This window comes from Rhineura floridana, chromosome 2 (genome assembly GCF_030035675.1).
Source record: "Rhineura floridana isolate rRhiFlo1 chromosome 2, rRhiFlo1.hap2, whole genome shotgun sequence".
Classification (NCBI taxonomy): Eukaryota; Metazoa; Chordata; class Lepidosauria; order Squamata; family Rhineuridae; genus Rhineura; species Rhineura floridana.
The window spans coordinates 134407353-134695710 of NC_084481.1; the positions used below are offsets into that span (position 1 = coordinate 134407353).

A 288358-nucleotide genomic window follows, 5' to 3' on the forward strand; every position below is an offset into this window, starting at 1 on the left:
TAATCCAGATACTCTCGGTGTATCAGTTACTTCCAGAGCAATTGTAATTGTAACAATAATTACTACTTTTGGGGCCATGTAACTGTAACTGTAATGTATTACTTTTTAAAAGTAATCTTCCAAGCTCTGGGTGTTGCAACATACAAAGGACATATGGAATAAAAGCTGTGAATGGAAAAACAGGAGAAAAATATGATGTCTGGCATAAGCCAAAAGGAGAAGCAGCTGCAATAAGGCTGAAGACAAGAACACATATTTAGGTATGTAAGTCTTACCAAAGCCATTCTCAAAACCTGGCAAAGCTGGCCATGGCTATAAATTAGATGATACAGGAAAAAATGGAACCCAAGGAATCAGCATGAATGACAGCATTTCCAAGGAAAAGCTGGCAAGTTCATACTTGTATCCTAGATGAACACAGTGGGTGTAAATCACCATAACTCCACTCTGTTGAAGGCCATTGAAGTCAACTGATATCAACAAAATTATATTTTTTTCTGAGACTCTACGCCCTCCCCCAATTTAATAGGAAGTCTGCTGAATCTAATAGCCACAAAATAGATCAAGTTTCCCGGAGCGGAAGCGGTTCTTCAGAATTTCAGACAGTCTTATCTGGAGATTCTAGAGATTGAATTTGGGACATTCTGCATGCAAAACAGATGCTCTACCTCTGAGCTACAGCCCTTCCCTCTTCTGTGGCTGACATGTGGCTGACAGAACATGGCCACACCTCTTTGCTTCACCCCAGCTTTGTGCTCTATGCAACCCTTGGCCCCTGATATACATGTGCTGAGAAGCAGACATCTGCAAAGGAGCATCCACAGATGAGCAGCTGCTTGCCTATAGGCACTCCATGTCATTGAAAGCCTTGATCATGCAGAGGCCCCTAATGACTGGAGTGTCTATGTGTAGATGCTCCTTTGCAGACATCCATGCTGAACATATAGACATTGAAGGGGCAGGACCAGCAGGGGATGTGTCACAAGGATGAGGCCAGAGGAGCTGTCCCACTTCCCCTTCTCTGAGTAATGTCTCTACATGCAAATAACCTCAGGCTTATGTCTCCAAGTATGCCAAATGTGTTGGGCAATGTGTTCTTTATGATGTGGACTGTGGTAACCTTCTGAGTTTTTCACCATGAGCCCTTAAAAGAAGTCTGAAGCATCTGAGCTCAGTATGTATTTTGCAGAGTTGCAAGTCATAGTATCGAGTTAAATGTCACCAAAGGACAAGATGTTTGGATGATCATAAACCAGAGCCCTATTGATCTATCACCCCACTATTATACCTCAAATGCAAAGCAGGTACACAGAAGGACAGTGAATACAGAGGACAGGAATGTGTCAAACCTTCCTGAGAAATGTCATGAGTCTTACTTAATATCTTTTAAAATTTTGAAGGAGAACTTTCAAATTAACCTCAGATTTACTAACTCCGTCAAAATCTGGCAGCTACCAAAGGATGTGTGGTTCCTACCTCCGAAGTTCTACTGTTATCTTCCTGAAACACTCCTTAGCTTCTGTTGATATTCCTCTGATGTTTTGCCTGATGAAACCCCCCCAAGAACTGATTCAATTTTCAATTAAAGCAAAACATTTTGTGGTAACTTTATGCAGAGTGATAATCTGAAACATGCAAGCAAAACCACTTGCAATAGTGAAAGGTAATTTTCCCTGTTTCTGAGATCACTGATAATTTGTGGCAAATGTCTCCCAGAACTATAAGTAATATCTTGTGAGAAAACAAAACTGATTGGGTAGTATTCAGCACTAGTCTTACTCAGAGTAAACCCACTGAAGTTAATAGATAGGACTAAGGCTATGTACACACATAGCCTTTGAAATGCACAGAGGTCATTTTTTTACAGTGGATTTTTGAATATAGAGGTTTACAATTGTACACACGTTTATGTGATAATGTCATCTAAAGTGGCAGTTATTATCCATGTTGTCTGTACACATAGATGGGTGTGTTTTCAACCCCCCTCACCTCAATTAGTGTTTCCACAGACATCTATTTATTTATTTGTTTGTTTGTTTGTTTTCCACAGTCCTTTGAAAGAGAGGTGCTAGATCCTGGTATGTTGATATACTAATATCAAAGGATATATATCGATATACAGAGGCGACTAAGTTACTGTACGTCTTATTTTGCCTATTTCATTCATAGATAAGTTAAACATAGTGAGAGAGTGTGGCACAGCTCTGCAATATCAGTAGGTCTGCCCCAATAGGAGATGACCTGAGAAAGTGTTCTGTTTGTACATGTGTTTGCAGGAAGTGCTTGAGAAGTTCATTCTCAGCATGAAACCGGTTACAGTTAATACCTCAGTTAAGGAATCCTCCAAGAAGGCTTTTTTAAAGGTGAACCTGACAAGCTTTGCTTGCTATGGATAAACTTTCAAGCCTGTGTCTTTCTTTACCTTGCTAGGGTGAAACTGACCAGCCTGTGCCTTTGCTTTGCATTAAAGAGATTTCGATTCAGAGGAGAAGAGTGAGGGTGAGGTTGCTGGGTAGGCACCCTTTAAAGCCTCTGTTGAAGCTGCCTCCACCAGAGCAGGTGTAGGAACCTATCCCTATTCTTTCCATGTTATTCCTACCCCTGGTACCAAAGTTTCTGTTAAAAGAAATAATGTCCAGGAACACATCTACTTTGTTATATGAGGTATTACTGTATAATTGTTTCAGCAGAATGCTTTAGATCGACAAATAGTGTGGGACAGAGATGACATGGGGATGATGTGTGTACAGCACTCCAAAAAGGTGCTTGCATCAAGAACTGAATGTACATCATCATGTCGTATGTACATATCCTATCTTACATTCATTAATTTCAGTGCATCTTCTCTGAGTAGGACTTAGTTGAATACAATATATTTGTTGGATCTCTTGAGTATATTATTTTATTCACTAATAGGCAAAAAACCGTGCAGTTTAAGAACATACCTATAGCCCACAGATATTTCTATCAAACTTTAAAAAGCAGGGAAATTGGGCAGCTATAGTGAATGCACCAGGGGAGCAGGAGACCTGACCTCCTCTCTGAGATATTGTACTGCCCTACAAATTGGTCAAAATGCAAACACCATTTGGGTTGGTCTTTGACAGTCCAATCGACTTGCTGTGTAGCTTGGAAGAATTGGGTAACATGCCTCTGAGCAAACATTTTTTTCCTTCATTTCTTTACTTAAACTAGTGCTTCAACCAGAAATAAGAGATAGGAGTTATATAGCCATTTCCCTTAGCTGTAAAATAATATGTTCAAGACCCTTAGTGTTTTGGGTGACTCTGCACAAGACTGGGAAGTGTTGTATGCTGATCTGCTGATGAAATGAAGTTGAGTATTAAAAGACAGGAAGCCTATTTTTAAAACAAATATTTTGCTTTCCTAACACATTTCTTATCTTTCTTGTGTTATCTCACAGGAGGTGACTATTCTTCATTTACACACTATTTTCCATCCTGGCAGGTGGCAGGAAAATTTACCCAATGTGTTAAGAGCAAAGTACTCTTGTACTTTGTTTTTGGAAAACGAAACCTCATCCAAAGGCAGGATACAAAATGATAACAGTGCAGTATAATGTGCCAGGTTGTCATTACTTATCTTTCACACAGAAGCTTTAATTTTGCTTTACAATGTTTGTGGCGCTGGACACTCACTATTGCCTTGTTTGTTCAAGCTGATTTAGTTCAGTCTCACCTACTGGGAGTTGCTCATGCCCATCCATCCTGTTGACAGCTAGATGGCAAAGACTGAGTGATCTGATCACTGAAGTTGTGATTCATTCTGGGGGAGGATGATGGGAAGGGATCTCAAATCCGTAGTCACTTGTTCCATCCGGAAGGAAGGAAGGAAGGAAGGAAGGAAATTGTTATGGATTCTCTAGCTGACTACTTCAGTTTGGGGTTGTCTAGCATCAAAACACCAATGTCATCTGTTTCTGAAAGTCCTTGTAGTTGAAAACCTTGTAGAAAACCAAGTGCCAAATTCTCTCGTCTTCCTTGAAATTACAAGCAAGTTTCAAATGTCATTAGGAACTGATCTGGAGAACTGGGGCTACAGTCAGGAAAACCCATAAGGGTATTCACATTTGTCCCCACACCACAGCCTGTTTTCCAAATGGCTCTGTTCTATTTTGCAGTGGTAGTCAATGGAGCAAATGTACTTCACTAACAAGAGAAAAGAGGCTGCAATTTTGAAAAATCTGGGAGAAGGGAACTATCCACCTGAGGCAGGTAGCAAATAATGCCTCCTTTCAATGGCTTTTCCAGAATGCAATCCTTCTTTCCCCTCATATAAGTGAATGGAACAAACACATTTCATTGTCATACAGTGTGGTGTAGTGGTTAGAGTGCTGGACTATGACCTGGGAGCCCAGGGTTTGATTCCCCACACAGCCACAAAGTTCCCTGGCTGACCTTGGGCCAGTCACTGCCTCTCAGCCTCAGAGGAAGGCAATGGTAAACCCCCTCTGAATACCGCTTACCATGAAAACCCTATTCATAGGGTTGCCATATGTCAGGATCGACTTGAAGGCAGTACCTTTACCTTTACATGAGCCAAGTGGAACATGCTATCTCACAGAATGCTGTAAAGTTAACATGTAGAGATGGAGCAGAACCATGCATGCTGCTTCGATATCCTTGGAGGAAATATGGGACATAAATGGATTCAATGAATCTGGGGACAACATAGTCTGGGTTGTGGGACAGTATGTTATTGTGCTAAGGGGTTTCCAGATTGCTCCTCCTTCTTGCATTCCATAAAAGTTAAAGGAGCAAATGCATTGCCTCCTTGTTGTCAGCCAGACATACTTCAATAGGCTGGTTTTTAAAACCAACCATAAAGCCCCAAATAAATTGCTTAGTATGTGGGCCAGTGTCAATATCTTCTATACTTATTGCAATCTCTGAAGTTTGTGTGGGTTCTTTCTTAATGATCTCATTGTGTGCCAGATCCAAAGGTCAGTGAGATGTTCAATTTCCTCCTCTTATGGAAGACCGAGTTTCTCCCTGACCTGGAGACTCAATAAAATTTGAGCCTGGGCATTTTTCTAGTCTTGCCCAATAGACCTGAATCAGTATGTTTAAAAGCCTCTAAACACACAGGGTTGTATTCAACTAAATTAATGAACCTACATTAGTCATGTCTATTAATTTCAATGGGTCTACTCTGGGTAGGGCTAGCATTTAATACCACACACACTTACTATAGAGAGTGAATACAATTTATTTACCAATTTACCAAGTGCTAACTTAACCCAGTGGACATAGATATTCAATGTTGTGGGGGCCTGTGTCATCCATCTATTAGATAAGGAGAATTTTATCACTCATCCCTACATGAGTGGAAATCTAGAAACAAAGTGTATATGATACAAGTTGTCCTCACTGTGTTGGCAATCAATAGACACATCAATGCTCCACATGCTTGTATGCCCACCTTTGTCACTTACTGTTTGGAAAATGGGCCTTACTTTCTCTGTGTGCCACACCAAAAGAAAATGTGTAGTGTGCCATAATGGAAATGTACTGCCTTCAAGCCGATTTCGACTTATGGCGACCCTATGAATAGGGTTTTCATGAGTCTGAGAGGCAGTGACTGGCCCAAGGTCACCCAGTGAGCTTCATGGATATGTGGGGATTCAAACCCTGGTCTCCCAGGTCGTAGTCCAACACCTTAACCACTACACCACACTGGCTGTCATACCAAAAGGAAAAAAAACCCTTCAGAATCTAGGTTCCATTCTCTATATTTTGACAGCCAGGACTTGTAAAGGCTCCTGTCCAGTATTTCCTCACCAAATATAATATTTAACCTTTTTTGGAGGATGTAACTAAAGGTCACACAGGAAGTGATTTATTTAGGTTTATTTCCTCATGAAAGCTGAATTAACCCACTGGCTGATTCGCCTTCAGTATTGGGTCCCACAATTATAAGGTCTCCCGTGACATTGTCACATTTACAACATGGTAAATAAATGGTCAAACATCTGTGGAGGCCAAGGTTCAGGACTTTAGGTGACAGCAGAATGCTTTATCCTGTTTTTCTTCACTGGAGTTTACAAATTTTCAGGAAACTCATGGCTAGAAGAAATCACCAAAGGAAAGAAAGTATTCCTTTCTCCACAAGTTGAGAAGATTAGCAGAAATGGTAGCTAAGAGACATGCTTGTTTGAAGTGGAGGTGTTTGGTTGGGTTAAATACACTACATCTGATGTTGCTGGAAGGAAAACCAGGTCAGGAAAAAATAAACAGAATACAAATAAAATAATAATTGGTAAATATGACAAGTGTGCCACGTGTACCTTGCATGTCCTCTGTGTGCCTCCTCCATTGGAGAGAAGACAGATGTCAAGAGGGGATATGCCAATTATGGAGCACCCTTCCTAAGGAGGCTCCCCTGGGACCAATATGGTGATCTTTTATTAGACTCCAGGAAAAAACCTTTTTGTTTACCCAGGCTTTTGAAGGGTTACTTCTGATGTATTATTTGCTGTTGTAATGAATTGCATTTTATTATTATTTTCATGTCATTTTAAGCCACCCTGGAATCTGGTATGAGGAAAGGTGGGAAATAAATATTTTAAATAATTAAATTGTATGCAAAGTTCAGCAGTACAGAAAGTTTTATTTGGGGCACATATGATTTCACAGATAAAAATCCACAATAGCTGAGATGGACAGCTTTTGTTTATCTTTCCTGACTTATAATGAGTGATTCATTCAGGTATGCAGTGAGATTTGAAGCTGAATCTCCAAGTCACACACACATACACACATGTGTCTTACACATTGTGCACAATGGCTAGATTTGAAGGATTGAATCTTACATACAAAATGAGCATACAAAGTAGTTAAGTGCTGGGAAGAGAAGATATGCCTATACCAAAATTATCTTCAAAAGTTCCTTGCTGTTGTACAATTCAGCCCTTTTTACCTGTGCTAACAAACAATGGGCATATGGGCTACAAAAATGGGAGTACATTTAATTGTGAGCATCTATCAAATTAGCAATCTATGATGGTGTTGATTCTGCCTGCATTATATGGTATTAGTTCCATTTAGGGATAGAAAGATCTGCCACTTTTAGTTCTCCTACTTTCTCATTTTCCAGTCTTAAATTCAGTTCTTCAGCAATTTGTGATTTTTTTTTAAAAAAAAATCTTCATGAAAATCTTCAGCATTTTAGTGTGAATTTCTCAATAACATTTTTGTATGGAATTTTGACTAATGTACACATTTTTGCAAGCAATGGTTCCTAATATATTGCATTTTTGTATATTATTTTCACTAATATGTTCATTTTTATGCTTATTTCCCCCTAATATATGCATTTTTGTTAGGGTTGCCATATTGTCTGGTTAGCCGGATTTTACCTGGATTATAGCCCTGCTACCCGGCAGAGAGGCACTACTGTGTCTTTAAATCTGTATCAACTCAATTTGCTGATAATGTGAAAAGCTCATGGAGTTGTTTGCCTCTAATCAGTTTCGTGTCAATTACACCCCAAGGCTCTCTGGCTTCGGAGAGGCATGCAATTGATAAGAAACAAGGAACCTGACAAAAAAACCCACGCATTCCCATCCCCTTCTCCCTTAGCTTCTCCCAGAGGGAGTAAACATCCTTCCCTCTGTGTGTGTGTGTGTGTGTGTGTGTGTGCACGTGCACTGAGCTCCCTGACTTGGCAGACCACAGCCCCCAACCAAGCAACCAGGGATGGGGGAGTCACCTCCAGAGCAAAGTAGCAGCAGCAACCTTTGCTTTAAAGTGTCTGCAGCGTCCACCCACTTTCCTCTTCTGGCCTGCCCAGCATGTTGGAGATATGGTTTCCCTTCTTTTCCTCTTCCCCCGTCTGCCTGATTCGAGCTCCTCACTCTTCCCAGGAGGCTGGTGGTGGTAATAAAATCTCTCTTTGTGTCTTGGGTGAAGGCAGCCTTTGGAAGCGGGGGGGGGGGAATTGGCCAACTCAGACCTGTAAACAGATCACCTGTTCTCTGCAGATCTTGCTTTCTTTGAAATAGTGTGTGCATGTATGTGTGAGTTTTCAAAACTGACAACCAGTGTTGCATAGTGGTTAGAGTGTTGGACAAAGACCTGGGAGACTGAATCCCTACCCTACTTGAAGCTTGCTGGATGATCCTGGGCCAGTCGCTGCCCTTCTGCCTAACCTGTCACAGAGTTGTTGTGGCGATTAAATGAGAGGGTACTGCACCTTTAGCTCCTTGGAGGAAAGGTGGTATTTTAATGCTAATGCTAATAATAATATAATAAGACTTTCTCAAGGAAGAGCTTCCTCCTCAGAAAACAAAAGCACACACTTCTTTGTTTTTGTTTTGAGTGCCCTGTTGTCTGTGTCTTGGTTAAGGTGTGTATCCAACCTTGTTGTGCTTATGGAAGTGGTGTGCAAGTAGTGCCCCTTCAAGTGTGAAGGTTTGGACAAACACTGTGTTATGGAAAACCAAAGTGTGTGAAAGTACATATCTGGAAATGCCATTGGTGCGATCCTAAGCACATTTACTAAATGAAGTCATATAGAACTTGAACTTCAAAAAACATTTTATGGCCATGCCCATAAACACCTATGCAACCTTGTGCCTGGAGACCTAAAGCAGATAACACATTATTAAGAATCACTTTCCATAACTGTAAAAAGGTATGTCCAGATGCATGCATCCCAGGCACCTAAATGAGGGGTGAGACCAGCATAGGAACATAGCCAGATGCCTTACACCAAGGGTTCCCAAACATTTCTTGAAAAGTTACACTTTTATTGTTTTTATTACATTTGTAAGCTGCCCTGAGCTCTGTTTTTAACAGTGGAAGGGCAGGATATAATGTTTTGGTTCTCATATCATTTCAGAAAGTGCAGACTTGATAAATTCAGCTTTAAACGCAAACCAAATTGAATTTCTTCCTCATCCCTACTTCCACTGCAACACTACTTCACAGGGCAAAAGCTGTGCACAATTACAGAAAATTGGTTCCACATATGCATGACAATTACTCTGCATGTTTGAGTATGTGTACAAATTGTTCTATGCGAAATAAATACACAATATTTTTAGGCCCTTTAGGCAAATAACTCAGAGTACAACTTTCACTTGGGGGTTCAAAACTTTGTTGTCTTTGGAAGCAGAAATCCAATAATAGATCTCTCTGTGTGTGATATTTCATGTCGCATTTCTCTAAAGTTTAGTATCCCAGACATTTGGAATTACATCAGACCATGTCTTAGGAATATATTTTCCAGCAGCTCAGCATGTAAATTCCATCAGCATTAAAGGAAGCTCAGTGCAGAAATTTGGAAGAAAACAAATCACATGCATTTGGATTTACAGCCAGCTTTAATTTATAGCATACCCAAAGGGATATAAGCTAATTTTTTTTCTCAGCACTCTTATAATGCTTGATTTCCTAATTATTGCCTCTGCTCAACATGAAAATTCCCTCCAACATGAAAATGAAAATTTGACAAAAAATTCATCTGCAAACTGAAGCATTAAAGCACACTCATTGCTGAGCCAGTTGTTTCAGTGGTTTAAGGAAAAGTTATCATGATGGTTGAAGGGCCTGACTGCACATTACATGCATGATGTGATTATCAATTACTCTCTCTCACTCTCTCTTTCTGTGTGAAATTAAAAAACCAGCTTAGTGGTGCTAGTGGTGGTGGTGGTGGTGGTGAGGAGAGATTGTCATTGTCCCACAAGGAAGAGAAATTTAAATCTTCCCTCCCTAGTTCTGATCTCAGTAGAAATTGCCCACCCATGTGGCAATTATCATTATGGGGAAAATCCTCCCATTGGCACCCACTGGAAGTCCTCCCCCCATGTTAATTGCTGCAACTGCAGCTGTAGAAAACCCAAAACCTTCCCCTGCATTATGGTGTCAGTAACACCCCTCACGGTTGTGCCTCATATTTAATTTTCAGAAACTCACAATGAGATTTCTTATTATCATGTTATTAACACAAGGTGCAGTTAGGTCCTTGGAGATGTCAGCTTTGATTTTAGAGTAGTTGACCAAAAGGCAGAGAATCTATGAGTGGGAAGGGGGCAGGAGGGCTTCCTTGAGGCCTAGATTTCCAATGGAACCAGCCAAAGTGTTTGGCAGCTTTCCCTGCAGTCAGCAGACTTTGCTGACTTTTCCAGTGAGGGTCAATTTACATAACAAAGCCAGTGTTTGACATCTGGCTGAGTTCCTCACAAGGCATAACTCTGCCCTCATTACTGTACTTGGAGACAGTTGGTTCGCTCTTCATGGAGCAAAGGTAATTTGGAGCTGGATGTGCAGTGAACCAATCTTACAATTGTTTCCATATGCCAACTCTGACCTTCACACTCTGTGATTCCTTTAGCAATGTGTGTGTGTGTACAGGGCCGGTTCTAAAGTGCAGTCAGGTGGGGCATTGGCCCGAGGGCCCCTGGAGCTACAGGGGGCCCTCTGCTCCCCTTCCACGATCCGCGGAAGCATCTGCGGGCCACCATCCCCCCGCACATTGCTGCCATCAACCAAGATGGCGGCAGAGGCTTCAGCCCCTTAGGGAAACCTCAGCTGCCATCTTGATTGATGGCAAACCTGCGTGTGCCGCAAAAAACAACAGAAAGGTAGGGGAAGCGGGGGGATAGCGGGGGGATGGCGGGCTGCGCGAAAGCTCCTGTCTTGCGGTCCATGGATGCTTAAGTTCCACAGATTGCGGAAGGGGAGTGGAGGGGCCCAGGGCAGGCTGGTACCCAAGGGCCCTGGCATGCCTGGGGCCGGCCCTGTGTGTGTATGAGAAATTGATCCAGGAATCATCAGGGCAGATAGAATAGAAACTGAAAGTAATGGAGGGTTATTGGTCCCTGAGTTGTCTCTGTGGCCTAGAATTTCTGTTTAGAGAACCATCTAGGAAATTGGGAATCCTTTCAGACATCAAGAGTTTAAGTGACATCTATGAGTATCCTGACTACGGCTTATGATAAGGATTGCTGGTGGAACCTGGTTGTATGGAACACACATCTGGATAGTTGGCAAAGTAACTTGGGAGTCATATTCCATATCGTAGAATTCTATTAATGTTGGAGGCAGTGATATGCCTGTCTCCCCTCACAACACCAACACTTTTATTCTGAATATATCTGCATTGTGCTTTGTATCCTGGGAGAAATTAGTGGGGGACTAATATAAAATGACTCGATGACTCTTTTCTCAGCTGTTGTTTTTCCTAAACTGTTAAGCAATGAGACTTCAAAATGTCTTCTATTAAGAAGAAGCTGCAGGAAGATTTCACTCATTGTCCATAAATATCCCTCAACAACTTTCAATTCCCAAAGTGGCTTTTTAAATTTAGTTCTAAAATTACTTGCCTATATTTTGACAACAGGAATGGCTGGCTGGCTGAAGAACCCAAGTTAGCAAGCCACCAGAGACACAGTTTTCATACTCAACCAAATGTTGACAGATCCCAGATCCCTTCTCCCTTTTTCTGACTGTGATAAAAATAGAATGAACAGAGGACTAGTGTTCTGCAGATGTTCCAACTGGAAACAACAAGAAAAACAACAATGGTCCAAAAGCAGCATTTAAGAGAGGACTTTTTTTTGTCTTTGTTGATCAAGTGTACTGAGAAGCTAGCAGAAAGATAAACAAAAGGGAAGGGAAGAGCGTCAACAACAAAAATCAGACCAGACAAACGTACAGGATATGAGCCAGTGCTACCGTACAGTATGTATAGTATGCACACATAAACATTTGAAAAAAACAATTATGTTGCATGACTTCCAGGCATAAATGGTGGTGCTTTGACTCTTTGCTAGCTGGAGCTGATGAGAGTTGTCATCCAAACCATCTGGAGCACCATGTTAGCTACCCCTGATATGGGGAGGGAGAGAGATAGCTGGAACGTTGCAGGGTGACAGATTTGGTGCTGCAACCTCCAGTGACTGATCCTTATTATACACAATTAAACAGAGTTGACTAATGTGGTGAAGTGGTAGGGAGTTAGACAAAAACTTATGATTATGTTAAAAATCTGGCAGGTCTTAACACAAATCTTTACTCAAATGTATTTGCTCTAATAAGAACCTAAATGTATAATCTAGATGATTTACTTTATTACTGGACAATTCCTCTTTTCACAGTCTTTCCCCCCTATTGTGACTCTCTGTAGTTGTAGCTCAGAAGTATCTTGGTCTCTTCCTTTCACCTACCTTCCTCTGTCTACTATCTATGTTCTTTGTGTTTGCTCTCCTCTTCCTCATATTCTCCACTGTTTCTAAACCTATCTGCACATCAAGCCTCTTGTCATATTTCATCCCCCTTTTTTGACCATTTCTGTTCTGGAACTAATGTTTATAGAACTTACACAAACACAAAAACATTATCCTCATGGATTGGTATGGCACTAGTAAGGAATGAATAACACAAACTTTGGTCTACACTAGTGATGTGCTCCATTTCTGCAATAATGGGATTTGCATCAGATTAATTATTACTTCTGATATTTTCTATCTTTATGGAGAGAATTTTGAAGTAGCAATTCTCCACACCTTGTTTCCGATTCATTCTTCTTTTATTCCGATTCTGGTTTTTAAAAAATCACTTTGAAATTATTGATAGTGTGAGTGATACTTTTATCGATCTACTTTCTATATGAGCTCTTCAAATGTGTATTCCTTTTCACCTATGTCAATGATTATAACTGACAGACAGAAAGCAGCAGGGGAGAATGAGGTGTTGATTGTAAGCAGCAGGGGAGAAGACACTGACTTGATTATCTGCCTGCAGTGCACTTGAAAAAGAATGGCAGCAGGCAATAATTACAGAGTTCAGAATAATGATCGATACTAGCGGAGACTCGTGAATAAATAGTGATAATTCTCTGCAAAGAAAAAAAAAGAATTGGAGGAGATCAGAAAAATGAAAAGATATTGAAGGAAAAAGGAATCGGATTGCTAATGACCACCAGGGGAGCCACACTTTAAAAAGTAATGTAAAAAAAGGAGAGGATTCCATCACTAGTCAACACCAGTGGTTGCCAGCCTGGGGGAAGTAATCTAAAGAGGCTGTAAAGAGCAAAGATGAATTATTTATTATTTCTTTTTTAAAAGTCTTCACTCTGTGGATGCTGTCTGCGCCCACTGCCACTGGGGACAACACCCCCCTTGCTTGGAACAAGAGGGGAGGGCTTTTGTTGAAGCACCAGAGCAACTTTAAGGCACATTGAGGACAGACACCTGTCTATAAAACATGTGGCAGATGCTGAAGGAGGCTGGGGGTGGAGCTACCAGGAAGAAGAGGGGGTCACTTCCACTGAGTCCCATCTCTTCCCCACTGCCACTACTGATGACACTCCCCCTTACTCGGAATGAGAGTGTAGGACTTTTGCTGAAGCAAAAAGAAGTGAGTCTACAAGAACAGACTGTTTCCCACTTTCCTTCCTTCCTGGCATCCAGCCTGTTTGCCATTCTTGGCTCCTGCTTTGCTGCTGCCTCCTTTGAAAAAATGTTCTTATGTGCAAGGCCGCCCAGATCTTGTCTCCGGTCAGGCTTGTTGGAATAGGCAAGTGTTGCATGTTCCCTTTAAGGGATATTTGGGGAATATCCCATGTACCTGTTTTACCATGATGTAACTTCCTAATGGGTGGGGTTACTTACCTGACTTCCTTAAAAAATAAAACTAGGGTCTGGACATCGAAGTTTATGCCAACAATAATTAAGACAAAACTGATAACTGAAAGATGTTAGATAATCTGGAGGCAAATATTTATAAAGACGCTTTTCTTATGTAGGCTAGCACTGAGGAGGGAAAAGAGAGAGAGAGAGAGCACCTCACCTCTCAATCATCACCACCCATGGGTTTGGCAGCTCCTCTGGGAGCGGGAAGGGATCAAGAACAGCTTGAGAAATACTGGCGGTGTCAAGTACAGCTGTGGGGAATTGTGCTTTCAGGCACTGCCCTCAAAAGTAACAGCAGCAGTGTAGGCCAGTGCCTCAATTCACACTCTGCTTTGCACTGCATACGAAACAGAGACAAATGGTGCTATCAACAAGGATTGCCATGTCAGAAGCATCCCTAACCTTGAGATTTCAGGGATGGGCCCTAGTGATGTCACAGGGGTGGGTCCTAGTGATATCATGGGGCGGGATATCATTAAACATGTTATATTAAGCATCAACCACAGTTGCTTAGAGCATACTATTCAAACAAAAAAATCTCTCTGTTTGGAAATTAAGATAGAAATCTTAGCTAAAAGAGGATGTTCCCAGGTCCAGTTGAAGTGACAGAATAATTCATTCTCATCTGTTTGGGGAGTCTGGGTAGGGAACATTTAATCTGGCCTAATTACTTCTGGCAAGAAGGGTTTAAGTGCCCTCAGGCCAGGCCAAAAGGCCATTGTAGGATGAAGGGAACCTAGTGTTGTGGAGATGTTAGATGGGAGCACTCAGAAGTAAAGATGGATGCCCATGAAGGCTGCAATTCTAAACACACGTACTAAGGAACTAAGCCACATAGAACTCAATAGGAGTTACTTCTGAGTAGATATGTTTAGGATTGTGCTGTTGGTAAGGTACGACTAGGGATCCTCTGCAACAATATCCATATCAAAGCAGGGTTGGCAACACCCTGCCTGGACTGCCCTGCCTCTGCCTTTTAACATGGCTGCTCCAACTGTCTTTACAGATTTGACCACTGCAGAGAGAGGTTTGGGAAATGAGTATGAGAAAGAAGATTCTCTACCCTTTCCTGCCACCCTGTGGTTGGCTATAAACTTGCTTTGACAGCCAACCCAATTCCTGTGAGTAATAATTGACATAGAGAAAACACACATGGTTTGGTCTACCTTGACAAGCAATAGCTTGGAAACAACAGCAATTGCAGCCACACTTCCCAGTATGTGAATTCTCTTTTATCACTATTGGACAAGAAACAAACAGTCATGTAATCAACAAAGTGCATCATCAGTGGGTTTAAGGGGGTTGAGCTGAGCTCATGGAGCCACTGTTGTTACTTCTATGGATGTAAGGGTGTGAGGTTAAAGCTAAATGAAATGCAAATAGAAAAAGAAAAGCAAAAGACAGTGATGATTTCCTAAATGCAATAACATAGCAACCACACCAAGTTTCCTATAAGTAAGACAGAAAACTCAGCATCCCACAACCAGTCGGGGTTCCTAACCAAAACCAAAATGAAAAGAATCCTGGCAGCCAGTCAACCAAGGTCACAGAAATTCCCATGCAGCACAACCTGACCCATGGCTGCAGTTAGTGCAGAATGCTGTGGCACAATGGCTGACATGAGTGAGACCCTGTTAGTAGATAACACCTCTGCTCTGAACTCTGCACTGGTTCCCTATTTGCTACTAGGCCAAGTTCAAGGTGTGCTTTCCATGTTACAGGTGTCACATAGTACTTGTTCTGCCCAGGCATGTAGAAGCTATTATGCTTTTATCTTGTTGTTGGTTTTATTATTTTGAATGTTTTTAAATACCTGATTTAACTGTTTTGCCAATAATTTATTGCTTTAATTCCTTCTGTAAACTACTTTGACTTTTTTTTACAATAAAGCAGCATATAAACATTGTAAATAACATACATAAATAAATTTCAGAGTCACTATGACCCTTGGGTCTCTTTTAGGAACAAAGGAATCTGCCGTATACCAATTCAGACCATTTGGTACCATCCAGCTCAGTACTGATGACATGGACTAGCATTGCCTGTTCAGGATTCCAGGCAATAGTCTTTTCCAGAAATAGAATTTTGAAGCTTTGCATGCAAAGTATGTGCTCTACGACTGAGCTACAGCCCTTCCCCTGTTTAAAAATTATCTTTTAATATTGTTCTTTTCAATTCACTAATGAATGCACAGCATACCTAGAACAGATCCACACCATGCACATTCAACACATTCAACACACATTTGAAGCATGTGAATCCTACCACAGAATCCTGGGAACTCTAGTTCGTTAAGGGTAGTGGGAACTATAACTGTGATGGGGAAACTACACTTCCCAGGATTCTTTGTGGGAAGTCATGCACTTTAAATGTGAGTTGGACGTGCTTTAAATATATTGTGTGAATCTGCATTACTTCATAAACTTTGCCATTTTAATATTTTTTTAATGAAAATGAGCTACAGTTTACTGGGTAACCATGGGCTACTCATCATTTCTCAGCTAATCTGCCTCTCGGGGTAAAAATGACAGAGAGGGACCATGACAACCCCAAGGAAGGAGAACACACTTAAAATGGGGAGGAAATAATAATGTACAACCATAATGTGAAATCAGATACTTATCGAGACATAGTATGAAGAAATATTTATATAAGCATGATCGTCAAAGATGTTTATTATTTACACAATCTGTAAATATATTTATAGTGCAATCCTTTGCATGCTTACTCAGAAGCAAGTCCCAATGTATTCAGTGGGGCTTACTCAAACAGGGAAGTGTGTATAGAACTGCAACCTCAAGTTATAAGGAACTTCATTCACCCAGGCCAAAATTCAGAATCATGCCACTTTAAGTTGTTTTGCAATTGTTTTATACTTGTTTTTATGGTTATTAGATTTTAAATGGATTTATTTCTTGTTGTGAGCTGCTTTGGTTTCCAATTGGCAACTGTACCTCACAGGGTTGTTGAAAAGATTCCATATACACACACACCAGAGATGTAAAAATACACACTCCCCATATAATAGTTGATAGTCAGAAGCAGTTGGCCACGGCATAACATTTTTTTTTAAAAGAAGAGTATTAGTTTCCTATCAAGTAAAAGAAGTGACCTAAGTAAGCCCTACTTAATTGCTTTAAAAATAGGATTGGAGGGGAAGAGAAAGATTTTCAACATAATCCTTTGCTATGTTCATTCAAAAGTCCCAGTGATTTACAGCACAATCCTAACCATGTCTACTCAAAAGTAAGTCCTATTGAATTCAATGGGGTTTACTCCCAGGTATTTGGTATTAGCATTGCAGCTTTACTCCCAGAAAAGTGAGCATAGGATTAAAGCTTCATATTGGGAAGGTTTCCAAAGCATGCTATGAATTAGACAAATAAATTGCCCTCTTCAACAGCCCAGGAAATTTAAACTTGTATGACTCCTTGTAATTAGAAAGGTATAACACATTGTAATGGCATCATAAACTGCATGTACAAATTATTTGAAATATAAAATGTATAATATGCTATTTTGCAAGTACTTAAAAAACCCTGCACATACATTTTTATTATTATCATAACTGAGATTGTTTACTATGCATGCCTACCAAGATCCTACTGTGATCTTCTGTTCTAGATCTCCTGCTAGATTACACAGAGTGAAAGGTACTCTTGCTGTTGCTGCAAGCTATAAACTTACTCAACTCCTGATGTGCAGACAAGCAGGAAAAGGCAGCTCTTTACAGGACTTGCACTGGGTCCTAGCTATTGCCCGGAGGTTAACAGATCCCTCATAAATCACAACCCTGACTTCACTTATTGGCTAAAAATCTGAACAAGTGGGGATTAGAGAAGCCGGCTACTAGTTCATTTAACAGAAGTTGTGTGTGTGTGTGTGTGGGATGATACTTTGGTGTATATCTCTTGAACCAGATCACCCAGGAACTTAATTTTTTTTAAAAAAATGAAAGCTAAGTGTCCAAGATTGGAGTGACTCACCTGGAGATCCAGAGAGGACCCCCAAACCCTGGAATCTCCAGGTGAAAACCAGAGACCTGGCAACTGTACTATTAACATGTGGAGGGCCCGAAAGACAATATGATATCTACAAACAATATCTTGCAATATCAATCTGCTGCTTGGCTCTAACAACCCATGCGAGTTTATGGTGTCCTTTGTGGGCACCTTGAGTGTGATGTTTTGTATTTTGTCAGTGCTGAACGGTTATTTATTAGGGTTGAAGTTGTGTAATACCATGTATGCTATGATTATGTAGTTGGGAGTGAGTGGATGCAAGTAGTTTTATACGCCCCAGGGGGAGAGCCTGCTCTGGTATAGAACTGGGCCCCTCTGATGGGAGAGATGGGAGAGGACTATTCCATGGGTATGGGGCACAAGTACTTTAGTGGTTCAGAGATGGGGAGAGTATCTTACATGTGTATGCTTGGTACTGATTCTTTGTATCTGGGTTGTTGTAACATTGCTGAGTGCAGGTGGCTGATGTATGAGTAGTTGGTTGATATGTTTGAGGTAGTGAATGATGGTAGTGGCTGTATAGAATCAGAGCTTGGAAACGTTACTTTTTAAAACTACAACTCCCATCAGCCCCAGCCAGCATGGCCACTGGATTCGGCTGATGGGAATTGTAGTTCAAAAAAGTAACTTTTCCAAGCTCTGTATAGAATAGATGGTGAGTGGTTGTATGAGTATGTTTTATGTTGGTTGTTATTTATATTATACTGCCTTGTAATACTCTTTGACTTTTACATTGTGTTTATGTATATGGATATTGTTTGCTTTGTAAATTAATTTGATATGCTTTTTATTGTACCTTGTGTATTCTATTGTAAACCACTTGGAGAACTTTCAGATAGTAAGCAGTCTATAAATGGAAATAATAATAATAATAATAATACATGTAAGAAATAAAGAGACATTCAAAATATGAATGGTAGTAGTGAATGATTGCAGAATTTATTATTTCAACATAAATGGGAAAACTGGGGCTATGTGGACAAGAAATATTTAAACAATAGTGGTCATATGCTTTTCATCTTTATCCCTCATGGGCAGATGCAATGTGCCATTTGAAAAGCTAGCCAGTACTGGGAAAACATATATTTTGTTAACCAACTCCTAAACATTTTACACTGAGGTGATATATTAGTCATACTCAGAGAAAACCTAATGAAATCAATGGACTTGAGTAGCTTCATCCATTGATTTGAGTGGGTCTGCTCTGAGTATTTGTTGGATATCACCTTGAGAAATCTTCTAGTGGGTAGCATCTAAAAGTTCTACAGGCCCTTCTGTCTCTGTGCAATGGGATCCAGAGAAAATAATAGACCATGGCTTGATCTTTGCACTGGTGAGTGCGTACATTAATACACTGCTAGTAAAATAAATGCTCCTAGCAGGTCTCATGCCTATTATGTGCTCAGTATACAAGTGACAAATGCGAACAATATTGCTATATATGGTGCAAAAAATATATTGTAAGATAATGGAAAATAGGGCTCCATGGCATAAAAATAAAATGCACCAGAAAAATTAAAAAATGTACATACATAGTACACCCTCTCATAATGCGCCTGCAACAATATTTGAAGTATAAATGTAATACATTCAAATGACAAATAACTGCCAACTATGGCAATAAGCCATATTAGCAATACTGCAATTATTACATTGTAATATCTGGTGTGCTGATTATGGCTCTGAACAAACAAATTTTGCTCCCCAAAATTCTCTCTTGTAAATTTGAATGTGAAATATTCTCAAGGCATGCTCCAAATCAAATATAGGCAAGATTTGCTCCCAGGATTTGATACGATATTATTTGCTGAACATACTATATCTGTTGAAGAAGGGACATAGTTTAGTGGCAGAACATTTGTTTTACACATGGAAGTTCCCAGGTTCAATCCCTGGCATCTTCAGATAGGGCTGGGAATGTCTCCCACCTGAAACCCTGGAGTGCCGCTGCCAGTCAGTGTAGACAATACTGAGCTAGATGGACCAATGGTCTGACTTGGTATAAGGCAGCTTTCTAAGAGCCTATATTTATTACCCACTGATCCATGATTTCAGTATCTGACATCTGACAGTTGACATTTGGGAGTGTTTGATACATATCATGATGAGTTCCAGACTTTAGGGATCAATTTACTCACTGGCTCATTGCAAATGAAGCACTGTGTGTCCACCATGGATCCGCTTCACATGGCCCAGCATTCTGGGGTTTGTACTATCACCAATAGACTTTGGTGAGAAAACACACCACAAATTCCAATGGCGGCACATCGCAGACAAAGATCAGTAGCGGTGGAAAAGTGATCTTTTGGGGAATCCTCCTATTGAGAAATCCCAGACATGGTTCCAAGGAACCCGTTTTTCCCCAGAACAGTTGTATCAGACTGGTGTATCATGTTTGACAGAATTTATTTATTTTGCATGCAAAAGTATTTAATATTTGTCTGTATTTGAAACTACGCCATGCCATGGTATTTTTATCTGACATTTTAATTGTCTTCTTGAGCGTTAATGAACTCTCATATTTAAATCAAGAAAAACCAAAAGAATAAAGAAATATTAATATGACTAAATCAAATTTGAATTTTGTAGTAAAAAATTACATATTCACAATCAAAATTTGAATGTAAAATTAGACATTTCTAATTCAAAATGTGAAAGCTCAAATAGGAAAACTTGGGTGAATTATGCTGTTCCCACTATATGTGGGGGCTCCTTTGCCTTCACCCCCCTCCCCAACACCCGGAAGACTTGGGTGGTTTAACCCGAAGGAGGAGGGAGGTCACATGGGTCCTTTGGGCCAATGGAGCTGGGGCAGGGAGATTGCCTTTTAAGCAGCTCCCCCCCCTCAGCTCTCCATAGCAGCTCATTTGTCCACTCCTGCCTTCTTGTCTAAGGAGTTCACTTCCGACTTTAGGATTCAAAAGGTGCTGGAGGGTTGGGTACGCCCTTGTTCCATGAGTCCTGATAAGCACAGGTCTTTTACTCCTGATATCTTATTGCAGCTGTTGGCCAAGTTTCACAAATTATGTTCCTCTGCTTATGAAGCTGTGTTGCTCACAGCAGCTGCCCTGGTAGCATTTTATGGGACATTTCACCCCAGTGAGTTCCTGGCTAGTTCAGAGCACAACGTGTTTGGTAGGGCTTTGAGTCTCAGCGATTGCAGGTTGTCGGATTCCTCTCTTTACCTCACCTTGCGAGTCTAAGACAGATCAGAGAGGCAGGGGGAAAGTTGTATCATTGGGCTCATGCCCTCTCCTGAATTTGTGCCCTGTAGCTGTGTTGCGGGCTTATTTATCATTCAAGCCAGCGGGCCAGGGCTATTTGTTTGCATACCACGACGAGTCCGTCCTCACCCAGTTTCAGTTCTGGGCTGTGTTGTGGAGAGCCTTGGTGGCTATTGGGCAAGATCCTGTGGTGTATGGTTTGCATTCTTTTCAGATTGGGGCAGCTTCTGCTGCAGCCCTTGAGGGCTCCCCCCCAGAGCAGATACAGGTTATTGTCAGATGGCGGTCTGCTGCCTTTAAGACCTATGCTAGGCTGTGAATTCAGGTTACTTGTTATTGTTAATGGTTTCCTTTTCTGTTTCAGGTTTGTGTCATCTGCCTGTTCCTGCCCATGTAATGTTCTCTGGGCAGTTGATCCTGTTTTGGGCTCAGAGGAGGACTGGATCATTACCTGTTGGGAGCCAGCTGTGCCCTTCAGCCTGTTTGCTGGATAGCTAGGTGGGGTATGTTTTTTGGGGGGAGCTTCTCCCAACCTTCTCCCAGGTGGCATCAGCTGGTCCTGCCCTCATGTTTTGGTGATACACCTGGGGAAGAATATTTGGCCTTGATCTGCTACACAGAGTGATTTGGGACTTGGCTTGGTTTAAAAGCAGTTTCCCAGACCTGTTTATTATCTGGTCCATCGAAAAAAGAGAGGGGATGTCCCCAGAATGTCAAGGAGAGAAGTTCCAAACTGTATAGATTTATTTGTTTATTTTCTTTAAAAGAGAAAAAAATTCTTCTTAAAATACCCAACGCGTTTCAGCCTTATAACTAGGCTTTCATCAGGGGCTACAAATCAAATATAAAGAACATCATTTTGACAGACATATGTAGGTATAAATTTTCGTTAAAATATCTTGAAAAAACATTCTTCATTTGATACACTTATAATCTTTATATATGCACAAATAATTTTTTGTTGTTATAAACAACTCCTTAAAAATATCATTTTGTTTACCTATAGACTTTATATATATCTAGGTGCACAAATCCATATAAGATACCTTATCTTTCTATACAGTATCTAAAAGATTTTATATTATCAGAAACACTTACATTTATGTTGTTGAAATGCTTTATTCAATAGAGTATTTCTTCTCACTTTCACTATGGATGGCTTCAATATCTTTATGACTATTTCAAATCAATGAAAACCCTTGTTTAAATCTTTTTTTCATTGAACTACCATATGACCAGAAGGATAATTTTCTTAACCTTTTAGAAGTATAATAGAAAACACCTGTAGGATACTTATGAGTAAAAAAAATTTTTTGGACTTGAGAAAACCTTTACAACAAAGGAAGAAATGAACATTCTTCATTTAGACCATTAGGTGTCACTGTCTTGAGTCTTAAGATCCATCCTATTTCTTTTTTATATAAAAGAGAACTGGGAAATGATCCTTGTATTCGTTGTAAAACCCAAAATTTTAAACCTACTTTTATATATTCAGAACATTGCAGGCAATGAGATACCAAAGGTGCTCCTGGTTTTTTGTTTTTTATATTATTCAGATGTTCTCCTATCCGTATTTTAATTTTTCTTGATGTTTGTCCTACATATATTTTTAAGCATCCACATTGTATTGCATAGATTACATTTGCAGTATTGCAATTTGAAAAGTGATGTATTATGTATTTCTTTTGATCAATTGGGTTAATAAAATGTTGGATCTTAAAAGTGTATTTACAAAAAGAACAGTATCCACAAGGATGATGTCCTACTGGTGGGTGTGTTCCAGGAAGATTAAAAGTAAGAAGAGGTGTATGTTCCTTGAAGTTACTATTCACTAACAGATCTTTTAAATTTCTAGTTCTTTTATAAGAGAAAAGTGGCAAGTCTTGGCACCCAGGAATATGTTGTACTATGTGCCAATTTCTTTTAATACTACCTTGTAATTTGTTGGACACATAGTCATAAGTGAGATTACAATGTATTCTCTGGGATGGAAGTTTATCAGTTTTTTTCATTAAATCCATTCGTTTTTTATGTAAAACCTTTGTAAAATTTTGTTCTACAATTTGGGAAGGGTATCCTCTATGAATAAATTGTTGTTTTAAATTCTCTGAGTGCAAAAGAAAATCTTTCTGTAATGTACAATTTCATTTTATCCTCAAAAATTGACTATGTGGTAAATTACATCTTAATGGTATTGGATGGGAACTGTCAAAACAGAGATAGGTATTTCTATCTGTTGGTTTCTTATACATAGTGGTATAGAGATGGTTATTTTCTTTCCTGATGACCAAATCTAGGAAATTTATTTCTGTTTTGTCATATTGATGATCAAACTGTATATTAGGATCTTTATTATTTATCCATTCTATGAATTTTTCTTCTTTTTTTTTTTTTAATAATTTTTATTCAAATTTTTCCAAAAACAAACAAAACAAAGTCAAAAAGACATAACAATACATCAACAAAAAAATGAAAATAAAATAGTTGACTTCCGATTTGTCGCAGATCAGCTATAAGTATATAATATACATCAAACCTGTCCCTTAATGTATACATACAGAGTCCCTTTTCTCCATAGGCTGTCTTAATTAATCGTCAAATCCCAGTATCATCATTTTATTTTATTTTATTCTATGAATTTTTCTAATGATTCAGGTGAACCTTTCCAAATACAAAAGATGTCATCTATAAATCTCCACCAGCATCGTAGTTGTTGTGTATATATATTTGAAGATATATGAATATCCTTCTCAAAATTTTCCATAAACAGGTTTGCTATCTCTGGTGCCATAGGACATCCCATTGCCACTCCTTTGATTTGCCAATAGAAAAATTGATCAAATTTAAAGTAGTTTTTTCTCATGGCTATGTCTGCTAATTCTCCCAAAAAATGTGTTGGAGGATTAGTATCATGCCGTCTATCTAAAGTGGAGTAAATGATATCAAGTGCTTCCTGTTGGGGTATACTGGTGTAAAGTGATCTTACATCCATGGTTACTAATAAGTCCATAGGTGACACCTCCATAGGTTCTATTTTATTAATGAAATCTGTAGAGTCCCTAATATATGATGGTATTTGGGGTTTAAAAGGTTTTAAAAAATAATCTATATATTGGGATATTGGTTCCAAAATGGATCCACAACCTGATATAATAGGTCGTCCAGGGGGAGGTGAGATTCCTTTATGGATTTTTGGTAGAGTATAAAAAACAGGGACTCTTGGTTTTTCTTTATCTAGAAATCTTTGTTCCTCCTGGGTTATATAACCTAAACATACTTCTTCCAAAGTGTTTCTTATTTCCCTTATAATGGAAAGGGTGGGATCACCTTGGCATGCCTTATAGGCAGTTGTATCCTTGTGGATACTGTTCTTTTTGTAAATACACTTTTAAGATCCAACATTTTATTAACCCAATTGATCAAAAGAAATACATAATACATCACTTTTCAAATTGCAATACTGCAAATGTAATCTATGCAATACAATGTGGATGCTTAAAAATATATGTAGGACAAACTTCAAGAAAAATTAAAATATGGATAGGAGAACATCTGAATAATATAAAAAACAAAAAACCAGGAGCACCTTTGGTATCTCATTGCCTGCAATGTTCTGAATATATAAAAGTAGGTTTAAAATTTTGGGTTTTACAACGAATACAAGGATCATTTCCCAGTTCTCTTTTATATAAAAAAGAAATAGGATGGATCTTAAGACTCAAGACAGTGACACCTAATGGTCTAAATGAAGAATGTTCATTTCTTCCTTTGTTGTAAAGGTTTTCTCAAGTCCAAAAAATTTTTTTTACTCATAAGTATCCTACAGGTGTTTTCTATTATACTTCTAAAAGGTTAAGAAAATTATCCTTCTGGTCATATGGTAGTTCAATGAAAAAAAGATTTAAACAAGGGTTTTCATTGATTTGAAATAGTCATAAAGATATTGAAGCCATCCATAGTGAAAGTGAGAAGAAATACTCTATTGAATAAAGCATTTCAACAACATAAATGTAAGTGTTTCTGATAATATAAAATCTTTTAGATACTGTATAGAAAGATAAGGTATCTTATATGGATTTGTGCACCTAGATATATATAAAGTCTATAGGTAAACAAAATGATATTTTTAAGGAGTTGTTTATAACAACAAAAAATTATTTGTGCATATATAAAGATTATAAGTGTATCAAATGAAGAATGTTTTTTCAAGATATTTTAACGAAAATTTATACCTACATATGTCTGTCAAAATGATGTTCTTTATATTTGATTTGTAGCCCCTGATGAAAGCCTAGTTATAAGGCTGAAACGCGTTGGGTATTTTAAGAAGAATTTTTTCTCTTTTAAAAAAAATAAACAAATAAATCTATACAGTTTGGAACTTCCCTCCTTGACATTCTGGGGACATCCCCTCTCTTTTTTCGATATTAATGAATGTCCACACCCTATATATATTTTGATTATTATCTGGTCCAACCTTTTAGAATGGCAAGTTTGGCGGGGAGCTATGCATCTCATCAGGATCGATAGGGCCAGAAGGTGGGTGAATAGAAGGGTTCATAAATTTGTGTTGGACTGGGTTGAGCGTTTATTCCTCATGCTAGGATTAAACATGACATCCCTCAGTATTATAGGGAGGATGGTGTTCATCTGACCACATTGGGTTGGAATGTCTTTTTGGAGGACCTGCAGAGGTGGTTGGCTGATATATTTCTTTGGGTAGAGGCGATCAAGCAGCTGCTGATCGTTTCTTGTGGCATGGTGTTCGGGCAGGTGAGGAGGTTGGGGGTTATCATGAGGTATCCTGAGGCAGTTATGGGATTAGGGGCACCCTTTGGGGATCTCCGAGTGCTTCATGCATGGGATGCACCTAGGTGGTGCCCCTGGGGCCTATCTTGTGCATTCAAGTGAATGCCAGGATGCCGGGGCCAGGAGGCGCAGGGGGGGCACCCAAGCCTTGCCTGGCAAGGAGGGAGGTATTTCATCCCTATCATTCACTGGGGGCCACAGCCTTTGGCTGGAGGCATGCCCAGGGGTCTGGTGGGGAGGTTTTCCCACCAGAAGTAGGTTCAACCTCACCTGCCTGATCTGAATTTAATTTGGTTAATTCGGTTGGTTTGGTCTGCAGGTTCTCCAAGTTCAATGTTTTATTTGAATAATACAACATTTACCCAATTTTGTGTCTTGAGTCTTCTTTGGGGGTGTGGGAGCAATACACATTTGTAGCTGTTTGTTTCAGGTTGAGTCATGTTCAACATATGCCAATCAGTAGTGCCGGGATGTTAGCACTAATGATGGCTGAGATATATGGAACAAGCATTTTATCCAATTTTTTTTAACACATTTAGGACATGATAAGGCGTCTGTTTCACACTGTTTCTCTGTCAAATCAAAATTGATGGTCACAGAAGTATTTGTTCATTTATGCCCATAGTTCTGGTCAACTTAAGATGAGAAACTTCGGAAGCAAGTTGTGTAGTTAAATATGAAGAGGCTGCCACCTTGTGGTTGCAGAATTGATTTCTGTGTTTTATTATAGTAGACCATTTTGATAGCATTTATATACTGACAAATGCCATGTTCTTGTGATAGTTTGATATACATATATTCATTCCAGAATTCATGCACAGTTTGCACACTATATGCAGGTGGTACTCAAATTAAGGAGAACTTAATTAAGGGATATTACTTCTTGGGGATTTGCTTCTAAGAGATATTACTTGTGATTATTCCCCTCGCTGTTGGTGGTACTATATTTTATCCAGTAGGTACACTCCGTGACAATAGCAATTCTGTATGATATATGTACAATGCACTCAGCTGTCACCTTATGGACAGTCATTGCCAGTAAAAATCAATGTGCACACATTGAACTTTAATATACAAATCAATTGTTATTATATTGCTCTGCATGCATGGCAAAAATCTCGGGGACCAGATAGAATGGCCTGGAGGGCCACATTCAGTCCACAGGCCTGAGGTCCTCCCCCCAAATATTAATATTGTATCAGTGCTGCACTAGTGACTGCATTGTTTTGACTTTGGTAGAAGAGTCAGGGATGAGTTTGACATATTAATGTAATGGCTGCTGATTGGACAGCAGCTGCCCATATAGAAACACACTTAGCCTTTGTTTTGCTGCCTCTTAACACTTCAGGCCAAGTCAGGAGATGTTAATGCACAGGACCTGGCTGCAGAGGTAAACTGAGCTGAGCTCAGCAACTGAGAAAAATGGAGATGAGGTTGAATCGAGGATACAGAGCTTTCAGTGGGGATTTGAGGTGGGACCGAATGAGGAAAAATAATTGGGGGAATCTGAGGGTAAAATAAGTTTCTGGAAGGAAAAAATTATTTTGGATAATGAGTTTTTGGGTTTGTGAAAACTAGTGGGAAGTGGATTTAGGGGTAATTAATTTATTTTAGTTATATTTTGAATTGTATTGCACAGACATGTGGTTTTTATTGTATATTTTGTCATTTCTATGGGTTGTAGACTGCTTTGAATACTGCAGTGTAGAAAGGCAGCATACAAATTAAAAATTAAAAAATGCAATACAATGCAATAAGAAGACAAGGAAATCCCTGCTGGGCCATATACAAGTCCATCTTGACCAGTAGTCTTCTTCCAACAGTGGCAAGCCAGGTAACTCTGGAAGATCACAAGCATGGCAAAAGAAGAAGTTGTTTGTCCCTAGCATTTGGTATTCAGTGACATACAGCTGTTCTGATACATACATCATCTGGTATTCAGAGACATGATAGCTAGCTAGCTAGCTAGATAGATAAGGAACATATGGTCCTCCGGATGTTGTAAGACTCCAACTCCAGGGATGATGGGAGCTGTAGTCCAGCAACATCTGGAGGAGAACATCTTTTCCTTCCCTGATAAATCCTCCATGAACTTGTTTAATCTTTTCTAAGTGGTTTTGTGATTTTTGTCTTGTTTTATGGTATTTTATGTTTTATTTTATTTGTATATATTGTTGTGCACCACTTTTATATTTCAAATGAGTGGTGATAACGATATATAAATAAAATATAAATAAATAACTATTGGATTTTTTAAAAAAAAACTTAGCTGAAGTGTTTATCTTTCAAGAACCCCCTCCTTTGTTGTGCAGTAACAAAAAACAATCCAGTGCTCTGTAGGCAACATTCTGGATAGCCTCACTGGACCTGGAGAAACTTAGAGATATATAGAAAATATAGCACAGACAAGGACAGAGTGACACAGGCCTTTGTAGGGTCCCAATCTGACTCAGGATGTAGTTGACCTTGTGCTTTGTCTTGGGAGGGAAGAGACTCTCAAATCACCCCAATTTGGCTCTATTTTTGGCTGCCACACTGAGCCAATGCACACTCCTAATACATATTTAATGTATCCTAGGTTCTGTCATAGACCTCCAAGCACTATGCTGGGGAATTATTCAATGCATTGATACTGGTAGTGGACTGATCCTCCACATTTTATTTATTTATTTTATTACATTTATATCCCCCTTTCTTTCATCAAGAAACCCAAAGCAGCATACATGTGGTTCCCAGGTGGTTTCCCATCCAGGCACTGACCAGACCCAGACCTGCTTAGCTTCAGCAAGGTGATGGCCTGATGTGCCTTCAGACCATACCCTGGCTGTCCAAACCAGGCCATAGAAATGATTCAAGTCTGTGTCATACCAGGCTGTGGAATTTGCATGATGAACTTTCTGTTATTAAATGAGGATATAACATTTCCTTTTTACAGGAACTCCCCTATATGAATCTGGCTTAGCACTGCTGTGAAAAAATGCCTTTTTCCTTGGTCTGCAGCTGCTGTGCAATTTCAGGGAAGTTGCTTGAACATAGTTCTCTCAGCACATTTATGACCTAGGGTACCTATGGGTCTTCTGAAAGACAATTGTTTCCTATGGTCTATTCTGGAAACACATTCGAATGAATAGAGATGAACTAAATCCAAATCACAGAATGATGCACAGCTCTCTTTTTCTGTTGCACCTTTTCATAAGCAAGCTTAAAATGAGTATGTGAAGTGTGAACAAGTTTAACAACCATTGAATAAAATGTGCCACTAGAAAATTCCAATGTCTCCAATGAAAGTGTCAATAACGACTGGCAGAGAGTGACAAAGGTCAAGCTTTATTAACTTCTCTAAATATAATCAGGACATTTGTGGCATGCAGAGAACATGGAAACCTTGTGACAACACTTTGGCAATATAAAATTAGATGAGTGCCTTTGGGAGAGAAAAAACTTGTGTCCTTTATAGCTTCAGGATGCATATTGAAACCCTGGCTTATTGTTCTGCTGACCTTCATTATAAAGAGATAAGGAAGTGTGTCTGCTTACTTGAGGAAGTAATCATTAATGAAAGCTATGCCTTTGAAAAGCCAAAGTCCTTTGCAATCCCCAGAGAGAAATCTTTAACTTGAACAATTATCGTATATTTGACTTGGATGTATCTTGTGCGCCAGATGTTCTTTTCCTTTTAACTCAGTAGTTAATATTACCCTCTCAGCTGTGCACTTGAAATCACAATTTGGACCATCCAAGTTTTTTGTATATTCCATATATTTTTTTCCATCAGCGGGAAAAAAAGAAACTGAAATGAGACTTGAAGAGGAAAAAAATTAAGCGAGGCTATGCTGAGACAAGTGATGCTTGTCTACCTTATTCTACCTTATTTTAGTATAAAAAGTTATTTGTTATCATATATTCAAAAGAAGGGAGAGCATAATTTTCTGTATGTCTGCTGCAGATAGGACAATAATAATAATAATAATAATAACCTTTTGAAAACAGCCATCCAGTTAAGACTGGAACCACTGCAAAGCAGCGCCATCCTCCACCAACTTGGATAGCTGCTCCAGAATAATACTATGGCAAAGTATATTATTTAACCTTATTTGTTAAGTCCCAAATGATGAGAAATTTCTAAGGAGCCCTATCCATTCATGAAGCTATTCCCTTGTTTCTAAAGGAAATTAATTGAACATAAGTATCATCTTTCTTACTTTGCTGCCAATTCTGTTCATTTCCCATTTTACAGATGGATTGTGCTGCCAGTCAAAATCTGCCTTGTGATTTCTTCTGATTTATGAAGCTGCTGTTTTCTTGAACTTGCATATGTACTGCTCTGTTATATTAACACCTCTGTAAATGATAAGGAGCACTAGAGATGCATGGCCAGGTTTTAATTTGAGCTAGGGTTTGACAAGGCTGAACTCCAGGACTTGTCCTGAATGGCAGAGTCTAAGGTCTAGAACAGGTAAATTAATAATAATGGGCTCCTGCTGGGAGGAAGGGCAGTATATAAATCAAATAATAAATAAATAAATAATAAAGGCAAGGATGCCTTTTAGTACATGCAGAGTGCCTTTTTGTCACCATCTTCTGAGCTTTGGGTAGAGAGTACCTAGGACAGAGGCTTTCAGGAGCCTTCGGTCCCAGCAAACGTAATGAAAACATATTCCTGGAAGACTAGCCCTTCAGGTTTCCCTGTACATGCAATCTTTTCTTTGGATGTTATGGAGAAGCAGCAGAAGCAAAAGATGGATGTGGGCTTGCATCTGTTTCTGGAGCTTCCACTAAAACATCCATAGCAGAAACTAATGCTTCTTTCTATCATTAATCGGAACTCACAATCTCATGGGGGCACATGCCCAAGCTCTCCTTTCAGATGTCAAAGCAGAAACTGTAAAAGCAGATGCTGAAGTCACTCTCATGTAGCCCCTTCGTCCATCAACTCTGGTATATGATAAACTTTTGTCCATCAAATAAAACCCTCTATGCTTTAAGAGTCCTAACTTATTCACACACATTCATATAATGTTCCACAAGAAAATGCACATGGAATGAAGCTTTGCTTCACAAGACAGATGGATTAGACCACTTTGGAAGGGAATCTCATCAGTAATACTGTTGCAGATTCATCCTGGCTGACAGGTGTATCCCTCTAATTATCCAGTGATCAAGGATTGATACAGTATATCAGGTGATATTTAAGAGGTATCATGGAATTGCTTGGTAACTTAGTGCTCTGTTGGCAATTATTAATATGAAATATTAAAAATAGAAATAGAGCAATGGAGAAGGGAGTTTTTGTGTGAGAACAATGAGGTGTAAAAAATTATAAAGTGCACCGATGCACAAAATAAATTGCATAGGCTGTTTAAAAATAAATGAAATCAGATACCTTTTCACTTGGCTTTCTAAAGTGATAAAAGTAGCACATTTTGAGGTCTTCTTAAAAGCCAGGACACAAGTACAAACAAAACAATGCAATAATTAATAAGATATGCTCTGGTTTTATGAGTAGATACTACCCCAGGAAAAAAACATTCTTTTCTTCTTGTGCTGACATAGTGATAAAAGAGAGTCATTTGAAGAAGAAAAAATAGTTGCAGAAAACGAAAGTGTAGCATCCACAGTTATTTGGAATGATGCATACTTTTCTTTGTGGACTAAAAGAATTTCTGCAGAACAAACCAAAATGTGTAAGTAGGTTCCAGGGTTCACATGTGTTGAAAGCATTTGACTGATCAAATCCTCTGGGGGCCATCACAAAGTTTCAGCCACTATTAAAAAACAAGATCCTTTCATTCTTTCTTTTCTTATTTGTAGAGTGCTTCCAAATAGCAGTGGTTGGTGGCTCTGATGTCAGTGAGGCAATGATTTGAAAATTCAGACTAAAACCTAGAGCGGATTCGCTGTCCTACTGACATTGGAGTTACCAGTCCCCACTGCTTCCAAACTGTTGTTGTTTTGGCGTAGGGTTCGATCACATACTGGCAAATTCAGCTTGGGCATAATATACTTGATTATGAGGGCTTGCGCAACAAACCAGCTTCTACAGAAAATGAGAGTTTTTGTGATAAGAAAACTGATGGGAAAATGCACTGGGAAGTGTGGGATAACACTTACTTTGATGCAATATCATCTAACCTCCCTGCAAACAAATCAGAATTAATGGCCATTATGTTGTCTAATCTATGTGCAAACAAATCAGCTCAATACACAGGTCATCTGGAAGCATCCCTAAATACTGCAATAGGAAAAGGCAAGGAGAATCTAACTAGGCTTTTTGCTAGTTCTATGAGGTGGTTTCCCCTACTGCCATGAGGGGGCTGTGCTTAGATTCATGCACAGGAGCCATTGGTGCGCACTCCTGATTCCATTTGGGTAGACTTATTTGAGTCTGCCCAGTCCCTGTAACAGCAGTGGCAGTTTTCTTGAGTCATCCCCACTGCAGGAATCAGGGCTGCTACATATGTATTGGCCACATGGAGGTGCTGGTTCATACAAACTATGCCTCCTTGTCAGCCAAACCCACCTGTGAACTCCAAATAAGAATGAAGTGAGCGTCTGAGAATTTTACCAAACCCTAGCCTGAAGTGATCAGGTCGGGGCTACCTTAGTAATAAACTGAACTTTACAATGCACCATCACCAGTTCAGTTTTCAAATCACAGTCTTTCTGAAACATTAGCTTAAAGAACCTAAATGTTAAAACATCAATTTCTAAACTCATGGTTTGCCAGCATGCACACAATGGCTGTAAATAAGAATATAGTAAACATTTATGATGTTTTCGTAATCATAAATAAGCCTTATACTATATGGGTCATATGTCTAGTCTAGTTAAGACAATAAAGTTTCTAAACCCTGTGTATTGCATCACAAGAAATGCATATGCTTTGTTGCACTTTAATCACTTTTGACTTTTAAGATCTTATAGACTTGCAGTTGTATGACTGGAAACTACCACTGAATGTGTAGTCAGAAAAAGGTGTCATGTTTAGCAAGTATTTGGAGTGCCAATCTTGTATTCATCTGTTACCTATAGAAGTCAGTATGGGATTATAAAAAATGCAGTATGTAAATATTGAGCCTACAACACAACAGTTGTCAAGATCATTATACAGCCACGAGAGTGGTTGTATTCTATAGCCAGCATGAAGTTTTCACATTCTGCAATGTTACATTGAAAATACCTCCCATGTCATTCTGATGCTTCCCATAAGCTCATTTCAAAACAAAACCTTACAAAATTTATAGTCTTAAACTCAGAAACTCTTGTTTAACAACCCTCTAAATTTTCATGGTGATACACAAAACAGAGAGAATAGAGAGTTCAAAGTCTAAAAAGAGAGGGGAAAAAACCCAGACCCCTTTTGGACTTTTTTCTGTCAGAGTTCTCATATTATTATTATTATTATTATTAATTACATTTGTATACCGCCCCATAGCCAAAACTCCCTGGGCGGTTTACAACAATTAAAAACATTAAAAACAAATATACAAATTTAAAAACACTTAAAAAAACAATTTAAAAACATATGCTAGAATGCCTGGGAGAAGAAGAAATTCTTGACCTCATAATCTGTTGAAATTCATTAAAAATCAGCCATGTTCACAGAGTACCTGTACTCCTATTACTGACCTTGCCCCACATTCTGAACTTCATTTAAAAGTTAAAAAAAATGCCTGGCTGATTTTAAATTAATTTAAGAAACTTTGCCTTGAACTCAATGATAGTGTCAGGCATGCTCAGTAAGAACCAACTGTCAGTGTTCCAAAAGCCAGACTCCCAGCTGCTGGGCTTGCCTAATCAGGGGGCCACACCCAGACCAGACTTTGATTTCATGTGATACAGTCATGGCTTCCCCAGAGGATCCTGGGAAGTGTAGTTGGTGAAGGGTGCTGAGAGGAGACTCCTATTCCACTGACATTGCTCCAGTGGTCAGACTGGTTTAACAGTCAGTCACTCTGATTGAAGGTCTGTGAGGGGAACAGGGCATCTCCTACCGACTCTCAGCACCCTTCACTAACTACACTTCTCAGGATTCTTTGAGAGAAGCCGTGACTGTCCAAAGTGAAATAAAGGCCTGGTGTGAATGTGGCCAGTAACAGCTTTGGTTTAAATTTGGATAGGAGTCTACATGTGCCTACTTTTCACAATGTTTTCCTTTTGGAAAGGAAAGGGGCTTCCTCTCTGTCCAGTGCTCACCCCCATCTCCTACCCTCCCCCTCCTCCTACCCTTCCTGCCCCTCCCCCAGGTCAGTGTTGGACTATGACCTGGGAGACCAGGGTTCAAATCCTCACACAGCCATGAAGCTTACTGGTTGACCGTGGGCCAGTCACTGCCTCTCAGCCTCCGAGGAAGGCAATGGTGAAACCGCCTCTGAATACAGCTTACCATGAAAACCCTATTCATCGGGTCGCCATAAGTTGGGATTGACTTGAAGGCAGTCCATTTCCATTTTCAAAAATGATTGCACAGAAATATATCCCATTGAACACAAAAAGTATGCACATGATCAAACCCACCCTCCCTTCTCTTCCCTCCTATCCCCTCTCACTTGCTGCTTCCCTCCCCCTTTCTTTGCCCCTCCCTCCCCATCCCCTTCCAATCCCCTCCTTCCCCTTTCCCCTCCTCCCCTCCCCTCCCCTTCCTCCTCCTCTTGGTCAGTTTTACCTATCTTAAGCATGATTGCATTGGAGTAAATACCATTGAACTCTATAAGCATGCAAATGATCAAACCTCCCCCTTCCTTTGCCCCCCTCCAATCCACTCCTCCCCCTCCTCCTCCCCCATGGTCAGTTTTACCTATCCTAACCATGTTTTTACAGGAGTAAATCCCATTGAACTCAATAAGCATGCAAATAATCAGACCTGCCTTTCCCCTCCTTCCCCTCTCCTCTCCCTTCCTCCTCCCTTCCCCTCTTCATTCTTCCTCCTCCCCTGCCCACTCCAGCCCTCCGTCCCTCTCCCTGGTCAGTTTTAACATCCTAAGCATGATTGCACAGGAGTAAATCTGACTGAACTCAATAAACATGCAAATGATAAAACCTGTCCTCCTCCTCCTCCTTCCTGCTCCCATCCCCCCTCTCCCCTCTGCCCTTCCTCCCCTCCTTCCACCTCCTCCTCCCCTCCCCATCCCCTCCGGTCAGTTTCACCTATCCTAATCTTCTCCCCCCCTTTAGGATGCACACCTTAACATGGTGAGGGGGTTTGAGAGTGTTGAACAAGCTGAGAGCAATGCTTTCAGGAGTCTAGATCAAGAGGCTAGACTCCTAGCAGGGGCACCCAAGGAGGAATGGTCAAAGCTGAGACACCACACTAAGATGCATCCAAACTCAGAGGAAGGCAATGGTAAACCACCTCTGAATACCTCTTACCACGAAAACCCTATGAACAGAGTATCCAAAATGCAACATGAGATAGTGCTGGAAGATGAGACCCGCAGGTCAGAAGGCATTCACTGAGCTACTGGGGAAGAACAAAGGACAAGTACGAGTAGCGCTGTGACTAATGACGTAGCTGGGTCAAACCCGAAAGGAAGCCCAGAGGCTGATGCGCACAGGTGCAAAAGGAGAGTCCGGAGGTGTATGACGCACACAATAGGAAGATCTGAACAGGGTGGTTCATGACAGATGGTCTTGTAGGTCACTGATTCATAGGGTAGCCATAAGTCGTAATCGACTTGAAGGCACACAGCAACAACAACAATCTTCTCCCAGGCATTTTAGCATGTGTTTTTAAATTGCTTTTTAAATATGTGTGTTTTAAATTTGTATATTTGTTTTTTATGTTTTTAATTGTTGTAAACTGTCCAGAGAACTTTGGCTATGGGGCGGTATATAAATACAATAAATGATGATGATGATGATGATGATGATTGCAGGGAAGTAAATCCCACTAAACTCAATCAGCATGCAAATGATCAATCCATTCTCAACAAACTTGCACAGGATCCCATTTCTTATCTCCCAGATTATAATCAGAGAAATTCACTAATAGGCAAAAAACCTGGTGGTTTAAGAACATACCTATACCCCACAGATATTTCTATCAAACGTTAAAAAGCAGGAAAATTGGGTAGCTATAGTGAATGCACCAGGGGAGCAAGCAAGAGGGGGAGAAGGAGGGCAGGTTTGATCATTTGCATGCTTATTAAGTTCAATGGGATTTACTCCTGTGCAATCATGGTTAGGATAGGTAAAACTGACCATGGCGGAGGAGGAGGAGGAGGGGAAGGGAGAGTAGAGGGAAGGAAGAAGGGAAAGAGGGGAGCAGAAGGAGGAGGAGGGGAAGGAGGGGATTGAAGGGGGAGGGAAGGAGCAAACGGGAGGTGATGGGAGGGAGGAGGAGGGGAGGGCAGGTCTGATCATTTGCATACTTACTGAGTTCAATGGGATTTACTCCCATGCAATATTATTGGGTGGTTTACAATAACTAAAAACATTAAAAACAAATATACAAATTTTAAAACACATCTTTTAAAAACAATTTAAAACACAATTTAAAACAATTTAAAACACATACTAAAATGCCTGGGAGAAGAGGAAAGTCTTGACCTGGCTCCAAAAAGATAACAGCGTTGGCACCAGGCGCACCTCGTCAGGGAGATCATTCCATAATTTGGGGGCCACCACTGAGAAGGCCCTCTCCCTTGTTGCCAGACTCACAGCTTCCCTCCAAGTAGGCACCTGGAGGACAGCCTTGGATGTTGAGCATAGTGTACGGGTGGGTTCATATCAGGAGAGGTGTTCCATCAGGTATTGTGGTCCCAAGCTGTGTAAGTTTTTATAGGTTAAAACTAGCACCTTGAATCGAGCTCAGAAACATACAGGCAGCCAATGCAAGCGGGCCAGAATTGGTTTTATATGTTCGGACCGTCTGGTCCCTGTTACCAATCTGGCTGCTGCATATTGCACAAGCTGCAGTTTCCGAACCATCTTCAAAGGCAGCCCCATGTACAGCGCACTGCACTAATCTAGCTTGGAGTTTACCAGAGCATGGACCACTGAAGCCAGGTTATCCCTGTCCAGATAGGGGCATAGATGGGCCACCAACCGAAGTTGGTAGAAGGCACTCCGTGCCACCAAGGCTACCTGAGCCTCAAGTGACAGAGACGGTTCTAGGAGAACCCCCAAGCTACAAACCTGCTTCTTCAGGGGGAGTGCAACCCCATCCAGGACAGGTTGGACATCCACCATCCGGTCAGAAGAACCACCCACTAGCAGCATCTCAGTCTTGTCTAGATTGAGCCTCAGTTTATTAGCCCTCATCCAGTCCATTGTTGCAGGCAGGCACCGGTTCAGCACATTGACAGCCTCACCTAAAGATGAAAAGGAGAAATAGAGCAGCATACTGATGGCAACGCACTCCAAAGCTCTGGATGACCGCACCTAATGGTTTCATGTAGATGTTGAACAGCATGGGGGACAGAACTGACCCCTGTGGAACCCCATACTGGAGAGTCCAGGGTGCCGAGCAATGTTCCCCAAGCACCACCTTCTGGAGCCAACCCGTCAAGTAGGAGCGGAACCATCGCCATGCAGTACCTCCCACTCCCAACTCAGCCAGTCTTCCCAGAAGGATACCATGGAAAGCCTCTGAGAGATCAAGAAGAATCAACAGAGTCACACTCCCCCTGTCTCTCTCCCGACAAAGGTAATCATACAGGGCGACTAAGGCTGTTTCCATGCCAAAACCAGGCCTGAAACCTGACTGAAATGGATTCAGATAATCGGTCTCATCCAAGAGTGTCTGGAGCTGGCCTGCTACCACTCATTCCAGGACCTTGCCCAGGAATGGAACATTTGCTACCGGCCTATCGTTATTAAGATTTTCTGGGTCCAGGGAGGGTCCCTTCAGGAGTGGTCTCACTACTGCCTCTTTCAGGCAGCCAGGGACCACCCCGTCTCGCAGAGAGGCATTAATCATTTCCCTGGCCCAGCCGGCTGTTCCATCCCTGCTAGCTTTTATTAGCCAAGAAGGGCAAGGATCCAGCACACAAGTGGTTGCATGAACCTGTCCAAGCACCTTGTCAATGTCCTCAAGCTGTACCAACTGAAACTCATCCAAGAAATCGGGACAAGGCTGTGCTCTGGATACCTCGCTTGATTCACCTGCTATAACACTGGAGTCTAAGTCCTGGTGGATGCTAGAGATTTTATCCTGGAAGTGCCTAGCAAATTCATTACAGTGGGCCTCCGATGGTTCTGCTATGTCCCTGGGGCCAGAGTGTAATAGCTCCCAGACAATTCTGAAGAGCTCCGCTGGGTGGCAGATTGATGATTTGATAGTGCCAGCAAAATAATGTTTTTTTGCTGCCCTCACTGCCCCTAAATACAGCTTACCATAGGCGCTTAGCAGTGTATAATTGCATCCACTAGGAATTCGTCTCCATCTGCACTCAAGCCGTCTCCTGTATTGTTTCATCGCTCTCAGCTCTGGGGTATACCATCTCTCTTTTTTTACACTCTCAATTCTCTCTGATTGTTTTGTGTATCGCCATGAATATTTAGAGGGTTTTTAAGCAAGCGTTTCTGAGTTCAGGACTATAAGTTTTGTAAGGTTTTGTTTTGAAATGAGCTTATAGGCAGCATCAGAATGGCATGGGGTATTTTCAATTTAACGCTGCAGAATGCAAAAATTCCATGCTGACTATAGTATACAGCCACTTTTGTTGCTATATAATACTGAGTGGACAATATAGTGCTGGAACTGTGAATAGTCTTTGCACAGCAGCAGCAGTATCAATGAAAAAAGTGGGCCACTTTTTCATGTGAGTTCAGTTACAATTGGTCTTACCTAGAACTCAGTTATCAACAAAATCTGAAAACAGATAGTAAATGTTGAACATTTGAAAGTCTGGCCATTCCAGCCAGCTCAAATTGCTTGCAAGAGGGACATCTAATCATTTTTACTGTTAAACCCTGTCTGTTGCACAATATGTTGCACCTAAGATATTCTCTTCCAATTAACTTAAGATATTGGTTATGCATTAACACAGTGATAAGGATTCACTTTACGTGGAGGTACATTTACCAATATGGGGGGGGGAGGACCAGAAAGTAAAGTATTAGCTTATTGGAAGATTAAAAAATGGCACAATTTTTATATTTGCTGAACCAAGTACAAGACTAGAACAAACGGCCTTTGAGGCTCAGGTATTTTACTAAGAGGTTGATGGAATATGGAAAGCATTGTAAATGAATAATGTGAATGAGAGCCAGTGGGGCGTAGTGGTTAGAGTGTTGGACTACGACCTGGGATACCAGGGTTCAAATCCCCACACAGCCATGAAGTTCACTGAGTGAATTTGGGCCAGTCACTGCCTCTCAGCCACAGAGGAAGGCAATGGTAAACCACCTCTGAAGACCGCTTACCATGATAACCCTTTTCATAGGGATGCCATAAGTTGGAACTGACTTGAAGTCAGTCCATTTCCATTTTATATTGTTCAGATCAATCTGTAGCAATACATTCTGGAAATACATAAAAGACAGAGAGATATTTTCTCTCCCCCCCCCCATTTTTTATTTTATTGCTGAGATATCTTTTCTAACGTTTGAGAGCCACTAACAGGAAATTACCAGAAGATATTAATAGTTTAATTTTTCATCATTTGTTATGAAAAGAGTTAATAGATACTTCTGACAATCTGCTGAGTTGTACTGTGCTCAACTTGATATTCATTGTCCAAGAACAGAACTCTCTGCGTGTGGGTTGTGAAGTTAATGTTCTCTAACAAATCCCAAATGGTATTTGGCCTGAAGACCTCCTTGATGTAATGGAATGGCATTACCAATCTCAGGTTTTTCTATAAGTTGTTAATTATACTTTGCAGATTTCATATTAACATGGGTATGTGTGTGACTCCAGTAAAACAGTTCCATTCAGACTGTTTTCTGCTGTACTAGTTGAAGAACTATGCAGACAAATCCAAGTACCCAGCAGTGCACACTTGGAAATTAAAATGTAACTGAGGCAGGTACTGGACCAAAGGGGAAAAATAAGCAAATCTAATTAGATTTTCCTGTGTGTAATTCAGTCCTGAGATAAATGTATTAAATATTTTAACCAAAACTGGTAGGTTTTATCTTTCTTTTCCAATAATCCTGAACATAACACAACGCAACTTAAAAAAATATTGCCTTGTCATGAACAAATATCTACTTTAATATTGAAACAAAAAGAATACATATACAATTTTCCTAAACCATAATTATTGCATCATAATGTGAACTTGATGGAATGGCTTTAAATGCTGCAAAATTCATTGGCAATAACTTCTTTTTAAAAAAGCAGGTATGGATAAATCTACTTCTCAATGAGGCGTTTAGCTAATTTTTTCACTTCAGACTGCTGATTACAAATCAATCAATTAATGAAAAATCATTTCACATAGCAAAATGAAATATCATGGAGAAAGGGTCCTAGCTTCTTAGCCATCTTCCTAACACCTACTCTTCTGTAGGGCGTTACCCTTCCCCACACACAGCATGGAAAACTCAATCATGTGAGCCCCCTGCCTGGGGCTACAGCTCAGACCACCTCAGTAAGAACAAGACCTCAGTTTTGCAGTAACAAAACACTTTGGTCAAGATCCAGTCCTTCTGTGGGTGAAAGGAAGGGCAGAGTGGATCTGCGTGTGAAAGACTTGGAGGCTGTCAAGCAAGAGGCACTTGACAAGCAAGGAGGTGGGGTGAGACAGAGGAAGAAGATAGGCTGGCTGGCTTATTCCTCCTTCTTCTCTCCCCCTTAATCCCAATTGCTCATCTTGGTGGTTCAACCACAGACTCAGGCCCTTATGCAGAGAGAGGTACTTAGAGTGTGAATACACTACACGAGCATGACCTCTACTACACACAAATGCAGCTAACTGTAAAGTCTGTACAAACCAGAATGTTGCAAGCTGAAGACTAAAGGATGTTCCATAATATGTTTTTAGGAGGGACAATTCCTGTTTTCTAGTACTTTTACATCATGTGAATTTGCTTGATCTACCTTTCTTAAGAATTCAGCTCCTTCCTTTGGTAGGAAGGGGATAGATGACTTTAGTTTGCATGCATGCTCATGTTCATGAACCTCTTCCCTTCCAGTCACCATAACCACCTATCCAGACTGTAAAATGTTGCTGAATGCGTTTGAATCCTGTGATAAGTACAACCAGATCAATTGTAAGATGAAATACTCTGTGAAGCATTCTTAGATTTTATCAAAGTAAATTGTTTGTGGTCAATTTGTTTTCATTCCCTGTTTCAGAAATTTCAGGATGACAATGAAGAAGAGCCTTCAGCAACATGCAGTTGTGGAGGCTCAGGTCCTTGGTGGGAGAATAGGAGTGCCCCTGTTTCATCTCTGAAGTGACCTGTTCAGACTTTTCATCTGAATGGATGCAGAGGGCAACGTAGCTTGCCCACTGGCTCCACCCTTGCAAGTGTTTGGTAGAAGGAAAGGACCGATACATGTACTAACTGTGTGCATGTATGGAAGGATGGACAAATCTGTCAGTTTTGCTTCTCCAGGTTTCTAATTTTTCCAACATTAAAATGAGTTCACATTTCTGCAGCAATTTGGGAAATTTCAGAACAATTTTTTTTAATCCTCATGAAAAATTGTCAGCATTTTAGTGTGAATTTCTCGTAATATATATGTCTCTATGCAGTGTTGACTAATATGCACATTTTTGCAAGTGGTTTCCCCCATTATAATGCATTTTTGTATGCTATTTTCATGAATACTTGCATTTTCATGCACACGTTACCCTAGTATATGCATTTTTGTACACATTACCCGGCTGGAGAACTGCACTGCAAAATTCAGAGAAGTGCACATTTTGAAGGATGGATATGTTTTGGTTTGCAAATTGTTTCGCCTTTTTGTAGGTTTGCCTTTAATGTGAACTGGATCAAATTTCTCCCCCATCCAGCCACGTAGGCTCTGAGCCCTGCCTGTTCAAGACTCTGCAGCTGCATGGACATTACCTATACTCATACTGGTATAAGTGCGTAGGCTCTTTCAGATTTTCTGCTGATTGTGCATACAGGGTGGTGCCAGTGGGTGCAATTCTTCTTGCCCCTCTGTTCATGTTGAGATGAATCTCTCAACAGGTCTCATGATAAAGAAACTCATTTCATTTTGGCCTCATCGACACCATCCACAAAGCACTCTTATACCACTGTTATAGCCAGTGCTTCCCCAAAGAATTCTGGGAACTGTAGTTTGTTAAGGGTATTGTAGCTCTGTGAGGTGTCTCCTAATAACAGAGTGCTGAGAGCTGTTAGGGGATCCCTCACAGAGCTACAATTCCCAGCACCTTTAACAAACTGCAGTTCCCAGGATTCTTGCAGGAAGTCATTACTGTTCAAGTAGTACAAGAGTGTTTTAAATGTATGTTGCAGATATAGCCTTTGTCTCACTTACCAGACATACAATAGCTGTCCAGCAAAAGGCCTAAACTAAGCATGTGCAAAGATATGTAACAAAAACCCAATGGCCTAAGGCAAAAGAGGTTAAGGAGGGGATTTGGAGTAGTGGGAAAGCGGTGCTGAAAAATGCAGTTTGGAGCAGAGAACTAGTGTGGGAGGAAAACTTTTTCCTCCAGAGGGGTATTGTAGTTTGAGCATGAGACTAAGGCGAGGAAGATCCAGGTTCAAACCTTTACTCACTGTTAAAATTCATTGGGTGATCTTGGACCAATCACAGACCCTGCGTCTAGCATATCTCTCAGAACTAATATAAAGATAAAATACGGAGAAAGAAGCAAGTATACCACCTTGAGCTTATTGGATGAAAGGCAGACTATATAGACGTAATCAATCCATCAATAATCCCCCACTTCTCCACTGCAACCCAGTCTCCCAAAACTGCTTTTCCCTTGCAAAGGTGGCCATTGGGTAGCTCTTGTTATACGTGTCTGTGGGCAGTATGTTGTTGGCATCCTAAGATGAAAAAATAGGCTGGAGTTGCTCTTTCATAGGCCACAGAACAGCTTCTGCAATCATTGAAGATAAGTGACATTTGAATCTGTTGGCACCAGCCTGGAATGGCTGGAATTATAACACTCCCAAGAAGTGAGTGAACACATGCCTGACAGAGGTGTTCTGTGTCCCATGTTCTTGATTCCGGAAGGTGGAGAGATGGCCTGTTCTGGATGGGGTGGCCTCCCCTGAACGGATCAGGTCTATAACTTGAGGATTCAACCTAGTTGCTGGAGGCTCAGGTGGCCTTGGTGGCTAGGAGTGCCTTTTTCCAGCTCTGGCTGGTTCACCAACTTCGGCCCCTTTTGGACAGAGATGACTTGGCCACAGTACTCCATGCTCTGGTAACTTTCAGATTGCATTGTTACTATGTGCTCTACATGGGGCTGCCCTTGAAGATGGCTCAGAAACCTCAACTGGCCCAAAATGCGTTAGCAAGATTGTTGGCTGGAATTTCATTTAAATCTCATATAACCCTTTTTAAAACAGCCACATTGGTTCCAGGCTTAATTCAAGGTCAAGGTCAAGGTTAACACAGTTGTGTTTAAAGCCCTAAGTGACTTAGATCTCATATATCTGAAAGACCATCTCCTTCCCTACAGACCCTCTCAAGTGTTGAGAGCGCCAGAAGGGACCCTCTTGGTAGTTCCACTGCTCTGTGAAGTTTGGGGTGATGGTGGCAGTCTGGGAGAGGGCATTCCCTGTGGCAGCCCCTAAGTTATGGAATTCCCTCCCCACAGAGGTGCACGTGGCATCTTCACTGTACAGCTTTCACTGTATGTTGCAGGTTTATCTCTTGAGATATATATTCCTACGACCCTCTCCAGTTGTTAATGTAATTTATTTTAAACTGTTTTAAATATATTTTATATTGATGTGACCTGCCCTGGGACCTACTGATGAAGGGCAAGTAATAAATATTATAATAGTAGTAGTAGTAATAATAATTTCCTTCCACATTTAAAATCAAAGACTTGGTTCCTGAGAACAGCACTCCATTCAGGGGGTGATTTTTGCTCATTCTCCCTTCCCCATGAAGCCCCCTGCATCCCCTCAAAGATCTGGTCCAGAAAGATGGGAGTCCCTCCAGAACAGAATGGAAAGTGGAGCTGTAGGATTGCATTCTCCTTGTCCCACTCTTGGGAAAAATCATCCATCAGGGCAATCAAGGCCAATTCAGACCCATGGCCAGGTCTGAAACCAAAATGAAATGAGTCTAGATAACCCATATCATTCCAAAATGCCTGCAGTTGCCCTGGTGTGATTCTGTCCACCACATTCCTGAGGAATTTGCAAATGGAACCAATGGGTTCGGGACCAGATTCCCCCCCCCTTCTGCCAGCTGGATAGGAGTCCCTGCTGTGAACAGAAGAAGCTCTTCCATTTCTGGCAAGGCAAATGCCAAGCCAATATCTAATCCATATCCTGACTTCCTTGGGTCTTAAAGCCAATGAGTGCTCTCACATTGTTGCAAAGCTTACAAAGCTCATCATAGACCAATTAGCTTGTAAGCAATCTTCAACATACTGTTTGATGGTCCCTAATTTATTGTGTGAAATGCTGACCAATCTTGATGTCAGTGAGTCAATGCATTCAAGTAATGTTTAACCCTAAATAAAAAAGCTTGTCAGATAAAAAGGGTGTGAACTCTCTTGAATTCCTCCTGTTTCCAACCGTTATTTCACAGAGGCTTGAATATTTCTTTGACAAGACTGATAATAATTGCATGGAAAGTACCACTTAGCTCCTTTAATCCTGTCTGCAAAATCAATCCTGGCATCTTGACTCTGGAATGAACTAAATCTGAAGTTTCTGCTGGATCCTGGATTGTATACTTGATTTTAAAAATATAATTGTTCAGTTATGGGGATGTTATTTCTCTTGTCGCTTTGGAGGCTTGATCTCTAAATCTACAAAGGAAGAAACCAAATTGACTAGAGCCCCCATTCATTAGCACAATGGCTACCTTCATCCCTCCGGATGTCAACAATTTTGGCGCCTGGGACTATGTGGTGTTTGCAGCACTTTTTCTCATCTCTTCAGGCATAGGAGTCTTTTTTGCAATTAAAGAGAGGGGAAAAGCAAGCTCCAGGGACTTTTTAGTTGGTGGCAGGCAGATGACTTGTGGACCAGTAGCCCTGTCCCTCACTGCTAGTTTCATGTCAGCAGTGACTGTGCTGGGGACACCAGCTGAGGTGTATCACCATGGCTCTGCCTTCATTCTGTTCTTCATTGCATATATGTTTGTCATCATTTTTACTTCTGAACTTTTCCTACCTGTGTTCTACAGATCTGGGATCACAAGCACTTATGAGGTAAGCATTTTCAGAAAAATTCTGTCCACAGATCTCGGACCCATATTAAGTTTGGCTATAATAAGACATTATGACAGAATTGATACTGGTTTTCTAAGCACTATAATACTGAGCTGCATTGATTGCCAAGTTCAGTATGGAGGATGTCAACCTGTCTCCTCCATAAATGTACTATCTAGACCAGCCTTTCCCAGCTTGGTGCCCTCCAGATGTTACTAGACCACAACTCCCATTATTCCTGACCATTGGCCATGCTGTCTGGGGCTGATAGGAGTTGTAGTTCAACAGCATCAGGACGGCACCAAATTAGAGGAGATTAATATGGTGTGTTAAATTCAGCACAGAAAGTAATTAGATATGTGCTTTGGGTAACTTTAAATATGCTGCTAGTTCTGATGGAAGGCTTTTTAGTGATGAAGGTTTTTAGGGATACGTTGTGATAAATTTATTGTGTGCTGTGGCATTCGATATAACAGCAAAATGTAAGAATAAGAGTTATCCTTCAGTGAAAGAATAAATAAATGGTTTGAAAGTTAAAAACCTGGAAAGAATGAGATATTACTATTAGCAAGATTTTAAAACATTGTATATAAATGGGTCTTGTTTATTCAATAATGGAATAAGAAGTACAATGATTCTGAGCAGCTAATTTTGTTACTCTCCTTACTATGAGATAGACAAGTATAAAACTTCTGTAACTGAGTGGCATGAGATATAACAGCATGTATCCATGCTTAAATAGATAGATATAATATTAAATCCTTGATATAACATTGCGACATTTGAAATATGTAGGAACAAGATTGCTGTCTTAGGGCCAAACTTAATGTGATGTGGGATATCCATAAGAACATAAGTAAAACACTGCTGGATCAGGCCAAAGGCCCATCTAGTTCAGCATCTTTTTTTCACTGATTTGATACTGATGCTATGGAAAACTCATGAACAGGACCTAAGTGCAGCAGCGCCCTCTCCACTTGTGATTACCAGCAACTGGTATTAAGAAGCATGATGTTTTTGACAGTGCGGATAGGACATTGACATTGTGACTACTAAACACTGATACAGGGGCGTCACTACCAGGGTGCAGAGGGTGCGGACTGCACCCGGGTGACACCCTGAGGGGGGTGACACCCAGAGCCGCCCCACCCCGCGCCATTGCCCCACGCCAACTCCTCCTCGGCGGCGGGCGGGCGAGACCAAAAGCAGGTGCCCGCTCGCTGGTGGTGAAGCCAGGACAGGCCTCCCACTGCCAGCCTGGAGCGTGTGGTGAGTGTGTGTGAGCACGCGTGCGTGTGCATAAAACCAGCCACCCCTGTCCACGCACCTGGGAGGGCACGCACCGGAGGTCTGCACCCCCCCGCACTCCCGCTAGTGACGCCACTGCACTGATAGCTCTGATCTTCCATGAATTTGTATAATCTTCTTTAAAGACATCCAAATCTTCTGGGAGCAAATTCCATAGTTTAACTATGCTTTGTGTGAAGTACTTTCTTTTGTCAGTCCTGAATCTCCCAACATTCAGCTTCATTGGATGTCCACGAGTTCTAATATTATGGGAGAGGAAGAAAAACTTAGAATCATAGAATAGTAGAGTTGGAAGGGGTCTATAAGGTCATCAAGTCCAACCCCCTGCTCAATGCAGGAATCCAAATCAAAGCATTCTCGACAGATGGCTGTCCAGATGCCTCTTGAAAGCCCCCAGGGTCGGAGAGCCCACTACCTCCCTAGGTAATTTCTCCATGTTGCTATGTGTTTATCAGATAAAAGACAGATACAACATTGGTACCTGGGTTTTTTTTATTCTACAAAGCTGTTGGCAATTCTCTCTCGCTCTCACTCTCTCCTACTCTCTCTGTCTTTGGTGGGATTTAGATCAGAGAAAGAGAAAGGTTGGAGAATATGTTTAACATCGTCTCCCATAGTACCACTTCTCTGATCTTCAAATCTGGTATGTGCAGCTGCTAGATCCTAATCATGGATGTCTCACATCACATCTACTTTGGCCCAGGTTCTACATAGGTCAGCTATTTATTTGGACATTGAAACACTTACGAAATCCTTAGAGAGGATTGTTTTTTTTAGTGCAGTCCAGATCCATTCAAATCAGTGGCTGTACTTTGGCATCACTGACATTAAAGGAATATGGATTACACTGTAATCCATATAGGTGTATTGATTCATATATGATTTTGTCTATTGAGTAAGATCTAAGATGATATAACACATGCTTCATTTACTATATTCATCATTTCCTGTAGTACTTGGAGTTAAGGTTTAACAAGCCTGTTCGCTTAGCTGCAACGCTGATTTATATACTGCAGACGGTAAGTTATGTTCTACTTTTAGATGTGTGACAAATGTTATGATTTCTGAATAGCTTTGGTGGTAATCCAGTGTCTCACCTGTATGTGTGGAGCTTTTGTGCCCATCTTCCCATTTTGCTATATGGAACCGTTGGCAGACAGGACAGGGAACTCTCATGTGTGCATGGAGAGTTTTGACGTAGATAGAAAGCTTCTGCAATTCAGGACTCTGGACTATTTGGATTTTTTGTTTAATTTCCACATCAGTGAACACTACATTCATGTAGAATCCATGGCTCCTTTGTCCCAGGGACACTGTGTATTATGTCTGGAAATTTCTGTTAGATCTCACAGTTTCTGCCCAGAATATGGAATATTCCACTGTTGTCAAAGACTACACTTATGTCTAAAATAGATTGTGATTTGTGTAGCTGAATGAGAAGAGCCTGACAGACTAATGGGCCTTTATTTGTTTTAAGATTTATTCTGAGGAGAAATAGCATGGCTTGCCTCAGCACAGCAAGAACCATCTGACATTATTTGCACATCAGATACTATAAAGAGAACGTCCTTCCTTTGCTTCCTAGAATTGCATGGCAACTTTGTAACCTGTTCCCTACTTTTGCAATAATAGCCACTTCCTGGAAAAAATCCAAGAGTAATCTTCACAAATCACATGGGTCACAAATTTGCCAATATAGAAAGAGGTCTCTGTTGATGCCTGAGGTTGCTTGCAAAGTAAGTGTAAGGTTAATTGGCTTTTCTTGGTGGGTAACCAGATATATATGCCTATTAAGGGAACTCTTTGTTTCCCAACAAGATTCCACCATGCAAATGAATTCCATTGATCTAGATAGCATCAGCAATACTTTGGCACTAATATGAATTGCTCCCCTCACAAACTTTCGGGTGATTCTGTAGAGAATTCTGCAGAACTCGGAAGTACAGTTCAGAGTGAGGTGCTAACTTACTCTGTGTGATACTATGGGTGTTATCCAACTAAGTCATTAAACCCACTGAAGACCACTGATTTCAGTTCTTCTATTCTGAGTATGACTAATGTTGGTTATCATCCCATAGCATTTCCTATCCTATATAATTTATATCATTTCACCAGTAGTGGACAATGTGGTGGGGTGGTGGCACTCACTTGACCTCCCAACAGCTGAGTCACTGCTGCTTACCATGAGAGAAACAAGGAGAGGTGAGATGGCAGGGAGTTTGGTGTAGTGCACATGCACCAGCAGGAGCAGGGGATTTGCTCCACTGTATGTTTGCACCTGACCTCCTTGCTGCCTCACCCATCCCCCTCTCCTTCCCAGTAAGCAGTAATGATTCAGCTACCAGGAGGTCAGGTGAGCACCCCCCCATACCATCCGCTACTGCATTTCATACTATTTCATCTGATTGATATTATAAAAAGAATTGCAGTTTTACATGCCTGTTTTTTTTTAAAAAAGAAATAGACTCTTAAAATATTAGTTTAAGTAGATTGCCATAAAATTTTGGAGGAAGGCCCAAATATTTCTGAAGCTGGCATTTTGGCGATGGGACATTTTCACGTCAGAAATATGGCTGGCATCTACATGGTATGGGTTTTGCACCTAGCTGAACACATATATCTCCAAAAGGCATTTGGGAACAAAGAATAATGTTGGCCATTTGTAACAGCTTTCTGCTGTTGGCTTGGTGTGCATTACTCAGCAACAGCTGGTGAGGTGGCATGGATGGGTCACCGTTGATCTCCTAACTTCCAAACATGGCGGGTCACTGTTGCTGATTGAGAGGGAGAGGAGGAGATGTAGGGAGCTCAGTGCAGTGCGTGGGGGCAGGAGCATCAGATTGACTCTGCCACGCCGTGCACTGCACTGTGCTGAGCTCCCCACACTTCATGCCTTCTCCTCTTCCTCTCAGTCAGTGGCAATGATCCGCTCTGTTTGGAAGCCAAGAGAGCCAAGTGCCCCATCTGCGCCACCCCACTGGCCGCTACTGCATTTAGTACTAGTTTTAATGTGCTATTGTGTTTTCTAGTTTTAATAATTGTATATGTGTAAACTGCCCTGAGGTTATTTATGGCAAAGGGTGGAAAGTAAATTGATTGAAAAAATAAACACAATGAATAAATAAACCCTAATAACATTTACTAGGGATTAAGGCCCATGAGTACAGTGGCACTTATTTCTGACTAAGCATCTACTGGAATGCCCTGCATAGGGGTGTTTGCATGGAGAGTGCCAATTTAACAGTTTTGCGAAGTTATTCACTGTTATACTGACTGTTGAGTAATTGTTATTGGGCTTCGCAGTTCATTAGTAAATTAGTTAGTCTTTAAGGTGCAACAAGAGTCTTTGTTCCAGATCATTTTGATCATTTTAAGTGTTGTTATTTGTTTCCTTACATTTTTCATCTCACCTGTCCTGCAAGGAGGTTAGCATAGTGTTCATAGTGCTCCCTCCCTTTTATCCTAAGAGCAACCCTACAAGGTAGGCTAGACTGAGAAATGGTCACTAGCCCAAGATCACCAAAAGAGTTTCATGAATAGGATTTTGAGCCCCAAACTCCTTGGGCCTCATCTGACATTCTAGCCACTACTCAACACAGCACTTCAGAATGCAGTTAATGTTCCTTGTTATAAGCACAATGGCCATTTTTTCAGACGAAAACTGCAGTATTTTGGCCAACATGAAAATGAATATAGCCATGGAAATTTGGAACTGCAGAATACTGTGTCCTTTGTTTTGTTTATCTACTAATTTTTGGTCTTTTCTGTGGACATTTATCTATTTAGAATTTATTCAGCCAAGATTCCAGGTTGCTGTTTTCATAGACTTTCTTCTCCTTCACAGATTCTTTACACCGGAGTGGTAGTCTATGCTCCAGCTCTGGCTCTCAATCAAGGTGAGTGTCCAGGCCAATGCACAGAGCTTTGCCAATCATCACAATGCAAGAAGTAAAGAATAATTGTGAACATCAAATGCACTGAGGATAATTATGCCTTTTCCTGTTACCCTGCCACTAGGCAGGTCTCTGCCCCCCATTCTCTGTGTAGGATTGTGCTGTTTATCTGCTTAGCTTTCCTTTTGCTCAAAAGTAACCGGAGGAGCTGTGCACTGAACGAGCTGCTCAAGGTCCTGGCAAAGGTCCTGGTTCAGTGTAATGATCTAACACCATGTCACGTACTTTGATACTTTCTGTCTTTGTGCCCTTCTGTTGTAATGTCATGTGTAATGTGAACAAGGACAAGGGTGGGATTTCTCAAACTGATGGCCTTCTGAAGAATATAGATTTAGGCAGCAGTCTGATGCTGCATCATTTAGCTTCTGAGCTAGATTGGGCCAGTCTTACTAAGGAATCCTCTACAAACAGTATATACCTTTACTAAGGAATCCTCTACAAAGTATAGTATACATCTTTCAGAGAAACAATTAAACTGAAGCTCTGTTATCTGGGACATAAAAGGAAATAATTGAAGCAGATAAGCAAAGGTCATGCCTGTTCTTATCCTGCTAGAGATAATCCATATTAGATATCTTGGTGCCCCTAAAATGAACCTCACCTAATTTTATTTCTTTTGGCTTTGCAGTGACTGGATTTAATCTTTGGGGCTCAGTATTTGCAACAGGAATTGTTTGTACATTCTACTGTACCCTGGTATGTACTTGATGTAAAGTTCTGCTCAAAAAGTGCTTATACATAGGATGTTCTCATTGGAATTCCTATTTACATTAGCCGACAAACATGATTCACTTTTGTACTTTTGTGTGTAGTAAAGGAGAGCTTTATATTCTCACATCTTAATTTGTTTCAAAATATTCCTTAGGCTCAGATGAGCAAGTGATAACTTTCAGTACACCTTAGAGCCTCTGAGTAGAAGATAACCTGCAATCTTGGGTAACACAGTATTTCAGGAATCAGAGTATGCAATCCTAATCATATTTTCTTGCAATTAAGCTTCATTGAACACAGTGGGACTTTCATTTAAGTCAATATGAAAAGAACTGTGTTGCTGAAACAAAGGAGCTGATTCTTTCTTATCCTCTTATGCCAAGGATGGTGACATCTGTGACCCTTCAGATATTGGTGGACTCCATGAGCCCAGCCAGTATGGCCAAAGATGATGGGAGCTTTAGTCCAAAAAACATCTCGAAGCCCCCAGGTTTGCAACCCGTGTCTTATGCAGTTGCACATTTGCTGCAATACTGTAGAGAATATCTTGGTGCCCCTAAAATGAACCTCACCTAATTTTATTTCCTAGGCTTGTCCTACTAGTTGACTAAAATGTTATGAACAGATCTAAAAATGCATAAAAGCATGGAAGGTTGTTCACACACACACACGGAGACACAATCCCCCCCAATTCCTATAATAGTAATTTCTGCAGCAAAAAGCAGAACCTCAGGAAAATTCAGCACCACACTAACTGCATCCTTCGCCCTCCGTCTCTTTTTCAACATAACAAATGGGCTCCTTCCTGTAACATACTTAAAATAAAGTACATATATCCTCTCTCTCTTTTTGTTTTAGGGCGGATTAAAAGCTGTGGTCTGGACAGATGCCTTCCAACTGATTGTTATGCTGATTGGATTCTTAACAGTATTGATCCAAGGAACTCTTTGGAATGGGGGCTTTACAAACATTTGGGAGATTGCCCAGAATGGGTCACGTCTTGCTGTATTTGAGTAAGCAGAATGGGTACTTGTGCTCAGATCTATGGCCATGTTTATTGCTTTAAACAGTATGGACTAGGACTGCATGACTAGAAGTGGCCAGCGAGGATGGGTCTGTCACTGTCTAGTGTGAATGGACAGGCTGGCGACAGAAAAGGACTGGAGAGTGATGTGGAGTACCTTGGAGGTTTTTGTTTTTTTTAAAAAAATGTATTTATTTAGAAAGACTTATAAACCACTTAATCAGAGCTCTCTAAGTGGTGTGCATAATAAAATTATAGATAAAACACAGCTACAATCCACCAAACTATGAGAAAACAAACACAGGACAATTATCATCACAATACAAATAAAATCAGTAAAACTTTTAGAACAAATATAGGTGACTAAATTATATTTTAAAATTCTCCACATTAATAAAATAAGTGAAAATGGAAAAATTACCTAGGCTGCAATCCTAGTCCCCATGTTGTTGGAACAGGGGTGGTGGTGGTCAGGGGATGGATGGTACATAGTTGTTTTTCCGCTGTCCTACACCAGCAGAGAAGAGCACATCTGGGCTCCACTGTGATGGAGACTTCAGCTGCACCTGGTTGGACAGTAACCTCCTGCTCGTGGTTGTCCCACTGGTGGTTGGCAGCCCAAAGTCCCAAAATGGGGTGTTACAGGTTAAGAGTGAGTCTGACCCCATGAATGTGGGGTCTGACTCAGACCCATGAGTCCCCTGAGGGACCCCATCCTTGGGCCCTTCTGCTGCACCAGCCATTGAAATGGCACAGCAAAAATGTGATTGCTATGTCAATAAACAACATGGGGTGTTGAAGGCAAAGGCAAAGGGGAATGCTTGCTTCACTTATGTCCCTCTCATGATAAATATGCATGGGGTGGGGAGAAAGCCTTTGGCTTCCATTCCACCTGGCCTGACTGCCCAGGGAAGTGGCAGGCTGAATGGAATGCAAGCAAAGCAAGCTCCACCTGGAGACAGGGCACTTCCAGACTGTTGCTGTTTTGGGGTGGGATCTGATCACATGCTGACTAATTCAGGTTGCACACATCATTGACTGGAAGGCTCAGGCGACAAAGCTGCTTTCCCAAAAGGTTGAACTTTTTGCGATAAGGATAGTGATGGAAAAATGCACTGGCGATTGTAGGATAACACTTGCTTTGACACAACATCATCTAACTTCTCTGCAAAGAAATCAGAATGAATGCTCACTAAATATTTATTTGTGTACTTCTTTTTATTTATTGCATTTTTATCCCACCTTCCTTCCAAAGAGTTCAAGGTAGCATATGCGGTTCTCCCTGAAGAGAGTTGCTTTATGTAGCAGAGTTCATCGGAGATATAAAAGAATATGAAAGAGAGTGATGTTTGTCTTAAACAAAATAAACCAATTCTATTAAGAAAGTACACGGGGATAGGAAAGCCTAATCATCTGCACTAGCTGAATTCAAAAGGGAAGGGAAGAATTGTGGGAAGAAGAAAGAGGAACTGGAAGTGGTGATAGCCCTGAGAATACCAGTCTAACCAATCAGAGGCATGCTTAAACTTGAGGAAAGTAACAAGGAGAGAATTCAAGCAGGAGGCCTTTTAACTGACGAACTATATCTATTACCCCTAACGGTCAATAGATTCAGAGCACACAGAGAAACAATGCATTGATTGAAGTGAAACTTCCAACACTCCTCCTCTCCATTTTATCCTCACAACAACCCTGTGAGGCAGGTTAGGCTGAGAGATATTGACTGGCCCAAGATCACCCAGTAAGCTTCATGGCTGAGTGGGGATTTGAACCCTAGTCCCCCAGGTCCTAGTCCAACACTCTAACCTCTCACCTCTCACCACTCTAACAAATCAGGATGGATGCTCAATAAACAGGTTGTCTAGAAGCACCAACAGTTGGTGGCAGCCGAGCTGAAAAATGAGAGTTAGTAACTCTAAATGGCCATGTTTGTAACAACGTTGTCCTCTAAGGGATGCTTCGCACATTACTGTTAAGGGCTTGGCTACACACATCAGTGATTTAAGATGAATGGTACAAACATGAGATAATATAGAAGTGCACATATTGCGCTGGATCCAGACTTGGAGTAGTCACGCTCAGAGTAGACATATGTAAATCAATATGACTTTAATAAATCACTCTTTAATTTATTACTTATACCATTTTAACATCCATGGCTTCCCTCAAAGAATCCTAGGAACTGTAGTTTGTTGAGGGTGCTGACAGTTGTTAGGAAACCCCTCACAGATCTACAGTTCCCAGTGCCCTTAACAAACTACAGTTCCTGGAATTCTGTGGGAGATGCTGTAAGAGTTAAAGTGGTATAAGAGCATTTTAATGTATGGTATGGATGTGACTTAAGTCAGGATCAAGCTCATTGTTTATTTCACAGTGGAGACTTATGTGGATTCCTTAATAAATTAAGCTGTATTGCTATGAAAAATGGTGTTTAAATGTTGTGAGAATCCAAATAGTATAATCAAATTTGAGGTCCTCCCCTGCTTCCCACAAAAATCATCATCACCATCAAGGGAGGGATTGTGTATGCAGATTTGCATAGAGTTATCTGTCTTGTATATAGTAAGGGTTCTTGAACCCCATTGAAGGAATCTAAGTAGTCAAACTGTACAGGATTACAGCAGCATAAACTAGTTTAAGATGTGAAGTGTGGAGGCTGAATGAATTATCTCCATATGTCTCATTTATGTAGCTTTGATGTCGATCCCCTGAGAAGACACACATTTTGGACAATTGCAGTAGGAGGGACATTTACCTGGTTAGGAATCTATGGAGTTAATCAGTCCACGATGCAAAGATGCATTTCCTGCAAAACAGAAAAGCATGCCAAGATGTAAGTAGTCATTAAATGTAACTCTAAAATGGAACATAACTAAATAGGCATATGTGACCAATAGGTTCAGGAACCCTCCACTCCTGTGAGGTAGGGCAGGATGCAAAACACCCTCTGTTACTTACTCTCAGGTAGAGTGGCCATCATTTAAACCCTTGCTTGAACACACAGACAATTCAGGCTTACAGTTTGCATTTCTGGAGATGGATAAGACTTTTTGCAGGGCTTCCTTTAAACTCCGTGAGATTAGCATGAGCACCAAGAGATCTAGGCAGGAGGAGGTGAAGCTGACTCAGTACATTCATTTAAGAACCAAGCAGAGAGCTATTCAGAAACGGGAAATTGCTTTTGAAAGAAAATATAAACCAGAATTAACTAGCTAACCTCTAGATGTTAGGAAACCTAAAATATAAAAACACACATTTCAAAGTAACTTACAGACAAGCAAATGGAGGCCGCCTTGGGTTGCCATAGCTGCAGAGCCTGGCCTTGACTCTCTGCCTTTTCCATGAAGAACAAAGAGAACTGGGCAGGCTTTGGTGTTTCCATGGAGAGTGGGAATTCCTCAAGAGGAGGGGACGATCCACATGCTCCAGTCACATAACCTGAAGCAGCTATGCCTTCAGGTTAATAAACGGTTTGTTGAGTCATGAGGAGAAATGGAGGAACCACTTTTACATGTGGAATGCTGTAGTTTTGGTGCATGCAGAGGTTTGGGGTATGTCTAGATACTTTTCTTTGCTTGGGGGCTTGCCATAGGAAGGGAGGGAGATTAGTATTTAATCACAACACACATCTGTGCCATGCATAATTGGGGAGGTTATTTACTGTACAAGTTGGCCAAGGGATCTTTATTGCTAAGGTACACCCCATATTTCAAAGGCCATGGAATGGAACTAGAAGTAAGACCTCCAATACCACTCTCTGTGACCAGTTTTCCAGGAAGTGCTGGACCACTGTGCCACCTAAGGCCAACCCAGCCAATCATACAGGAGGATGTCATGGTCAATGCCATCAAAAGCCACTGAGAGGTCCTGACGGTTGCACTTTCCTTGTCCATTTCCCAGCACAAGTCATCCCACAGGATGACCAAGGATAAAGCCACACTGGAATGAACCAAATTGGAATGGATATATTTGCTATGAAACACAAATGCAATACTCATGTACCTACAGCCAAAATGACTGGCACAGTCTTTGAGAAAAGACATTCATAGCGTTTTGAACTCAAGTCTAAAAAAAAAAAAAAAGTGGCAAACATGAATGACTACTTTCTTGGACTATTCCTAAATAGCCTCCTTCCCTTTTTCTCTCCTTAGTGCACTTTATCTTAATTTACTGGGACTATGGGTCATCCTGGCATGCGCAGTGTTTTGTGGCTTGGTAATGTATTCCCATTTTAGCACCTGTGATCCTTGGACTGCTGGTTTTATTTCAGCACCTGATCAGGTACAAGAACCAATCTGACGTGTAAACAGAATGTTTATTTACTGTCTGAACTACCCTCATAGTGTTGTTATGTTGATTTCATCGGTGTGTTGGGGGATTGTGTATTACGTGAAAAGCTTTCTGATTTGTCGATACAGTATTCTCAATCTCTGCTCACAGATATTACCAAACACACCCATGGAGATTTGAGGTCCGATTACCTGTATCGGCATAAATGTATATCCCAGTGCTAGATGGGAGTGAAAGGTGCAGAAATTAATGAATAGGGAAATAGTCAACACAGTTCCTGCCTTTTATGCATGCACAAGGGACTTGGCCAGAGACAAAGAACCAATACACCAGTGGGCTGCTGTAAATCTCATCTAACTTCCATTCCATTCACCTAATTTGGATGAGAAGGGAGGAGAATGGAATGAGGGACCAGTACAATTTCTCCCTGGTTAATTTTTTATTTAAAGATAAAATTGTGCCAGCTAGTTTGAAAAACAGGGATTTAAAGAAGCTGAGATGGAGTGAGAAAATAGTATCTCCACTCTCCATGTTTTTCAGATCATTATTCTTCAGATGCACCTCGATCCCTGGCCAGCTCACCACTTTAATATATTGAGTATGCAAGCAAAAGGAATTGAGTTCTAGCAGACCTCTCTGTTGAGGAAACACAAAAATTGCCCTGGCCAAACAAAAAAGAAAACACAAAAAAAACCCCACCACCCTCTTAAAATACACCTGTTTGTATTTTTAACATTGCATGCATCCAGGAATACACATCTGAACTTTCCTGTTTCTCCTATTGAAATGTATCCCCTCCCGTCCCTTTAATGGACATCTAAAATTGTGCCTCAGTTAGGGAGTCAGTCTGTGTGTCACCCTCTCAAAATTGGGGCAGATACACACAGTACCAGAAGGGTTCTTGTGAGGGGTGATATTGAAAATTGGATATGCTAGTATCTTCTAGTTGGGCACATTACATAGCCTTTTACTGGGGTCATTTTACATTAGCCTTTGAAGCACAGGGAGTCAAAAGTGGCCCACATCACTGCCTAAGTTCCAGAAAAGTAGACCTGTTTGCAGACAAGAAACCCCGCCCCCAATCCCTAATTCTCTTTGATCATGGCTTGCTTTTGTCAACTTCAGGTCAGCCAAAACTCTGTATGATCCATATACAAGCACACAGATACAATGATCTGTAAGTATAGCAGGAAGTTCGATCAAGGTCAGCTTCAGAGAGCTGTGGAATCAAGGGATGTAAAAAGACCAGCCACCCAACAGCACTCCCATTCTTATTTCACATAGCATCCCCACATGTGCAGTAGCTCCATGTATACATCAAAGTGCCCCCAATGGAAGTGAGGAGTGAAGAAACTGTCCTAATGTTTCTTTCTTTCTTTTCCCTACCCAGCTAATGCCATATTTTGTTATGATCATCTTTTCCGTGACCCCTGGACTACCAGGATTATTTGTTGCATGTGCTTTCAGTGGAACATTAAGGTCTGTGTTTTATGTGGCTGGCTCTATTCAGGTATTATCTGCTGTGCTAGATTTAATGGCGGCAAACCAAACAGAGCACCATAGAGGAGTTAAGTGCTGGTCGGACTACTGCTCTCAAAACTGTGGCATCATTTCTCTCCCCTTGCCGGCTCTGGCCCAGCAATGAAATGCTGCAACCCTTTGTCTTTTTGTATACCATCGAGCACAGAGCCTGTCATGAGCTCCGGCAGGCAGATTTCCCTGTACCTTTCTTACCCCATCAGAAAACCATTATATTATCTCTTAGGTACCTAAATATCAAACACTAATTTTCACACTGAAAGATCTTCTAGTGTCAGGAAACACAGGTGAAGCACACAAAAAGCTAAGGCAGTAACAGGAAAATATGTCACCCTCATTTTCCTGTCTAGCTCTGGTGGAAGATAACTGTATCAGTCAGGTGTTTGTTGAGAGTAAAAATTAGACAAAGGAGAGCTGGAGAAAAAAAGATACATGTCTGAATAGGCTGGCAGGGAAGATAAGATACTGTGGATCAAGGGTAGGCGATCTGGTTGAATTTTTTTGAGATGTGTGGGGATCTGAGTAAAGTGATCATGTTAATACTTCCCATTCTGTTTAATGTAGGATGACATTTTATCATACCACCAAAAAGGCTTTCAGCTGGAGGTGGTTTAAAGTGGCAATCTGCATATTAAATTTGGGTGCCACATACAAGTTTCCCTCTCACCCAAACACTACAGAGTTGTGTGAATCAGCATTCAGGATTTTTAATATCCAAATGAGCATACTTCATATCAGTGCAGCTCACGCTGGGACCTCATACAGTGCATAGTCAAACTATGGAATTCATTCCCACAAGAAGTAGTGGGTTGTAAAATTTGGATGGTTTTAAAAAGAGGATTAGACAAATTCATGGTGGATAAGGCCATCAGTGGCTACTAGCCATGATGTCTATGTTCCACCTCCATTGTTGGAGGCAGTTTGCCTCTGAATTTATTTATTTAAAATATTCCTGTCCTGCTCTTCTACCTTACCATAGGGCACTCAGGGCAGCTTACAATAAAATCAAATACGTACATAATAAAATTGTACACAATAAAAATCACAAAACATTAAAATAAATTAAAATACATAAAATGCAATTAAAATACATAAAATAATATACATACATATATACACACATACACACATATATGCATATTTAGGGAGTGGTACTGAAGGGACTACTGAGGTAAAAATTAACATAGAAGGCATAAAATCAGTGTCAGGCTCTACCTTCAATCCTTCCCAAAGGCTCTCAAGAACAAGATCATTTTCAGAAGTCTCTGAAAAACCATCAGGGAGGGAGCAGAGCGGGCTTCTTGGGGTAGGGTATTCCAAAGTTTGGGGGCCACAGCTGAAAAGAATCTCTCCCACGTGCCTATCAGTCTAACATCTTTCATTCCAGGCATGCAGATGATCTTAAATCCCGGGCAGGTACATATAGGCCTAAGCAGTCCCTCAGGTATATTGTTCCAAGGCCATTTAGGTCTTTAAAGGTCAGAACCAGCACTTTGAATTGGGCCTGGAAACAAATTGGGAGCCAGTGGAGTTGATAAAGCACAGGGGTGATACGCTCCCTGTGTCATGCTCCAGTTAACATTCTGGTTGCTGCATTTTGAACCAACTGTAATTTCTGAACTGTTTTCAAAGGCCGCCTCACATAGAGTGCATTACAGTAATCAAGCCTCAATGTCACCAATGCATGTGTCACTGTAGCCAAGTCAACTGCTTCCAGGAACAGACACAGCTGGTAGACCAGTTTGAGTTGTCCAAAAGCACTCCTGGCTACCACAGCCACCTGATATTCAAGCAGCAGGGCAGGATCCCGGAGGACTCCCAAACTGTGGACCTGCTCCTTCATCCAGAATAGGTTGCAACCCTATCCCTGGCAGTTTTCCCCTTTACCAGCAACACTTCCATCTTGTCTGTATTAAGTTTCAGTTTGTTAGCCCACATCCAGCCCTTCACAGCCTCCAGGCACCGGTTAAGGATGCCCTCCCTGCAACCAGGTGCTAGGGAGAGATAGAGCTGAGTGTCATCAGCATATTGATGACATTGCACTCCAAATCTCTGGATGACCTTTCACAGTGGTTTCATATAAATGTTAAAGAGCATGGGAGACAGAATGGAACCCTGCAGTACCCCGACGGCCAATGGCCAGGGGGACGAGCAGTAGTCTCCCAGCACCACTTTCTGGGTCCTGTCCATCAGGTAGGACTGGAGTCACCGTAAAACAGTGCCTCCCAATCCCATCCCAGCTAGATGGCCCAGAAGGATACCATGGTCGACTGTATCGAAGGCCGCTGAGAGGTCCAGCAGCACCAACAGAGATGCACTGCCCCTGTCTGATGTCTGGCGTAGGTCCTCAAGCAGGGCGACCAAGGCAGTCTCTGTCCCATGACCAGGCATGAAGCCCAATTGAAAAGGGTCTAGATAGTCCGATTCATCCAGGAAAACTTGGAGCTGAACAGCCACTACCCTCTCAATCACCTTGCCCCAAAAGGTGAGATTGAGACTGGGTGGAAGTTGTTAAGATCTGCAGGGTCTAACAAAGACTTTTTTTTAACAAAGGTCTTATCACAACCTCCTTCAACAATGTTGGCATAGAACCTTCCCTTAGGGAGGTGTTAATTAAATACACCAGTTGCTGGGAGTCACAAGTGGGGAGACTGCTGTTGCACTCAGGTCCTGCTTTTAGGCTTCCCATGTGCATCTGGTTGGCCACTGTGAAAACAAGATGCTGGACTAGATCAACCATTGCTGGCCTGATCCAGCAGACTCTTCTTGTGGCTAAAAGGAAGTCCTCATGTTGTGCTTATTTGCTTTCACAGCACTGTGGCTGCAAGTATAAATGCTCTGGCAACTGTTACATTTGAAGATTTTGTCAAGAACTGCTTTCCAAACTTCTCTGAACGTATGGGCACTTGGGTCAGCAAAGGCTTATGTAGGTACAGTACATGGACTTGATTCTTCTGAACTGTAAGGCCAGAAATATATTTCTTGAACTACTGGACAAAGTGGTACACCCATTAAAATTAACAGGTCATTTGGTCTGATTCCAATGTAGTACAAATCTTGCACCATTTTTGAACTCCTTAATACTATCATTCAGATGACTGTTAATTTGCCTGTCATGACAATTCCTTGTATATTAAAGTCCTGTTCAGGCATTATGTGCTAGGTTGTAAATCATGTGGGGAGCCTATGCAAAATTCCAATGGTAGGATCCGCACACAGTTTAGAACCCAGCATGATCAGGGCTCTAAATCATGTGGGGAGCCTATGTGCATAGAGCAGGGTCCCCTCTGCAGACCTTCTCCCCAATGCATGGATGGTAGGGGCAGGGCTGGCAGAGGATGTGACCATGGGGAGAAAGGTCAGTGAGCATAGTCCCAGTTTCTGTCCTATTGGATTGTAATTGCATGAGGTAGAATGCTTGAATAGGGCTGAAGACCCACTAAATAGTTATATACACACACACAAAAGGAGTGGCCATTTAATGAACATTTGATCATTTAGTCTGTCTGTTCTTGAGTTGATTTCATTGATCATAGTTTTGCAGCAATATGTCCGGAGAAGTTGCTGTACCCAGTAATGGCCAGCAGGGCTGTGTGAGTGGGGCTGCCCAGCTTCCCAAAACTGTGTGTTGTTGCTGATTACTGAGAGGGAGAGGGGTAAGGCAATGGGAAGCTTGGCATGGTATCGATACAGCAACAGGAGCATTGGATTTGCTCCGCTGCTATGCTGCACTGTGCTGAGCTCTCACATGCAGAGTTTGGAAGTCAAAGGGGGAATATTGTCCCACCTGCACAATCCTGCCAGCTGCTACTGGCTGTACCAATAACTACACATCCATTATTGTTGTTATTAGTTTGGAGTAAACTGAAGGGGAAAATTCAGTTCTCTTCTCCTCATTTTTATTTATTTATTTATTTATTACATTTATGTACCGCACCATAGCCGAAGCTCTCTGGGTGGTTTACAGCAATTAAAAACATTAAAAACAAATATACAAAATTTAAAACACAAAAACAATTTAAAAACACAATTTTAAAAAATTTAAAAACAATTTTAAAACACATGCTAAAATGCCTGGGAGAAGAGGAAAGTCTTGACCTGGCACCAAAAATATAACAGTGTTGGCGCCAGGTGCACCTCGTCAGTGAAATGATTTTTCCAATCTTAAATTCAGTTCTTCACATTTCTGCAGCAATTTGCAACTTTTTTAAAAAAAATCATCATGAAAATTCTTCAGCATTTTAGCACAAATTTCTCCTAATAACCAAATTTTTGTAGGCATTTTTGACTAATATACACATATGTGCAAACAATTTCTCATCATATAATGCATTTTTGTATGTTATTTTCACTCAATATATTCATTTTTATGTACACTTTCCCCTAGTATATGTATTTTTGTAAAGATTGGTTGGCAAACTGCACTGCAAACTTCATATAAGTGCAAATTTTGAAGGGTGGCTGTGTTTTGGTTTTTCTATTGTTTCGGAAAGTGTGAATTTGATATATTTGGATTGAAATGTAAACTAAATTGAATTTCTTATCCATTCTTACTCCTAACCACTGAGGTCACCTGGGCCTCTATTGACAAAGATGGATTCAGGAGCAGCCTAGACTACGAACCTGCTCTTTCATAGGGAGTAAGACGCCATCCAAAGGAGGCAATTGACCAGTTATCCAGACTCAGTAACCACCTGCCCTTAGGTTCTTAATGAACTTAATTTCAGTGAGTCTGCTCTGAATAGGCCTTTGTGAAACCCTGTGTTAGAAACACAGGAAGCCATAATATCAAGTCAGAGCATTTGTCCTTCTAGCTCAGTACTATATACACTGATCATCAGTGGCACACCAGAATTTCAGGCAGGGTTATCTTCTGGCTCTACCTGGAGATGCTGGGGATTTAACCTGAAACTTTCTGCATGCAAAACAGATGTTCTACCACTGAGCTACAGCCCTTCTCCCATCATATATCTTTCTGACCTATACACTTAATACATGATCATTATACATCAGCTAGGTTTACCAACTTGACTGGGGGTAAAAGCTCATTCCACATTTGAACAAATTAATTTACACATGACTTAATGGCCTATTGGCCAGCCTTGAAAGTGAACTGAAACCACCAAGGAAGCAAACCCAGCAGTCAAAGCAACCACCACCATGCCTGGCCTGATATGCAACATATGGGCAGGCTAATGAGATGGCAGCATTTTTTTCCTACTGTGATGATTTGTGCTCTACTGCTACATGATGTTCATGAAGTTTCTTTCAAAGCAGCACACAAAAGAAACCATAATGTGATGGTAGAACACATGCTTTGTGTATAAAAGTTCTGGGTTTCCATCCCTATCATGACTGGATAAAAGGATTTCAGACTCTAGGCTTGGAAAGACCTCCCTGACACCCTTGGAGATGAATTGTTAGTCAGAATAGGTGGCACTTAGCTACAGGAACTACCAATCTGTATATGTTCTATAACTAGCTCAGAACAACCTTCTTCTGTTGCAGGGATACATCATCTGACTAACCTTCTTGATGCTCTTGGACCCTGGTTCCCATCAGCTCCAGACCACATGGCCAATGGCCAGGGGGGTTGGAAGTGGTTTCCCAGCAATATCTGGGAACAATATCAGGTTTCCCATCTCTGATCCATTGAGGCATTGTGTACAGCAGTTTTCAGACTACAACACTGCAATGAGCTGAGCTGAAATTCAGACTCTATGAACTTTTGTCACAGTATCAAAGAGCTACTCCATGGTCTTTCAATTCCATTAGGTTATAATTTTGTTCACATTGTCACCTTTTTCATACAGATGTTATCGATACCCTAAGATGTTTAGTGGTATGAGATGAAAGCAGATTTTCTTTTTCTGTAAAGATAAGCACATGTACACACTCAGAATTAAGCTTTATTTGAAAACCATGCTGGTTTCTGACTGTGAATAACTGAAATTTGAAGTTTTCTCCGTGTTCTAAAAATGTCATATATGAAGAGTCTGAAAGTGAATTCCAAGCAAAGGATATCTTTTAATATTGACATCAGTAAGCAGAGTAATAGAATGCATAGATCCCTGAATGTGCATGCATTTGATTGCATAATACAGATTTAGAACCACTGGCATCTTGCACTTGTTAACAATCTCCCAAGAATACATCTGAATATTTATTATTTATTTTTTATTAAATGTATATTCCACCCTTTCTCCTAAAAAAAGCCCAGCATATTTGTGGTCAGAATTCTTGATGGCTGATAACTCTTTTTCAGGCATCGTATTTGGAGTGCTATGTACTTCCATGGCAGTAGCAGCATCACTCATGGGTCCCGTTGTGCAGGTAATGAACTACATATTTGAAGATTATTGGTAGGATCTGGAACCCTTGCAAGTGCCAGGAATTTTGTTTCCTTCCATGTAAAGAGACACTCCAGCATCTTCACTACACAAAGTTTATCTGGCCATGGACAGACCAGGGAGCGCCTCCATCCCAAATGGAGCTCCATAGACCGATGGGTCTGCTGCTGCCAGGAGCATATGCACACCTTTTCTGCATTAATTTTTTTTTCTTATAAAGGGTAAGCAGAATCTGTTTGGCCAAAACTTAGATTCAGTCTTTTTCTTATTTTGAATATATGAAAACAAAACGGGATCCTGTAAGATATGAGCAAATACTCAGTCCAGGAACCATCATGTGTAACAGTGGGTTGAATTTCCCACTGTTGCTTCAACTTGTAGGGATCTGCCCAGACCTTGGAAAAATTACTTTTTTGTACTACAACTTCCATCAGCCCAATCCAGTGGCCATGCTGGCAGGGGCTGATGGGAGTTGTAGTTTAAAAAAGTAAATTTTCCAAGCTCTGGATCTGCCCTTGAACAAGCAAATTGTTGGTTTTGCAAGTTGGACCCTGGTGAGTGCTCCCCTTCACATTTATCACAGGGCCTCCTCAAGACACACGGGGAGTCCAAAAGTATTCTGCTTGCCTCATATATTCATGCATATGTATGTCTTTTAGGGCTTCCATGATCATGGTATTAGGACTGTTGCCAATTAAAGAAATAGTTGCTTGATCATATGAGGTTTAATTGATTGAATGAAACATGCTTCCTTTGCTTTAGATCAGTGGTGGCTGACTTGGGTGAAATGTGCTGCCATCACTACGTGCTGTTTGTAAAGGCTAATTTCCCTTCCTTACATTAGTATTCATGGAGAAAAGATAAAAGTACTAGTTTTTTTAAAAAAGTTAAAACCAGAATATCTTTTTTAATCTGTCAAGAAATAGTATACAAAGCAGAAATGAAAACAGTATGTTCTCTGATATCAGAAAGTGAAAAAGCCATTATAGAAGGTGGATGCAGAGACATTGAATGACAACGAGCAGCTTTCTAAAGCATTTCCTGGGCTTTCTTTTAATAGGCCTCGCTAAGCATTCATGGGATGTGTGGAGGACCGATGCTGGGATTATTTACACTGGGAATTGTTTTTCCTTGTACCAGCTGGAAAGTAAGTACTAAGAATCACATCTTCAAAACAGCTGAATTGTTATTGTTAATCAGTTCATCAATCATTTAAAGCATTTTTACTCCACTCTTTAGCCAAAAGGCTTCCAGAACAGCTTATAAGAAGCAATAATAAGATGGTTTCTGCCCTTAGGTTGGCAATCTAAAAGACATGACAAACAAAAGGAAAGGGGATTTAAAGGGAAGAGGGGGGAAAGGGAAGGTAAACTAGAGATTAGTTGCAAAGTTCTTATTAGCGCCAGCTGGAATTGAAACAGGTCAGAGAGGAGGACCCAAAAGTTGCTGTTCTCCACATCCGCACCATACATTTAAAGCACTATTATACCATTTTAACAGTCATGGCTTCCTTGAAGAATCCTGGGAACTTAACGGGCTAAGTTCAAGGTGCTGGTTTTGGTGTATAAATCCCTGTGCAGCTTGGGATGAGGATACCTGAAAGATTGTCTTACCCCTTTTATACTCAGCCAATCACTGCACTCTGCAGATGAAGGCCTCCTGCAGATACCATCTCATCAAGATGGTTCCACACAACATAGGAAGCAGATCTTAAGTGTTGTGGCACCTACCCTTTGGAATGTATTCCTCTTAAATATTAGACAGGTGCCATCTCTGTTGTCTTTTCTGCACTACTGAAGACCTTCCTCTTTCAACAAACCTTTTAGATGGAGACCTTATCCCAATCTGTATCTGTGTTGGAATTGTTCATAAGATGTTTTTAAAGATTTTTTAAAAAGGTGTTTTAAAGTTTTTTTAAAGATATTTTAAGGATATTTTTTAGTGTTTTATCATTTGTTTGCTTCCCTGGACTTCTTCTGGGAGAAAGGGTGGGATATAAATTTAATAAATAAATAAATATTTACTAAGAGTGCTGAGAGTTGTTAGGAAACTCTTATTCCCTCCACAGATCTATAGCTCCCTGGGAAGAGAGATTGATTGTTAAACCCCTCTGGAAGTTGTAGCTCTGTGAGGGGAATAGGGATCTCCTAAAAACTATCAGCACCCTTAACAAACTACACTTCCTAGGATTCTTTGGGGGAAGCCATGACTGCTAAAGTGGCATCATAGTTCTTAATGTGTATAGTGTGGATGTAATCTCTCTCTCTCTCTCTCTCTCTGCTGCAGCCTGATGGAGTGGCTTGCTTCGTTTCTAAGGCTCTGCTGCAGCTTGGTGGAATGGCTTTTGCTGGATAACATCCGCAGGAGAGGAAAGGCCTGACAGAGCTGATTTCTTAGTAAAGCTGACTGAATGCCCCTGTTGTTTTTATTGGTTTTAGCATAGCAAATCAGCCATTGCACGCCTGTTGGAAAGAATATGATAATCTGGCCATGGTTAAGTTGCTCTATAAACACATCATTTTACTAGGCAGGCCATTATCAGGGGCTAATTCTGTAGGGTTAAGGGCTTTAGCACATTCTGCAGGTCAGCAATGGGGAAACCTTCAATCCATAGCTCATATTAGGCCTGGTTATGGACCTAAGTTTGCCCCTGAGGCTGTTTTTCTCATGCCATGCCAACCTGCCTATCATGACATCAGATATGAGGCAGGTAAAGCCATGGCTGCAAAGGAACAATCAGGACCCTTCAAGTTCACTCCCAGTAGTTCTTTGACAAGCAGGATTTACTATCACAGCTGATCAGCTGATTGACACTGACAACAAGCCCTGCTGGGATTCCCAGTCGGGAACTTCCTAGTGCAATCAATTCTTGCCGAAGCTGGGTTTGCTGATGGTAAGACCCACTGGGATCAGATGCACTTGGAAGTTCCCAGTTGAGTGGAGCCGATCCCTGCCAAAAGTGGGGATCTTCCTGTGCAGCCCAGCTAGAGTTCAAAGGAAGGAAGGAAAGAAGCAGGAGTGTACTTAGACTGTGCTCCTGATTCTTTCTTTTGAATTTTGGTCACCTGACACCAGTGACCTGTGGAGTGGAGAAGATAAGCATCTAGCCTATTCACCACCCCTGCTGTAGGTGCTATGGAGAAGCCCCTGAGTATTCTCTTTCTGCAGCTTGTAATGTTAGTTAGTACTTCCCCTGTGTCTAGCTTCAATAACAAAGTTTCTAATTTTCTTTTTGATTTTAGGGTGCCTTTGGAGGTCTTCTTACTGGAATTGCCTTGGCATTTTGGGTCAGTATTGGAGCTTTTGTGTACCCTGCTCCATCTTCAAAGGCCCTTCCATTATACCTTTCAACTGCTACGTGCATTGTGAATAATAATACTGAGACTGTACCCACTATGATTCCTACTTCATCTCCTGTCAGGTATTATTTTTTTCTCCCCATATTTATATTATATGAAATTGTGCATAATTATATTCAAATACTCTTTTGGGCTCCCCCAATCTTAAAGCCTCCGAGAAGCTATGAACATCTTTGCTAGAGGGACCCCTCATTAAAATGTTGCCGTTTATCCCTGAGGTGCATGTGATACCTGAGCTTGTGTCAGGGGTGGGGGTGGAAGAGAGGAAACCAAAGTCAGAATCAAAGAGAGGAATCTCTCTTCTATCTGGGTCTTACTTCCTGTGTGGTTTTTGAAAAATCTTCCAATTTTTAAACTGATCTGCATGCAAGTCAATGGAGCATAAGACGTTTGCATGCAATGGAGTTCTTGATTTGTCTTGGCCAGGGGTGGGGGTGGGATGTCTGAGTTGGCAATTAAATTATCACCTCACCTGTTTATTTGTATGTCACTTTTCCACAAAAGTTGTGCCCAAAGTAGCTCACAACCTATCAAGTGAACAATAAGTATAATAATCCAAATATATATATAGAAACAATTAGAAATAACATGATAAAAATGCATACATACAAAACAAATCAGTCCAAATAAGTTAGAATAATACAATACAAATAAGATGATCTAATTTAGCATCTTAAAATTAAACATGAGAGAAAATAATGCCTAACACAATAATATAGTAGTAGTATACAAAACATTAATATGCTCCTAGTGATGCACCTATTTCCAATAGTTTGGGTACAAGACTCAATCTTCAAACATCCAACCCTACCCCCATCTCTCACCTGGGATAGTACAGACACACTCACTCTGGCTCTCATCTAGAGTGCCCCTATGGCCACCCATTCCAAACAAAGGTCAGTAACTTCCCTTCCACACTCTCTCACTGATCAGCATACATTCATTCAGGCTGGGGGCCATAATCAAAGTTTGGTGGGTAGCACCCTTAGCCTTATGGGGACTCCCAAAGTGGTAACCTTTCTATCCTTTTCTCAAAAAGATAAGGGTAACAAGGCAGAAACATACATTTCAAAGAACATGTTTGATAAACAGTCTCAACTTAAAATGGATGCTGTGTTCTAGAAGAAACCAGCCACCCATTTTCTCTCTTTCCTAACATATGCTTAGCCTTGCAAGTTAGAAGAAGAATTTTTGGAACTCAATTCTGGTACACGTGTGTAGTCTTAACTGTAGAGCAGTTTTGTCCACTTAATAGTCAGAGGTGCCACCGCTAACCCACTGAAATGTGCACATGCCAACTTTCTGTATCATCCCCTGTCACTGCCAACTTAAGTACACGATACAAAAATTGTTTCCTCACTCCCCAACAGTAGATAAAGACAGAGGTATGATTCTTCCTACCTCTCTCTTTGCTTCAACCTCAGAAGTACAGGGGCTTCTGGACTAGGAATTCAAACCAGCCTCAGTCTCACCTCTGAATTGCAATATTAACAATGGACAAAATTCCAGGGCTGCTATAAGTCTTCCAACCTACAGTAGGACTACAGCAGTGAACTATACTCCTGAGCTGTTTTATACTACTCTCTCAGTCCATCCTGCAATGTGGGGATATATGTAATGGATAGTAATGCAGAGTTGTTGTGCTCAAAGTCCAGCCTTCAAAGGGGTGTGTGTGCAATGGGGTTTAATTCTGCTGGACAACACTGCAGGGTTGCTGTAAACTGCTCAAAGCCTAACCTGCAGTATTCAGAGTAAACTACACTGAGGGCTATCATGCGCCACTTTCTTCCAGTCACTCTCCTTCCAAGTTGCAATATGGAGACAATTGCAATTTGCAAGAACAAACGTTTTTATGCTACATAATAACGGAATGAAAAAGTGAAATTCTTATCTTTGCTGCTGTCTTGGATTTCTTTATTGATTTCAATGGGCAGCCCTGGGCACATTTAAAAATAACTTCTCAGGATGAATCAGTGACCCCAACCGCACTGTACTTTTACAGCAGTATTATAACCACTTTAAGCAATCATGGCTTCCCCCAAGGACTAGTGGGAACTGTAGTTTGTTACGGGTACTAAGAGTTGTAAGGTGACCACTACATCCCCCCAAGCTACAATTCCCAGCAATTTTTAACAATCAATCCCTCTTGCCCAGGAAGTCTTGGACTTGCAGTTCTGTGAAGGGAATAGGGGTATCCTAACAATTCTCAGCACCTTTAACAAATTTATAGTTCCCATGAAGCCATGACTGTTTAAAAGTGGTTACAATACTGCTCTAAATGTATAGTGCAGATGGGGCCAGTGTGAATGATCTATCCAGACAATGATATCAACCTCTCTTTACTATTTTTAACTTTTTATCTCTATATGAGCCTTCCTCCCTTTTCATCTGCTACATTCTATTTCCCCTTCTCAGGTCCCTCCCCCCTCTGGTCAATATTCCACACCACTGAATTCTTATGAGACTATATGGTTTTCCCCGCCCCTTCAATGGTATTTTTGTATTTCTGCAAACCTTGGGTTTTCCTTGGGTCTGTTGCTACCTCCTGTTTGTGTATGGTACTGCTGTTCTGGCTACACAGTGGTGGTCATTCCTCTCTGGAGTTGGAAATTAGAAGACAGGAAAAATTAACCAACTCTGTTCAAAATGGTCATATGGTGAAACCTCATTTTTATCATCCTAGGCCTCATCTGGCAGATACCTGGTATTCTTTGTCCTACCTTTACTACAGTGCTGTTGGATGTCTTGGATGCATTGCTACAGGGCTTCTGATCAGTTTTGTAACAGGTTGGTTCTTTATGGATTGTCATGGTCCAGAGTATGACTGTTTTATAAATGTCGTCTTTTAAAAAATTGATACTAACTGTTGCTTTGAAATGCACAGGATGACTAGTTTGCATTTAAGTGATCTGTACATTCCCAGTGCTGATTCATGAGTAGAGCTAAGTTGAAATTTCTCAGCAGTCATTTTTTCTGAGGTTGTTTTTTAAGTGTTTCTTTTACTTTTCCCCCTAGGAAAAAAAGACCACTTCCCAGAATTTTCTCTGAATATTCTCCATTATTTTTGGCCACTATCACCCCCTCCCAGTGCCCCCCAAATGGCATTAGGTCTGGCACATGAGAATCCAAAATTGTTGTCAGGCTGCAACAGGCATTGCACCTGCCACAAATGTTCTGTCCTCCCTTCCACCTAAGTGACTGGGCTGTGGATGTGCCAGTGGCTCTGCAGAGCCTCATAGATTGGGGGATTAGGCAAGATTTGGGGATTAGGTTTGTGGCTCTTATGTGGAATTGCATTAACCCTTCTCTGGAAATGAGCCATAATTCCAAGGATCAAAGAATGGCTGTCAAGGTAAAAGAGGCTGCTGAAACTGACAAGTTGATAGGCACGTTTGTATTGATCTGTGATTTTAACCGATTGTTATATGCCAGACCCGGAACTTTTGGGCTGAAGGGCAGAATACAAATTCAATCAATCAATAAATAAGGTTCATTAAAAAAAATCCAATCCAAATTCTCAGCTGAAATGGGAAAATATGGACTCCATTCATTTCATACTGGGAGGGTAGAGTACCATCTGACTTAAAGGAGTTGGTGGTGTGTCCCCTCCTTACGAAGACCTCCTTGGATTCTGAAGTATTAAATAAATATTGCACAGTGGCAAATATAATTTTGGGAAAAAGTGTTGAGAAGCTAGTGGTGGTCTAATATCAGGCACACTTGGAGGAGACTGAATATCTGGATCCATTTCAGTCTGGCTTCAGGCCCAGTCATCGCACTGAAAGTGCCTTGGCTGATGACATTTGTTGAGAGAGAGAGATGGGAGGAGTGCAATCTGCTTGTTCTTCTAGAACTCTTGGTGGCTTTTGATACCGTTGACCATAGTATCCTTCTGGAATGGCTCAGAGAGGCTGAAATTGAGGGCACTGTACTTCAGTGTTTCTGCTCTCCTTCCTCCAGGGACATTTCCAGAAAGTAGTTGTAGGAGGCTTCTGTTCATTATAGGAAAGTTATAGGAACTTTGCTGTGGTGTCTTGCAGGTTCCATATTGTCCCCCATGGCATTCAACATCTATATGAAGCTGCTGGGAGCAGTTATCCAGCGTTTTAGAGTGAAGTGTCACTAATGACACTCATCTCTATTTCTCTGTTCCATCTGAATCAGAAGAGGTGGTAGAGGTGCTAGACAGGTATCTGAAGGCAGTTATGGGCTGGATGTGGGCCAACAAACTGAAACTGAATCCTAAAAAGACAAAGGTGTTATGTGTTCCAAATTTTTGAGTCCAGGAGATGGGATGGGGTTGCACTCCCCTGGAAGTAGCAGGTTCATAGCTTGAGGGTGCTCCTGGATCCAACATTGTCACTGGAGGCTCTGGTGGCCTTGGTGGCTAGAAGTGCCTATTTCCATCTCCAGCTGATTCACAGCAATGGCCTCTGACGTGGCAACTCCATGCTCTGGTAACTTATAGATTCAATTATTGCAATGTGTTTTATGAGGGGCTGCCTCTGAAGAGAACTCGGAACCATCAACTGGTCCAAAATGCAGCAGCCAGATTATTGGCTGGGGTTCCTGTTAGAATTCATATGACCCTGTTTCTCAAACAGTTGCATTGGTTGCCAATTGGATTCCAGGCCCAATTAAAGTGGCTCATGCAACTGTTTGAAGCCCTAAACGACTCAGGCCCCAGATATCTTAGAGATGGTCTCCTTCCCTACAGACCCTCTGAAGAGTTAAGATCAGCAGAGGGGACTTTCTTGGTCATTCTGCCACCCACAGAAGTTCAGGGAATGGCGACCCAGGAGAGGGCTTTCTCTGTGGTAGTCCCTAAGTTATGGAATTCCCTCCCTACACAGGTGCATCTGCCACCTTCTTTGTACAGCTTTCGGTGAATGCTAAAGGCATACCTCTTTACCCTTGCCTTTGGCACTTGAAATGTGTGTTTACAGGACTCACCCTATTCTTGTGAATGTAGTGTGAGTTAACTGTTTTTATTACTGTATTTTACATTTTAAATTTCTGCCCTGGAGCCTACTGGTGAAGGGTGGGCAATAAATATAAATATAGCCAGTGTTATTTTAAAAGGATAGAAATACTATATTTTCGTAGTGCATAAAATATTATAAAAAAAATGAACAACAGCATTTTGAAAGATGCTTGCCTCTTACTTTTTTATATCTAGGTCCAAATAAAGGAGAAGATATTAAACCACTGTTAATTCGCCCTGTCTGCAACCTCTTCTGCTTCTGGTCTCATAAATGCAAGAGTTTATGTTGGTGTGGAGTGGATCACGATGACAGCAAAGCACTTTACGTGAGCCTCTTTCTTTATAGGTCTCTCCATTAAAGAGGATGAACATTTTCTGAAATGACTGGCCTTTGCACCACAAGCCCGTTGAGGCTGAGTGCATTATCATAACACATGCTTCCAAACCTTTTAACAGAACTTACATTTTCCTGCCACCTGTAGAGCAGATGAATTTTACCATTATGAAAAACATGTATTCTGAATGGGTTTTCACAATCAGCCAGGAGCCAGCAATAATGAAAATCCACATTTCTGGGTAACATGGCTCTTCTCCAGAATGTTACTCTTCTAAACAGAAATATCTGAGAGGCAGATTTCTGAAAGGATTCTAGATTGATGCAAAAACAGCACATTCCCAATTCTGAGTGAGGATTGCATTGTTAGTAGCTCTTTGCTGCTGAAATGAAGGCCATTAGAGTAACCCTTAGTGGTAGATGAGAATTAAATGTGGTTTGATTTCCACTGGAAGGTTCAGCATCATTTCTAGACACTCCTTGCAGTAGCAGAGTTAAAGGGAAAAGCCACGTTGTTTTATAATTCTGTTGGTTAGCAACTTCAATTTTCCCAACCTGTAGAGGCTGATACATATACAAGCACACATTTAAACCATCTGTTGCTAGTAAAACACTTAACATATAACTGAAAAACAACTAAGCCGCAATTTTTTTGTAATTTGCATATGCTTATTTATAGGATAATCATGGAAAACAAAATATTAATATAAATTGCATTTCAGTCATATGTTACTTTAATTGTATTCCTGGAAATAGGCATCGGCTAATGCCATCTGTACAAAAAAAGTAGACTTTTGGCATAGTGTGGGCTTATACAAAATTACCCTAAGAGCCATAACTAGAAAAGATTTTCCCCAAATATTTCTACGTGGTCCTTAATTATGTAGTTCTGTGTAAAAGCCAATGCAACCAGTTCATTTATATTCCAGAAAAGGAATTGACTGGCATCAGCCAAACTTCTCAGGTTTCAAATGCTTCCCTCTGAGTTTCCTTATCTGTTCCCAGTACAGCTTACTAGTCCTTGTCTTGCAGCTTATGGCCTTTTGTATTTTTAAGAACTCAAGACAATCTGCTTATTCACCATTCATCCTTATGTGCTTGCAGGAAGCTTATGTGATGGTTAGACTATGTTTGGTTTTTATTGAGCATTCGTTTTGATTTGTTTATGGGCTGGTTACATGATAATCAGCATTCATCCTGCACTTATCCTGATTCGTTAGCAGAGTGTTTACACATCTTCCCATTAGTTATTTGCTCAGCCCACACTTTTCATTGTATTTCACCATCATTTTCCAAACCAAAAAAAGTTTGTGTTCTTTTAACAGTGGATTTGTTGGACTACGGTGCACTGTAATCCACTTTAAATGTGCAAACTGTTCTGGTATGCAGTTGGATACCTCCAGCAAAATATTGACAGTCTGGCGATACTCTTAGACTCCACAATGTGAAGATTGGTAGCAGTGCTGAAATGCTACTCTCCCAAAACCAGTTTTTGGCTTCATCTCTAAAGCTGAATTGGAAGTCAGGAACTGGTAAATATATGATATTCCATTGCATGCAAAGTGTTCAGGGATATTTGCATGCCACTATGGTTAAAGGGAAAACCTGAGTGATAATTGCCACATTCACTCTGATAACGTAGGTTTACCTTCTTCTCTGGTAGCTAATGACTGGTAGTTCTTCGTTGTTTCCAGGTATAGACGTTGCCCTCTTATTAAGTTATAATTAAGAGTAACAGTTCTGTGGACAGGGATGAAAATTTAAAGGAAGGACAGCATGCTCCTGTTCTTAAGCATGTGGTACTGTTACAAACTAACCTCCTTTACTTAACTACTCTTTCTTTTTTACATTATTTCTCAGGGAACAGAAAATGATCTGCAGAAAGAACTTGAAAAGAAGGCAGAAGCAAATGATGCCTTTAAGAATGGATTGAATAAAGAAATGTTGAGTCACTTACCTGGCTATAACCCAAGTGAGAAATCCTACACTAATACAAGCATGGAGGTGGAGTCTTACTTTTAGGGCAAAAAACTCATCCAGCTAACAATAGTAATTACATAGCATTGTCCCAACTTTAGAAAAACAGGTTAATGGCAGTACATTAGCTGAGAAGACATTTATTTATAACTTAGTTGAAGGTTAGAAGGAGCATTCTTTTTTATTTATGGAAGTCCTTTCATGACAGGGAAATGGTCATGAATATTCAGAGAGAAAAGATGAAAGGATGGGACTTGTGGTATATATGTTGTTGTTATGTGCCTTCAAATCGATTTCGACTTATGGTGACCCTATGAATCAGCAACCTCCAGTAGCATCTGTTCTAAACCACCCTGCACAGATCTTGTGATATATATGTATGTATATGCATAGGAAAAGTGGAGTTTGCAGTTAATACTCTAAAAAGAAAGTCGTTCCACTGTCTTGTTCACAGGGCAGGCTGGGCATTCATCTCCCATTGGTCCTAACACGGAATTCTAAAATGTCAGCTATGATATAGATGCATCTTTCCTTTCCAGATTACAGTGTCATTGTACAGTTTTACCTCTGGAGTTCTATTGGCTGCCAAATAAAATACTTAAGGAACTTTGTGTGATTTATAACTCATTATGAATTTTCCCACTGTGGCTGATCAGTGAAGCTGTGAGAAGCTGTGAACTGACTGGCCTCTTTTGCAACATCAGTCGTTTGTTGTTTTAGGGGGAAGGTGTGACCTGATTAATGTAAACACCTTTTTCTTATCACTCCTGCTGTGTCAGTGGCTTAGTGTTGCTGTGAGAAGCTTCAGTGAGAATATTAAACACTCTCTATAGGGAAATGCTGAGAGCTGCCCCTTTCACACTGATTTATTCTGCCCATAAGTGAATGGTTCTCTACCCACAGCAAAGCTGCTTTATGTAGCAACTGTATTTGCCGTGGCATACTGGTTTGACACCAGCATTTCCCATTTCTGACACATAATTATGCCCCAGAGCCTGAATAGCAGCCAAGTATCTGACACAGAGACAGAGGAACCAGCTGGATCAGGAAGACCAGCAGTGCAAGCTGGGTGTGAATCCAGATCCAGGCCCCACCAAGACTGTCAGCCAGGAACCGCTTGCATCAGTGACACCAAAGTGGGGTACCTAGAGTCAGCAATATACATTTCTGTGAGAAATCAGCCTCCTTCATACCAGGGGCCTCACATTCCTCAGTGCCACAGCTGTGCAGGCAACACACAAGGCAGAGCCAATTGAGAAACAATGGAGTGCTGGATTTCCAGGAAGAACTATCCATCCTCTCCACACTTAAATAATGGGACAGAGGGCTGATTCACATGGGCGCTAAACTTCGTATTAAAGACGAAGCTTTTCCCATCGCAATAGATTTTCAACATTCACACACTCTTCCAATCCACTGTTTTCCATTCACATTTTAGTATCGCTGTTTCCTTGTGGCCCCGCCCCCAAATTTACATGTTTGCTCCCTCTGGAGTATTGCTAATGGAGAAGGGGAGGGTTTTGCTGAAGCCAGGAGAGTGTGGGGGTGCAATTTACACAAAAAACGTTATTCTGACAGTTTCATTTCCTCCTGACATATAGCAAAACCCCCTTTTTTATGAAGTACTTATGAAATGGAATTTTTAGTGGGAGTGTGTGTGTGCTTGTGCACGTGCACGCCTTCTGTCACATAGGTAATTGGGTGGAAAGAGTGTGAAAGAACAGGAGTGAAGGAAGGCAGTTTACTGGGTGAGTAAGGGATGAGAAAAGGAGGGCTGCAACAGTTTGGGAGCAGCCAGTTGGAAGCTGCTTCTTGAGCCACCAGAAATAAAATGGAATTCATGGAGAGTTTAGTGGGAAGAGGGAGTATCTGAAGTGACGATCCACCCCCAGCAAAACACATCAGAGGAAAGAGCCTACATGGGAGGAGCACAGCAAAGTGGAGATGGTTTTTCCTTCACTTATCGCATTTTCAGCGGGTTCCTTTGATTCGGATTTAAAGGGAAAGGCAGCAACATACTTTCCCTTTGTTTGCAATGTCATGTAAACTGTGCAAATTAGATGGAGGTGCAGGTGGCACCCATCTCACATTAAATCTCTATGTGAACCAGCCCAGAGTTGGGCCCAAGAGGGCTAAAAAGCCTCAGTTGAGCTCCAGACCTTGTGGAACAAATTGTCTGCTTGGAGCTCTCCACGGTCCTGCAAATTCCATCTGACTCTTTTTTCCATCAAATGCTAGCTTAGTCCTTAAACGTGGTTAAGCTTAGTCCTTAAAGCTGCCCTCGGGCAACTGCTACTGCATGTACTGAGATGATATATATAGTGTCTACTTTAAGGATATCCAAATTTATTATAGAAAATACAATCTTTAAATGTGTATGATACAATAATTTGTTTGCACTTGCACATGTAAACCATAAAGTAAACAGGATCTCAAATATAAGAAATTTATGCTATGATCATTTCTTAACTCGATCAGGCATTTTCAAGGAAAAAAGTCTAGTTGTTTAATTTTTTTAAAAATGTAATTTTAAAGATTAAGGCAAGGGCCCTCCAGCTGTTGTTGGATTCAGCTTTCATTTTCCTTGACTATGCTGGCTAGGCCTAAAGGGAGATGGATCCCAACAATAGCTGAAGGTCCACAGGTTCCCCATCCCTGAATTAAGGATATTGGGTCAGAAAAAAAGTAATGTTAAACTCACAAGGAAAACAAAAATTACACCAGAGGTACATCTACCATTTTTTTTGCCTGAAAGTCAAAATTTCTGAGATTCCTTCCCCTCTCCCAGTTAAGTATTCTTACCATCATTTTTTATTACAAATTTTGAACTTGTAACTGGAGCAAAATAGAGGATATTCTCTAAAGTTATGTTTAGATCCAAGATAATTTTGAAATATTATATAATATAGACACATGTAAGTTTGGACATCTATAATCATGATATTGCAAGTCAGCCAGGGCTTTTTGTAGAATAAAAATGAGTTTGCCACTAGTGTTATAAAATTATTTGCAGTAGCTGAACTTTCAGTGACATTAACCTTGAGTGTTTTTCCCTGGCTGGAATGTGCCCTTGAACCCTGGTAATGCATTGTGCTTATCTGGATGGAGAATAGAGATGTCCCGCTCCGCTCGCCCGAGCAAAGCCTACACAGGGGGCACAAGACGGTGAGGAATGTGGGTGAGGCCCTGGCATCCTCTGTTGGCCATTGTGTGGGGCTGTTTGGTTAAGCTTACAGCCTTTTGCTAAACCCGGGCCTATATTAGGTTTAAGGTACTTTATTCTATTAATTTTATTGCATGGTGGCTGCTTTGGGAGGTGCAGAGCTCTTTGGTTAGACTTCCGACTTCTTACTTGGCCCAGGAATATATTAGGTTGAGGTAATTCATTCTATTATTATTATATTACATGGTGGCCTTTGTGGGGCTGGGTGAGCCTTTGGGGCCTTTGGGCTTTTCATATTTAGATACTAATGATGTGCACAGATAATAATAATAATAAACTTTATTTCTACCCTGCCCTTTTTTCAATAGGACTCAGAGCGGCTTACAACTAAAAAACAACACCATTAAAATATACAAAAGTATACAATTAAAATAGAATTAAACTATGAGAAAAATTAAAACCATAAAACGTACATTAAAAACAATGGACAATTTAAAATAATAAGATCATAAAACGTAGTCACCAATCCTATGACACTTAATCCTGGTCGTTTTCTATTCCAAATACCCGTTGAAATAAAATAGTCTTTACTTGTCGCTGGAAAGACAGCAAGGAAGGGGCTGATTGCACCTCACTCGGAAGGGAGTTCCATAGCCTAGGGGCGGCCACCGAAAAGGCCCTATCTTGTGTCCCCATCATATGTACTTGCGAAGGTGTGGGGAGCACAAGAAGGGCCTCACCTGAAGATCTCAAATCCCGGACAGATTCATGTAGGGAGATACAATCTGTCAAATAACCTGGACCTGAGCCGTATAGGGCTTTGTAGGTCAAAACCAGCACTTTGAATTGTGACCGGAAACAAATTGGCAGCCAGTGGAGCTGTTGCAACAGGGGAGTTGTATGGTCCCTGTAACCAGCCCTGGTTAGCACTCTGGCTGCAGCCCTTTGTACCAATTTAAGTTTCCGAACAGTCTTCAAAGGCAGCCCCATGTAGAGTGCGTTGCAGTAGTCTAAGAGGGATGTATCCAAGGCATGCATCACCCTAGTCAGATCAGGCAGCTCCAGGAACAGGTGCAGCTGGCTCACCAGTTTTAATTGGGCAAATGTGCTCCTGGACACAGCAGTAATCTGGGCCTCCAAATTCAAAGCTGAGTCCAGTAGTACACCTAAACTGCGAACCTGAGACTTCAGGGGGAGTGCGACCCCATCCAGCACAGGTTGAATCCCTATTCCCTGATCTGCCCTCCGACTGACCAGGAGTACCTCTGTTTATCAGGATTTAATCTCAACTTGTTTGCCCTCATCCAGTCCATCACTGATGTCAGGCACTGGTTTAGGACCTGTACGGCTTCCTTGGCTTCAGGTAGAAGAGAGAAATAGAGTTGAGTGTCATCAACATACTGATGGCACCGAACCCCAAAACCCCGGACAACCTCTCCCAGCGGTTTCACGTAGATGTTAAATAACATGGGGGACAAAACTGAACCCTGAGGGACCCCATAGGTCAATGGCCAAGGGGTTGAGCAGGAGTCCCCCAGTACCACCTTCTGGGTTCGGTCCTCCAGGAAGGACTGAAGCCACTGTAACACAGTGCCCCCAAGTCCCATCTCAGCAAGGCGGCCCAGAAGGATACCATGATCAATGGTATCGAAAGCCACTGAGAGGTCCAGTACAACCAACAGGGACACACTCCCCCTGTCCAGCTCTCTGCGTAGGTCATCCACCAAAGCCGTCTCTGTCCCATAGCCAGGCCTGAAACCAGATTGAAATGGATCCAGATGACAGGGTTTCCTAGAAAATGTCTAAATCACCATAACTTAGGTGACAGTGATCATTTTCCAAGTGTCATTCCATGTTACTTGTTAACTCTGAGACAGAAGTTGCATTTATTTGAATTTGGTCTCATATTGAAACAAAGCATATGGCATTTGTTATATTTAAAGATGAACATGCAAACTTCTGCAGGTAATTGAAGGTCTAGCAGATGATACTGTGGCTTGATGGGAGGATAGGAATAAAGAGGAAAGCCAGACTACTTATCAGGCTCTTATCCTCATTTCCAGGATCTTAGACTTTACTGAAACAGGGGCTGCCTTGACAGAATCTTAGACACTCGTTGACACAGAGGCTGCTTTATAAGATCCAGGCAGACTCTTCACCCTTTCCTGATGATTTTACAAGAAGTGATATATAGCAGGCAACTTTTACATTGGAACTTCTATTTTGATATGTATGATATCAGTTACTTGAAATCAATATAGCATGCAAAATTTTGCATTTTGAACATCTATTCTGATGGGTGTTTGGAAACCCGCTAGGAGAAAGCTGCAGAGGGTCCAAATATTGGTGACAGCAGCATATGCTCAGTCTCTGTGCTTTAGGGGAACTGGGTTAGCTGCAATGGAATAGTAGTTGTAAAGTGTACTTACCCATAAATGATTTCCTTCCTTTCTTTGCAGAAGGATATGTGCAACTGTGAGATATGAGGCCACAGGCCTTCAAAGGGGTAAGAAGAAGCCCCCAGCATAAGCTGCTCAGGGACATGTGTCCCTCCCCAGTTAGACTCCAGGTATTACCAACTTCGCTTGCAGGCTACCCGGTTTAAGGGGAAGTTTGTCTGTGTTATGTTGTTTTCCTTTTGGTTTCCCGATCCCATACTCCAACTCCCGGCTGGCCTTCATGGCCTACAATCTTAAATCTGTCTTAGTTATGGCAGTAATTGCCAGGAAAAGATTGTAAAGATGTACAGTTGGGCAGGGTTCTTGGCCCCTTCCCAGATGCCCCAGTTGGTGTAGGGCCCTAAGAGGCAGTGGGCAAATTACATCTGATTAACCACCAGTCTTATTTAAGGAGTCAGGCAGTAATGGGTTCATACCAGATAGTCTAGGAATAGTGCACTACACTTCATTCAACATGGTGTGAGCCTGTGGCAAAGGTGCCTTATGGATTTTTATGTGGCAGAGCATTACCTATGGACTGCTATTTTTCTTGCATAATAATAATAATAATAATAATATTTAATTTGTTTGTCGCCTATCTGGCAATTAGCATGGAGTGCTTCAGCTCTTTGTGGGAGGGGCAGTCAGGAGGCGAGTGGGCTGAGAAGCAGTGGAGCACTATCTGTATGATTGGCTGTTCATAGATATGGCAGATTTTGGGGTGCATGTTAGCACCTGAGGCCACAGTTTATCATATGGCTATGTAACTGTGGGTTTCCTTGACAGCTGGGAATATGGAGGATCCACCCCAGTGTTCACCTTTCTGGGTATCAAGATTGACTCTGGGGCCCAGGGCTGCTAGCTGCCTGGGGACAAGCTTGAACTGTTGCAGATCAGGATCCTGCAGTTTTCAGGGGCCATGTAAGTGTTTCCTTTCTGCCTGCCAGGTGTTAGGGGTCTTTTACGGGGGGGTTATGATGCCATGGCAGGGCTTTCACAGCCTTACTACAGGTTCAGGGTTATGGCTGCCTTAAGCGCTGACCTGGCTGTGTGGCCCTCTTTCATGCGGCTGCAGGCGTGGATTCGGGAGGGGTTAACTAGGGATTTCACCTTTCATTAACTCTTTTCTGGTGTGTTGGAGGTCGACTTAGGGCAGTAAGGCTCACGGCCATGTGCCAGGTTTCATAACTCCCTTATATTTAGGTACACTAGGGTTAGGGCCCTTATCTGTTCTTTTGTTCCGGGAGAGGTTTTGGCAGTGCTGTACAAACTGCACATTGGGAGATTGGGGAACGGAGTCGGAGATGGTCATAAACCTATATGTTGCCCTAGCATGATCGCCAGCTATCAGAATGCAGGAAGGGATTATCAGGAGTTCAGGGCCGCAGGGGCTGTGCGAAGGTGGCTTATTCCTGTGAACTGCGTGCTGGAATTCCTGTGGATGGCAGAAATAAAAGCCCATCTGTCAGAGTGCTACGAGGTATGTGGGTGGAGTTGTCCTTTCAGGCCAAGGCAGAGGGCTTTCAGGACCATGCGGATGACTCTGGGATATGTCATGTGCTGGCCGGTGGGGCGGGGCAACACCCACATACCCCTGATTCTCATCCCCATCTGGGAATATTAGTCAGGGAGGTTTCCGGTGGTCCTCACCCTGCGAAGTTCAGCAATTGCATGCAGCAGTCCGCACACTAATTTGAAGCCTTTTGGATGGGGCAGGGGTTGCTGGGGCCAGGTCAGACTCTTCCCTACGAGCCTGTGGCCAAGGTTAGTTTTCAGGCAGACCTGTGGTGCAAGGGTCACACCATCATTTTATCCTTTCCCAGGACTGGACACCTGCCCTGTGAGGGTGTTATAGTGTTCCTGGATACCTGAAGCTCCAGGCATGGTTGTCTGATATTCATGAGGAGAGAACTCCCCACACAAAGTTCGATTTAGCATCACAAGGCCTTGGAGCGGACCCCATGGGAGTTTTAGGGACATGCTCCCCCAGAATTTGAGTTGCCTACACGGTAGTGGAATTGCCTACCTGGCACAGTCTATCTTGGGTTTTCATAAATGCAGGTGGAGGCCATCAGAAGGTGGAAGTATGGGGCATATAGAATACATTCACCCCTGGGGTGAGCCTGGAGGTCCAGGACCCAACGTTCATAATTGTTTCTGTTTTGGCAGGTTGCTGCATGGGGATGGAGCAGATGAGCAGCCTACTCTGCAGCCATGGCTGATCTTATGGGCTGGTCTTGATGCAGCAAGCTCACATTGGTTCACAGCTGGGCCTCAGATGGTGGGCCACAGTTCAGTGGCTAGGTAAACAGAGTATGTGCTGGGATGGGCTCCTACCTGTGTTGTTCCAGCATGGTTCAGTGCAGATGGTTCTGCATGTGGTGGTCATTCTCCTGGATGGGAATGACCTCGGTTACTTGAGGCAAGGCCCTCAGATGGCAGGCATGTGAGGACATGCAGATTGGGAGGCAATGATGGCCTCGGTTACTTAAGGGCAAGGCCCTCAGTTGACAGGCATGTGGGGACATGCAATTGACAAGACAACGCTGGCCTTTGGTGTGTGCTTTGGTCAGACATTCTCCCATGCAGGGTGTGGCATGGTGTATGGGACCAGAAGGGGATTGATCAGGCATGGAAGAAGGTCAACCAGCAGATTCGGTTGGCTCTTCGTGAGGATGGGGGTTGGCTGTTCTGCATCCCCACATACAGCATTCGAGGGTTGAGCTTTATAGGGCCAATGGCGTTTGCCTGTCGGATGCAGGGAACGTCTTCTTGGGAGACCTGCAGAGGTGTCTGCGAGAGGTGCTTCTCGGCAGTGGGGTAAAGGGGGACTAAATAGAGATTTGTCCCCCTTCTGTGGTAGTAAGGTATGGGAAGGGAAGTAGATAAGGACAGCTAGGTGACCCCCTTAGGCACCTTTGGAGGTGATTGGTGGTTCCAGAGGCCTGTCTATCAGGATTTTACAGCCCGAGGGCAGGATATGGGCTGCTTTTAGCGCCAACTTACCTCATCCACCCTCCCACCATTGACCCTTCCTGCCAGGTAGATCACCCAGAAGGAAATGTGTCCCTTGGTCTGAAAAAAGTTCCATGCCCCTGTGCTACATGAATGCCTTTGAAATGAAGACAATGGACACTACTGTCTTCTTGCAAAGAAATGCTGCTGCTTATCTTCTGATAGTATTTTAGAAAGCTTTTCTGCACAATTTCATGAACAGTGATAGGTAAAATGTGCATCATAATTTGGGTGCAGTCTCCAAAGGTGGGCATCTGAAAAGGTCACTCAAGATTCAAATCCAATATTATAAGTTCTTGTGATAGGCAAATGTTACATTGTACAGTGCCAAGCCATCGCCAATGGTTTAGCTATAGATATACAACTCCACTTTATACTGCATCATACTATTCACCTACCCAGCTAGCCTAATACTGTTTATTCTTATTAATGGCAGCTCTTCAGGGTTTCAGATATGGGTCTTCCAGTGTCTGCTGCCTGAGATCTGAGATATCAGATATAAAACCTGGGACTTTCTACGAAGTATTTTTTTTTTTTAGCTGTGCAACCTCTCCACAAGGATAGGTCCTAACTAGAGCTCAAACTGGATTTTATAAGTTTTTTCTACATTTATATTTTGATTCTTTCACTTCCAGAGACAGAAGGAATGGTTTTCTTAAAAGATGGATGCAAGAAGAGTTTTTGCATCATGAGTTCCTTTTAGAAATTCCCACCAGCCCTCACCACTCTGTCCTCACACTTCAGATACAAATTTAAAATGAAAGAGAATAAAAAATAAGAATAGCAAAGAGTAAACAAATATTTATTTCTGGAACAAGGGTTCCTTTCAATTGCATCAAGACACTGATTTGAGTTGGTAATAGTTAAGACATTCTGGACTAGTAACTAACTGTAGTATTTTGAAAGCCAGACTGTAGCTGCTCATGCAGTCTGTCTTGAATGAACATGCATAGGCTAAAGTTATTGTAGACTAGATCAACAATGATCTAAAGCATTTTGTTTGTTTGTTTGCATGGATGCTAGTTCTGAAGCTCTGCAGCTTTGGAGATTCCACAAATGCAGCTTGCATGCACATACCACTAATACTGGTAATTTGTTTGGAAAGACAAGTATTTAGAAATACAAAAAAGAGAAAGAAATTTAACCAGCATTCATGTAGTACATATTTCCTGAGAACAGAGTGTGCCATATATCTTTGTAAGATAATTTGCATTCAATGCAACCACAGTAAACCAAATCAAGCAGAACATTTTTCTGTCAGCTAAAGCAAAAGGTTATATAACAGCAAATGTTACACTATTAATGCATATTTTAAAAACAAAAATAAAACAAAGGGGCACAAGCAAGCATTTTTGTTTAAAAATCCCATGTGCTTTCCAAGTGCGAGGAAAAAATAACAGAAGGCTGCAAAACTGAAGCCACTAGAATTTCCAGTTGTTCAGTGTGAATAGCTAGGAGCAAGTGGCTTTAATATTGTGGCCTAGAATTAAAAATTTGAGCATGAACTTTGCATTGAAAGTAGCTTTATAGTTTAGCATATTGTAATGATTTCATTGTTTTTCTTTAGTTTGATAATGCAATCCTAAGCATGTTTAATCAGAAGTAATCTCCTCTTGAGTCTGATGGCACTTATTCTACAAATGTATTTTTAGGATTTCAGCCTTTAGAGAAAATTCTGTTGAATTCAGTGGGACTTAATTCTGAGCAGACATGCATAAGATTACAGTGTATGTGACCAATCAGCATGTGTCTAGGTATAGATCAAACTGTGATAGTCAGAAGAAAGCTAAAAAACAGATAAACATTCCTATTTTGCAAACTTCAAAGCTTGGATCCAGCCAAGGCAATCAGCATTTGGGTAAAACTTAATAGCAACAAAAGTTAACAATAGCAAAACAAAGGTAACAAAAGTATGTTTTACAGCACACAAATAAAGTGTGCATGTTGTAGTTTACGCAGAGATGTGTCTATACTCTGATGCACCCATAGAACTTGTGTGCAGGCAAGCTTTTCCATTCACTTCAATGGAGGCCGGCAGCACCAATGTTTACATGTGAGTGCTTCTCCCTCTGTTGAAATGTATAGGAAAGCCTGTGAGTGTGGATGTCTGGAGGTGCACTAGAGTTTTCACCTGCACCCCCGGATTGGGGTATCAAAATATAAAAAGGGAATTATGATATTATAAACTAGATTGTCATCATATAAAAACATTAATTGTATGACGGAAACACACAGTAAGAAAAAATTTCAAGGGGCTAGAATAATGACAAATGTATCATAATTAGACCACATTGGGTTCCATATGATGGAATGTGATGCATGTTCCCAGCATAGTAAGACCATTTCCACAATGTTTTTCTAAACTACAGAATTCATCCTAAGATTTATGCATATATATATATATATATATATATATATATATGATATAATTGCTGTGCTTGATTGTAAAATGAAGTAAATCTTGGAAAGTGAAAAAAGTTTTAAATTTACTTTGGTTGATATAAATAAGAAAGATTTCTACACCTGAAAATTTTACAAAATGAAAACCAGGAACATTTTGGTCCCCATATACAAGTGAATCCTGCACACTTGTTTTAGTTTAGTGCTTCATTTCTTCCACATTTTGAAATATTAGATAATATAAAGAACTATAATTAGTAAAACCATCATTAGAAGAAATCATGACTTAGAAGCCACCAAAGCATATTGCTCTCTGCTGTAGGGATGTGAGAATCAAAACGCAGGTCTCTGTAAGAGCATGTATTGTTTTGAAGGAAGTAAAAATTTAAGAAGGCATGGAACTAGAGAAAAATTGACTACTACATATGTGCCTATTTTCATGCTTTGATTTTATAATAGGGAAATGGTGTTTTAGACAAAGTCCTCTTTCTTTTTACTTTGAACAAGCAAGTCATCATGGTATAAGTTTATATTCTGCAAAAGCAGGAGCTTGCATAAGGTAAGTAATAAAACTGGCTTCTTATTTGCAATGCAATGAGACATTTCAAGTTGCCATTTTTGGTGAAATATATAAAATCCAGGTAGCTCAACAAGAACATAATATCCATACGGTTATACTTCTACATGCTACATTAGAGCATGGATAGGGCTGTTCAATTTAGAGGTATGACGAGACGACCTTAATTTGCACATTGACTATCAGTAACCACTGGAAAAGCCGCATTGTTTCCCCAAAAAGTGCTTCATCAAGAGCAGTGCAAGAGTATAAGCCAGCATCCAAAGGGCTGCAAGCAGAAAGAGAGAAAAAGTATACCACTTGTGCAGGTCTGTGTGCAGGACCTAAGCTATGTGCACAATTAGCTACATGAAACAGGTTTCTGCATTCGGGCAATGTTCTCTGGTTGCAATGTAATTTTTCTTATGCAAGATTCTTGCATGATATAAACAGTTGCTCCAAATGCAGAAGCCAGTTTCCTCCCTATAGAAGAGAATCTCTGGATCCCAGCCTTAAGCCGTTCTAAGTATGAAATTGGTTTTTGATTTTAGAGAAACCCCTCCATTTATAAAGACAAATGGACAAGAAGTGATGTGAAAACATCAAACTGCATAGTAAATATCAAACAGGCTGATATCCCTTTTAAAGGGCAGAGCCACATCCACAATCTCAGCAAGAGACGAGGACAAACCTGACAAAACGGAAAGCCTCAAGGACTGTTATGGCATCAATTAATGGCCACAGAGGCAACAGTTAATCTTGCCTGATTTTTCATCATACGCAATATAAATTCATTTGAGCAATTAAAAGATGTAGAAGTAGTGAATAAGCACATCTCCCCCCCCAAATACCATGCCCTTATTATGAAAGTTTTACAAGTAATAGATTTTTCCATTATGCTGTAGGTGATTCTCACAGACTCATTGTATGCCATTCTATAGTTGCCGAGTAAATCCACATTCTTTAGGCATTGCAGCTGAGCCAGCATCCATTCCTCAGTGTTCCATCTTTAGCACAAATCATTAAGGGGAATGTAGCTGTTTGTCTTGGCTGTTGGTAACACACTTTTTCCAGTTCATGGAAAAGCTTATGCATGCAGATGGTTTCCTTGCCACCTTCTTCAGCTTGCCCAAACTGGAGTTTTCAGTCTTGACACTGTCACTGTTGTTCCACATCAACTAAGGCCATTCATGGTGATACTGTTTGCCATTCTTTTTCCGCTCCCTCTGCAAATGCTCCAGTTCAGCCTCATACATCATTTCCTGAACTAAGTATTTCTCCCTTCTCATTCGGTCACACAGGTCTTTGGGCATATCTGGGATTAGGTAGGCAATGAAAGATTTTATTCCAAAAACAAGGTGCTGAAAACAGAGAGAAAGGAGAATTTATTTTTAAAATGCTTACACTGATCTGGCTCTGTTTGGATCTCTACAGTATGATCTTTCAGAAGCAATGTACTATTTATGTATAGTAGGGCCCCGCTTTACAGTGCTTTGCTTTACAGCGCTTCGCTAATGCGGCGGTCTCAATTAAACGCAATTAGACTAAAGCCCCACTCATACAGCACTTGTTCTGCCTTTACAGCGGTTTTCAGGTGTCGCGTGCTATTCTATTCAATGAGTTCTGCTGTTCAGCAGTTTTTGCTTTTCGGCAGGGGTTCGGAACATAACCCGCCATATGAGTGGGGCCCTACTGTATAGTTGATTATTAATATTATCTGATATCTGTCATATCCTATGTCCGTGTGTCAAGGCTGAATGGGGAAGATAGGTGAGATCTTGCACCAGTGGGGAAAATTCCCTTTTCTTTATCCCAAAATTATGTGATTCAAAACAACTCCCAACTCATTCTCCCTAAAATGACAGCAGTGATAGGGTTATGCATGTGTCCTTCCTTTAGGCAAGGGAGAGGGAATCTTTTTCAGACTGAGGGCCACAAATTCCTTCTGGGCAGCTCTCCGGGGCCCACATGCTAGTGGCGGGTAAGACCACAGGCAAAAATGGGCAGAGCAATGAATAGAAATCTTACCTTTGTACAGTAAGCTAGTTTTACACATACACCCCCCTCTTTCCCCTCTAATCCAGGCAAGCAAGAGGTATTATCAGAGTTCAAGGACATATTTCAGCCAAGTAAAACACCCAAGGCGGGTGCAGAGTAGAGCTAGGGATGGGTGGGGAAAGAAGAGGGGACAGAGGAGCAGATGTGACCTGGGGAGAGTCACCAGGGCCCTAGAGGGCTACATTTGGCCCCTAGGCCTGAAACTTGCTGCCCTTGTTGAATACCATGTGGGGCCTCGGACAGCTCACAGGTTCTAGTTCTGAGTGATGAAAGGAAAGGTCCTGGTTGAGGGGAATCAAAGCTGTAGTCCTGCTGTCTGCATATACAGTCAGTTCCTTGAAGGATCTATACTCCCATATCTTAACACTGGTTAAACCTTTTTTGTTTTAAGCCTTGACTAAATTAGTCTACTGTGGTGTGTATGAGATGTGTGAGAACATTTGGATGGAGGACAAGAGGCTCTGCTACAGAATTAATGATAGAGAGTTCATTTAAAGGCTCAGCTGAAACCATCGGGGAGGTTGCAGTCAATGACTATTGTCCAAATCAGGTTGTGTGCACGTCCCAGGAGAATCTCATATGCTGCTGCAATACAGAGCCCTTGGTTAGAAAGTTAACATAGACTTGTGTGACTTTCTTGCATAAGGCAGCAAAACGGCTGTCCATTTTCACTCCTCAATGTAACAAACCTCAAATACTATAATGAAAGCCAGTCGAGCAGCTAGAACATGCCAGAACTGCAAGGTGAATTCATAAGGTGTTGAACTCCACGGGGGTGCTCTATAATCTCTATACCTGAAAAAAAAGCAGAAAGAGAAAGCCAGTTGGTATAAATCAGTATCACTTGTAATCATGCAAACAGCCTGATCTCCCCATTTTGGCAGAACTTTGGAAGAAGTCAGAAGCAGCTGTACGAAACCTGCCAAAATGGTGTGAAGGATGGGCAAGATACATGCCTGTTTATGATCAAGGTTACAAAATAAATTAATGACTTAGATTTCTTCTATAAATCAGAATGTTCAAAAAATGAGATATTCAAGGCAATATTAGTGAAAAGTGAATCATGCATGAAGCAGAAATGAAGCATACCTGGTGGCCTGACATACCCACATTCCATACAGGGTAGACCTCTATGATTCTGCACTATTTATGGTCTGAAAAGTATGGACATCTGTGGCAACATGCAGGTCTTTTACTGCATTTCTTTCAAGGTTATGGAATAATCTCCCAAGGAGATTTGGAACATTTCATCTTCTGCAGCATTCTGTAGTATCAAAAAGTACTCTGCCACTGATCTTCTAATGACCCCCTCTTTTGTGCTGCTCTGTTGGGTTTTGATATTTATCTTTTATTAAAGTAGGCTCAAGACTTAGAGAGGTGGGATAGAAATGTTTTAAATAAACACAGCAACACAATTAAATAATATAGACACATAGTAAAATGATTGATTGCATTTGCTGCAAAAGAAGTTTAGCAGAGCAATTTCAATCTCACCCTCAATTCCCATGCATATGGACTCCTCCTCTCAGGTATGCATGGCTCAGCTTAACTCTATCAACTCTATTTATCAAAGCAGTTTAAAAGGAAATTCAAGCATCCAGTAGTTTCCCTCAATATTTCCATTGTAGTTAAGCAAGTAGAATAATACATACCTGCAGTATCCTGAATATCCCATGCCAAGCTCACTCAGATCAAATATTGATAAGCTACTGTTGACATATCCCTTCAAACATCTAGAAAAAAGAAAGCCCAGTAAATAGTTGCTAATGAAGAATGGATTTGCTATGATTCAGCTGCTCATGCAAAGCATGTCTCATTCACCTTCCTTGCCATCATCAATGCATGCCTATGACTCTTATGCCATGCCTGACATATTTTCAAAGGACAATGGGGACAAAAATATTCTTGGGACAGCAGGATTTGTGCAGCATGAAACCCATACAGCCTTGAATATGTAAGATGAAGTTTATGATTTGAAGAAGTTGTGCATGTGACTGTAAAATTTTACCCTTTGTCTAAGAGGTCAAAACAGTGGCTATGTAAAAATCTCTATGTTGTGCAGTGGCCAACCAGAAGTAGAGATGATGAATACAGTCAGGTCCCCTTCTTCAACTGAATAATGATGCCAAATGGCAATAAAATCATATTAGCATTTATGCAATGGATTCTGATAAACTGGCCCTATTTCGAGGTTCTCTCATGTAACACTGAGCTACAGAATGTACTCGGTTTATTTCATATATTTAGATATTGCTTAATACTAAAACACTATAAGAGGCTTACAAAAACTAAAACACACAATAACATCATAAATGTACAGTATCTCACCCACAATAGAACAATATCATATGATATAATAAACTCTTAGAAATGCAAAAACATAGCAGCACAATATGAAACTCACTAAATTCCATTGCGGCCTCCATTTTTATCTGGTTGGTTCTGCTTTCATGCCATGCTGTGCTAGGAGGTTGTAAATCATAGAGTAGGGATGGGGAATATGTGGCCCTCTAGATGCTGCTGAACTACAACTCCCATCATCCCTGGCCATTGACCATGCTGGTTATGGCTGATAGAAGTTGGAGTCCAACAATATTTGGAGGGCAACACATTGGCAACTCCTAGTCTATAGGCCTTTGTGGTGCTGTAACCACCATGGCATGGATCAATCTATACCCTCCACTCCAACCCTTGAGGTCTGCAATGACCACATTGCCCTGTTCTCTGAAGGCTGCAGTGGGCACTCTGATTTGGGTTAATGACAGTGATGGATAGCCAGATCTGACTGACCACATAGTGTCATAGCATCATCATGGTCACAGTGAGGTCTCTGATTGTCTGTTACAGTACCAGAAACAAGGAAAGGCAGTGAAGGAGAAGCAAGCCAGAGGAAATGTAGATAAGCATGAACAGCTATGAAAAAGACAAATATGAAGCATGGAGAGAGTTTCAAACATTTCAAGCACTTTTTCACATATAAATGCTCTATAGAGAATATTCAGTACAGCACTGTTCAGGGCCATTGCTGAAAGAAAGACTATGGAAAAAATGCCTCCTGTGCTGCACTTTTTACGCAGTTTAAGTTAGCTTGTAAGCAAACAGCAACTGTTAAAAACAAGGGGTGATATCCAATTAACCCAAATTCAGAGGAGACCCATTGAAATTGATGGACAAGTTACAAATAACTAGCAATGTGTGACTTAAGGCCACATTTGCACTATGCATTTTAAGCAGTTAACAGTCATGGCTTTCCTCAAAGAATCCTAGGAACTATAAGGCTGCTGAGAGTTGTTAGGAGACCCTACTTCCCTCACGGAGCTACAGTTCCCAGAGTGGTTTAACAATAAATCCCTCTTCCCAGAGAACTCTCAGAACTGTAGCTCCGCAAGAGAAATAGGGGTTTCCTAACAACCCTCAGCACCCTTCACAAACTACAGCTCCCAGGATTCTGTGGGGGAAGCCATGACTGTTTAAAGTAGTATGATACTGTTTTAAATATGCAGAGCAGATAGGGCTTAAAACTGTCTATCATCCAAGGAATTTTCTGTTTAAGTGGAAGGGTATGATGATGATTGGCTAGGAATGCAATAAATAAATGAATATCATTTTCATTCAGTACTGAGACATTTATCAAACAAGGGCTGCGTCAAGGCATTTTGACGGTAGCATTTGATGAAGTCATGACTGAGGCTTAGGTCTGAAGCTTATCTTTTTTGCCCACCCATTGTGATAACAATATCAAGGGACGTTGCAAGGAAGTGGGGAGACTGGCCATGAAAATGGTTAGGGCCAAGAAACAGCTATGGATGATGGAGCAGAATCAGAAAACTATAAAATCTCTCATGTTAAGCAGTAGTCCCCTCATACCCACCTATTAAATGTGTAACTGTAAAGCCAAGGAATAAAAAACACAGTCAATTGGTAACATTAAAAACGATAAAGTCTTCAGAAAAAGTATATGAAATGATCTTTATTAAACAGTTAAATGCTAAAGTGCATTTACTAAAACAACAACAAAAAATTAAATGTTAGCCTGGCCATGATTTCATTTTGTAGTCAGCTAGGAGAGTCAGTGTGGTGTAATGGTTAAGGTGTTGGACTATGACCTGGGAGACCAGGGTTCGAATCCCCACACAGCTATGAAGCTCACTGGGTGACCTTGGGCCAGTCACTGCCTCTCAGCCTCAGAGGAAGGCAATGGTAAACCCCTTCTGAATACCGCTTACCATGAAAACCCTATTCATAGTGTTCCCTATAAGTCGGAATCGACTTGAAGGCAGTCCATTTTTTTTCATGTATGCAATAAATTACAGTGCTGTTCTAAATGCAAAACTCTGATCCAGTCTTCTGTGAAATAGGTGATCACTTATCATGAAAGAGTCAAAAATATTGATTGAATCTTTATGTTATGAGAGTACAACATCAGACTAGACCAGAAGACAGATAACTTATGCTTTCCATGTTCAGGAAGATAAACCATGCTTCAAAAAAAAGCCCAAGCTTTGGAAAGACTTCAGAAGAAACAAAGTTCCACTGATGAAGAACAGAAAACCAACACTCCTCTTTATGTGCTGTATCCAATTGTGACAACCAGAATGTGCTTCCAGGCACATAATGCAGGGAACCTGATTTTCTCCAATCTGCCCTGTTTGCTGCAACCTCATGCACCTCATGTTCCAGAGCAGCTTTTTTTGTGGGGTGTGTGCAATGGGTAGTAGAGATGGGGGGGATCAGGTGACCTGCCTTGTGTGCATGGAAGTGCTCCTCGCTACTACAGAGCCACAACTGGACACAACTCTGGGTATCCTTTTCATATAAACATGGCAAGGGATTGCCTTTTCCTACATGCATCTGCTCAAATACTAAGGGCCTCCTCCAAGCCCTGCCCTCCCACCCAGTGAAGTGAGGTGGGTGGCTACCAGAAGAATTTTCAGTTGTGGCACCCAGCATATGACTTTGTTCTATTGGAATATGCTTCCACTCACATATGGCAGGGCACCTCATTTTCTCTGATCTGCCCTATTTGCTACAGATCTGAAGATTTTTCTCCTAGGGCTTTATGGTTCCGCTGTATTGTTTTCATTTGATAATGGATTGGATCATAACAGAAAGGCAGAAAAGGCGGAGCAGCTCTTTCTGCCAATTCCCCCTTCATCAGCAGCCTGCACTATCCCTGAGGGTATCCTGACCCGCAGGATCAGGTGGAAGAAACCATGCTCCATTAACAGACACAGCTTGAAGCTCTCTGGATACAACCCTTTTCATGTTTTTATGACTGTTGGAAGTCACCCTAGGAGTATTGTTAAACTGGAGGGTGGCATTACGGTGTTTTAAACAAATACAGATAATCAGGAATATATTGTTGATGGATCTTAGCTTGTTGGCTGAACTACATATTATTAGAAAATTCATGTTACTGGCTACCACTGATACAGTCAGTAAAATGCTCGGTGTAATTATATCTGTAGAAGTGGCTCGCCCAATGTGGTGGAGTCATAACACTAGCTTCCTGGCAACAACTTCCTAGTTTCCTGTTTACTAGGAGGTGGTGAGAGGGAGGGGTGAAGCAGTTGTAAAGTTGGGGCTGTGTGGGTGCACCAGTGGAGCCAATCAAGTGCTCCTGCTGGTGTGCCAATGAAGTCATGACCTTGTCACCTCCTTGCTCCTCCTCCCAGTAAGTGGCAGTGATGCCACTTGTGGGAAGCTAGTATTGTGGGTCTGTCCCACTGGGCATGTCAGGATATCAGGTAAATTCGGGTTAGGGATGAACAAATCTGTCAGCTTTGGTTTCTGAGTTTCTCATTTTTCCAAGTTCAGTTTGCCACATCAGTTGTAGTTCCTCATGAAAAGTTTTCAGCATTTTCTTGCACATGTCCCCTAATATATGGATTTTGGGATGCATTTTGTCCTAAGGTATCCATTTTTCTCAAGCAATTTCCCCTTATATAATGCAGGTTATGTTATTTCCATTAAAATATGCATTTTTATGCACACATTCCCCTAATATATGCACTTTGGACACATTTTTTTGTTGGAAAACCATACCACAAAATTCAAAGAAGGATGAATTGTGAAGGCTTGGGTGTTTCAGTATGTATATTGTTTTGAAAAGTGTGAATTAGACAGATTTCTGAAATGAATATCTCCCCCTGATTGGGGTGGGAGAAAACCTGACAGAGGGCTGCCATTTTCAACAACATCCACAATTTCTGTTCTGCTCTTTGTAAGGGCCTAGAGAAGAAGTGTTATAATATTATTTTAGTTTTCTAACAAGCCACATAGCTCAATGTGTCCTAGGTCCTTTGGGGGACATGTTAAGCTATTGAAATTTTGCAGCTGTATCATTCATTTTCAGCACGTGACTAAAAGAGAACAAAACACACACACACAGCTCAGATGCTTGTGTTTGGCTTCTGACGCAATCCATTTTGGCCCAGTGTAACTATAATAAAAATGTGCAAAAGTAACAGTAAATATACAAAAGGAAAAAAGCAAAACATGCTGACAACCTTCTGTAAAAATACAAAAGTGAGTACATCAGCTAAAAAGAAATATACAAAAGACATAATTACTTTTCCTGTCTGTATCCTTGATCGACACAGGGACCATATTTGTATGCGTAAACAAAACGTGGGATATAGTCAGATGTAATGGCAATAACAAAAGCATTGGTGATTACAGCAAGGACTCCAATTCCTTCGAGGATTCCATACCAGATCCCTAGAAGAGGATAATTATAATGAGGCTAAATACAAAAGCAAATAAAGCTGCTCATTTTATACATTTTCCGGTCCACACTTAAAGAAGCTTTTGTTTAGTTCCAGAACAGAATTAAATCTGCACTTTCCCAGCAGTCCTGCACAGCTTGCCTTTCATTTGAACTGAGTCTAGAAAACAAACAGCTTCCATTTTTAGATCCAATTTGCAAATTTCTCATCCGCTGCCACAGAATATGATGCCTTATCTGAGGCTCATTTATAATGCTTACACTGTAGTAGGTAAGAAAACAAAATAATTGCCCTTCTAAAGTGCTGGCACCATTTGAGATTACTTCTGGTGCCATCCATTTTTCCTCTGGGAGTGTGCAGGACTTGGTGGATTATACACAGCAGCACTTCAACCTACATTTGGAACTGATGCAGCAAAAAAAGAGAAAAATAACCACCCCCAGCCTCTGTTCTGTCCAGCAGAAGTGGCAGGGTTTGGGATGTGGCAGTAGATCCGCTGCTCAGTTCCACCCCACTGTTCCTAGCTAGGGCTTGGAATTTTTCTTTAATATTTGTTAGAACTTGTAGCTTAGGTAATCCAAAAACAAAACAAAACATATATAATAAAAGATATAAAAATAATTAGCAAAAGTGACTGTGCTTTGCCTTACCTATATCAGTTGCTCTTGCAGGCATTGGTCGCCTCCACTGTGTGACGAATTTATAAGCATCAAGCCTGATTTCTATGATATTGTTAAGCAAGGCCAGCAGAGGTGCTAGTGGAAAAGCAGCAACAAAGATTGTGGTGAAGCCAAACTGTAAAACTAGAAAGAAAGCACACATGATTAGAAAGGAGGAAAATTATATCTAAGGAAAGAAAATTTATAGACTTCAACAAATCTACCGGGTTCCATTTAAACAACAAAACAATCTGCTCCTTCATAAATATGCTCACCCATCTCTAAGTATTCATCCATCAGACCATGGAGATTCATGGGCTGCAGATTCCAATCTTTTTCCCACTGAGGTAGAGAAATTTTATGCTCCAGTAACTGCCCTCCTTTCTTGATCTTGCGTCGTGACCACCAGTTTTGCAGTAACCTATGTTAGAAAGCCAGAGCATAGAATCTGTGGTATCACTTGCAGTAACTTGATCATTCAACTGATGTCTGAACTCATCACTGATCACCTAATCCCACATGGATTTCTGCCATTTTTGGTGAGCATATGTCTCCTAAGTAAAAATGGTAAAAAATAAGGTGCTAATACTCATACCTTGTGAGTATACTCTGAGTATCAGCATGAAATGGTTACCATGGACAGCAAAAAAACAAAAAAGAGGTGCCAATGGTACTCCATGCTGGTGAGTTTCATAACAATAATAAAAAGCACCGTTCCTAAGGGAAGAAGATCCCTAGTAGTACAGAGTCCCATCTATGCCTGATGAATTGTTGATCATCTTAACAGCCTTTGCAAACACTCTTTGGCAATCTCCCTCTCCCCATGTTACACCACTATTAATGACCCTACAGATACAAAATTGTGCTGAGTTTCAGCAAAAACCCGGTTAAAACAACATGCACAACTGATTGTCCTGTCCTGCATAAGGGTAAGGTCTAGTATTAAACTCCACACCAGTCTTTAGGAAATAGGATTCCATTGAGACTCCTTCCCTTCATGCAGCTGCAAGAGTTGGTCATGCAGGAGAGAATGGCTTATGCCTTTTATTTATTTATTTGACTTATTAGTCGCTTATCTGGCTGAATTGTCAGCCACTCTAAGTGACGTACAAAGCAGAACATGGAAACATCAAAACATTAGGAGACTAACAATAAAAACTAACAATAATGTAAAAACTAAAAAAACAGGAACAGCAAACCAAAAGCATTCATCTTCCTGGTAAAGGACAGTCCCCAAACAAATGTCACTAAGAGCAGGGGGGGGGCAAGGCAGATGGAAATGCTTGCCCCTTGATGGTCCCAGCATAGTCTCATCCCTGCAGCAGCAAGACTCAGCCTGCAGCTCCTCCTGATAAAGCCCAGGCAGAGGGGTGGTGCAAGGCAGGTGGAAATGCTTGCCCCATGATGGTACCAGCACAGTCTCATCCCTGCAGCAGCACGACTCAGCCTGCAGCTCCTCCTGATAAAGCCCAGGCAGAGGGGTGGGGCAAGGCAGGTGGAAATGCTTGCCCCATGATGGTCCCAGCACAGTCTCATCCCTGCAGCAGCACAACTCAGCCTGCAGCTCCTCCTGATAAGGCCCAGGCAGAGGGGTGGGGCAAGGCAGGTGGAAATGCTTGCCCCTTGATGGTCCCAGCACAGTCTCATCCCTGCAGCATCTCTGATTATTTTATTTTTAAATTCCATACTCTGACTACAGCAGAGAAAATAAACCAGAATTGGATTTTTATACCAGTGTGGTGTAGTGGTTAAAGTGTTGGACTACAACCTGAGTGACTAGGGATCAAATTCCCACACAGCCATGAAGCTCGCTGGGTGACCTTGGGCCAGTCACTGCCTCTCAGCCTCAGAGGAAGGCAATGGTAAACCCCCTCTGAATACAGCTTACCATGAAAACCCTATTCATAGGGTCTCCATAAGTCGGAATCGACTTGAAGGTAGTCCATTTCATTTTTCAACTGCAAAGGTATATTACCACTTATTGTACTTACGGATAGCCGAGTTCCATGAAGTTGTTCCACATTTGTTTTAAAACCATGATAACACCCATTTGCAGGCAGAGGTCAATCAAGCAGCCACTAGGATGACACTAAAGGCAGAAACATCAATAGATACACAGGAAAAAGAAGAAAACAAAGGGTGGTATTCAGCATAGTTCTAAGGAAGTTGTTCTATCAGTGCAGTGATTTCTTCTTGTGTGACGGAACAATCTCCCTCTCTCTTTCCCCATGCACCCCCTAAATCTGTTCTGGGGTTTTCCCCAACCTCCAGAGCAGATTTGAGGACAGCAGGGGGCGCTCACAGGGGAAAACCCTATTTTGTTAGCAAAAATTGTAGCACAAAAATTTAGTTGATTACCACACAAAGACATAATACATTTGCAACAAATGTGTTGATTAGAGCAAGCAGAAGTGGCTTGCCTGGTGAGGTGGGCTACAGCAATAGCCTTCTGGCAGCAGTGTTGCTGCTACTTATTGGGAGGGGAGGGACAAGGTGGCAGCAAGATTGGGGTTATGTGGATGCATCAGTGGGATCACCAGATTGGCTCCACTAGTGCATCTGCACAGCCTTGACCTCACTGCCACTTACCTCCTCTGGCTAAGTGGCAGTGCCGCTGCTGATGTGAGGCTACTGCTGCAGCTCCATTTAACCAAGCAAGTCAGGATTTAGCAAGAATTGACGGTTATTTAAAACATATTGCAGTTTTATACTATTTTGAAGTCAGGTTTTGTGACAATGGCTAAATTATTATTTAAGCTATTGTCAAATGGTTGTATTATGGAATCTTGTCTTTTGTTCCTTCTTTCCTCTTCTTTTTCACTTTGGTTAATTGCATTTGAAATAGAATGCAAGTTTGTATTTAATTTTACAGAATTTTGTGATTGTGATTTTGCCAATGCTCTATTTAAATCCAGACTTAATCCCCCCTTTTTGGAATTATAAGTGAAGAAGAAGAAGGAGGAGGAGGAGGAGGAGGAGGAGTAGCAGTAGTAGTAGTAGTAGTAGTAGTAGTAGTTCTGGAGAACTCAAAGGACTGAACATTGCACACTCTTTCATAACATTTTAATTGTCCTAATGATGGTATTACCCTAAAAAAAGTAAATACACATTTACAAACAAAGTGTTATCTTTCAACTATTCCAGACATATTTTCATTCCTATCAATTCACAGCCATTCTAAAGGAAAATTTAAAAGACAGAAATCAACTATTTGTTTTTAGATCATGTACAGTCAGGGCTGGATTATCCATTAGGCTTAGCAGGCTGAAACCTAGGGGCCTGGAGCTCTTGGGAGCCCATGGGGCACTGGCCCAAGGGCCCCTGGAGCTACAGAGGGCCCCCCGCTTTCCTTCCATGATCCGCGGAAGCAGGACAGGAGCCACAGATCGCAGGACAAGAGCTTCCAAACCGCCCGCCATCCCCCCGCTTCACTTACCTTTTTCTCTGCTGTTTTTGCAGTTTGCCATCAATCAAGATGGCAGCCGAGGTTTCCCTAAGGGGCTCAAGCCTCTGCCGCCATCTTGGTTGATGGCATGCATGCGTGCCTAAGAGGAGAAGGGGGGCCAAACACCAATCAGCCTAGGGGCCCTTCTCAGCTTAATCTGGCCCTGTGTACAGTGTGGTGTAGTGGTTAAGGTGTTGGACTATGACCTGGGAGACCAGGGTTCAAATCCCCACATAGCCATGAAGCTCACTGGGTGACCTTGGGCCAGTCACTGCCTCTCAGCCTCGGAGGGAGGCAATGATAAACCCCCTCTAAATAGCGCTTAACATGAAAACCCTATTCATAGGGTCACCATAAGTTGGGATCGACTTGAAGGCAGTCTATTTTTTTTCATAATTATTTTAAATACTTTTACAAAGTAAGAGTTTGACAAGTTTAGAGAACAGGCCCATGAGCAACAAACAGAAGCAAATGAATGTAAATACAATTTTAAAATATGTTGATTTTTTATATGGTGTAAATAAGAAAGATTGTTACCTCTTCCAGTCTCCATCTGTTAAAAAGTTTGTTGTACTTCCCAGGACGTCCAGCAAATCTGTAAAATGATATTTCTGCTTGTCATATGAACTTGCAAAGAATAGGTATATTTGACTATCACACTTTTTTACTGAGAGCAATTCTAGTTAAATCTAAGGAAAAGTAGGAAGTATTTATTTACCTTGGTTTTCTTTTTAATGTATGTTGAAAAACTGTGCTTCATTGATTTTTGACACCAATTGTGAAGCTATTTACACTTTTTTGGTTTTGTCAGTGGCATTACATTGTTATGCTTGATGTTATAACGTCATGAAAGCCCACAAATAAGACCATACAGAGTTTTCACAGCTAATCAAATTAAATGAGGGCAAATGGGTTTGAAGACAGTGAGGGCAAATGAGAGTGAGAAAAAATGGCACTAAGAAGGATCAGTGATTAGACAAACAAAGGGGCACTGAGTAGTTCTGAAACTATGCAAATACGTAGGGACATTTTTTGGCTGTGCATGTGCTTTTTGGGGTAATTATTATTTTAAAATCAACAGCCATAAACATATTGGGACAGCCCTTGCAGGCTGGGGAACTCTGGAGATACTCTGGAGCATCTACACATTCATGAAATGACTGGTTTGGGGGCAATGTTCTTTAACAAAAACCTCAGAGAAAAAAGTCTGATTCTGGGAAGGTGCTTGAGAAGAAGAATCCTAGCTACTGGCCTTTATCATTTATGGGTCATATCAAGAAGTCTGTGAAACACTAGGCACTTCCATATAGCATGACATTCTACCTGAAGTGGCTTGCCAGGTGGGGTGGAGCTGCTACCCTACCTTCCCAGTTGCTTACTGGGAGGGAGAGGGGGATGGGTGAGGCAGCAGGAAGGGTGGCATGATGCAAATGCACCAACAGGAGCACCAGGCTGGCTCCACTGGTGTGCTTACACTGCACCATCCTCCCCGCTGCCTTCCCCCCTGGTAAGCAACAGTGACCCACCTACTAAGAAGCTAAAGTAGTAGCTCCACCCCACCCACTAAGTCACTTCTGTATTCTAATGGACGTAGAAGTGAACCTTTATAATTTGCAGTTTTTCAAAATAAAAATAAAGACACTGCTAAACACCCTTTCCCCCACAACCAAAATTATCTAAATCTGTTCACCCACATATCCTGAAATTGACACAAGTGTTTACCCATGATACATATTAGTTTACATGCATTTTCCCCTTCATGGAAGTGGTTTGTGAAGCAGTTCTTACTATACTCAGACTATGATGGTACCCAAGCTCCACCCTGGGTTCTCTGCTGTATGCGGAAGGGAGATCTGGTCAGAGTGTTCCCCTCTGCTTGCCCACCTTTCCTTTGAGTCTTTATTGCTGCCACCTGGTAAAAGAGTTGTTTTTCTACAAGGCTGCTTTTACTGATCAGTCTAAAAGACTCTTTGTGTCTCTCCAAGAATAGACACAAAGTAGTGTGAAACCTGACTTAGGCATTGATGCTGTATAAACAGAGACCCACAAGGTTTTGATGAAACAAAGATGAAAGTTTGCTAATCAGATAAAAAGTAGTTCTTAGGGAAAGGGTTTTACATAGGAAAAGCTGCAGAAAACCAGCATATCCCACCAATGAATCAATTAACAAATAAATGAAGAGTTAAACACAAATCCACTTTCCTTCTCTCTAGTTACAAACCCTAGAATGAATTACTAACACTCAATTAACCATATTGTATACTCTTCAGCTGGTGTTTCCTTTGTCTTTTGAGACCATATTTTGATTTACTCTCAAAGCCAGTCAGTCCCTGGCAGATAAAGCCTTGGGCTACATTATTTATTTATTATTTATAAAATATATATACCACCCTTTCTTCCAGTAGGAGCCCAGGACGGCAAACGAAAAGGTTTAAGAATATATTAAAAAGCAATTCCAACACAGATGCAGGCTGGTATAAGGTCTCTACTTAAAAGGCTTGTTGAAAGAGTTGGCCCAGAAGGATACTATGGTGAATGGTATCAAAAGCTGCTGAGAGATCAAGTAAGAATAACAGGGTCACACTTGCCCTGTCCTTCTCCCAATAAAGGTCATCCATCAGGGCAACCAAGGCCGATTCAGTCCCATAACCAGGCCTGAACTCAGACTGGGATGGGTCAAGATAATCTCATCCAAGAGTACTTGTAGTTGCTGTGCCACAACCCTCTCAATCACCTTCCCTCAAAAAGGAGTATTTGCAATCGTGTGCTAATTGTCGCAAACCAATGGGTCCAGGGTGGGCTTTTTTGGGAGCGGTCAGATCACTGCCTCTTTCAGGGTGGTGAGCAACTTTACCCTCAAGGTGCCTTGCAAACAATTCACTGTGGGCCTGCAAAGGGTCTAAAACTCCATTTCTTGGAGCTGATGTCAACAGATCCCTGACAATACAGAAAAGCTCCATTGGACAGCTACTTGAGGATGCGATGGTGGCAGAGAAGTGGGCCTTCTTTGCTGCCCACACTGCTGCACAGTAGGCATGGTTATGATGTTTTACTCATGCCCGATCAGCCTCACAACACATCTTTTACCACTTGCTCTCTAGCCAATGTCCAGCCTCTTTCATTGCCCTTAGCTCACTGGTGTACCAGGGTGCAAACTGGGCTCCACAATGCCAGACAGGGCATTTGGGGGCAACTGTGTCAAGAGCCTAACATGCCTCGCTATTCCACAGCGTGACAAGGGCTTCAACAGGATCACCTGCTTTATCTGCTGGGAACTCCCCCAGGGCATTCAGAAATCCTGCGAATTCCATTAGTCTCTGGGGGCAGACAATCTTAATCTGTCCATCACCCCTGCAGGGGAGGATCAGAACCATAAATCTAAACTTCACCAGGAAGCGGTTTGACCATGACAATGGGGTGACATCCACACCCCCATCTCTAGACCACCCCTTCCTCTATCTGGAGCAAAAACGAAGTTGAGGGTATGCCCTGCCCTATGTGTTGGGCCAGTGACAACTTGAGACAGCCCCATGGTTGTCATGGTCCCGAGCCAGAACACTAGAGGCAGCCTCAGCATGGACATTGAAATCACCCAGCGCTATTGTTCCAGGCTCCTCCAATACCACAGCCAAGACAGCCTCTGCCAGTTCAGTCAGAGAAGCTACCGGGCAGCAGCAACAATCCTAGTTTACTGTCTCCTTAGCCTGACACCAGGTGCAGGCCCTCACATCCAGCTCCATGACAGAGTGGTTTCCTGGTGACAGAGATGTAAGTTGTGTAGACCACAGCAACTCCTCCCCCCCATCCCTTCAGCCTGTGCTGGTGTTGCACTGAGTATCCAGGTGGGCAAAGCTGGGTCAGATCAACTCCTCCCAGCTCACCCACCCAGGTCTCAGTAATGCACATCAATTTGGCACATTCATCCACTATCAAATCATGGATGAGTGTGGTCTTATTGTGTACCAATCTGGCATTAAACTACAGCACACACAGGCCAGTGGGCACAGCAGATGAGCAATGAGGAACCCATCCATGAGAGGAGTGGGAGTGAGGAACAAGGGGTAGATAACCTTGCCCTCGTCTTCTATGGTAGTTCACCACCTCCCCATGGCTATATCTTTCTCTACCCGTGATCACTGAAATTGGGGTGGTATCACCCATGTTCCTCCTTACTAAGACTCCTCCTAAACACCTGATATGGACCTAACAAGAGCACACCAACAAAACTTAACTGAACCAGTTATCCCAGTAGGCCTCTGAGAGAATTGGGAATACTCAGACCTAGTCAATATCTTTCACACAGGGCACATCTACTCCCCCCTGTCTCACACCCAGCCTTCTGCCAGTTACAGAATCTCACTCTGAAGGCATCTGGCAACTACATGACTCCCATGCTTCCCAATCCATAAAGCCTCAAGGAAGTACTGGTCTTCTCCCCAGTGTGTGAACTTTCACATCTTCAGTGTATTTCGCACCTTCCAATTTGAGCTGCATTCAGGTGAGGTATAACCCTATAATCTCCACACAAACCTATATACCAGATTCATGTTTCTAGCTAATACAAAACAGTATATTATGGTGCCAATCAATGCATGTAAGAACACCAGCATTGGGATCTCAAGTACGCTTGAGTTTTGCTACATTGTGCCCTTTGATTCTGGTATGTACTTAAAACCAAAAACATCTTCATGTATCAACAGCAGAATGTAATACAACATGGATATATAATAGTCTTTTGTTTCTTATGGGAGTTTCTTATGTATTTTCTTCAACTCATTTGAAATTAACTTACCTTCCAAGAAAAAAGGCAATGTAGAAAATGGAACTGTTTAAGTTGACAAACTGGAAAAGGAACATTTTCAAGGCAAAACTATTTTCCCATTCTGAGTCTGTTCTAGGATGTTCTGTTTTTAAAAAAGTAACAGAATTCACATTATATATTTCATAGGAAATCAAATATCTAATTTTTAACTGGAAGATCTAGATTGCCATTGATACATAAAGCTTCATTTGACACATTTGAAATGCACTGTTTAATGTTTATTTTTATATATAATATGACTTATTCACATGTTCTCAGAAGAAAAAATTGTTTACATTAAACAAATTATAAAATAATCAGAAGATTAAGCAATGATCTTCCCTTTCCTCAATGTATTTGCTATGAGCATGAGAGTTCCAATGCACCCAACTAATAACATCCACTACTAGTGGTACCAATGGGAGGTTTTTTCCTAATTAAAATCGCTGTATGCAGGGCAATTTTTGTTGATATCATGGCTAGGTTGGGATTGTGTGTCATGGTCTTAATTGGTCCTTCTGTTCTTCTTCTTCTTATTGTATTTAAAACCTGCAGACAGATGCAATACACTCAGCATTTATGTCACATGTTCTCTGTATGGAAATGATGATATTATTGTTTTCATGGGAATCTGGTGCTGGAATAGGAATTCAGGAGACTGCAAGGGAGAGTGTTACCATGAGTGGTCTGTTAGGCTTCTCTAAAGTGTAGAAGTAGAATCCGCCCCAAAGCAAGCCAATCCTCATCCTACAAATGTAAGTACAACTCCCACCTGAAAATGTCTTAGAAATTTATCCAATTTCCCAAAATCACCCCCCCCAAAACCCCATCCCATTTTCAAAATGAGTCTCTTCAAAACTGAGAGGGAAATCTGACTACTTGAGACTTCAAAAAGCTTTCAGAAGGGCCATAGCTCAGGAAAGGGCCATAGGTCAGTGTTAGAACATCTGTTTTACGTGCAAAAGATTCCTGGTTCAGTCCCCAGCATCTCCATGTCTAACATTCTGGAGAACTGCTGCCTATAATTAGCCAAATGGATCAATGGTTTAACTTGGTACAAGAAGTTATATTACAATGAAAGGAATAACTCTGACATTCCATTACAGTTGATGTCAAATGAATTCTTCAGCCTAATAGGAACAGGAGAGCCCTGTAATACAGGAATTGCACTCTCCTTTTTTTTCTCCTTTCCTTGTGGCACCCAAGCAAAGTGATTTCAAAGGAAGTTTAAAGCAACTTATGACAGATAATTTTAAGCATTCTCCATCATACACATACAGCCTAAACTTAGACATGCTTATATAAGAGAAAGAGTCAATCTACTCCAGTGTTCTCTTCTCACAGTGGCTAACCCAATGCTCTGGGAAGCCCACATGCAGGACATGAGCCCAATGGCACCCTCCTGCTTGTGATAATCAGCAACTGGTATTCAGAAGCATATTGCCTGATACTGGAGGTAATATAGCCATCATTAGTCACCATTGGAAAAAGGCTTCCCCATGTAAATAGCAACAATGACTTCAGAAGACTTCTCACGCACTTCAACTGCTATGTACAAGAATGCCTTGATTCAAAACAAGAACCCTTTGCCTGTGTTTTGGAATGAGCACTTGCCTAAAAAGGGGAAGGTTCTGCCACTGCATCTGTAATGTTCAAACAAGGAAATCAGAGTGAAAGAGTCCAGGGCAGGCTAATGAGGATAAAAGCAGGCAAGTTATGTCGGGGATTGGAGTGTTACATGTAACACCAACTGAGTTTCTCAGGTCATATTGCATCTATCTAACTTATGATTTTATAATGATTTCCCCTCTTTCTTCATTTATTTAAACATGTCCCAATGAATGTGGAGTTGGAAAAAACATGGGCATAGATTATACCACTGCCCATGATCATTGGCCATGCTGGCTGAGGATGATGGGTGCTGGAGTCCAAAAACATCTGGATAGCCATATATTCCCTCTCCAGGAATATGGTTCCATTTAGAATGATGGGTTCTAGGTAGATAGCAGGACTGCTTAATCCTTCCCCATATGCTTCTTTGCCTCTGAATTCCACCCCAGCCACTTTCCCCCAGGCGGACTTGACAAGAGAAATAACTGGGATGGGAGGCAACTGCCAGGGAAAAGCAGAGGTCAGAGGAAGCATTAAGCACCCATTTCCTGATGCTTTTTAGAGACTCATCAGAGACTCAGACAATCAGCCCCAGGTCTTCACAGAACACCTTGCTTAGGCCACAAGAGTCTAACCAGAGAGACCTGGAAATTGTGTTGGAATTGGATGCAGCCTTTTAGGGAGAATGTAAGGGGATCCTGTTCCCTGAAGACAGATGGATAATGGAAGACCAAGAAGGCATATAATTGTTAAATGTAAATGTACTGCCTTCAAGTCGATTCCAACTTATGGTAACCCTCTGAATAGGGTTTTCATGAGGCTGAGAGGCAGTGACTGGCCCAAGGTCACCCAGTGAGCTTCATGGCTATGTGGGGATTCGAACCCTGGTCTCCCAGGTCATAGTCCAACACCTTAACCACTACACCACACTGGCTCTCATATAATTGCTGAAACAACTTCAAAGAAAAAGAAAAATGGGAGTCCTTTTAGAATCCCAGATGGAATGATCAGAGGGAGGGGCAGCAGAGCCTCCATATGAGCCTAGTTAGGAACCAGGACCAATTAGCTCCTTCTCTCCAAAAACAGTGTCCATCTGCAGTGATTCCACCTGGTCATCAGAGAGAGAGCAAGACATTAAGACCCCCTCCATTGCCATGACTTGGACCAACTCTTCTTTGGCCCTTCCCTCCCTGTTGGTGCCTGAAAAAAAATCACATATTGAAATTTTATGTGATCTTTGTTTTGCAAGCCACCTTGAGGGCTTTTGAAAGTCAAAAGGCAGAGTAAAGACACCCATAAATAAATAAATAAATAAACCATTCCCATATTAAAATATCCCAAATTCTTAGTAATAAAGTGCTAACTAATGGTTACAATAAAAAGACTTAGGGTTATGTTCAATTGTATTCCTCCACTGGTGGAAGATTTTTTGATTGTGTGGAGGTTTCTATGAGTGGAAATGGGGAGGTAATTTTAGCAAATTCCTCCTTTCTCTTGCAGCCCCCTGGGCCACCTTCCACACTGGCCCCCAAGGTTCTGCAACTGTCTGAAGCAGATTTGGGGGTGCTGGGGGGTGCAGAGGGAAGAGATAATCAATAAAGATTATTAATGGAAGCATCCACTAGATCAAAAACTTTTGCTTTCCATCTGCCGAGGGACACAAATTGGATGCAACTCATAAAGTCGTACTTCCTAAGTTAGAAATGTGGATTCCCAATTAGTAGTATCTTTGCTCACTGTGGCGAAAATATGTATCGCTCAAAAATGCCCCCTTCCCATGTTGACAGAACGGCTGAGAAAAATTAGGAAACAGTACTAATGATAAAAATGACATACAACAGGAATGCTGTGTACCATAATTATCAAATTAAGGTTTTAGAGAGATGGCTTTGTTTATTTGTTTATTATTTGTTTTATTGTTTACTGTTTATTTTGGAATGATAAGGTGGCAGATGAAATAGTCTCATTTAGTTTATTTTCTTTAATGTAGTAACTTATTAGCATGTTTAAAAACAAAAATGTGTTCAAGACTTTTTTCCTTTCAAAGGTTTTTTCTTTATTTCATTTTTTCTTATTTCCCCCCCTTCCCATAATGTTTCTGTAACATAATGTTTTTGTAACAAAAGTTGTGTCAAATAAATCAACTTTCTTTCAAACTTTTTTGTATTTTTGTTACTTTTCTATTTCCCCTTTTTACTTTGTTTATGAGAGTTTATAGTATGCTAAGGTAAAAATTGTAATTTAATTCAAAAAGTCATACTTCCTAGAATACAATCACAAAGCCAATGTACTGGCATCCTTCCATATGAGTTACTGCTGAAATTTAGATATGATTCAAAATGCTCACTTATCATTTTAGAAGGCCTATGCATTTGGATAATCTCTTGCAATCACTAGCCTAGGACATGTTTTTCCGGTTATGAGGCTAATTTTTTTCCAGGTGCATCAGATATTGAGAGCTTGTCATTGCATTTATGTTATCTGCATTGTTAGACACATTATCAGATAATACCACAAGTATGGAAACATGCAGCATCACAGCAAATAACTCACCTAAATCTGTTAAGAGATAGGCAACTTTTTCATATACCTAGAACAGAAATAATAAATGAACAAACTATTATTTTTAAAACTAGCTATGAGTAACCCTTTAAGAAAAATCTAACAAATTTGTTTGTACACACATACATGAACACTAAGGGTGGGGAGTATTTGCATTTTAATGAGAAACTAACTAATTTGCACTTCTCAAACAAATATGTGAACTGAATCTAATGATGGAGTTTGCTGCCTAGTTCCGATCTGCTTGTATTCCAATAGTCTGTCGTTCAATCCCAATCTGCCATTTTGTTGTTCCCCCTGCTTTGGCACTTGCCGATTCGATCCACTGTCTTTTTTTGGGAGGGGGAGGTGATTTGAGGTGGGGTTTTTTGGTGATGAAAAAATTGTGTAATTTTTAACATAATTTTTCATTTGGTAAGGTAAGGGCCCCCCTCTAGGATGCACACCTTAACATGGTGAGGGGGTTTGAGAGTGTTGAAGAAGCTGAGAGCAATGCCATCAAGAGTCTAGACCAGCCTTTCCCAACCAGTGTGCCTCCAGAAGTTGTTGGACCACAATTCCCATCTTTTCTGACCATTGGCAATGCTGGCTGAGGCTGATGGGAGTTGTGGTCCAACAACATCTGGAGGCACACTGGTTGGGAAAGGCTGGTCTAGACCAAGAGGCTAGACTCCTAGCAGGGACACCCAAAGTGGAATGGTTAATGGCAGAATGGCTGAGACACCAGACTAAGATGCATCTAGACTCAGAGGAAGGCAATGGTAAACCACATCTGAATAACTCTTACCACGAAAACCCTATGAATAGACTATCCAAAATGCAACATGAGATAGTGCTGAAAGATGAGATCCCCAGATCAGATGGCACTCACCGGGCTGCTGGGGAAGAACAATGGACAAGTAGGAGTAGTGCTGCAACTAATGATGCCACTGGGTCAAAGTCAAATGGAAGCCCAGAGGCTGATGTGCACAGATGCGAAAGGAGAATCTGGAGTTATACAATGTACACAATAGGAATGTGCAATGTGAGAAGCATGAACCAAGGAAAGTTAGAAATTGTCAAGCAAGAAATGGATTGTATCAACATTACAATACTTGGTGTGAGTGAATTAAAATGGATGAGAATGGGACATTTTCAATCAGGCAACTACAAAATATTTTATGCAGGAAATGAGAATCCAGAAGAAACGGGGTTGCTTTAATAGTGAAGTAGCAAGAGCAATTAGGAGCTATAATGCAAGGTCTGAAGATTTAAAGGGAAACCTATCAACATAACCATCATCCACGTTTATGCTCCAACGGCAAACACAGAAGAAGAGGAATTGGAGAGATTTTACACAGAAGTACAGGAGGAAATTGATCACACACCAAAACAAGATGTGCTGATAATCATAGGGGACTGGAATGCAAAAGTAGGGAACAGAGAAGAACTAGGAATTGTGGGGAAATGGGGCTTAGGAGGTAGAAATGAAACAGGAGAAAGACTTATTGAATTCTGTGAAGCCAATAATTTGTTTCTTGCAAACACATTTTTTGAGCAACAGAAAAGACAACTGTACATGTGGCCATCACCAAATGGTCAATATAAGAATCAAATTGATTATATAATTGGTAGCAGAAGATGGAGAAGTTCCATACTTTCTGAGAAAACTAGATCAGGAGCAGACTGTGGTACAGATCATGAACTGGTAATAAATAAGAGAGAAGCTAAAGAAGAACAACCATAATGCCAACATACAATTGAAATAACATCCCAGAAGAATATAAAGATCAAATAAGGAACAGATTTGAAGCTTTAAACTTAGTTGACAGAGAACCAGAAGAACTATGGATTAAGTCAGAGATATTATCAGGGAAGAATGCAAAAAGACAATTGTTGTTATGTGCCTTCAAGTCGATTATGACTTATGGCGACCCTATGAATCAGTTACCTCCTATAGCATCTGTCATGAACCACCCTGTTCAGATCTTGTAAGTTCAGGTCTGTGGCTTCCTTTATGGAATCAATCCTTCTTTTGTTTGGCCTTCCTCTTTTTCTACTCCCTTCTGTTTTTCTTCTAATTAAAAAGAGTGAAGTACCTCAATGGATGACTGACGAAACTCTTAAAATGGTTAAACAGAGAAGGAAAGCAAAAGCAAAAGGACAGAGAAACATGGTTAGAATCCTAAATGCAATAATACAGCGACTAGTACGCAGGAATAAAGAGAACTATTTCAATAGTTATTGTATAGAAATAGAAAAGGACAACAAAAAGGGTAGAACAAGAGCCCTATTTGAAAAGATAGAGAAACTAAAGGGAAATTTAAACCAAGGGTAGAAATGTTGAATAATTAACAGGGGAACACAATGACTGACCGAGATAAAATAAAAGGAAGATGGAAGCAATACACTGAAGAACTCTATAAAAGAGATGACAGGATGACAGAATAATTCATGGAGGAACCGTAAGATGAAGAACCAGAAATTTTAGAATGTGAGGTAGAAGCTGCTCTTACAATACTTGGAAGAAATAAATCACCAGAAAGAGATGGCATACCAGTAGAGTGGCTACAAGTTACTGAGACTGAATCTGTCCAGATTTTGACAAAAAATTGTCAACAAATATGGAAAACTAAACAATGGCCCATAGACTGGAAGCGATCAATATACATCCCAATTCCAAAGAGATGGGGGATCCCAGGGAATGCAGTAATTATTGAACTATCTACAACAAAGGCTCTTATCATATATAGAGTGAGAAATGCCAGATGTCCAAGCTGCATTTAGAAAGGGAAGAGGCACCAGAGATCATATTGCAAACATATGTTGGATAATGGAATGGACCAAGGAATTTCAGAAGAAAATCACCCTGTGCTTTACAGATTACAGCAAAGCCTTTGATTGTGCAGATCACAAAAACTATGGAATGCTTTAAAAAAATGTGGGTGCCACAGCATCTGATTCTCCTGATGCGCAACCTATACTCTGGACAAGAGGCTACTGTAAGGACAGAATATGGAGAAACCAATTAGTTTCCCATTGGAAAGGGTGTGAGGCAGGGGTGTATTTTATCACCCTATTTGTTTAATCTATATGCAGAACATATCTACGGAAAGCGGGATTGGACCAAGATGAAGGAGGTGTGAAAATTGGAGGGAGAAACATCAATTATTTAAGATATGCAGATGATACCATACTACTAGCAGAAACCAGTCATGATTTGAAACGAATGCTGATGAAAGTTAAAGAGGAAAGCACAAAAGCAGGACTACAGCTGAACGTCAAGAAGACTAAAGTAATAACAACAGAAGATTTATGTAACTTTAAAACTGACAATGAGGACATTGAACTTGTCAAGGATTATCAATACCTTGGAACAGTGATTAACCAAAATGGCAATAGTCAAGAAATCAGAAGAAGGCTAGGACTGGGCTAGGCTAGGACTGGGGAGGGCAGCTATGAGAGAACTAGAAAAGGTCCTCAAATGCAAAGAGGTATCACTGAACACTATAGTCAGGATCATTCAGACCATGATATTCCTGATCTCTATGTATTGATGTGAAAGTTGGACAGTGAAAAAAGTGGATAAGAGAAAAATCATTTGAAATGTGGTGTTGGAGGAGAGGTTTGCAGATACCATGAACCGCGAAAAAGACAAATAATTGGGCGTTAGAACAAATTAAACCAGAACTATCACTAGAAGCTAAAATTATAAAACTGAGATTATTATACTTTGGACACATAATGAGAAGACATGATTCACTAGAAAAGACAATAATGCTGGGAAAAACAGAAGGGAGTAGAAAAAGGCCAAACAAGAGATGGATGGATTCCATAACGGAAGCCACAGACCTGAACGTACAAGATCTGAACAGGGTGGTTTATAACAGATGCTATTGGAGGTTACAGATTCATAAGGTCAACCTGAAGGCATATAACAACAACAAATTTCATTTGGTAAGGTAAGGGTAATTAAGGCACTACCAATTTCAAGCTGACATCAACTATTACTAGCTGTATGTCTTTTGCACCTAAAGGCTTTCAGGGAGATTGCTGACAGTTTTGCAGTCATCAGTTCAATGCAGCATTAACCTTAAGTCAATGCATTATATTTCATATTTCAAAGTTAATTGTCCCCCTCATTAGCTATTTGCCAGGATGCAGTGGCAACACTACAGTAGGAGTCTCAGCACTGGAAAAGTATATTTCAAAAATATTTACGTTTTTGACCTCGTACAGTATGGCAGCCGTGGCCAGTGACATTACTGATTTTGCTGAGAACAATGCAGCTACACTGCAATGTGCACTGCAGACATAGTGCATGCCACACATACCCCATTCCAGGGGGTCTGGTACGTGGTGGTCCTCTCAAATGAAGCACCTGTGCTGGGAGGACTATGCACCTTTATTTATGATGACAAGTTGTGTAAAAAAAAAAGAGAAACAAAGGACTATAATGTCTTTCTGGGTGATGACATATACAGCCTAGAGCAGGGCAGGTAGCATTATATGGCAATAACAACACATTTTTTCATAACGTATGATAATAAACATTAATGGCAATAGTCATCACACCTACACAGTGTTACAAATGCCGCATCTTAGAGGAAATTATGAAGATAATTACTTAGAGGAAATTATGAAGTAAAAGGGGGGGATTCTGAAAAAAATATCCTTGCTGATTACAGCCACGGCCCACCATAAGAAATCAGTGTGGGTCCAAAAAGATAGTGGACTGTTGAATTCAGTCAAAATCTAGTAAGAAGTCCAATTTTAGCGTATATTCTCCCCCATCCCTAACTGAAACAACTATCCTTGAAAATTTCTTCTCTAAATTTTTCAGTGCAGTTCTCCAATAAAAAAACATGTACAAACATGCATATATTAGAGGAAAGTGTGCATAAATGTGCATATATCAATAAAAATAACATAAAATGCATTAGGAAAAAGTGTGTATCAGGCAAAATTACAAACAAAAACGCGTTTATGAAAAGAAATTCTCACTAAAATGCTGATGAATTTTCATGAAGATTTTTTAAGATATCAGAGGCTACTACAGAAATGTGGAAAACTGAATTTAAGATTGGAAACATGAGAAAAAGAGAAAAATTGAAACTGATTCGCTTATCCCTAGTGCACATGCATATATACACATGCACACAAACACACAAATCTTCTGGGACTAGAGTTATAATATATCTGCACTTTGAGTGCTATTTATGGAGGTGCTTAAAATATAATAAACAAGTCTAGTTACATACTATGTACATTAAGCTGCAATCCTATATCTACTTAATCTTGTAGTAAACCTCAGTGAACTGACATTTGAGTAGACATGTATCAGATTGCACTGTCAAATATCTTTTCCATTAAATAAATATAAGTGTATGTGTGGTGTGTTTGTAGGAGGTTGCCCTCAATTTCCAGTTATTTACGAGAGATAGCTGCCTTGCCTATTTTTTAATTACCTACTCTGGCATTCTTTCATCTGAAGCTTGCTAAATAAAATGATGTCATTCTTTTTTTCTTTTTCGCTTTGAAAGAAGCAACTTGGTGCACAGGTCCCAACCAAGCTAATTATTTGCAAATATTTTCTATTAAACCAATGTAACAAATTAATAGTGGCTAACTTGTACCCCATTGCTTTCATGGGACAGAGCCATGGCTAACTTTAGTTAGATAAAGGTTACCATGTTTACAATCATCCTCAAAACTCAGTGTGTCCTAGCCTGATACTTTGTAAAATAAAATCATCAATGTTATTAGGGTGTTGAATGGTTAATTTAAGATACTAAGTGTCACACACATATCATAAAGAGGTCAAAAAGTTAAAAGACTAGAATTTCTAGCTGTATGTGAGTCAGACCAGGAAAGTATATAGTAATGAAATAAATATGATCCACACCCATTCTTCTAACACAAACCTCTGCCTTAGGGCATGGGCAGATTTAAATTCAATATTCATTTCTTGGAGTGCCTCCATATTTGCAAGAGCTTTGCTTTCTTTGCTAACTTGTCTATACTTGCTTTGAGTCAGATATGGAACTTCAAATAACAATAATAGGGAAATGTTTCAAAGGCCCATTTCTCAGTGCAGTAAGTACACATACTATAGGTATAAAGCTACAAGTTGCTATGATACGCAACTCCTTAGTTCCTCAATAATGATATCATTCTAGTAAGCAAAATTTAACAGAAGAGCTTTTTAAAGAAAACACTTCAGAGGATACAGAATCAGCTACTACTGAAGATATTGTCTCGGAGCTATACTAGAAAGCCTAGAATCAAATCAGATTGCATCAGTGATTATATGCCCAAACCAAATCTCTCTCTTCTACTCACCCATGTAAATGTAGGCATGCAGGAAGACTAGGGGCTCCTCCAGAAAACATGTTTATTTAGCATTCATCCTAATTTGCTTGCACAACACTTACACGGAGGTTAGACGATGTCCAATCTTTACTGAGCAATCGTCCTGATTTTTCGGGTGATTTTTTGGTGTTATGTGACAATTACCATTCATCCTGATGTGTTTGTGCAGTGTTAATATGTCTTCCCATTAATACACACATTTTTCAGTGCATTTTCTCATCATTTTCCTAACCACAGAAAGTCAAACAAACATAGATTTGTTGTGCTAGGGTGACACCACAGCACTTTAATCAAAACTTTAATTGCACAAACCTAAATTTCTGGTATGCACCTGAATCTCTCCTACAAAATACTGACAGTCTGAAGGTGACCTGCCTTACCCATTGTAGGATGTGACATTACTGGGGGGGAAAGGGGAAATGTCTACAAATTCATTAGTGTGACATCATAATGAGAAGGAAGTGACTGGCTTCTCTTCTTTTGTAGCTCAGTGGTTGAACACATGCTTTATTACACATGCCTTCCCTAATCACATGCCTTCCCTAGTCTGGTACACTCCAGATATTTGGGCCTACAAGTCCCATCAGCTTCAGCCAGCATGGGGTGGGGAAGTTTGCATTACAGTCAGTCCTAGGCTAAATCCAATTAAAAGAATCTAAGGTAGCAGGACAGGAAAATGCTTCTGCCTGAAACCCTGAAGAGCTTCTGAATTATGACAGTACATGGCTTGAAGTGGCAGTGGTCTGATTGAAGGTGCTTCCAGGCTGTCATACTTTTGCACAGATCTTTTACACATTTGGGTAGATGCTGGTATATTTCCTCTGAGCTATAAGATTGCAACTTCATAACCTACTGCAAAAAAAAAAAATGCAGTGCCAAATAGAAATGGCTAAAAAGTGATCCTGTACAACAAATCCTCTTTAAAAAAAAGGACTTATTGAAGTAAGAAAAGTGATAGAAAACTACAGTGGAAAGAGCAGGATAACAATCATTTGACTGTGACATTATATAATCTCAGCATCAAATTTATTAAAACAAATCGGGATGATTGCTCAATATATACTTTGTCTGGAGGCAACCTGCATAAGAGAAAGCTTCATGTTTATTTAGATTTGTTGTGGTTGTTGATGCTGTTGGCAACTGCTTTAGCATTGCAATCAGATTCCATAACATAATTAGGTTTCAGAGTTGCAGTAGAAACAAAGGAGTCCTAGAAACTGACAAACTGGGCCACTAGAAGCATAACCAATTTTAGGTTGTAAACTAGAAATGCTTTAATTGAAGTTAGTTTTGATTAGAGCAGAATAGTTAATTAATTGAAGCTGCTACCCAGTAGTAGCTAGCAGGGTAGAGCAGCATTACTTACCTGGCTTCCCAGTGCAGAGATTGCTTCGGGTAACTAAGAGGGGTACAGATGAGGCAGTGGAGAGGTTGACTCAGTGTGGGCACACTGACAGGAGTGCTGTTTGGCTCTGTTGCTGAACCCACATTACACCATCCTTCCTGCCACCTTGTTTCTCCCCTTCTCAGTTACTGGCAGTGGCCTACATGTTGGGAAGCCAGGTAAACAATGCTACATCACTCCGCCAGTCACTACTACCCTATGCAAGCAAAAATGGCACACCAATTCTACATTTTAATACTTTTATATATACTCAGACTACCTTTCACCTATGAACAGATTGAGAACTTACAACATTAAGTGACATGATGATCATAAAGTTGATACAAACTCCAGTTCCTGATGTAGCAAACTGCCAATACTTTTTTATGAAATACCACTGGAAAGAGGCAAACTGCTCCATAGCCACCAGGCGATAGACAACAACTGCAAACACTGCAGTGAGGACTAATGAAATCTGCAAACAGATAAAATTAAGCATATTTGTGTCAAAAAATAGGCGACATCTTTTTTAAAAAACAAAAGAATTACAGGGTTGTAAATACTGTAAAATCATCATATTTATTTCAAGACCCAGTTATGTGCTTAGTCTGAAATAAAAACATCCATTCGTATTTTTCATTAGTTGTCCAGACCTAGCCTTAAATCACAAAAACTGAATCTCATTCCCTTCTTTTACTCTACTATATTACTGAATTGTCTGTAATATCTATTAACAATCTATAGTGATATGAAGTGGCCCAAGTCCTTTACAAAATTTCTGATATTTTTAGAGACCTTACCATGAAGAATATTCCTGACACAGAAACCATCAGTCGACTAAGTTTATCAGGAAAGGGTTGAAAAGGTTCAGGTTTTCCTGTTATAGGATTGACTCGCTCCACTTGGGAATATTTTGCTTCAAATTGGGGGCGAAGTTCTTCCTGCAATTACAAACATTTCTTCCAGTTAATGTCTGAGGTAAATGGCATGTATACATCTGGCATAATGATAGACTTTATTTTATTGCCATAGTTCCCTTCTCTTTGGTATGCTTCATATACTTTATAATTCAGTGCATGCATTATTTTCAAATCTGAACACTAGGGTACACTTGGGCATCTCTGAAGAGATATATTTTTTAAAACTGCTATTCAACAATAAATTTAATACCAGTGCCAGCTGAGTGCTTTAGTCCTAATCCTACTTTAAAATTTTCTTTTCACACACGATGTCCCTTTCCGATGTTTATTCAAGTACAAATGACTGGGGGGAGGCCTGTAGCTCAGTGGTAGAGCATCTGCCTTGCATGCAGAAGGTCCCAAGTTCAATCCCCAGCATCTCCAGGTAGGGCTGGGAGTGACTCCCTGTCTGAAACTCTGGAGAAAAGCTGCCAGTCAGTGTGGACAATGCTGAGCTAGATGAACAATTGTGTCTGACTCAGTTCAAGGCAGCTTCCTATGTTTCTAAGGTCATAACCAGTAGCCACATCCCTGACCTCCATACATTCAAAGCTGTTATTTTAATGACTTCTGTGAATGTCACCCAAATGCACACCAGCTGCTGTATGTATGATTTGGCACCCTGAAAAATGAAGTGTCCCAAACTGTATGTAGAGGAGCCTAGGCACATTTAGATGTATGCACATAGGCACTGTTCAAATGATAACTTCAAATGCATTGAGGTGGGGAGCAGTAAATGTGAACCTGATCAACTTCCTCTGAACATTCATTTGTACACAAAGGAATATCACAAAAGGCCTTTGTTTGATTGACAGAATTGTGAGAATCTCACAGACTGAAGTTCCATTCATAGGATGCTTCCATCAGCAGAAAGGGGAAAGTGATTGTCCTTTCTCCTGCAACTCCTTGTCCCCCCAAAAATCTGCTCCAGAGGGTTGCAGGCAGTGTAGGGATTACAGGGGGAATCAGCTGAAATTGTCTCCTTTGTTTACTTTATATGGGCTGGATATTCCACTGGATCTCAGTCATGTCCATGAACCTAAGGAGGCCTTTCATTTGTGGGCACCTAGTAAAGGTCCAAGTCAGTGAAAATGCTGGAGCTCCCATAAAAACAACCACCAACTTCCTCTTAATAGGCACCCCACTCAGAATTATCATATGTTCTGGGAAAATGATGAATGGATTGAGAAATGTAACATCTGGATATGACCACATCTAACACCCTAATACTCCACTAATGACAGGAATAGAATCATAATGTAATTCACTCACACAGCAATGCTATAGCAATGAAAATTGCCATAGCTGCCAGTTAATGTCATATATGGAGAATTTTCCATTGCTGGTAGCATCAGATGAAAACTTTATTTTCAGTGCTAGTTGCTAATGTCTTTATGTATACATGCTCAGATGATTAGCTGCAGGTGAAATCAAAGTGAACTCACTCAAAGTACTAATGCCACATATAAGACTGTCATCGTGGGTGCACATATTACAAATTACTATTGAAAATAGACTCACCTCTTGACTTCCGGGAAGGGTTGCTTTGCCTGTGCTGCCTCTGAGTCTGAGCTCTCGTCTCAGAAGAAGCTTTTTCAGCTTAAAAATCAGTCACAATGCTCTTTTTGACTGGTAAAGATTTTCTCCCGGTCAGGGAGAAACGTAGAGATTAACCACAAAGCCTGTTTTTGTGGGGAGGACTGGATTTCATTTATTTATGAGAGAAGGTTCAAACTGCAATGCCGGATGGACTTTCATCAAGCTCTAGCTGATTACAGCGACACGTTTATCTTTTCTTTAAAGAAAAACGGACTTCAACAGGCAGATAAGCATCCTTCTTTCTATTTTCTTTTTTCACTTGGTTTAAATTGGTGTAGCAAAAAAGAGATTTGTCAATGAATCAGCTGTGAAGAACTTCTAGGTGAGTTATGGCTTTTCTCTTTCACTAACGAAATTAAGGAGGAAAGAAATCAAAAAAGCTTATCTTTGTTTTTATCGCAAAAAGTTGTCCTGGAGGTGCATTCTAAAGATACTAACGGAAGAGGGATTTCTATTTCGAGGAGGGGGAAAAATATTTTTTTTTGATCTATTTCATTTTGACGAATCTGCTTGTTCATGACGCCACTAATTGTTTTGATGTTGGGAACTAAGTTTGTTTTGTATTCCTGAATACATAGAGATAAGGCAGGCTGTACTGTCTACACTGATATAAGAGCCTGGAATATTAACCCAATGTGGCTGAAATAATTTTTGTCTTTGTGGCTTTAAGAATGACAACCAGGAAAGTGATTGAGACCATGGAAGAAATTATGTTTCAGAAAATAATGGGTGAGATTGAGATAACGAAACAAACCCTGAGACAGGGTAGACAGGAGATGAAAATTGAATTTAATAAAATGGCACAGGAGTTTAAAGAAATAGTGGATTATGTGAGAGAGGAGTTTGATGGGATAGGGAAGCTACAAGACCTGGAGAGTGGAACAAATGTGAAATTGGAAAAAGATTTGGAGTTTATGGATGTTAGAAATAAAGTTTACTGTTTGGAATTCAACGTTGCCTCTGAAGAAATTAATGAAGATTTTGGTGGTAAAGTTATCAATGTTTTGGATAATTTTCTGGATTGGAATGATGTGATGGAGTCTGACATAGAAAAATCTATGGAGTTGGTTACAGATATGTGACAGTGGAGAAACTCTTAAGAGATGAGCCAGTGCATTTTGTAAAAAAGAAGAACAGAGATATGACTTTGCAGCAATATTTCAGCAACATATTCAGATTTCTTGACTGGAATGATGTGATGGGGCTTGACATAGAAAAAAATTATGGAATTAACTACAAATATGTGACAGAGCAGAGATGCACCCAGAGCAGAGATGTGACTTTACAACAATATTTCAACAACATATTCAGAATTGATGGCAAGGACATATTTGTGATGGGGGAAATTCCCATCAGACTCTTGTTATATGACTATGGCTATGACAGCAAGATCATCATGGGATACTGATAATGGATGAATGGATACTGAAACCACTGGATTTAACAGGACTATTGAAGATGGAATTAATATTGATAATGGACGATTATTGGACTTAACAGATTTGACAAGATGGATTAATTGATTTGTTTACTTGGACTATGGCTATAACAACAAGATTATTATGGGATACTGACAATGGAAGAATGGCTATTCAAATTACTGGACTTAACAGGATTATTGAAGATGGAAGATGGAATTAACATAGATAATGGAAGAATGGCTATTGAAATTATTGGGCCTAACAGATTTGAATCAGATGGATTAAGCGACATGTTTATTTGGAGAAAAATTGAAAGATATATCTCTCAAGGAATTGAAACCTCTCTTTGACTTTTTGTGGAAAGAATAAAATAATGTTTATGAGATTTGATGATTAATTAAGATAACTACTGGAGGAAAGTGATTTTATAATATAATTTTAGAGATAGGATTGTTATATATTGTAGACCTATAACTGATCTGCGACAAATTGGAAGTCAACATTTTATTTTATTGTTTAATTGTTTTTGTTTTGTTTTGTTTCTTGTCTTTGAAAATTTGAATAAAAATTAATGATAAAAAAAAGAAAATAGACTCACCTCTTCATCTTCCCAGTCTATGAGATCCCAGTCATAGGTTAGTACAGCCCTCCGCCTTTTCCAAAACTCTAAGAACACTGTGGCTGTGAAAACCATTAGTTATATGTTAACATCATAATCAGTTGGTTATCAAACTCACTGAGTTGCTCATTGAATAGCCTTTAACGTGCACTGTGATTAAGCTGGCTAGACCACCGACTACAGTACTGTGATTTGCCCAGTTTCACAGGTCTTCTAGCCTCTCTTGATGCAGGAAGCTATCAAGGAATATGAATTTTCTCTTTACAGCAAATTATCAAGTGCTGCACACACACCCTTTTTTAAAAAGACTTTCTGCAGTCAAGAAATTCAATAAGTTCTGTACAGCTTAATTAATACTGATTTTTGGTTTAGGAATGCAAAAGTCCTGAAGAGCCCTAATGGTTTTGAAAGAATTATCTTGAACAGTAATACCCAACTATACCATAAAGCAGGAGTTGGGAACCTTTTTCAGCCTGAGGGCTGCATTCCCTCCTGAGGGCCAAATGCCAGTGGAGTGTAAGGCGAGAGGCAAAAGTGGACAGAGCAACCATGTTAATTTTACTTTTGTACAGCAGGCCAGTTTCTACACACACCCCTCACTATTCAGACAAGCAAAGGCAAAAATACTTGGGTGTGAAGCAGGGCCAGTGAAGCAGTTGTGACCTGGGGAGAGTTCCCAGGGTCAGATAGGACTGAAGGACTGCATTTAGCCCTGGGGTGTGAAGTTCCCAGCTACGGCCCTTAGTGTTGCCAGGTCCATGGCCTGAGACTGATCCTGTATCTTTAGGAGAAGAGAAAGTCAGCCAAGTGCAGGTGTCCTTGCAACTCTGTAATGGGAAAAACCACAAGGTGGAATTCTCCCTCCTCCCTTCACAACTTTAAAAGATACAGAAGACCTCTTGGAGGCCGGGTCTGGCAACCAAGAGGTCTTCTGTATCTTTAAAAGTTGTGCAGGGGGAAGGGAGAATTCCACCTTGTGGTTTTTCCCATTACAGAGTTGCAAGAACACTTGCACTTGGCTGACTTTCTCTTCTCCTAAAGATACAGGATCAGTCTCAGGCCAAGAACCTGGCAACCCTAACTGACCTAAAGGTAATTTGTAGACCTAGATGGGGGAAAAAACAGAATGGCTTTCATACAAGAAAGCCAGCCATAGTCATTTTTAAAGATGTAAAGTGTTTTGGAACAAAATTAAAAAACAAATAGGTGTAAAGCTGCATCTATAGGCTTTTCTCCCGTTACACCCTTACTATAGTTAATTAGCCCACGGGCGTCACAACTGGGGTGCGGAGGGTGCGGCTTGCACCCGGGTGTCACCATGAGGGGGGTAACACCCAGAGCCACCCCGCCCTGCACTGTTGCCCAGCAAGGCTGCTCCAACTCCTCCTCGGAGGCAGGCGGGCGGGCAAGACTGGGAGTAGCGTCGGCTGGGTGAGGGAGGCGTACCGGCATTCCCTGGCCTTCTCTGGCTGGGTGCCCCTCCGGCGCATGCCCTCCTAGGGACATGGACGGGGTGGCTGGCTTCGAGCGCACGCACACGTGCGTGTGCATGCAAGCCCAGCCACCTCATCCATGCCCCTGGGAGGGTGCGCACCGGAGGTCCACACTCCCCCACACTCCCGCTAGTGATGCCACTGAATTAGCCTCCACCCTAAGGAATCTCTAGACTACAGATCCAGAAGACTTTGCAGGACTTAAATGAGAAAGAGGTCTGGTTTGTATGTTACACTAAGCTAAACCATGGCTTAGCATAAACTAGCAAACATGTGGGTTCCTGAAGATTGCAACCCACTGTACTCCTCCTTTAATCCTACTGCTGCTGTGCTACTAACTATTACTCCATCTATGAAATGTCTGTTTTTAAAAATGGGATGAACAAAATAGATAATATAGAAGTTTTAGCCAATCTGTTGACCGCGGCAAGAATATCTATAGACACTTATTGGGAAGGAAAGTATTGCCCATCAGTGACCTTTTCAAAAAATTGAGATATCATCAGAAGAATCTGACAACAAAAAAGTGTCCAAGGTATATGACTACTCCTGAATCATCCTAAACAGGAACAAACAATCAGAAGAATGGTTACATTTGTACCTATGCTTTATTTTCTAAAAAAGCAGAGAGTTGCTGGGGCTTAAGGCAGGCTGGTAACCACAGCCTGTGGTCTACAAGTCCTACACGATAACTCCATGTATGTGACTGTTACATATCAGCTTTGAGGGGAATGTTTTGTGCACATATGTAAGGGTACTCCCTTAAATTATTTCCCATGTCCCAAAGTTAATACTGTCACTGATAGCAGGTTATGGGGTTAAATTCCAGCAAGCCTCTGGCTCAAATTAACTCTTGTTTTGTACACTTGACATGAAAGTCTCTTTCATAGCTCTGTAAGGCTTTGAATAGATAATACCCTTTAAAAGACAAGGCTTAACTTAATACAGTTCTTCAGCTTCAGAACCTATAGGTCATACAGAAAGTACTGTTTTGAGACAAAATGCCATCCCATTTGAAGTAGGTCAAAGTATGTAGGTGATTACAAAGTAAATGTAACAAAGTCGGTATGCTACAGTTACAAAGTAAATGGTAACAAAGTTCATTCCTCAATGCAATGCCAGTTTTAGACTTGGCCAATAGAACATTTACCATCAGCTACAAATGCTTCCAGATGACTCCTGTTGGGACACACTAGGACATTTTTACAGAGTACTCTAGGAAATGATGGGATTTTCCTGCTAATGCATGGTTCCTTAATGCAAATTGAAAAGCTTCCCTGAAAAACAGTTTGTTCATATGCCTCTGCAACCTGTGATCACATCATCCAGTTTCCCACTGCAATGTGCCATTGGACATACTGTAGGGAACAATGGTAGTTCATGCAGAGCAATGGGAAGGCTTAGTAGGACTTTCTGACACACTGTATGTACTGAGAACCACAGATTCTTGCCAATCTTATCTTTGTATGGTAGGCTACATTCCAGCCATGAGAAAATGGGTTTTTACTCGCCCACCCCCACATAATCTCCCCATTCTTCTTCAAGTAGTCACGAGCCATTACCACAGTTCAAGGACATATTCTAGCCAGACAAAAGCACTTGAGGAGGGCACAGAACAGGGCTGGTGTGGCCTGGGAAAGAGGCATGGACTGGAAAGAGTAGTGGGAGCTGGATAGAGAAGTCTCAAGGGCCACATTTGGTCCTTGGGCCTAAGGTTCCCCACCCCTGCTCTATGTAGATGTTAGTTTAAGGAGTAGGGACACTGAATGTGATTGGGAAGGAAGTGGTGTGTCCAGAACTGTAGGAGCCTTTTGGTCTAGAATGGTCCATTGCAATTGCAACTACAATGGATAGAGAAGCTGTAGCGTACAGTTTCTAACACTTTCTTTATGTTATCATTGGCATTTAGTCAGGGACTGTGCAACATGCTGCTTAAAATGTTATATACTGGGGAAGAACTCCACAGGGACGTATATGCACCACTACATGTACTCCTTCAATGCATACAACACTCACAGCGTATATACTCCAAAGTCATTCTGTCTTTCTGCCTGTCTGCATGGCAATAGTGACAAGGTGGCTATGGGCTATTCTATAAAAGCTATTTCAAACTTGAGGTGTCTTTTTTCATAGCCTTTATCCAAACTGAAAACATCCTGATCTACCACCCATTGACTATAACAGATAGACCTGGAGGATTCTTCTCACTGGAAGCCCTGATCTGTTGGCTGGGAGGGAATCAGAAAGTGAGACTCCATAATATTACCATTTGTATTAAACAACGTACCATTTTGAGAAACGAAGAACCTGATCTTGCAAAACGCTGTGCCCAGGGAAGTCCCTGTACTCATGCAATATCCTGTTGCCCTTAATGGCACTTCAAATTGTCAAGGGAGAATGCCTGCATGGATTTCTTGCCAACAAAAATAATTAATTGTTTGAAGTACACTTAAACCTTTCAAGAATCTCAAGTGGAAGCAAACCAGTGATATTCCTGTCATTGATACAATCACACATTAGCTGCTGTCTCAGAACACTGCCAGTACAGAGAACATTTGAAAAAGCACAGCCCAAAGACTTGAATCTTGATGAAATCAGTATATCACATTGCACAATGTAAATCCACCTCATACGGGAAATAAATATATATTGCTTCTGGGAGCTACTTCTAATCAGACATATTTATAGATTGATCCAAGGTTTATAAATAGATAGGGCTGGATAATGAGAAACACTAGGAGAAGAGGATTGGCAAAAGGTGGCCTTCCTGCTTCCTCTTCTCTTAAGCCTTTCCTACAGGTCAAGGGACCCTTTGAATTGAGGGGACTGTCGCATGTAACCTGTCTGCTTACCAAAGCTGCCTTGCCCAACTTTGGGTGATCTCCTTCCTCCACAGCCCCCCTTGCCACAGTCCATCCCATTCAGGAGGACCCTCTAAGTGTCAGGAGGGACTTGGAGGGTATTGGGGGTCTTGAGAGGGGAGGTCCAAGGGGAAGGAAAAATAAAGGGTGGGAACTTCCTTACTCCATCGCTTCTTGGGATACAAGCCAGATCTTTTATGACATTTTGGATAAATTCAAATAAGGTGATAATATGCTTAAGAGGACAGGGTCCTTGTACTGTTAATTCTTGTCTAGAAGAGGGAATTTTGACAAGGGTGCAGCTTCTCATGCAAAGTTAAGGAAAACAATTATGGATCAAAAATAATAGCTTACTGTTTAATATATTTAAAGGTTCTGTGTATTTATTTCATTCTCAGATTTATATGGTTGGCCATCAACACATGTTCCCTGGGCAGGTTACAAAACAAGAAATAAAACAACAAATGCTGTGCTTTGCCTCTGGTTGCCATAAACTGCACCTCCAGCCTAGTGCACCAATATAACGTGAAAAGCTGATTGGCCTTTTTAGTATTACAGCAGCAGAGAAAATGAGTTTCTTGTTCAGCTTACAAAATGTAGACATGAATTTTAATGACAATGCTCTTTAAATCAGAAGCAGTTGTAGTGATTTGCTAAAACTCTGACCTTTTTTATTCCAAATATTTTAGTATTTATTTCCCTTTCTTTTAAAAGAGCAATACAAAAACAATTATTTTGATTCACATCTGCCAGGACCAGCTTTGGAGTACATCTTGAGTATATAAAAAAGCTCATTCCAAAATTATTGCAGTCCTTGTGTAAAATAATTTTGGTCCATTTCGTGTATTTTTTTTTTTTAAAAAATGAGCTTCTACAAACATTTCATCCTGCAGTCTTTCAAGGAGCAACAGAATTATCTGTTCACTTGATCCTGAAAGTTCTGAATTCTGTGATCTCTGTAACACTATGTCTCAACAAGACAGCTGAGAAGCAGGTCAGTCTGGTTCTCAGGTACTCTATTACACCCAGAGAAATACAGCCCCACCTAATTTCGTTTCTACTGTGAATTCCTGACCACCACAACACTGACACGTTTACATTACCTGCATTCTACAGTTTTCAGGAGACTAGTCTAATTGCACTCCAAGTAGGGAGAGAATTATTTCTACAACTTCCTAAATATTACTCTCAAGCTGAAAAGGTAAGTGGTTTTCAGTTAACAGCTTTCTTTCAATGATCTTTCTACTCTTTTGCATGAACTCTTCACAAACTCTCTTACTGTATGTGATTTTGGTTAGAAACTACTCTATCAACCAGCTAACGCACAGGCCTTGCACAGATCAGAAGAGGTGATCATAGTTTAGTTTAACTTCCATTCTGTTTGTAACTCTCTCCCCCCCTTCACTATTAAGCAGAGAGTGCTAGTTGGCAAATCTCAAAGGATGTAAAACAATGTATTGCTTAAAATGATTAATTCTAGCTTATGTTTACTGGACATACGGATAAATGCTGCTCCAACAGACTTTTAATGGTTAGGCAACATTCTAACATCTATTGCTCTGTTTGAAAGTTTCAAAGTTAGGATTTCATCATTTACATGTGCAGTTATATGCACAGAGTGCAAACAGAAGACAACAGTTCTCTACAGTTGTGAATGTATGCAGTTGTCTAGTTGCACCTATATGCAGAAAAGAAGAACTGGCTTACAATAAGTGTTTTCTTATGCAAGAATTGGTATGATGTAGGGAAAAAGTAGCTATCTGGCAAGACACACACAGAAACACACACACAAGCATTAATGATGGGATGGAAAAGATAGATTAGTACTGAACTTTTTTAAAACTCTCTTCATACCATTATGCTCTACTACTATATTAACTAGCGATAAGCTAGGTGATATAGCTGGAATGTACTAATTAGGGATGGGGGAAATTTTGATTCAGTTCACATTTAAAGGCAAACCTACCTAATTTGTACTTTTCATAACAATACACAAACTGAAACATAGCCATCCTTTGAAATGCATACTTCTCTGAATTTTGCAGTGCAGCCTCCAGTCAAGTAATGTGTACAAAATGCATATGCTAGAGTAGAGTGTGAAAGATCCATAGATTAGTGAAAATAACATAAAAATGCATTATATTAGGGAAAATTTCATTTGCAAAATTGTGTGTATTAGGCAAAACTGCATTAAATGTGTGTATATTAGTTCACACTAAAACTGATGAATTTTCATGAGGATTTTTAAATATATATATATATAATTCACAAATTAGTTTGGAAATGTGGAGAACTAGACTTAAGACTGGAAAAAAGTATAAACTGAAAGAAACTGAAATTGACATATTCACCCATCTTTGAGACTAAGGTATATAACATGAAATATTTCAAATCTATTCACAGTTTGAGAACAAAAGCTATGTACACCCCTGTAGACAGGGTAGAGCAAACAGGTGCAACCACCCTAGAGCTGTGCACACCCCCTTTTAATTTGTGACATAACAGACAATGACAGCCTCCATGTAAAGAACAAGAGTTGGTTTAAGAACAGGAGAAACTTAAGAATAGGACCCTCTGAATAAGGAAGGGTGGAGCAGAACAAAAGCCTCATTTGGAAAATGGCCTGCCTTCAAGTCGATCCCAACTTATGGTGACCCTATGAATAGGGTTTTCATGGTAAGTGGGATTCAGAGGTGGTTTACCATTGCCTTCCTCTGAGGCTGAGAGGGAGTGACTGGCCCAGGGTCACCCAGTGAGCTTCATGGCTGTCTGGGGATTCGAACCCTGGTCTCCCAGGTTGTAGTCCAACAATCTAACCACTTCCCCAAAATCTGCTCACTTAAGACTTTTTCCTGAGGGTGGATTTTTCATGATCACAATCACCCTATAATTGCTTAAGTGATTCTGAAAAAAAGCTGCCTGTACAGTAATGTGGCCCTTGAAGAGTTAAATATTAGACCTCCTATGATATAGTACAGTTAGACTCTGCCTCTTGGACTTTTCTTTGCTCTGCTTTTCAGTTTCAGTTCTGTTCTCTGCCCAGCCAGCAATAAAGAAGCATGTTTGTTTGCTTGCAATAAGAGTTTGTTTATTCTGCAGTTATTATGATGAGTAGAGCATCAATGGTCCACACGCTTCAGTCAGGTGGTCCATGGCATGTCTGCATTAAATATCCATATTGATTTTTAATTGTATTTTTATTACTTCTTTTGTTTCTTATATTGTATTTTATTGCATTACAGTGTGAATTCCATGGAATTCAAATTGCAACATAATAAAAACAATATATAAGAAATAAAAGAAGCAATAAAATACAATTAAAAATACTACAGCATCTAGCACAGCACTGTAAGGAGCACCTTATGACAATTAATCACACCAAAACCAAGATCTTGATCTTTGGCAACAAGAAGGCAGCTTCCAATTGGTCAATTGAAGGCCATGCGCTGGATCAAGTTCACATGTTCAAATATCTGGGCATCTGTCTTAGAGAGAATTCCTCATGGAACCCCCACATAAAGGCCATCAAACTGGTGGGAGCGAGATCCTTAGTACAACTTCAAAGATTTTTTTATGCTGGAGGGGGCAAATGGTTCCCCCGATGCTTAAGGTCTTTGTTGCCAAAACAGTTGCCACCTTACCGTACGGGGCCGAACTCTGGGGGGCCGCAGCTAAGCAACAAATAGAAACTTTACAAAACCAGTTCATGAGGAAAATTCTAGGATTCCCGCTGGGAACCCCTGCTGCACATCTCAGAGCAGAACTTGGGCTACCCTCTCTTGTGGCCAGAATAGACCTAGCCCACCTCAGATACTGGAGGAGAATATATCAAATGGACGACAATTCCCTCACCAAACTTTGCTGGTCTGAACAGCTGTCGAAGGGGGGGCATACCAGCCAGGCACTGCTGGAGCAATATAACCTCCCCACAGGTGAGCTATTGAACCTTAGCCCCCAAGCCCTTAGGAATTGGGTATTCAATCATGCAGCGAGAAAAGATCGGGTAGACATTTTAATAGCCCCCTTCTCTATTTGGTATTCCCAACTCAAACTCAATCATGCTAGATCATCATATTTTGAGATACTCACCCATCCCTCTCTTTGTAAAGCATTCCTGGAACTTAGGTATCAATTAATGCCTTCGGCCTACCTGGAAGGGAGGTATAAGGGAATCCCTATTGAGGAACAGAAATGTATTTTTGGGTGTAATATTGTGGAGGACATTATCCATTACCTGTTATATTGCCCACTGTACGCCGACCCCAGACAGAAATTTTTAGCCCAATTCATCCATTCTCCTTTGGTTAAATGCCCTAAGGAGCTAGTAGTAGAGCTCCTAAATGATAATTTTAAACACGTGACTATCGCCGTAGCTAACTTTGCCTTGGCAGCTAAAAAGTTACACGCGATTTATATTCAAAATCAGAAACCCTGAAATTTTAAAATGTTTTATTTCTACTCACCAGGCTCAACATGGGTCTTATGGTGGCTGATTTTATTTTATTTCATCGCATTTTGTGGTATTTGTTGTATTTGTGGTATTTGTGATGTATGTTGTATTTGCAATGGCCTTTGGCTAAATGCAAGATAAATAAATAGAAATAGCACAGTACATTACAATGACAACAACAAACAGAAAAATGTTTAAGTGGTCTGCCAAGACCTTCAGAAATTTTCAGGTAGTTCATTGGGGAGAAAAGCTTGGGGACCACTGCTATATGGTGAAATAAAGATATAAGTTGAAGCAATCTGGGGAAAAAAACTACCTTAAGTTACCCCTTACTCTTTTAAAGCATTTACTCTACTCACAATCATAGTGTGTATTTTTTCTTCTTTTTCTTAAATACTTGATAGCAAAGGATGAAAGCAGCCCCTAGAGAATAGAAACACTGCTGTACACACTACTGTTAGTTGCCTCTCTGGCCACCTAGGCTGTAACTCACTCCTAATTTCTTATTTTCCCAATGTGCACATCTCAGCATGAAGCTTTTCAGGGTTTGTAGGCAGAAAAATCAACCGAGCAACCAGTAAATAAAATCGCAATCTTTCCATAATTAGTTTACAATCACTTAGTCCTTTATATAGCAACCAGTTAAAAGGTTTTCCCTTGATTGTCTAACAGGAAGAAAAATATAAAGGTCATAAACAAGACTAAAAGGAGGGGCCTTGAAGGAGTCAACACCTTGTGGTATCCCCTTGTTCACTGTGTTCTTAACATCCTTTTTTCTTATGAAACAACAAAAAAAATGCCAGACACTTAATTCCTGGTGTTCAAAATATTTTTTTCTGTTGATTGGCCATGTAAAGGTCAAGTTATGTAAGTTAATACACTCTCTGCATGGAGGAGGACAGAGGGGAAGGTCACAGCCCCTCCCTTCCCCTGTCCCGGCCTTCACTTCCTCTCCACCAGTGAGTGAGGGTAAGATTTAGCTGGTTCTATGCATCTCCCTCAAAAAAAAAATCCCCACCTAGAAATGTGGCTGCACCACCTAACAAGGAAGGTTGGCTACACAGCTGGCCATAACCATTAATATTCTGTATTTATTTCATCTTTACTACTGCCCTTTGTGATTATTTATTTATTATTTATTTAATTCATTTATACCCCACCTCTCTTTCATAATAGAAACCCAAGGCGGCATACATGCGGGTCCCAGGCAGTCTCCCATCCAGGCACTGACCAGACCTGACTCAGCAGGGTGCTGGCCTCATGTACCTTCAGACCATAGCCTGGGATTACTGATACTAAAGCAACTACAGCAGGCATCATGATCCAGAGCTCGATGTCTGCACCTATGTGTTTTTAACCCAGGATCCCCACCTCCACCAAACTATAGATTACGTTTAAAAGTTAGAGCAGCTAGATAGATGGTTAGAGAGAGAGGGAGAGAGAAAGAAAAGAAACGGTATGATTATAATGATTGCTCTCAAGAAGTTAAATCCCTGATTGATAGATACTAACTGTCTAATCATTTAGATCTGCTCTGAACTGTCCCTTACAGATTCCCTCCTCATGTCCAGTGAAACAAAGGCATGTAGATCAAATTTCTCAGTGACTGCTGGTCAACAGGTAACTATGCAACTTTTTGCCTTTGGAGACTTAACAAACCCCAAGTCTGATGATAATAAGTAAGGCCTTTTCTGCTTGGGCTAGTTTTTGGTAGTTAGGGTTAACTTCTTTATTGGAGAAGAGATTTTCATTCATTTTGATTCAAATAGTTTTTAATTGACATTTATTAGGTGCATCTTTACTGTTGTAATTTGCCCTAAACCTTACCAACAAAGGTTAGAAGACCAATTAAAAAAATAATTGGAGGAGAGATTAACAGTCTTTGTTAACTGATAAGATCCATACATATCATTTTATCATAAATTCAAACCAAACTAGGGCTGAAACACAAATTCAGGGCCATCAATTCAGATGCTTTTTTTTATTTTTGAGGTGAGGAGATTTAAGTGGGAAAGCAAAGAGTTATGGCAAGGTTGAAAGATACGTTTTTACATATCTTGAAGAATAAATTACATAATAGCAGTTGAGAATCTTGATGTGGTTATTTCTATATCTCATAACTACAGCAATCTCTCTCTTGAAAGAAAGGGGATTTGTGCCTTTGGCATGCATAGCCACACAGAAGCCTATTTAATTGTTTGTAACAACAGCCACTCATTGTGGAGAACTAGTGAATTGGGAAGATATATGGAGAATCAGAATTATAATCACACATGATCTCTTGCCCTTCCTAAAAAGTAAGCAACTAAAATCCCAAGAGAATATAAAGGGAGTCCTGCAGGGTCCACCTGAAGGTCCTTCAAGCAGCTTGCTTCCTGTAATGGCCAACCAGATGCTTCTGGGAAGCCCACAAGCAGGGCATGAAGGCAACAGCCCTCCCCTGCTGCTGCTCCGCCTCAGCAAACTGGTATTCACTGATCTACTGCCTCTGAACCTGGAGGTTCCTCCCATGGTGAAAGTCATTTGGTGTTTAAGCAGGCTAGCTGCAGTCAGGGCTCCACTCAAGTAAGCATATTAATAAAGAATTTATGTTACAAACAAATAAAAGAATAAACATTACAGATTTTTAAAAAACATTATTTTGCCTTCTGTTATTTCTGAATTCTAAAGCGGCCCTTTATAAGCAAGGATGTACAACTGAAATCAGAAGCAACAAACAGATCAGGTGATTACTGCATTTCATCTGAACATGCAATTACATATGCGTGCATGTGGATGTTTTAAAATGTTGAATGAAACAACAACAACAAAAAGAGCCAGTTAATTATTGCACGTAAAAGGATTTCTGGGAAACTCAACTAAAAATAAACTCAACTGTGTTTTTTTTTTAAATCCCCTTTCTTCCAAGTAGAAAATTATAGCGTCAAGGACATCACACACACACACACACAAAGACCTATGTGTTGTGAGTACAGTGATTGTAGCATCATGTGTTGTAAATGAAAGCTTTCATTAAGTGAACTTTTGGTAATTTCCCATGGGGGTTTCAAGTTACAGCCAAGGTGAAATTTTTTAAAAATGACAAAACTCACTTTGTTCAGGAATGAAATGGCAATTGATAGAAAGCAAAGTGGATTGTGCCAAGTAGGAAAACAACAAGTAAGGTTAAGAAGAGAAAGGAAATATTTGAGAGCTTGCTAAAAGCTTGCTCAATGTTTTACTTGTTCTTCCTGTGGTTTTGTAAGTATCAGTTATAAAAGAAAAAATGCAGTCAGAGAATATGACAAATGCTTTTGTACATTCAATCAGACAGTTTCTAACCTAGGATAAGCAAATTAATTACATATTGAATATGGCGAGTTAAGTTGGGTGGGGAATCAACGAAATGATTTGCCTCTTTTACTTTGACACAGTTTACTAGAACTATGGCCATATTGTGAACAAAATATAATTATATTTGGCTATGTGGGCAAAATGTTTACAAACAAATCAAATGAGTGCTTTAAAATTTTTACTGAAGTAGCCTGGAATGTATCCAAAGTATTTTGAAATCAAGAACAGATTTGTGCAATTGACATGGTGCCTAAGTAGGAGGAGACACAAGACCCCTTCACTCCTGTTCCTAATATTGTGTAGTTCCCTCTTTCCTGATGTCTGTGCACTGAGCATGGACATCTGCCCAGGGAAGATTATGCATGTAGGTTTTCCACATGCAGACAAGCTCAGTGGGTGGACGGGGGGGGGGAGCAGGACTCCTATGCATGCAGAGCCCTTCGCACAAATTATTTCATGAAGGGGACTATAGTGAACTTGCATGGTGGGAATAAAGTAAATTATGAGCAAACTTCTGTTGAACTGAGTACTTTTAAGTCCCATACATTTCAATGAGACAGATTTAGGGGAGAACATGGGCCTGTGGCCCTCTTCCTACCATCTGTTCAATCATTGCAAGGAAGCTCATGGTTGCTCATGGTAGAAGAGGAGGGACCACAATTCCTGGAGGATGTTAAGCTCTTGAGAGGTTTCTGGCTAGTGCAGGCCAAAAGGTGTGGAGAATTCAACATGGAATGCTATTTATGGTGGTATCCCCATCTTTAGGATAGTTTTACGCTGACGCATATGCCTAACTGTACTGTAATTCCATGGGACTCAAGAGAGCTATCATATGGTTCCTGGATGGGCATCCAAGAGTGGATCTCATTCTCCTCTTATGAAGGTCCTCAGGCATACAAGGAGGACCAACCTTGCAAGCTTACCTGCTGTGGATGTGGTAGTCTCTGCTGTCCTTGCCACTTAGCTTTCTGTGCTCTGACAGTGATAATAGAAGAAAAGGGTAATGGCATCACCCAGACATCAGTGCCAAAGTCCAGGGCCTGGAGCCCAGGGGGCTCCCAAATGACTACCTAGAGAGTAGTAGCTGATGTGAGAAATGGCAAATAGGCCCAGCATGGTACCTGGGCAGGCATGGATGATACTGCTGACAGGGTCTGATGCTGATCACTGTAGCACTGTCTGTCTTCTTTTTAATTAGAGCCTGGGGCAGCTGACCACTCATGCACATGATTACAGAGGTTCATTGTATAATGTTTTCTTTACAAATATATTACCCTTATCTACTATACTACTACAAATTATTGCTTATTCCCAAGTAAATGTATTTACCACCAGGGCAGCTGCAGCAAATCTCATTTTATCTCTGTAAAGCCCTCCCACTGAATCCAAAGCCCTCCCATTTCTACAATGTTCCCCCAGAAAAAGAAAGAAAAAAAGTATGCCAGACCTGGGGCTGGTGTACTGATTTTGTCTCCTATTGGGATCCATGGGAGGGAAAAAATCTGAACAGAAAACACCAGCCGAAAAAAGAAGGAAAAGGCATTGATCTCCCATTTTGTCCTGCTGGCATGAGCCTGGCAGAGCTTTCAATATCCACTGAATTCAGTATGCATTATGTCAGTGTTAAATTGCAAATATAATGTCAGACTCAATGTCAGGTTTAGAAGCCTATATATATAAATAAGAGAACTGTATGCAGAGTGTTTATAAAGAACCCAGCACTAGGCAATCAGAACATATGAGATATTGTCTCAGAAAAAAACTCCCCCTAATTCTGAGAGATGAAGAATATAATAAGTCTGTCTCTTGGCAGGTAATACTTGTGTGATCTTCATCCCCAGAAGGCCAAAAAAGGAGGAAGGGAATTCATGAAAATGCAGCAACTCAATGAAGCAATGATCACACTATTTTGCATGACAACAGATCTGTTCTGTCTATTGATTAGGCAATGCCCTTCTTACCAAAATATTACCAAATAAAAAAAGTTAGTGGAATCTACTACTGGAACTAAAAAAGTTGAGGTTTCTTTAGGTATCTGAAAACTGACCAGGACATTTGTTCTGACCATCCCCCACCACCCTCAACTCTGCTATCAGAAAGTACAAAGAAATGAAATCAATCTGACAGAAAACAATTTCTGATAATACACAATGAGAAAGGCCATACATTTAGAACATGCATGTCCATAGGATGTCCCTCTATCTAGCTCCAGAATAATAACAGTTATTAGGCCTTGTCTATAAGAACAAACTGTCCTTCTATCATGAAAAAGAGAAATGTGTTCATTAAATAGCAAAGTTCTGAGAAAAAATGATTTCAGTAGACGAGTGTTGAATTTAGTAGTGGAAACTCCAATTTATCAAGCAACAAACTTGGTGCAGATAACTCCAGTTCCTCATACTGTCATTGTGTCAGCTAATAGGGAGTGACAAAACATCAGAGCTTGGAAAAGTTACTTTTTTGAACTACAACTCCCATCAGCCCAATCCAGTGGCCATGCTGGGTGGGGCTGATGGGAGTTGTAGTTTATAAAAGTAACTTTTCCAAGCTCTGCAAAACACTACCTGTGGGAGATAACTATGTTTCACCATAATATGCTCCTTTTCCATCCACATCGGATCTAGTTATTGTGTTAGTCTTGTCATTGGAAGATTGGAGTGGCACACTCAACAGTTTGTCCAACCCAAATCCATTAAATTGGACCCAGATCACTCCAAGGTTTGGGTCCTATCTATAATGCACTTGTATTGGCACTAGACCTTTTCAAGGTATTAATGGCTTGAAATATGGGTTAGCATAACTTTATTCTTTTTTTTATTATTGATGGGATTTTATGAAGTCCTTCAATTTATGAGTGTTGGACCTTTCAGCCTCACTAAAAATATGTCCTAGTTCAGTCTCCAGCCATAATGCATGAACATCCACAATCTTGGTGTGATAAATGCAGATAGCAAGCACACCACAGTAGTGCCTTTGGAGTATTAGTAGCTCCAGGGGTGTTAAGCAAGCAATTTTGATAAGATAGCAAAACCTTCTGAGGTCAGTAGACAATCTGACCTGGATAGCATTTCCTTCTTAGCCCCAAGTATGGTAGTTAGTCAGAGTGTAATCAAAATGTTCTCACTGAATCTTTTCACAGGAGATTGGGATGCCACCCAATATCTTGGTCTATAGTGTACCACAGAGTACATGAAAAGGCGAAGATTATAAATAACTGTGGCAGCACCTATCCTGTGGAATTCCCTCCCCTTAATTATTAGGCAGGTGCCATCTCTGTTATCTTTTCGGTGCCTTTTGAAGGCTTTCCTCTTTCAACAACCCTTTTAAATTGAGACCTATTCCAGTCTGCATCTGTGTTGGAATTGCTTTTTAATATATATTTTTAAACCTTTTTTTAAAAAACAATATGTTTTTTAAACCTTTTTTTAAAAGATGTCTTTAAAGCTTTTTAAAAAATGTTTTTAAAGTTGTTTTGTTTTAATGTATTTTAAGGTCTGTTTTTATGATGTTTTAAAGTGTTTTTAGTGCTTTTGTTTGCTGCCCTGGGCTCCTGCTGGGAGGAAGAGCAGGATATCAATCAATCAATCAATTAATTAATAGAAAACATACTCCTTCGCCACAACTGAGGCACCAGAATTAGAACTGCTACATAAACTTTATGCATCTATTAGCTTCTATCTTCAGTTCAGTGAATCTTTATGACCATTAAACCCCCCCCCCAATATAAAATTCAGTATAAAACTATTAACTTTTTTTACAGGCTCTTCATACCAAGGAACAAGTATTATACCTGTGGAAAAAAAATGATGATCTCAGAAGAAATGATGTTCATTTTGTTGTTGGCTAACTTGCAGTCAACCAGACACAACAGTGTCAATGCAATTACTACCACAGCCTCTACAAACAGCTTAAATAGTACAACCATGAGTCCTTCTATATTTAGAAACAAATTATCACCTATTCCTGTAGCTTCTGGCACAACTCCTGCTGAAACTCTAACATTAGCAACATACATGGATGACAATGCAACAAAAATTACAGTGACAGAAAGCAATACCCAAAGCAACAGTGTAAGTCAAACATCTCTTAATACTTTGTTATCTCCAACTGCACATCAGCTGAATCTTACAATGAAAGATGTAAATCAGACATTTGCAAGTACCAACAAGATGTCACCTCCTTCAGAGATGCCCACAACCAGCAGTGGCTTTTCCACAATCTCTGAAAGCTCTTCAGACACAACTTATATAAATTCATCAGAGAAAGCATTAAACAACTTCACCACAGCCAACTATAAAGTCAGTTCTACTTCTATGGTCTCTCCTAACGTTACTCAAGTGAGTAGTATAACAGTTCATCCTGCTAACAGTCCAGCAAATACACCAACCATATTATTAAGCACTAAGATCAACAGTGTTACAACAGACTTACGAACAAGTGTACAAACCACAAGTCTGCACTCCAGTTTTATTGACAGTTCTGCAGAAGCAAGAGAACCCCAAAAAGGTAACTTTACTTTCCTGTTTCTATCACCACTGAATAATATTAGCTACGCAACCATATTGTATTCACATTAGATAGATATACACCACTGGTATAAAGCAGCTTAGTTGGCTTTAAAAGGCAAATATTGAAATTTGAAGAATAGTTTTGGAAGCTGAGCTGTTTATATTGTAGAAAGAAAAATTGACAAATGATTCTAAATTTACATGGCCTTAGACACTTTTCTCCCAAGGCCATAATCATCTGTTTTTATTTATCAATTCATCATTTGTCAATTCATTGGCCGGCTTTTGCTAGTAAAATGAATGTTCCTGTACAAACTTTCAGCCCATTAAACGCTATGGAGTCAAAAGAATTTGTTGGCTTCTCAGCCCATTCAAAATGAAAGACATGGCAAGAATAGTGACATTTGATTACTCATTTGTGTTGGTTGGCATGGGACAAGTGCCCCATGTTTTTAGCCTGTCATGTTGTTTGCTTTGTGTCTACAGCATGTGGCTTCAAACATTGTCTTGGTGTATGCTGTAAGTATGAAGCATTCCCATAAAGGTTTTCCTTTGCTTCTGGAGAAGACTCTTGTTTCTGGTACTTTGCTACTAAGCTTTTCCAGTGAATCAGAATGCAAAGGTATACTATGGCCCAGCTCAACATCCATCACACTTAAGCCAAACCATGGTCTAGTGTGAACATACAAGCTCCCAGAGAGAAGCTTTGCTCTGCTCCATTCCTTTTTGCTGTCACATCACACTGAACTAATCCAAGGTTTGGATTAGCATGTTGTCTGAATTTAGGTTCATGGTTAAGCTCTCTGCAAACTAACCATGAACTTTGACCAAGAACAAACCTTGGGTACAGCTCATGGTTACCACCACTTGACAACCTTCAGTAAATAAATACTGAACTTAGGTCTAAGCCTTGGCAGCTTCTGTAAAGAAAAAAAAACTGCCTTGGACCCTGAATTACTTTTAATTGCTTTTACATGAAAGGAACGGTTCCTTCTGTTTGTGCAAGAGAATTTGGTTCAGTAGAGGCTCCTGATGCAAGAGGGAAAGCTATTTAAGCTAATCCCCCCAGCACCACCTCCCATACTGTTCAGGGTCCCCCAAGTGCAGATAATTTGGGATTACAGGGGCTGCTGCAGGGGGAATGAGAGAACATTGTCTCCCTCTCCCCCCATCTTTGGGAAGATCTCATGTTTCCACTCTCAGGAAGTTTGGATCCAAGCCAATGATGACTTAAGTACAGCAGTTTCTCAGTATTACTTCAGTTCACACAGCTAAAAATTCAAGTACATTGCTTTCTAATAAATTGTAAAATGTGATTAAAAGTGTATCTTTTTAAATGCAGCATAACATGTGAGTAAAATAACATTGATACACCATGAGAGAACATTCTTTGTATAGACTAGAGGTTAGAAAAGCTTATCCAGCATCTCTTCAAAACCCTGATAATATCTACCGCATCCCCCACCCCACATACTGCTATACAATAATGGGAGGCATTAGTATATGAGATAAAATGTGTTATACAGCTTGTAACATATCTATGTGATTCTGATGGATAGTAAAGGATTTAAATTAAGAACATAAGAAGAGCCTGCTGGATCAGGCCAGTGGCCCATCTAGTCCAGCATCCTGTTCTCACAGTGGCCAACCAGGTGCTTGGGGGAAGCCCGCAAGCAGGACCCGAGTGCAAGAACACTCTCCCTTCCTGAGGCTTCCGGCAACTGGTTTTCAGAAGCATGCTGCCTCTGACTAGGGTGGCAGAGCACACCCATCATGGCTAGTAGCCATTGATAGCCCTGTCCTCCATGAATTTGTCTAATCTTCTTTTAAAGCCATCCAAGCTGGTGGCCATTATTGCGTCTTGTGGGAGCAAATTCCATAGTTTAACTATGCACTGTGTAAAGAAGTACTTCCTTTTGTCTGTCCTGAATCTTCCAACATTCAGCTTCTTTGAATGTCCACGAGTTCTAGTATTATGAGGGAGAAAAACTTTTCTCTATCCATTTTCTCAATGCCATGCATAATTTTATACACTTCTATCATGTCTCCTCTGACATGAAGTATCCAATTGAAGTATCCAAAAATGGAAGCAATAGATACTTATTTATTAAACTTGTATAGACAGATTTATGAATATTAGATTACTTCTTAAACAGATAAAGGCCTGTTTCTGTGTCATTTTGCTCCTTCACTGCTGCTGCAATGTGTTTTATACTGCAATTCTATTGCTCTTGTTCCGTTTTAACAATTCTGTGTACACTGTCAATAAAACTTTGGTTATGGGGCAGAACAAAAACACCATTACTATATAAATGATAAATAATAAAACTGTTTTCAAAATAGTTTCTTTAAAATGACTTAATGTTGTATGCAGAAGTGAACATTTTGGATGACAAAGTCTAATTGGATCTTCAGATTTCATCAGGGATCTAGACATTTTGGCTTGGCTCAGTTGCCAGGCAGTTGCCCTGCACAAATCTTTGGGGTTTATTTTCACAAGTTGTTTGCTTAAAATCTATTTTGTTTTTGTGTTTCAGAAAATCACAGTAATGGAGGAGTAGTGTTTGGTGCAATAGTAGGAGCAGTTCTAGGATCTGCATTAATTTGCCTGGTGGGGTATTTTATGTGTGGGAAGAGAAAAACTGAATCATTTGCACACCAGAGACTTTATGATGACATAAGGAATGATCCAGGTAATGAAATAGCTAAATAAATTGAGACATTATACTTATACAGACCATATTTTATTTTAATTGCTTTGAGATAGCTTTGAGTTTTTGATAGCACAAAGATAAACATCCAAATTGCCCGGATTTCAAGAAGGTGCCAGAATACTGAATCTTCAGCTAGAATGGTATCCAAAATTTAGAAAGTAGGAAGGGAAAGGAAAGGAGGGAATCAAATGTTTTACATGCATGTGTTCACTCCTACTTCTGATCAATGGAAATATGTAATAAAATCAAAGGGCAATCCATAGTACTGAAAAACATCCACATCAACTATTAAGAGCTGCTTTAAACATTACTGTCCAGTAAACATAAACATTACATAGTACAACATCAAGAAATCATGTGTAGGAAAAAGAGGTTTGTTTATCCGTGTTGCTTGAAGGGAAGCCTGACTGCTCTCATATATGACATTATGCTTGTGTGTGTGTACTGCCTTCAAGTCGATTCCGACTTATGATGACCCTATGAATAGGGTTCTCATGCGGCTGAGAGGCAGTGACTAGCCCAATGTCACCCAGTGAGCTTCATGGCTATGTGGGGATTCGAACCCTGGTCTCCCAGGTTGTAGTCCAACACCTTAACCACTACACCACACTGGCTCTCTGACATTATGCTTACATGGTTGTTATTTATTTTGGTCAAACTGCAATGACATCTGTGTAAGCAGAACATGTCACTTACAAATTAAATTGATTTCACTTACCCAAATGATGATTTCATGCTCAAAATACTTTGTTACATTGGGCCTAACAGTTCCACTAGCACAAGCACTTTTGGCTGCACAACAAAACTTTCCCTCCCTGTCTTCTCCCTGTGTGCCCCCACCACATGCCCCCTAAATCAGCTCTGGAGGGTTGGGAAGAAACCCACAGCAGCTAGTGAAACTGTTTAGTCAGATACTGCCCAATGAATTTAATTTTCCTTGTTTTATTTTTTAAAATTCGCCTGTAAATCACTCTCCACAAAACCAAAAAGTTCTCTCATAATGCTTCAGAACAAATCTTGGAATACTACTTATTAGGTTTGTTATGACCCTTCCACTATTTGCACAACAGCTGCTCTAAAATGTTCCACATTATGCCTGTGAATTTCAGACACATTATGCTATTTATTGTACTGGCAGTGTTACCATGCCCTGTCCAATTATTAGCAGCAATGAAGCAGTCAAAATGAATTCTTTAATGGGCACCAACCTACATTATTCCCAAACTAGATAGCTTCACTCTGTAGTAACAGGCTATGGAATGATATGTTCCAAGAGAAAAATTGTCCATAAAATTCAGTTACAAGCTGCTCCTCAAACACAAACCCAGGTATATCAAAGCAAAGAAGGCAGTATAAATTTGGATCAGGAGATGCCTACAAACACCTTAGTTTACACCTAAATCCAACTAAATGTACTCTTGCTTTTGGTAGTTTCCCACGCAATAAGCATCCATTAGAAATATACCATCCATTAAAATGTAGAATGATTTCCCACATGACTCTCAAACTGTATTTTGCATTTCCTGCATTGTTTTGAAATGTCAATGTATAACCCATGTTATCTGCATTAACATATATTCAATTTTAACATGGATTTCTTTGGCTTTCTAACTTGCATTAATAGCAGTCATATACCCACATAAACAGGATAAGAGAAGCTCAATGGTCCTTTTAGTGCCATGTGTGAAAACAAAGATTTGTTCATTCCCTTAGCTATCTTGCCATGTTTATTTCAGGCACTGACCCTCAACTGATTGCTTAAAAGTGTCTAAAAGTAGATTGCAGCTCTGAAGGCATTCTTGCCATGCTTCTTTCTCTACTTTTTAGTCAGTCAGAACAGAAGAAAGCATCAGTGATTTAGGCACCTAGCACAGTCAGGTCTCAAGCAAGAAATGGAATGTATCAACATTACAATACTTGGCGTGAGTGAATTAAAATGGATGGGAATGGGACATTTTCAATCAGACAACTACAAAATATTTTATGCAGGAAATGAGAAATTAAGAAGAAATGGGGTTGCTTTAATAGTGAGAAGTGATGTAGCAAAAACAATTAAGACCTATAAGGCAAAGTCTGAGCGAGTTATATCAATGAGATTAAACAGGAAACCTATTAACATAACCATTATCCAAGTCTATGCTCCAATGGCAAACGCAGAAGAAGAGGAATTGGAGAGATTTTACACAGAAGTACAGAAAGAAATTGATCACACACCAAAACAAGATGTGCTGATAATCAAGATGTGCTGGAATGCCAAAGTAGGGAACAGAGAAGAACTAGGAATTGTGGGGAAATGGGGCTTAGGGGGTAGAAATGAAACAGGAGAAAGACTTATTGAATTCTGTGAAGCCAATAATTTGTTTCTTGCGAACACATTTTTTGAGCAACCAAAAAGATGAGTGTACACATGGATATCACCAAATGGTCAATATAGGAATCAAATTGATTATATAATTGGTAGCAGAAGATGCAGAAGTTCCATACTTTCTGCAAAAACAAGAGTAGGAGCAGACTGCGGTACAGATCATGAACTGGTCATATCGAAAATCAAAGTAAAGCTAAAGAAGAAGAACAAAGCAATCATAATGCCAAAATATAATTTAAATAACATCCCAGCAGAATATAACAATCAAATAAGGAACAGATTTGAGGCTTTAAACTTAGTTGGCACAGTCATTAACTAAAATGGAGACAATAGTCAAGAAATCAGAGGAAGGCTAGGACTGGCGGGGGCAGCTATGAGAGAACTAGAAAAGGTCCTCAAATGCAAAGATGTATCACTGAACACTAAAATCAGGATCATTTAGACCATGGTATTCCCCATCTCTATGTATGGATAAAGTTGGACAGTAAAAAAAGTGGATAAGCGAAAAATCAACTCATTTGAAATGTGGTGTTGGAGGAGAGCTTTGCATATACCATGGACTGCGAAAAAGAGAAATAATTAGGTGTCAGAACAAATTAAACCAGAACTGTCACTAGAAGCTAAAATGATGAAACTGAGGTTATCATACTTTGGACACATCATGAGAAGACATGATTCACTAGAAAAGACAATAATGTTGGGGAAAACAGAAGGGAGTAGAAAAAGAGTAAGGCCAAACAAGAGATGGATTGATTCGATAAAGGAAGCCACAGACCTGAACTTACAAGATTTGAACAGGGTGGTTTATAACAGATGCTCTTGGAGGTTACTGATTCATAAGGTCGCCATAAGTCGTAACTGACTTGAAGGCACATAACAACCACCACAACACAGATCAGGCAATTTTGTTTTCCCTATCCCCCTAGAACTCCAGTCTATAGGAGAATTAACATGTAATACTAAGCCATGCAACATTAGAAAACAGGATATTGGGCTCATGTGTGCTTCCCCTCTCCTTCTGGTGAAGCTGTGATCAAAGCCTACTGCTTCTGTTTTATATTCACCACAGTTTGGCATTATATCTTACCCTAAATATACAATAAATCTTAAACTATAGTTGACGTTGGCTTATTTCAGCTGCACTTAAGATTAACCAGAGTTTGTCAGGTCTGGATGACATGCCATTGAAAGAGGAGGGAGAAGGAGTGCATGATCCTATAGGAGGGGTAAGGACCAAGGAGCAACATGCTAATCAGCTGTAGAACTATCTGCCCATAGATTAGTTCAGCCAAACTAGAAGGGTCAGCATATCATTTAGTTCAATGTTTTGCTCAGGGCAAGGGCATCCTGTAAAGCACCCCCTTTAATGGTCAGAGGAGAAAGAGACTTGCAGTAGTCACAATAAAGTGCTTGGGCACCTCCTGGGCTGAGAAAGGTGTAGAATGAATGTGTGTGACAGAAGATATATGGGAAAGGAGTTGTTAAGTGTATGTTGATGACCAGCTTTTTTTTTTTTAAAAAAAAGAGGTTCCTTGCACCATAATCACTAACTGAAAACTGCATGCTCTGGCTACTGTGCCAGTATGAGATCCAGTGTAGAGTTGTGGCTTGATAGCTGGGTGAGCAGATGTAGTAAATGTATGTTCAAATACATGTTCAGTTATGACATTCATAGGCTGGCTTTTGGAAAGCATCTTTCTATCTGTTGCTCAGCCAATCTCACTGGAATGTTGTGAGGCTGAATAAGCTCTTGCAAAAGAGGTGGGACAAAAATAATAACTGCATTTCGTAACTCAACCCAAGTCTGTCAAAGTGAATAAACAGTCTCCCAGTGACTCCAGTATGGTTTGGATCAAAGCCTTGTGCTGACCACATTTATTTATTTATTGCATTTGTATACTGCCCCATAACTGAAGGTCTCTGGGAGGTTTACAACACTTCTGACATTAGTTTTTAGACTTTTTTTTTTTAAAAAAGATTGGGAATGCTTCTGCTTTCATGTTTGTCTGAAATCATTATGCTAGTTACCTGAGAGAAAGTCAGTTTTACTGCAGCTGAGTCACTCTGGAGCAAGTCTGTTCCTCAGTATTAATTTTTCCCATATGACATGGGTGTATCAGTATGTGTGCATGAAACTCAATGTTTAATCATATTTGGTTCCATACACTTCCCAACACCTATGAATGTCAATAATATTTCCTTAGTCAGATGTGTCTTGAGATATTGAAAACCAAGGGAGGTGCTCTTTAACATTCTGTTCTAAGGGAGCATCGTGCAGAACCCTATAAATACCTGTCAACACATTATTTTGCAGTTCTGCGTCTAGACAACGTGCCTGAGCTTTACGGTACAAACTTTGGAGATCTATCATACTACAATCCTACAACAATCAATGAGATGGCAGCCCAGAGCAGCAACAAAACTCCCTATGATGCAATTCCAATGAATGACATGACTTCATCACAACCTTCAGCATAGTATGACTACTGGTGTCAGTTTTTATTTTATTTTATTTTTTTTTAAAAAACCTCATATCCATATCTTTTCTTGAGTTTAAAGATTGGGCCATAGTGGTTTGAAACAGGGAACATCTTGCTTCAATCATTCATGCTCTGGTAACCTCAAAATTGGACTACTGCAATGCACTCTATGTGGGGCTGCCCTTGAAGAGGGTTCGGAAACTGCAGCTCGTGCAGAATGCAGCGGCCAGATTGATAACTGGGACCAAGCGGTCAGAACATGTAACACCGATTCTGGCCCGCCTGCACTGGCTGCCTATATGTTTCTGGGCCCGATTCAAGGTGTTGGTTTTAACCTATAAAGCCTTACACGGCACGGGCCCGCAATACCTGATGAAACGTCTCTCCGAATATGAACCTACCCGTACACTGCGCTCAACATCGAAGGCCCTCCTCTGGGTGCCTACTCAGAAAGACGCCTGGAAGGCGATTACAAGAAAGAGGGCCTTCTCGGTAGTGGCCCCTGAACTATGGAACACCCTTCCTGACGAGGTATGCCTGGCGCCCACATTACTATCTTTTCGGCTCCAGGTGAAAACCTTCCTCTTTTCCCAGGCATTTTAGTATTTTTAGTATTGGTATTTTAAAAATAAAACTCAGTTTGTATGCCACACTTTTTGTAATTATCTATTAACTTGCATTTCTTTATGGGTTTAATTATGTTTTTTAACTTTTTTACTGATGTATATCTATATTGTTGATTATGATGACTAGATTTTAAATTGTATATGAAATGTTTTTCCTGTTGTACACCGCCCTGAGAGCCCTGGCTATGGGCGGTATAAAAAATTAATTAAATAAATTAAATAAATAAATATTTCTGTGGCACTAAGCCTCTGCCTGCGGATATGCAACATTTTGTATGAGAAGCAAGACTTGCTGGTCTTGGTTACAAAATTAATATGCCAAGTATCACATCTTTTTATTGTTATTAAACTATTATTTGGGCTGGTTCACATATCCTTGCCCATTAGTGGAACAGAGAATACTAATGCTGACACACAGGTCTGAACCGATTCTATGGGAAAGTGCTGTGCTTGCTGCAAAGCAATATGGACATTCTTCTGACAGTTTTTGATTTGTGGTACTTCATTGACACAGATATGGTACCAATGCAGTGCCCTCATCCAGCAATAACCTTGCATGTGTGAACCAATTCTAAATTCATGTTCTTCATCTGTGTCATTTTTTAAAACCCAAACTCTTCATTAACTAATGGAATTCATTATCACCAGATATGATGGATAGATACCAGCTCGGATGGCTCTTAAAAAGCTTAGATGACTTTGAAAGCTTTCAAAATGGTTATTCACTATGACAGCAAAATGTGTTTTTCATGCTCACAGTCAGTATGCTTAGATGACCAGATGCTGGACAAAAGGAAGAAAGAATACCTGGCTAGTGAACTTCCAGGACCATCTGGTTGGCTGCTGCTGGACATAGAATGTTGGACTGGATGAACTTTTGACTATTTCAATAAGTTATGTTCCCTTTCTAAATCCAGCTTGGACTTCTTTCATTTCTCGCTCCATATATGGTAAGAGCCTTTGTTGTAGAATCTTGAACATTACTTTACTTGCATGGGATATTAAAGCACTAGTTCAATAATTACTGCATTCCCTGGGATCCCCTTTCTTTGGAATTAGGATATATATTGAATGCTTCCAGCCTGTGGGCCATTGTTTTGTTTTCCATATTTGTTGACAAATTTGTTGACAAAGGGTGCTGAGAGTTGCTAGGAGATGCCCTGTTCCACTCACAGAGCTTCATTCAGAAAGGCTGACTGTTAAACCACTCTGGCCACTGGAGCTCTGCCAGGGGAATAGGAATCTCCTAACAACTGTCAGCACCCTTCACAAAATACACTTCCCAGGATTCTTTGGGGGCAGCCATGACTGTCTAAAGTGAAACAAAAGTCTGGTGTGGGTGTGGCCCCCTGATTAGCCAAGCCAAACAGCTGTGAGTCTGGCTTTTAGAACACTGACAGTTCGTTCTTAGTGAGTGTGCCCAGGCTTATCATTGACTGTAATGTTAAATTTCTTAAATTAATTAAAAATCAGCCAGGCATTTTTTTAATGTTTAAACTGCAGAAGATGAACATCAGAGTATAGGGCAAGGTCTGGTTTTTGTCTCTCTCTTTTCATACTTTGAATTCTTGATTCTCTCTGTTTTGTGTATCACCATGAAAATTTAGAGGGTTGTTAAGGAAGTGTTACTGAGTTCAGGACTATAAGTTTTGTAAGGTTTTGTTTTGAAATGATCTTATGTGAAGCATCAGAATGGATGCAGAGGATATTTTCAATTTAACATTGTGGAATGCGAAAAATCCATGCTGGCTATAGTATACAGCCACTCTTGTGGCTGTATAATAAAGCTATTTTGTAATCTTCAACCTCTTTGTCACTATGCATTATTATGCATTTAAGGCTTTAAATATATCATCACCTATGCCCTAATTTACAATTTACAATGAAGGCAAATTTGATTTTTTAAATAAAATTAAAAACTCATCAATAAACTAAAAAGTGACCACACACAAAAATTCCAAGCAAGTTAAAGCCCCAACTTCCCCATTAGTTATGATAACACAACCTGACAGACTCTTTGTATTCCTGGCTTTGTGTACCCATCTTTGCACCCCATAATTTGGCAATTCTGGTAAAGACTTGCCGTTCCAGACAATACTCACTTTCCCTGCCCTCTTTGGATTTAATCTTATCCTGAAGATCCTCACTACCCTGCAATGTGTTCAGACAGATCATTAGGAAGGATAATGCAATATTGTATTTATCTTGTTCCTGAACATTATGCATTTTTCTCTCTCTCTTCCTCCCTCACTTTTCAGTTTCCATTGTTCTTCACTCTTTCCTCACAAATGCTGAAGCATCACCATTGAAGGCATCTTCCTCCTCTCCCTGTCTTCTGGGACAAGCCTTCAGTAATTTTCCTTTTATTTTACCTTATCAATAAAACCTTTCTTGGAAAAGCTCTAGCATCCTCTCTGTTACTCCTTCACAAACACCTTATGAGGGCACTCCACTAGTTAGACTAACTTTACTAAAATTATGTACACTGTGCTCCTGTGTATTTGGTAAACATGCTAGTTTCTGGGCCAGCTCTATCAGATTGACAAAAGCCTATCCTCCAGTATGCTAGAGCTAGGGTTTGCAGAGGAAAGAGGTTTCTTGAGCACTAGAGTAATTCACCCAGTCATTTGTGTTCTTGATGGGCTTATTTCCTGAAAAGAGAGCAGTATGCTTCAGATGTCTACAGAGATATGCATACCTAACAAGCACAGTAGCTTCAAAATATATTCTCATGTTAACGTTCATTCCAAATTGCATCTTGGTCAGTGTAATACATTTTTAGAGTAACAGGTGAAATAATAATAATAATAATAATAATAATAATACTTACCCCATATAGCCATGAAAATGGCAAAGAACACAGTCCCTCCATTATCAAACAAATGTGTAACCTTAGGAGGAAATAAAAAAAGATAATGCAAATGGTGGAATTATTAAATAATAAAACCTACCATATGTTAATATGTTCCTTATTTAAAAATTAAATAATGGGAAAATATTTCTATATATTCATCCTTGCTTATTTTACTGTATTCGAAATATGGATAATATTTCTGTGTTCGCGGAACTAGAGTACTACCATTTTGGACAGTGTGAGATGCAAGAAGCGTGTGAGATGCAAGAAGCTCACATCAGGAGAAGAACATCTGGAAGTTCTGGGGTTGGAATAGAGTGAAATTAAGCTTATTGAATGTGATTATGTTTGCATTTTTCATAACTGATTGTGTCAGGATGTTTCTTCACATGCACCAGTAAAAATACCAGCAAAGGTATAAGCAACATAAAGGATGGGAATGACAACATACTTCTCCTTAGAATGCTTTTCATGCCTTTTCATATGGCAGAAATGCAAGGATGTGGGCATTAGTGGAAAGCTTTGTAGGTATAGCCTATTGACATTTTTAAGAAATCCTATTTCTGCACTTGGTATAACCTGGAAAATCTAGGTACAATGTTCTGTCTCTACCAGATTTCACTGTATGCCTTTGGCTTTGCTGTCATGCCTATAAGCTTCCATCGACAGAGATTGGGGGCAGGCAACAGGCAACAAAGATGGCCTTTACCTTCATACCCTGCTTGAAAACATCCTACAGGCATCTTGTTCGTGTTTAGTGAACAAGGGGAGGGGATTGCAGAGCTGCACCTGCTGGTCCCATCCTCAGGTATATTGTACCCTCTCCCAAGAAGACCTGTCCCTTGACCTCTATTTGGCAGAGGGTCTGAAAGGGACACCTTCTTGCGTACAACTGTATGCACATAGGCACTGCGTATGATCAGGAAACCTGCATGACAGAGGTGCCAGATCATAAAGAGTGCCTTTTCCGAAACAAGTGCATGGCAATCTGACACCAGGGATGATGCCAGTGGCCACAGTCCCACTTCCCCATCCAGGCATTCAGTGAACTGAATGCTTTCATGTATGTGTGTCATTCAAAAAAGGGCTCTTAGACTCCAGCTTCCATCAGCCCCACACAGCATGCTCAACTGTTAGGGATTATGTAATCTAAAACATAAATCCAAAATTATTCTAACCCAGGTTTCCTTGTTATTTGTTTTTAATTTTAATTTTAATTTAATAAAATGTATATAGCACTTGATTGTAATAGAATCTCAAAGCGCTTTACAATGAGACTATTAGTCCGATCAAGCAAGGCAATGCCGATATTCTTAAAAACAATTTAAAAAAAGTTCACAATATGCAGAGGTTGTGGGCAGGTTGAAAGAAACATGAACTATTTTAACTTAATCCAATACTTCAATTAAGCCAGTTTGCCATTGTTTATTTGCTCACCATTTAAGCACAACTACCACATTTTTATTAATGTAAGTGGTCTTTATTGCCAATGTTTAAGTGTAACTATGCTGTTACATAAATTCCGAGTCTAAGGGCTTGCAATCGAACTGCAATTGACATTAGGAATGCAATGCTCGTAAGGCAATGAGTATCTGGAGAAAAGGAGTGCTGAAAAGAATTAATGGTTTGCTGCAGGATGTTTTCACCCCACATACAAAATGACATACTTAATTAGCTGCCTTGCGACTTTTACACTTGCGCAGCCCTCTTCAGTAACCACAATTTTAACACATTTTCATGTTAACAGGAGTGCCATTTCTTAATAAGAAAATATTTATCAGAGAGGTGGTGAAATTTTTGCACACAAAACAGACACCCAGAAAACAGCTCCTTCCTGCTAATGCAATAAAAATGTTCAAACAATATTTGTAGTTGGAATATTTTCTCTTGAATGCATCCACTAAACAGTGTGAAGTTATTTAACAAGCAAATCTGATAAGCACTCAGGTCTGTGATGATTTAAAGACTCATGAAAGAGTGCATATTTACAATCCATTGCCTATGCTCAAGAGTATCAGCTCAGTAAGTTTGCTCAATGAATTTCATTATGGTGAATGCAAATGCGGGATGTAAAATGTTTCTCTGGTTTTGCTTTCCTTATAACCCTCTAAAAAGCCTGGGAAGTATTTTTTTGTATGTGTGAATTAGATGAAAATAGGAACATTTCCCTTTTCAAGGGGAAGTAGAAAACCCACAATTTCCTGCAAACTGATGAAATAGACAACTGCACTCTGTTGTTTTATATGGTATTTTATGTAGTCTTTTTTATTTACCTGTAAGAAAGCCCCATTGAACCTAGTGAGGCTTACTTTTGAACATGCACATATAGGATCTGTTACATCTTTAACGCTGCATGGGTTGTATTCAATGAAGTCATTCTATGTGTGCAAGGAGTTCCACTTGCACATCTGAATTCCCCCTCCCTCTTCTCTCCTCATGTGCCCCTGCAATCCCCCAAAATCTGTTAAAAAGGGTTGGGGAAACCCTCAGAACAGGTTATGGGGGAGCACATGGGGGGATGAGAGGGAGGGGAACTTCTGTTGTTCAAGTGGAAATTCTTGCATGAACAGAATTACTTCACTGGATACAACTTCATGGATCAAATGAAATTAATCAAGGGCCAAAATATACAAAGGTATTAGCACTCTGGGCTTATCCCAGTGTAGAGGTATGTGAGCTTCCTACTGGTAACCCCAACAATAAATTGGGCATTTTGAGTATTTGCACTGCTCACTTGAAAAGCTTTGAGGTGACTTTGGAGTGCTTGATGTGAATATGTAATCCTTTTCTGTCTTTGCAGGACAGAAATACTATCCTACAAAGTAGGAAGACAGGGAGGCAGGCTATTGTTAGGGTGAGCTGGTTATTTTATAGATTCTATCACAACAACTTTATGAAAACAATTATTTCCAAGAGTGTTCCTCATGAAAGGATGAGCATGAAAGCTGAGCACATTATTTGGTTTCTTACTGCAAGGTTCACCAAGCCTTTTTTTGCATTTATATCCATTTTTTTCTCCAAGGAACTCAGTGTGGCATACATGGCTCTACCACTCCTCATTTAATCCCCACAACAACCCTGTGAGGTAGGTTAGGCTGGGAAGCAGCGACAGGCCCAAGGTCACCCAGTGAGCTTCATGGCTGAGTGGGGATTCAAACCCTAGTCTCCCAGGTCCTAGTCCAACACTTTAACTACTACACCACACTGGCTCTCCCTCATCTTGTATTGTTTACTGAAACAATAACAAGAGGTAATGTGTAGCTTGCAACTGACAATTTTAAAACAAAGAGCTTCTAATAACACATAACAAGTTACCTTTGCGTAGATACAACTTTCATTGAGTTTTTGCAGGGTGCAATTCTTCTCACACATTGGACACATGACAGTTTCATTTGCCTCACAGATCTCTCTGCTGCATAAGATAATCAAGACAGCAAAAGGTTGTTCAAAGACTACCTGTGTTTATGACATTCATGATTGAAGCTGATACAGGCTGCAAAGGCTTGTGATCTTTGTGACATTGTGTTTGAACTTTGCATATGGAATGGGATCTAAACTTAACTTGTGCTAAAGTTGCTGTTTTTACTTCCATTTTCTGTTTGCACCATCTCCAGTAAGAGATCAATGCAAATTGTAAACATGGTGTTTTCTAGTCACACTTGAGGGGAAGCATCAAGCACACAGTTTCCTAAAGACCATGCCCTCTAATTTAATATTCCCACTCCCTCTCGTTACCTGGCCACCGAGCATGCTTAGTTTGTCTACCAGTAAGTTTCATTTAAAAAACAACCCAGAAGTGTGATTATTTGTATTTTCACTGGTACAATACAACTGAAATACAAATCTTTGTTTGAGCAGTGTTATGCTTTTGTGTACAAGTTAGGGGGGAAAAGAAACTAAAGGCACCATTTGCAGCAACTTAAAAAAAATTGCAGAACTGGGGAGAGCAGCTGTAAGTTGCAGGAAATAAAATGAACAAAGGGAGGAGGAGGGAGTGGGCATGGAGAAGGGAACTATTGACACACCCACCTAAAAGCATCGGAGCAAAGCATCTGCAAGCCCTAGACACAGGGAGTGAAGACTTTTTCCTTCCCTTTTCGGATTATCAGAGGATTGGGTTAGTATGGATTTACAGGGGGGAATCTTTGAGATAGCTTGTTTGCCAGTAATGTCATGTGAATCATGCAAATTAAAAGGGGATGCAAGTAGCACCAGACACACAGTAAATGGCTGTGTGGATAAACCCTGAGTTTATTGCATCAGCACCACACAGAGCCACCACTACCACCACCAGAAGTCACAGGATAGTCTTAGTATGTCTTAGGATGTGGCAAAGGCAGCTACAGTGGGAGGAAGGCATCATCCAGAAATGGATGGAGAAATCTTGCATGAGGCTGTTTGTGTAAGCTGTTTCTTCCTGATTTTGCATGATTCCTCTCTCACATTTCAGCTTCCTGTGCCACATCCCAGGTTCTGCATGATAAAGATGTATACAAAGCATTTTCCTTCACAGAATAGGTGAGAAGCTCAAATATGCACAAAGGTTTAGGTTGTGTCATCTGCACAGTATCCATACCTTTGATATTGCTGGGCAGATGATTTATTATTACTACTACTATTATAAAAATTCTTAGACACCTTTCTAGAAAAATCATTATAGAACAATAAATATTGAAAAGATGTATTTCCTTTTTAAGCAACTGCTAAACCATAATAATCTTAATTTTTAGACATGAAGGAAACATCTAGCCATATTACACAAATGAAGTACTATGTTTAATCTCTGACTATTAATCTACTAGTATACTGCACAAGGTCAGAAATCCCAGTTCCCACCATTTGAAGATGTTTAGTTGTAAATATTAATTTCATTTCTATTACCTGTGACTCATTCTTTGTGAAAGCAAGTTGTATTATGCAGATTCATATTAAAAGTCAAATTAATCACAAACCACTAGAGGGAATACTCAGTTTACCTAGGTGCAAGTCCATTACATAACTCTAAGAAATGAATTATACTGTTTTGTTTTTTTACACAGCCAGAACCAATGTCTGAGGATAGAAAGCTTCATAGTGTGGACCAGAATGAAGCAATATGTTAACTGTAAAAAACACACACGTTGATGTTCATAGTCTTCTTCTGGAAAGCAAAAACTTGTCCTCTAAACAAGTTTGCATGAAAGCCTGTTATGTCTGTCTAGTGCAAAAGAGACTGCATTCTACATATGCTCAAAGGAATATTTTGTCATTCCTTCATACATCTCATAAGTTTTACTTTATAATTATGTAAACTGGCAATGGCTGCTGCACTATGTATTGTTATTTTATATATTTAAGTTGAGATTGTTTTAACTGATTTTTCTGTTTCTTTTAATGGTATTTTATGTTGTAATCCCCTTTGGATCATGAAATGATGAACAATGGGATAGAGAAGAAAGAAAGAAAGAAAGAAAGAAAGAAAGAAAGAAAGAAAGAAAGAAAGAAAGAAAGAAAGAAAGAAAGAAAGAAAGAAACGATCTATCTCAGTGCTGGCCTCTTGCACTTAAAATCGACATGTTTTATTCATACTAAGATATGCACTAATGCTAGCAAATATTACATTTTGTGGATATGAAGCTGTAATCCAACCAGTCTGCTCATTTTTTAGTTATGAGCACAAGTGGCTTCAGAATCTAGTAGTCATAAAATCAGAGGGGTTTGTATTGACTACACAGAATTAATAGCCATATCTTTAGGGAATGCTAATTTGTCAAACTGACATGAAGTCTTGTTGCATAGTGAACATCCAGGTTGTTCATTGTGTTCTTTGACACTACAGTTGATGAGGGTTAAAATAGTGCAGTCAATGTACTTTACAGAGGGCCTTTGCAGTTCTACTGTGCAATTAACACGTTATGAATAATAACCTCTTTTTTCTGACATAGCTTTTAGTATCAAGAGGTTTTAACAAATGTTTTATTTATCAAAAGCTTTTATATCCCATTTTTCAAGATGACCTTGGCTGCTTTCACACATGGGGCTAATAGAGCTAGTTTAACAGATTAAAAAGGTAGCGCTTCGTTCCGGATTTCAAAAATCCCTTTCACACTGCAGTACCTGTTATACCGGCATTTTGCGCAACAGTCTTTCACACTGGTGTATTTCCCCCACAACTTTTCGAGGCGCTATTAGCCTCATGTGTGAAAGCAGCCACACTACAGTGAACAGAGAGCAGAGTTTTTCTCTCCCCCCCCTTCATTCGCCCTCAGGTGACACCGGATGAGCAGGTTTGAGGCCTGTTATTTCGGTGCGTGGGGGGGTTGAAAGAGGCGCGACCGCAATCAGCTGAGAGGCGTGGCAGCGCAGCAACAGAGGCAGTGGTAAGGGCAGGAATTCACTGCATGTTGGGATGGCTGTTTGTAAGGGCAGGAATGCACTGCATGCTGGGATGGCTGTTTGTAAGGGTAGGAACGCACTGCATGCTGGGATGACTGTTATGTGAGCAGTGGCAGCTAGCGCAAAACTCCCGCAATCTTCCGTGTCCCTGGCCTTGCTATCAGAATTTTTCAGGTATCATTTATTGCTGAATTTAGTGCTAAACTTCCACTATATTGCACCAGAATTCCAGAGCTAACTGTTATGTTGTGTGAAAGCTCAAATTTTATGCGCAAATTAACAGGAAATAAATCGTCAGAATAACGGAATAAAATGCAGTGTGAAAGCACCCCTCAAAGCAGTTTTCATATAAAAACCAAAACAATACCGCTATCAATAAAAATACACAACATACAATTGAATATCCATAAAAGATCAACAACATTTGGAGTCCAAATGTTAATAAGGAAATTCTTGAATTACAGAATATAAAGAATGGCAGAGCCACCTACACAATTTGGTTATCTACATATAAACTTTACAGTATTTTTGCTTTGTCTTGCCAGAATATAAGAACACTAGAAGGGCCTGCTGGATCAGGCTAGTGGCCCATCTAGTCCAGCATCCTGTTCTCACAGTGGCCAACCAGATGTCCATGGGAAGCCCACAAGCAGGACCCAAGTACAAGAGCACTCTCCCCTCCTGCAGCTTCCGGCAAGTGGTTTTATGGAAGCATACTGCATTTGACTATGGTGGCAGAGCACAACCATCATGACTAATAACCATTGATAGCCTTATCCTCCATCAATTTGTCTAATCTTCTTTTAAAGCCATCCAAGAAGGTGGCCATCACTGCCTGTTGTGGGAGCAAATTCCATAGTTTAACTATGTGCTGCATGAATAAGTACTTTCTTTTATCTTTCCTGAATCTTCCAACATTCAGCTTCATTGGATGTCTACAAGTTCTAGTACTATGAGAGGGAGAAAAATGTTTCTCTATCCACTTTTTCCATGCCATGAATAATGTTATACACATCTATCATGTTGACTTGCCTTTTCTCTAAACTAAAAAGTCCGAGATGCTACAAGCCTTTCCTCATAGGGGAGTCTCTCCAGTCCTTTAATCATTCTAGTTGGCTTTTGCTGAACCCTTTACAATTCACTAATACACAAAAAACCTTGTGGTTTAAGAATGTACCTATAGCCCACAGATATTTCTACCAAACTTTAAAAAGCAGGGAAATTGGGCAGCTATAGTGAATGCACCAGGGGAGCAGAAGATCTGACCCCCTCTCTGAGATATTGGACTGCCCTACAAATTGGTCAAAATGCAAACACCATTTGGGTTGGTCTTTCACACTTCAATCCACTTGCTGTGTAGCTTGGAAGAATTTGGTAACATGTGCCTCTGAGCATATAGTGAGTGGTGGCAACACCTGCCATCTCCAAAGATGGAGAATTATATTTTTGTATGTTTATTGGTGTTCTTCTTCCTTTGCTTCTTTCCTGTGTTACTAATGTTTCTACAGAGAATCTAAACTAGAAAATTTTATTTCCCTCATTATTCATCCTAGAAATCTGTGTCAAATTTATTTTTATTAATTTCAAAGCCTTATTATTGGTTAATGTCATATGATGGTGAATACATCCCTTTTGTGTTTCAAACTGGAGGTTATGTTCTATTTCTATTTTGGGTGCATTAACAGTTGAATCTGAAACTGCAGTTTGATGTAAAATCAGACTGATTCCAATATGTTGCTACTTCAGCAATGACTCTAGCTGTTGGAAAAAAGAGGATGCATGTTTTCAGCCTGCTATGCTTAAACCATTTCATTTAAGGCAAGGTGGGCACAGTTAATTAAAAACATAGAGAACACCTAGAATTTTACTAGAATATATTTCACCTCCCACTGTTTTATCTTGTGCAAACTGACGCACTCCGGAGGTCCACTGGAGACTATTCTGCAGAATAGTCAGTGCCGTTATTCCACAATTATGTTTGGAGTTTTTTTAGTGTAAATTTCGCAAAGTGTTGCTGTATTTCACATATTCACAGAAACAGAAACAAAAGAAAATGATTTCCTATAAGAAACTTCACTAAAAATGCAAAGTAAATCAGACATATTTAAAGTGACCATCTGAACTATATCAACTGTCTTAATAATGTTGTTTCCTCCCTGCTAAAACAAGATCAGCACAGGACATGTCTTCTTTCTATTCTTTGGGCTGATTGCAGGTATTGCCACCACTCACCATATGTTCAGAGGCACATGTTACCAATATCTCAGAGAGGAGGTCAGGTCTCCTGCTCCCCTGGTGCATTCAATATAGCTGCCCAATTTCCCTGCTTTTTAAAGTTTGATAGAAATATCTTTGGGCTATAGGTATGTTCTTAAAAGGCAAGGTTTTTTGTGTATTAGTGAATTTCCCTGCTTTTTAATCCAGGAGGTAAGAAATGGGATCCTGAGCATGGATTGATCATTTGCATGCTTATTGAGTTCAGTGGGATTTACTCCCCTGCAATCATGCTTAGGATCGGTGAAACTGACCAGAGGGGATGGGAAGGGGGGAGGAGGAAGAGGGGGGAGGGGGAAGGGGGGGAGGAGGAAGAGGGGGGAGGGGAGGACTGGGAGGGGAGTAGGTAGGGGGGAGGGGAAAAGGACAGGTCTGATCATTTGCATGCTTATTGAGTTCAATGTGATTTACTCCTATGCAATCATGGTTAGGATAGGAAAAACTGACCATGGGGAGGAGGAGGGGGAGTGGAAAGGGGAAGGAGCATATTGGAGGGGAGCAAAGGAAGGGGGAGGGGAGGGCAGGTTTGATCATTTGCATGCTTATTGAGTTCAATGGTATTTACTTTCTGCAATCATGCTGAAGATAGGTAAAACTGACCATGGGGAGGAGGAAGGGGATGGGGAAGGGGAAGGAGGGGATTGGAAGGCGGTGGGGAGGGGGAGGGAGGGGTAATGGAAGGGGAAGGGAAGGGGCAAGAGAGAGGGGATAGGAGGGAGGAGAAGGGAGGGAGGGTTTGATCATTTGCATACTTTTTGAGTTCAATGGGATTTATTTCTATGCAATCATGTTTGAAAATGGAAATGGACTGCCTTCAAGTCGATCCCCACCTATGGCGACCCTTTGAATAGGGTTTTCATGGTAAACGGTATTCAGAGGTGGTTTCACCATTGCCTTCCTCTGAGGCTGAGAGGCAGTGACTGGCCCAAGGTCACCCAGTCAGCTTCATGGCTGTGTGGGGATTCGAACCCTGGTCTCCCAGGTCATAGTCCAACACTGACCCGGGGGAGGGTCAGGGAGGGTAGGTGAAGGGGGAAGGGGAGGAGAGGAGATTGGGTGGGTGGGCACTGGGCAGAGGGAAAGTCCCTTTCCTTTCCAAAAGAAAAACATTGTGAACAGTATCATTGCTTTTCAGCATTCCCCCCCTTTTTATTCTACACCAGGCACATGTAGCCTCCCACCCAAATTTAAACCAAAGCTGTCCCTGGCCACATCCACACCAGGCCTTTATTTTGCTCTGGACAATCATTGCTTCTCTCAAAGAATCCTGGGAAGTATAGTTAGTGAAGGGTGCTGAGAGTTGTTAGGAGATGCCCTGTTCCCCTCACAGAGCTTCAGTCAGAGTGGCTGGCTGTTAAACCAGTCTGGCCACTGGAGCTCTGTTAGTGGAATAGGAGTCTCCTCTCAGCACCCTTCACAAACGACACTTCCCAGGATTCTCTGAAGGAAGCCATGACTGTCTCAAGTGAAATCAAAGTCTGGTGTGGGTCTGGCCCCCTGATTAGGCAAGCAAAGCAGCTGTGAGTCTGTCTTTTAGAATGCTGACAGCTGGTTCTTATGAGCATGCCCAATGTTATCATAGGGTTCCAGCCAAAGGTTCTTAAATTAATTAAAAACCAGCCAGACATTTTTTTAACTTTTAAACTGCAGAAGATGAAGGTCAGAGTATGGGGCAAGGTCAGTATTAGGATTACAGGTACTCTGTGAACATGGCTGATTTTAAATGAATTTCAACAGATTATGAGAACTCTGACAGAAAAAAGTCCAAAAGGGCTCTGGGGTTTTTTTCTTTCTTTTTAGACTTTGAACTCTCTGTTCTCTCTGACCGTTTTGTGTATCGTCATGAAAATTTCGATGGGTGTTAAGCAAGCGTTTCTGGGTTCAGGACTATAGGATTTGTAAGGTTTTGTTTTGAAATGAGCTTATGGGAAGCATCAGAATGGCATGGGGGTATTTTCAATTTAACATTTGCGGAATGTGAAAAATCCACCCTGGTTATAGTATACAGCCATTCTCGTGGCTGTATAATATCCTTTTTGAGGTGAGTCAATTAGAACTGTACACAGCATTCCAAGCGTGGTTGCAGCATAGACTTATACAATGCCATTATGATATCAGCAGTTTTATTTTCAGTTCCTTTCCTAATGATCCCTAACATGAAATTTGCCTTTTTCACAGCTGCCACACACTGGGTTGACATCTTCATTGAGCTATCCACTATGATCCCAAGGTCTCATTCCTGGCCAGTCACTGACAGTTTAGACCCAATGAGCATATATGTGAAATTATTTTTTTTGTGCCAATATGCAGAACTTTTTTTACATTAAATTTCATTTGCTATTTTATCACTCATTCACTCTGACAGACCTCTCCAAACTGTCAGACCCCTACCCTGGGTCTGGTCTCGTAATGGATCTCTCACAGGCTCTAGCACAGGTCTCTCACAATCCCACTACTAGGTGCCTCCACCTGACACTCTGTAATGCAATACTGCCCTGAGACTGTGCCTTAGTTTCTTCCTCAGATTGCTATGTAGTGTCTGAGTGCACTTACAGGCCACAACTCCCCTGTATCTTTCTGACTTTAAAGATTACAGCCCTGGGTTGCTTTGGATACCTGCTGCTGTTACACTATCCCTTCGCTGCTGCCACCAATGATATTGTTCCCAGCTTTGGTATTTGTTCTGCCTACCCTTCTGGTCTGTGATATCCCAGCCAAGGATCAGGCGTGATGTTAAACCAAAACTATTTATTTAATAACACAAGGAATAAACAAGATTACTTTACGTTCAATCAACATGCACGCGGTTACATGTAATAGTTTTCTCTTTATATCTTAGTCCTAAAAACTGCCTCACTACCCGCCTAAACACAAATCCACACCTCCAAAACCCAGAACCAACCATCATTTTCTCATTTATACCTTCAACCACCCAGACACTCAGCCAATCACAACTCAGCATTCTTCAACATTCCAACCCTTATACTCCCCCCTCACTCACTCTACTTACCACAACTACCCTACAAAACTGACACTTGCCATAATTACTATACAACATTTACAGGGTCATCACAAGGTCCTTCTGGAGCTCTTTGCAATCACTTTTTGTTTTTGTATCATCAGCAAACTTGGCCACCTCGCTGCTCATCCCTAATTCTAGATAGTTTATGAACAAGTTAAAAGGCACAGGTCTCAATACCAATCTTTATGGAACTCCACTTTCTACATCCCTCCATTGGGAGAACTGTCCATTTATTCCTACTCTCCAATTCCTGCTATTTAACCAATTCCTGATCCACAAGAGGACCTCTTCTCTTACTCCATGACTGTTAAGCTTACTCAAATACCCTAAATGACTGTACCCTAGAACACAGCTGGTCATGGAACCAACCAGTGGGATGGTGACTTAATCTTAAGTGGCACCCAGAATCTGGAAAAGATGTAAGTGTTGTCAAACTGACTGGCAGCAGTGACCATAGTGCCATTAAATTAAACACACATGTAAATGGCCAGTTACCAAGAAAATCCAACATGGTCATTTGACTTCAAAAGAGGAAACTTCCCAAACTGAGGGAATTGGAAAAAAGAAAGTTCAAAGACAAAGTCCAGAGGGTCAGATCATTCGAAAATGCTTGGGAATTGTTTAAACTCACAGTATTAGAGGCTTAACTGGAGTGTATACTGCAGATGAGGAAAGGTACGACCAATGCCAAGAGGATGCCAGTGCAGTTAACAAGCAGAATCAAAGAAGCAATTAGAGTCAAGAAGGCTTTCTTCAAAAAATGAAAGTCTTGTCTGAATGAGAATAAAAACAAACACAAACTATGGCAAAAGAAATGCAAGAACACAATAAAAAAAATGAAATGGACTGCCTTCAAGTTGAAGGCATGCTAAAAAAGAATTTTAGGAGCCCATTGATAAAAACATGAACCAACCAACACAATTATTTAAATATATTCAAAGCAGGATATTGTCTGGGGAGGCAGTTGGACCCTTGGATGACAAGGAAGGGGCGCTAAAGCAGGATGATGAGATTGTAGAGAAACTAAATGAATTCTTTGCATGTGTCTCCACAGTGGAGGATATTGGGCAGATCCCTATGTTTGAATTAACTTTTGCAGGAAGGGAGTCTGAGGAACTGAGGCAAATAACGGTGACAAGAGATGAAGTTCTAGGCTTAATAGACAAAATAAAAACGGACAAATCTCTGAGTCTAGATGGCATCCACCCAAGAATTCAGAAAGAACTCAAATGTGAGATTGCTGATCTTCTAACAAAAATATATAACTTGTCCCTCAGGTCCTCTTCCATACCTGAGGACTGGAAAGTGGCCAATGTAAAACCAATCTTTACAAAGCAATCCAGGCGGATCCCAGAATTTATAGACTGGTTGGCTTAACATCTGTCCTGGGAAAACTGGTAGAAACTATTATTAAAGAAAAGGTAACCAAGCATATAGAAGAGCAAGTTTTGCTGAAGCAGGATCAGCATGGCTTCTACAATGGTAAGTCCTGTCTCACTAACCTATTAGAGTTCTTTGAGAGTGTCAACAGGCATATTGATAGCAGTGATTCAGTGGACATAGTGTCCTTGGATATACAAAAAGCTTTCAACAAGGTACCTCACCAAAGATTCCTGAGGAAGCTTAGCAGTCATGGAATAAGAGGAAAGGTCCTCTTACGGATCAGGAACTGACTAGGAAACAGAAAGCAGAGAGTAGGAATATATGGACAGTTCTTCCAATGGAGGGATGTAGAAAGTGAAGCCCCCCAAAGATCAGTACTGTGGCTTGTGCTTTTTAACTTGTTCATAAATGATCTAGAGTTAGGGAGGAGCAGTGAGGTAGCCATGCTGATAATGCTAAATTATTCAGGGTTGTTAAAACAAAAAGTGATTGTGAAGAGCTCCAAAAGGACCTCTCCAAACTGAGTGAATGGGTGGTAAAATGTAATTCAATGTAAACAAATGTAAAGTTATGCATACTGAAGCAAAAATAACTTAATTTCACATATATGCTCATAGACTCTGAACTGGCAGTAAGTGACTACCAACAAGACCTTGGGGCTGCTGTGAATAGCTTGATGAAGATGTCAATCCAGTGTGTGGCAGCTGTGAGAAAAGCAAATTCCATGCTACAGATCACTAGGAAAGGCAATGAAAATAAAACTGCCGATATCATAGTGCTGTCATACACATTTATGGTGCAGCTGCATTTGGAATACGGTGTATGGTTCTGGTAGCCTCACTCCAAAAAGGATATTGTACAGCTGGAAAAGGTTCAGAAAAGGACAACCAAAGTGATCAAGGGGATGCAGTGCCTCCCATATGAGGGGCTTTTTTGTTTAGAGAAACGGTGAGTACAAGTGGCATGATAGAAGTGTATAAAATTATGCATGGCATGGAGAAAGTGGACAGAGAAAAGTATTTCTCCCTTTCTCCTAACACTAGAACTTGTGGATATTCAGTGAAGATTCAAGACAGACAAAAGAAAGTACTTCTTCACCCAGCACATAGTTAAACTATGGAATTCACTCCCACAACAGGCAGTAATGGCCATCAACTTGGATGGCTTTAAAAGAAGGTTAGACAAATTCATGGAGGATAAGACTATCAATGGCTATTAGCATGATGGCTGTGCTCTGCCTCCATAGGCAGAGGCCGCATCCTACCAAATATCAGTTGCTGGAAACTGCAGGAGGGAAGAATGCAGGTCCTGCTCACAGGCTTCCCATGGACAACTGGTTGGCCACTGTGAGGATGCTGGACTTGATGGTCCATTGGCCTGATCTAGCAGGCTCTTCTTATGTTCTTATGTCATACCCTTGTCACACTGTGCATTTCCCCAACTTCTCTCCACATCATTGGCTGCTGCCAAAGAGAGTGAGGAAATGCACAATGTGATGATGGCACAACACAGGGTAGGTGAGATGCTTTTGTATGGATGTCTTTTTTGACAGCAGCCCTGTGTCCCCCATAATGTGCACTTCCAAGATCAGCATGGGTCAGGATGGGGAAATATTAGTTTCAAATGGAACGGCCTGATCACCTCCTTTTTCTAATATTCAGAAGTTGCCAGGTTATGTGTATTCTTGCAGTAGTGAACATTTAGGGAAATGTCAGAAGAGCCTTAATTAGAGCACCTGACATGATAATGTGAACATAGTAAGCCACTTAAAGATATGGGAAATAGAGCATTTCCTAAAGAAAAAAAAGATGCTGCTCAACAATTTCTAAGAAGTATAGTTTTTTATCTGCATTTGGTTGCGTTACAGTAACAGCTTCAGCAGCTTTTTGTTCTTTTTCCATGGGTTAGTATCCTTCATGGAGGAGCTAAAACACATAATGGTGCTTCATGGAAAAATGCTCTGTATTTGTAGAAACTATTTTCTTTATAGCTATTTCTAACAGTGAAGAGGCCCTTCACAAGAACCATGGGGGACAGAAAGGGCAGGTGCAATGTCTAGATACACAAGGATATTTGCATACCCACACAGAGTCTCAACTGAATGAATGTACACTCAACTTGGATTGATATGCTTATAAGTAGCATCATGTCTGCCTGAAAAATAGGTCTGACACATCTCAAAAGATAGAACAATGCTATGATTTCTGATGTTGATGCAGCCATATGTGAATAAACATTAACGAAGTTGAAAATGGGAAGATTCAGGACAGACAAGAAAAATACTGCTTCACACTGCACATAGTTAAACTATGGAATTCACTCCCACAGGAGAAAGTGATGGCCACCAGCTTGGACAGCCTTAACAGAAAAGTAGTCAAGTTCATGGAGGATAAGGCTACAGGTGTCCTACCTCCAGTGTTGGAGGCAATATGTCTCTGAATACCAGTTGCTGGGAATCACAAGTGGGGAGAGTGGTGTTGCACTCAGGTCCTGCTTGCAGGCTTCTCATATGGCACCTGGGTTGCTATTGAGAACAAATCTGAACTAGATGGGCCCTTGGCCTAATCCAGCACACTCTTCTTATGTTCTTATGGCTTAGAAACAGGCCTGCAAAACCCAATATGTCCATTGCTGCTCAAACTTCCCATCTTTAGCTTCTTTACTGTGAATGGAAATATCTGGCCTAGAAAGTCACAGATTAAAAATAAAGCTTAAGAAGGTATCATTTGAGAATGATCTTGCCTCACGCATTTCAAGCCGTGTGCTTTTCATAGTATGTATAAAATAAGAACATGTCAGTATAGTGACAGGCCTTTTGTTTTTCTCCACCTTTCAATGTAGACTCTTATCTAAGGAGGGAAAGTGACTTGTGCCAGAATTTGATTTCATTTTGAGTAACATGAAGTGGATTAATTTTGTTCAGCTTCTAGCCTGCTACATTTCAAGACTCAAAAGCGAACACAAATATAAAATGTCTGTTAAAATTGGACTAAAGAAGATAATATATTATGGCTGCATTCGGACGTGGGGTTTATTGTGTTAGTTTTCCTGATAATAATGCTAGCACTTCTGTTCCAATTTGTAATGTTTCTTTCACAATGCAGTGCCTCTTGCATTATGGAACTGTGGTTTTTTCTTCAATATACCACCATATCATACTAGATTTTATTCACAGGAGTGGCTGTGGTATAACACAACAGTGGATGTCATCCAACATATTTCCGCTACCCCAAACTCTTTATGCACATGTGTGCTTCTTTATGCCGGAATACCATCCCAAATGTTGTTACATGAGTGATGGTTGTGTGATCCCCAAAAACCACAGGGAAAATAAAATGTTAAACTCCAGCAGTTTCTGGATTAAGAGGGTTGCAATTAATACAGAAATGAGCACTAAACTTTCACTTGATTCAGCTAGATTTCCAGAAGTAGCTTTTATTTTGTGTGAAAGACCACATAAAATGCAAAAATTAACAGATAAAGAAAGGTTGGTAAAATGGAATAAAGTGCTATCTGAATGCAGCCTAAAAGCCTCCCCCCTAAAAAATTAGGCCAGGCAGGCAAAAACCAGGCTTGTGAATCTGCCAGAAGATGCTCAGGCATCAGAGTGGGATGGATTTTAGCCCAATTTGCATTAATCTCATGCTGTAAATGTTTAGGATCCATTTGAACAGTTAGCTTCTATAGGCCTTGATTGCTGCTGACTCTTAGGAACAAAGCATGCTGCATTATGGTTTTCTAAAATGGGGCATTATCCCACCTCTTACCTTACTTGGCTAGAGTCCATGGTAAATAATCCGTAAAGGAAAACAAGCAGCCCAACAAGTGCAGCAGGAATCAGCATCCCAGTATACCATCCCAACCAGGCGAAATAAAGACCAATTTTCTCTCCAAAATATCGCCTGTGTAAGAAAAATATAAAGATACTGTTTGCTTAAATGTTGAAGCAAATGAAGTGGCGATGACAATTTTGGGAACAGAACATTCACTTTACAAGGAACATGCACTACTTTTTGGGTGGGATGGTTTTTGGTTAGAAGTAGCTTTGGTAAACCCATTTTATTTCATCCCAACATATAATTCTAGGCCACTGATTGCATTCTGGGCCAGCTTTCCCAACCTGGTCCTGTCCAGATGTTTTGAACTACAACTCCCATTAGCCCCAGCCAGCAGAACCAACGGTCAGTGCCCACATTCTAATGGTAGTGGGGTCAGAGGGAAAAGTGGGTCATGTAACGGATGCAACTCTTACCTTTGCAAGCCAGATTTCAACCACACAAAAGTCAGAGGTACCCCTCCCTCCTCCTTTCAGGCAAGCAAGAGGCGTTATCACTCTTTAAGGACACATTCCAGCCAGGCAAAAGCATTCAAAGATGTGAAACAGTGTTGGTGAGGGTTAAGGCCTAGGGAGAAGGAGTGTGGTCTAGGGAGAGTCCTGAGGGCCAAATAAAGAGGTTTGGTAGGTTGCATTTGGCCCCTGGGCCTGAGGTGGCCCACCCTGATTTAAAACTTTAGGATTATATAAGAAGAATGTCATAACAGAGTGCTCAATGGGACCTCATTAACCCTCCTCACTTTTCACAGGATTAAACCAACTTCTGCTATATTCTCTGAGTACCTGATCAAATCCAGAGGCTGGTATTTGTACCACATCCCCCAGCGTGCCCAGCGCTCATATAAAAGATGACGATGATTCTGAGCTCCGTGGGTTTTGATGGGATGCCTGCTCTTGTGACTTCCCTGGAGAACAGATATGGGGGGGATCATTATGTGCTTTAAAAAGAGGGGAGAAAGAAATGGGTTCTTATAAAGAAGTCACTTAAATCAAAACATTAAAACTGACATTACTAATTTTATGACCAAGAACACTTGGTCCATGTATTACTGTACAATGCTGAACAATGCAATCTTGAGCTTATTGTTAAAGCTGATATAATTATAAATATCTCCACAGAAGGAAAACATTATTTCAGAAAAAAAACAGGGATCCTTCTGGAAGTGCTTTGTCTTGACAGTATAGAACTGAAGCACTTTCCAGTTGGAAGGTTTTAATTATTAATGCAAGGCTATAGCACATTTACGTATAAAGTGCATTATAGTAATTGTCTAATTTATCCTTAAAATACATACCATGTTACAAAGTAGAAATTTGAGAAGGAGAAACAGCAACTTACCTGAGGCTACCCTATGAAAGAAATGGGACTTGAACAGGGCCAGCCCTACTGTTAGGCAGAGTGATGCAGCAGACATTGAAGGATAAGGAACAGACCGCTGTGTGTGTGCCATCTGACCTTCTCCGTCCCCCTAAACTAGGCTGATGCCCTGGTGCAGTGGAAGATGCTGCTTTATTGCCAATGTTGATTAAACTTACAGTCTAGTCAGCTTTTGTACATAGAATGAAAGGAGGTGCCAGTCTGCCTTAGGCAGCAAAATATCTTGTGCTAATGCTGCAATACTATACACACATATTTGGGAGTAAAATAAAATCAGTGGGACTTCCTCAGACAGAATCACTATTAGGATTGGGTTGCATTCTCTTCCTATCCAATCTGACTATATTGGATCATATCATATTACCTCCAGGACAAAGTTGTTTTGAAGTATGTATACTCAATAGGTTGAATTCAATGGGGACTTTGTGCTAGCAGAAAGCAATGTGGGGCTTCCAATTTATGTTGAACCTCCTACCTACTTCAGCCTGAAGCTGCTCCTGAGGGTTTGGGGATATGGCATATGGTACAGAGGACTGTAGTAGAGAGAGATTGGTGGAGACTGATCACAGATAGGCATTGGCAAAAAGTGGGGGCCCACCTTATATGAATAGAAGCATTTTCCACTAGCATAAAGGCACCAATGAATACAAAACTACTGCATTTACATGTATATTGAGTAGGAAAGCCTGAAGGGGGATTCTTCACACATTCAGCTGAATGCACTTAGAATCCCCCCTATGACTGAGAAACATGCGCAGCCAGTCAGGATTCCCAGTTGCAGTGATGATTCTAATCACATTCACCCAAACGTGCAAGCAATCCCCTTTCAAAGCTTCCTGCTCAATTTGAAAGGCCCATGTGTGGAAAATGAGGAAATGAGACTTTAGGGGTGAGGTACATGGTCATGTGCCCCATGGCACTTTGTTCTCCACATGCATTCTTTGGATACCTGGAATTCTTAGAGCACAAAAACAACACAAGTGATGTGCTGAGCCAACAAAACCATCTTCTCCCATATCTTTCATGACAGCATAAAGAGCTGGCCTTCAGTGCTGATGGTGCCTACATGCCTTGTGGATCATTGGGTATCCACCTTACTCACCTAGGGCTTGCCTTCCTGCACACTAGTGCATTGGGGAAAAGCTGACTGCAGTGAATTGAAATAACATTTTCTATCGTTTGATATTGATATTGTACACCACTTAGATACTCTCTGATAAAAGGGCAGAATATAAATGTTTTTAATAAAATATAAAATAACAATATAGTACCACTTCCTATGATTGTCTGTTTTTCAGGAAACAAAGTCCCTATTGCCTATGGCAGGGACTGGAAAAACATTTTTCAGGTCGAGGGCCACATTCCCTTCTAGACAAACTTCTGGGGGCCACATAATAGTAGTGGGCAAGGCCACAGACAAAAGTGAGCAAAGCAATGAATGCAAATTTTGCCTTTGTACACTAATATCCACACATATTCACACTCATTTCCATCTTCCATCCAGGAAGCAAGAGTACATAAACACATTCAATCCAGGCAAAAACACTCAAGGAGGGCACAAAGCAGGGTCAATAAGGGGTGTGGCTGGAAAGAGTGTGTGACCTGGAGACAGATAGAGAGGCTTGCAGGGCTATATTCAGTCCCTGGGTCTGAGGTTCTTCACCTCTGGCCTATGGGTATCAGCTCTTAAGCTAGAACCCGGCATACATTCTTTTAGGAATAAATCCCTTTGTGACTTATTTCTGAATAAACAAGTGTTAGATTGGTTGCATTCCATGCAACAAAAAATTTGTAATGTAAGGAAAACTACATAATAAAGTCAGTCTGAAGAAGTCTTACAAAGCAGAGAAATAGTAATACCTGAGAATACGTTTATTTGTGGATTTCAGGAGATGAACGCAAACTTAGAATGCACATTCCATTCTCAAAGCATTCCTACTTAAATTACCTCATGAGGTGGAAATGCAGCTTCATATGTTCCATTGCCGAGTAATCTATTAATGCCTAGGTCATAAAGAAGAGACACGTTACAGGACTTAGAAAAAATGTTAAAATCTTTGGTGCTAACGCTAGGGCTGTGTCAAAATGTCTCCCTCATTTTTTTCAACTGTTCTCCATCAATTAATGAGAAAAGAAACTGCTTTCAAAAATTAACAGAAGGGAGAGAAATTTCACTGAAATTTTCATGGGCAGGATTTCAGTTGGGCTTACTTTACTTTCAAGGTGGCCAAAGAGGTGTATGCATGTATGTGTCTTTTTGAGTGTCCTTTCTTCCATTCTGCATATCACATCTCTGGGGGTCTGTACTCTGTGGTCTTCCTGAATCCCTACACTTCCTGAAAATCCCATTTATCCTCAACTGGGATTTCTGTAAGTATGTGAAGGCTGCCTGCTCTAGTTATTATTGTCCCCATATGTTAGTTGTTTTAGCTTTATTGGTGTTTAAGACTATATCTCACTCAAATTGTTATCTGAGGCACCTATTGCTCTCACAAAACTACAATTCCCAGAGTCCCTTGGGAAGAGAAATTCATTGTTAAGCCATTCTGAAAATGTAGCTCTGTGAGGGGAATAGGGGTTTTCTAACAACTCTCAGCACCCTTAACAAACTACAGTTCCCAGGATTCTTTGGAAGAACCCATGACTGTTTAAAGTGGTATAAGAGTGCTTTAAATGAATAGTGCAGATAGGGCCTGTGCTGCTCTAAAATGTGGATTTTAACTGTATTTTTGTATTTGATTTTTATTTGTGATATTTTTAAGATGCTATACATTGCTTAGATATTTTCTTTGAAATACGAATTACAACATTATTAATAATTTGCCTCTTTGTTTAAATAGTTTTACTTTTACAGAAATCAGTGTACTGCTCTTTGCTGCTGCTTTTAAAATGAAGGACTTACCCTAAAAACAGAATTGGCAAGTAATCCCAGATACTTGATAACCTGCCTCCCTGGCTTCTTCTGCTTCAATTAAAACTCATATCAGGGGAAGATATCATGAGGTAACTTCTGCTATGGAACTTTCTCTGATCAGGAAGTGCAGGCAGCCAAGGAGACTGCAAAGTACCAGGAAATAGTTCAATGGCAAGAAAAAACACACAGACTAATATTCAATGCTAGTCCTACTTGCTGTAGGCCCATATTTATTAACATGACTAATTTAGGATCATTCATTTTAATTAGTCTGCTCTGAATAGGACTTCGTTGAATTCACTAATAGGCAAAAAAACAAACCTTGCAGTTTAAGAACGTACCTATAGCCAACAGATATTTCTATCAAATTTTAAAAAGCAGGGGAATTGGGCAGCTATAGTGAATGCACCAGGGGAGCAGGAGACCTGAGATATTGTACTGCCCTACAAATGTGTCAAAATGGAAACACAATTTGGATTGGTCTTTCACAGTCCAATCCACTTCCTGTGTAGCTTGGAAGAATTTGGTAACATGTGCCTCTGAGCATATGGGGAGTGGTCGCAACACCTGCCATCTCCAAAGATGAAGAATTACATTTTTATATGTTTGTTGGTGTTCTTACTTTTCTTCTTTTCTGTGTTACTTCTGTTTCTACAAAGAATCTAACCTAGAAAATTATATTTCTCTCATTATTCATCCTAGAAATGTGTGTCAAATTTACTTTCAGTAATTTCAAAGCCTTTTTTATCAGTGTCATATGATGGTGAAGATAGCTTTTGTGTTTCAAAACTGGAGGTTATGTTCTGTTTCTATTTTGGGTGCATTAACAGTTGAATCTGAAACTGCAGTTTGATTTAAAATGAGACTTATTACAATATATTGCTACTTAAGCAATGACTCTAGCTGTTGGAAAAAAACAAACTCAGCCTTCCCAAGATGCATGTTTTCAGCTTGCTATGCTTAAACCGCTCCACTTAAGGAAAGGTTGGCATAGTCAATTAAAAACATAGAGCACACAAACATTTGCTAGAACATATTTCACCTCCCACTGTTTTATCTAGTACAAATTGAGACACTCAGTTTGCCATGTCTATTGCAGACCATTCTGCAGAATAGTCAGTGCCATTATTCCACAATTGTTTTTGGAGTTTTTTTAGTGTTAATTTTTAAAGTGTTGCTGTACTTCACATATTCACAGAAACAGAAGCAAAAGAGCATGATTTACGATAGGAAACTTCACTAAAAATGCAAAATAAATCAAAAATATTTGAAGTGATTATCTGAACTCTATTAACTGTCTTAATAGTTTTCCTTCCTCATTGCTAAAACAAGATCAGCACAGCACGTCTTGTTTCTGTTATTTGTGCTGATTACAGGTGTTACCACCACTCACCAAATGCCCAGAGGCACATGTTACCAAATTCTTCCCAGCTACACAGCAAGTGGTTTGGACTGTGAAAGACCAACTCAAATGGTGTTTGCATTTTGACAAATGAACCTACCCGTACACTACGCTCAACATCTAAGGCCCTCCTCCGAGTACCATCCCATCGAGAGGCTCGGAGGGTGATGACTAGAACCAGGGCCTTTTCAGTAGTGGCCCCCGAACTGTGGAACAGTCTCACTGATGAGGTGCGCCTGGCGCCGACGCTACTATCTTTTCGGCGCCAGGTGAAAACCTTTTTATATTCCCAGGCATTTTAAAGTGTATTTTAAACAGCATTTCCGTATTTTGGATGTTGTTTGGTTTGTTATTGTTTGTTTGTTTGTTTTTTATTATTTATTGTATTTATATATTGTGCTTGTTTTTATCTTTTTGTACACCGCCCAGAGAGCCTTTGGGCTTAGGGCGGTATATAAATTAAACTAAATAAATAAATAAAATAAATAAATTCGTAGGGCAGTATAATATCTCAGAGAGGATATCAGGTCTCCTGCTCCCCTGGTACATTCACTATAGCTGCCCAATTTCCCTGCTTTTTAAAGTTTGACAGAAATATCGGTGGGCTATAGGTACGTTCTTAAACTGCAAGTTTTTTTTATTGCTCATTAGTGAATTTCTCTGCTTTTTAATCTGGGAGGTAAGAAATGGGATCCTGTGCTAGTTTGCTGAGAATGAATCAATCATTTGCATGCTTATTGAGTTCAATGGGATTTACTCCCCTGCAATTATGCTTAGGATAGGTGAAACTGACCATGGGGGATAAGGAGGGGAAGAGGAGGAAGAGCGATGGGAGGGGAGTAGGAGGGAGGGGGAGGGGGACGGGGACAGGAGCAGGAGGGAGTGGGAGGGCAGGTTTGATCATTTGTATGCTTACTGAATTTAGTGGGACTTACTCCCCTGCAATCATGCTTAGAATAGGTAAAACTCACCAGGGAGGAGGAGGAGGAGGAAAAGGAGGGAAGGATGGAGGGAGGGAGGGAGGGAGGAGGGAGGGGGAGGTGCAAGGGGAGGGATAGGAGGGAGGAGTAGAGGGCAGGTTTGATCATTTGTATGCTTTTTAAGTTCAATGGGATTTACTCCTGTACAATCATGGTTAGGATAGGAGAAACTGACCGGAGGAGGGGGAGGGGATTGGGTGAGTGGGCACTGGGCAGAGGGAAAGCTCCTTTCCTTTCCAAAAGGAAAACAAATAGTATTATTGTTGTTCAGTGTTTTCCCCACCCTTTTATTCTACAGCAAGCACATGTAGTCTCCCACCCAATTTAAACCAAAGTTGCCCCTGGCCACATCCACAGCAGGCCTTTATTCCACTTTAGACAGTCATGGCTTCCCCCAAAGAATCTTGGGAAGTGTAGTTTGTAAAGGGTACTGAGAGTTGCTATTAGATGTTATGTTCCCCTCACAGAGCTTCAGTCAGAGCAGGTGACTGTTAAACCACTCTGGCCACTGGAGCTCTGTAAGCAGAATAGGAGTCTCCTCTCAGCATGCTTCACAAACTACACTTCGCAGGATTATTTGGGGGAAGGCTTGACTGTCTCAAGTGAAATAAAGGTCTGGTGTGGGTGTGACCCAATGACTAGCCAAGCCAAACAGCTGTGAGTCTGGGTTTTAGAACACTGATGGTTCTTACTGCGCATGCCCAACATTATAATAGACTTCAATGTTAAATTAATTAAAACTCAGCCAGGCTTTTTTAAAAAACTTTTAAACTGTAGAAGAGAAGATGAAGGTCAGAGTATTGGATTACAGGTACTCTGTGAACACGACTGATTTTTAATTAATTTTGACAAATTATGAGACCTGTGACAGAAAAAAGTCCAACAGGGGTCTCGATTTTTCCCCTCTTGGTTTACACTTTGAATTCTCTAATCTCTCTGAGTGTCTTGTGTATTGCCATGAAAACTTAAAGGGTTGTTAAGCAAGCATTTCTGAGTTGAGGACTATAGGTTTTGTAAGGTTTTGTTTTGAACTGTGCTTATGGGAAGCAGGAAAATGGCATTGGGAGTATTTTCCATTTAACATTTTGGAATGTGAAAAATGCTGGCTATATTATTATTATTATTATTTATTAAATTTATATACCACCCGACTAGCATAGCTCTCTGGGCGGTGAACAACAAATCAATACAAAATACAATAAAATCCAATAAAAACGAGCCACAAAATATAGAGAATGGGAGATCTAAAAACAATTACAATACAGTTTAAAACAGAATTAAGTTAGATTAAAAGCCCTGGAAAAGAGGAAGGTTTTAACCTGGCGCCGAAAAGACAACAGCGTCGGCGCCAGGCGTACCTCATCGGGGAGACTGTTCCACAGTTCGGGGGCCACCACCGAGAAGGCCCTAGTTCTTGTAACCACCCTCTGAGCCTACCTCTGTGGTGCAGAGTGGTAAGTGGCAGTAATGCAGAGGAAGCTCTGCTCATGGCCGGAGTTCGATTCCAACGGAAGGAGGAAGTTGAGTCTCCGGTAAAAGGGGTTGAGGTCCACTCAGCCTTCCATCCATCCGTGGTCGGTAAAATGCGTACCCAGCATATGCTGGGGGGGGGTAAAGAAAGGCTGGGGAAGGAACTGGCAATCCCACCCCACATATACAGTCTGCCTAGTAAACGTCGCAAGACGTCACCCTAAGAGTCGGAAACAACTCGGACTATAAGTGCGGGGACACCTTTACCTTTACCTTTATATAGTATACAGCCAGTCTCATGGCTGTATAATACAACCCACACACACCATCCTCAGCCACCTAACAACCACAAGGTGAGCTCAAATCTGCATCTACCAAAATTATAAAGAAATTCTGAAGTATGCTGACAATGAGACATAAAAATGGAAGCCTCCAGTGCAGGGTAAAAAAAAACTTTGAGAAATTGGAAGAGAGGTTTTAGCACAACACTAACTAACCCAATCTGTGCTATGTATGTAGGAATAATTGTTTCTAAACATTGCAGAAGAAGGACTGGATATGGCTGAACTCAAGCACCCAAGTTGTGGGATCAGGCTGCACTCTACAGACAGCTGACTTTGGACCTTAATTACTAGACATCTTTCTGGGGGACATTGCACTGGTGCTGAGCCCAAGCTCTTTGCTTATCCCTTCCCTTATTTTTCAATCTCTCCTTACAGGGCTGTAACAAAGTGCAGTGCTGGAGAGACCCCAGCCACTCACCAACTTTATTAGCTCAGAGATCTAAATTTTCATATATATTTAGCATACGCAAATTTTATGTAAGTGTTGCTCTGTGTTATGGGCAAAAGTAGAGACTCTCACCTAGCAATGCCACTACTCTCTGCATATATATTTTGTAATGAACACCTTAAAAATTTTCTATCCCAGTATAGCGGCTGCCTCTGGTGGACATAAACAGTGAGCAGTATTCTCTCATCTGGGACTTTGAAACTCACATTAAGCTCCAACAAGCAGTGAACTGATCCATAGCTCATAGCTTTTGACAGTAACCATATTAGCAAATGACCAGATGTGAAGGAGAACAGCAAATAGCTTTTATCTGCTTGGAGGAACTTGCTGACTTAATGTGAAACACTATTAGTCTTTATAATGATTTTGCATTGGTTTGTAGGATCAGGTTAGCAGAATTAGATGCAAATTAGAAAAGAAGCACTAACATGAAGGATGAGCACATGTTGTGCCCTGTGTTCTACCTTCTGGTTTAACCTGGGCAATTTATAAAATTAATTTTGGAATTGGTACATGAACAGCTTTTCAGTTTTCAGTCTTAGGGCTTTTTTTTCTTTACAAGTTTTACCAAGGTGCACAAGCACATATGCAAATTGTTTACAACAATGGACAAAAAAGAAATTTTGAGTCCATCACACCGTCACATCACGATTACTTTTTGCACAGTGCAAAAAACTGAACCATGTGCAGAGATGTGCATTAATTATATTACAGTTACAAAAGGGCCTCCTGATGCCTTTGTGCAATTGCATTAAGATTATTTTTTGTGCTCTGATTTAATATGTATGCAAGTGCACGGGAAACCTGTCCAGGAAAAAAAATACCCGGTGGAGTGAAAATTGCAACAAAATGGACATTTGTAGTAATGTGAATAAAAGTTTTTTTTATAAAAATGGAAAAACGGCAGTCATACTGGTGCCACACAAATAAAAGTAGGCAATTAAGTGAAATCCAGAGAGGGAGAATTTCATAAGCATCCCAACAAAAATATCCAAGTTCCCCAAAATTTACTGTGGGTTGGGTATAGAGAAGAATGAGTACAACTCTACTCAAACTGGGTTTTCCTAGTTCTTTCCCTCCAGTATAGCCTTCTGCTCCCTGCAACACACTCCTGAGGGACAAGGGATCCTCTGGACTGGCACAGGATGGAGCTATGGAGAGACTGCAGCAGGATGAGGAAATTGAAATAACTGGGTGGAACAACCTTGCACAAATGGAAGTGCCTTTCCACAAGTCCAAGACACCATTGGATCCAAGCCTATATTAATATATATTACATTGACAAATATTGTTAGCTTTCAGTGACAAATCTAGGGATGCCTTCAGACTGTCACTAAGTTTCACAAGGGATTCAACTGCATAGTGCAACGCAGGGCCGATGCTAAAGGGTGGCCAGGTTGGGCCCTGGCTGAGGGCCCCTCGATAGGGTGGGGGAGGAGTAGCGCTCCCCTTCCATGATCCATGGCAGAGTACTGCTGCAGATCTCAGGGAGAGAGCTTTCCAGCTGCCTACCCATTCGCTGGCTCCACCTCTGTCTCTCCTGTCTTTTGCGGCTGTGCGCGCAGGGCTGCCATTAACCAAGATGGCAGCTGCGGTTTCCCTAAGGTGCTGATGCCCCTGCCGCCATCTTGGTTGATGACAGGAGAGACAGGTAGGTGGGGTGCACGTGCATGCGTGCACCAGGGCCCAGGACAAGCAGGTGCACAAGGGCCCTGGTATGCCTGGTGCTGGCCCTGATGCAACTTTAAATTTACACAGTTAAAGTATAAATGGCTCTATTGCCCTAGAGCACCAAATCTGCTCTAAAAAAGATTCAGACTTTTTGTTGTTTTGGAAAGTGGCAGGGAAATGTATTGTAAACACCCTGCAAGCATATCAGGATGAATGCAGGATGAATGTTCATTGTGTAAGCGCCCCACAAACCAATAAAAACAAATGGTCAGTAAAGACTGGATATAATCTAGCCTCTACATAAGCTTTGTGCAAGCAAATCAGAATGAATGATGAACAAACAGGTTGTCTGGAGGGGCACCAGGGGAAATTCCATGATGGTTTCTCTAACTGGGTAACTATTATTATTACAGTCCTGCTGGGGAAAGGGAGGATATAAGCCAAGAAGGCCAGGGGGGGCACTGGTGGGCAACACCAAAGGGGGTTGCTTTTTTGGGATGCAGTGGCTCACCCCACCCCCTTTTAATTAATTTTACAGGGCAGAGTTTTATGTGTGGTGTTGATTGTTTGTTATCCCCTGGGGGGATTGTCTTGTTTTCTCTGGGTCACTTCTGGGGTGAGAGCCTGGAGGTAATCTGGAGTGGTGTGTGTTGATGGAAAGTGGTTTCATGCCCCTGGAATGAGAGTCCAATCCAACATGAAACTATGCCATTCCTGGGTAAGAGTCAGAGGAGACTGGTTTTTGTCCCAGGTGAGAGCAGGGGTGTGAGTTGCATCCAATAGTTTTCTTTGTTTGGCTGTTTCCTAGTTTGATGTTCCCTGCCACCAGCTTCTACTGCATATCTTTGTTTACTAGTGGTGGGTTAGGGAAGTATGTGTCTTGGTCAGGAACAGAGAAGGGTTGGGAGTGGGACTGCCATCCCTGTGATGGTAGGCTGGGGGAGATATAGTGGTGGGTGAAGGTATAGAGGGGGGAAGAGAAGGACTAGTTACATCAAAGCCCTTGTCCTCTCTGCGTCGCCTGCTGTGTCTCAGAATTCGGGAAAGCCAGTCAGTCAATCCCATGGCCTTGTGATGTTGATAAATGCCAGGTCTGCCCAAAATAAAACATTTGATCGTGGATGAGGGGGCAGACTTGGCATGTATAACTGAGAGCTGGGTGGGTGAGCTCGGTGGCCGAGTACTAACCCAGTTATGGCTGCCTGTGTACTTGGTGCAGAACTATTCTAGGTCAGAGGGATGGTGAGGGGAAATTGCAATCATTCATAAAAATTCCATCTTCCTTACTAATCTATCTGTACTCTGTCTGGGCTTGAGGGACTGTTTGTGGTGTTGGGCCAGAGAGACAGAACATTAATGTTGTTAATGTACTGTGTACTGTCCACCCCTCTGCCCTATAACCTCTCTAACTGAGCTGGTGGAGATAACGGTAGATGTGGTGTTGGAGAACCCTTTCACTGTGGTGATGGAGGACTTCAATATCCATGCTGAGGCTGCCTCAAATGGACCAGCTCAGGATTTTATGGCCTCCATGACAACCACAGGGCTGTCCCAACACGTCAATGGCCCAATACATTTGGCAGGACATACCGTTGACCCATTTTTTGCCACAGAGCGGATTAGTACTACTGTATTGATTGGAGGACTCATTGTGAACCATTGTCATGGACAAACCATTTCCTGGTAAGGTTTGGGTTAAATGTAACTATTCCACTCTGCAAGGATTGGGGACCCATTGAGATGGTCTGTCCTTGGAGACTTATGGAATCTGATGTATTCCTAAATATTGGGGGGGGTTCCGGCTGGCATGGCTGGTGCTCCTGTTGAGGCTCTTGTATCACTGGAATGGAGAGATGTGTAGAGCCATCAACACAATCTCTCCTGAGTGCCCCAGCCATTGCTGTGCAGCGCGTAGGTCACCTTGGTTTTCCAGTGATCTGCGAGCAATGAAACAGGAGGGTTGATGGTTGATGGAAATCTTGGTCCAAACCTGACCGAACACAGTTAAGGCTGCACTATCATGCCTACCACATGGCAGTGGTGAAGAAAGACTACTTCTCTGCCATCTGCAAGTAGCCAGCCAGCACAGCTTTTCTGAGTGGTGAATGGCTTTTGTCATCTGGCCAAAAGAGCATTGCTCTGACACCCTTGGAGGCCTGCTATAACAACTTTGCAAGGCACTTTAGGTTCAAGATCGATCAGATTAGGACAGAGTTGGATGCCACAGTTAGAGCAAGTCCAATGGAGGGGTCCAGAGCACCGTCTGTTCCACGTGTATTGGATCAGATTCAATTATTGTGGCCTGAGAATGTAAACAAGCTGCTTGAAGAAGTGCAGCCCACTACCTGCCCTCTTGTCCCTTGCCCAGGGGACTGACTGAATGGGTCCAAGGAGTGATTAATGCTTTGCTGGGGGAGGGGAAGATACTATCTGCCTTGAAGGAGGCAGTGGTGTGCCCCCTCTTTAAGAAGACCTTTCTGGACCCAGAAGTAAACAATTATTGCCCAGTGGCAAATATCCCCCTTTTGGGCAAGGTGCTCGGGAAGGTGCTGGTAGAATCATAGAATCATAGAGTTGGAAGGGGCCTTGTAGGCCATCGAGTCCAACACCCTGCTCACAGCAGGAAATCCACAGCTAGAGCATCTCCCGCAGATAGCGGTCCAGCCTCTGCTTGAAGACATCCAGAGAAGCGGATCGCACCACCTCCCTAGGCAGTCGGTTCCATTGCCGAACTTCCCTTACTATCAAGAAGTTCCTTCTAATGTCCAATCTGAATACGCTCCTGCAACTTAAAACCATTAGACCTAGTCCTACCCTCTGGGGCAGCAGAGAACAAATCTGTACCCTCCTCTATGTGACAGCCCTTCAGGTACTTAAAGAGTGCAATCATGTCACCCCTCAGCCTTCTCTTCACCAGACTGAACATGCCAAGTTCCTTCAACCTTTCCTCATAAGACTTGTTCTCCATACTGGCTATCATCCTCGTCGCCCTCTTCTGAACCCGCTCTAACTTGTCTATATCTTTCTTAAAATGAGGCGCCCAGAACTGAACGCAGTATTCCAGATGAGCCCTGACTAATGCAGAATATAGTGGGACTATTACTTCCCTTGACCTGGAAACTATAGCTCTGTTTATGCAGCCCAAAACCGTGTTTGCCTTTTTTGCTGCAGCATCACACTGCTGGGTCATGTTCAACTTGCGATCCACTACAATTCCAAGGTCCTTCTCACACGCACTACTGCTAAACCGGGTATTTCCCATCCTGTACCCGTGCATTTTGTTTTTGTGGCCTAAATGCAGAATCTTGCATTTGTCTTTATTCAATTTCATTTTATTAATTTCAGCCCAATTTCCTAGTCATCATCATCATCATCCAGATCCCTTCGGATTTTATTCCTGTCTTCCATTGTGTTAGCTATCCCTCCCAGTTTCGTATCATCCGCAAACTTCATAAGGCTTCCCTCCACCCCATCATCTAAGTCACTGATAAAAGTGTTGAAGAGTATCGGCCCCAGGACAGAGCCCTGTGGCACTCCACTCGAAACCTCCTTCCAGTCCGAAGCAGAGCCACCGACGACCACTCTTTGAGTACGGTTTTCCAACCAGTTGTGAATCCACCTGACAGTATTTCCATCTAGTCCACATTTGACCAGTTTGCTAATCAAAAGGTTGTGGGGGACTTTGTCAAACGCTTTGCTGAAATCTAGATAGAGCATTTCCACCATCTACTAAGCTAGTGACCCGATCAAAAAAAGAGATGAGATTAGTTTGATACGATTTTTTCTTGACAAACCCATGCTGGCTCCTACTAATCACAGCATTGTCATCTAGATAGTTGCCAATGGACTCTTTTATTATCTGTTCTAATATCTTTCCTGGTATTGAAGTCAGACTGACCGGCCTGTAATTCCCCGGATCTTCTTTTTTACCCTTTTTAGTGCAGCTTCAAGCATGCTTGCAGGAAACTTGGAGGAAACTGCTTGGAGGAAACTGACTACTTGGATCCAATCCAATCCAATCTGGCTTCAGGCCTGGCCATGGCACTGAAACTGCCTTGGCTGCCCTGGTTGGTGACATTTGTCACAAGAGAGATGGGAGAATGTGACCCTGCTCATTCTCCTTGATCTCTTAGAAGGTTTTGATACTGTTGAGCTTGGTATCCTTCTGGAATGTCTCAAGGAGGTAGGGATTGGGGGCACTGTGCTTTAGTGGTTCCACTCATACATCCAGAGCCACTTCCAAAAAGTTGTTATCGGAGGCTACTGTTCAGCATCATGGGAATTATCCCGGGGAATTCCACAGGGTTCCATCTTGTCCCCCATGCTGTTTAACAACTATATGAAGCCACAAGAGCTGTCATCAGGAGATCTGGAGTGAGGTGCCATCAATATGTAGATGACACCCAGCTCTGCCTCTATTGCATCTGAATCAGGAGAGGCAATTGAGGTGTTGAACCGGCGCTTGGACATAGTGATGGACTGGGTGTGGGCCAATAAATTGAGGCTGAATCCTGAAAAGACAGAGGTGTTATGTGTCCAGAGTTTTCATGTCCAGGAGGTGGGAAGATGGCCTGTTCTGGATGGGGTTGCTCTTTCCTTGAAGGAGCAGCCTAGGGGTAGTCCTTAACCCAACACTGTCACTGGAGGTTCACATGGCCTCAGTGGCTAGGAGTGCCATTTCCCAGATCCAGCTGGTTCGCCAGCTCAGTGAAGACTTGGCCACAGTGTTCCATGCTCTGGTAACTTGCAGCTTGGATTATTCTACATGGGGCTGCCCTTGAAGACAACTCGGTAACTTCAACTGGTCCAAAATGCAGCAGCAAGATTACTGGCTGGGGTTCCCTTTAGAACTCATATAATCCCTGTTTTAAAACAGCTGCACTGGTTGCCAGTTCATTTCTGGGCCCAGTTCAAGATGCTTACATTAGTGTTTAAAACCCTAAACAATGTAGGTCCCAAATATCTCAAAGCCCACCTCCTTCCCTACAAACCCTCTCAAGTGCTGAGATAGCTTTTAGGCCCTTTTGGTAGTTCTGTCACCTTCAGACATTTGTGAGGTTGTGTGCTGGGAGAGAGCATTTTCTGTGGCAGCCCCTAAGCTGTGGAACTCCCTCCCTCCAAGGTGTGTCTGGCAACTTCATAGTACAACTTTTGGTGAATGCGGAAGATGCACTATGGCCTTCAATACCTGAGATGTATATTTTTAGGACCCACCCTATTTTCTGTGATGTTTATGTTGTTTTTATATATTGTTAATTATGTGTTTAGAAGTGTTGTAACCCACCCTACTTTAGGCTGCATTAACAGAAGTATGGTTTCCAAATCGTGTAAAATATTGGTTCCCCTCTATTTGGTACTGGTCAGGCCTCATCTTGAGTACTGTGTCCAGTTCTGGACACCACCCTTTAAGAAGGATGCAGACAAACTGAAACAGGTTCAGAGGAGGGCAACATGGATGATCAGGGGACTAGAAACCATGCCCTATGAGGACAGACTGAAAGAACTGGGTATGTTTAGTCTTGAGAAAAGAAGACTGTGGGGAGATATGACAACACTCTTCAAGTACTTGAAAGATTGCCACACAGAGGAGGGCCAGGATCTCTTCTCGGTCATCCCAGAGTGCAGGACATGGAATAATGGGCTCAAGTTGCAGGAAGCCAGATTTCAACTGAACATCAGGAAAAGCTTCCTAACTGTTAGAGCGGTACGACAATGGAACCAATTACCTAGGAAGGTGGTGGGCTCTCCAACACTGGAGGCATTCAAGAAGTAGCTGGACAGGCACCTGTTAGGTATTCTTTAATTTGGATTCCTGCATTGAACAGGGGGTTGGACTCAATGACCTTATAGACCCCTTCCAATGCTACGATACTATGACCCTGGGTCTTTTGGGTGAAGAATGGATAATAAATTCTGATTCTAATTCTAATAATAATACTTATATTTTAGTTAACTTATTCACTGAATCATTTTGGATGGCAGAGCATGACTTGTTAACAGCAAGCAGTCTTAATGCTCAAATGCTTTATGAATTTATACCCATTTTTGATTTTCCATCTTCATACTTCGTCCTCTGTAGCATATGGTGTACTATCCTGCTTCTCGTGGAGTTGCTGAAGAAACTGTCTTTGTTGTTTATTGTAAAACTGTTGAAGAGATAGTTGATGTCAATTAATTTTCAGAGCAGCTGTCAAAGTACCACCATACAATATTTCTCACAATGAACAAAATTGTTGACACTTTTAACATAAGCACTGGCATCTTTAGCATATCCCTCAGTACATTTGACATTAAAGAATTAGGCTTCTGGAGGCCACTTCTTTTGAAGCAAATAGACCAGAGATGGTGAAATCTGTGGTTCTTCAGGGATGATGGAAGATGTCAAACAACATCTGAAAGGCCACAGGTTTCCCATGCCTGAAACAGACCACTGAGATATGGAGCAAGCATAGTGTACTTGTCGTGCCCAAAACCAACAAAGACAAACTCGGAAGCGGAGATTAGTTTTTGTTTAGTAGCTTTAATGGATAAAGTAAGTTCAGAGTGCTTCACGAATTATCTTACAGGTTATATAGGCTTCAGTTTCATAACTAGAAGATGCAAGGTACAACTATACTGCACTAAGATGTAGCAGCAACTAGACACCTCCCACTCACTGACCTTAAGTAAGGATGGGTGAGCATCCTACTTGCATGGCCTTCAAGTCACTACAGGGAACATGTGTACAAATGAGCGCTTCTCCTCAGAGGGATAGTGAGAGCCTGCTGGGATTGCCAGCACAAGTACTATGTGGCAGTGACGGTGGAGTGGGCAGAGGAAGGGGGTGAGAGATGGGCGCAGAGTCCTGCTCTTGACAGGGATGGACTTGCTCACTGGTAACAGGATCCACGGGGGCAGAGCTGTCACTCTTCACACCACGGGAGCTTGCAGGCTCCTGCACACCTAAAGACACATCACTGGTGTCTTCTTCCCGTTCAAAGTCCAACTCCTCTTCATTGCTGCCACCCCAAGCCCTTCCTGCAGGTCTCATGACATCATCCCCTTCCCATGCAGATTATCCCCAATCCAAAGACTTCAGTTTGTCTGGGTAATGTTCATGGAATTCTCTCACTAAGTCCAGTGCATGAACATCTGTGGCTGCCTCCCAGGATCTTATTCTGGCCCAAACCCCTTCCAGTGGATCAAGTACTGCAGCTTGCCCTGTTGTCATCAAGAATCTGTTCCACCTCACATTCCTCCTGGCCATTGACAATGATGGGAGTGGGCTTTAGTTTGGTGAACTGGTACTGGTGTGGCTGCTCCCCGGAGGTCAGCAATGAGTGGTGAAAAGCCAGGTGGATTTTCAAGGAGGCAGGCAACTGCCAATGGTATGACACCAGATTAATCTGCATTTCTCCTTTGAAGGGTCCCACTCCCTAAGCCTCCAGCTTGTGTCAGGAAGATGTAGTTGGCAAGTAGTGTGTGGATAGCCACACCTTGTTCCCCACCTGGATTTCAAGGCCTAGCTGTCAGTGCTGGTTGGTCATTGTGATGTTCCTGTATTAATGTAAATATGGTAAGTGCTGTTTGTATAGAATATATATGGTAAGTGGAGTGAAAGAGAAGGGGGGAGTAGATGAGCATGCTGGATGATTGGCTGAGCGTTTGAATGGCTGGGAGTATAAATGGAAGAATGACAGTTGAATCTGGGTGGATGTTAGTAGAGGGTGGGTGTTAGTTGGTGGATGTGAGAGGAAGAAGGTGTTTGGTGGTGGATGTTAGGAGAGTGTGGAGAAAGAGGGAATTGGAGTTCTAGTTAATAATAAGACAAGTATCACAGGAATAGATGAAACCATATGCTTATGTACCATTATAAAAGTAATCTTGTTATTTCTGATATTTAATAAATACTATTTTGGTTTACTGAAGGCCTGATCCTTGGCTGGGGTTTTCACAGACCAGAAGGGAGGGCAAGGTAATTACCAAGGCTGAAGGGAAACAGTAATGAATGGTGGCAGCGGTGAAGAGAAGAAGAATAACATTACAAGTATCCAGCACAACCCAGAGTTATATGAGTTATCTATATAGATACAAAGGGGTTGGGAACAGCATAAGCATACAGTCACAAAAATAACCAGATAGAGAGAGGCTCAGGCAAAGTCTCTGGGAACATTGGTTATAGGACGTGACTGGTGGTGCTGCCTAGCAGAGGGATCTAGAGAGATCTGTGCTAGAGTGGAGAGAGAAACCATATAAAAGGACAGTCCGGACTGGTGGAGTCCCTGGTGGTGCCTAGTGAAAGGTAGTAGCCACAAGCAGGTAGGAACCTGACAGGGAGAGCCAGGGAAGGGCGTCACAGTCATCCATTGGTAGGTGGCCTTAGCCCTCTCAAGCTGCTCTTGCAATAACTGTTGCATGGCCTGCAAATCCTGTACATAATCTGCTGCAGCAGGGATGGCCAGGATGGTGGTAGGGTTGTGGTGGTGGTAGGCGTAGTTGGAGAAGGGGGTCTGTTGGGTGGAGGAGTGCACTGAGTAGTTGTAGGCAAATTCTGCAAGGGGCAGCAGGGTCACCCAATTGCCTTATTGGTAATTGACAGCAGCAGAGGTACTATTCCAGAGTGTCATTGACTTTCTCGGTCTGCCCATCCATCTGAGGATGGTGGGTGGAGGATAGTTACAATTCAATCTGCAACAAGTGCAACAGGGCCTGCCAAAACCAAGTGCTGAACTGGGCCCGCAGTCCAAGACCAAGCTGTTTGGGAGTCCATGCACCCGGAAAACATGCTTGACGAACAATTGGGCAGTTTCTTTAGCACTGCTGAACCTGTGCATGGGATGAAGTGGGCCATTTTGCTGAAGGCATTGACTACCACCAGGATGGTGGTATTCCCCTGTAAAGGGGGTAGATCTAGATGAAGTCTAGGGTTACCATTGTCCACAGCCCAATGGGTGTGGAAGTAGTTGTAATAGCCCCGCTGGTTGCCCCAGGGCATTCTTGGCCCTCAAAAAGGTAGGGCAAGTCTAAACATACTTTTTAAAATCATGTTTCATTCTAGGCGATCAAACTCTTGCGTAACCGCTTGCAGTGTCTTAAACATCCCAAAGTGTCCTGCGGTGGGGGTGTCATGGCATTTCTGCAGTACCTTAGCCCAAAGCTCACTGGGAGGAACATATAAGGCTTTGTAGTGATAAAGCAATCCCCCTCCTTTTGGGAGAAGCCTGAAGCTTGATTGGGATTGCGCTCCTGCAACTCTCAAATCTGCTCCCTGGCGAATGGGTTTTTTTCCTAGGCAGCTCTGAGTTCCTTGACCCAGGGATCAGCACAGGCGAATGCCACAATGTGATGTAGAGGTGGCTCTGGGTGTGGCTTGTTATGCTTTGGCTTGTGAGAGAGTGCTTCCGCTCTTCTGTTTTGGGTATGAGGAATGTAGGTAATCTGGAAGTGATACCTGGCAAAGAATTGGGACCATCACACTTGGTGCTGGTTCAGCTTGTGGGCCATTTGGAAGCTCTCTAGGTTCCAGTGGTTGGTGTGGACATTCACTATATGCTGCGCCACCTCTAAGAGGTGCCACCAGGTCTCAAAAGCATCATGGATAGCCAGTAGTTCCTTCTCCCACACAGTATAATTTGTTCAGTAGCTTATGGGAGAGGTACACACAGGGATGTAGGTCCCCCCTTCACAGAGGGTTGCAACAGCAACACTCCAATGGCAATATCAAAGGCATCTTCCATTACGAAAGGCTGGCAGAGGTTGGCATTTTGTAGTATTGGCTCAGATGAAAGCATCAAATGCCTGCTGGGCTGCTTCAGTCCATCAGAATGGGCTGCTCTACTTCAGACAGTCTGTTATTGGGGCCATCATGTTGGAGAAAGCAGCAATGAACCACCTATAGTAATTGCTGAACCCCAGGAAAAACTGTAGGTCCTTTTGGGTCTTGGGGGGGTTGCCAAGAGCACACAGCACACCTTCTCTGGGTCCATCTCCACCCCCGTTAGGATGAACCAGTAGTCCAGAAAGGCCAGTGTGATTAGATCAAACCTGCACTTCTCCAGCTTGGCATACAGGTGGTGCTCCCTCAGTTCCTGCAGTACTGTTCTCACATGCTCCTCGTGCTGCTCTGGGGAGTCAGAGTAAATAAAGATGTTGTCAAAATAAACAATCATGACACAATGCAGACAGTCCTGAAAAATGTCATTCATGAAATGCTGGAAGACTGCTGGAGCATTCAATAGTTCAAAAGGCATGACCAGGTACTCAAAGACTAAACTGGTCTTGAATGCAGTTTCCCACTCATCCCCTTCCCAGATCCTGAGGTTGTATGCCCCATGCAGGTCCAGTTTAGTGTATATTTTGTTGTTCTCAGTCACTTTAGTATCTTGTTGATGAGGGGGAGTGGGTGATTAGGGATGGTGATTTTGTTCAGCTCCTGGTAGTCTTGGCAGGGGTAGAGCTTGCTGCTCTTTTTCTTAATGAAAAGTAGGGGGGCCCTGGCAGGTTACCTGGATTAAACTCTTGCTTCAGATTGACATTGAGGAAGTCCCTTAGAGCAGCCAGCTCCAGCTCAGAGACTGAGTAGATGTGGCCAATAGGTCAATGGCACAGTTGTACGGTCTATGGGGGGGGGAGTTGGTTCGCCACTTTTTTGTTGAAGACATTGCAGTAGTCTTGGTACTTCTCAGGTATAGGATCGAGCATGTTGGGCAGCGGGGCAGTCGGTGCTGCTGCTACTACAGTCTCCACTGGCTGGTAGTGGTGTTTACAGTAGTCAAACTGGAACATCACGGAGGCTTCCCCCACATTGTCATGGGATCATGCTGTGTGAACCAGGTCATCCCCACAACCCCTGGGAAGTGTGGCAAAGTGGTTAGATAAAAAGACAGCTGCTCCCAATGCTTAGGCAACTCTGCTATCAGTCCCATGGTTACCTGCATGACTGCTCCTGAGGTTAGGGGCTGCGCATCAATGGTCTCTATGGATAGAGACATTTCAAGCATAATGATGGGGAAGTTGTGTTAGATCCAAGTCCATAAAGTTGCTGGATACCCCTGAGTCTACCATGGCCAGCACTTGGACACTCTGCCCTGAAGGTAGTCCAAGGTGGATCGGGAGATGGAGGTATGGCTTGGGTGGAATGCGCCCTTCATAAGATCCTTTGCTCACCAATGATCCTAGCTCTATGAGACCTGGGATTTGTAGTTTTTCTGCACTGTGGCTTTCTCCAGCTTGGATGGGCAGGCCTTTGCTAGATGGCCCACCTTCCTTCTCCTTCTCCTCTGCCAGTCATGGCTGCACCCCTCTGATCTGCACTGGCCCCTCTCCCGACTGAGCTAGGGTTCCCACATTGGGACTGAAGCATGTGGGGGGAGTGGTATGGGAGGTAATGATCAAGCTGAAGAAGCCCCGCATCCTAAGTGATGACTTTCAAGCCAGCTATCAATCTGTAGGTATAGCTGGATGAATTCTGATAAGGTGTCAGGAGCTTGGGTTCTTGCCAATTTATCCAGTATCTCATTGTCAAGCCCCTTTTGGTATTGGTACATCTGGGCTGATTCCTTTCAATCCAGTTCCTGCACCAACATTCAAAATGTGTTAGTATGAGTGCCAACTGAGTTCTTGCCCTGACACAGGTTTCTCAGTTGGTGGGCTACAGGTATAGGGTCTCAGAAGATCTTGGCCTTGGCAGCAATGAAGTTGACATATTGTCCCAACACAGGGTCATTCCAAAGCAATAGGAGGGTAGACCACTGGGCTGGCTCACCCTCCAGTAAGCTGATCATGAAGTCCACTTTCAGTGAATCATTTGGAAAGTCAACCTTTCGCACTCTGATGTACAACTCACACTGTGTGATGAATGTAGTGAACTCTTCTCTTTTCCTGCTGTAACAGAGTGGCAACCCTACAGGCATCTTGGTGTGAGGCACAGGCACTGGCAGGGCTGGTGCCACCCCCTGTTGCAAGACATTCACATTGGTTCCAAGCTGGGTCAGCCAAAGCTGCAGGTTCTGGTTCTCCAGTCATAGAGCCTGGGTTCCATTTTGAAGGGTCTGCATCTCAGCGCATAATTCCTGAAGCTAAGCTAGCACAGTTTCTAGGGCATTCTGCATACCCTCCTCCATCCCGCTGCTTGCTTCCATCTCACTCATGGGGTCATCGCATACAGGAGGTAGTGGCTGTGACAATCTGTCCTGCCCAAAACCAATGAAGACAAATTTGGATGCAGAGGCAAGTTTTTCTTTAGTAGCTTTAATGGATAAAGTAAGTTTGGAGTGCTTCATGAATCAGCTTTCAGACTACATAGGTTTCAGTCTCATAACTAGAAGATGCAAGGAGTATGACTAAACTGCACTAAGACATTGTCGCAGCAACTAGACATGCCCCCTCACCAACCTTAAGTAAGAATGGGTGGGCACCCTACTTGTGTGGCCTGCGAGTCACTATGGGTAGTGTGTGTGCAAATGAGCACTGCTCCTCAGAGGGATAGTGAGAGCCTGCTGGGATTGCTGACACAAGTACCTGCGGGTCCAGGGTGAGGGTGGCCAGGTCAACTCAGAAAAGTCCTCCTCAACAAGAGGGGGAGGGCTATATGGCAGTGAAGATGGAGTGGGCAGAGGAAGAGGGTGAGAGATGGGCAGAGAATCCTCCTCTTGGCAGGGATGGGCTTCCTGGCTGGTAACAGGATCCACAGGGGCAGAGCTGTAACTGTCCACAGCACGGAAGCTCTCAAGCTCCTGTGCACCTGAAGACATGTCACTGGTGTCTTCTTCCCATACAAAGTCCAGCTCCTCCTCAATGCCACCACCCCAAACTCTTCCTGCGGGGCTCATTACGCTACAGCTATTGGGCGGTATAGAAATATAATAAATAAATAAATAAATAAATAAATTACAGTTACCTAACTTGAAGCAACAGCTATATGTTTGTTGTTGCTGTTGTTGCAAAATTTGATGCTGCACTGAGCCATCAAATCAAAGCATTAAGTTATGTTTACTTCTTTTTTATGCTATAAGGCAAGCTACAAAGGCTGAAAGCTTAAGCAGATATTTTGAGAGACCAGATGCTGCTAGCGCTCCATGTTTCTTCCCCGTCTTTGTTGTTATATTTCATTAATCACAATGCAAATTGTGATGTCATTGTGTGGTACATTGTCTCACCCTACTTCACAGTGCTGTCTGCCAGCCACAGAAGTATGGTAATTCATAGCGCAATGGTGTTATGAAATATTTTTCTGTGTGTTTCATGAAGAATATAGGGTTAGGATTCCATATTGTCAATTATGTATTTTCCATCCCATGATTTTTGAAAAATTAATTGCAATGTGGTCAGAACCTAAGCTTAGGCTGCAATCTTATACTTGCTTACCTGGTAGTAAAGCCCATTGAACAAATTGGGACTTACTTCTGAGCAGACATGTATTGCTCTGTTAATATGTTTCCAAAGAAGGCCACAGATTGATAGCTTTATAAATTTAATTGTTCAGCTTGCAGTTCTCTCCAGTTAGATAAATATCGAATACTGAAGAGCAAATCCATGAGTGCCAGGTGACCTCAAAAGCTCATAGATATTGTGGGTGATGGTCCCAGTTAAACTGTGAACAACTAAAAGTCTGAAACATTTTAATTTCTGCAAGCCATGTAATTTAGGTAGTGTTTGAGCTAGTTCTGAGAGAATGGCCTCATTGGAATTAACATCCAAAACTTTATGTATACAAAGCACTAGGGAATATTATGCTGACCATGCACTCTGTTAATGTTCGGTTAGATAGCACTGCACCAGTAAGATTCCTCTCTTGAGTCACTAAAATCATAAAGATGAAATTTATGGTTTTAATTGGAAACATTCAATATGCGATTCTGCTTTATGAAACAAAAATATAGCACTCATAATCCTGCCCCCTAGGATTTTAAAGTAGTTCAAAATTTGGAAACTTTTCAAATTTAGTATTGTTGCTTCTGACATTTTGCAATATTATTCTTGAAAAAGAAACCAACCTAATGAGTAGAACTAATGTCTGACCCTATGTTACCGAAGACCCATTACTAGGAGATATCCTGGAATATAGATCCCACTGCTAGACAACAGAATGTTTAGAATATAATTTCTATTCAGTTTTGACATCAGTCATCTGTTAATGATGATTGTTGTTATGTCACCTGCTGAGGAAAAATGAAATATTAAGGTGAATGTCTTGTGAATATATATTTAGGTCCACCACTTACTGATGTATGCGTGCTCGACTGAAGGGTGCTGTGTAGCAATCTGTTTCTTCCAGGTCAGGAAGTGCTTCTTTGTCAAGTTTCATGGGATTTCTAGGCAACCAGCTTTTCAGTTCCCTCATATTCCTCTGTAAACTGGAACATTTGGACATCATTTATTTCTCTCCTGCATGCATCTTGCCTGTATCTTTAACTATATACAATACTATCAAGTGAGGGAGGATTGTACTAGACAGGAAAACAGCAAGGGAAATTCATATACTCTAAATTGCCACCACACCAAAGAAGACTCGGGACACAGCTATGGTATAATGTTATATTTATTAAAATATAACAAATATTAAGTCAAAATCCAATTCAATCAAATTAATCCAATTTAACTCCTTCGGGCAGGTGAGGTGCAGACTAACTAGTAGGGAATACTCCCTCAATCTTAAAATAGGTCAGTCACATTGGACTGTAACTCCCCACCAAAGATGTGGGAAAAGTCATCCCTCCTTGCTATTAGAGTCAGTTATGTGGTTCCAACTTCCACATCCTGGCCCCACCGTACAGGCGTTCATCATGATGTGCAAGCCGGTCCCACTAGGACACTCCCCAGATCTTCACCAGACATTAAACACTGATGGTTCCCTAGGGAGTGCCCTTAACCAAAATGCCTCAGCCTCCTTACTTTTTCCTCAAATACCTCACCTGCCCGAATTCCACGCCAGCCAAAGCAGAACAACCCAAACCACTCCCAGAAAGCCAATCAAATCAAACCAAGCAGTATGGAGTAGGCGAAACCAAAGGAATTCTGAAAACAGGATCCCCCCCCCCAAAATTCCTACTCAGCCCCACTGGCGACTAGCAAAGCCCATACTGACAAGAGACGGAGGGCGGGTGCCGCAAGGCAAAAAAGGCAGGTCTTCCAGGGAGGAGCGGTCTTATATATCCGCTGATCCCTGCCTCATAATTGGCCCTAAAAATACCATCTGACCCCCTTTCCTTTCTTCGCGAACCTTCCCGAGCCTTCTATTAATTATGGGTGGCAGCAAACACGCCCCCTCAAAGCAGGAACTCCATTGTTCTCATTTTGAAAAGCTGAGGAAAAAAATAGCTACACAGTCAAGAGATTAAAAAAGCATTAACTTCCACTTCCAACATTACTTCAGTTGGGGAAAAATGGAAGGAAATGCCCAACAGGAACAGATTTAGAGAAGAGGCAGAGAATCTGTGCCCATTCCCCAATGTTGTTTGACTCCAACTCCCTTCAGCTCTAGCAAACATAGCCACTAGTCAGAGATGATGGCAATATCCAGCAATATCTGAAGAGTCAGAGGTTCCTCACCTTGTATCTAGAGCTTCCCTCCCATAACGCATAGGTTGCCATTCAGTCTAAGGTGAAATATACAACAATGCCTAAAGAATATAATTGAGTTTTCATTACTATTCACTTCACTCCTTGCCAACCTGCATTAGTAAGCAACAAGTTGGGCCTGTAACAAAAAGGTGCACCAGCATAGTAACAGACTCATCTGCTTTTTACATTCTTTGGCTGCATTTGGTTTGTTAGTGATGTCTGTCTACAGGACAGGACTTTTGACTAGACCCTTAGTCTGATCTCCCTGCACTCTTATGTTACTTATTCATATTATTTCTAGACCAAGCATTCTTACATTGAGGGCCAAACTACAGCCTTCTTGAGGTGCCATGAAGAGAAAACACCAGTAGAATGAGGCTGTGGAGCTGCAACTTCAGCCCTGCCCTCATCAACCTGGAGCTTCATCTTGATTTTGAGCTGCTGCTTCTGACGTGGCGCTGCACTGTGTGCATTGACAGATGAAGTATCAGGAAACACATACTCAGATCAAAGTGCTGGATGCAATCATCCAGTACTGAAAACAATGTGCAGAGCCCCATTCTGAATGTAGGAGGGGGGGAAGGGATCCAAATCTATCAGGGGATGTATCCACAGATACCTGCTTCTGCACAGATATTGCCCTTACTCTGTTGGTATTTAATGCAGCAATGTTTGAGTCTGCTGTTCGCTTAAATTCCAGACAGTGTTTTTTAGCAGAATGCCTTATTTATAGGCTACAGTCTATACACACCAGTGCAACAAATAAAGAGGTTACACTTTGTTGTAATAATGGGCCATCATTCTTAATAAATTCCCTGGGAATAATGAAAAAGTTATTTCAAATAATGGGAAGTACACCATGAAGACACTGGGTAACGTTTCTGTTGAAACATAAAAGGAATGCTATCCTTCACAAAAATTCAATATCAGGTCCTGAAGGGGATCTTATTTGCACTCATAAGGGACACCCCATATCTCATTAAAATCAATTCCAGAACTGTCATAGATTTTAAAAGGCCACACTGTGCCCACAGATATTATTGCATTGCTTAAATTATTGCTCACTGCACTTATGCTTACTTGTGGGCTTTTTCATATAATGATTCAGGTTTGAATTAATGAATTTAGTTTAGCAAGAAGGCCATAACTTTTTTTTAACAGAAAAAAAACCACCCAAAACATACAATATGGCAGTGGTTGCAATTCAGAAAACATACAGGGCCCAGGTAACTGAAATGCGTAAATGGCCACCATAATATAGTATTAAATATTTAACAAAATTAACTCTTGTTTGTTTCCACTGCTGAATCCTTATAGGTTACAAACTTTCAATGTTTAATAAGAAATTTAATCTTCTGATTAACAGATACATTAGAAACCTTATACAGCAAACAAGCAAATAGATGTTCTTTAGGACATAATTAGTTGTCTTGAGCCTTTGTCAGTAAGGCTGGAATCTGAAGACCATTTACAATCAGAGTAACAGCACAATCCTAACCACATCTACTCAGAAGTAAGTCCTATTGAATTCAATGAATTCATCCGAGTACACAAGCATAGGGTTGCACTGTTAGGTAGCGCTTTTCAGTAGCCACAAACTTTTGCAACTTTAAGAAACCTTAATTTTTAGTAGGAGTGCCATTTTTAAATAAGAATTTTCTTAGTAGAGAGCTGATGAGAAATAAAATGTATTTGCAGTTTTATGGATTATATTATATAGTTTTATGATTATGCTTTATATAATATACATTATGTTCTACTAATGGGAAATAATAATGTAGACTAATGGGAATTGTTGTTGTTGTTGTTATTATTATTATTATTATGCTGTTCATTGAATAATGTCAGTGCAGAGCGGGGAATAAAGTAATAATGACAAACAGAAAAATATACAAAAAATTCAAAATCGTATAAACAAGTCCAATAAACAAACTAACAATACTGTTAGAAGGAAGGCAAACAAAACTACAGTAATGACAAAAAGTAAAATGTTCTCACAAAACAGGGCCTTCTACCTCAGCAGCAACTGTACATGCAGCATCCCAGTCTCAGCCTTCCCAACAGGAGACAGATGACAGGGTTGTTCCTCTAAACTGCAACTTCCTAAGCAGGAAAGTGATGGTCTGCCCAGGATATTTTACTGCCTGAAGTAAAGGGCAAGATATTGCCTCCCCCATTCCACACACAGAAGCTGACTGGACTGGCAGTTGAATCTTACTTCAACACTTCTGATGCGACAGCATCCTCCACCACACCTGAAGCAGCTGACCAAATTAGGGGCCCCTGGACAGTCCATGTGGAAATAGAATGGAATGCAGGGGAGGCTCAGGAGGAATATCTGGGGGTTATTGCCCCCTATTATCTGCCACCTGAAGTGGTTGCCTCATTTTGCCTAATGTTAGGGCTGGTCCTAACTGTGCCTTTACATTAGTGGGAATGGCACCCACAGCATTAGTTTAACGAGGGGAGGATGCCATTGGGAGCTCCAGTTGCATCTTCCCCAACAAGAAAAGGATACTGGAATTGTCTGAAACTGCCAACACTGCCTCCCCCTTCACCTCCCCAAAGGTTTGTTTCTTTGTACGTTGGCATATAAGTTGCATGTGGCTGCAGGCACTTCTTGAGTGTCTTCAAAGGATTTGCACACACTTGCACAAAGTCCATACAAATTTAATGATGCATGAGTTTGCACTGTATTATGAAGATTAGGGAGGAGGGAAATATTATTCAATTTGCATTCCTGCTGGGAGGAAGGGTGGGATATAAATCAAATAATAAATAAATAAATAATTTAAAGCCGAATCAAATTCACACTTTCCAAAAGAATATGAGACCCAAAACACAGCCATCCTTCAAAATTTGCGCTTAACTGCATCACAAAATTCAGATCTCCAACCAACCATTTATTAGGGGAACATGTACATAAAAATGAATATATTAATTAAAATAACATATAAAAATGCATATTAGGATAAACTGCAAAAATGTGTACATTCCTCAAAACTGCATACAAAATGTGTTTCTCAGGAGAAATTTGCACTAAAATGCTAAAAAAAATTCATGAGAATTTTTTTGAATTAATAGCATCATAGAATAGTAAAGTTGCAAGGGGCCTATAAGGCCACTGAGTCCAACCCCCTGCTCCATATAGGAATTTAACTTAAGGCATACCAAACAGGTAGCTGTCCAGTGTTGGAAAACCCACCACCTCCCTAGGTAATTGGTTCCATTGTCATACCGCTCCAACAGTTAGGAAGTTTTTCCTGATGTTCATACAAAATCTGGTTTCCTGTAACTTGAACCCATTGTTCCGTGTCCTGCGCTCTGAGATAAGCAAGAAGAGGTCCTAGCCGTCCTCTGGGTGACAACCTTTCAAGTACTTGAAGAAGGCTATCATATCTCTGCTCAATCTTCTCTTCCCTAAACATGCCAGTCCTTTCAGTCTCTCCTCAGAGGGCTTTGTTTCCAGTCCCCTCATCATCCTTGTTGCCTTCCTCTGAACCTGTTCCAGTTTCTCAGCGTCTTTCTTAAAGTGTGATATCCAGAACTGGATGCAATACTCAAGATGAGGCCTAACCAGTGCCAAACAGAGGGGAACTAGTACTTCACATGGTTGGGAAACTATACTTCTCTTAATGCAGCTTAAAACAGCATTTGCCTTTTTTGCAGCCACACTGCACTGTTGGCTCATATTCAGCTTGTAGTCAACAACAATTTCAAGATCCTTTTCGCATGTAGTATTGCTGAGCCAAGTATCCTCTACCTTATAACTGTGCATTTGGTTTCTTTTTTCTAGGTGCAGAAATTTGCACATCCCTGTTAAATTTCATCCTGTGGTTTTTAGCCCAATGCTCCAGCCTATCAAGATCACTTTGAATTTTGTTTCTGTTCTCCTGAGTATTAGCTATCCCTCCTAATTTTGTATCATCTGCAAATTCGATAAGCATTCCCTATATCTCCTCATCCAAGTCATTACTAAAAATGTTGAAGAGCGCTGGGCCTAGGACCAAGCCTTGCAGTACCCCATTCATTACTTCCTCCCAATTTGAGAAGGAACCATCTATAAGCACTTTTTGAGTACAATTCTGTAGCCAACTGTGGATCCACCTGATAGTTGTTCCATCTAGCCAATATTTAGCTAACTTGCCAATCAGAACATCATGGGGCACTTCGTCAAAAGCTTTGCTGAAATTGAGATATGTTATGACCACAGCATTTCTACAGTCTATCAGGGAGATTACCTGAACAAAAAATGAGATTAATTAATTAGATTTGTTCTTGATAAATCCATGTTGGCTTCTAGTAATCACTGCATTGCTTTAACCACTTTATAATCTGCTCCAGAATTTTCCCAGAGATCAATGTCAGGCTGACTGGTCTGTAGTTTCCAGATTCCTCCTTTTAGAAGATGGGGACAACTTTAGCCCTCCTCCAGTCATCCGGCACTTCACCCATCCTCCATGATTTTGCAAATAATAATAGAGAGTCCTTGAGTTTCCTTCCCAGAGGTTCAAAACCTGCTGTGATGTCTTTGTAGCTCCACTTGGCATTTACATCTCCCTCCCTTATAGGATTCAGTTTACAGCCCTCCAGATGAAATTCTCCATGCTGTGGCCAAACACACTCTTCCCAGTCTTTCCAGGAAGTGTATCCCATGGTCCCAGAATTCAAATCTCTCTGACACCTTCATAGCCAGTCATTCACCCAGAGTATTTTTTGTTTCCTTTCTGCTCCTCTTCTAAGTACTAGAAGGATGGATGAGAAAACTATCTGGGCTCCACTTGGCAGTATCATTTGTTCCCAAATGGATGAGCAGAAAGAGATACAAGTCAGTGGGTTTTATGAGTGATGGCAACTCTTATGTCATATCTAATCCATCCTTCAGGGAGACAGCATACCTGGCAAGTCCATGGGCCTTCTTGGCATACTTGGATTTCAATCCCATGTAGTAGGGAGATGACTACTACTACTACTACTACTACTACTACTACTACTACTACCACTACTCTTGTTGTGAGGCATGGTTTCATTGTCTCTGCTTGACTGAGCTCCAGCCTCTTGCTTGCAGTCACATGGGATCTCATATAATTGTTCCTCAGCAGTGCCTGAAATTGGTTCTGTAGTTCCACTGGTGCAGGATGTCTTCTGCTCCTGTCACCCTTTTCCACGGAGTTGTGTCTACTTTGTTATTCCTCTTATCAATACTTTTCTCTTCTGCTTCAACATGCTGTTGTTCTTCCACTTCTTGTACTTCTCTTTGCTGTTGTTGTTCCAGTATTCTAAGAATTCTTCATTTTCTTCATACTTGTGAGTGTGGCCACCTGCCACTCCAGGCATCTCATTTTTTCTTCCAAAGCACCACCAGCTTGCACTTGTTGCACATGTATGCCATATTGTTCTCAGGCAAGAAAAAAAAAACATTGCACACACCTTGTAGATCACCACCACTGGAGTGTTCTTTCTGTCCATAATCACTATTACCTTTTGCTTCTTTTTTTTCCTACTTGTTTTCTTCAGTCACCAGTTATGAGAACATACCCCTTCCTCTCAATTGCTGCAGAAATGTGAAGAACTGAGTTTAAGATTGAAAAAGTGAGAAACTGAGAAACTGAGAGAACAGAAATGGACAGATCCTTCCATCCCTAGGATACAGGGCAAAGAAGCAGATGCAGAGCATTATACGCATGCTTCTTCAGATCATGGGCTATATTCTCAAGTATCGTAAATCAATAGCAATGCAAATGAAACAGCACATATTAAATTAATTAACAAACAAGGGCGATTAGTTTTTTCAGTAAACAATAAGATAACCTAATGTTAATATTTCCCTAAAATTTAAATTTAAAAATTGTCATCAAAACCAATATTCGTTCTTCCCAGCTTCCACATGTGACTCGTAACATATTATTATCTTTGTTCCTTCCATTGCAAGATAAGTTAGAATCCCACAACCCCTCCCCCATGATCCAATCCTGTAAAGGAAAGCTATTTGGATAAATTTGCAGTGAAAACACATACTTTCTTTAAAAAATGAAGTTAACTTTTTAATAATTACATGCAAATGAGTACAAATGGACACAGGATGGGAAATGACTGCAGAATGTAAATGGATGAAATATGTTCCCAGGTGAGTTGTAACATTGGTCAAATGCATAGCAAGTATTAAAGGGTATTAATGCCAATTCAGTCACTTTTAAGCCACTTCTCATATTTGCATCTTAAAGTCATGGGTGCAATTTTTGGAAATAAGATCTGTGTTACATATGGAAATTTCAGATGAGGAGAGCAATATTCACAACTAACTTGAAGAGAAGACCTTTCTAAACTCATTTGCTAGAAATTTTGTCTCTAATCCAGTTGTAGGACTGAATTGTCATATTAAATCTGAACAAAAATGGCTAATGTGGATATGATTTAACAGCACATCCCTGGCTTTAAAATACAATGCAAGAGGTAGCACTCAATGCCTTTCTTTGAAGGCAGTTACCAGATTCATTTCTGTCCAATGAACAGCTGGTCACAGAAATAACCCTGACAGAAAAACAACCACAAACATATACAACTCTTTGCTGCCCCCAAGATGTCACAATGAAAGCCTGATTGCCCATACAGACTGATGTTGATAGATTATGGCCATTTTCCTAAAGTTGGTCATTCACACATACAGCAGCCGGTGACATCCTGCATGTGTGAATGGACCATAAAATACAAAACAGTACAGATAAGACCTTTCATATCATCTCACCCACCATGCTTTTCAGTGGAGTCATGTCCACATATTCACCACTTGTTCAAGGGCTGAACAACAAATTGATGAGATATTCACTAAAAAGCAAAAAAAACCTTGAAGTTTAAGAATGTTCCTCTAGCCAACAGATATTTCTATCAAACTTTAAAAAGCAGGGAAACTGGGCAGCTATAGTGAATGCACCAGGGGAGCAGGAGAACTGACCTCCTCTCTGAGATCTTGGACTGCCCTACAAATTTGTCAAAATGCAAACACAATTTGGGTTGGTCTTTCACAGTCCCATCCACTTCCTGTGTAGCTTGGAAGAATTGGGTAACATGTGCCTCTGAGCATATGGTGACTGGTGGCAACACCTGCCATCTCCAAAGATGAAGAATTACATTTTTGTATGTTTGTTGGTGTTCTTCTTACTTTGCTTCTTTTGTGTTACTACTGTTTCTACAATCAATCAATCAATCAATCAATCACAGTTTATTCGACCAAATGGTCAGCATAGAGACATAATAAAATCAAACCGTGTGGTACATGACAAATAAATATTATATGACACTTTAAGACAATTAAATAAAATATAAATTTAAGATAAATACAGAGATATCAAAACTATGCATTTCTAATTGACTTTCCTGTAGCTCGAGCATGAGTTTCAGCTGTATAGTGATATTCATCTCAAAAGGTTAGGATAGCATCAGTTTATCCAATTTAAGATTTATTGTATTGCACTATTTAAGTTAAAAAGACTTTTTACAGTATTGCACCTTAAATTTTGAGCAGCCACGGTGAACTTTGCTACTTGTGAAGTGATTTTTAGAGATGTATCACCTAGAAGATATTCCAGCCAGAAATATTCAGGTTCATGCGAGAAAGGGGTCAGTAAGGGAATAATTAGCTGTTGCCTTAAGGTCTTATAGAGAGAGCAATGAAGCAACACATGTGCATTGTTCTCAACTGCATCTTCACCGCAAAGACAGAAACGATCTTTGTAGGGTGTTTTAGTAAATCTGCCCTCCACAACAGCAGAAGGTAAAGCATCCAATCGGATCTGTGTGAAGGCTTTTTGATATTTGGGGATTCCTAGGTTCAGTAAATACGGCATTGGAGTAAAAAAATTGGGATGATGCCTTTGTTTTTTAATTGGCATTAATTGCTGTTGGTAATCTATATCTTTCAGATGCTGTCGTATGTTCGCTAAAGCTGTTTCAGGGCCCAAAAGAGAGACAAGTTGAGGAGAAAGCCCTATCTTTAAAAGTTTGCCTGTCACTAAACCAACCCAAGCAGAGTGAAAGTTATCTTTTAAAATGTCGGGAGCAAGTCCAATGGGATTGAAAGTGAGTTTTAGCCAGGTATTAATCCTTAGCAGCCATATCTTGGCCTCTACTGACTGGACTCCAGCTTCCAGTCTAAGAATTTTATTAGGTATACATGGAGGAATTGCCATAATAGATCTTTAAAAAATGGTTTGAATTGCTTCAAACTCACTAAATTTCAAATTCTTGTTAACTTGGGAGCCAAAAGTCAACTGCAATATAATTTTGGCATTAAAGATTTTGATAGCTGGCAGAAAAGCTTGCCCCCCTTTAGAATGGTAATAATAAATAATAATAATAAATTTTATTTCTGAGTCGCCTATCTGGCTGAATCAACAGCCACTCTAGGCGACGTACAATTTCATCAATAAATACAATAAAACCACAAGAATCATAATAATAATTAATAATATCAGTATTAAAACTAAACCACCCCAGAGGTCCCGTAGGCCTGCCTGAACAGCCAGGTTTTCAAGGCCCGGCGGAAACCTATCAGGGAAGGGGCATGGCGAAGATCGAAAGGAAGGGAATTCCAGATGGTGGGGGCCACAGTCAAAAATGTCCTCTCTCTGGTCCGCACCAGCCTCACTGTCCTAACTGGTGGGACCGAGAGAAGGTCTTGCGCAGCTGATCTCATCAGGTGGCATAATTGGTGATGCTGGAGGCGCTCCTTCAGATAAACTGGGCCGAAACCATATAGGGCTTTAAAGGTCAATACCTACACCTTGAATTGGGTCCGGTAAACAACTGGTAGCCAGTGTAGATCTATCAACACCGGAGTGATATGATCACGGCGGCGGCTGTTCTTAATCAAACGTGCCGCCGCATTCTGTATCAATTGCAATTTCCGGACCATTTTCAAGGGTAACCCCACATAGAGCGCATTACAGTAGTCTAGGTGACAGAAGACCAGGGCCTGTATTACCCCTGGGAGCAGATGGGCAGGCAGGTAGGGTTGCAACCTCCTAATCAGATGTAATTGATACCAAGCTGCCCGGCTCACTGCCAAGACCTGAGCCTCCATGGACAGCTGGGAGTCAAGAATGACCTCGAGGCTGCGGACCTGGTCTTTTAGGGGCAATCTTACCCCATTGAACACCAGGTCTATATCCCCCAGCCTGCCCCTGTCTCCTACAAGCAACACCTCGGTCTTGTCGGGATTTAGTTTCAGCCTATTCCTTCCCATCCATTCACTTACGGATTCCAGGCACTTGGAGATGGTATCCACAGCCAACTCTGGTGAGGACTTAAACGAGAGATAGAGCTGGGTGTCATCCGCATATTGGTGGCACCACAGCCCAAATCTCCTGATGATGGCCCCCAGCGGCTTTCCATAGATGTTGAATAACATGGGGGAGAGGATAGAACCCTGTGGCACTCCACAATTGAGAGGCCAAGGGTCTGAAACCTCCTCCCCCAATGCCACCCTTTGATGCCTGTCTGAGAGATAGGAACGGAGCCACCGTAAAACAGTGCCCCCTATTCCTAATCCCTCCAGGCGTTCTAAAAGGATACCGTGGTCAACGGTATCAAAAGCCGCTGAGAGATCCAGGAGGACGAGGAAGGTGAATTCTCCCCTATCCAGCGCCCTCCTTATATCATCCACCAGAGTGACCAAGGCTGTTTCAGTTCCATGTCCAGTCCTGAAGCCCGATTGGAATGGATCCAGATAATCTGTCTCCTCCAAGTGTGTTTATAAGTGTTTGGCCACCACTCTCTCAATCACCTTGCCCAGAAATGGTAAATTAGAGACTGGGCAGAAGTTATTTAACTCTTGGGGATCCAAGGAGGACTTTTTTAAGATGGGCTTTATAACTGCCTCCTTGAGGGCTAATGGTAGTGCACCCTCTTCCAAGGATGCATTTATCATTGCCTTGATCCCTTCACCCAGTCTCTCTTTGCAGCTCATAATGAGCCACGAGGGGCAAGGATCCAGTAGACAGGTGGTTGGCTTCACAGTAGAGAGCACCTTGTTCACTTCCTCAGAGGGAAGAGGCTGAAACCGATCCCACCGGACCGGAATGCAACTGGCCGGCTCTGGCTCACTTCCTGTATCCACGGCATACGGAATCAAGCTCTTCAGGCGCTCGATTTTATCGGCAAAGTGTTGAGCAACCGTGTCACAGGAAGCTTTAGACTGCTCCATGGGTTCCTGAACAACTGGACCGACCAGATTCCGGACCACTTGGAACAACCTCCTGGGACAGCACTCTGCGGACGCAATAGAGGCAGCAAAGAATTCCTTCTTTGTTGCCTTTGTTGCCACCTGGTAGGCGGCTATTGCTGCTCTAACCAGTGTCCGATCATCTTCAGAGCAAGATTTCCGCCACCGGTGCTCTAGTCGTCTCACCTCCTGTCTCAGACCCCGGAGGCATGGTGTATACCAGGGTGCTATCTGAGCTCTATTCAGGGGGAGAGGACGTTTCAGAGCCACCCGGTCTATTGCCCTAGTGATCTCCCTATTCCACTCTGTCACCAGGGTTTCGACCGGGTGGCCTTCAGCTGGCTCCAAATCTCCCAGCGCATTCAGGAATCCTTTTGGATCCATCAGGCGTCTGGGGCGGACCATCTTAATAGGTCCTTGTCCCCTGAGGAGGGAGTGTGGCATTGAGAGGTCCATATTTACCAGGTAGTGATCTGACCATGACACAGGGTTAAAAGAAACAGCCCCCATTCTCAGAGCACTTCCCGCCCCTCCTGAGACAAACACAAAGTCAAGAGCATGACCGGCTACATGGGTGGGCCCTATATTACTAAGGTGCAGTTCCCAGGAAGTCATGGTTTCCATGAAATCCCGAGGGGCTCCAGTGAGGACGGTCTCGGCATGCACGTTGAAGTCCCCCAGAACCAGCAGGTTGGGGGAGAGCACTCGTACACCCGAGACCACCTCAAGCACCTCGGTCAGGGAGTCTGCTGTGTTGCGGGGACGGCGGTACACAAGTAGAATCCCTAAACTGCCCTTTGGGCCCAACCTCCAGTACATGCAGTCAACAAACTTGGTCTCATGGAGAGGGGGCCTGGCAAAAACCAAGGACCCTCGATAGATGACTGCCACACCCCCTCCCCGCCTACCAACCCTCGGCTGCTGTGTGTATTGGAAACCGGCCGGGCACATGGCCTCCAGCATAGGAGCTGAGGCCTCGTCCAGCCAGGTCTCTGTAATACACACAAGGTCTGCGTTCTCATCCAAGATCATATCATGGATGAGCGTTGTTTTCTGCACCACAGACCTGGAGTTGCACAACAGCAGTCTAAGGTTGGATGGAGTCCTGCCTCCCCCAGTCGTCTTCTGGTTATGTACAGGCCCGGAACAGGGGATGGATATTATGCATCTATCCCTAGTTCCCCTAAACTGGCATGGCCTGTTTTCATCGTTCTCCGTGCATTGAGAATCATCAGTTTATTGTGAAACTGGTGGCCACCTGAGGCTTGGAATACATAACCCAGGTATTTTAATGAATTGACTTGCTCAATTTTATATCCATGTATCTGCCATTGGTGCTTAGTTTTTTTCCGAGAGAAAGCTATTATTTTAGTTTTCTGGTAATTGATTGTCAAAAGTTCCGTAGAACAGTAGGTTGCAAGTTTAGCTAGCAGACGTTTCAAATCAATTGGGGTTCTTGAAAGCAAGGCTACATCATCCGCATATAATAAGATGTTTCTCGGTTTTTTAGCCAAAATGGGCGGATGAGCAGAGATTGAAGTTAAATTATGTACTATGTCATTAATATAAATGTTGAACAGTACCGGGGCTAATACGCAGCCTTGCTTAACTCCTCTTGTTGTAGGGACAGGATTAGATAGATGGCCTTTGATGTTACATCTTATTTGCAGTAAGGTGTTATTGTAAAGACCTTGTATTAAAGCTATAAGACGCCTGTCCATACCAAGATTATTAAGCTTCGACCAGAGGCGAGGACGAGATATTGAGTCAAACGCAGATTTTAAATCTATGAAGGCCATATAGAAAGTTCCTCCTTTCTGCCCGCATATTTATCAATTATTATTATTATTTATTAAATTTATTAGTCGCCCATCTGGCTGGATGTCCAACCACTCTGGGCGACGTACAAGATAAAAACAATACATTAAAACGTTAACATTTAAAACCATAACAATAAAAACCTAACCCACCCCAAAAGCCTGCCTGAAGAGCCAGGTCTTCAAGGCCCGGCGGAAGCTCATCATAGAAGAGGCATGGCGGAGATCATTTGGGAGAGAGTTCCACAGGGTGGGGGCCACTATTGAAAAAGCCCTCTCTCTAGTCCTCACCAGTCTAGCTGTTTTAACCGGTGGGATCGAGAGAAGGTCTTCTGAGGCTGATCTTGTTGAGCGGCATCCCTGACGATGCTGGAGGCGCTCCTTCAGATAGACTGGGCTAAAACCGTATAGGGTTTTAAAGGTCAAAACCAACACCTTGAATTGGGCCCGGTAAACAACCGGTAGCCAGTGCAACTCCTTCAGCACTGGAGTGATGTGATCTTGCTGGTGGCTGCCTTTAATCAGACGAGCCGCCGCATTCTGTACCAGTTGCAGCTTCCGGACCATTTTCAAGGGTAACCCCACGTAGAGCGCATTACAGTAATCTAGGCGAGAGGTGACCAGGGCATGTACTACCGGTGGGAGCAGATGGTGTTGGTCAGTGACGCAGGTTGTGAGACTCACAGACAAGGTTTTTAGCAGAGAGAGAGAAACCTGAAGCAGAAGGGTTAAGCTGTGAGAACAGAGTTCCAGACAATCAAGGTCAGTGTGGCTGGCTGAGAGTGTGATAAGCTGGGAACTGGCAGGAACTCTTGTGTGGGGGAAGAAATGTCAATGGAGGAAGATGTCTCTAATGTCTTTGCCTAGTAAAGACTCTTACATGAAACTTGCCTGGCCTGTCTTATTCCTGTCCTAAACGGCTTTTGGATTCAAACCACGTCTGACCTACACACGCAATTCGCAACAGGGGTTATGGGCCCAGATTATGAGGCGTGGTAGCGGGTTTGAGAGCCGGTGAAGTGGCGTTGTTGCAGAGAGAAACAAAGCGCAAGTAAGAGGCAAGTAAGAGTGGGCGACATGGTTGTAAATCTGTCTTCCGGGATGCCGATGGAGAGACTGAATGCTGTAAATTACTCCAGCTGGAAGTGGAGAATGAGAGCAGTTCTGATTAAAGAGGATTTGAATGATGTCGTGGAAAACCCCCCTCCGGCAGCTCCTTCAGCAGCGTGGCTGAAGAAAGACGAGAAAGCGAAGGCTTTTATTACTCTGGGGCTATCAGATTCACAACTGTTGCTGGTGAGTAATGAGCCGACAGCTAATCAGATGTGGGAAAAGTTAAGAGCCGCGCATGTACAGCAAACTGCGGGAAGCAGGCTGTGTTTAGCACGGAAGCTATATCAGATGCGTTTTACAGATGATGTGACTATGGAAGAGCATTTGGCTGAATTTCGTAGATTAAATGCTGAGCTGCAAGATCGAGGCGTTCATCATAATGACTTGCAGATGGTGTATCTCCTGTTATCTTCATTTGATCAAAAATGGGACGTGCTGGTCGCTGGTCTAGAAAGTCAACCTGACGGGACTCTAACTTTGGACTTTGTGGAACAGAAACTTCAACAAGAGTGGTGTAGGAGACAAGAAAATAAGAAAATGGACTTAAAAGAGGCTGAGACTGTGTCTGTACAACATCGAAATCAAAGAAGCAGGGAAGAGACTAAAACATGTTATTTTTGTGGATCACGTGGATATATACAGAGACATTGTTTAAAGAAGAGGAATAACAGAAACTTTGAAAGTCAGAGAGCAAGCGTGAACTTTGTTTCTAAGGAGAGCAATAAACTCATTAACTCTAAATGGCTTCTTGACAGTGGAGCGTCTAATTGCCTAATCACAGACTCTAGTTTATTTTACACTTCAAAGCCGACGCAGGAGAAGATTTATCTGGCTGACGGATCAACTCAGGACGCTACTGCGAGAGGAACACTGAAGATGGGTAATTTGGGAATTTTAACAGATGTATTATTGATTTCTGGTTTAAAATATAACATTCTATCAGTGAGAAAATTGGCTCAAATAGGTTGTAAAGTTACATTTGAAGGGGATAGATGTTTTGTGAGAAAAGATGGTGAAATATGCATGCAAGGGAAATTACAGAACAATATGTTTATAGTTGAGTGCAAGCTTGATAAAGACATGTGTGCTTGGATAGCAGTAAATAAAGAGAAACATGATAATTGTGTCCATGAATGGCACAGAAAACTAGCACACGCCCATTTTCAAAAGATACAAAACACCCCAAAATATAGTCAAGATTTGAAGTTAAAACACTGTGAGCATGTGGATGAGTGTGAGGTATGTTATAAAACAAAAATGACTGTGAATCCAGTAAATAAGAGCTGTGAAAGCACGACTTCAGAACCCTATCAACTTATACATGTGGATTTAGCTGGACCTTTTCAGTGCTCAAAAGGTGGAGCAAGGTTTTATTTAGTGATTGTGGATGATTTTTCCAGATTTACACATGTGTTCTTATTGAAAAAGAAAAGTGATGCAGAAGAGAAATTAAAGGCATTCATACAGAGAACAGAAACACAACATGGGGTTGTTATCAAAAATATCAGATCAGATAGAGGTGGTGAATTTACCAGTAATTCATTTCAAACATATCTGGAAAAGAAGGGGATAATTCAAAGTCTAACTGCTCCCTTCAGCCCATCCTCCAACGGCACGGCAGAGAGGAGGAACCGGTCATTGCAGGATTCATTGAGAGCAATGCTAGCAGATGCTGATATGAATAACACTTATTGGGGTGAATGTATTCTGTACACTGTTTATATTCAGAACCGCCTAATGCACAGAACAATAGACATGTCTCCCTATGAGAAACTGACTGGAAGAAAACCCAGAGTGAAACACATAGAACGTTTTGGGGCAAAATGCTGGGTACATGTAGTAAAACAAAGAAGACATGGTAAATTAGGCTCAAGAGCGCAGGCAGGACGCATTTTGGGATTTCAGAATTCATATTATAGAGTTTGGTTACCTGAGAAACAACAAGTAGTGTTAAGCAGAAACATAAAGGTGATAGATAAACCTTGGAGAGACAGTCAAACAGTGATCTTAGAGAGTGAAAGCAAACAGGAAGCTGCGGATGTTCCTTTCGGGCAGCAAATTCCATTAAAAACTGCATTAAAAGATTTGATCCATGGCAAACGTACTGTTAAAAGACTGAGAAGTGAAGACATAACAACACATGATACAGAAATACCTAGTACTAGTGGTGCTGGTCCGAGTAAAATTGAGAGTGAAGAAGAAATGGAAATAGATACGGTCAGGAAATCAGAGAGAAAAACGAAAGGTCAACCTCCTCAGAGATTTGCATTTAATGTCACACAACAGAATAATGAAACAGATGAAATTCCAGTAGAATGGGAAAAAGAGGGACCAATAGATAAAGAAACAATGGATCTAATGTGGAAGTATTGTGTTGAAGAATGAAATGTAATTGTATCATCAAATAAAAGCAAACATGAATCTGTGAAACTTGTGTAAATAAAGAATAAAGAGAAACTGAACTGAACTGAAACTGTAAATAGAAACTGTAAGAAACCAGGTACTGATATGTATTTGTAATGAAAAGTTAATGTTGTAAAAATGTAATAATTGTAACATGATGTTTTGAAGTCTGTAAGTCTCAGGTGGGGGCTGTTGGTCAGTGACGCAGGTTGTGAGACTCACAGACAAGGTTTTTAGTAGAGAGAGAGAAACCTGAAGCAGAAGGGTTAAGCTGTGAGAACAGAGTTCCAGACAATCAAGGTCAGTGTGGCTGGCTGAGAGTGTGATAAGCTGGGAACTGGCAGGAACTCTTGTGTGGGGGAAGAAATGTCAATGGAGGAAGATGTCTTTAATGTCTTTGCCTAGTAAAGACTCTTACATGAAACTTGCCTGGCCTGTCTTATTCCTGTTCTAAACGGCTTTTGGATTCAAACCACGTCTGACCTACACACGCAATTCGCAACAGATGGTTGGGAAGGTAGGGGCACAGCCTCCGTATCAGATGGAGTTGATACAGCGCCGCCCGGCTCACAGCCGAGACTTGAGCTTCCATGGTCAGCTGGGAGTCAAGAATGACCCCCAGGCTGCGGACCTGGTCTTTCAGGGGCAATCGTACCCCATTGAGCACCAGGTCCACATCCCCCAGCCTTCCCTTGTCTCCCACAAACAGTACCTCGGTTTTGTCAGGGTTCAGCTTCAGCTTATTCCTTCCCATCCAGCCACTCACCGACTCCAGGCACTTGGACAGGGTTTCTACAGCCAACCTCGGTGCAGATTTAAATGAGAGATAGAGCTGTGTGTCATCCGCATACTGATGACATTGTAGCCCAAATCTCCTGATGATTGCCCCCAGATGATGGAGTACTAATATATGGTCAAATATCGATCTTTTTGGGCGAAAGCCCGCTTGTTCGATCACTAATATATCATTCTGATCAAGCCAATCAATTAATTTTATATATAGGTGGGCTGCATATAATTTGCTGATTATATTTATTAAACTGATCGGCCTGTAATTCATCGGATCATTAGTGGGACCTTTTTTATAAATAGGAACAATCGTGGCCATTCCCCAATTCTCTGGTATTTCTAATGATGAATCAATATACATAAAGAGAGAGGCAAGCACAGGGGCCCACCAGTTTGCATTGGCTTTAAAGACCTCTGGGGGGATATTATCCAGCCCAGGGGCTTTGTTGGATTTCAATTTGGAAATTAGGTGAATAATTTCCTCTTTAGTGACTGGGGGCCAGTCCTGAAGGCTCCCATTTAGGGAATAGGAATCTAGTCTTAGATCAGTTCGATCCAAGAAGAGGTTTAAAAAGTAATTTTCCCAGCCATGAGCTGGGACATTTGCAGAGTTTTGAGAATGTGCTTTTGACCAATGGTGCGTAGCAAGGCGCCAAAAAATATTTGAATTTTTTAATTTTGCAGCATTAAGTAAGTTTTGCCAAATGGTATTTCTTGTTGTTTTTTGTCCTTAATTAGAGACTTATATTTTTTCTTTGCTTCGCAGTATTTTTGTAGATCTTCTGGTGTCCCCATGGCATTGGCTCTCTGGTAGGTATCCATCAGTTGTCTTTTAATTCCAGCGCATTCACTATCAAACCACGTCTTAGATTTTGGGTGGTAGGAAGTAGTACAAAGACGTGCATTTTTTGTGATGACTGCTTGTAATCTTACCATAAGTTTTTGAAAAGTGAAAAGCGGATTAGTATCAGGAGTAGGTTCTAAAAGTTCCTCTTTGATTTCAGTAATGGTCGAGGAAACCAACGCATCGGAGATCTCAGTGTCAAGCTTGGGGATCCATTTGACTCTAGTTGTACATATTTCTACTTCATTGTCAATAAATGTCCTATGAGGTAAGTGAATATCTACTAAGTTGGATTTGATTTCTGTAGTGACTGGCAAATGATCACTTTCTGGGTGATTTTTGATATGGAATTTATTTACCAAATAATAAAGTTCAATTGAGACAAAGACTAGATCGATAAGGGACGACCCATTAGATGAGTGATAGGTAAGATCTCCATTGATGTCTCCAGAAGTTTGTCCATTTAATATGATGAGATTCGCTTTAGTACACATCTTCATTAGCAGTAATCTGGCATAATTTATACCACTGTCTTTAGTGCATCGAGGAGGTATATTTATAATCTCCATTGGTAATAGGGGTAATTGATGGTATTTTCGATATAGAGCCGTGTCTGACGTACCGATCCTTGCATTGAAATCACCAAGTGCAATCAATTGCTTTTCAGGGTTTTCACACATCAGCTTCGTTATGAATGCCTCTAACAAGGAGATACTTTTGGTAATTATTTTATTGCTTCGCACCAGAGGTAAGTATGCGTTAACAAGTATTATTGAAAGTTGAGTAAAATTCAGGATGAGGGCAATTGCTAGATCTTGTAAATACTCGAAAGATGTAATTTTGGCTTTCAAAGAAGTTGAAATAAAAGTGCAGATCCCTCCTTTTGGTCAACCTCCCCTTTCACTAAGTGTAGCTGGGAGGTGAAAGGATAAGTAGCCATCAAGAATTGGTTCATTTAGAGTCCAAGTTTCTTGGAGTGATATTATATCGTAGGAAGTCAAAAAGTCTTATGTATCTTGAGTTGTAGATTTACTGTTCCATCCCGCGATATTCCATGATAGTATTTTTAGTTCCTCAGCATTTGAATTAGATTTTAGTCAATTCAAGGAATATTGTATAGTTGGGCTTTGTTGTGGAATCATTTCCCTGTGTTCGCTTTCCATAGATGTCTGACACTGAAAACTCTCAGGGATGTTATCACCTGAGGGGGGCATAGCAAAGATGGAGGAAGTGGCTATTGGAAACTTATTTGAGGGGCTAGTACATGGCGGTTGTATTGTATTGGTACCGTGGGGTGGTTCTACATCATCCCAAGAATTAGGCACGATTGAGAGTTCGTGTGTAGCAGGTAAGATAAGCACCTTTCTTGCATTTTCCAAGGTCTGCAGTAAGTTTTTTAATCTGTCAATAATCTCCAGCTGTTCTTCAGGGTTAAAATCAGAGAATGAATCAAGGAGGAAGATTTCTTCAGGTAATGTATTCAATATCTTTAGATTATTAGACATATTTGGCGAATCTTTATTAGTGACTTTCGTCATTAGTTGTTGTTCGTCTAACACTATGGAGGAGTTATCCCTCTCTTCCCTTTTAGTCTCCTTTGTTGGTTTTAGTTGTATATGTGGATTCGAATATGATGGTAAAGAATTCAAAAGACTTTGCGGCGGAGCATGATTTTCAAAGTATCTTGTTATCCATAGATGCTGGGACGGGAATTTAGTTTTGTTTCTATACAGCAAATTTGTGGTACTAATATCTTGGAATGTGACAACTGCTCTAGCTGTGCTATAATTATAGAAAAGATATTGAACCGCTATGATTGAATTTATGTTGATAAGACCTGGAACTATTCTCTCAAGTAGCTCCCATAGATGTTGTTTTCGATCAATTTGTGCAAGCCAACCCTTAGGTTTTTCTTGATTAAGGATCAGCTCCCAGTATTGTCTTTTCTGTTGATTTATTATCGCCTCATTATTACTTCTGCATTCCGGTTGAATCAGGTTGGGCATGATAGAATTTCGCTTTTCTAACCTCTGAGATATAATCTCTTGAGGTATATGTTGCGCCAATATGGCGTTGTCTTCCTTCCGGGGGTACTCGATCTCTTGAGAGTTTTTGACTTCCTTCTTTTTCTTAGCTCTCCTTTTCCTTTTTTTTTGTATTTGTAGCACAGCGCGGAGGATCTAACAACTTATATAGATTCCCAAAGTTCATGTGTGACTTTCGGAGAAATCTAGAATTTTTTATATTTTTGCTTTTCTTGCACTGTTGTGTTGTTTGTGAATTCATATGAGCATTATTCTTTAGGCCAGAGTTCAAATCCTTTGTCATAGTTTGGGAGACGTGATCTTTTTGCTGGGTTTTCTTTGAGGGGCTTAGTCTGAGAATCTATTTTTGAAATGAGCTCTGTTAACGTTGTTAGTAAGGAATTTGACTCAGCAACATATGTGACAATTTGCAAAAAATATTGTATAACTGCTGAGATCCATTCTTCATTTAACCCATTGTCTCTGTTTGCCATGCTTCGCATGGTTAGAGTTGCTTTCACATAAATTATGAGACACTTTGTTGTCCAAATTTCCCTCTTTATACATAGCTTCAATGAAATCTGTAAAGTCACAGACACTGAAATCGTCATATTCCGGAGAGTTCGCTCTTAAAGGGAAAGTTATAGAAGATGTTGAAGTTTCAGTGTCTCTATGAGTTAGTGGCTCTGGTGTTTCCTCTTTATGAGAGGATTCTAAAGAAGGCATAGAGCTGGAGATGGATAGGTCGGCTGCAGTTTCTTTTATAGCTAGAGCAGCAAGAGCGGTAGAAGCAGCACATTCCTCTGCCTGTTTTAGCTCTTCAGCTAAGTTTAGACAAGGTGAATCCTCCCACTTCTGAGCCAGCACTTCTGAGGCACTTAAAGAAACATCAATAATATTCTTATCTGATCTTAAGAGAGGCATACAATTTGAATCCGGTGTTGTTACTTCTTTCCCTTTCCCTTTTTCTTTTCCTTTTCCTTTATAATATTGAGTAATTTCTGTTTGTTTGTGTTGTGCGGGAGAGATTCCCAGCCTACTATAGGCATTCCTGTTAAGAACCATTACTATTTATCTTAGGTTCTTCTGAGGCAAGATATTATTTATCTTAGAGTTCTTCTGAGGCAGGATGTTATTGTACTCTAGAGCTGGCTTCCCCTCCTTGAAATTACTTACAGTTGGAAGGTGGTTTCACGCCTGTGACTCAGCGTCTCCGTCAGTTCAGAAGGTTAGTTAAGGTTTGAACTTACATCCAGGCGTTGTTCTAAATGACAAATTCTTAGAGTGAATCTTGCAGGCAGTCTTTGTTTGTGTTGCTGGCAATAGGCAATAGACAGGCTCCGAAGGACAAAGCAATTAGAAATAATTAGAAAGGGTAGAAGTAAGACGATATCATAAAAGGACAAGGAAAGCAGCCTTTCAAGGGAGCATTCATCTCAGGCAAAGTATAGTTATTATAAAGTTCTTGGCAAGCATGAATGCAAAGTTTTGGCCTTGAAGTAAAATTCCTTAGTCTGTGGAGCTCCAAACTTAGCGTCCTTCTAGTTCCCTGTTTCTACAGAGAATCTAACCTAGAAAGTTATATTTCTCTCATTATTCATCCTAGAAATCTGTGTTAATTTTATCTTTATTAATTTCAAAGCCTTTTTATTGGTCAATTATGGTGAAGAGAGCTTTTTGTGTTTCAAACTGGAGGTTATGCTCTATTTCTATTTTGGGCACATTAACAGCTGAATCTGAAACATTAGTTTGATGTAAAATCAGACTGATTACAATATGTTAATACTTAAACAATGACTCTAGCTGTTGGAAAAAACAAACTTGGCCTACCCAAGAGGCATGTGTTCAACCTGCTATGCTTAAACTACTCCACTTAAGGAAAGGTGGGCATGGTCAATTAAAAACATAGAGCACACCTAGAATTTTGCTAGAATATATTTCATCTCCCACTGTTTGATCTTGTGCAAACTGAGACACTCCTCATGTCCATTGGAAACAATTCTGCAGAACAGCCAGTGCCATTATTCCACAATTGTTTTTGGAGCTTTTTTTAGTGTTGCAAAGTATTGCTGTACTTCACATATTCACAGAAACAGAAGCAAAAGAAAATGATTTACTGCAGGAAACTTCACTAAAATTACAAAGTAAATCAAACATATTTAAAGTGACTATCTGAACTGTATCAACTGTTTTAACATTGTTGCTTCCTCCTGCTAAACCAAGATCAGCACAGCACATATCTTGTTTCTGTTATTTGGGCTGATTGCAGGTGTTGCCACCACTCACCATATGTTCAGAGGCAAATGTTACCAAATCCTTCCAAGCTACATTGGAAGTGGATTGGACTGTGAAAGACCAACCCAAATTGTGTTTGCATTTTGACAAATTTGTAGGGCAGTACAATATCTCAGAGAGGGGGTCAGATCTTCTGCTCCCCGGTGCATTCACTATAGCTGCCCAATTTCCCTGCTTTTTAAATCAAATCTTTATTTACAGTCAACTGACCACAAATACAGAACATATTATTAGATGCTATGAAATAAAAGACTACATAATAACACAAACTACAACATACAGCATACCAGATTATAAAAACAACTCCATTAGTTTAATTGCCATTAACAATCATATGGGGTCTGGTCAAGATGGCCAAGTTCAGGAATTTTGCCACGTGCTCAGTAATTTCCTTATCTGAACCCTCAAGTAAAATAATCAGAAGGGACTCAGAGGAACAGCTTGCTTTTAAAAGTTTGATAGAAATATCTGTTGGCTATAGGTACATTCTTAAACTGCAAGGTTTTTTGTCCATTAGTGAATTTCATTGCTTTTTAAACCGGGCGGTAAGAAATGGGAACCTGTGCAAATTTGCTGAGAATGGATTGATTATTTGCATGTTTATTGAGTTCAGTGGGATGTACTTCCCTGCAATCATGCTTAGGATAGGTGAAACTGACCACAGGAGATGGGAAGGGGAGGAGGGGGAGGGGAGCAGGCAGGAGGGGGAGGGTAGGTTTGATCATTTGCATGTTTATTGAGTTAGTGGGATTTACTTATGTACAATCATGCTTAGGATAGGTAAAACTGACCATGGGGAGGGAAGCCTGGAGTGGGCAGGGGAAGAGGAAGAGGGGAGGAGAGGAAGAAGGGGGAAGGGAGAGGAGAGGGGAAAGAGGGGAAAGGCAGGTCTGATCATATGCATGCTTATTGAGTTAAGTGGTATTTACTCCCATGAAATCATGGCTAGGATAGGTAAAACTGACCATGGGGGAGGAGGAGGGGAGAGTAGAGGGAAGGAGGGAAGGGGGGAGAGGGCAGCAGAAGGAGGCAGAGGGGGAAGGAGGGGATGGGAGGGGGAGGAGGAGTGAAGGAAGGGGAGGGAAGGGGCAAAAGGGAGGCAATGGGAGGGAGGAGGAGGAGAGGAGGGCAGGTATAATCATTTGCATGCTTATTGAGTTCAATGGGATTTACTCCCATGCAATCATGCTTAGGATAGGTAAAACTGACCATGGGGTAGGACATAGAGGAGGTGGAGGTCAGAGGGGAGGGGAAGGAGGAGGAGGGGGAGGAGGGGAAGGAGGAGGAGGGGAAGGAGGAGGAGGGGAAGGAGGGGATTGGAAGGGGATGGGGGAAGGAAATGGAGGAGTGAAGGAAGGGGAAGGGAAGGGGCAAGAGGGAGGGGATAGGAAGGAGGAGGAGGGGAGAGCATGTTTGATCATTTGCATGCTTTTTGAGTTCAGTGGGATTTACTCCTGTACAATGATGCTTAGGATAGGTGAAATGGACATGGGGGAGGGGCAGGGAGGGGAGGAGGAGGGCAGGGAGGGGGAGCAGAGGAGATTGGGTGGGTGGGCACTGGGCAGAGAGGAATCCCCTTTGCTTTCCAAAAGGGAAACTGTGAACAATATCATTCTTTTTCAGGGTTTCCCCCACCTTTTTATTCTACAGCAGACACATGTAGCCTCCCACCCAAATTTAAACCAAAGCGATCACTGGCCACATCCACACCAGACCTTTATTTCACTTTAGACAGTCATGGCTTCTCCCAAAGAATCCTGGGAAGTGTAGTTAGTGAAAGGTCCTGAGAAATGCTAAGAGACACCCTGTTCCACTCACAGAGCTTCAATCAGAGTGGCTGACTGTTAACTCATTTTGGCCACAGGAGCTTTGTCAGCAGAATAGGAGTCTCCTCTCAGCACCCTTCACAAGCTACACTTCCCAGGATTCTTTGGGGGAATCTCAAGTGAAATAAAGATCTGGTGTGGGTGTGGCCCCCTGATTAGGCAAGCCCAGCAGCTGTAAGTCTGGCTTTTAGAACACTGACAGTTGGTTCTTACGGAGCATCAGTCACTTCAATGCTACATTTCTTAAATTAATTAAAAGTCAGTCAGGCATTTTTTTTTAACTTTTAAACTGCAGAAGATAAAGGTCAGAGTATGGGGCAAAGTCACTAACAGGATTACAGGTACTCTGTGAACATGGGTGATTTTTAATGAATTTCAGTAGATTATGAGAACTCTCACAGAAAAAAGTCCAAAAGGGGACTGGGGTTTTTTCCTCTCTTTTTAGACTTTGAACTCTATTTTCTCTATGACTGTTTTGTGTATCTCCATGAAAATTTGTTGTTGTTATGTGCCTTCAGGTTGACTACGACTTATGGTGAACCTATGAATCAGTGAGCCCCAATAGCATCTGATATAAACCACCCTGTTCAGATCTTGTAAATTCAGGTCTGTGGCTTCCTTTATGGAATCAATCCATCTCTTGTTTGACCTTCCTCTTTTTCTACTTCCGTCTGTTGCAGCATTATGGTTTTTTCTAGTGAATCAAGTCTTCTCATGATGTGTCCAAAGTATGATAACCTCAGTTTCATCATTTTAGCTTCCAATGATAGTTCTGGTTTAATTTGTTCTAACACCCAATTATTTGTCTTTCTCCGAAAATTTAGAGGGTTGTTAAGCAAGTGTTTCTGAGTTAAGGACTATAAGTTTTATAGGACTATAAGTTTTATAACGTTTTGTTTTGAAATGAGCTTATGAGAAGCATCAGAATGGCATGGGGAGTTATCTTCAATTTAACATTGCAGAATGTGAAAAATCTATGCTGATTATAGTATACAGCCTATCTCATGGCTGTATATTTAAATGTGCCCTGTGAACAGGTCGTCAGAGAGGCACACATTGCAATGTGCAAACAGAATTCCATTTAACACAGCAGGACTATAAATGCCTGCTGAATTCAAGACTGAAAACAAATGCATAAACTTAGACTGCAGGTGAAGAAAAAACTGCTGGAGTTGCCACCCTGGAGTTACAGGGTCCAGTTCATATGCACCATGTTTGTCAGGTGATCATTGCAACTCCCAGGTAATAAGATGGTTATGTGAAATGCATGTCCTAGATCAGGTATAATAGACAGTACATTTCCATCATCCAAATGATAAGTGGACATCTTATCATTTGTGGCAACAGTTCTTAACTATTGCCACAAGAAAGAGTCACATGAACTGGCCTTTAGGTGAAACAAGGATGTAATCTGCTTGGCTTCTCTTTGGTGGGAAAAGTGGTGGAAGGTTTATTTCAAATTTGATTGATTTCTATATTGTTAACCCAGTTTGGATGATCACTTTGGGGCTGTGTGAGCAGGTTCACCACATGGCCAGGCAATCCATACAACCATCAGTTGTTATTGCCAAAATAAATTTGCTACCACAAGATGTGGTGGTGACTTCAAGTAGGTTAGAGAAATTTATGGACTATAAGGCTGTTATTGGCTAATAGTCATGATGGCTATATGCTTCCTCAAGGCTCAGAGGTCGTATGTCTCTGAATAGTAGTTTCTGGGAGACATGAGTGGGGGAGTGTCATCGTGCTCATAGGCTCCTGCTGGGAGAAAGGGCGGGATCTAAATCAAATAATAAATAACATAAATAAATGTCCTGCTTGTAGGTTTCTCATAGGCATCTGGTTGGCTGCTGTGAATACAGAATGCTGAATTAAATAGGCCTTTGGTCTGTTCCAGCAGGGCTTTTTTTATGTTCTTACATATGCTTCAGAATTATTGTTTTTACCTATAAACAAATTTATGCAAATATACCAAATAGATTAATTGACTAAAACTCATATGATTAATTGACTTTCTTTAACTGAGTTGTAGTCCTTTTAATTTCTCCCTGTGCTTTTGTACTTCCTTTTTTTTTTTTTTGATTGGGTTGAATATTGCCTCTCTGCTTTTCTCAACAAGGAAGGGAAAGGGCAAAATACTTTTTTAAAATGAACATGAAAGCTTGAAATTCAGGGAGGGTAGCTTGAATATCTCTAAGGAAGCCAGGTCCCCTGAGGCTGTGACTCTGGAGGTAAGAAAGGTCAAGGAGAATTTCATCTGACTGGGATTATCCTTTGGGAGTTCTGCCTAACACCAAGAATCTGAGCTTTAGAGAGCAGTGTTAACAAAGAGAAGCCACCAATGCATTTTTGAACCATGATTTCATTATCCTTAAAATACATCACAAGAGCTCCAGAGGAAATAAACAAATTAAACCATAATCCAGCTAAGTCATATTTGTTAATACCACATGAATATATATCCAGGCTCTAGGCTTGGATATTTGCAGGGGGCAGGGCCTCTGGTAACATTTGATACATCATACAAAGCAAACCATATATATATATATATATATATATATATATATATAGTGTATTCCATTAAAAGCAAGCACGTGCATGACTGGGAAGAGGAGGGAAGCAGTTGTAAATTTATCTATTAAAATATTTCAATCTGTTGCTATTTAACATTGAGATCTGAAAATGGCCAATGGGAGAAGTGATCTAATAATGTCTCAGGCTATTTGAGAATCTGGCACCCAGGAGGGCTGCAGAGTGCAGACCACTGGTGAGATGATGTGTGGCATGAAAGAAAGGACACCCAAAGACATCCCTTTACCACCTCAAAATTAAGATAAGCACAACAAAATCCCTGCATCCATCAATGAGAATTTCACCAAAGGTTTATGTTGCCTTTTATCATTTTCAAATACAAGATCTGTTCTCATTAATTGATGGGAAATTGACAGAAAACACACACACATAACAAAAATTTTCAGCACAGTGTTAAACTCCATGCTTTGTGCACAAAACTCCAATGTCTGTCCTGGCCATATTCAACTTCAAGGTTTTCAGCCAGCAGGGCTGGGAAAGATGGTGAGAGGGATCCTGAGATGTGTGGGCAGAAGGAAGCTCAAGGAAGAAGACTTTCTCATTCCCTTCTTCCCCTGTATCTTTCTGAAGAGTTGAGATACTCTCCTGAGTGATGGAGGATGGAGATGGGGGCTGCTGAGGGAGCGGGGAACTGATCAAAATGGGATGGAGGCACATTGCAGGAGTGATGTTCTGCTCACACCAAGTGCCTCCTCCCAATTTTAGGAGATTCCATCATTCCACCTGGAGCCCCCCCCCCAACATACCACCTCCCACAGCACTCAGGAGGATCCCTGGAGAAGCTTTTCTGGGAGCACAGAGGGCTGCAGGAACGGTACACTACAGGAAAGCCATCTTTTGCAAGGTTTCTTCTGCTTGCCATTTTCAAGATCCCACTTCTTGATGGGGATTCTAGGTGTCACAAGAGTAAGTTGCTAAAAGCTCTGTTATTGGCTTGGATGTCACATGCCCATTTTTTAAAGCCACTAGCATACACAAACAGCCACATTCTACTGCTTTCATTAATTATAAATCAAGTTGTTTGGGGTTCTCTGTAATAAATTTACAACTGCTAGGATGGATTGGTTTTAAGCAGGGTGACTATCTGGCAAAATTAAAAGCTATGCATCACCCACCAACCTGCCCATGGTTTTGCTCCTCCAGTCAGTGTAATAACATTTTTTCCTGCAAGAATAGCAAAAGTCATTTGAGAACATTTTATATAAATGAGAAGGAAGCAGACAAAAGAAACAGAACATAGCTACTTTGTAACATGCAGATTTACAAAATGAAGGCAGGGAAAAAAGCACCATTCTAAAGGCAAGGAGATATTTTAAAGCTCATTAACTCGGGAAACCTCATTTGAAATTATATTAAATATTGATAGCGTGGATAAAAACTGAGCTACTTTAAATTAAAGATTTAACATGCACTAAGAGATTACAGGTTATAGAATGCCCAGAGACTATGGAATTTTTCCCATTTGGTTGTACTTTGATTTCTTGATAATGTGAATAGCATTGCCATGATATCAGTTGATATGTCCCCACAATCATGGGCAGCAAATAGATTGCTTTTCTACTATAATTTTTTTTTGTTACTCTTAAACAAAGAGAGTTAAGGCTGGAGTAAAAAATGTCATATAATCTTTGTTGAAATTTTCAGTGAGAATATAAATTGAAAAAGCTATTACTAAGGCAAGCCATAACATAACTTCATACTTTCTTCATACTGTTGGAATTCTGTCTTACAGTTATTGATGCTTTAAAGAAAAAAGAAAAAAGAAAAAAGAGCATTGATACTGGAAGGATTGACAAATTCTTGTGGAATTAAAACCATAGATTTTATTTATACAAATCATATTTAAAAAAGTAAGCACACACAAAAATGACAAACACTCATCCTATAGGGTTGTATCCAATGTTAGTCATAGAGCAAGCTGAAATTAATGGACATGACTAACTTAGGCCAATTAATTTTAGTTGGTCTATTCTGAGTGTAACCTAGTTGGACACAACCCATAATGTAGTTATTTAGCAATGTAGTGCTAAATAGATTGTGCCATCAGTGCACAAGAATTGTCCTTGTGCACAGAACAATCTCCCCCTCTCCTCCCCCTTGCATGCCCTCAAAATCTGTTTTGAGGTTCCCCCAAACCTTCAGAGCAGATTTGGGAACTGTGTGGAGTGCACAGAGGGAGAGGAGAGGAGGGAACTCCTATTGCACTAGTACTAGTGCAAAAAGTTAGTTGAATACCATCCTATATTTGTAATTTAATCATGTTTTTAACTGGCTGCTTTCAAACTTTTCATCTTATATGCTTTTATATAGTTTTACTGTAATATTGATTATTTCTTAAGCTGATGGGTCATTTTTGCTGTGGATTTTATTCTTAGCCAGCTTGGGGTATTTTTTATTAAAAATATTACCGATAGATAGGATATAAGATGGATCATATAAGACAGAGTGTATGGAACCCAGTACTGGAGAAGGGACAACTTATTCATTTTACCATGGCTGGGCTCTCATCTAGCCTAAACGTGGTGGTAGGACCAATAATTAGTGCTGAAGACTGATGTGCTAATCTTTGAGACCTATCTCTGCACAGCAGAGCTGAACAAAAAGATTTTGCATGTTGGTAAGGAATACATAGTGTTGGCTCTTCCTATTTTTTTGGTCATCCTATGAGCCATTTATCAGTAAAGAACAGCAGCCCAATTATGCAACATTCTTCCCTTGCAACAAGAAGCTTTAAAGGCAGCTGAAGCAAGGCAGACCATCTCTTCTTAACAAATAATAGCTGCTATAGCTCACTTTAATTTCATCTGTATCCCAATTCCCACCCTTCCTACAAAAAGTACACACCAGTTTATATAGTTCTTCGGCTTAGCTTTAGCAATGCAATTACATCTGTGCCATTTGCCAGCTTGATCCATTGGGCCAGACTATCCATTTTTCCATTACAGATAAGGAGATGGGCAAGGACAACTAATAATACAGGTGGTCCACAGCAGTATGAACAATCTGAACCTGACTTGGCAACTGCTGTTGCTTCTCATCTCTAATCCTGAAAGAATTGTTACCCTCTCCCAGTTGACACAATGGGTATGGAATCTGCTACACATAGTATTCTTTTCAGATTAATCACATTCGCCTTTATATGTTATTGGTGTGAAGGGGGTTCCATAAGCAGAAGCAGCAAGGTAGCTATGTTGCAGGCACCACCAAAGTGTTGCACAATTCCCTGCTTTCCCCATCCATCCAATATGGAGAAGCCTCTGTGTGTAGAGCTCTGCATGTGTAAGCTTCCACATGATGGTGATTGCACAGGGAATTCCAAATAGTGTAGAAGCCTATCTGCATACCCTTCCCATCCTTCAGCTGCCTAATGTATGGATATTGGGGGATGGGGCCAGGGAACCTACAAAACCTCAGCCCCAGTCTCTTCTACTAGTGGAGACCTCTTCACTTGAATGAACAGATGTTCTGCTGAAGCACAGTTTCTAAAACGAGGACTCAAAGACTTTTGATGCACAAAGATGGAAGTTGTAGAAAGTCAGAAGAAAATATGAGGGACAAAGAGGCAGGAGGAGCAACAGTGGGCAGCTGCAGCAAGAGCAGGAAGGAGGAAGAGTAAGAATAAGCAGGAGGACATTGTTCTGAACTGGTTTAAACTCATTTTAATATTGTATTATACTACTGTTGTAGCCTGCCTTGGGACCTTAGGAACAGATACGAAATCCAAACAAACCTTCCTACAGATCAAAAGATGGGCCACTGGTCTCTTTGTTGTGAAGGCAACAGTGTCTATATTCTTAAGTTTTAGCGTTTTCCAAAGGAGTCCTTTGCAAGAAGAAAGATGTCGATATGATGGGAAACTTTCAAATAACACCATGGCTGGATCTTCAGCTTGACTGCTATCCTAAGGGGTGTTCAAATGATCTCATCTGTGTATACATCCAACATGTGGAGGGGAAAGCAGACCACACCTCCTGACGTTGTCTCCAACATCTTGCACACTGATGGCACCACCTCCAACATCTGTGCATTCAGAGTGTCATTTGAAAGGGGACTGGGATCCTCAACTGTGGGAAAGTCTACATGTATACATCCTCCCAGGAATGATGCACAGTTTCAGAAAACATTGGGAGGTGCATTAGGCTGGGAGAGAGAGTAGGCCAAGGTCACACAGTGAGAAAGGACAGATTTTAAAGCATAAATGCAGCTGGATTAGTCACCAAAGTGTTAGGTTTTAAAGCTCTTCAGTATGCATGGAATAGCTCACATTGTACAAAAAGTTCTGCATAGACCAATGCAGGAAGGACTACAAAGAGCAATCCTTGTTTTTAAACATTCATTGTGAGTTTCCTTGTTTTTCTTTTATTAACATTTCCCACTGGTGAAGTAAACGAGATGAAAATAACGGGTTGTTCACAGGATTGCTAAAGGCTATTGTAGTCACTCCCTGAAATTGATTTGCTTTCTTCTCTTTAAGTTGATGGCTCATTTTCTGACGACTGGTATAATCCATAACCCATTTAATTCTGGAAGAATCACACTGTGTTTAATACAACTACTCTGTAGTAAATGGGCTCTGGACTGCAGCCAGTGTGCTTGAGTCAACAGCTATAACTGCCCTGCTTTGCTCCTTAGGGATTAAACAGGATTAAGTGGGAGCAATGGAGGGGGAACAGGCTGGGTTATTTAAGTTTCAGAAGCTTGTGGCTAAAGACAGTTTTGAATGCGATAATCCTAGTCAGCCAAATAAAAGTGGAGTGATTTCCTCATTCATTGGGTAGTGCAAGTTCATTATATCCAAAGGGGAAGGATGAATTAAAGTTGTGCAGGCTGCTTGTGCATTCTCTTAAAAAACAAGACAAAAACTCCTGACTAATTATATGTAATAAAATGTATGCATTGTATGCATAATATGTATAAAAAATTCAAGCCCCATGCAGTACTATATTTCTGCAGCATAGTTTTATGTATTAATACACATATTTTTATACAGTTGTCGTATACATACACTTATGTGCTGGTTACTTTCAGAAAGCTGGAGCGTATATGTGTAGAATATGCATATAATATTATACAAATGATCATGTGTATAATAATGCATATAGCATGGGAGAATTGTTTGCATTCTAAATGGAACCAGAAAAAAAAACTTGCTTCTTGTTGAGATCAAGGAACAAGAGGGGAATTAGGAAAAATCTGTGCAGATAAACTCAACAGCAAATTTTTCAGAAAATTCCTTCCCTAATCCAGTTACAGATTATGATCAGTTTGTTGAAGCTCTGTCATATCACATATACATGATCCCAATCTAGACAATGGGTCTATGTGCATAGAAAGGGCTCTATGTGCATTCTGCTTGATTGGAGACCCTGAACCAATTGGAGCACAAAATTATGAAGAAGAGGCATACATGTGAACATCTGTATGCTGTTCTAACTTTAAGAACTGGTACCTGAGCTTGTTCTTTCCTTCTCCTTCTTTCTTCATTTTTCCTTTTGTGTTGTGTCTTTTATATTCTAGTCTGAGTGCAGGGAAGCCGTTTTGGCTGGATAGCAGAGTGAATAAATAAATAGGTGCATAGGACCCTTTCTCAATAATGCTGAATTCACAGCCTCAGGGTAGGGTATGGTTACTTTTCTTGGAGGGGGAGTGGCCAGTGTTGCGTGGTTCTCCCCAACACACACACACACACACATACCCCTTTAGTTATGCTTACTTCCTACTAAAATTTGTGGGACTCAAGTTAGCCATGACTAACATCCAATTGATTATAATGAAACCAAAGCATGAATTTATCTCCTAGCCCAATCTAGACTTCACCCACTTTTTTAAAATTGTGAGCTGAGCTAAGATCTTGCCGTGGGTCTGGCAACTTACAGTATTCAAAGATGGTCATCTATCCCAGTTGTGCATACACAATAGCATGATAATTTCATTATATTGTCTTCAGATCAAATAATGATCTGAATCCATCTGGAGAGACCTTATTGAACACCCCATACTACTGAAGTCCAGGAAAATGACTTGGCCACTCTTTCTATGGGTTAACAAAACACTGTAATGTCAGAGAGTATCTTTGTATGGAATTTTATTATTCAGATTTCCAGAAATCATCCATATTTTCAGAAGAAATATGGAAGCACAACTGTACAAAAATATCATTTTTGAGGTAAAACATATTTCATTAACACATGCATAAAAATAATCAAAAACTGGGTAAGTAGGAAATTATATTACCTAAAAGGCATCCTGATGTTCATTCTTTCAGCATATTTGCACAATGTGTCCCAAGGACAGTGAATTTTGACAAACATAATATCATTGTTTGTAACAGCTGGCTGAAAAAGTAACCAAATAAACACTGATTATCATTCCAAATTCAGGTGAACACTGACTTTTATAGCAAACTTGACACTGAAGTTTGGTCACTATTGGTTATGGAAATTTTGGCATTGAAACTGTGATTAAACGCAGACTGATACACATGTGAGAAAGGAAGAGGTCAGATGTGGTACCCAAACTATATTGAAGGCTGACACTACCAATGTTTTGAGAACAAGATTCACCTGTGGAAGGTTTATTGGCTACCCTCTTTTCATGTGGACAAATGTAACATATGAACTAAGACCCTTCCAGACTTTTGTAGTGCTGCCTCATGGAATCATAGAATAGTAGAACTGGAAGGGGCCTAAAAGGCCATTGAGTCCAATCCCCTGTTCAATGCAGGAATCCAACTTAAAGAATACCCGGCATGTAGCTATCCAAGCTGCCTCTTGAATGCCTCCAGTGTTGCAGAGCCCACCACCTCCCTAGGTAATTGGTTCCATTGTCATACTGTTGTAACAGTTAGGTAGTTTTTCCTAACGTTCAGCAGAAATTGGCTTCCTGTAATTTGAGCCCATTATTCTGTGTCCTGCACTCTGGGATGAATGAGAAGGAGCCCTAGCCTCCTCTGTGTGACAGCTTTCCAAGTATTTGAAGAGCATTATATCTCCCCTCAGTCTTCTCTTCTCAAGGCTAAACATGCCAAGTTCTTGCAGTTTCTCCTCATAGGGCTTTGTTTGCAGTCCCCTCATCATCCTTTGAACCTGTTCCAGTTTGTCTGCATCCTTCTCAAAGTGTGATGTCCAGAACCAGATCAGCTGTTTATTTGGGATTTTTCTGCATGCTTCTACATGATGTCATTATCATTCCATCACTATTCCAGAATATTGCTGTCATCAGGCCACTTTTTCTTCTATTGCAAAAATTCCAACATTTGTGAAAGATACAGAATAGTTCCACAATATTTTCATTGTGTGACAAGTATTTGACCAATTTCCCACCTTTATGTGTGGTGGTGGTGGTGGGGTTGAAGTGATTATCATTTTGTACCCTTTCCCTGACTTTTTTGACAGAAGGCCTGTCATTGCAGTCTCTAGAACACTGGATAGCTCAGACCAACCCAGTGAACTCAAGTAGTTCCTGATTGGCGGAATAAGGAAAAGAAGGGGTATGACAATGAGAACATTTATTTATTTATTACATTTATATATGGCCCCATAGCCGAAGCTATCTGGGTGGTTTACAACAACATTTCTCATTCTGAATACATCTCATCATTGGTGTGGATGGAAAAAAGCACAATCATTCTCCAAAAAACCCCCAGAAATATGCAATGGTGGTGTGGACGGTCCACTATAATTTTGCTCAAAAAAAGCACCTATAGCACTATAAATAATATGTCTGCAAGGGCCTCCGGGCAATTTTAAATGCAGCCAGAAACAATTTCCACACTTTTTTGTGGCACTTTTACCAGCAGCTGAAATCAAGGGAATTCCTAAGGGCACTACATCCTCTGGGGGAAAAAAAGGGGGGGGAATGGGTGCTCAGCTTCAATACCGCTGAGTGGGAACCAAGCAGTATTAGAAAGAGAACCACCAAGCACCTTCCAGAACATTTATAGGTACCTTTCGTATCCCATATGGCACTAAGGAGGTAGGTTTTTTGCTATTTAGACTAAATTCTAGTCACTGTGGAAAGGTGGAAAATGCAACATACCTCTCTTTCTAACATTAATCCTTCTGCCCGCAGGTTTTTTTCAAAAGTGCTTCTTTTCTCAATTTGTGGACTGGACTTTTTATAGACTAAAATGTAATCAATACGTTTTTTGCCATCCTTGAAGAAGAGACCTGATGTTGCTAGGGCACTCATATCATTCTGAAAGAAAACAAAATACAGTTAAAAAAGGGAGGGGGAAGATGCTTAAACACAGTTTCATAGTTCATAAGATCTTTTTTTTTAAATGAGTGCTATTTCTTTAACTCAGAGACAGAGAGAGAGAGAGAGAGAGAGAGAGAGAGAGAGAGAGAGTATGAATGACAGAAGGAAGGCCTAGAAAAATATAATTCTCTCCCCTTCTCAAATAATTGGTGTCTGAAATCTGGAGACATATGGATGTGGGGCAGTGGCTGGAATAAGATAAAGGTTTTGCCAACTGTGGCAGTTACATTTGAGTCATGCACATGCAGAATGACATCACCAGTTGTGGCACCACCCAATATTAAGCTAACGCCTGCCTATAATGCAGCATGGCACAATTATGCTACATAGAAAGAAGCTGACTGCAACACCGCATAAAGCGATAATACTTTCAGGTAGGCAAGGTTTAGGGCTGAAAGAAATGGTCACATGGAATTGCTGTATGTATTGGATTTCTGCTGATGGTCAGCTAGTCACATTCAGCTCTCCGCATGCACATAGGATTGAAGCATGGGTGGAGAACCTCTGGCCCATAAATCAAAACTAGCTCACCAGGGCTACAAATTTGCCTCACAAGGGCATTTTCCCCACACCACATCCACCTGTCACATACCTGACGTGATATATGCTTTTTAAAAATGTGTTTTTAAATTTGTATATTTGTTTTTAATGTTTTTAATTGTTGTAAACAGCCCAGAGAGCTTCAGCTACGAGGTGGTATCCAAATGCAATAAATAAATAAATAATATATGACATCAGGGGTAGAGAATCATAGATTCATAGAATAGTAGAATTGGAAGGGGCCTACAAGGCCATCAGGTCCAACCCCCTGCTCAATGCAGGAATCCAAATCAAAACATTCCTGACAGATGGCTGTCCAGCTGCCTCTTGAATGCCTCCAGTGTCAGAGAGCCCACTACCTCTCTAGGTAATTGGTTCCATTGTCATAAGGCTCTAACAGAAGGTAGAGACATGGCTTATGAAGCATGACTTGAGCCTTAAAGTGTGCTCCCAATTGTGCATTGGCAAGGGACAGCAGGCTTCAGCTATATCACCCATTAGTTGATGGGCAGTACAGCTGAAGCCTGCTGGATCAGCTGCACAGGGCTTTGGCATTGTGCAAGAGTTCCCTAGCACCCAATAGCTAGCTGGCTGTTAGATGGAAACTGCTGTGCCAAATGCTTTGTCAGCCAGCCTTATGCATTTCCCAAGTTCCCTTTCACTGCAGCTCCCAAGTGCCTAACAGCCAGCTATAAAAGTTGGCCCATAGAGAGGGGGGCAGATAAAGATCTGGTCTGCAGAACTAAAAAGGTTCCCCACCCCAGGATTGAGCTTTTTTTGTTTAATATGCTGTGACAACCCCATCCCTACTATTTCCCCCTTTCCCCTCCAAACATTTACATGCATGTGGTAGCAGCTGTGCACATACTGGTTCCATGTGTTCCTTCTACCTTTCTCAATGATAGCACAACCCACCATCTCCACCGCAATAGAGATGCTAGCTTCCCTTGGTATTTCACAAAGAGAATTATTGCATGACATTCTTGAAGAGAAGGTGCCTTTAATCACTTTAAAAATATTTCATCCTTATAATCCAATGTTTTTGGTATGATAGGTTGTTTCTCAAGTTATAAGTTTCTCAGTTATGATACAGTGGAGCAGCACTATATAAAAATGCATCTACACTTATATTCCCAAGCCGGCATCCGTCATGAAACTACTGATCCCTTTCAGTATCGATGTAAACACAAAGGCTTAATGTTGTTCTGAACTAATAGATGACCTTTGTTGAGCACAAAGGTTATACAAGTGGAAAATTGCTTCTCTAGAAAAAGACATGAAAGAATAAGCAATTTGATACGTCTAAGGTATAAGTCTCTTTTGTCAATTCTTGAGGAATTTCTTGAGGACGAAATTAAGTTTAGCTTGAGGCCATATGTCAATCACTTGAATGTCACTAAATCCAGTTTAGATTACTATACCTGTCACTCCTAATACATGAAGAAGGCAGTTGCCTACAGACCCCCTTAGCAGCACCGGACAGTGTGGTGAGGCTACACCACTCACCTGACTTCCCTCCAGTTGTGTCGCCGCTGCATACTGGGACAGAGAGGAGAGGGGCAAGGTAACATTGAGGTTGGTGTGGCACAAACCTGCCGGTGGAGCTAATCTGGTGCCCCACCACACCATCTGTTACTTCCTACTGGAGTGCTGCTACTTTAAAGACTTGGGGCACAGGTCCATGAAACAAATCTGCATAAGGTATGCATATGCTAATTTATATATAAAATGTAAATTTAGACCATCTTTCAAAAGAGACAAAAAGACAAACCTCTGGCTCTTGCAGTCAGGGTTTAATTTAATATTCTGGGCGAAGTGCATTCTGAAGTGCATAGTCCTCGTGCAGTTTACAGCATGTCAGCTCCCCTGCAAGTTTAGAAAGGGAGGAAGGGGTAGGAGTTATGGGATCCAGTCCAAAAGACTTGGATCTCAGGCCCCTGGGCCACCCACTAAAAATGTCCTTGAAACCTACATATAAAATAATGAATGTTTTGCCAGTCATGAAAAAAGAAGACCTATTCACATGTCAGATCTGGTGGATCCTGGAAAATGTCCCAGCATGCTGGATGCTGAAACAGTAACTGGACCTTGGGCAGGGTTTATTACACAACTTCCTTTATCCCAAAACCCAAGAATTCTCCTAATGTGGACCTTATGCGTATAGTTTAGAGATTGCACAGTGCCCTGGGAACTTATACTTTTGGAAGACTTTTGCAGAGCATAGCTAGCATCCACATCCAGGACACAGGAAACAAGAAACAACAAACAAAAACAAACCCATGAAATGTTGAGGGGAGATTGAAAACTCACTGAAAAAATGGAGGTCGTTTTTAATAGAATTGCAGAGTTGGAAGGGCACTTCAAAGTAATGTACTCCAGCTCTCCACTCAAAGCAGGATCTGCAATGCAGCATCCCTGACGGATTTGACAATAATGAAAACACACTAAATGAAAGCAAAGGAGAACCAAAAATACTGTAGTGATCGTGAAAGTGAGAACTCAAAGAAAACAGATGACCTTTCTAGAAAATTGTACTGATGATGATAAAAATGATGATGATTAGACGGCTTGTTAATATATATATAATATGTATATTATACACACAGAAACACACAGAAGAATCTTAAACCTTTTTTTCTCTGAAGCAAGTCCAATTTAGTTCAGTGGTACTTACTCCTTTGAAAGGGTGCATAGGATTACAGTCCCACCCACCTTTTGTATAGTGATCATTATTCTTGGAAACAGAATTCAGTGACTGCAACAGTTTATGGAGTAACAGAATGCAGTTGCTTTGCATTACCTTTGGTAGAGCTGCCAAAGACTTGTAATTCCTCAGGCCTTCTTTTATTTATTTTTCATTTATTTATTAAATTTATACCCTGCCCTTCCTTCCAGAGACACTCCCCAAGCACTGTGAAGTCCTCAGTGTAAAACAGTGTGCCAGATAGCAGTTACTGACAGGGCTGGCACCAGACTGCAGTGAGCCCTCGGCAGCAGTGGTACAGCATGCTGGCACACTAATGCGGCAACATGGGAGTGGCACAGCCGGGTCTATTTTAAACCCATACCAGTGGGGGGAGGGTGTTGCCTGGGAGGATGGCTCCTTCTCTGTTAGCCATGCCAGCATTGTGTTGCGGGGTTCATGGTCCATGACCCGATGTTAGAATGGATTGCAGAACAGGAGCTACAACTACCCATCCCCAGCAGCAGGGGCCCCTCTCACCCATAGAGGCCCTCAGCCTGTGCCCTGGCTGCCCTCTGGTGCCGAGCCTGATTACTGAGAGTAGTGCCATCATATTATAATAACATTATAGGAACAATTGGGGAGAGGTGCATCTATATATTCTAACGTATGCAGGTCCACCGGGAATTGCTATCCATAGGAAGGATATGGTAATCCATAAAGCAATGGAAGAGAAAGTCTGTGCAAACAGTTGAGGTGTGATGGACAGAAAAAGCCTGCCCTTGAACATTAGCACTAGCCTGAGCAGCATGTTCCCTAAAAGCTTGTGAAACCAAGAGTCACAGTGCAGTCCAACAATGATCAAATAGAAACATAAATATGCAGTAAGTACTAGCTGCTTCTCAGTCTTACCCAGGTGCCCACTGAGTATATGTGTAGTGTAGTCCTAAGCATGTTTGCTCCAAGTAAGTCTTATTGAGTTCAGTGGGATTTACTCCTTAGCAAATGTGCATAGAACAGCCACTTTAATTTTACATTTCCTGCCTGCCCATTTTTAATTGTAAATTATGTCTCTTGCCTAAATACTGAAACTCTGCTGAGCTACTACAAGGCCCTGCTTGCATGAATCTAGAGATGTTTGAAGAATACAATCTTTGTGAATTCCTATATGAATTTGACTTGATCTACACCTTCCAGACTAAAGTACAAATTGAAATGTAATTATATTTCAGATTTCACACCTTTTGCGATGCAGTCATTGGCTCAAAAAATATATCAAAGTACATTTAATTTCAGATGTGTACTTTAATATACAATGCATTTAGAAGTGTGCATTTTGAGTGGGCATAACTTTAGAAATGCACATTTTATACAGAAAATACATTAAAATACTTATTTACATTTTATGTAATTTTTAAAATTGCAGATTGATATGAAAATGTGATCATATGGACTTGCGTATGGATATGTACTAAAACTCCACATCTTGGAAATGGACTGATCCATCCAGCTGTACATGTAACCTCAATAGCACACGGAAGCTGCTTCCTCTTGGTGTGATCCACATGGGCAGAGCCATCAATCTCCATGATATTTTCCTGCCCAGTCATTGCCCTCCTCTCCTGAAGCAGCATGGAGTTGTACTATGAAGCAGCATTTGCAATAGGATTATATTGTGAAGCAGTACTAGCGTTCATGTATTTACAATCTTTTCAGGAATACCCACTGCCCTTTGTGTAGGGTATCAACAGCAGCAAAATACTGTACTTGTGTCTGTAGGGAAAGCCATGCTCATGATGTAGGGGATGTAGCAAGGACAGGCAAGGGCACTGATTCAGCACCACCATACACAGCTGCTGCTGATAAAACTCTCATAAAGCTTTACTGCAAATACAGCTGACCTTTATACAGTAGAACATCAGGCAGTATAAGCACCACTAATAAATCCTTATGGTAATAACAGCATCTGAACAACTAATACAGGAGAAAGGGGTTCCTCATAGAGCTCTCTCTCTCCCAGCTCCATTTGTGTATTTCGGATTAACTGTAATGTTGATGACACTGAAGTGCATATACTACATTAGTAATCTGAAGTGATGAGTAAATATATTAAACTTTCAAACGAGTTGCTATCTTGCTTCTTGATACTAATAAGCTTAATAAGTTATTCATCAATAGCTAAGGTTTGTATCCTTCCTGCATAAATGAAGAGTGCAGTAGAACTGCTGAACAGTGAGCATGGATGAAATATGGTAACATTCTTTTATACAAGTGCTGTACCCAGAGCCGTGATTTTGCATTATGTATGTAAGTACTGCCTTCAAGTCGATTCCGACTCATGGCGACCCTATGAATAGGGTTTTCATGAGGCTGAGAGGCAGTGACTGGCCCAAGGTCACCCAAGAGCTTCATGGCTATGTGGGGATTCGAACCCTGGTCTCCCAGGTTGTAGTCCAACACCTTAACACTACGCCTGGCGGGCAGATCAAGAATAGCCAGAAATAGGAAACAAGTGTGACCTGCCACAAAATATTTCTTGTTCAGGATTTCAGTCAGCCAGCCAGCCATGCGATCCTGTAACATACTCACTCCATTTCCACTCTGCCCAGTTCCCCTATCTCAATAGTCAGCACTCCCTGGCCACTGTCCATGCTCAGTCATCATTTTTTTCCATAGTTCTCCAAAACCTGGGATTACCCAAGCTGCCACTATCTCCCTCTTTTGTTTGGATGGTACTATTTTTATTTTAAAATAAAAATAGTAATTTGTACAATCTTCAAGTTTCATACATACATATTTATAACAAAGCAAAGGGATTATAAGGTCAGACACTGTCTTGATGTTTACTGTTCCAAAACATAACAAAAAGAGATAATTATAGAAGGATAATTATAAAAAACCCTCTATGATGCACACTTTAATGTGATGAGGGAGTCTGAGAGTGTTACAATAGTTATTGTATATTAATAAAAGAAGACAACAAAAAGGGTAGAACAAGAGCCCTATTCCAAAAGATTAGAGAAATTAAAGGGAAATTTAAACCAAGGGTAGTGATAACGGGGAACACACTGACTGACTGAAATGAAATAAAAGGAAGATGGAAGCAATACACAGAAGAACTCTACAAAAGAGATGGCAGGATGACAGATTCATTCACGGAGGAACAGTATGATGAAGAACCAGAAATTTTAGAATGTGAGGTGAAAGCTGCTCTTAAAATACTTGGAAGAAACAAATCACCAGGAACAGATGGCATACCAATAGAGTTGCTACAAGGAACTGAGACTGAAACTATCCAAATTTTGACAAAAATTTGTCAAGAAATATGGAAAACTAAACAATGGCCCACAGACTGGAAGCGTTCAATATACATCTCAATTCCAAAGAAAGGAGATTCTAGGGAATGCAGTAATTATCGAACTATTGCCTTAATATCCCATGCAAGTAAAATAATGCTCAAGATTCTACAACAAAGGCTCTTACCATATATATGGAGCAAGAAATGCCAGATGTCCGAGCTGGATTCAGAAAAGGAAGAGGCACCAGAGATCATATTGCAAACATATAACGCCCTGCTTGCCGCGTAGCTGGCAGGCTGGGCACAATTGCAGGTTGGGACGAAGCTGCTGCCTCCATCTTGAATAAAGGCAAAGTTGCACGTCGTGTCTATGATGCGAGCGCGATGCAGCAGACCCTAGGGGCGGAGCTGCTGTGCTTATTTAAGCCCAGCTGCCCCTCCTACCTTCCTCTTGCAGCTGCGACGTCGGCGAGGGACAGACGGAGCAACGGAGCAGTGAGGAGAGGACATCAGTGGAGGCCCTTTTAATGCTGGCTGTGTGGTTGGCGCCATTTTGGCGCTTGCTTTTCCAGCCATTTCGGCGGCGATTGTGGGCCGAGCAAGGCCTGAATTGGCCTGCTCCAGGAGGCGCGTGGCTTTTAGGCTGCGCTGCCCCACGGCTGCTTAGGCAGCTAATTTAAATAAGGCAGGAGGCACGTGGTTCTCCGGCTGCACGGCCTCACAGCTGCTTGAGCAGCTTGTTTAAACAAGACACACATATACAATCCTCAGGCTGGGGGAGGTGGTACAGCTGCAAGCCCTTCAAGCATCATTAATATTACTATAACACTATAAGGGAGTATATAAGGGTTTATTACATTCATATTGTCTGTCTGCAGTTATGGATTGGATGAAGGCAAACAAGTTGAAATTAAATCCAGATAAGACAGAAATGCTCTACGTCAATCATGGGACTAATCTGGCAACGGGGAATTTACCTATGTTGGATGGGGTTACACTCCCCCTGAAGACCCAGGTTCGCAGCTTAGGGGTGCTCCTGGACTCTGCCTTGAATCTGGAAGCCCAGGTCTCGGCGGTCTCCAGAAGCGCCTTCGCCCAGCTAAGGCTGGTCCACCAGCTGCGTCCGTTTCTGGAGACGCCTGAATTGACTAAGGTGGCACACGCCCTGGTTACATCCCAGATGGACTACTGCAATGCACTCTACGTTGGGCTGCCCTTGAAGACTGTTCGGAAGCTAAAATTGGTTCAATCTGCTACAGCTAGGTTGCTGACCGCGGCTAGTTTTCATGTTCACACGACTCCCCTGTTACAGCAACTTCATTGTTGCCGATTTGCTTCCGGACCCAATTCAAGGTGCTGGTGATGTCCTTTAAAGCCCTTCACGGCTTGGGCCCTGTCTATCTGTCCGATCGATTGTCTGTTTATGAACCCCTCCGTCCCTTGAGATCCGCTAATGATTTTCTTCTTACAATTCCGCCAGTTTCACTAGTTTGTCTTTCAGGGACTAGAGAACTCGTTACCTGTGGACATACGTTCTGCCTCTTCGCTTTTGTCATTTCGCCGCCTGGTTAAAACGTTTTTATTCCGGATTGCATTTAATTTAAATGAATAATTAGAGTTTTTAAGTATTGGATTGGGCTTACTGTGACCTCTAAATATAGAGATTGTAATTTTATTGCTGTATTTGTGCTTTTATCTACATGTTTTATTATGTTGTTCATCGCTCTGAGTTTCTGTGAAAATAGAGCAGCTTATAAATATTTTTAATAAATAAATAAATAATAAATAATAATAAAATAAATATTGTAATGGTATTATTTGCCTTGGTAGATATAATACTACTACTAAAGCAGTAATGCCACCCAAGACAGAAAAAGGGGTGTGTGAAAGGTCCGCTCATAAAATGCAGGCCTTTGGGCAATTTTAACCACCACCACCCCATACACATGGGATAGGTATTGGTAGTGGTTGAGGTGTTTGGAATGTGACCCGGGCGACGGGTTCGGATCTCCCCACCAGCCGTGGCTGCAGGCTCAGAACTAATTACAGGAGAGAAGGCTACACAAGCCTTTCGAGTCTCACCAGGCCCTATTTACCCCCCTTTGGTTGCCAAGGCTGGGTGTGAGTTCAGCCTAGGTAGGGGGCGCAAGACAGGGAAGGATGTGGGTGAGGCCTTGGCAGCCTCTCTTGGCCGTTGTGAAGGGTTCTTTGGTTAGGCTTGCGGCCTTTGCTTGACTCGGGCCTATATTAGGTTCAAGGTACTTTATTCTATTAATTTTATTACATCGTGGTTGCTTGGGGGGGGTGCAGAGCTCTTTGGTTAGGCTTCTGACTTCCTGCTAGGTCCAGGAATATTTGGTTGAGGTAGTTAATTCTATCATTATTATATTACATGGCACCTTTGTAGGGCCGAGTGAGCCTTTTGGGACTTTCGGCCTTCCTATTTGGATACTAATGGTGTGCAGAGATGATAAGGTTTGCTAGAAAAAGTCTACATCACCATAACCTAGATGACAGTGATCCTTTTCCAAATGTCAGTTACGCATTCCTGGGTAACTCTGAGACAGGAGTTGCATTTATTTGAATTCAGTCTCATATCAAACACAAAGCATATGGCATTTGTTATAATTAAAGAAGGGCATGCAAACTTCTGCAAGGAATTGAAGGTCTAGCAGATGATAGTGTGGCTGGATGGGTGGATGGCAATAAAGAGGAAAGACGGATCACTTATCAGGACCTTATCCTCATTGCCAGGATCTTGGACTTTACTGAAATAGGAGCTGCCTTGACGGAAGGTTAGACTCTGTTTTTGACACAGAGGCTGCATTTTAAGATCCAGGCAGACTCTTCACCCTTTCCTGATGATTTTATATCAATAACAAAACCTTTCTTTGTTGGGATTTCTGATAACAATTATCTGGAATCTCTGCGCTTTAGGGGAATTGGGTTAGCTGCAATGAACTAGTAGTTGGTAAAGTGTACTTACTCATAAATGATTTCCTTCCCTTTTGCAGAAGGATATATGCAACAGTGAGATAGGAGGCAAGAGCTCTTCACAGGGGTAAGAAGAAGCCCCCAGCATAAGCTGCTCAGGGACATGTGTTCCTCCCTGGTTAGACTCAAGGTACTAGGAACTTTGGTTGCAGGCTACCCGGTTTAAAGGAAGGTTTGTCTGTGTTATGGTGTTTTCCTTTTAGTTTCCCAATCCCATACTCCAACTCCCAGCTGGCCTTCATGGCCTCCAACTCCAGGCTGGCCTTCATGGCCTACAATTTTCAATCTGTTTTTGTTATGGCAGTAATTTGCCAGGGCAGAGTGTAAAGATGCAAATTACACCTGATTCACCACCAGTCTTATTGAACGGTTTTGGCTGTAAGGGGTTCATACCTGATAGTTTAGGTACCATGCGCTACACTTCATTTAACATGGTGCGCGTATGTGGCAGAGGTGCCTTATGCATTTATGCGGTAGAGCATTGCCTATGGACTGCTATATTTCTTACATGGAGTGCTTCAGATCCTCCTGGCAGGGGGCAATTAGGAGACAAGTGAGCTTAGAAGCAGTAAAGCACTATCTATATGATTGGCTGTTCATGGGTATGGCAGATTTGGGGTGCATGTTAGCACCTGAGGTCACAGTTTATAGTATGGCTACGTAATTGGGGATTCCCTTGACAGTGGGGAGTTGTTCACCCTTCTGGGTATCAAGACTGATCCTGGGGCCCAGGGCTACAAGCTGCACATAGACATGTTTTCACTGTTGCAGACTAGGATCCTAGAGTTTTCAGAGGCCATGCAAGGTTTCCTTTCGGCCCTCCAGGTGTTAGGGGTCTTTTACGGGAGTCATGATGCCCTGGCAGGGCTTGCACAGCCTTACTATAGGTTCAGGGTCATGGCTGCCTTATGCACCGACCTGGCTGTGTGGCCCTTTCCTGCAGCTGCAGGCCTGGATTAGGGAAGGGTTAACTATGGATGTCACCTTTCATTAATTCTTTCCCGGTGTGTTTGATTTCAACATGGGCAGAAGGGTTCATTGGCCATGGGCCAGATTTCGTAACCACCTTATATTTAAGAACACTAGGATTAGGGCCGTGGATTCCATGGCCTCTGGCACACTCGCCAGCTACCAGAAAGCGGGTAGGGAGTCACCTGCTGAAATTCCTAATGGATGGCAGGAGAAGGGGCCTGTCAGTCCGAGCACTTAAAGGTAAGCTAGCAGGACTTTCCTTCCTAGCTAGGCTGGTGGTTTTTCCCTATGTAAGACAGACTAGAGATGTTTGGGGCGGACTGTACATTTGACCATGGGATCTGGAGAAGGATATTTATTCTCCCATGCAAATGAAGATCCGCTCACGAAATACCAGTTTGAGCTCTCGCAAAGTGGGCCTTGCAGGGGCAAGGGCATGACACCTCAGAGTTGGGAATCCACTCTTTTTTGAATTGGTGCTGCTTCTACAGTAGCAGGGCTTGGGTTTTCCCAGGCAAAGGCACAAGCCGTTGGACTCTGGTCCTCAGGCGCTTATAAGGGTTATATGCATTTATTGTCCCTTGCAAGTGAGGATCCCCTCACAAAATACCAGTTTGGGCTCTCACAAAGCGGGCCTTACAGGGGCTGGGGCATGACCCCTCAGAGTTGGGAATCCACTCCTTGGAATTGGAGCTGATTTTACAGCAGCAGGGCTTGAGTTTTCCCAGGCAAAGGCGCAGGCTGTTGGACTCTGGTCCTCAGGCGCTTATAAGGATTATATACATTTATTGGCCCTTGCAAGTGAGGATCCCCTCAAAAAATACTAGTTTGAGCTCTCGCAAAGTGGGCCTTGCAGGGGACTGGGGCATGACCCCTCAGAATTTGGAATCCACTCTTTTGACATTGGAGCTGCTTCTACGGCAGCAGGTCTTGGGTTGTTTTTTTTTTCCCAAGCGAAGGTACAGGCAGTTGGATGCTGGTCCTCTGGCTTATAAGGACTATATTTCCCCCCTTTTTTTGGAGGGCCTGGGAATTCTGCAGCCTAACCTGTTATAATTATTTCAACAGGTTGCTGGACGGGGATGGAGCAGACGCGCATCCTAATATGTGGCCACAGCATAGTTTTTGGGGCAGCCCGGAGGGCCACGAAATTGAACATGGGCTCACAGCTGGGCCTCAGTAGATGGGCTGCAGTACAGTAGCTTGGCCGGAGAGGAATGCGTTGAGATGGGCTCCTACCCACTTTTGTTCCAGCTAGGTGCTGTGTGGACAACTCCACACGTGGTGGTCATTCACCTCGGTGGTAATGACCTTGGCGTGATGCAGTGCAAGGCTCTCATCGTTCAGGCATGTATGGACATGCAGCTGATTAGGCAACAGTGGCCTTCGATACGTCTGATGTGATCAGACACGCTTCCACGTCTGATGTGATCAGACACGCTTCCACATCTGATTCCAGCAAGGTGCTGTGCAGACGACTCCGCACGTGGTTCAAGGTGCTGTGTGGACAACTCCGCACATGGTTCAAGGTGCTGTGTGGACAACTCCACACGTGGTTTGAGGTGCTGTGTGGACAACTCCACACGTGGTGGTCATTCACTTTGGTGGTAATGACCTGGGCTTGATGCAGGGCAAGGCCCTCATTGTTCAAGCATGTATAAACATGCAGCGGATAAGGCAGCTTTGGCCTTCTGTAAGTCTGATATGTTCAGACATGCTTCCACATGGCGGAAAGGTGCAGGAAGGAAATAGTTAAGGACAGCTAGGTGGCCCCCTTAGGCACCTTTGGAGGTGATTGGCGGTTCCGGAGGCCTGTCTGTCACAGCTATGCGGCTCGAGGACAGGATATGGGCTGCCTTTGGGGCCAACTCATCTCATCTACCCAGGGGTTATTCGGCCCCGGGTGGGGATGATGTGGGAAGGCCCCCCTACTCACCTACAAGGTGTGGTCAGGGTAAGGGGTAAGCAGATGGGCTTGCCCTTACCCCAACAGGGGCTGGTCGCCCGAGAGCTGTTTGGCAAGCTACTTGCTCATAGACAGTTCCTGCACCTAGGCTTCCCTCTGCAGGTCACTTTAAATTGGGTTTTTTCTTGCTGTAATTTAATAAAGTGGCCCTTGTTCAACCCAAGCTGATGTCTCTGTGTTTTATTTCGTCCCTTAACTGCAAATAACACCCTGCTTGCCTCGTAGCTGACAGGCTGGGCACAATTGCAGGTTGGGACGAAGCTGCTGCCTCCATCTTGAATGAAGGCAAAGTTGCACGTCGCGTCTATGATGCGAGCGTGATGCAGCAGACCTTAGGGGCAGAGCTGCTGTGCTTATTTAAGCCCAGCTGCCCCTCCTACCTTCCTCTTGCAGCTGCGACGCCCACCCTGCCCTCCCTCTTTTATGGTGTGCCTAGGGGTCGCTTCGGGGCCGAGTAGGAATTTTTATCCTGCCCACCCTTGTTGGTGGGTGCCCACACTATGGGAGGAGGAGGGAATCAGGTTATGGGGCATTGTTATTAATAGGTGGTTTTGGCTAATTGGCTACTTGACATTAAGAAAGGTTAATGCCCTCTCAGGGCAGTTCGTTATAGCACTGGTAGCGGAAAGGTGCGGGAAGGGAATAGTTAAGGACAGCTAGGTGGCCCCCTTAGGCACCTTTGGAGGTGATTGGCGGTTCCGGAGGCCTGTCTGTCACGGCTATGCGGCTCGAGGACAGGATATGGGCTGCTTTTGGGGCCAACTCATCTCATCTACCCAGGGGTTATTCGGCCCTGGGTGGGGATGACACCTACAAGGTGTGGTCAGGGTAAGGGGTAAGCAGATGGGCTTGCCCTTACCCCAACAGGGGCTGGTCGCCCGAGAGCTGTTTGGCAAGCTACTTGCTCATAGACAGTTCCTGCACCTAGGCTTCCCTCTGCAGGTCACTTTAAATTGGGTTTTTTCTTGCTGTAATTTAATAAAGTGGCCCTTGTTCAACCCAAACTGATGTCTCTGTGTTTTATTTCATCCCTTAACTGCAAATGTTGCATAATGGAACGGAGCAAGGAATTTCAGAAGAAAATCACCCTGTGCTTTATAGATTACAGCAAAGCCTTTGATTGTGTAGATCATGAAAAACTATGGAATACTTTAAAAGAAATGGGGGTGCCACAGCATCTGATTGTCCTAATGCACATCCTTGTAGACAGCTAATGGTGGAAAGAGTCTAGTTTTCCAGAAAGACAAAAAGGGGTTAAAAGGCAGAGCTGCTCAAGGACACAGCAGCTGGCACAGAAGCCATAAAACCTTGAAAATGAAACTGCACAGTGTGGGGGTTGTTAAGTTCGTGGAAGGAAGGTGTTTGTTACTGTCTGTTTGAATCTTGTTGAGCTTTGCCAGTAAAAAGACTCATCTTAACTAAAAGACTGGATGTTGTCTTTGAATCACTTCGGTGCTCATACACTTGCTACTGTATGCCACGCACATACACGCATCACACACCAACAAGGGTTATGGGCCCAGAGCATGACATGGAGCACGTACAGAGTGCATATTAGAAAACAAGTAAGGAACGACTTGTTCACCGTCGGGAAAGGGCAGCTGTGGGGAGCTGACAGACGAGGAACAGTGACTGGCAAAACAAAAGAGAAGTGTCTGCAGAAATGGCTGTGTCCTTATCAGCTGGAATGCCTTTGGAATGCCTCACTGAACAGAACTATTCATGTTGGAGGTTATGAATGGAGGCTTTCTTAACAAAAGAAGATTTATGGGAGGTAATTGAGAACGATCCACCGGCTGACCCACCACCGGCTCCATGGAAACGTATGGAAGAGAAGGCGAGATCGTATTTAATCCTGGCAGTGGATGACTCTCAACTGCTGCACATTCAATACAAACCCACCATGAAAGAAATTTGGAATACTCTGAGAGACGTGCATGTCAGAAAAACAGCGAGTAGGAAGATTTATTTAGCACGTAAACTACATCAAATGAGGCTGGCGGAAGGTGTGTCAATGTCTGCTCATTTGTTGGAGATGAAAAAGTTGTTTGTGGAGTTACAAGAGAGAGAGGTTGTGCACTCTCAATTACAACAAGTGTATATAATATTATCATCACTAGACTCTTCCTGGGATCCATTAATCAGCTCGCTGGAGGCAATGCCAGATGAGGGTTTGACGGTACAGTATGTGTCAGGTAAACTGATCCAGGAGTTGGAGAGGCATGCGGAAACAAACGGAAAACAAGAAAGGAAAACTGAAAGGAGTGAAACAGAAACAAGGACTTTTGGACTTAAGGCATGTCATAGTTGTGGATCAAGACAGCATTTACGGAAGGACTGTATGAACAAAAGGTATGGACATAAACAGTCACATGTGCAAATAATAAAAATGGCAAGTTCCAAGAAGATGGATGAAGAAAGCACTGACTGGGTTGTAGACTCGGGTGCCACCCACAGCATGATAAAGAATAAAGACTTGTTCAAAACCATGCGTCCCATGAAGGAAGCTGTAGTACTGGCTGATGGTACATTCAGGCAAGTCGTGGGGAGGGGTACTGTGCAATTGAGTGTACTCAATACTATAATGACGGATGTATTGTGTGTTCCTGACTTAGATAGCAACATCCTATCTGTAACGAAACGAAACAGCATGGGATATGTAGTCAAATTTGAAAAAGGGACATGTGAGATAGGTAAAGGGAACAGAAGATACATACAAGGAATGCTCAGGCAATCCCTGTTCCGTGTCAGAATGGGAAGTGCCAAAGCCGCTCATGGAGTTGGAGGAAGGGTTGGAACTAGGGACATGTCACCTCTAAAAGAAATGCCCTCGATATTGCAACCTAATGTAGCATTGTCTGTGGCCGTTCACTGTTGCGTTAAGGATGCAATGGAAAAGGAACCCATGAACATAAAGGAAATCAGGCAAATGCCTGAAGCTGAACAAGCCAAATGGCAGGAAGCCATGAGGGAGGAATTGGATGCCATGGAATGTAGCAAAACATGGACAATGGCAACACTTCCCCCAGGCAAGACTGCCATAGGCTGTAAGTGGGTATTTAAATGAAAGAAGTCTAGCACAGGTGAAGTGCTGAGGTACAGGGCGCGTTTAGTTGCAAAAGGTTTTTTGCAGCAATATGGAACAGACTATGATGCAATATTCGCCCCAGTGATCAAACATGAGTCTATCAGACTCCTATTAAAGGTAGCGGCAATGGAGGAGATGAAAGTGTACCATTATGACATTAAAACTGCTTTCCTGCACGGAGACTTGCAGGAAGAGATTTACATGGAACAACCACCAGGGTATGAAATGCAACCGGAGCTGGTATGTAAATTGCGTAAATCTCTATACGGCCTCAGGCAAAGTGCGCGATGCTGGAACAGAAAACTAGATGAGGTATTAAAGGCCATGGGATTTAAGCGATGTATTGCTGACTCCTGTGTTTACGTGAAACAACAGGGAAACAAGACCACGTACTGTCTGGTGTACGTGGATGATATTCTGTACATCCATACAGACAAAGAGGAGTAAGCGGTTTTCTATAACAGCTTAAAGCAATGTGTGGATACTAAACGGTTAGGACCAGTGCAGCACTACCTGGGAACAGATGTAATTCGTGGGGATGACGGGAGTTTCATGTTACATCATGAGGGCAAAATACAACAGCTGTTAGCCAGTTGTGGGATGACTGACTGTAATGCAGTCAAAACGCCTATGGCAGTGTCTTTTCAGCACGAAACGGATGAGATGGCTTACAGCGATCCAGAACAGTATAGAAACATTGTGGGCAAGTTGCAGTATTTAGTAAAGACTACACGTTCAGACATATCATTGTCATGGACAGATCACCGCTTGCTGAGTTTTAGACTCATGACAGCCCTTTCCCTCTGCAGAGGTGGGGGACCTATTAAGTTGGTCGGCTCCCGGAGGCTTATGGATCCTGTAGCTTTCCAGAGGGCTCTGGGAGTTTTTCCGGCTGATAGCACTGGTGCTCCTGTCGAGGCCTTGGTTGACCTGTGGAATACGGAGATGACCCGGGCCATCGACATGATCGCTCCCGCGCGCCCCCTTCGGTGCAGAACTCATACAGCACCGTGGTATACCCCGGAGCTGAGAGTGATGAAGCAAGAGAGAAGGAGGCTAGAGTGCAGGTGGAGACGAACTCCTGACGGATGTAATCATTCCTTGGTAAGTGCTTCCACTAAGTTGTACATAAAAGTGGTTAGGGTGGCGAAAAAGTCTTATTTTGCTACCACCATTAGATCATCCCTTTGCTGACCAGCGGAGCTTTTTAGGGTGGTACGAGGGCTTTTACATTCTGGCCCTCATGATATTAAGGAAACATCGGAAGCCCGCTGCAACGAATTTGTGGAGCACTTCCAGGACAAGATTGTATGCATCCGTCAGGACTTAGACTCTGATGTTATGACAGATGAATCCATTGAAGTGTCCAGAGCACGGCCTTGTCCTTTATTATTGGATGAATTTCAGTTGGTGCTGCTCGAGGAAGTGGACAAAGTGCTTGGAATGGTGCGGGCGACCACGTCTGCTCTGGACCCCTGCCCATCTTGGCTGGTGAAGACTGGCAGGGCTGTAACCACCGGCTGGGCCAAGGAGGTAATAAATGCCTCCTTGAGAGAGGGCGTAGTCCCTGGCAGTCTCAAGGAGGCAGTAGTAAGACCTCTTTTAAAGAAACCTTCTTTGGACCCAGATGTGTTGAACAACTATAGACCGGTGGCGAATGTCCCTTTTTTGGGCAAAGGTTTTGGAGCGGGTGGTCGCTGGCCAGCTCCAGGCGCTCTTGGATGAAACCAATTATCTGGATCCGTTTCAATCCGGTTTTAGGCCTGGTTTTGGCACTGAAACAGCCTTGGTCGCCCTGTATGATGACCTTTGTCGGGAGAGGGACAGGGGAAGTGTGACTCTGTTGACTCTCCTTGATATCTCAGCAGCATTTGATACCATCAACCATGGTATCCTTCTGGGGAGGCTCGCGGAGTTGGGAGTTGGGGGCACTGCTTGGCACGCAGCTCTACTTCTCCTTTTCACCTTCAGGTGAGGCTGTTGATGTGCTGAACCGTTGCCTGACCGCGATAATGGACTGGATGAGAGCTAATAAACTGAAACTCAATCCAGACAAGACTGAGACACTGTTGGTGAGCTCTTTCCCTGCCCAGATGGTGGATGTTTCTCCTGTTCTAGATGGGGTTACACTCCCCTTGAAGGAACAGGTTCGTAGTTTGGGGGTCCTTTTTGACCCTTCCTTGTTGCTTGAGGCTCAAGTGGCCTCGGTGGCACGGAATGCATTCTACCATCTTTGCTTAGTAGCCCAACTACGCCCCTATCTGGACAGTGATGATCTCACCTCAGTTTTTCACGCTCTGGTAACTTCTAGACTGGATTACTGTAATGCGCTCTACGTTGGGCTGCCCTTGAAGACTGTTCGGAAACTTCAGCTAGTGCAAAACGCAGCAGCCAGGTTGTTGACGAGGACCAATCGGTCCGCGCATATAACACCTGTCCTGGCTTGCTTGCACTGGCTACCTATTTGTTTCTGAGCCAGATTCAAGGTGCTGGTTTTGACCTATAAAGCCTTACACGGTGTGGGACCGCAATACCTTGTGGAATGCCTCTCCCGCTATGAACCTACCCGTTCACTTCATTCAGTATCTAAGGCCCTCCTCCAGGTACCAACTCACCAGGATGCCCAGAGGATTGTTACTAGATCTAGGGCCTTTTCTGTGGTGGCCCCCGAACTGTGGAACAGCTTACCGGAGGGGATACGCCTGGCGCCTACGGTTCTTTCTTTTAGGTGCCAGGTTAAGACCTGGCTATACTCCCAGACATTTTAATGTTCATGTTTTTATGTTTAATGTTTTAGTTTTAATGTTGTTGCTCTTTGTTACTGATTTTATTCTAATATTGTATTTTAATCTTGTTTTGTACACCGCCCAGAGAGCTATTAGCTATGGGCGGTTTAGAAATGAAATAAATAAAATAAATAAAATAAATAATAAATAAATAAATATCAAACGCCGTCAGCATATTAAGCAGGAGGGTAGAAAAGCCCACAGAGCACGACTGGAATGGGGTGAAAAGGCTGCTTAGATATCTCAAAGGCTCATCAAACAAAGGAATAGCACTGTCTGTGACTAAAGAGGGCAACTTGGAATGTTATGTAGATTCAGACCATGCTGGTGACCAGTCCAGCCGTCGGTCGATGTCTGGTGTGCTCATATCGTTTAACGGGTCAGTCATTGACTGGTACAGCAGAAAACAACCAGTCGTGGCTATATCTAGCTCGGAGGCTGAGTACATAAGCCTGTCAGCGGCATGTAATGAACTGCGATGGTTTGATCAGTTGATGGGGGAAACACATATAGAAGTCAGAAAACCCATACACGTATATGAAGACAACCAAACGTGTATTAGCCTAGCCATGTCAGAATCACACACGAAACACACCAAACACATCAGTGTGCAATATCATCACATTAGGGAATGTGTGCAGCAAGAGTTTATAAAGCTGATATATGTAAACACGAGGGACATGCTGGCAGATGTGTTGATGAAGCCATTGAATGAGGAAGCATACAACAAACTGATAGACAAACTGGGTATGTGTTACATCAAGACTGTGTAGTATAAACAAGTAACTGTCTGTAAAATGTCTGTAAAAAAAAACGAATAAACGTCTTTATGGAAAAGGTGGGAGCTGTAGACAGCTAATGGTGGAAAGAGTCTGGTTTTCCAGAAAGACAAAAAGGGGTTAAAAGGCAGAGCTGCTCAAGGACACAGCAGCTGGCACAGAAACCTTGAAAATGAAAATGAAACTACACAGTGTGGGGGTTGTTAAGTTCGTGGAAGGAAGGTGTTTGTTACTGTCTGTTTGAATCTTGTTGAGTTTTGCCAGTAAAAAGACTCATCTTAACTAAAAGACTGGACATTGTCTTTGAATCACTTCGGCGCTCATACACTCGCTACTGTATGCCACGCACATACACGCATCACACACCAACAATCCTATACTCTGGACAAGAGGCTACTGTAAGTACAGAATATGGAGAAACCGATTGGTTCCCCATTGGAAAGGGTGTGAGGCAGGGGTGTGAGGCAGGGGTGTATTTTATCACTCTATTTGTTTAATCTGTACGCAGAACATATCATACGGAAAGCAGGATTGGACCAAGATGAAGGAGGTGTGAAAATAGGAGGGAGAAATATCAATAATTTAAGATATGCAGATGATACCATACTACTAGCAGAAACCAGTCATGATTTGAAACAAATGCTGATGAAAGTTAAAGAGGAAAGTACAATAGCAGGACTACAGCTGAACGTCAAAAAGACTAAAGTAATGACAACAGAAGATATATGTAACTTTAAAGTTGACAATGAGGACATTGAACTTGTCAAGGATTATCAATACCTTGGCATAGTCACTAACCAAAATGGAGACGATAGTCAAGAAATCAGAAGAAGGCTAGGACTGGGAAGGGCAGCTATGAGAGAACTAGAAAAGGTCCTCAAATGCAAAGATGTATCACTGAACACTGAAGTCAGGATCATTCAGACCATGGTATTCTCCATGTATGGATGTGAAGAAAGTGGATAAGAGAAAAAACAACTCATTTGAAATGTGGTGTTGGAGGAGAGCTTTGTGCATACCATGGACTGCAAAAAAGAAATAATTGGATATCACTAGAAGCTAAAATGATGAAACTGAGGTTATCATACTTTGGACACATCATGAGAAAACATTTCACTAGAAAAGACAATAAAGCTGGGGAAAACAGAAAAGAGTAGAAAAAGAGGAAGACCAAACAAGAGATGGATTGATTCCATAAAGGAAGCCACAGACCTGAACGTAAGATCTGAACAGGGCGGTTCACAACAGATGCTATTGGAGGTCGCTGATTCATAGGGTCGCCATAAGTCATGATTGACTTGAAGGCACGTAACAATTACAGAAAGGTTTATAGAAAATCTGTTTGATCAGTCTGTGCCCTCCTGTTATATGTTAATTTGAGCCCAAAAGGAGTGAGTATCCCAACATTTCAGTTACCAAGTTACAAATAAGTGGCCAAAACTCTGAATAACTGAAAATTTCCAAAATATATGCATAGCATCAGCTGATGGAACTCTCCACTAACATTTGTTGTACAATTGTGCTGTTCTATATATCAGATTTAGGCTGCAATCCAATACACACTTACCTGGGAGTAAGTCCCATTGAACCCAATGGAGCATACTTCTGAGTAGACGTGTTGGATTGCAGCCTTAATGTGTATGGTGTTAAGTACCATTGATATCGAATCGAGAATTTTTGTTCCTTTACAGAAATTAATTTAGATGGGATTTGGCTTCAAAGTCACCTCCATTCCTCTATGTATATGTCCTGTCCAACATCTCTTTCCCATATACTCATAATTTTTTCTTTTGTGTGTGTTGTTGATATTTTAAAAAATTAAATAAAGGTCTTGTCCTCCAATTCTAAAACAAAAATATTATAAAATTTGCCTATTGCCCCTTTACTGTTTTCCTTAGTAAGCAAAATCTCACATTTATTTTATTTTATAAATGGTCTATTTTTTCTAAACAAAGGGAACATCGCTCCTCTGATTCATAAATACTGAAATAAGAAAGGCCTTATACTTCTCATCATGTTTTCACAAGATAGTATATTTTGCCTTTCCAATTTTTGATAGAATTCAAACCAACACAATACCATTCTGTGGTATCTCTCAATATACCAGATGCATATATCCAATATTCCCTCTAGAAAGGCAATGTTATTGGGGATTAACCTGTATTAACTTCATAAAGACCCACACTCAGGAAATGAGTTTGCTTTTGTGAGCCAAAAACGCTTCAGGAAAAAGCACTAATAGCATCATTTCTCTAATAAGGATATGGGCTCTGTTTAGATTTCATGATAAACTGCATCCCCCAGGATTGTTCCCCCAGTTCTAGAACAGAGGGAACAATCCATCATGATGCTGTTTTGCAAAGGGCTTTCCTACAGGAAAGACCCTTATAAAACAGCACTTGCACCCCTAGAGGATGGCTGCCTCTGCTCATCAGGCAGGAAGGAGAGCTGCCTCTTCTTGCTCTCTGATGTCCCACCCACTGACTGTCCCAGGTTGCTCTGGCTCATCAAATCCAACCCATAGGTATATGTGGTTGTCAGAGCCTAACTTGACCAAGGCCCAGAAACATCTGAATGGGCCCAATTTCACTTGGGCCTCAGCTGAATCCAGTGCACAGCCTACCAGTTGTATCAGGCTGATAAGAACAGTGCTTTCTTTGGCGGTCCAACCTCCTTCCATGGGAGAAAGTGAATATATGTCCTCTTCCAGTATGGAAGTGTATCAGGTTGATGAACTTCTGCTTTGTCAGCCTAGTATAGTTAGTCATGGAGGCAGACATCACCAGCTCAATGAAATTCTTCTCTGTGAAATAAGAGACACCCTTTCTTAAAGCACAGTGTGTGTACGTGTGGTGTGTGTGTGCATGCACATGAGCGCACTGTGGCCCTACCTACTTTGGGCTTTGGCCTACATGTGGCCCCTGACTGTTTTCCCACAAGGGAGTTTGACCACTGGGAGAAATAAGGTTGTCCACCCTGGTCCACCTTGACCAATACCCAAATGGAATGTTAAGAGTTATAAAATCCAAACACCTTAAGTTTCAAAAGGCCATCTTACCATATAACCCAAAACATTGAGAGATGAAGTCTCAAGATGCTGCAAAGGAATTTTTTTGGGCTGTTTTGGATGCTTACTGCTTTTTGCATTTCTTTAGCTCACAGTATAACCAGCCCACTCATTTTGAAAAGTAAATTATTTTAAACGTTGAGATTAAAATCTGGCAACTGTGATAAGTATTTTTGGCTACTTACAGAATATTTTTCTCTTATCAAGAAGTAACTGCAATAACCTGTGTGCATCTTTAAAAATGGCTCTGAGAAATACTGTAGACCATTAAAAAACCTGGGCATTAAAAAAAATTGCCTGGTTCATGAAAAAAATTAAATCATGAAAGTCCTGATTACATTACAATTGAGAAATACATGGATAGCTGTGTAATATATTCAGCATGCTAGATCATCAACCAATCATAATTTCATTAACAGTGCTTTGCAAGTGAAAAAACACTTCCCCTCTAAATAATTGCATTCAAGGCCACGACAAAGGAAAAATATTCCAGCTATTCTACAAACAGAAACATTACTCTTACTAATTTCACTTTGAAAGCAAACTGAGTTCAAGATACGATCTGTTCATACACTGACTGGACTTTTTAAAAAGAAAAATTAAAGTATTTGAAGATACAATGAAAGGTTTTAATGACATGCTCTGATACAATGATAAAATAAAACAAAAATTCTAGACAGTTTCTTTGGCCAGATACCTGATCTTTTAAGTCTAACTTTATAACCATAAAACCACTTATGATTGTTCACGGCCATAGACATGGACACAAGTGGAGAAGACTGTAACAAAAACTAAGCAAAACAAAACAAATATTCTCCCCAAAGTAAAAGAAAGAAAGAAAGAAAGAAAGAAAGAAAGAAAGAAAGAAAGAGTGGTAAAAGAAGTAGTTGCCAAGATATCACACACCCTTGTTATTTTCAATATTTTCCCAGCACCTTGATCCAATAAGTTTTCATTTTGACTGAAAAACAGATATAATATAGGTCTAATCACAAAAGGCAAATTGGGCTGCAGTGTACAATTTCTCTACCGACATGGAAGATTTGGTCCCACCCTCTATTAAAATACTGCTGTACTTCCTGAGATCTTCAATAGTCTACTGGGCACAATGTGATTAAGCCTCACTATACACTTGCTTAAATTCCTAAAGAAGAAAGACATTGTAGAAGAAATACTGTATTAATTGTGAAAAAGCTAATCACAACTCTTGCATTTTTTTACTTAATCAAGACATAGACAATGGTCTTTTTTCTTTGTGCCTGTAAAGTACCTCCCAGGACCACCTCCTCCTTTTGTAAGACCTTCAGGAACCAAGTCTGCAACTCTCTCTCAATGCTCCTGAGTTGTGTTACTTCACCCCTCCAGTTCTGTATATCTTTGACTCTTTCCTTCCCCTTCTCTTTGCCAAGCTTATCAGCTGGTGTCTGCCCTCTATCCCGAGATCATCATTCCTTCTTCTTCATTCAATCAGAGCCTAACAATCCACCTTCTCCTCTATGTTTTCTTGCTTTTTTCCCTTCCACTCTTCACATCAAAGACAAAGCTATACTGTGCAACCATTGCACCAGCTCTCTTTGAAAAAAGACTAGTAATTAGCAAGTTGGTGCTCTGAACATTATCCACACTTGACTCCTTTGTATTTCAGTTACATGCTAGTAGGGCAGGTTCTACTGGATTGACCTTAGGCTTGAAGTAGGACCAAGATTGCATTGAAAATGCACTGCATTTTCCACTACCACACCATTTGAGCTAAATTCTCCCATCGGCAAACCCAGTCCCCTACCCCACCTTCGCTGGGGGAGGGGGGATTGCTTTTTGCACCCAGCCCAGCCTTGATGGGGCATGATCCCTGGTGCCGGGTGCAGACGGTTAGTCTGCCTGGTGCTATGCGCAAAGCCACCTGGTTGGTTGGCTTTTGCGCCTTTCCCTCTCTCCCGATCATTGCGAGGTTTGGCTACCACACCATTTGAGCTAAATTCTCCCATGATTCATATTCCAGGAGGCCTTATTCCCTGAGCACAGATGCATAGTGTACAGACATGTTTTAAGAAATGATTCTCACCAAGCGTAACAAAATGGTGACTTATCTGTTCACTCGTAGATTGTGTGTGTGCACACTATGGACCTTAACTGTAAATTTCCAGTTGTAGTTTTTGTTCTTAATTTTATGTGCTTATGCTTCCATTTCAGCTTTTTAAAGGTCTGATAGCCTTTTCATATGAGTACTTTAAAAATCTTCACATGCTGGCATCCACAATAAACTGGCTGTGTATACCCAAGTGCCATGTGCAAATTTTAGTTTTCAGCACTTGCTGGCAATGTGTGGAAGTGGCTGCCATCACCCATTTAAGGCTTACAAAGAAAGGCATTCAAGTAACCAATGTGAGCCCAGATGGTTATATGACTTGATACTAGTTGTTTTCAACAATAATGGACTTTCTTAGACAACCAGCTGTGAGAATCAGGTGGAACTAAGATGTCACATCAGGAAAAAGTAGGTTAAGACTGGTCACCTGAATCTACTCTATGCTCTGCTTAAGACAATTATAAAGTATTTATACCTCCACATTTCCAAGTCATTCCTTTATTTTCTGTGAACTTTGTCTATCCCACCCTTCCTCCCAGTAGGAGCCCAGGGTGGCAAATAGACCTCTGTTTAAAAAACAACAGCAAGCAACAAAATATGCTATCCTGTGAACTCTATGCGCTGCAATTCTTGGATATCATCAGAAAGCAGTGGTTGGGGTGGAGTTGGTTGCAACATACATATTGGCCATTCCTGCCATGTATTGGTCAATGAGAGAGGTTTGTACAATGCAGATACAGCTATGACGCACCAAAAATCAACAACTGGAACCAGCTATTCCACTGATACAAACTGCTATAGGCTTCTGTAGAGGTGGAGACTGGCACCACCTCCATCATGCAAAGCAATGATGGTTTGTTCCAACTTGGTCACTGCCTGACAGTGGATATTCATAATTGCACCACTATGTGTGGATCATTTTTAGGAATAAGAAGGAATCAGGGAGGAGTGCTTACCCCCTGCCCCTTCTGCCTATTTTTCCTTCAAAGTCTTACCCACAAGTATTGGTTCAAGCCAAATTTCTGTGTAACTTTTACATTCCTAATGTGCTGTAAGATTACAGGATTTTTCTAATATATGACAAACCAGCAATAATTTGCTGTTGATAGGTCTTGGGAGAGCAATTTTATAATTTGTTAAGTTAACAAAAATGCCAAATAAATGAAAGGTGCACATGAAGTTTAATTTCATGTGGCATCCATCAAATCATGCCATTTTACTCTGGGTTCAGGATTCTACTCTCCACAATTCATTTCAAGCCATTAGCGTTCTTTCTGATTGTATTTTTAGACAGCATTTGCTAGTGATTGGTTTTCCATCAAAATGCCTTACTCTCCCGTGGTTCTCCTCTCAGCCTGTTCTTTCTTTCTGTTAAATAATTTCAGATGCTGAATAATTCTACACTGAAGTCATCTGATGTGACTACTCATATTCCGCTTAATCCAGTGGGTGTTGAAAGCATTCAAGGCACAGTGCAATTGTTAATTTATACATTTAAAGAAATAAGTAAAGGGAGAATATGCAAGTGGAACCTGCCTCAGGAGACTAATGGAGAAATGTTACTCAGTCTGACTCAAAAGAATACTTTGACAAAGTAGGTAAGTAACAGATGAACAACACACTCAGAGGGAGAAACTTTTCTTACTGACTTTTCATATACCACTGAAATTAAAAATGTAGTATTTCATACCTTATGTGTATAGATTTAGGTACTTCTCACTTCCTCTTAGAAACCAGCATTTTCTTTTCAATTAGTACTCAAAAATATTTAAATCACAATGTATGTTTTGGATCAAAATTCTAAACCAAAGTATGCACAACATAATCCTATCCATCCAATGTAACAAATAAATAAACTGATCAAGAAATGCCAGTTATAAATTTAAATTAAAAATGCATCTCTGCTATTGCTGAGAGTCAGTGAAGCATAGTAAAGGTGTCAGATGTGCTGGGAAGCGCTTAGTACTAATCTTACTTCAGTCATTAGGCAAGCTAACAGGGCTGCCAACAGGATTTGCTGGGCCTGGTTAAAAAAAATGTAGCCTTAGCATCTTGCTCTGCACATTTTTCTCCTTGCTTAACACTCTGGAGCTCTTTAAGCCACACACCCCGGCTTTTTATGACCTCCCACAGTGCTAAAATCGGCATGTTTCGTGACAGAAAGGGAGGAACAGGGAAAAATACTTTCTCTTTCCTGTCCTTGTGGACCACTGTTGCTTCTCCCCATACTTTTGCTACTTGTGAGATAAATGAAGGGGTAGATGTGTTTGGGGGATGAAGGACTACCTCAGAGAAAAGTTACTGGGGAAAACAAGGACTGTCAGAAATGAGTCAGGACATTTTTCCAAACCCTTTGATTAACTCAGGAATTTTTTCTGAGCTTTCCCCATTTTTAAAAAGAAAAACTCAAGATAATTTCCAAGTGAATCCAAGGCAACCTTTGGAAAGCTTGCCCATCTCTAATAATAATGGATATTATTATTACTAATAATAGACTAATGTGTTTGGTCTGTGGTGCAGTGAGGCAAGGCAGGGTTCAGGCTGAATACAAAGCATGGCTCGGGCGGTGCTCTGGGGAACACAGAGCTCTGAAGTTGCTCCAGCAGGGAACTAGCAGGAACTGTATTTAGCAGCAGCACCAGGCGCAGCCTGATTGTTAGCACTACCTGTGCTGCCTTAAAGGGGCCCAATCTTCTCCAGTAATCTCCTACTGTCCTCCTGGGTCTTCTACAGTGGAATCCTCTGAGTCAAAAGACAGCATTGTCACATCCTTGGGCTAGGATCATTGGCCCTGCATGCTCATCTGGTAGCACGACTTCCAGGGCTGGTCCTGTGGGCCCTTTTTCTTCAGGTTTGGAATCCTCACCTTCATCACCCAACGAAGAGGAATTCAGGTGCCTGACATAATGTGTAATAATAATGGGCTGTATTAAAAATAGCATGAAGCAGATAGCTCTGTCAGCACAAGGATTTGTCCTTGTGCAATGGAATTACCTCTCCATCTCCTCTCCCTGCATGACCCCATAACTGTTCTGGGGGCGACGTGGGTTATATGGGGAGGAGAAGGGAGGACAACCCATTGCACTAGAGCTAATCCTGGCACTAACACATTTTAGTCAAATACTGCCTAATAAATGATGATGCCACCATTAAAATGGCACAAAAGAATGATGCTAGTAAATACAGTTTAATTTTAACCAAATCTTAATTTTTAATTTGTTCAGTTGTGCTCCAGAATTGTGTTCAAATGTTTGCCTCAACTAACAAGAGGACGGTTGGAGTTTTACCCAGGAGCGTTTGAACCTGGAGCATTTAGCACCACTGAAGGTTATGTAACCAGTCCCCATTTATGGAAACTGATACCCAAAGCCCACTCTGCTGACACAGCAACACATCTTCCAAGAAGTCATTATGCAGCAATCTGTCAAAGATTGGACAACTGCAGATATTATATGCCATGATGAATTGTGACATTGCTCATGGCAATAAATAATTTCCCGTTTCAGCAATTTATCACAGAGTGCTTGGCATGTGATATTTAGGACTTTTTGCCTCAGTACACTAAATCCTGAATTCACCTGCAGGGCTGTCAGTAGCAAAAGCCTGTTTAAGATTTGCCTTTTTCAACAAACCTTTTAAGTGGAGATCTTTATCCTAGTCTGTATCTGTTTTGAATTTGCAATTGTTTTGAAGAATGAAATTGTTTTAATTGTCTGTATATATGGAATTATTTTTTAAATATGGAATTGTTTTAAATTGTTTTTATTGATGATGTTTTTATAGTGAAATCACTTTGAGATATTTTATGGGAAGCAAATTGTAAACTGAATCAAATAAATAAAACAATTCCTAGGAGAACATATTGCAGGGGGCATTGTCATGTCTTCTGTCAATCCGAAGCCCAATCTATGCAATCTGTTTACATTCTTTAATAGCAGAAGACTACTAGGTTATCTAGACCCTTTTCAGTCCGGTTTCTGGCCCAGTTTTTGCACGGTATCAGCCTTAGTAGGTTGATAACCTTTATCAGGAAAGACACCAGGGCTTTGTGGCCCTGTTGGTTCTCCTTTATCTCTTTGCAGCTTTTGATGCCATTGACCACAGTGTCCTTCTGGAGCAACTGAAGGAGGTGGGGGATGGAGGTACTGTATTGCAATGGTTCTGCTCCTACCTGCAGGGACACTATCAGAAAAGAGTATCTCAGCTCCTTGGCTTTTGGGCTGTGGGGTCCCACAAGGGCCCATTCTGTCTCCTACGCTATTTAACATCTATATGAAACAATTGGGAGCTGTCATCTGGGGATTTGGAGAAGGTCAGTATGCTAATGACACACAGCTCTATGTCTCCATTCCATCTGAATCAGGAGAGGCTGTGAAGGTGTTAGGTGTCTGGAGGCAGTGTTAGGCTACATGGGGGCCAAGGAACAAGGCTGAATCCTGATGAGACAAAAGTGCTGTGGGTTTTCACAGACAAAAAAGTGTGTGGGAGTGAATCCATTCTTTCCAGTCATTTGCAAAGATCTTAAAAAAGCACTTCAAATAAACATTTCAATTCTCCACTAGGATTTTGTGCTCACATAGGGAGTTGCCTTATACAGAGTCAGATCATTGGTCCTTCTACCCCAGTACTATCTACACTGACTGGCAGCAGCTCTCCAGAGTTTCAGGCAGGAGTCACTCTCAGAAGGTCTCTCACATTCAATCCCTCATGGCATCTCTCCTACCTGGAGATGCCATTGCGGACTGAACCTGAGGGACCTTCTGCATGCAAAGCATATGCTGCAATGGCCCTTTCCCTGAACTCACAACTTACTCAACTGTGCTGAGATATTAGGAGGCATTCTAGAAGTAATCGCAGAACCCCTTTTTGCCACATGGCACTGTCATATCAGAGCACCAGGGCAAGCCAAGGACAAGTCAGTAGATTAAAGGCTGCCTTTTTAAGCAAATACAATTTTTAAAAAGTTAAAATTCCATCTCTCAGGGGGTAAAAGGCAATCAGAATAATTCAGCTACAATTCACCTATATGGTAAGCAATATGTATAGTGTACAAAAATGACACCAAGGGGTACCTCCACATCACAGGGCTTACTTGCAGAGAAACCTGCAGACACTGTAGACACTTATAAATAGTAGGGTTGCCAGGTCAGAAGCATCCCAAAGCCTGAGATTTCAGGGGTAGGAACTAGTGATGTCATGGGGCAGGTCATAGTGATGTCATGGGGATGGGCCATAGTGATGTCACAGGGGTGGGCCCAAGTGATGTCATTAAGCATGATACATTAAGCATCAACCACAGTTGCTTGGAGCATACAATTCAAACAAAAACATTTCTCTGATTGGAAATTAAGATAGAAATCTTAGCTGAAAGACAGAGCCTGGAAAGGGAACATTTAATCTAGACTGCTTGATTCTGGCAAGAAGGGTTTAAGTGCCCTCAGGCCAGCCCAATCATTAAAAGGGGATTGTAGGAAGAAAGGAAGCCTAGTGTTGTGGAGATGTTAGATAGGAGCACTCAGGAGTAAAGATGGATGCCCCTGAAGGCTGCAATTCTAAACACACTTACCAAGCCCCATAGAACTCAATAGGAATTATTTCTGAGTAGATATAGTTTGGATTGTGCTGTTCAGGGCCGGCTCCAGGAATGCCAGGGCCCTTGGGCATCAGCTTGCCCTGGGCCCTGGTGTGTGTGTGTGCGCACAAGCACACACGCATGTGGCCCCCTACCAACCTGTCTGCTGTCTTTTACTATTGCCCTTAATGAAGATGGCGGCCACAGTTTCCCTAAGGCGATGACGCCTCCGCCGCCATCTTCGTTGATGGCACGCATGCGTGCTACGCACTCGCATCTCTGCCATCAACTAAGATGGTGGCAGGGGCTTCAGTACCTTAGGGAAACCGCGGCCGCCATCTTTGTTAAGGGCAATGGTAAAAGACAGCAGATAGGTAGGTGGGGGGGCGTGGGGGGCCGCGGAGTGTGGATCATGGAAGGGGAGTGGAGTGGCGGCTGAGGGGTCCCCTGTAGCTTCAGGGGCCATTGGGCCAGTGCCCCACCTGGCCGCCCTTTAGAACTGGCCCTGGTGCTGTTGGTAAAGCTTGACTAGGGATCCTCTGCAATCATATCCAAGCAGGCCAACAATGCCCTGTCCATACCTTTCAACATGGTTGCTAACTTCTTTATAGATTTGACTCTTTATTTCCGAAAGAGGTCTGAGAAATGATTAAGAGTGAGAAGATTTTCTACCCTTTTCTGTCTACCTTGTGGGCTGCTATAAATTCACTGACAGCCAACCTAACTCCAGTGGGTCATAATGACACAGAGAAAACACACGTGGTTTGATCTACCTTCACAGACAGCCGTTTGGGAACAACAACTGCAGCCACACTTCCCAGTACGTGAATTCTCTTTTGCCACTATTGGGCAAGAAACAAATCGTCATGCAACCAATAAGGTGCATCATCAGTGGGTTTAAGGGGGTTGAGCTGAGTGCATGGAACCACTGTTGTTGCTTCTATGTATGTAAGAGAGTGAGGTTAAAGGTAAATGAAATGCAAACAGAACAAGAAAAACAAAAGACAGCAATGATTTCCTCAATGCAATACCATACCACCACCAACAAAATTCCTATCAGTAAGGCAGAAAACTCAGCATCCCACAACCACTCAGGATTCCTAACCAAAAACCAAAACTGAAAAAATCCTGGCTGCCAGGAGCTTTGGAACACCCTGCCTATTGACATCGGACAGACACCTTCATTGTACTGTTTTCAGCACCTTCTAAATTTTTTTTTTGCCTAGGCAAGCCTATCCAGGCATGTAGAAGCTAATGTGTTTTTTATCTGTTTTTAACTCATTGTAGGTTTTATTATTTTGAAAGTTTTTAAATACCTGTCTTTAACTGTTTTTGCCAATAATGTTATTGTTTTAATTCCTTCTGTAAACCCCTTTTAGGTTTTTTTACAACAAAGCAGTATATAAATGTTGTAAATAAAATACATAAATAAATGTTGGAGTCACTGTGGCCTTTGGGTATCTTTCCATTTGTAGGCACAAAGGAATCTGTCTTATACTGACTCAGGCCATTTGGTACCATGTAGCTCAGTACTGCTGACATGGACTGGTATTGGCTCTCCAGGATTCCAGGCAATAGCATTTTCCAGAAATTGAATTTTGGACCTTGGCATGCAAAGCATATGCTCTGCCACTGAGCTACAGCCCTTCCTCTGTTTAAAAAAGTATCTTTTAAAATTGTTCTTTTCAATTCACTAATGAATATATATCATACCTAGGGCAGATTCACACCATTCATGTAAAACACATTCAACATACATTTGAAGTACAGTAGGTCCCCACTCATACGGCAGGTTACATTCCAGGCCCCCGTTGAAAAGCGAAAACCCCAGAAAGTGGGGCCCTACTGTATTCCAGCCACCACGCTCTAGCTGACAGCGATCAGCTGCAGCGCGGGGAACTCCAGCCAGAGTGCGGGGAACTCCAGCCACCGGACTATTCCTGACAGCGATCAGCTGTAGTGCAGGGAGCTCCAGCCACTGTGCTCTACCTGACAGTGATCAGCTGGAGCACAGCGGCTGGAGCTCCCCACACTACAGCTGATCACCCCGCTGGCACCGTCGTATTAGCAGAACGTTGAAAAGTGGGTCCCTACTGTATAAGAATTCCACCACAGAATCATGGGAACTGTAGTTTGTTAAGCATGGTGGAAACTATAACTGTGAAGGGGAAACTACACTTCACAGGATTCTTTAGGGGCAGTCATATGCTTTAAATGAAGAAATATTTATATAAGCATGACTGTCAAAGATGTTTATTATTTACACAATCTGTAAAGGTATTTGTAGTGCAATCCTATGTTTGTTTACTCAGAAGCAAGTCCCGACTTCCGGGAAGGGTGACTTAGCCTGTGCCTGCTTTTGAGACGGGCTCCTGCCTCAAAAGAAGCTTATTCAGATATATCAGTCAGTTTTTTCTTTTTTTTTTGACTGATTAAACTTCTCCCGGGTAGGGAGAAACGAAGAGATTAACCTCAAAGCCTATTTTTGTTGGGACGACCAGATCTCATTAATTTATGGGACGAGGTCCAGCCGACGAAGGTGGGACGGATTTTCAACAGCAAGCTCTATCTGTTAAAGCGAACGTTCATCTTATCTTCTAAGAGAGAACGCACTAACAGGCAAGCACCCTTCTTTCTATATTTTTCTTTTACTTGACTTAAATTGTTGCTGTTTAAAAGAGATTTGCCAGATTGATCGGTTTTTGACATCTCACTGGGGAGCCGTAACTTCTCTCTGCTACGCACTAATTAATAGCTTATCTCTGTTTTTGTTGCAAAAAGCTGTCCTGGATTTGCATTCTAAAGATACACACAGAAGAGGGATTTCTATTCCAGATTTTTATTTTGAAAAATATTATACTGTTTTGAGACTACTCTCTTTTTGGTCTATTTTATTTTGACGAATCTGTTTCTTGACGATTGCCATTAATTGCTTCGATCCTGGGAACTGCATTTTGTTTACTTAACTATTGGAGAGATAAGGCTGTCTGCTCTGTTTATACTGTGATGTCACCAAGTTTGGAGTATTAACCCAATTGTTGCTGAAATAAGAAGTGGTTTTCCTATATTTTTCTTTTAAAATGGCAATTAAGAAAGTGGCTGAGAATCTGGAAATAACTATGTTTCAGAGAATAATGGATGAGATTGAGATAACGAAAATTGAATTGAGTAAAATGAAGCAGGAGATTAAAGATATAAGGGTCCCTGTGAGAGAGGTGACCCTGGAAGGGGTCCCTGTGAGAGAGGAGACCCCGGAGATTGGAACAGGGGTCCCTGTGAGAGAGGAGACCCTGGAGACTGGAATAGGGGTCCCTGTGAGAGAGGAGATCCCGGAGATTGGAACAAACGTGGAACAGGAACAAGATTTGGAGTCTATGGACTTTAGAAATAAAATCTATTGTTTGGAACTCAATGTTATCTCTGAAGAAATTAATGAAGATTCTAGAGATAAAGTTATCAATGGCATGGATTATCTTCTGGACTGGAATGATGTGATGGAGCCCAATATAGAGAAAATCTATGGAATTAACTGCAGCCATGTGACAATGGAAAAACTTTTAAGAGATGACCCAGTGTATTTTGAAAAAAAGAACAGAGATATGATTTTACAGCAGTATTTCAGCAACTTATTCAGAATGGATGGCAAGAAAATATTTGGGATAGAGGTAATTCCCATTAGACTCTTACTATATGACTATGGCTTTGACAGCAAGATTATTATGGAATACTGATAATGGAAGATTGGATATTGAAATTACTGGACTTAACAAGACTACTGAAGATGGAAGATGGAAAATGGAACTAATAGAGATAATAGAACAATGGCTACTGAAATTACTGAACCTAACAGATTCTGATGTGATGGATTAATTGAAATGTTTATTTTGACTATGGTTATGACAATAAGATTATCATAATTAGTAATGAGATGGATTAATCGATATGCTTATCTGGAAAAAAAATTGATAGATATATTTCTTAAAGAATTGAAACCTCTCTTTGACTTTTTGTGGAAAGAATAAAGTAATGTTTATGAGATTTGATGATTAAGTAAGATAACTACTGGAGGAAAGTGATTTTATAATATGACTTAAGAGACAGGATTGCTATATATTATAGACTTATAACTGATTTGATCTTTGACAAATGGGAAGTCAATATTTTACTCTTTATTTTTTACTTTTGTTTTTTGTTTTTTTTTTTTTCTTTTCTTTTTTTCTTTTTGTTTAACTATTTTTGATTTTGTTTTTTGTCTTTGAATGTTTTATGATTTTGTCTTGTATGTTTTATGAAAATCTGAATAAAAATTATTGAAAAAAAAAAAAAAAAAAGAAGCAAGTCCCAATGTATTCAATGGAACTTACTCAAACAGAGATGCGTGCACAGAACTGCAGCCTCAAGTGATAAGGAACAGTCACCCAACCCAAAATTCAGAATCATGCCACTAAGCAGTTTTGCAACTGTTTATACTTTTTATGGTTATTGGATTTTAAAGGGATTTATTTCTTGTTGTGAGCTGCCTTGGTTTCCAATCAGCAATCCTACCTCACAGGGTTGTTGGGAAAACTCCATATATATACACACATTGGAGATGTAAAAACACATAGCCCCCATATAATAGTTTATCGTCAATATTGGTCATTGCAGAACACTTTCTTAAAAAACAATAAAATCAGTAGTAGTTTCCTACATAATAAAAGCAGTGATATCTATGCAAACCCTACCTAATTGCTTTAAAAATAGAATTAGATGGAGACAGAAAGATTTACAACACAAACATAATCCTTTGCTATGTTCACTCAAAAGTCCCATTAATTTACCGCACAATCCTAACCATGTCTACTCAAAAGTAAGTCATATTGAATTCAATGGGGTTCACTCCGGGTATGTGGGATTAACATTGCAACTTTACTCCCAGAAAAGCAAGTATTGGATTAAAGCTTCTTATTGGGAAGGTTTTCAAAACACTGCCCTCTTCAACAGCCCAGGAAAATTTAAACATCTTTGACTCCTGCACACAAGAGAAATAAATACTTTTTGTACTGCTGAAAGCTATATACTTACTCAGTTTATGAAATTTTCAGATAAACAGGAAAAAAACAATCATTTCCAACCTTTGCAGTGGAGTCTAAGTACAGCCTGGAGGCCCAGAAATCCCCTGTGATTCACAACCCTGACTTCATTTATTGGCAACAAACCTGAAAGGGAGGGGTTAGAGCAGCCAGCTAAGATATCATTTCATGGAAGTTGCAGGGGGCAGTGGCAGTCGTTTTGGTGTATATCTCGAGAACCAGACCACCTTGAAAGTTATTTTTTTTTAAAAAAAAATGAAACCTGAGAGCCCAGAGATTACGCTGACTCAAAAGCTGAAGTATCTGGCCAAGAAATGGACATCTGGCAACCCTAAATTAAATACAGATGCAACACAATACTCCAGCATGCCTCAGTCCATCGGAAACCCTCATAAAAATGTCTGATAAGAGGAATCACCTTTGATGTCACCTTTGAGTGCAGAATAAACACATAGCACTGATAGAGATTTGATGCTATTAGTATTACTAATATAGCACTTTGTATGAAGGACTGAATAAAGGGCCTTTCTAGGGACAAACTATTAGTTTCTGTACATGCTGTGTTACCACCAGGCAATATAAATGTACAAGTTTCCAAGTTAAAGTGACACATGATAACTAAGATCTCCTGCCAGACCTGGTTTCAAATCCCTGCTTAGCCATGAAGCTCGTTGGGTGACCTTAGGCCAGTAACTCTAAACCGCCCAGAGAGCTTCGGCTATGGGGCGGTATATAAATACAATAAATAAATAAACAAACTGCCACTCAGTCTAACCTACCTCACAGGATGTTAAGAGGATAAAATGGGGAGGGGAAGAACCATCTTTGACCTCCTTATAGAAAAAGCAGGATATAAATGAAAATAATAACTGGAGCTTCCCAGCTACAACTGGGGTTGTGGGGAGATGGGGGGGAGGGAATTCATATACAAAAGCCTGAGTACAGACCTGAACAATGGATGCTTCCCTCAGAAAGGAGAGGGAAGTTCTTAATACACACAATCAGATCAGTGGGGTAAAGGAAACAAGGGGGTGGGGAGGCAAAAATTATGTAATTAAGGCTGCAATCCAATGCATTTACCTGGGAATAAGTCCCATTGAACCCAATGGAGCTTACTTTTGAGTAGACATTATTAAAACCCAGGAAAGCCTTCTTACATTTCTTCCAAGCTCCACAGCCCACTGTTTAGCTGCAAATCTAACTACATTTACCTGGGAGGAAGCCCTTCGACAGGACTTACTTCTGAGCAGACATTAGAATAGACATAGTTAGGCTCTTTTCCATTCCTCAGCATTGCATTGCTTCTGCTGCAACAGGCCAGTAAGCTCCACTCCTTCTCCCATGTCTGAAACTCAGGCGGGGGAGCTCCTTAACAACCCGTCTGCTACTTCTCTCCTCACCAGCAGCAGCACAGCTGAGCAGGGCAGACTCTGTTGCTATGGAGCCAGCTGGAGTTTGCTTGTGCCACCACCTGCTGATTCCCTCCTCTGCTGTTGGCCTGTGCTTATCCTGGGAGGGCCCCCTGGGTCCCTGTGTGAGATCCTGGGCCCTTGAGCCAGTACCCCACCTGGCCATTTGCTAGTGCCAGGCCTGCACATATAAGAAGGTACCTTAGGAGAAAGCCTCAATGCCAAAGTTGTTTCCTGAAGGCATCATGTAGCAGTCATGCTGCCTTATCACATGGCTGCTATTAAAATCTTCATGGCTGTTATACTAATAACACAAGAAGCCCTTGCACAGTTCAATATTTTTCAAAGCACTGAAGTTTAGTTTCACATCCAGCAACATCTCTCGTAGAGTTTCCCTAGCTATTTGGAAGTAGCTTATCCACAAGAGCTTTCTGCATGGCTGGGAGACATTCAGTGGGCCCTGTCTAGTTAGCAGAGGTTCCCACGGCTGCTGTAGGTCAAAGCAACTTGGATGTTCAAAGACGTTTCCAATAAACTTGACTGTGACCTTTTCAAGGCAACCAGGCGGGCCAACGTTCAAGCAGACCCCAAAATGATACTAAGTGTCATCCAAACCCTTGCTTGTCCTAGGTAGTCATTTCTGTCAAGAAAGTATACTTTATTCAAAGCACAGCAACTTAAGTTGCACCATTTTTTGCAAGAAGTTTGAAAAGACTCAATGCCCAGAGTTTGCAGCACTGCTGAAAAGATTCCTGCTGAAGTCAATATGATTAAGAACTTCATCATTTGACCCCAAGAAAAATGACTGGTAAATAACTCAGCAATTTATAATGAATCCCAGGTACCTGCCCTTAAGGAATGTTGGCCACCACTACTGAAGATAGCAACTAAATAGTTTGTATTAACACAGAGACACTGTCCAGAGCTTATAAAATAGTTCCTCTGAAAGATCCTAAACAGCAGGAGTTGCAACCTTTCAACAGAGGTTTATAACTGCAATGAAGCTTTTGAAAGGTGTGTCAAGAAAGCTCACAGATTACAACAAACTGCCATTTGTTTGTGACTCACACTAAACATGACAGTTCGTCCCATAATTGTTTCCCTAAGGATTTTTTTATTTTTTATTTTATATTTGACATATACACCATTGTACTTCCTCCCAGAGTTTCTCCATTCTTCCTAAGGACTGGCCCAAATGATTGGAGGATCATTTGAAAGGAGGAAGGAGGTGTGTGTCTCTCCCATGCAAGCCATTCCCCTTCTCAAAACCACCTGTTCCAAACTTCATTTTGCACCATGGGGTAAAACAAACAAGTATATTTTCCCCATGGGATCAGAAGCAGCTCTGCAACTGTGATTTTAATGGATGGCCTACAGGGAAAGACATGTGCCACCCTCCCTCCCCCATGCACACTTCTAATCCAGATTGCAGCTTCATGCTTTTGAGTAAAAAAGAAACTCAGGGGGAATAGTCCCACAACTGAGCATCACATGCAGTTTGCCCCCATAACCACAATGAAGACTTACAAGGCAAATGCTGGTGAAACAGTTATATTTATTAATATAACAAAATGGAAGATCTGCAAACCAAATGGATGAAATAAAGAAAGTATAGGCAGGTGTGTATTTAGTTTTCTTCTAGTAGGGAAACATCCCTCCAGATCCCTGGGCATGTTAACAGCTGCAGTCTGTGACTTCTGAGCCAAAGATGGGGAGAAAATTGCTAGGTGAGCGTTCACACACACAAATGTGCATGTCAGGCCTGAAGGGCAGGTGCCAAAAGGGTGCACTAAACCCAATAAGACTTCAGAACATGCACAGCGCTCATGAAAAGCCAATTAGAATCTTTTTCAGCAGTTTAAAGTAGACAAAACAAGAGGGATCATAAGGCCAGTTAAGGAACCCCCTTAAAAATTCCTACTTGGTCCCTGAAACAGGCAACTAGCTGAAGCCCACACTGCATTGGAGAGAGGGAGGGAGGGCACAACAGAAAGGTAGTGGCATTATGGGTAGCGCAAGCTTATAAAGTCAAGCTCCTGCCCCTTCCTGATTGGCCTGATAGGGCCAGGTGGCACCCTTTTCCAACCCCCTTTGTTTGGGAGTTAAACTCTTGGCTCATCCTTGATAGAAGGGAGAGTGGAGGTAAACGCAAGCTCGCTCTAGAGCATTGGAGCATTGACACTGTACTGGAAAACTTTGCAGGTGACAATGTGTGCTGTCATCCTGAAGCCTGTCAGATTAATTATTCCTGCCCATGTTCTGAAGCATTCTGAGGCAAAATTGACCCTATACCCAATTTCTGAAAGAGCCCTCCCCAGAATTTATACCCTGAAAACTGGAGGAAAGGGATTTTGGCTCAATCCTACACAGCTGTAAATGGCTGATATAAAAGAAAGATTTTTCCTTTTCTGTTTTAACTGTCTAAATGCCATGCTTTTAAACATGTCAAATTAGACAACTTGACATATAGTTAGAAGGGAATATCATGGACCCTCCACCAACATAACTGCTGCTGTCTAAACCTACCAGCATTTGAATGTACCAGGCCAGTAGCAGCATGTCAACAGAAGTCTATGGGCTGATTCACACAAGCTTCATGGCATGTAAAAGCTGAGCATTGCGCTCTCTCCCCAGCTCATTTCCAGCATCAGTGCTGCCTAGAACATGGCTGTCACTAAAACCCCTAAAAAATGCCAATGTAATATCCTAGCTTTCCATACATATGAAATCTGGGTGTTCTAAATTTTCACTCGTATACCTTCTTTTTCTCACTTTGGCATAAAGTCCAGATACTTTCAAAGTTAGTCCTCAAATTATCCTCATGTGACAACCATTGACATATGATAATAAATGCACCTTCGGTTAGACATGAACTTCTCACTTTTCCACACATGACTTTTGCTTACATAAGCTCCAGCAATTTGAAAATAGGAGGATCCATTCTTCTATAGCCATGCACATTATCATATAGGAACTTGTGTTTAGTATCAGCTTGCTATATTTTATTTGTTACAATATGGTTGATCCTTCATCTTAGAGAACATTAGAATCACAGGACTTGATTTCAGATTAATATCACTGGTTTGCCAAATAATTGTTTGTCTTAGGTAAACAGATGGTATTACTTCCAAACCAAGAAACTATGTAGCCTCAAAGTAGATTCATATATGTGTAATGTAATCCATCACATTTTCTGGCCATGGTGTGTGTGTTATGTACCTTCAAATTGATTACGACTTATTGCGACCCTTTGAATCAGCGACCTCCAGTAGCATTTGTTATAAACTACCCTGTTCAGACCTCAGGTCTGTGGCTTCCTTTAAGGGTCACTGACTAAACAAATCAAGATTATCTATACCATGTAAGAGTCCTAGTCTGTCTATACAGTATGTCTGTCTCCCTTTTTCATAAAGAAGAAATCCTGAAAACCTTTATATTAAAAGGACAGTACACAATAAGTTGTTGCACTAGTGAAAACACAAGCACAACACATGGACTAATTCTAATTCTTTAATTTAATCTATACTAACACTTCATATTTTCTTGACATCTCTTATTGTCCATGAGGATCTAGGATTTCATCATAAAGGTCTATTCTTTTGCTTGTATTAGAGTTCTGTAATGGACCTCTAATGCATGTTTTAAAAGTGAACCATCCCATCGGAAGAAGTACCAATACACAGCAAGAACTATATCCTGTAGTTTATTACCTTCAGTGATGACTTAGTCCGAGCCTCTGGTTTCTGTCTTGTAGGCGTATTTTTAATAAGCAGAGACTGATCTGTACGAGAATCATAATTCCCATGTTCTGAATCATCTGTATATGTGTCTTTCTCTCTTCCTATGTCTGAGAGGGGGAAAAATACCAAAAACAGATGGACTCATTTGATATTACTATGGAGACATTCTAGCAAAGATACAAGAACAATTCCTGTAATGATCAACCTTTAATTTATTTGTCGCATGTCCCCATATCCTTCCAATGCCCTATTTTTAAAGCAAATTCTAATATTTACCATAAGCAACTTTTTTCTGCTTAATTCTTAAAAGCTTTCAGAAGGCTGTTCTATGGTACTGAAGTTATTTAAGCACAAAGTTGGTGTTCTTCATCTGTTAATTTGTTCAAATGCTCTGACCAAAGTGATCAACTAAAAATGGGCAGACCAGAAATGGGTTGGAGAGACATTTTGTGGCCAAAAATCTTTCACTTTGTTTTCCTTTACATGACATTAGGGTTTTGTTTTTGTTTTTTGAAATGAATATAGTAACACTTCCCTCCATATGTAACTGAAGGGTCATTTGTTAAACATTTTTGAAAGTTCAGAATTAGGGATGGGCAAATCTTTCCATTTTGGTTTCTCTCAATTTCTCATTTTTCAAATCTTAAGTTCAGCTCTGCACAGTTCCACATCCATTTGCGAATTTTTAAAAAGTCATCATGAATATTCATCAGCAGTTTAGTTTGATGTTCTCCTAAAATACTCATTTTTATGCAATTTTGCCTAATATAATGCATTGCTGTTTGTTATTTTCACTAATATATGCATTTTATGCCCACTTTACCTAGTATATGCATTTCGCACACATTGCTTGATTAGATAAATGCACTACAAAATTCAGAGAAGCATGAATTTCCAAGGATTACTGCATTTTGGTTCACATATTGTTTCAGGAAGTGCAAATTAAAAACTGAATCAAATTTCTCCCCCATCCCTATTCCGAACACACAATTATGTCAGCCATGCAACAAAAGATGTTAAAGGGAGAACATAAACCTTCTATCAATATTATTGAGATAGTAGATAAATGTCAAATAGCTCAACATATACACCTGTTTATATAATTTGGACTGACAGTGGCTTGCATCTTAAACCTACATACACTTTCCATTCTATGAAACTTATTTTCAAATGAGCACACTCTGGATTATAGCCTTTGCATGTTTTAAGAAGGTGTACTTTGTTTTAATTAGGTATTGCAGCTTTATTCTTCTGTTATAGGTACAGTAGAGGAAGTAGTTTGTGGAGTTATTTTACTTCAGTTTATACCCACTTGATTGGCTATGGATGGGTGTTATCATGTAATTACAACCTACCTCCCCCCCCCAAAAAAATACCAGCTCTAATCCATCAAGCTGTGCTGCTTTGAACCCCTCTTTGCATCAAATCCTTTATGTTAGGGATAGAGAACCTCAGACCCAGGGGCTGAAGGTGGCTCACCAGGCCTTTCTATCTAGTCCTTCAGACTCTCCCCACATCACATCCCCTCCACAGCTACACCCCTCACTAGCCCTGCTTGGCACACTCCTTGACTGTTTTTGCCTGATTGTTTTACATGGCTGGAAAAGTGTCCTTCAGCTCTGATAATGCTTCTTTGTTTGCCTGAATGGAGGACAGAGAGGGTTGTGTGAGTATACATAGAAACTAGCCTGTTGTACAAAGGTAAAATTCACATTCATTGCTGTGCTCACTCATGCCTCTGGCCCTGTCCACCACAGTCATGTGGCTTCCAGAAGTCTGCCCAGTAGGGAATGCAGCCCTCGGGCTGCAAAGGTTTCCCCACTCCTGCTTTCTGTGCAAAAGAGTGCTTCATGCACAGTTCGATTGCTGGATTAGGACATTCATCAATAATCTTATCAGTATGGATCTTCTTCACATAAATCACAAGTGTGCACATGTGGTGTGTTCTTGATCTGAACCAGTGAATTCAAATATACATTCTGAACGTTTCCCAGACAATGAGTCAATAGACTCAAAATGCTCTGGAATTAGAATTTGTTCTACCGCATTAATACGATCTTCTTTGCACCCCCTTATGGATTTTTATGTGTGTGTGACAGACTGGTTTGTGGACCTGCCTTCTTGTTCTATGCTCCCCATTTCTTGGTAAAATAACAGCTCTGTGCAAATGTCACAAAGCTTTATGGGCCAGTATGTGGAGTTCTCAAACACAAGAAGACCCCTGTGGAATCAGGCCAAAGGCCCACCTAGTCCAGCATCTTGTTCTCACAGTGGCCAACCAGATGTCTATAAGAAGCCCACAAGCAGGATTGCAACAGGCCTCTCCCCATTTCTGCTCCCCATCAACTGACATTAGGGTTGCCAGGTCAGAACCATTCAAAAACCTGAGAAAATGGGGGCGGGCCCTAGTGACGTCACGGGGCGGGCCCTAGTGACATCACGGGGCGGGCCCTAGTGATGTCACGGGGCGGGCCCTAGTGACATCATTAAACATGATACATTGTATCAACCACAGTTGCTTGGAGCATACCATTCAAAAAAAATTCTCTGGAGATTAAAATAGAAATCTTACCTAAAATAGGGTGTTCCTAGGTCCATCTGAAGTGACAAAGTCATTCTTTCTCACAAGCTTAGGGTGATGCAAAATGGAAATGGACTGCCTTCAAGTTGATCCCAGATAGGGTCTTCATGGTAAGCAGTATTCAGACAGAGGTGGTTTACTATTGCCTTCCTCTGAGTCTGAGAGGCAGTGACTGGCCCAAGGTCACCCGGTGAGCTTCATGGCTGTGTGGGGATTCCAACCCTGGTCTGCCAGGTCACAGTTCAACGCCTTTAGGGAACATTTAATCTAGCTTACTTGCTTCTGGCAAGAAGGGTTTACGTGCCCTCAGGCCAGGCCATTATTGGAAGAAAGAAGCTCAGTGTTGCAGAGATGTTAGATGGGAGCACAGATGGATGCCCCTGAAGGCAACAACTGTAAACATGCTTATTAAGGAACTAAGCCCCATAGAACTCAATAGGACTTACTTCTGAGTAGATATGGTTGCAGCCATGTTAAGGACAAGGGAGGGCATTCTAGGCAAACAGTTGGCAACTGCCTGTCAGCATTGTGCTGTTGCTAAGACTTGACTGGGGATCATCCACAAAGTTATCCATAAGGCACTACAACTTTATGTGTTGGCTGGCTACTGCAGTGGGTGTCCCCTAATATTTATGGCCATACAAGCAGGGTGAGTGTAGGCAGCAATTGCCTTTCTACTTTACGAGGGCTTATATAGGACCGACAGGCAGCAGGAGAGAGGGGAGGTCCAGAAAAAGAACAAAAATAAAAATAAAGGAAGAGAGCGCCTCCTCCTAAGCAATAAGCATGTGCACTGTGCAGAGCGCCTGCCTCCGTTTTCCCCCAAAGCCGCCCCACCCAGCCTCGATGCCAGCGCCTTCTGGGCCAGGCAACCTTGGTGATCTCTGGGCCGCTTCAGCCCTGGCACCTCTCTGCCCTCTCCCCCTGAGAAAAATCAACTCATTTGAAATGTGGTGTTGGAGGAGAGCTTTGCGGATACCATGGTCTGCAAAACAGACAAATAATTGGGTGTCAGAACAAATTAAACCAGAACTATCACTAGAAGCTAAAATGATGAAAATGAGGTTATCATACTTTGGACACATAATGAGAAGACAGGATTCACTAGAAAATATAATAATGCTGGGAAAAACAGAAGGAAGTAGAAAAAGAGGAAGGCCAAACAAGAGATGGATTGATTCCATAAAGGAAGCCACAGACCTGAACTTACAAGATCTGAACAGGGTGGTTCATGACAGACGCTCTTGGAGGTCACTGATTCGTAGGGTCGCCATAAGTCGTAGTCAACTTGGAGACACATAACAACAACAAATAGCTCCCAAATAGCTCCCAAATGTGTCCCTTGCTTCTGATTGCATGGGACAAGAGAGTATGTGACCTATAGCTGTTCATTCACACAATATGCCACCATGGTTTAGCATTACATCTGAACATAACTACTCTGTCTTCAACAGCAGCCAAACAAATTACTTCAAATGCCCATAAGCAAATCAGGATGTGCCAACCAGAAGTATACAGCCTCTGAATGTAGATTCCATTTGCAGCCATGTTAAGGACAAGGGAGGGCCTTCTAGGCAAAACAGACAAATAATTGGGTGTCAGAACAAATTAAACCAGAACTATCACTAGAAGCTAAAATGATGAAACTGAGGTTATCATACTTTGGACACATAATGAGAAGACATGAGTCATTAGAAAAGATAATAATGCTCGGAAAAACAGAAGGGAGTAGAAAAAGAGGAAGGCCAAACAAGAGATGGATTGATTCCATAAAGGAAGCCACAGACCTGAACTTACAGGATCTGGACAGGGTGGTTCATGACAGATGCTCTTGGAGGTCACTGATTCATAGGGTCACCATAAGTTATAATCGACTTGAAGGCACATAACAACAACAACAAACCTCCCTGATAGACTGTGGGAATGCTGTGGACACAATATATTTCAACTTTAGCAAAGCTTTTGACAAAATGCCACATGATATTCTGATTAGCAAGCTAGCTGAATGTGGACTGGATGGAACAGCTATTGGGTGGATCCACAGTTGGCTACACAATCATATTCAGAGTGCTAATCAATGGTTTCTTCTCAACCTGGGGGGGTAACTAGCTGGCTACTATAGGGCTTGGTCTTGGACCCAGTGCTCTTCAACATTTTTATTAATGACTTGGATGAGGAGGGGCAGGGAATGCTTATCAAACGTGTAGATGATGCCAAATTGGGAGGAATACCTAATTCCCTGGAAGACAGAAACAAAATTCAAAGGGATCTTAATAGGCTGGAGCATTGGGCTAAAAACAGCAGAATGAAATTTAACAGGGATAAGTGCAAAGTTCTACACCTAGGAAAAAGAAACCAAATGCAGTTATTAAGATGGGGGATACTTGGCTCAGCAATACTACATGCAAGAAGGATCTTGGGATTGTTGTTGATCACAAACTGAATATGAGCCAACAGTGTGATGTGGCTGCAAAAAAAGCAAATGCTATTTTAGGCTGCATTAACAAAGCGAGTGAAGTACTAGTTCTCCTTTATTCAGCACTGGTTAGGCTTCATCTTGAGTACTGCGTCCAGTTCTTGACACCACACTTTAAGAAAGATACAGCAAACTAGAATGGGTTCAGAGGAGGGTAACGAGGATAATCAGGAGACAGGAAACAAAGTCCTATGAGGAGAGACTGAAAGAACTGGGCATGTTTAGCCTGGAGAAGAGCAGACTAAGGGGAGATATGATAGCACTCTTCAAATACATGAAAGGTTGTCACACAGAGTAGGGCCGGGGTCTCTTCTTGATCGTCTCAGAGTGCAGGACATGGTATAATGGGCTCAATAATGCTGGAAGCCAGATTTCGACTAAACATCAGTGCATTAAATTGAGAGAGAGACAGTGACTGGCACAAGATCACTAAGAAACTTTTATAGCAGTGTGAAGCTTTGAACAAAAATCATCCTGGTTACTGCCCAAATACTTTCTAGCTGATACAAGTACAGTGGCTATTTATTGTCCTGGTTCTACCCTACAGATCCTCCACCTGCCTTTCATTTCCTCTAACCTCCATAGTCTGTCCAGTCAATCCCCCTTTTTAAAAGGTCTTGTTCCTTCCCACTCTATTTTCTATATTTTGGTACATGCATTTTCTTTACTGCTTGCCTTTTTAAAAAAACCGGTACCGCTGGTTTGGACTGAGGAAAAGGTGTGTGGCTTTGCTCTAACTCCCGTCTCAATAATAATAAACGGGCAGGCAACCTGTCAATTAGTACAGGCTCCATCTACGCAAAACAGGAACGTGTAATGATTATTTTCTTCCGCGGGCTTTTCTTGCTAGGTTACTCACTGCTCCCCCAAATCGCCCCCGTTCCCATTTCTCCCAGGTAGGGAGGAAAGAGCGTGCTGAGTCTCCTACCTGCCTGCTGGGAAGCCTCAGCTGAGGCGTCGCGTGATCCGAAAGAGCACCGGAAGTGTCCTCTCACTGACGGGAAAAATCACCAAAATAAAATAACGTTTGATATTGTTTTTAAAATAAATAACTTCGTTTATGCTAGGCAGGATTTCATTTCTTTTTTTAAAAAAAGCAAAACGTTAAACATATAAAAGTGAGGTATTTTACTTTTAAACCATTTAGGAGGGCAGGCGGGGGGAGAGAATGGGGGTGGGGGCAGGGAGAGTGAGCGATCTGATCTCTTACTTTTAAACCATTTAGGAGGTCAGGTGGGGGGAGAGAATGGGGGTGGGGGCAGGGAGAGTGAGCGATCTTACTTTTAAACCATTTAGGAGGGCAGGCGGGGGGAGAGAATGGGGGTGGGGGCAGGGAGAGTGAGCGATCTCTTACTTTTAAACCAATTAGGAGGGCAGGTGGGGGGAGAGAATGGGGGTGGGGGCAGGGAGAGTGAGCGATCTTACTTTTAAACCATTTAGGAGGGCAGGCGGGGGTGAGAGAATGGGGGTGGGAGCAGGGAGAGTGAGCGATCTTACTTTTAAACCATTTAGGAGGGCAAGCGGGGGGAGAGAATGGGGGTAGGGGCAGGGAGAGTGAGCGATCTTACTTTTAAACCATTTAGGAGGGCAGGCGGGGGGAGAGAATGGGGGTGGGGGCAGGGAGAGTGAGCAATCTCTTACTTTTAAACCATTTAGGAGGGCAGGCGGGGGAGAGAATGGGGGTGGGGGCAGAGAGAGTGAGCGATCTTACTTTTAAACCATTTAGGAGGGCAGGCGGGGGAGAGAATGGGGGTGGGGGCAGGGAGAGTGAGCGATCTCTTACTTTTAAACCATTTAGGAGGGCAGGCGGGGGGAGGGAATGGGGGTGGGGGCAGGGAGAGTGAGCGATCTCTTACTTTTAAACCATTTAGGAGGGCAGACGGGGGGAGGGAATGGGGGTGGGGGCAGGGAGAGTGAGTGATCTTACTTTTAAACCATTTAGGAGGGCAGGCGGGGGGAGAGAATGGGGTGGGGGCAGGGAGAGTGAGCGATCTCTTACTTTTAAACCATTTAGGAGGGCAATTGGGGGGAGGGAATAGGGGTGGACAGCAGGGAGAGTGAGCGATCTTACTTTTAAACCATTTAGGAGGGCAGGCGGGGGGAGAGAATGGGGGTGGGGGCAGAGAGAGTGAGCGATCTCTTACTTTTAAACCATTTAGGAGGGCAGGCGGGGGGAGGGAATGGGGGCGGGGGCAGGGAGAGTGAGCGATCTCTTTTAAACCATTTAGGAGGGCAGGTGGGGGGAGGGAATGGGGGTGGGGGCAGGGAGAGTGAGCGATCTCTTACTTTTAAACAATTTAGGAGGGCAGGCGGGGGGAGGGAATGGGGTGGACGGCAGGGAGAGTGAGCGATCTTACTTTTAAACCATTTAGGAGGGCAGGCGGGGGGAGGGAATGGGGGTGGGGGCAGGGAGAGTGAGCGATCTTACTTTTAAACTATTTAGGAGGGCAGGCGGGGGTAGGGAATGGGGGTGGGGGTAGGGAGAGTGAGCGATTTTACTTTTTACTGCTGGGGGGGTCCATGCAGGGGCGGCGGCTGCTCAAGTCCTCCTGTCTGTCTGCACTGCAGTCCCTGCTGCCTGACTGAGAAAGAGCGGGGAGGCGGCCACCTACAGCCCGACAGTATGCTTGTGTCAATCATGCATGCGTGGCTGAGGGGGCCAATGAAAAGCCGGAGATCCTCCAGTTTAAACAAAATATTGCCGGAGGCCGGAGACGGCCCCCTTTTGCCGGAGACTCCGGCAGAAAACTGGAGACCTGGTAACCCTAACTGACGTATAGAGGCATATTGCTTCAGATAAAGGAGATAGCACAAAGAGATTATGACTAGCATTTATTTTATTTAACAAAATTTATATACCACTTTAATGTAAAGACCTCTAAGTGGTTTACAAAAAACATTAAAATTATCAATAAAACAGTTAAAAGCAAGTTATTAAAACACATTTAAAACTATTAAAACAGCTACTAACTAAAAAGATCAAAACAGATCAACTTCTATGTGTTCTTGCATGTGACATTTAGTGATATCCTTATCCTCCATGAATTTGTCTACTCTTGTTTTGAAACCAGAACTATTCCATAACTATGCACTCTGTGAAGAAGTAATTTCTTCATAAAAATGTTTCAGCCTCATGATAATTTTGGATGCCCTTTACTGAACCTTTCCCACTTCCATAATATTATTTTTTTAAAAACCCAATAACAACAATAATAACAAACAAATTAATCTCCAGACCAGATAAAGACTTGACAACTACAATGGCATGACATTTTATTTATTTATTTATTTATTTGTTTCATTTATAAACCGCCCATAGCGAGTAGCTCTCTGGGCGGTGTACAAAAAAGTTAAAATACAAAATATCACAATAAAATCAGCCTACAAACAATGAACACAAGCAGCAACAAAAGAAAGTAGAAAAATTTAAAATTATAACATTAAACGCTTAAAATGCCTGGGAGCATAGCCAGGTCTTAACCTGGCGCCGGAAAGATAGAAGCGTAGGTGCCAGGCGTACTTCTTCGGGGAGGCTGTTCCACAGTTCAGGGGCCACTACAGAAAAGGCCCTAGATCTAGTAACTGTCCTCCGGGCTTCCTGATGGGTTGGTACCCGGAGGAGGGCCTTAGATGCTGAGCGAAGTGACCGGGTAGGTTCATAGCGGGAGAGGCGTTCCACGAGATATTGCGGTCCCACGCCGTGTAAGGCTTTATAGGTCAAAACCAGCACCTTGAATCTGGCTCGGAAACAAATGGGTAGCCAGTGCAAACGGGCCAGAACAGGTGTTTTATGCGCTGACCGGCTGGTCCTCATCAGCAGTCTGGCTGCTGCGTTTTGCACTAGCTGGAGCTTCCGAACTGTCTTCAAGGGCAGCCCTACATAGAGCGCATTACAGTAATCCAACCTAGAAGTTACCAGAGCATGAACAACTGAGGCGAGGTCATCCCTGTCCAGATAGGGGCGTAGCTGGGCTACCAGCTGAAGGTGGTAGAACGTGTTCCTTGCCACCGAGGCCACTTGCGCCTCAAGAGACAAGGAAGGATTGAAAAGAACCCCCAGACTACGAACCTGTTCCTTCAAGGGGAGTGTAACCCCATCTAGAACAGGGTAAACATCCACCATCTGGGCAGGGAAGGCATTCACCAACAGTGTCACAGTCTTGTCTGGATTGAGTCTCAGTTTATTAGCTCTCATCCAGTCCATTATCGCGGTCAGGCAATGGTTCAGCACATCCACAGACTCACCTGCAGAAGATGAAAAGGAGAAATAGAGCTGCATGTCATCAGCGTACTGGTGGCAACGCACTCCAAAACTCCTGATGACCGCACCCAGAGGCTGCATGTAGATGTTGAAAAGCATGGGGGACAAAACCGACCCCTGAGGGACTCTATAATGGAGAGTCCAAGGTGTCGAGCAATGTTCCCCAAGTACTACCTTCTGGCGATGATCTGCCAAGTAGGAGCGGAACCACTGCCAAGCAGTGCCTCCAACTCCCAACTCTGCGAGTCTCCCCAGAAGGATACCATGGTCGATGGTATCAAACGCCGCTGAGAGATCAAGAAGAATCAACAGAGTCACACTCCCTCTGTCCCTCTCCCGACAGAGGTCATCGTACAGGGCGACCAAGGCTGTTTCAGTGCCAAACCAGGCCTAAAACCGGATTGAAATGGATCCAGATAATCGGTCTCATCCAAGAGCACCTGGAGCTGACTGGCAACCACCCACTCCAGAACCTTGCCCAAAAAGGGGACATTCGCCACCGGTCTATAATTGTTCAAATTATCTGGGTCTAAGGAAGGTTTCTTTAAAAGAGGTCTCACTACTGCCTCCTTGAGGCTACTAGGGACTACTCCCTCACTCAAGGAGGCATTTATCACTTCCTTGGCCCAGCCGGTGGTACCAGTCCTGCTAGCCTTCACTAGCCAAGATGGACAAGGATCTAGAGCAGACGTGGTCGCCCGCACTGCTCCAAGCACCTTGTCCACTTCCTCAAGCTGCACCAACTGAAACTCATCCAATAATGAAAGACAAGACCGTGTTCTGGACACTTCAATGGATTCATCTGTCATAACATCAGAGTCTAAGTCCCTACGGAAGCATGCGATTTTATTTTGGAAGTGCCCTGCAATGTCGTTACAGCGGGCTTCGGATGTTTCAATGGTATCTTGAGGACCAGAATGTAAGGGTCCTCGTACAACCCTAAAAAGCTCTGCTGGGTGGCAGAGAGATGTCCTGATAGAGGCAGCGAAGTGGGACTTCTTCGCCGCCCTTACCGCTTTTATATACGACTTAGTGGAGGCACTTACCAAAGCATAATTGCATCCGTCTGGAGTTCATCTCCATCTGCACTCCAGCCTCCTTCTCTCTTGCTTCATCGCTCTCAGCTCCGGGGTATACCACGGAGCTGTATGAGCTCTGCATCGAAGAGGGCGCGCGGGAGCGATCGTGTTGATAGCCCGGGCCATCTCCGTATTCCACAGATCGACCAAGGCCTCGACAGGAGCGCCAGTACTATCAGCTGGAAAAACTCCCAGAGCCCTCTGAAAACCAATAGGATCCATAAGCCTCCGGGAGTGGACCAACTTAATAGGTCCCCCACCCTTGCAGAGGGAAAGAGTCGTCATCAGTCTAAAACTCAGCAGGCGGTGATCTGTCCATGACAATGGAGTAGATGAAAAACATCCCACCTCCAGATCACTATCTCCATGACCAGTGGTGAAGATCAAATCAAGAGTGTGACCCGACACATGCGTTGGGCCCGTAACAAATTGAGACAGCCCCATGGTTGTCATGGAGGCCATGAAGTCCTGAGCCGCCCCAGATAAGACAGTCTCGGCATGAATGTTGATATCCCTCAACACCACAAGTTTGAGATAACAATATTCTCTGTCATTATAAATCAAATATAGAATAAAATCATTGTTACCATGTTCATCAGACAGAGGGATTTAAAGCATCATCAACAACGTTAACTGATAATTCATCAGACACTTGAATAAGTAATTATTTTTCCAGACTGTCACATATTGGGCTGGAAATGTCTTTGTACTGTTAGTATGAAAACAAAACTATTCAGTTCTGCAAAAAAGGCATCCTGACTTGCTTGCCCCTTGATAACATGGATTTAATCCATATGTTTCTCTGCAGTGGCAGTTTCCCAAAGTTTACTGTACCAGAGATCTGTACTAAGAGTCCTACTGGTCTCCCGCAATTGTGTTACCACAAATCTGGCAGCTATTAACATAAATCTAATCAAATCCTTAAACACTATGTTCCCTCCCTTCTGTCAAATACTGGAAATAGCATTAAGTTTGGTATTTTGCCAGTTGTTTGCCAGTTGTCCCAAAATTTCACTGCCTGTAAGCACTACTATCATAGATAAATATAAGTCAGTAGCAGAGGAAGCTGTGGGACCAACCTCCCCACTGCCTTCAGATGGCAAGTTGGAGCCAATCTCCCTACCGCCTTGTCCCTCCTCCTCTTTCGAGTAAGCAGCAGTGATTCTGCTGTTGGGAGGTCAGGCGAGCCCTGCCACCACACCACAATGTTTGCTGATGATATAAGCTGTACAATATATTTTTTGAGGTGTGGCAACCATAACTGTACATAGTACTCCAAGTGTGGTCACACCATAGATTGTATAACGAGATTATATATTATGATGTTGGCAGTTTTATTTTCAATCCCCTCCTAATTATCCCTAGCATAGAATTCACCTTTTTCATAGCTGCTGTACACTGGGTTGACCTTTTCATCAACATGTTCATCACAACCTCAAGATCTCTTTCCAGGTCAATCACAACCAGTTCAGACTCCATAGGTGTATATGTAGTTAGGATTTTTTTGCCCCAATGTGCATCACTTTACACTTTACACTTTACTTGGTTACATTCCATCACATTTGTCATTTTAACGCCCATTCATTGACTTTGGAGAGATTTTTTGGAGCTCCTCATGATCCATTTTGTTTTTGCCTCCTTCAACAATTTGGTGTCAAGAGCAAATTTGGTCACTTCAGTGCTCAGATCCAACACCCAATTATTTATGAGCAAGTTAAAAAGCACAGTACTGATCCTTGGGGATCCCCCTTCCCTCATTTCTCCATGGGGAGAATTCCTTCTAGGCCTACTCATTGACTCCTGTGTTTCAACCAATTACTGATCCATAAGAGGATTTATCCTCTTATCCCTACTAAACCTATTCAGGAATCTTTGGTAAGGGATTTTATTAAATGTTTTTTGCAAATCTAAATACACAATGCCTACCTGATCACCCCATCCATATGCTTACTGAAACTCTCAAAATAATTCTAAAAGGTCCCTTGCACAAGAAGATTCTTCTTCAGCAAGACTTGTTCTTCTATATGCTTGATAATTCTATCTTTCTCAGAACAGATTGCAAGCCAGCCCCCCTGGATCAACCACTTTTCAGTTCTCAGAAATGGAGGCTGATCTTAGGGACAAGTTACATCAGTAAGCAGTGTCTCACCTCTCCCTCTATTATCATCCTAAATGGAAGGAGAAGGGAAGGACAGAGCAGCAAGGTAGGCTGTAGGAGCAACTGGGGAGAGTGAAGAGGAAGGCCCCAGGTTTCCCATTGCACAGGAAAGTCAACAGCTGCTTAAACCAGAGCTTGGAAAAGTTAGTTTTTTGAACTACAACTTCCATTAGCCCCAGCCAGCATGGCCAATGGAGTGGGCTGATGGGAGTTGTAGTTCAAAAAAGTAACTTTTCCAAGCTTTGCTTAAAACCAAGACATTTCTTGACAAGATCCCATCTACAGAGAGGATGCATAATGATGACAGTCTTGGCTGAAACATTGTTAATGAGGGATAATTTGTGATATGCTCTTTATCCTCCACAATTGTTCGTTGCCAGCAGAGAGAGAAGACAGATGATAGTTCTAATTGGTCTTTCTCTTCTCTGTCTTGGTTGTGTCTTGTTAGAACTGTTCCCTCTCTCCATTTCTGTCCCTTTTTTTTGAGTCTGGTGGTTAATCAGAATTTATTTATTTATTATTTGATTTATATCCCACCCTTCCTTCCAGCAGGAGCCCAGGGCAGCAAACAAAAGCATTAAAACACTTAAAAACATCATAAAAACAGACTTCAAAATACATTAAAGCAAAACATCTTTAAAAACATGTTTTTAAAAAGCTTTCAAGACATCTTTTTAAAAAGATTAACATGTTGTTTTTGTTTTTAAAAAGGTTTAAAAACATATTAAAAACCAATTCCAACACAAACACAGACTGGGATAAGGTCTCAACTTACAAGGCTTGTTGAAAGAGGAAGGTCTTCAATAGGCCCTGAAAAGATAACAGAGATGGCACCTGTCTAATATTTAAGAATCTGGCAGTGCAGAGAACAGAGAGCCGGGGGAGGGTACCCAGGTAGGTCTGTCTATGCTGCTACTGTTAGTACTGCCTGTGGCTGCAACCATCAGTTGTTCATGCTTCCTAGCAAAAGGGCCCAACCACCCCATAGTAGAGTTGGTGAGCTTCCCCCATTAGGTTTATAGAGCTCAAACTAGTAAATTTGGGGTCTGGGAGGAAGGGAGGAGTTGGCAACAATGTGGCACTGCAAAGGTTGATGTGGCCCTGCCCATGAGAGAGGCCTGGGAGAACTGCTCCCAACCCCCATATTGAAAAGGGCCTATCACGTTTCATTTTTTAGGATGCTGAAATGGCAATGGCAACACTTCTGATCTGATGAATAAATTATTAAAATTTATTCCAGACCTCCAGGTTGCAATTACACCCTCAGAAGATCTTACAGTATTTACACAGGAACATCTGGAGTGATGCCCTCCAGATTTTGTGGACTACAACTTCCATCAACCTTGACCATGGCTCAAGTTGGCTGTGGCTGATGGGGGTTGTAGTCTCCAGAAACTGGAGGGCACCATGTTGGCTAACCCTGTTTAGTATTGGCATTACACTTAGAGGGAAAGTGTTGAGGTAGCAGGTAGGTCAGCTGCACTCGCACCATGTCAATCTCTCTGCCACCTTACTTCTCCCCTTCTTAGGAAGCACAATGATGCTGCTGACGAGAGGCCAGATGCATAGTAGCACTTCTCCCTGCTCCTGTCCCTGCTAGGACATTGTCATCCATACCGTAGTAAACAGTCTCAGCCACTTACTCTTTACATTGTTCTTTTAGCATGTTAAAAATGCCTAGTACCTTCCCCGCACAAAAAATGCCAAGAAATCCACTGATTTTTGCCATTGGAGTACATTTTCCCCCAGCCAATATAATGTGTTGGGGTGCGTTCCAACAAAAACTGATCCAGTGATGTAGATTTAAGTGCCAAGACCAGGGATGGGGGAGAAATTAGTTTCAGTTCACATTTAAAGCTGAATTTATCAAATTTGCACTTGTCAAAACAATATGAAAACTGAGACACAGCCATCATTCAAAATTCACACTAATCACAATTTTGCAATGCAGTTCTTCAGCAAAAAATGTGTACGGAAATGTATATATTATATAGAAAATATGTATAAAATGATATTAATAAAAATAACATACAAAAATGTATTATATCAGGAGAAATTGCGTGCAAAAATGTATCCATTAGTCAAAACTGACCATCAGATGTTTATGAGGAGAAATTCAGATTAAAATGGTATCAAATTGTCATGAGGATTTTATTTTTTAAAAATCGCAAATTGCTGCAGAAATGTTGAGAACTGAATGTAAGACTGAAAAGAAAATGAGAAACTGAGATAACCAAACTCCATCCCTAGCCCAGACCCCATAAAGAAACTGGAACAAAAAATATACCCACAAATATATTGAGTTTTGGGGCTGGGGTACTTTTTTATGTGTGCATGTCAATATTGGGGTAAGCCATGTCCCATGGCATTTTTCAAACAAAAACTGGTAGGGGGAAGCAGGTTTCTTTTGACACCACAACCTTAGTTTGCTGTTGAGCAATATTTGAGTTTGCTGTTGAGATATATAGAAATGAAGGTTGTGGAGATAAGTTTCTCCCAAATCATTTTTGTTGCTTTGGGTTAGGGACAGGTCCACATCAAGCATACAATACTTCTGCTTTTTAAATTCAACAAAATAAATATTGGCTTTAATGCAGTGAGGTTCATCTTCTTGCAAGGGTGCTAAAGTGGAAAACAATACTCTGCATAACTGGAGAATCAGCTCTCTATTCCACAATCGGAAATAAATAATTTTCAGGTGTTCTGGCCATAAAATGAACCCCAGAGCAGAAAAAATCCTCTGCAATAGCTGTAGAAGAGTGAAGGATCTGCTCTGTCTTTTGTGTTGCTTTGTCAGCAAAGAATGAAAGTAACCTAGTGATCAGCCCTATTGGTGCTGTCAGACTACAGAAGTAATAGACACTGAGCAAAGCCAAACATTGATTTTTTGTTATGTTTTGTTCTATGAACACTTTTTAAAAGCATGGTCAACACTTCTTGTTTCCTATTATTGCAATGCTTTTCTTGCCAATGCTTACTATAGTGTATACTGGTTTTCTCAAGGCTTTGCAACTACAGAATTAACATTGATTCTGATAAACACTACAGAATATTACCATTTATTCATTTACTACTAGCACTTATGCAGATAACAATACATTGTGGCAAAAATGTGGATGATACATTTTGCAGTCCATATGTCATTACTTTTAAATTTTCTGACAATTCAGGCTGTTATCCCATGCTCACTTACTTGGGGGGGATAAAGACATCTGAGTAAATATGGCTGAAGTTCAGGTTTTGCTTTAAAATGTTCAAATATTGCTTTAAACTCATGATTTTATCAATGTAAAAATAGTTTTAAAACATTATAGGCATGATCAAGTCAAATTTAAACTCTGCCTGATCTAACATACGCAAAAGAAGCATTGGTCAGAAACAAGTAGGGGTGAGGAGAAATTTGTGTAGTGTATCTGCTTAATTTGCATTTCCCAAAGCAATATGCACATTGAAACACAGCTATTTTTCAACATTTGTATTTCTCTGAATTTTGCAATGCAGTTATCCAATGAAAAAATGTGTACCCAAAAGTATATATTAGGACAAAGTGCAAGTAGCACACAAAAATGTTTTATGTTGGAGGAAATTATGTGTAATAAGCCATATATTCAGAGAAATGCACACAAAACTGAAATGAAACTGGTGTGAACTAAATTTAAGACAAAAAAATTAAGAAAAGAAACCAAAATGACCTGGGCGGTTGACATGATTGCTCCTGAGTGCCCTCTCCTGTGTAGAGCTCGTACGACTCCATGGTATAACCCAGAGCTGAGACCGATGAAACAATATAGGAGACAGCTTGAGTGCAGATGGAGACAAACTCCTGGTGAATGTAATCATACACTGCTAAGTGCCTATGGTAAGCTGTATTTAGAGGTAGTGAGGGCAGCAAAGAAAACAGTATTTTGCTGGCACTATCAAATCATCAATCTGCCACCCAGCGGAGCTCTTCAGAATTGTCCAGGGGCTATTACACACTGGCCCCAAGGACATGGTAGAACCATCTGAGGCCTGCTGGAATGAATTTGCTAGGCACTTCCAGGATAAAATATTTAGTATCCGCCAGGACTTAGACTCCAGTGTTATAGCAGGTGAATCAAATGGGGTATCCAGAGCACACTCTTGTCCCGATTTCTTGGATGAGTTTCAATTGGTATAGCCTGAGGACATTGACAAGGTGCTTGCACAGGTTCAGCACAGCTTCTGTGCTGGATCCTTGCTCTTCTTGGCTAATAAAAACTAGCAGGAATTATTTACGTACCTAAGAAGGAATTATTTACATACCTAAAGAAAATTAAACTTTACTGTACACACATTTAAAAAGATACTGCTTGGAATGCAAAGGTTGCTATCTCTTCAAACTTAAAAAGAAAATAGATCTACTAAAATAATTATTCACAGATTTTGAATATAAAAAGTAAAGCAAATATGGGAAGGAAATGGACTGCCTTCAAGTGGATCCTGAATTATGGCTACCCTATGAATAGCTATGGTAAGCAGTATTCAGAGGGGGTTTACCATTGCCTCCCTCTGAGGCTAGTCCTCCCCAGCTGGCTAGGGCCTGCTCAGCTGCCCACAGCTACACAAGCCAGCCCCTTCCTTGTCTGCAACTACCAGCTGGGGGAGCAACTGGGCTCCTTGGGACTAGGCAGCTTGCCCACGGCTGCACAGGTGGCGGGGCACGTAATCCCTGAGCCACTCACTGTGAGGGTGATCTTTAGCTGGCCCTTTACACCCAGGAGACATAAGTGGAGATTTGGACTAATAGACTCCGGACTCCCAGCCAGGCTCTCCTTCCCACTGTGCTATACCATAGATTTCCTTTAATTACTCAGCTTCCTTTGATGATCACAGCAATGCCATCTTTAAAAGTCAACGCCTAAATTCCTCACAGATGTTTTCTGTAAACCAGTCCCCCAAGAAACACTTCTGTTTAGTGTCTTCTACGCTTATGTGGTAAGCTTTCTAGACAGTTTAACTAAGCATTTTTGCAGTTTATCTGAAATCTCAGAGCAGTATGTAGGTTAACTAATATGCTGACTCTATAAATTACTCTGCTAAAAGATTTGTGTTGGGCATGTTGTGAGGCTACAAGAGGAAATCTGCTTCAAGGCTTTGTACATAAAATTTCTTATCTATGAAACTACTTCCATATATGAATCTTGGCACTTGCATAATGGAAGGCAACCACATTCAAAACAGAGGGCTGGATCCAGAATGCCCATTCTGTAAACAGAAAGTCTCTTTTCAGTTGTGGGAGGGACTGGAATCCAGTGAAATTGAAGGCGGGTGACTTTTGCCACTTCCCCCTTTCCCCTGCAGAGCTGCAGCTTCCACACCATCTTCAAGGGTAATCTGTTTTTATTTATTATTTATTTATTATTTGATTTATATCCCACCCTTCCTCCCAGCAGGAGCTCAGGGCGGTAATCTGATTCAGAGCACTAAAACTAAGGCTGCTTTCACACATGGGGCTAATAGTTTAACAGATTAAAAAGGTAGCACTTCTGTCCCGATTTCCAAAATTCCTGTTGCTTTAAGGAACAATAGATTTTTCAGCCAATATACCGGCATTTAGGGCAACTGTCTTTCACACAGTTGCAATGAACAATGTCTTGTTTTTGTCCCTCATCTGTTAAAACATATGCACACTAGTTTCCTCACAATTCACTGCTTGAGTTAGTGTCTGGACACAGGGATGCATATGGGAAAAGGACAGGAATGCTGCTACCCATGTCTATGCTGGAATACCAGTACAATTTGACAGGCAAAATAAAGTGCACACCTAAATGGTGGGAGCGCACCGCATGCTGGGATGCCTATCTAGTGAGCAGCTGCAGCTAGCGTAAAACGCCTGCAAGCTTCTGGGTTCCCAGCCTTGAAAACAGATTATTTTTGGTATTATTTATCACAGATATTAGTGCTAAACTTGCACTATATTCCACAAGAATTCCGGAACTAGCTTGTACATCATGTGAAAGGTCAAATATTATGTGCAAATTACCAGGTAAGAAATGGTCAGAATAATGGAATAAAGTGCAGTATGAAAGCAGCCTCACTGCTTGAAGAAACCATAGTTTTCGTATGCAACATAATGGGAAATTGCTTTTTGTTACAAACCACAGAAACTTTAGACTTTGTCTCCTTGTATTTAAACCAGGAAGGAAGAGAACATAACCAGGGTGATCATCACAACATATTCTCTATTAAATCTGAAAGTGACTATGGCCCCATCTGCACTATAAATTTAAAACAGTGTCATACCACTTTAAACAGTCATGGCTTCCCCCAAGCAATCTTGGGAATTGTAGTTTGTAAAGGGTGCTGAAAATTGTTAGGAGACCCCTATTCCGCTCACAGAGCTACAATTCTCAGAGTGGTTTAACAGTCAATTCTTTCCAGGGAACTTGTGAATTGTAGCTCTGTGAGGGGAACAGGGATATATGTCTTATTGTATTGTTTACTTGAAGATCAGCTAGAATTTTGCCATTTACATTAATGGCTACTGTGTCAGTGTTTTCTTGCTTTCTTATATATATATACTTCCCCCCCCTTTTATTTGTCCTTCGTTGAAGCTACATGATTAAATTTTTATCTCTCACACTTAATTCAGATCCATCTTTAATACCCTCCTGGGGCAGTTTGTAGGAGATTGCTGAAGAAATGAAAGTCATTCAACATCTTGGTTATGCAAGCACCATCATCATTTCAGCAGTGACTCCAGTTGTGTCATTCTTCCTTTTTCATGCAAAATCTCCATTGCTAAAGTGTTCCATAAAAAAACCCAAGCTTAATAAGTGTTGTGATAGTGGAAACTTTATAGATCAGAGGCTTAAGCTTTAAAAGCAAATATGCCTCTGTATGAAGGCTGCAGCTTCAATTGTAAGTAGGGACGAGCACAAATTTCACTGGATTTAGCACCGGATTTTTCAGTGGTCCTCATATTCTCAATTTTTGTGGAGTGATCCTGTTTGCTCTGAACTTCAGTGACTTTCCCCTGACACTGGATTTTTTCAACTTGAATATATTTTATTTATTTTACTCACATTACAGGAGTACAGCTCTCTCTCTCTCTCTCTCTCTCTCTGCATTGAAAGCTGCTTTCCTCCTTTCCTTTCCAAAAGGTAAATAGCCAGTCCCTCTCTGCTTGCTAACATGCAAACTAACCAGTCTCAATCATAGCGGAGGAGGCAGTGAAGCCGCATTCCTTTCCTTTATCAATATTTTCTTTCAAATTATCAATATGTTCTTTCAAAGTACTGATATTTTTCATTTATTGATATTTCCTTTTTAAAAATCAATATTTTAAAAGAAAATATGGATAATTTGAAAGAAAATATCAATTTTTAAAAAGAAAATACCAATAGTTTGCAAGGGGAAAAACAGATCGGTAAAAGCAGCAGTAACAGAAAAGAATACTCGAATTGATACTGTTAGATTGATGGAATGCTTTCGAAGCAGCACCAGCCAACAAATCCCATCCCTAATTGTAAGTATCCTTAGGGCAGAATTAGGAGACCATATCAACTTCTTCCTCCCCTCCTCCCTAGTTTCCCCATTACCCAGCTGACTGGAGCTGGAAACAGCTGAGGAGAACACCAATTGGTGTGGTCTTCAGGAGAGCATGGAGGCATGCGATGGGATCACAGGGATCACAAAATCATATTTCCCCTGCTACCTAGCTAATTAGCACAGTTGAGGAGTGCACCAATCTGCATGAAGTTGGGCTGCAGGTGGCTCAAATGTGTTCAAAGGTTTATTCTAGCCATGTGTTAACTATCTATACATTATTTAAAAATATAACTGCTTCCTGATCTGGCTATCCTCTTATTAAGGTACAGATTCTACCTGATGTGCTCTCACTTCTTTCATCAGTTAGAAGTCTTTGCAGAGTCATTTTTGACTGGAGAGGAAAAGGCACTGCTGGAGGCTTGTTATTGTTACTGTTATGATTTTACAAATGTATGAGTTGAGAAAGGATGGCAGGATCAACAGCCACCTCTCCTTCCCCTGTACCCAAGGGAAAAAAGGGTGCTTCTGTCAACATCTAGTTCCAAGTTTTTCTAGCCCGGCCCAAATGAAAACTATATCTGAAAATAGTGAAGGGAGTTGACACAATGGGGAGCAGGCAGAACTCCTCCAGATGTTATTGTGTACCCATGATGATTTGTGCTCATGATGGCATTGGGCAGTTATACACGATCCTCCTTTCAATACTGCTTGTGCCTGCAAACATTTCAGGCTGGACAAACTGTTTCATTTCCAATCAGGGCATGTCTTCCTGCTGAAATCCTGTCAGTTTTTATACCACAAAAGTTCTGGGAAAGTGTGTGTCTGTGCATCCCACTTTTGTTGCACTTTTGTTTGTGCAAGAGTGCCCCTTCAGACCACAATAATGCAATAGCGTTGGGGAAGCATCACAGAACTAGAAAAATAAAATGATGTGTGGACAGTCCAGTACATATTCACCACTAATACACTATTATTGCATCAATGACATGTTGCAGAATATACCCACAAAAATCCCACCACTGTGAAGGGGTCTGCAGTCATCAAGAACATGTTCTGTTATGTAAAGTTATAAAGTAATGCTACATTAACAGCTGTGAGTATAAAGAAAGGCAACCCAGGTAGAATGTCCCATCCTCCTGATAGTTACCTACCTTTCTACATTGCGCGCGCGCGCACACACACACACACACACACACACACACACACACAAAGATTAAAGGCCAGCTAACAGGAATTTCAACAACTGCTTTAAATTTCAGCGTCAAGTAATTTCATCTAACAGCTCTAGGCTATTCAAAGGGGGAAGGAATGGGGATTATTTTGAACAACAATTACAATAGAATATAACTGAGTAGGATAAACTCACCTAAGAATGGATCACTGTATTCTGTATTAGACAACTTGAGTAAATTGTTTTCCAAGGTTTCCATCACTTTAGCTGAAAGGAATAACATTTTACCTTAAGGTTATTCTTTATATTAAAAATGTAAATGTACTGCCTTCAAGTCGATTCCAACTTAAGGTGACCCTATAAATAGGGTTTTCATGAGGCTGAGAGGCAGTGACTGGCCCAAGGTCACCCAGTGAGCTTCATTGTAAACCGCCCAGAGAGCTTCGGCTATGGGGTGGTATACAAATGTAATAAAATAAATAAATGGCTATGTGGGGATTCGAACCCTGGTATCCCAGGTCGTAGTCCAACACCTTAACCACTACACCACACTGGCTCTCATTTTTTATATTACAAAGCCCTTTTTCTTTTGTTTGTTTGCTACAAGCTGCTTTGAGACTTTTTATTGCATAAAGTGACTGATAAATGTAATTATTATTGTTATTGCAGTCTAGAGAGTATCACAAATGTGAAAGAAGGTCCAATGGCCTCATTGTGCCAATGCTCACCTCGCTCTGACACTACATCAACTCCAGCAGTGGATGCACCTACACTTCCCAGCTGAGGCTGAGGCTGAGGCTGCACTTGATTTGGCTGAAGAAATGAGGAATGCTTGCTGAGGCTGTGCGGATGCGTTTGGCTTTGAGCGAGGCATGGCAGGGATCTTCGGGAAGGCTTTAAGGGGGGCTGTTTCACAGTTTCACTTTTGCTAGTGTTCATACCTAAAACAAAAAATGGAACAATTGAGGAAACATTAGCTATGTTATGTGAACTATTGCAGGGGTGGGAGGAGAGATTTGAACCTGCACAGTACAATTCCTTTTTTTCCAACAATTATTTTGACAGTGTTTTATTTAGCATTTTACTTACACACACAATGGGTTACATCCAATGGTGTCCAGAAAGCACTTCTGCTCACACAAGACAGGGCACTTGGTTTTCACTAATACCTTCTATTCTATTAAGATGGGTGCCTGCTACCTGAAAAGTTGCCCTTGGAAGTTATAGTGGACCTCTACAGAACAGAATTGGATATGGTGCCAAGGTCAGTGGAAGGAGTTTTTTTTACAAATATTGACAAATTTTTGACTTGTGTGAACAGAAACACCTGGTTAAGACAAGGCAACCGCTGAACACAGCTCAATAGGGTTTTTTTTAGAGAAGATACTTGCCAAGCTACATATCTATTCAGAAGTGACTCCAAAGAAGTAACTTCAAAACTAAGAATATTTAAGAATCTAAGTGAAAATACAGATTAATTTAAGAGTGAAATTGTAACCTACAGCTGAAAAACCTATTACGTCATTATTAGTTGTTATATCATAATAATTATCCTGCCTTTTCTCCCAACGGAG

General features: G+C 41.4%; 3 protein-coding genes across 4 annotated transcripts; 2 read left to right on the top strand and 1 right to left on the bottom strand.

Moving 5' to 3' along the window:
* The first annotated feature begins 24826 nt into the window (after positions 1-24826).
* Positions 24827-75383, top strand: SLC5A12 (solute carrier family 5 member 12). Its single transcript, XM_061613136.1, has 16 exons — positions 24827-24916; positions 44368-44995; positions 47257-47322; positions 50148-50199; positions 50885-50952; positions 51826-51980; positions 54684-54824; positions 56143-56272; positions 57672-57760; positions 60634-60746; positions 64086-64153; positions 65231-65317; positions 67413-67591; positions 70213-70316; positions 72709-72839; positions 74708-75383. The coding sequence occupies exons 2-16, from the start codon at positions 44639-44641 to the stop codon at positions 74867-74869; spliced, it is 1902 nt and encodes a 633-aa protein (XP_061469120.1). The 5' UTR covers positions 24827-24916; positions 44368-44638; the 3' UTR covers positions 74870-75383.
* Positions 75384-87401: 12018 nt separating this feature from the next.
* ANO3 (anoctamin 3) lies at positions 87402-225431 on the bottom strand. Its single transcript, XM_061610608.1, has 23 exons — positions 225273-225431; positions 223470-223570; positions 218355-218399; positions 189975-190106; positions 181813-181919; positions 168493-168548; positions 165950-166071; positions 165099-165233; positions 151593-151689; positions 148254-148314; positions 120573-120655; positions 116796-116936; positions 116306-116470; positions 108252-108288; positions 104079-104190; positions 99824-99881; positions 97833-97930; positions 96117-96262; positions 95833-95985; positions 95027-95174; positions 90107-90187; positions 89144-89249; positions 87402-87757 (listed from the first exon to the last, which is right to left on the bottom strand). Exons 1-23 carry the CDS (start codon positions 225423-225425, stop codon positions 87575-87577), a joined length of 2520 nt encoding a protein of 839 aa, XP_061466592.1. The 5' UTR covers positions 225426-225431; the 3' UTR covers positions 87402-87574.
* MUC15 (mucin 15, cell surface associated) lies at positions 126030-145536 on the top strand. 2 transcript variants are annotated; one of them, XM_061610609.1, is made up of 5 exons: positions 126030-126148; positions 130950-131017; positions 136491-137236; positions 139776-139931; positions 144632-145536. In XM_061610609.1, exons 3-5 carry the CDS (start codon positions 136534-136536, stop codon positions 144793-144795), a joined length of 1023 nt encoding a protein of 340 aa, XP_061466593.1. In that variant the 5' UTR covers positions 126030-126148; positions 130950-131017; positions 136491-136533; the 3' UTR covers positions 144796-145536. The 2 variants fall into 2 exon arrangements, with proteins under 2 accessions (XP_061466593.1, XP_061466594.1); XM_061610610.1 differs by lacking the exon at positions 130950-131017.
* Positions 225432-288358: the final 62927 nt, after the last annotated feature.

Bases quoted from the DNA above. Each gene is read 5' to 3' on its own strand.
- SLC5A12 (XM_061613136.1), top strand. From the start codon at position 44,639: ATGGCTACCTTCATCCCTCCGGATGTCAACAATTTTGGCGCCTGGGAC. The intron at 57,761-60,633 runs GTCTGTGTTTTA...TTGCTTTCACAG, and splicing joins GCTTTCAGTGGAACATTAAG to CACTGTGGCTGCAAGTATAA. The intron at 60,747-64,085 runs GTAGGTACAGTA...ACTCTTTTTCAG, and splicing joins TTGGGTCAGCAAAGGCTTAT to GCATCGTATTTGGAGTGCTA.
- MUC15 (XM_061610609.1), top strand. From the start codon at position 136,534: ATGATGATCTCAGAAGAAATGATGTTCATTTTGTTGTTGGCTAACTTG. The intron at 137,237-139,775 runs GTAACTTTACTT...TTTGTGTTTCAG, and splicing joins AGCAAGAGAACCCCAAAAAG to AAAATCACAGTAATGGAGGA. The intron at 139,932-144,631 runs GTAATGAAATAG...ATTATTTTGCAG, and splicing joins TGACATAAGGAATGATCCAG to TTCTGCGTCTAGACAACGTG.
- ANO3 (XM_061610608.1), bottom strand. From the start codon at position 225,425: ATGAGTGCCCTAGCAACATCAGGTCTCTTCTTCAAGGATGGCAAAAAA. The intron at 223,571-225,272 runs GTATGTTGCATT...TTACTTTTTCAG, and splicing joins GATTAATGTTAGAAAGAGAG to CCAGCTGTTACAAACAATGA. The intron at 97,931-99,823 runs GTAACAATCTTT...TTCTGCCTTTAG, and splicing joins ACAGATGGAGACTGGAAGAG to TGTCATCCTAGTGGCTGCTT.